A 288,358-nucleotide genomic window follows, 5' to 3' on the forward strand; every position below is an offset into this window, starting at 1 on the left:
CTATTTAAGAAAGTTCCAGCTGAGAGTTTATCTGCTCGGGAAGATGTCCAGAACTCAGCAATATCATAGATGCTGATTCATACACATCTATGGATTGGCTCTTGGCATGACATAAAAGAATTATATTGTAGAGTTACTTATAATTACAGACTTTGGGCTGTATTTTTCAGGGACTAAAATAAAAGAATCTGCAACTTTGAAAAAGGATTCTATAAATCCTTATTTGACCTTTCCCTCAAAGAAGGGAAAATGTCTCTGTGTAATGGCACTTTATTATATCTCTTCTCTTTATTACCCTTTTCAAAGAAAAGTTGTTTAGCTGGCCAAACAAGCTGTGAGAATGTGGTCTTGTCTACTAATTAAATGAAGACTAAAATTGTGGCTATTTCTGTGGTTGAAGATGGAGTAGAACATGTTCATGTATTGCTGCCACAAATATCCTTCTAAGAGAAATTAGATGAGATGGCAAAATGTTTTCTGGGTTTGCTAGTTGTGGAAACATCACACTGGTAAAGCACAACAAAATATCAGCTTGCTTTTCCATGTATTAATCCTTTGGCACATGCATCTTTCAGAGGCATTGTTCAAAATAATTTAGGATTACCTGTTACAGTTTGTAATTTCAATGTGTCCTATTAGATAGTACTACAAAATGACATACTATATGTTCTTTTTAATTACATTCATCAAACAAAGGTTGCGAATCCCCTTTCATAAATTAAATAATATTTTCCTAATGTATATAAATATAATTAATCACCAGCTACAAAGAGTATATACTGCTGCAGAAGTGGATGACCAACAATTGTGGCAACTAACCAAAGGCAGAACAGCTTCCATTTCTGCATTTCTGATCTGCTTAAATACTGCTTTCATTTATTATTGAACTAGTGTAATACATTTTGCTTACATGAACAATGCTGCTACATCTATCTGATCTCAATAGGTAATTCCAGTTTATTTCTTTGCAACACTGAAGTGAAACTGTGCTATTAGAAATTATGCTAGAGAAAAAGAACGAATCACTGCATAGCTGTGGAATTTTTAAGCATGGAAGATTTTATAGTAAAATACAGTCCAATGAATGTCTAAGTGATTTCTCATACTGTATTTCCAGTGTTTTAACGAAACAGATTCTGTCCTTTCCAAGGTTGTTTAGTCTGGGCGTTTGGAATAGCTAATCTGTTCCAGAAGGCTAACCACCAAGAACTTTCCTTGTCTGGACAGCTTCCGTCTTTCCTGTCCTTGTAGTTGCATTGCAACTCCTTCAAATCCTGCTTCCTCCCAAGCAGGTAACACAAGTCTTCGGTTTTCTTCAGCATAACATGAAAGAGAACAGTTTTTGGCAGTGTGAAGCTAGAGCACATATACGTCCTGTCAGCATTATTACCTGGAAGGGAATACAAGAAACTGACTGTTTCACAGTTATAATTTATTTCAACATCATAAAGAGATTATAAGGCTTCTAGTATTTGGGAAGCTTATTTTTGTTCCCATAAAGAATTAATCTGTGAAGCAAAAATGTATATAATTCACACCTTTACAAAGATGGAAACTTACTTTTAATCACTGATGTAAAATGCACATTTTATTTTGCAGAGAAAAAAGCAGAAATTACATTAACACTTTTACAATCTGCAAATCATCTATATTAGCACTTCAAAGCCAACATAACACAAGTCTATTCAAAACTAGATCTCAGTTAGCTTAAGATTGTGGCAAATAATCTTACCAGTGTATTCTTAATTTCTTTAAGTCATTCTGTCACATCAATGTTCAATTGTAGTTCTTTGAAATTGCAATTCTTTGAAATCCACAATTCAAATATCAAATTCTAGTGTTTTCATTCCACATCCTCTAGATCAGGGGTAGGCAACCTTGGCTCTTTTATGACTCGTGGACTTCAACTCCCAGAATTCCTGAGCCAGCATAGGAATTCTGGGAGTTGAAGTCCACGAGTCATAAAAGAGCCAAGGTTGCCTACCACTGATCTAGATCAACATTCATTGATGCAAAGTAATGTAGTGCATATTAACCCAATTTTAGGTGGATTATGTGCATGAGATTCCATGATGAAATGCATTCATATAGGTCCTTTACAGAAGACGTTTTCAAATTTTGCAGTAGTATGATCCCTTATATGATAAATGACATAAATTATTCACTCTTCCTTGTGTTAATAATTACATTTTAATCTTTATATCAAAACATTGTTGGAACCTTACAGGGTTATAAATGAAAATTATTCCATTAGAAATGCACAACTCCCTGCCCCAAGGATTAAATTATTTTTTTAATTGGAAGGATGAGCTTACTTTTGCATAATTCCTGACATTTGGGTTTCATTTAAAAATTAGGTATTCTCTTTTAACAAAATAAGGAAGAGGAGTAATGATGCTTCTTTACTTTAAATCTGGGGTGTCAAACTGCTGGCCCGTGGGCCGGACGCATCATCTGGAAGCCGCACCCACTCCATTGCCAGCAATGTCCAAACAGTCTCAATATGTCTCACAACGTCACGTGACATCGCAAGTTTGACATGTCTGCTTTAAATGCTTCTCTTCTCTTAAAATGCTGCTCCTTACATAACATTGCCATGCTATGAATTGCATTTGGGGTTCCCCTCAGCTCACCTATACTGAATATGAATCAAGTCATTTTACTTCTCCCCTCCCTTTGATCATAATTTCCTCTGAATAGCATTAGGTGTGCTATGTAATTAAAAACATTCACACCCAGATTCCACCTAAGATCCAGAGAGCCAAATGGTTCTCAAAGTTGTGGTTTGACCTTGGATGTGTGGATTCAAGAGCATTTTGGTCAGAGTTTTAGAGTTAATGTACTGCATATATGAGGAATTGTCCTAGAATGGAAAAAAAGATAAGGAACCTTGTGGAAAAGCAAAATGTTAGAGATTTAAAGGATCAACTGCTAAAAGATAGCTCAGTTTATGCAAGACGTAAGAATTCTACCATAGTTCTTTAAGGTATTTCTTCAAGCAAGAGGCAAGAATGAATGCTGTGCTTCATTTCCCCCCAAGATTCCTGGCAAATACTTGATTATCAAGTGCTTGATTATCAATACTGAATTGATACTTTAATACCAAGTATAGTATAGGTAGTCCTCAAGGCCACTTAACAATGGTTCCAAATTACGACTGACACCCCAAAACTATATACAACTCTGTATCAAAGTTATGACAGCTGCAGTGACCCCACAGTCATTCACCCTTATGACACCATGGGGATGCTGAATACCCTCACACATACCTTCTTCCCCTCACCCTGATAGAACCTGAAGTGCTTGGGTTTGCTCCTAGAAGCAGCTACCATTTTCAGGGCCCTGACAGTTCCTTGCAAAATGGTGGGGGTTTTCAGAGCTTTCTGCACCAATCAGCTGGCCATCGGGAGGCTACAAAGCTCTCCTGTCTCTTGCTAGGCTTTGGGAAGCCAGCCCTTGCATAAAAGACGGCATATACATCCTTTACAGATCTAGCTAGGACTTAAAGGCTAGACTGTAGATTGCCATCTAGAGGCAGTCAGATGGACAGCTAAAGCTTGCAAAGACTTAGCATCCTCTATTTTGTTGCACAAATTCTAGAGTATAAGTCACAGGTCTGCAACCCGCGGCTCCGGAGCCACATGCGGCTCCCAGTCCCCCCCAAAAAAATAGTGGGACTAAAAAAGTTCAACCAATCAATTCAAATACACAGGGTAGGTGCACATCTCGCCTTGGCTCCACTCTTCAGTCAAAAGCCTTGGTGGAGCTGTGGGCTAATGCCTCCTTAAGTAACCCCAGCTGCCTGCAATTAGTGTAGGTTCGCATCCCACCAGGCTCAAGGTTGACTCAGCCTTCCATCCTTCCGAGGTAGGTAAAATGAGGACCCAGATTGTTGGGGGCAATAAGCTGACTTTGTAATAATGCCGCTTGGGGTGTGTGTGTGAAAGCCCTAATAAGCAGGCATATACATAGAATGAAGGCTATTGCTAAGCTTGTAAGCCGCCCTGAGTCTTCGGAGAAGGGCGGGATATAAATGGGATTAAAATAAATAAATAAAAATAAAATAAACCCTGTTCTGCGCATGCGTGCATGTACGTGCATGTGCACACATTTTTTGCGGCTCCCAGTTTTTCCTTTTGTGAGGGAACCGGTTCCGAGTGGCTCTTTCACTGTTTCAGGTTGCTGACCCCTGGTATAAGTAGTTGGCTAACTTTTGGAGATGAAGCTTTTTTTTTCAATTCAAGGGGGGAAACTGCTTTCTTTCCTTCTTGCTTCCATTCCATACTCTTCAGCCTAGAATCAAGATAAGGTTTTTAAAAGGCATAGAGATTGGAGAGCAGAGGTGGAGAGTTTAGTTCTAGCAACTAATTGAGGTGGGAGGTGAAGTTCAACCAATATCTCTCCCAGCTGTTTTAGTTTTGTTTATTGAAAAAAATGTGGCTTTCTTAGGGAGGGAGGGAATAGAGGGAGGAGGGGTTAAGCAAGGGAAAAGTTTTTGGAAGCTTGTCCTGAAGCTGCTGTCTTTTATGCAAGTGCTGGCTTCCCAAAGCCTAGCAAAAGAAAGGAGAGCTTTGCAGCCTCCCAATGGCCAGCTGATCAGTGCAGAAGCTCTGAAAGGCTAGGGAAATGGTCCCTTTTTTGACCCAAAAAGAAGGGCAGGAGGAAAGGCAGAGGCAGAATTAGGAAAGGTAGATGAGCCCAACATTTTCCTTCCCCATTGTTTCTTGCTGGCAAGACAGCTGGGCAACAGCCAGCATGTGAGGCGCCCAATTGGTGGGAAACAGACCATGGGAGTATCTTGAGGTTGGGGAGGCCTGAAGCAGGTCATCTTGTGCCTGCACTAGGCATCCCAGGATCTCCTCCACCACCACCACCACCAAGCTCCACTTAACAACTCATGCATTTGTTTAACAAATATACCAGGAAGAGCAGGGGGTGGCTGGTTGTTACTTGTGGCAGTTCATTTAACATTGACCCAAGCTTGAACCCTAATGCGCAGGCTCCATTACAGTCACAATATGAGAACAACCAGTAATGTGTTTCTGTCTATACTTTTCTATCAAGTGAGTGGATTCCCATTTGTTTTATATTGCGTTTGTATTTCTTTTTATATTGTCAGTTTGGAGTTATGTGGCACCTAACTGAAATAAATATGTCTCAAGTCCTGGTTTTGTCTAATTTCTACTCCAACATTATATCACATAGGCCACTTTTTTGTCTTTTGAGAAGGCTAAATTCACTACACAACTGAAAATTGATAAAGTGGCTTGCAACTGATTTTGGCAGGATGCTAAAGACGAACCTGAATTGGTGGTCCCCAATGCTGGCTTGTAAAGTTTTTCCTTTACAAATATCTCATAAGACTAGACTAGCTCTGCTGTAATTTCAGTACATAAAAATGGATATAAGAAGAAGCCTTTTGATCCATCAGCTTGCTAAGTTTAAGAACACGCTGCATAAAAGCATTTCTATGGGAAATTGATACGGTAGTATAGCTGGTGCCAGTTAATGTCTAATGTTTCAGGAAGGGGTTAATGTTTGATTAGTATCTCGTTCTTATCTTTATCGTTAACAGAAAACAATAACAATCTGCCTGGAATCCTTTGTGCTGCCTTTGTGGCACTTGATGCCATCTCAGGGATAGGCTTTGGGAGAACTTGGTGGATACTTCTCTTGAGAGACATCTTTTGTTATTGATTTGACATTTATGAAGAAGATAATGCTGATCTAATATGACCGTCAGGTTATCTCAATTCATGACCTCGAAGAGATGAAGCCAGGCTTGCTCTTTACTTTTTATATTACTTAATTAGTACAATATGCAACAAAGTTTAAATTTTATCCTCTTCGTGTCAGGCAACAGACCGTTTATATGCTGATAGTGCAGCAGTCTTCTAACACAAATGAGCCTGAGCCTTTGTTCTCTTGCCCATTACTGCAGAAGGGAGCAACTTGTCATCAATTACAATAAAACTAAAGTAGATGTGTTCTCCAAATGAACTGTCACCCACCACTACTCTTGGAAAATTAATGGCTTTGACATTGATCAAATCAAGAGTATTTAAACACCTAGATGCTTCCTTGCAAGCCTCAACGACCCGGAACAAACAGCAAAGGCTCTGTCCAGGCCCATAAGCTTTCAAACCATTCTGAGTTTTGCTAATCATATTAGTAATAAGTGTGTCCCAGCTGCTGCCAATATTTTCAGAGCCAAGGTCATTTGTTATACAGAGCACAGATATTTCACTGTCGTGACTTAAGCTTCATTTAAGCAGCACAACTGAAATTTCTAAATGCTATGTGTTGAATACCCCATTGTGTATCTAACTCACAGTTGACTTTAGTATCCAGACTAATCTCTGATGGCTAACATCTCTTTTTGGTAGCTGAAATACTGGTATAAATGACGCTGTTTTAGTGGCATACAGGAAGATAAGGATTGTGCAGACCCAAAATATGACTGTTTTATGATCTCATTAGGCCCCAAGAGAGTCTGTATGAACTGAGGGAATTACTTGCCATGCCACTGACATATAGGTGTGGTTTAATCAAACTACCATGTTGTATACCGTACCGTAGCCTGTATGATAGATTTTACACTACATATATATCTCTCTCTGTGTGTGTGTATGTATATGTATATGTGTGTATATATATATATATATATACGCATCTTGCCATCCTCCCTGTTAGAAGGAAGATTTTATTTGTCCCTGTCATCTTCCGTTAATGGTTTCCTTTCTAAATATAATGGTGAACTAAACTAATAACGCTTTTCTTCATCCATGCTAGCTTGGAGGAGGAGGAGGTTAGGTCCTCCTAAGTGACACATTATCAATTATCTCTAGAAAGGTTGCTATTTTTTTGCCCCATAGGATGTTTAATGTCTAGCAACTGCAATAATTTGCTGTATTACTTAAGCTGATTTGCTCTGTTATGCTCATTTTATTACTCTTTGGTTGTCCATCCTGTCTGTCTGTTTATCTATCTATCTATCTATCTATCTATCTATCTATCTATCTATCTATCTATCTATCTATCTCAGTTCTTTACTGTAAAATCAAATGAAATGAAATTCCATCTGCAGGTCAGATCAGAGCTTTTTGTAGGCATCTAATTTGAAGGGCAAATATTCTTGGGTCCAGGGTTGTAGAATTGTTGCATTGTTGTTGTTTTTTTCATTCAGTTTTTGGCTACTCAGTACTCTGCAGATTTTCACTAACTGTCAGTTTGAATGTAGATTGCAGCTACATAAACAGATTAAAAGATGCCATTTCAACATTTCAGGGGATTGTTCTATAATTAGAATGCTTGAATGTAAATCTATGCCCAATATATTTAAAAGTTTATGTAAGGGCAATGTAGCAAAGAGTTTTGTTCTTTCACTAATCATCAGGATTGCTTCGGCTGATTTAACTGGTTAGGTGGGTGATTAGAAGTGCCCCAGACGGACACCTGCCTAATTCACTGAATTACAAGAAAGAAGAAGAATTACACTGTAAGGAAACTTGCAAGATTTGGTTATTATAGCTAATTTTAATAAAAGTAGCTTTATCCTTATGATGTTGGTTACTTGGTCTGGTCTACCTAGTGAGCTGACTGTTTTTGGGAGTGGAATATACAAGATCCCATCTGGATCGGTCACCAGGAGTAGAGGTTTACTCTTCCGAGCTTTCAGATTCATGCTGGAGCCCATCCTCAGGGAATTTCTCTCTAGTCTCTGAGGATGGGCTCCAGCATGAATCTGAAAGCTCGGAAGAGTAAACCTCTGATCCCAGATTGAATCTTGCTACACTATCCTGGGACACATATATTTGTCTTCATTTGTGGAAAAAATATTTGTCTTTATGCTGCTTTTCAAAATTTCAGTAAGCAGATGAGGTGCAATTTATTGTCATGTCACAGAGCACTCCTTTGAGAGAGAATGTTGATGCTTACAATGCCATCCAAAGCCAGAACTTTGTTTTTGATTTCCATCCATTGCAGCCATCCATTCCAACCACCATGAACACTATCTTACTTGTCAGAATCATGTTCAGTGTACTATATTTGGTGGTTATTTATTCAGAACTCTTAGCAGTCATAAAAGGGAATCTGCTTATTTATTTATGCATACCATCTTTCTTATTTTTTATGAACAACTCAAGACCAGGAAACTGAGTTCTTGTCCCATCTTAGCCATGAAGGCCATCTGGGTGACCTTGAGGCAGTCACACTTTAAGCTGAATTCACGTCACAGGATTGTTGTTATGGGGAAATGCCTAATACTCCTGCCTATTTTCCCCACAAAAGCAATCCAGTGAGGTGAATTGGGCTGAGTGTGATTGACCCAATATCACCCAGATGGATGTCATGACTAAGATGAAACTAGAACTCAGTTTCCTGGTTTTTAGCTTGGTGCCTTAACCGCTAGACAAAACTGGTTTCCTAAATGGTGAATTTATTCATAATAAAGTAGAAACACTGAAAATACCGTTGTGGTTCCTTGTATTGTTCTGGGATTCAAATTGCTCTTGATATTAAAGAGTTTAGGATGTCCTTCTTTCCCATTCACATCAACACTGCATTGTTTGTTCTTTTCAAAAGCTAACTGACCACATAATGTCCCATTCTGAAATGGATTGTGGATTCAAATACAATATCAAGAGAGATTACCTTTTCAATCCTGATATTCCCAAAGTTTTTCCAACAGCAATCACTGGCTGAACCGTGGGTTCATAATAATTTTTCAGGGACAAATATCTCTTGTAATATCCAGTATCCTGTGCAGTAGTAACTGTGGTTCCATTTTTCCCATTATAGGGTTTGGGACAATTACTAGTTTGATTGGTGATTATGTTGACAAAAACACATTTATACTTAATGACTAATTTCAGTATGGCTAACTTATTGTATTTAATAATGTAACTAAGGTGCTAAGCAGAAAATCTCAGCCTCAAATTCACTGTTAATCCTGAAAACTAAATTACAGATAGTGCTCTGATAGTGAATTTGAGCCTGAAATTTTCTGTTTAGCACCTTAGTTACATTTTGTTTGTTATTTCATTAGAGTACTGTGTTAGAGCAGACTATTGCAAACTGAAGTGGGATATAGCTAGAAATAGAGCAAGTGGTTTGCCTGCCGAAGGCATCAAGTTCAACTCTCCATGAAAAGCTAAAATAGAAGTTGATGCAACAACCTCTGACGCAAGATGGATGGCAAATAAATTTAATAATAAAATAAAAAGAAATAGTAATAAAAACTCCTAAACGTACAACAGTCAAAATGAGCAATATTGGAGTAGATACTACCATTTTATTATAGAAAAAGTTTAACTATTGAGGTATATTTCTGTAATTTTCTAAGATAAAGAATATGAAACAAAAACTTTTGAGTACTAGATTTATTTCAGGCAGCTGTTTTCTTCTCAACTTTAAATTGATCAGGAATGGAAAAACTTTCAAATGAAATAAAGAGTTTTAGCTGATGCTTTTTAGATGCGACCAACCTATAATATGGAGCTAATACTGTATGGATAGAAATTGTGTATCATGGGTATTAAGGTCCATTATATCTGAAACCAAGAGTGATTTCTAATAAAAGCTATTCTCTTTAAATATGGGATGTCTTCAAATTGAGGTCCTTATTTAACAAACAAACATAAGATATGACCATCTCAGATTTAGTAATTAACAGAATTGTAAAGCTACTTCATAAATATTCATAGTTAATAAAATCATAAATTCAGTGGCAGTCCCAAATTTAGACCTCCTCTCTAACAGCCATCTGTGACAAATAACTTTTACTACTGCCTGCAGCTTTTCTTTTTATGACACATGCCATCTGGCTTACTACTGATATGTATCTTGAGTCTTTGAAATGTTTTGGTTCATTGTTCTTCAAGTATTCTCCCTTTCCTGTTTTGCCATGTAAGTAAGTCTCTGGTGAATCCTTCTGAAAAATTATATTTCAATTTATCTGCAGGATTGTATATTTAACAGCTGGTAATCCTGATAATTGCTAAGAGGAATCAAGGGGCAGATTTTAACCTTCAAAGTTGATATTTGTCAATAGTTCACTATCTTATGCCATAGAGTTGTATTAGTATTTAAAAGGCAGATTATAGAGAACACAGTTATGTATTATATACAAATAAGAACTGTATAAAAATTGATCTGATAGAATTCCAGTTGATTCACATTCATGCAGTGTTGTGACAAATCTATGCACTCAACACTCCATAACCTGTATTTATCATGCAAAGAATCATCTTCAACAGAAGATTTGTAACATTTTAAAGACCACGTGTTTATTATGGCAAAAATTTTCCTAATGGTAGTCTATTCATCTGATACAAGTGAGAAATTTATTTATGATCAGGATGGCCAGAATGTATCTTTATTTTGTTTTGTGCTTTGTTTGGATTGCATTAGAGGCAACGGGTATCAGCATGAAAGTGTATACAAATGTGAATGCTGCATTTTCTTGCTGATAGTAACTTCTACTTCAAGATGTTCCAGAGTTTATTGACATAAAATAAATCAGCCTGACATAAGAACAAATATATAAATTAAATACAGCAAAATCAAATAATGTGCCAACATTAAAAATGCATTTTTAAAAATCCAGTAATTTAAAATAAATTTCCTGCTTTAGGAAACATAAAACGAGTTACCGTAGCTTGCAAATGTCCCCAGAGAGTCATAAAAAATAAAACTTACAATGTCCTATTCCTTCAGTTAATTAGCATAGTCTCAGAAGATTTTGGTGTCAAATGAAGATAAGCTTTCTCTAATCCAGGCTGAGCCTCTAGTGACTACATGGACACTTCAGTGTAGTTTTCTTGGCACTAATATAGAAATGATTTGCCATTTCTTTTTGATTATTATTTTTTACTTGCAACATACAGCCCTGATACTTCTCTGATGGCTCACAGGTCTGATAGTACTTTGTTTTCTATTCTTTGAGATCAAGAAAACAAACAAAATAAGAAAAACATCTTCCTTGATCAATTTCTGCCTTTGTGTAAGATTGTGAAAAATATAGCTACAAGATAAACTTTGTGTAACTTGGAAACTTGTATGTTGCTATACAGTACAGTATTCAATTAAATGTGATCCAGCTAAAATAGTAGTAAAATATTTCTTTTCATTATACAACGTGTAAAAAAGACTAGCATCAAGAGTTTTTGCTAGATATCTGCCTATATCCTCTTAACAAGAAAATCCCTTAATGTATCTTAGTTCTGATGTTATTTTTTCTTTTTCTGTGTTTTTATCTACTGTATTCCTTCTTAGGTAACAAATAGTATAATGCGCTTCATCTTTTTTCCATTATCTTTTTGAGTGATTGTGAATTAGGCCTAAAGAAGAAAGCAAGTGATACTAAAGTTATCTAGCACAGTTCATTCTCCCAAGCCAGCTCTCTCCTTCTGCAGTGTATAATGTCTGTTTTATGATTGTGTAATGGCCAAAATAAATATTACACACAAATTAACTAAAGTTCAGTTGTCTTTTTTGAGCTTCGCTGTGCTTTGCATTTTTTTTTGCTTTGTTTTGTCATAATCGAGAAAGGTATATTGTTGTTTGTGAGCCAACACCCTGAGATTTTGAGAAGTGATTTGAGAAGTGATTTGCAATAGAGCAAAAATGTTAGCCAGGTGCCCTCTCATTCCTGCCCAAAGTAACATTTCATAAGTAGATAACTTTATAATAATTGTCACAACAACAAAAGAAAACAAAAGCAATATTTAGAACATTTATTTGATTTATTATAATCAAATTTATAATCATAAGCTAGGTGATATAAGCATATAGCTATTAATAGAAATACCAATTTCTCTGTTCCAAGATGGAATTCCTTAAGTGATAGTGCGAAAGCATATACTGCTCAAAGTTCATTCCTTAGTTCTTTCTACCTGGTTGGTTTCCCCCCCCCCCCCCGTTTTTGCAGTAAATTAGAGGATTTAACACATGTTTTCAGACAACTCTGCTGGAACTTCCTTTTGGGTTCATTCATGACTGTAACAGGCCTGGAGATGGCATCCAAGCTAAGAAAAATTTGCATATAAGTGTTTCAACTTATACTCCTCTTTTTATTTTTAATTAGGTTTTCAATAAAAGCATGGTGTATGATAAACTTGGTGCTCAATGATATTTTACTTGCTATTTTTATTATTTTCCAGTTCTGTCCCAAACAGAATCTGACTGTCAGTAGCAAACACCTATGTTTTTAATAGCAGCCAACAGCAGATGGAATTTTTCATAGCTGCAGGTAGATCAGTCACCTACTAGTACTCTCCTATAACACTGTTGTTATATCCAGCTAAGAAACCAACTAAGCCAGTTCCTAACCAAGCTTATTTAGGCTACATTTTATTCAATTACATTATAGTTTTATATTCTGAAAAATCTGCTTTATGTGATTCTCAGCTTACAAATGTTGGTATCTTTATACGAATCTTCTTTGGAGTTAGTTTGATTCAGACAAAATAAAAGGAAAACATTAAAAATTACAGATCTATGAATATATTTTGCATATGAAATGTTCCCTCCCTACTATAGGTCATCCAATCTCAAAATACCAGTTGAAGAGTCTGTTTCTGTCAGATCTTTCTGGTGAATGGCCATTCTAAGAATTAATATATAAGTATAGAACACAGGCTTGAAAATATTTTCCACACTTTTGTTGAACATGAGCTTAGTGAAGTAAAAGCCATGTGACCAGAGATTATTTTGAGATGATTGTGAATGAGTGAATGAGATAATGATGTAAGGATGCCAATACTTCTTGAGCTTTTCCCAGAAGTGCTTGTAACACGCTCATTTTGGCAGCAAATACAGCCACGAGCTTCTGAGTTGAGATGAAAAAGTGAAGGAAAAAATAAACTTTTGAGTTTGGCACAATGACATCTACTGGAATTACTAGATGCTGAATGAAGCTTCCTGCTTTGCTGAGCACAGTGTTGTATCACATTTCCAGATTTCTACTGGCAGTATGAATTGAATTGTGCTGTCAGGAAAAGGGATACATCAACCACTGCTCTGCTTGAGTTCTTTACTGTTTAGCTTTTTGGAGCATAAACCTGCTGATGTCCAAATGAACCTTTATACAAGATATCTTAATTCTTACTGTGTGTTCTTAGAAAATGTATATAAATAGATTGTTGTTTTGAGATAATAAATTAGCTTAGTAGGATTCCATTGGCAATCATAGACATATGTACATGGAAATATAATGCAATGAATTCTGTAGAATTCACAGCTGTGTGTAGAGCAGTTGCTCACATCTCTTTGTGATACTAATTGTAAGACTGTTGCTTCAGCAGTGAGACTGAAATTTTATGTTTAATTGCAGAATGAAATTAGACTGAACATTTTAGTAATTGAAAAATTTTCTAGAGAAAATCTCTAACTTCATGTTCTCGATAGAAAAGGGATGGCCTCCAAAACTATTGTACCATATACTATAATGTCAGTAATTTTCTGCCTGTTGTGGCCAATGAAGTCTAACAGTTTAACCATTTAGCCATTTACGTTAAAGAAGTAACAGATAATTCATGAGAAGGGTAATCAGTAGCAGGAGTAACAAGAGAGAAGATCAAAGAAACATTATTTTGCAAGAAATCAAGAACTGTTCGACTAATTTTATAAACGTTGAGAAGATTCTTCGAAACTAGTTTTTGTCTGGGAGTCAGATCGTAGAAGAGGGGAACTAGAAGCATACTAATCTTTTTTCCCCCAGGTATTCCAGTATTGAAGTTATTTTATGACATATGTCTTCAACATAGTTATCAGTATTTTTAATGGGGTTTCCATGATATAAATAGTCATGGGACAAGCAAAAGTTTAAAACTGAACCTTTTCTTGCTATTCTCCTACAGCAACGTCTCTGCAGAATTTTTGCTTATAATTCTCCTGTTAGTGGCACAGAAGTCCAGATACAGAAATACTCTATGAAATTAATGTAATTTGTGGCTTAATTTTTGCTCCTCACAATGCTAATAGTAATATCCTTTACATCCCCAAATGGCTGACTATGGTCCTTTTTTTTCTAACCCACACTACAGGTTCTCTTCAGTTTATGACAAATTGCTTCAAATTGGTTCAGAGTTACAACAAATCCAGAAAAGGAAACTTACAACCTCGATCCAATAGTTACACCCCTTTTGTAGTTATGTGACTGAACATCAGTTGGCAACATGCCTGCATTTATAGCTGTTTGCAGCCTCCTAAAGTCACATGACCATATTGTACAATGGTTTTGCTTAAAACTTGCACTAATGGAACAAATCCTGCAAAAAAAAATCATAAAATCAGGTTGATCATGTGACCGACACATTTTTACGACCATCATGGCATACAACCGTAATGGGCAGGCTCTATTACAGTCATATATCAAGGACTATCTGTAGAACACAAAGAATGCAATTGTTGCAATTTCTTCTTACCCTGCGAAACAGTGGTAGGAAACCTGCAGTTTTTGAATTAATGTTTTTTTTGGAGATACAGAAACACAGAGTTTGGTCAGGAAAGCATATGGTAGTCATTAAATAGTTGAATGGTTTAGTGACTTAGAAAGTAATGAAATTTGGTAATCTTCTCTATTCTGAATAAAACATTGCATTTAATGGTAAAGATCTTAAAATATATAGAACGTTTTAGAACCATGATCACAAGCTAAAAGGTTAGCTCTTTGGACTGCATATGCTACTACCAATAATAAAGTATTAATTCAGATAATCAGTGAAAAAAATTAAATTCAGTTTCAAGTCTGAAATTCATCTGCTTCACCTTAGAAAAGATTGAGTAATTGAAAATGAGAAAAAGAATATTGAAGTTAAATTGGCAGAACCACTTTGCCATCTTGGGACTTCTTTATGCCCAGTGAGTACAAATGGAGATTAAAAACTATAGTGGAGATAATAGGATTCATCTCTCTTCAGTAGAATATCCTGGAAATATTCTATTATTACTTATTTAGAGAAGAAAGAAACAACATTTGTTCTGACCCTCCAAACCACGGAAAGAACTACGAGAAAATGACATCTGAATCAATGTATTGTTGCTATTTTCTGAAAGATACAGTGTAAGAGAACTATCAGACGCAAATTAGTCAGTTTTAATCACTGAATAAAATCCTTTGCTAGTTAGTTTAGTTTAGTTTAGTTTAGTTATGTGGTAAATAAATAATCTGCACAATATAGTTTTTTTAAAGAGGTCTTTGAATTTAGATTCAAAATTAAAATGTTCCTAATTGAGTTTATTTACTTTTTATTTATGTGGATTATAAATGGATTGTTATTTTATCTGTACATATTATAAATATGTACTGGTGTTGTAGAATCTTCCCAGGTTCCAGAATACTATTTGTAAGAAGATTTGTAATAATCAACAGCTTTTACAGCACTGCTTCAAATAGTCTTTTACAATATAAAAGTGCCCCATTAAATTTAGTTGTCATCACTGAACACTATCAAGCAAAAGTGTTAATTAGTCTGTGAAGCATCTGTAAAGGTTCTCCAGGGCTGATGATATGTTATAAAAAATAGCCATATAAAATTCATAAAAGAGAATGAATGGAAAATTATACTTAGGTATTTAGAACAATTTTACATAGGCACCTATGGGATGTGAGTGAAAATCTGTAAGATGGCGGTTGTGATATTGCAGTTGAACCCTTTTATATATGCATTCACAACATATATTAAAGAGATGTTGTATGGCCTTAGTTGTAACACTGTTACAATCCTAAAGATTTTTAAACCCCTGCAGATACTGCTGATGATCTTTTTCCTAGTTGAATGCTACTTAGGTATTTGCTATTTACATTTGTAGTAGCTAAGTATTTTAGAGAATAGGATTATGTTTGTTTTTTAAAAAAACTGATTACAAGCTTTTCATGGTAGAAATTAGTTGATGCTTGGAGTCACCTCCAAAGTCCTACCTGAAATAGAAAGAATGGGAAGAGAAGATAGTAATATTGCAGAAGGATAGATCTATATAACAGCTGTAAGGGCTGAAATACATTATTTGACCTAGCTGAACAATTCAGTTATAATTTAACAATAGGCCAAGGATACAACCTAATAGTGAATTTCTTAGGCTGGATTCACACATAATTCTCTGCTATGATTTGTGAATTAAATTACTGAATAATTATATTATATCATTGGTATTGTACCAAATATATTATAAAATATATATATTTAGAATATATATTTAATAAATTATAGTTACCGGTAATTGAATTTGCACATCAGCTACTAATCACAATGGATGGGTTTATACAGTATGTTAAATCAAAAAATCAAAACAAAACAAAACAAATTTTGGGCTTGTGCAATTATGAACTTGGTTTTAGTGTGTTTATATTTCTAGAAATTAACTAAATTGGTTTTAAGTTTCAAAGATTAGAGTTAGAATCCTGGTATTGGCAAATATTCGATGAATGTTTGACGATTAACTTCACTATTTCAAAACTTTGTCCTTAATCGACAAAAATGTTTTTACTTAATCTTTGTTTTTCCCATATGTTGAATTATTTATAGCTAAATATTCCTTCTTTTGCTAAGCATTTATTTTAATCATTACTCACTATAGAAGGGATTTGTAATAAATGCATAATGAAAATGAACTTATCTATGCTTGATTTACCTCTGTATCTGAGCTTATGTGAAAACTTTAAATAGTCTGCTAGCATGGATATTTAAATAATACTGGAACAGTATTTAGAATAAGCAAACCTTTTTCTCTAGAAATGCAAAATAAATAAAAAATTGCATTTCTTCTATAATGTTATCTCATCTTTTTTTCTTTATATCAGACAGAATTAGAAATCCATCTACTACAGCCAGTAGAATAAAAAATGAATGTAGTGCAAGAGAAAATCTGGCTGGGTGTTTTTCTTGTAGGTTTGTGACTTTAGAGGGGGGGATCTACAGCATCTCCAGACTGAAGTCTAGCAACCTTAGTGTTGCTGAAAAACTAGGGTAAGAAGATGTGGGGTGCAATATAGATAAAGTAGGATGGATAAAACCTAGCAAAAAGGCACACTAATGGATAAAACAGTAAGCCCACACATTAATTACCGCAACAAATAGTATTTAGAATATCAGGTATCCTAAGTTATCATATGTGCTCTGTATATTTTTTTGGAATTATTTGGTAATCAGTTTCATAAGTAAATGAATTAGGTGAAATTTGGCATTTTTCTAGCTGTGTGCAAGGAGCAAAGGTTTTGATCGAGTCATGAAATACCTTGTGGACAAAGTGATTTGAGCAGAATGACTGAACTTTTATAAATGTTTCAGTGAACAGTGAGTTTGAGAGTCACCCTGTGTACCTTGACACAGGTGTTACAATCCACATCTCTATGGAGAAGTTGTTTCCTGAGAATATATTAGAAGTTTTAAAAGTATTTTGAATGCAGCAGAAATTATATATGTGAAATTAATGTGTTCTAAAATAATAGACTTTTTAAAAAAATGATTACTATATAGTACAGAAAAATACTCAATTGGGAAATATAAATGGAAGCCTGCCTTCCACATAAGAATTCTGTTAAAACAGAAACATTTGTCTACATTCTACTTAGGAGAAACATTTGTCTACATTCTACTTAGAATGCTTGGTCATTCAAATTGCTCAGGAATCCTCTTTAGATATAATGCTAAATAATACTATTATGGTTATTTCCATTTATATTTTGATTTTTTTGACAACTTACACAACAATAACTGTGTAAGTTGGGGTTCTGGTCTATGCCTTAACCATCACAGTACAGGTCTAATCCTTCAGGTAGAATTTAAAGGCTGTTCAAAGTTATGACACATACACTCACTCACTCAAAAGTTACATACAACCCTGTTTCAAACTAATAACAGTTGCAGTGCCTACATCAGGCATGTCAAACTCGTGACGTCATGTGGCGTCGTGCAACGTATCACAACTTTTTCCCCATTGCCGGCAATGGGGTGGGCACGGTTGCGGAGTGACGCATCTGGCTAGCAGGGCAGCAGTTTGACATGACTGGCCTACATGGTCATTTGTCCTTATGATAGGAACGAACAGTATTCACCTGTATCAGAGAATGCCCTGATGCTCAGACAAATAGCTCTACGACTACATTTCATGCCCCTTGCTTCCCTTTCAAAAACAGCTTTATGATATTACTGTACTACATAAGTACAAATTGCTCACAGGAAACTATAATAAAGCTTTCATGACTTAAAACCAAATCAAGAAGCATTAAATGCTTGCGCCTGATCAGTCACCTGAATAGGAACAGAAAGTTCCTACAAGTTCACCTAAGATCCAGTTGTGCTAAATTCTTTCACAATTATTGTGTCTTTGCTGTTCTGTTGTAAATATAACTGTTCAAGAGGCCTAGGGAATCTGTACTGATAATACGATCTCATATAAAATTATATGTATTGTATTTATATTAAAAAGCTTATTTCTAATTAATGTTCTTCATTTCTCTGTATTCTTTTATTACTCCTTCTATGCTTACATTGGAGCCCCAGTTACTAAGAAGAATTTTGTCTGGGACAGTACATATATCAGTCCCTGCTCTTAATCTATGCTCTAATCTTCTCCTCAATTCTTTTATACTCCTGCCTTAATAGTCGTCTTATTGGGAAGCTTCTCTGCTCTGTCAGCTAAGGCCAGATGAGGATATTTATCCCTTACTTCATTTCTGTCAATTTTATTGGCATCTCTATTTTCCTCTAAACTAAGAAGAAAAATAATAAATAATAAAAAGACCAAAATGTTTTGGAGCTGAAATATATAGATATGGGGCTTAGAGCTTTTTTTTTTGCTGTGCCTAAGGCATGATAAATGCTCTGACTGTGACAGCAAATTATAGTGTACTGGTGGCTATCCAGTCTTTTTTCTTTGTTTGAATGTTGATTTTTCATACATTCTCCAAAATTCACAAAACAAATAAGAAGCCTACTAAATGTGGGTACCTCTTTGGAAATCACTGATGATGGTGGTGCCTTGGAATTCTTCAGCAAGTATTTTTTCTTTCGTCTTAGCATATTCCAGGTCTCATCTACCTGTTACACAGCTGCTCAGGACCACATTAGCACCAGTGAACTCTTCATATCAGGCTTACTTGACTAGTGTTTACAATTTCAGAAGACAAGGGGAATCTTTATATTCCACAATTTCATACATAAAAGATGGTTTTATGGTCTGATTGCATTTTCCTTCTGCATATTGTTTCCATTTCAAGGGACATTTAGCCCTTGACCTTTCTTCTTACCCATCCTTGTTCCATTATTCTGTCATTTTATACCTCACTTTATTTCTGTACTACTGTACTAAAGACTGAAGAAAAGAACATCCATTTTTCATTCAGTGCATAGATTAGAATCATTGTTGGTATATATTGTCATCTTCCCTCAACACAACCTCTTCATGCAGAAACTTTACATTGATTCTCTCCACTTCAGTAACTTTCAGCTATCTACCACCTGTCCTGTACTTTGAGTTTTTTAAAAGCATGATGGATTGGACAGAATGAATTACAAACAGTAGGATTATAAGCAGTAGTACCTTCCATAATGGAAGATGAATGAAACATTGTAGACATAGTATACTTAGATTTCAGTAAGGCATTTGACAAAGTAGACCACAACCCGCTGCTTAGTAAGCTAGAAAAAGATGGGATAGACAACATCACCACCAGATGGATCTATAGCTGGCTGACAAACCATACTCAATGAGTAGTCTTCAATGGTATTACTTCCACGTGGAGAGAAGTAAGCAGTGGGGTACCACAAGCTTTGTCTTAAGCCAGTACTCTTCAATATCTTCATTAATGACTTAGATGAGGAAATGGAAGGGGAGCTCATGAAATTTGCATATGACACCAAACTGGCAGAAATAGACAATCCCCAAGAAGGCAAGCTCAGGATCCAAAAATATCTTGACAAACTTGAACAATGGGCCCTATTCAACAAAATGAATTTTAATGTGGAGAAAAGCAAAGTTTTACATTTAGGCAGGAAAAATCAAAGGTATAAGTACAGATTAGGCAAGACCTGGCTCAAAAACAGTAACGGTGAGAGGGATCTTGGAGTCCTAGTGGACGATCACTTGACTATAGACTGCAGTGTGCAGCAGCAGCCCCAAAAGGTAATACAATCCTGGGTTGTATAAACAGGCATAGAATCAAAATCACGTGAAGTATTAGTACCAATTTATAAAGCCTTAGTAAGGCCACATCTGCAATACTGCACCCAATTTTGGTCACCACATTACAAAAAAGATCTTGCAACTTTGGAAAAAGTACAAAGAAGAGCAACTAAGATGATTAAAGACCTGGAGACTAAAACATATGAAGAATGGTTGCAGGATTTGGGAATGGCTAGTCTAAAGAAAAGAAGGACTAGTGGGGACATGATAGCAGTATTCCAATATTTAAGAGGATGCCACAAGGAGGAGGGCATCAAACTATTCTCCAAAGCACCAGAGGGCAGGACAAGAAACAATGGTTGGAAACTGATCAAAGAGAGAAGCAACCTGGAATTAAGGAGAAACTTCCTGACAGTGAGGACAATTAACCAGTGGAACAGCTTGCCTTCAGAAATAATGGACACTCCATCACTGGAGATTTTTAAAAAGAGATTAGACAGTCACTTGTCTGAAATGGTATAGCTTCTCCTGCTTGAGCAGGGGGCTGGACTAGAACAGGGCTTTTCAACCAGTGGTATGGGTACCACCTGTGTTACATTGGCAGGTGGTACGCGGCCATCCTACAAAAATGGTAGCGGGGGAGGGGAATGAGCTGAACCGGTGGCAGCACCACACAAGCCTGAGCGAGAGGTGGCTGGAGCTCAGGGCTGTCAGGGCTCAGCGGAAGCGCCAGGATCAGCACTTCTTTGGGGCTGTCAGGGCTCAGCGGAAGCGCCAGGATCAGTGCCAGGCTCCAGCTGGAGCTTGGCGCTGATCCTGGTGCTTCCGAGCCCAGAAGAAGTGCCAATCAGCTGGAATGTTGCAGCATTTCCAGGGTCTTGTGATTTACATTCAGATGCTGGGCAACTGATTCATATTTATGATGGTCACAGTGTCCCCGGGTCATGTGAAGTGACCAAAACTTGCTGCAACCACCCAGCAGAGGGGGGGGGAATAAAAACAAAAACACCCCACACCCCCGCTGCCAATCCTTAACAGAAGTGCTCACAACAATGAAAACCTCGAACAGGAGAAAGAGTGCCACTGGGCAGGCAGGCAGGAGTCTTGCTCGGCTGTGGCTTGGGGGGGGCAGTTTTTTCAGTGCTATTGTAACTTTGGACAGTCAATAAGCAAACTGTTGTAAGTCGAGGACTACCTGTACATCACTTTTTTTTCCCTTTTTTTTGTCATCAAGTTTTTGACACCTTGCTAGGCGACTGGTGGTACTCGGATGTTGCCATATCCTAAAAGTGGTACAGTGGGTGAAAAGGTTGAAAAGCCCTGGACTAGAAGACCTCCAAGCCCTTTTCTACTCTATTCTGTTCTATTCTATTCTATTCTATTCTATTCTATTCTATTCTATTCTATTCTATTCTATTCTATTCTATTCTATTCTATTTGCCAGAGATGGACTCTTGGAACTACCCTTTGTTAATTTTGCTGTTCACTTTTATGTGTGATGTACAGAGACTATAGTGAAGCAGAATAAGTTGCTTACTTCTAACAGTAGTTCTTAAAAATGCATGCACATAAATCATCTGCCTTCCTTTTTTCAGGTGTTGCTTTGGTAGACATTCCTGGTTTTTGGACAGCACCAGTTCAAAAGGAATTGAGGAAAATATGAATATCAATTAGGACATGCAGTTAGGATGTATTTTCTATCAAAAAAGTGCTCCAATATAGAAATTTTAAAATTGGGCATCAGCAAAAGTACTGAATTTAATACAATTGGATCTTATGCAAACATGTAGGAACTTTCTGTTTCTATTCAGGTGATTGATCAGGCACGAACATCTAATGCTTCCTGATTTGGTTAGCTGCCTATGAGCAATTTGTACTTATGCAGTACAGTAATATCATAAAGCTCTTTTTGAATAGGGAAGCAAGGGACATGAAATATAGTCACAGAGCTATTTGTCTGTGCATAAGGGCATTCTCTGATACAGGTGAATACTGTTCGTTCATATCCACATAAGGTGCAAGCTACAAAATTGCAGTCAAACCAAATTCTTTCCAATGTCAATGTCTGGGGACAGTGAATTGCTATTGACACCTAAAATAACTCTATTTAGAAACATTGCAATGTCACCACAGTCTCACAATCATGATTCAGATACTTCGCAATTGGCACACATTTACAACAGTTGCAGCAACTCACAGTTACATGGTAATCATCTGTAACTTTCACAGCCGGCTTTTGACAAGCAAAGTCAAGGGGGAAACTGGCAGGAAGTCACAAGTCACCGTCATTTGAAGTCATGCTAATTACCTGTGTTGATTCCCTTAATAACTGCAGTAGAATTGAGTGTGGCAGTCATGTGATTTAGTGACAGAGTTGCCAGTCTCAATTGGCAAATTAGAACTACCTGTATATGGTAAATGAGATATTTTTTGTTTGAAATACACCAACTTCAATGCAGGGAACCAAATGTTTGGTGACTATTTATAAGCAACAAGCTGAAGGCCTAATGCCCAGTTGTTACAGCTGTAATTGTATTTGAGTTGATGTGCCCCAATATGTTCAGGCATTTCAACTAATAATAAAATGCCTAAAATTGTGAATCAAAATAATTCAATAATAATTTCATGTATAGAGAAAATTGCACATATGGATATAGTATTAAATTTAGGTTGGCATTTTCTTTCTTGTCCTCCAAATGATTGCTAGTATTAAAACCAGTATGGTTTTGATTTGCATAGAACTAATTATATTATTCCAAAATGTCTTGCTGATTTTTGTGCATCATAATTTCTCTACAATGATCACAAGCCACACCAAACTTATGTATGGTACAGCTGAAACCAAGTAGAAGCAGTGCTTAACTCTGCATTAGTTATGCGCAATATGTTTTTCATTGCAGAAAGTTGTTTAGATACTTTTATATAAGCTTGGGAATAGTAAATTTAAAAAAGGTTATGTTTCTCTGAAATATCTAGATGAAAATCACACTTGTTTCCCCAGTAATAAAAAAGAAATTGGTTAAATATTTTTGTTTCCTTCTTTCACTCTCATTTTCTTTCTGTAGTCTTAGAAACCTATTTTGTACTCGAGCCAAGGTTTTGTGAGTTTTGGAAAGCTGCTCTTACTTGTTCCTGTTCGACATTTATAAATTAATCTGGTTAAGGTTATATTTCCTTAAAATAAGTCTGAAATACAAAGGAACCTCTGAAAGTCATGGATTGAATACATGGGTTCAAGGAGTTAATTGAGAGAGGCACAGCCACATCATATTTTAGGAGGATAGCCATGTCATTCTATGGTAGCCAAAGTCTCATGTCATCTTTTAAGACTAATTATATTTTAATTTTTAAATTTATAGAGTATAAGCTTTCATGAGCTTCCACTTGCTTCATTGTATTCTTGGAATGGCATAAAATGAGGAAATGGGAGAAAGGGAAAGAAAGTCACAATAGTTATGAAGATTGAGGAAGACAGATTCTTGCCCGTCTCTATGTATTTAAATCCAACATTGGTTTAAGCCACCCTGTGCATCTGACAGCGTAAGCTGTCTTTGGCCAAAGTTTATTCCTTCTGATATAGTGTGTATTAAAAGATGCTACAAGATTTGTTACAATTTAATATTCCATGGTTTCTCTTCTTTAATTTAACTTAAAAGATGCCGAAAAGCAATTTCAGCTAAACTATGCAAGGAAAGCTTAGCGCTTCACTGTCTAGTGTCACACCTTGTTAATTGCTTTGCATTCTTTAGTGAACTGTTTTGCTTGCTGCCTTTAGTACTGCTTGCTTTAGGGATAATCCAGCCAGCAGTTTGTGTGTTTAAGCATTTCTTCTGAATTCCAGTTTTCAGTTCTAGTCAACTTGAAAGATCTACAGGTAGGTTTGCTTAACAATGGTAACCGGGACCATAATTTTTGTTGCTAAGATATATGGTCACAATACGCAATGTGTCGTGACTGCATTGTTTACTGATGGCAATACCAGCCATTGCTGTTGTTAAGTGAGGATTGTGGTTTACCAAGTGGCCTCAGGTGCCCATGACTTGTGACTTGCTGCCAGCTTTCAACAAGCAAAATCAATGGGAAAGCCAGCAGGAAATTGCAAGTCCCAGGAGGTTCGCAAGTAGGTTGGTGGGTGAGTGAGTGCTATGGAATGCAGACAGGGCTGAATGCTGCAGCACCACGTGAGGGCGGAAAGGGGCCCTGTGGGGCTGCTTGAGAATGAAGGGCACTGTGGTGCTATGTGAGTGTTGGCAGCTATGAGAAGGAGTGTTGTTTTTTCATAATTGAATTTTATACAATGTATAAGACTACTTTCTTTAGACAAAATTACATTTTTTTTTCAATTGTGCATTTGGGCTGCTAGTGATATAGTTCATGATATTTATAGTCATCAGCTGAACCTTATGAACCATCTAAATATACAAATTCAAAAGTAAAATGGCATTCATTTCTATATATGTAAGCATAATCAGAAGAAGGCTCTTAAAATACACCTGCTGGCTTTCTGGCAATGAATTATTTACTTGATTTAGATTTGAAGCACATCCAATATCGGTATTAATTCATTCCATTCTAGTCCTGCTTTCTAAAGGCAATAGCGCTGTAATTTGCATATTATACATTGTGAGACTATTTAACCTTGCATTTTTGTCCAGTCGTAAGAAATCATTACCTGGAATTAGTAAGAGATTAGTATGCTTGCATTTTATATTACTTTAACTATGTTCCTCCATCTGTCTTTCTTCTCTCTCTCTCTCTCTCTCTCTCTCTCTCTCTCTCTCTCTCTCTCTCTCTCTCTCTCTCGGAATATTAACATTCCTGAGAGATAGTTACACTATGTATTTTACTGAACTTTTTCCATTTGAAGGAATATTTTTTACTTTTATTTAAGTTTAGAGGAATATTTAGTTATATAAATTTTCACCTGAAGTATGAATAGTGAAGTCACCATTTTGGTTTCTCGTGAGTAATGTATCTAGCTAGCATGGCTGTATACAGTTCTACAGGTTCATCATATGGTGAACTTTACACCTTAATGAAATTTGATTATATAATTCCTTCTACGGAAAGCCATAAGCAGAATATAAAAAATGCAGTCAAGAGTATACTCTATATTCTATAAATATGAAATTATCCCTATTTGTGTAGAGTTGCAGCATTTTCCTGAAATTGGCTGGCAGTGATATTCCAAGCTACAGACTTTTTGAAAGCTGAATAACAACATTCAGATCCAGATTTTCTATGCAAGTCTTTCTTCAGATCATATTTATATTACTAAAATGAAGTAGAGAAGGGGAATGGATTACATCCTTGAGTCATATAAAACAAATTTTGTGGATAATGGTTGCTTAACTATATTCAATTTTTTAAAGTTGCTTCTTTGAAAATAAAAATGTATTTTTGTATGTACATAGCTTCTCTGAACCACAGTCTCACTGTTGTGGTGAAACATTTCAAAAATGAATTGTACTTACTCTGCCCTGAGGACTTAAGGAAAGGTGGGGTATACATAAGTTAAAAGACCAATTCAACATTTTTGAGGGATTTGAAGTCTAAATTAAACCCAACTTTCAAGGCAAGTTCAAATTAACAATATGTTATTACCAGTATCTTAAAATGGGTATTATTTATTCCTTCTTCCATATAGAAAATTCATACTATAGGGTCTAATGATTTTTAATTTTTGTACATGGAATTAAATATATTAATGAAAACAGTATTTATACACTGTTTTCACACTGATTCTGTATCATGTAATGTAAAAAATAAGTAGTATTCATTTTTTTCAGAAGGATCAAATATTTAATTTTTCCTCATTTTAAAATAAACGATGTTAATTACATTTTTAATTTGTTTATAATTCATGTTTGAAAAATTGTAAATCTAAAAATATTTGGTAATGAATGTGTTCTCAGTTGTCAAAACATAATTAATTTAGGTCAATTCTTTATAGTTGCTAATACTTTTAGACAGGAGTCAAAGACCACATCTGGTCTATTGCATATCTTTGAGATATTATATTTCTGTAGATCCTAATCTATCCTCTTCCTATCTCAGCCTCTAACATTTGTAACAACAGTATGATGAACCATCATTCTGAACCATATCAAGTCCCTTTGTACATACTGATGTAGCTTTTAGAAAATTGTGTTAATTTGTCAACCTCAAGTTGAGTTTGATTTAATGATGTACCGGTAATCCAGTCCTGACCCTCACTTCTTTTTTAGTGATAGAAATCTAACCTCTGAAGACAAAACAGGCATTTTCATACATTCATAATGTTTTAAATGTGTTTTTTTTCCAATCATTGATTTCCACATTTCTGGCATCTGACCTCCGATCCTTCCGCCGCGGGTTGAAGACCCACTTATTTGAATTAGCTGGTCTGGCCTGATGGGGGAATATGGGTTTTTAAATTGGTTTTTTAGTATTTATTATGCTTGTTTTAACTGGGCACTGGTTTAATTTTCTTTTAACTTTTGTATTGTTGTTTATGTATGCCCTGTGAACCGCCCTGAGTCCCTAGGGAGAAGGGCGGTATACAAATCAAATAAACCTAAACCTAAACCTAGTTCAAAGTATGGTCATATATAATTTTAGCATCCAAACTTTTTTTGTTTTATGATGGCAAGCCAAACTAGATAAGATTATTATGTAAACACAAATAATAGCAGCTAAAATCTTAATGTTTGAGTCTAAATTTGAATTTAATATTTTTAATTTTAAACCTTTAGAAATATTTTTAAATACTTTTCGCTTCCACCTATTTATAATTTTACAACATGGGAAAGCATCTTGTAATATTGTTGTATTAAAGAAAAAAGTAACTTCCTAGTTATCAATCATGATTCTTGGATTTTTCTGTATTTTTTTAAAAAAATGAAAAACAGCATTCCTTATTTCTGCCTAATAGCTGTTACCTACAGGACTGTGTGACTTGTTGGAACACTCCAATTTCAAAATGTTCCAAATTAATTTTTAATCACTCTGCAAATGTGGCACTAAACGTATAGAAGTCTCACAACACCAATATTCCCTGAAGCATGAGTTATAAAAAAATGGACGGAAACACTTAAATTCAAGGTAGGTTTTTGAGCCTGTTGAGAACTGATAGCTATTTCAAGTACTCAGAGGACGTTATAATTGTGGTGCCTCATTAAGAAACTAACATTTAGCTCAGCCCCAAAGGATTAGAATCCTTTGTAAACTCTCTTCATAAGTTAGTTATAAAACTGTTCCATGTGCAAAATCTTTTATTTATGAAGGTGCCAACAGTCTTGTAGATGTTATTCTTAAAGGCAAAATCCTGGACACATCAAGGCTAGATTTGAATTTTGTGCCTCAGGGCCATCTCTGTCAATTATTCTTTATCATTCAGGGGTGTTCTCAAAGAACTTCCCTCAACTGATGAATATTAAGGTTTCATTAAATGTGTCTATTAAGAGTTGTATAAATACTGTCTTGCAAAGTAAGTTTCTAAACATCAATTTTCACCATGTAAAATAGACTGGTAGGAATAGTGAAAATACCAAATATATTTGACATATGTAAATTGTATTGAAGTGGCCAATGCAGAAATGAGTTTCATTACTTGGAATTAATTCTCAAGGTTCCTGAATGTCACCTGACAACAGCAGTAGTAAATGTGGTTCATGGATATTAGTTAATATTTGTTGTTATGCTCTTTTCAAAAAGACTGGCTAAAATGACAAGTCTGTAACTGTTTAGGATCAAAGCAATTTATTTTTGTGTTGATGTTCTTTATAAAAGGACGCATTTATTTATTTATTCATTCACTCATTCACTCATCAAATTTATATGGCTGCTATGAAAAAAATTACTCTGGAAGGCATACAATAAAAACTATAAAACAGAAATATAAAAAATTAACACATCCAGAAAATTTAAAACTTGTAGTTAAAAGGCAGAGTGCAGCATATATTAACAGCAATGGAATCACCTTAGAAATTCACTGGTCCCTTGGGGCCCTCAAGCTGATATGATATATAACCAAGTTTTAAGGGACTTCTAGAAAATGAATAGGGATGGAACCAACTCCACTTCAGTATGGATGGGGCAGTGTTCTTTTAGGCGGGCATTCCAGTTGTTGGATATCTATTTCATCTATTAAATTGTTATGATTAGCACATTTCTTCTGACTAGATTAATATAATTAACACATATGAAATGATATATATACCTATGCCCTCCAAATTCCTCAGAATAAATTAATACAGATACTAACTTATTAAAACTGGTGGTTCAAAAATTAATACAAGTAACAGTTCAGTTTTCATTTTATCCAGCAGTGGAAATTATGGCCGTTTGATCTACACAATTGACTATTGACTGGATCCAGAGATACTTTGTGCATATGTACAAATATACAGCTACTGCTCATTTAGCAACTACCTCAGTTAATGCCATCTGCAAATATGAAGGTAATAAATGGTAATAAAAATCATTTTCTGAACAATGCATACACTTAGGTGCAGAATTTGTGTGCTTGACAACAAAAGATTTCAGTGTAAAGGTGATTACAATCTGGTCAGTTTCAGGCAGCCCCTGAGAGCTGGCCGCAGTGTTCTAATTAACTAATTAAGTTCACAAAGCTGAGCTTGTTAACTTGTGGTTGTCACTTTTTAGGGAAATGCAGTACTGTGGAGAAAAGCAGCTCAGGAAGAGATAGATTGTTCATGTAATCTTTCCACCCTTTGAGGGGGCAAAAAAGGTGAATAAAAGGCACAGTATACTGTAGAATTTTATATAAATGAAATGACAGCAACCAGTGATCTTATCTCTCTCTCTCTCTCTCTCTCTCTCTCTCTCTCTCTCATGAATATATTTTATATACCGTATGTGTGTCTTACATGTGCTCTAGGCAACCATTTTGTTTAACAACCAAGTCATTGGAATGAAACATGGTGTACTTGCACAAGGTCTGAAGAGAGGCTCTCAGGACAGGCTTTGCAGGAGGCTAGAATGAGGATGGAGAGAGGTAGTTCTATGCATAAAATGTAGCTAACAATAATAAGATAAAAATAGAATTATAAGTAAACATCAGGAAATTAATATTATAATTAGATTTTATTCTGCCTTTTTAATATATAACTGAAGGCAGTGAATATGCCAATACTCTTGTCTCCTATTCCCCCCTCCCCAATAATAACTAGCTGGATTTCCTGCCTAGAATTCATAATCTCCTGGTTTCTAAACCAGTTCCTTTACCACAGTACCAAACTGGTTCTCCCTTCTTTAAGTGAAAAATCTGTATTTCCCCTGCACACAGAAAATTAGTACATACTACATTTTCTTCCTAATTACAGATCTGATCCAGAGTGTTGAAATTTTGGAAAATGTTAATTAGTTTAACAATATAGAGGCGTTTGCAAATTATTTTGTGGAAATTTTAGGATTTCATGGTGAATAAGAAGAAACTAAATATGGAAGAACAGACTATAGTTTTGTTCTCTCCATTTATCCTGCCAGGTAGTTTGAACAAAGAAGACAAACCTTCTGGAAGTTGTGTAATGAACAGGTTTCTAAATTCAGTTTTTCACAAAGACCTTCTGTTGTGAGAGTAATTGCCAAGATACACCCCTTCACTACTTGGAAGTGGAACAGATGGGAGAGAGTGGTTTGCTGGCCTAGCTAACCACTGGGATTCTGTGCCAAGACATAATTGTGCTGATTTGTGTACAGATTCCAAAACCTATGTTTGATATGCAGACTGTGATGGTATGAAGGGTTAGAGTTTTGGCAGTGTCTGGAATGCTAATGTATATGCAAGACAATGCTTTCATTGAAAAAAGAATAGGTATATGTGGCTGAGAATTTAAAGTAATATTAATTCATCACTCTCTTCCTTATCTTCCAAACTCTGGTGCATACTTTGCCATCTGTCTTTGTATTTTAATCACAGTTGCTATTGTGAATATGGGGCTTTTTCCTGCATAGTTTAGCTAAGTAAATAAAATCATATGAAATTAACTCTTTGTATTCTGCTTAAGTTATGCTGCACATTTCCAACATTATTTGTAAGTAGTATAGTTCATAGGAGTATAAAATCATCTGTCTTAATTTATCCCCTTTTTTGGTTCTTTTGCTAAATTAAATTCACCCCATGTTTTATTCATTAGTATTTAAATCATTTTGTTTTTTAATCTGTTTTCCTTATCTGTTCATTTGAATGTGAAATTCATCTGCTCCTCATGTTCCGGTGATGTATTCTAGTTTCACTTTTTTAGACACTCCCTTCCGTTTTCACCCTTAGACTAGATATGCCAAATCTGAGACATAGAGAAAAATGTTCTCAATTTTGTAAAGTAGTGAAAAAATGCTGCAATTTATGGAACGTTACTTTCAGAAAGGTTTGCCTGTTGATCTTTTAAGGAAAGGGCTTTTTTGTATTCTTAAACAATTTAGTTTTCACTTACCTAGAAAAAGTAAAGGGTTTGTGTGTGCCAGGTTAAAAGCCCCTAATCCAAATACATCTTCCCATGGAAGCAAAGTACTGCCTCGGCTTAATGGTGTCAAAATTATGCAATTAACCCCTTTACAGAAACACTTTCCCAGGGAAAGGTCCCAGTCAGCTTAGCCATTAAACATTTTAGAAAGCAAAAGAATGAGAAGCTGGGGAAAGATACTGGGAGGTGAGCAGAGTTCTGGGAAAGGCAACCAAAGTAGCTTCTGAGACTGACATCATGTTTTATGAGCCACGATTCAGAATCGGATGCTAGATTTGAATCAGATGATGTTGCTCCAGCTGAGCCTGTGCTTCAGGATTCAGCCTCTGCATCCAGTAAGCCAGGATTCATTTGAGGCTGGTCAGCCACAGGCATCTCCTGTTGAACTGGAGCATTCAAATGAGGCACAACCCAGAAGCCCCAGGTCCAAACACATACACAGGTGAGCAAAGCAACACTCCTCAGTCAGGTTACTTGCTAGCTAGGCGAAGGGTAAGGCATAATTGCAGCCAGCTGTCTGCAAATTTAGGTAGCTGCTTTGCTTGCAGTCTTTGCAGGAAAACAGCCATTTGTAATTCTAGTTTGATTCTTGCTTCATGGCCCTACCTGATTTGGCTTTTTATAATTCTAGGAATATATTTGGGCAAGGCTGCTTCTTGGACTGTAACTGGCATTTTTCAGGCAAGTCCTGTCTGCTAAGCATTTGAATTACATTTTGTTTGCTGTTATCTACTTCAGCTTTTAAGTACTGTGTGTGCCTGCAACACAAGTCCATGTTCATGAAATAACTCCCTCTTTATTCTTGCAAAACATCATTGTCTTTGTAGTCCTGTCCTGTTAACATCTTAGCTGCATCACTGTCTTTGCTAGGAATATGACATATGTACCCAGTCAAATACTTGCTGTTGTCTATACTTAATCAAATATTTTACTGCTGTATCCAGTCATAAATTACACAGAAGAACTATACAAGAATGAGCTTAACGTCCCTGATAATCACAATGAGGTGGTCACTGACCTTGAGCCAGACATCTTGGAATGTGAAGTGAAGTGGGCCTTAGAAAAGCTGAGCAACAACAAAGCTAGTGGAGGTGACAGTATTCCAGCTGAGCTATTCAAAATCTTAAAAGACAATGCAGTAAAAGTGCTGCACTCAATTTGCCAGCAAATTTGGAAAACTCAACAGTAGCCACAGGATTGGAAAAGATCAGTTTACATTCCAATTCCAAAGAAAGGCAGTGCCAAAGAAGGTTCAAACTATCGCACCATTGCACTCATTTCTCATGCTAGTAAAGTCATGCTTAAAATCCTACAAGCTAGACTTCAGCAGTATGTGGATCGAGAACTACCAGAAGTACAGGCAGGATTTCGAAGAGGCAGAGAGGAACTAGAGATCAAATTGCCAACATACGCTGGATCATGGAGAAAGCTAGGGAGTTCCAGAAAAACATCTACTTCTGCTTCATTGACTATGCTAAAGCCTTTGATTGTGTGGATCATAACAAACTGTGGCAAGTTCTTAAAGAGATGGGAGTACCAGACCATCTTATTTGTCTCTTGAGAAACCTGTATGCGGGTCAAGAAGCAACAGTGAGAACTGGACACGGAACCACTGATTGGTTCAAAATTGGGAAAGGAGTCCGGCAAGGCTGTATACTGTCTCCCTGCCTATTTAACTTATATGCAGAGCACATCATGAGAAAGGCAGGGCTAGATGAATCAAAAGTTGGAATTAAGATTGCCGGAAGAAATATCAACAACCTAAGATATGCAGATGACACCACTCTAATGGCAGAAAGTGAAGAAGAACTAAAGAGGCTCTTGTTGCAGGTGAAGAAGGAGCGTGCAAAACTTGGGTTGAAACTAAACATTAAGAAAACCAAGATCATGGCATCCGGCCCTCTCAATTCCTGGCAAATAGATGGGGAAGAAATGGAGGTAGTGACAGATTTTATTTTCCTGGGCTTCAAGATCACTGCAGATGGAGACTGTAGCCAAGAAATTAAAAGACACTTGCTCCTGGGGAGGAAAGCCATGGCAAATCTAGACAGCACACTAAAAAGCAGAGACATCACCCTGTCAACAAAAGTGCATATAGTGAAGGCCATGGCTTCCCAGTTGCAATGTATGGCAGTGAAAGTTGGACCATAAAAAAGGCTGAGCGCCAAAGAATTGAGGCCTTTGAACTCTGGTGCTGGAGAAGACTCCTGCGAGTCCCTTGGACTGCAAGGCGATCAAACCGGTCAGTCCTAGAGGAGAGCAACCCTGACTGCTCTTTAGAAGGCCAGATCCTGAAGCTGAAACTCAAATACTTTGGCCACCTAATGAGAAGGAAGGACTCACTGGAGAAGAGCCTAATGCTGGGAAAGATTGAGGGCAATAGAAGAAGGGGATGACAGAGGATGAGGTGGCTGGATGGAGTCACTGAAGCAGTAGGCGTGAGCTTAAATGGACTCCAGAAGATGGTAGAGGACAGGAAGGCCTGGAGGAACGTTGTCCATAGATTCGCGATGGGTCAGACACGACTTTGCAGCTAACAACAACAACAACAACATCCAGTCATATGCATATTCTAGTTTGCCTAAGCCTATAAAAAGGTGGTGGAATCCCCTTTCTTTAGACCTATCTTTGCCTCCTGTGTGGCTAATGAATCAATCAATTGGTGCTTCAGTGTAATATGTCCTGTTCTTGCATTCAAAGGTATCTCTCTGAAAAGTCTCCCTCAAAAGCTCCACTGAATTAAATCTGTTGTTTTATAGAAGGTGTTTGACCTTAGGTAATTGACTTAGTCTTCTGTAGAGCTTTGAAAACCTGGCTGTTCTCTTTTTCACTTAGAATCTTAGTTGAGCCCAAAGTATAAAATTGGAGCTTTTTTCAGACTGTTTATTAGGAATCTTGGTTACATTGTATTGTTTATCATTATTTTGAGGCTGATGTGATGGATCCTTTTAAAAGAAATTACTTATAAAATTGTTATTTTGATGTTTGTTTTGTTTTTGTATTTTGTATTTTATTTTTTATGTATTGTTAGGCAATAAGAGTCACTATGCTGAAATGGGAGGCTATAAAATCATTTAAATATTCAACCTTAAAAGGTAAAAGGTATCCATCATTTCAGTGCCATCATTATCAGTTTTTAAGGCTTGTTGCTATACCTGCTATTTTAGTGAAGTTTTCTTTATACAGGATTTAATTGTAGTCCTGTTTTTCCACTATGCTCCTTGACTTTCATTATCACAGTTTGCAGATCATTCACATTTTCTATTATCAGACTAGTGTTATCAGCATAGGAGAGGTTATTGATGTTTCTTCTTTCCATCTTCCAATCTAGATACCATCAGAATATATTAGGTGTATAGATTGAATAAATAAGGAAAGGCAATACAGCCTTGTTTCACTCTTCAACATGGATCCAGTCTGTTTTACCATATTCCACCCAGACTGTGGTTTCCTGTTCTATAAATAGATTTTTTTTTAAAAAAGCATCCAAATGTTTCAATTCACAAATTCAAGTGCAGCTTTAGAAGTGGAGGTGTATGAACTGCTTTGCATTGCAAGAGAGAATTGTAAGTGATAGAATGATACCATCACCTGATTATTTCATTCAGATAATTAGCCTAACATCTTGTTTTTTATGTTTCAATTAGTATGCAAAAAGCTTATCTGTCTTTGCATACCACCTGTAGTCTGAAATAGCTTAAACCAGACATGAAAACAAGGACCAAATTTGATCAATATCAAAATATTTTATCTCCAGCTTAATGTGGATTTAGTACACATGAAATCATTATTTTTGTGGGATACAGTACAAATAGCAAACCATGCTTGATTGAGAAACAAGAAGCATTTCATGTAAAGTGTGAATTATATAATCTTTGGTCCTTCTTCATCAAAACTTAATATTTCTTTTATTTAAAATACTTGTATGGCTGTTAAATTCAACCAAAATTGCCACAGCTTTCATAAATGCAGCTTTCATAAAATTCAATAGAATTTAAAAGAAAAAACACAAAGCCACAATACATAAAGTGATAAAACAAGAATAAAATGGCAATGCAAACAGAAATTACACTCTCATCTACTCAGGCTTCCAAGATATCATAACCCAAAAGCCCACAAAAGAGCCAGACTTGACAGCCTATCTAAAGTTCAGCAGTGTTAGGGCCAACCTTAAGCTGCGAAGAAGGACTTCATAAGATACAGTGAACTGAAATTACCCTTAAAATATGTCCTTAGTGGAGAGAAATGCTAGTTAGAGAAGAATATTAAACTGGTCAAAGTTAGAACATGCGGTATTGCTTATCTGGTTGTCTTATTTATTACATTTATATGCCACCCATCTCACTATCCAAAGTGATTCTGGGGAGCTTACAATACAATAAAAGCAATATAAATGCATTAGAATATTAAAACATTAGAACTAACAGGTGTTAGATAAAAGTAGAAAGCAAGTACGTGCACAGTTTGGAGGTGCCTTACTTCACCTCCAGCATAAACCTCCCCATCAAGGTCCCAAGCCAATCAGCAGAGCCAGGTTTTGAGGCTCTTCGGGAAAGCCAAAAGGGTGGGGGCGGATCTTGCCTCCAGCAGCAAGATGTTCCAAAGGGACCCTGCTATCCGAAATTCCTTGACTAACAGGATACGCAGCATGCCCATTCTGCCAGAGTGAATAGGGTGGGCATTAAGTTGAGACAGTTCCTTAGATAACCTGGTCCCATATCATAAAAGACTTTAAACCAATACCTTGAATTGGTCATAGAAGCAAACTGGCAACCAATGCAGCTCACATAACAATAGTGTTACATGTTCCTGCCCCTGGTGTCACTTGAACTGTCCTTGCAGCTGTGTTCTGAAACATTTATAGCTTCTGTAATACTCCATGTAATGCATATTGCAGTAATCCGTAGTAGCTAGAGATGACCAGGTCATGAGTGAATGAGCACAGGGTCTCAGAATACAGGAAAGACTTTCCTAGCTACAATTGCCATCTGCTGTTCAAGAGTCATGCATAACCACCAAATTGTGCAAGGGGTCTGCCTTGGGTAGTGCTATCCCATCCAGAACTAAAAGCTGTTAAACTCCCAGATCCCAAGGTTCCACATATCCATAGCCAATGAGCCTTACCAGGTTCAGCTGAACCTTACTATCCTCAATCCAGAGTCCAACAGGCTCCAGGCACTACAAAAGGGCAGCAACAGCAATGCACGTGGGTTACATGGGGTAGAGAAATAAAAATGAGTATCATCAGCATACTGATAATATCTCACCCTGTGATATTGGATGATCTTGCCCATCAGCTTCATATATGTTAAAAAGGAGCACAGAGGGTACCAAGCCCTGCAGCATGCCACAAAAGAGTAGCCAAAGGCTGGACCTCTCCCTATCAACACCAATTGGGACCAGCCTTGGAGAAAGGAGCTGAGCAAACACAAGACTGTGCCACCTAGCCTCAAATCCTGCACCCAACCCAACAGGATACAAAGGTTGATGGTAGTAAACCTGCCGAGAGGTCAAGAAGGGCAAGGATGGATGCACTACCCCCATCCCGCTCACACCAGAGATCAACTACAAGTGAGACCAATGCTATTTAGTGGAGAATGTTTAGTATTTATATTCAAACACCTGTAAGAGACTGATAAATCAATTTAAAATTATTGTATGGAAGAGGAAAATGATGAAGAGATTACTAGGATTAAAATAACAAGTTTGAGTTCTATAACTTTAAATAAAATGTTCTCCTATGTGCAAATTTTTGCAAGAATCAGCTTTCCAGAGTTTTAGGAAAATGGATTACAAATTAGATTGACAAGGAAAACATGCTGCACACAACAGATTGCATTTTAGACAGCTTCTTGAATAAAGTTAACCTTTTTAATAGTCTCTATGAAAATTGACAAATTATAGCCTGCTACTATAAATTATTTTTAGTTCTGAGCTAGAGCTTTGAACTGTTACATTTTCAATATTTTGTTAGACTGACAAGTTACACAGTATTTCCTGAGAATATGTCTCTGCATGTAGAGCTTCTAAATAAATAAAATATACTATAAATTGAAATTTTAGCCATATTACTGTGCCAGAGGTTCAACTATATTGAACAGATCTCATCAAAGGAATCAGATAAAGAGTGTCTCTCCCAAAAAATATGGTAAGATATGAATTATAGAAATCCATACTGGCTTGGTTGTCACCCGGGTTAACAAGGACCGTGCTACATGTTGTAGTTCCTGGATATGTGGTGAAAAATGGGCTAGTTACTCAGGACTGTTGGCTGAGCAACCAGGGCTAGCAGCTGCAGAACTACTAGAAGGAAAGGTGTTTATCTGTTGCAAATATACAGAGATTGAAAACAAAGAAATATTGATCTGTTATTACAGATCAAGTCCAACAAGAAGAGGATATTTGAAATGAATGCACCAATTCTGGAAAGAGCAATATCCAGAATCAGAAATAACAGGACAGAGGCTACAAATCAACATTGATTTATAGTATGAAAGTATTCACAGAAGCATAATTAGAAGAATTGAAAAGGTCTAACCTGATCAAAGAAATCAAATCCTTGCCAGAAGTAATTCAAACTGTAAAAGCAAACCAAAGTGAGTTGGCAGTAGAGGAATCCAGCAGAGATATAGAATTGTTTTCATTTGGAAACCAGGCACCCTTTCCTCTGCCTCAAAAAGAACAAAAAACCTCTAACTAAAGAAGTAGAAGAACTGAAACAAAGAATAACTGAGTATCTAGAACAGCACAACATCAATAAAGCTGCCTACCTTGAAGCTTGTTCCAAAGAAACAACTAGCACAAGTATTACAAGATGCCAATACTACAATATCAAATATAAGCACCAGCTCACTGAAAGAAACAAACCAACTAATATACAGCACAGCTGTAGTTATAACTGAATACCTGGGATGCAAAATCAACAAAGAAGAGGGAAAAAGCCAAACAGTGCACCACCAAAATGGAAGATCAGATTGAAAAGTAAGATCAGCAAGCTGAGGTCAGATACAAGCAAGCTAGAACAGGTGAAATAAAAGTTGAATAACAAAAAGACCAAAGAAAACCTAATCAAGAAATATCACTTAAAAACAAGGAAGATCAAGGAAGCAGTGAAAATAATAAAGCAGCAAGAGAGTTGAAGAAAGAGACAGAGGGGCTAATTCTGGCAGCAGAAAACCAAGCCTTAAGAACAAATGAATACAAAACTAGAATTAAGAAGACAGCAAGACAGTAAGTGCAGCCTATGCAAAGAAGCTGGAGAAACAGTGTAGCACCTGGTAAGCTGCTGCAAGAAGATGGGACAGACTGACTCCAAGCAATGGCATGACAAAGTAGCAACAATGGAGCACTGGAAAATCTGCAAGAAATATCATTTGCCTGCAGGCAAGTACTGGTGAGACCATAAAATAGAGAAAGTCATAGAAAATGAAGCTAAATTGCTCTGGGGCTTTAGAATTCAAACAGACAGGCATCTGTCACATTATATCCCAGACTTAACAATTGTTGATAAGACATGGCAGTACCTGGAAACAGCAAAATAGAAGAAAAAGAACAGGAAAAGAAACAAAATACAAAGACTGGCAAATACAGTGATTGTAGCAAAAGTAAGCAAAGGTAATATCAATAGTAATAGGTGCATTGGGAGCAATCCCAAAACAACTGGAGCACCACTGAAACACTACCGGCATTGACAAAATCACTATCAGTCAACTGGAAAAGGTAATTTTACTCGAACATCTTACATCCTGCAACAATATATTCAACACTATCAAACATTCACATTTGCCTATCCCAGGTCCTTGGAAAGGACTTGATAGGTAGACAAAAAATTCCAAATCCATTCTGAACATCTGGCTGACTATGCAATGAACTAATAACAATAAATTGGCCACTAAGGTGGAAGGCCAAACATTTTAACGATAACTCATTCAAAAAAGTTTAATTGTTCTAGACTTTCTTCTTTAAGGTAATGTTTATATTCTTTGTGAAACTATTAGTTTTTTAATCAGACAGGGATAGCATTAGGAAAAAATATAGATACTGGAAAATCTTGATAGTGACGCACCACTTTGGACTTTGCTTTCAATACCATTGAAATCAATCAGCCTTAGATATTGTGTACTTCTTGTTTAGTAGCAGAAAACTTTATTTGTTACATTTATTTTGGGACTGTCCTATATAACATTTAACTTTCTGTATATAATGGTGCAGGAAAATTTCCCTCCACTTGCTGTAAAAATAATGTTTAATTACTGTAGTGGATTGTGTTTATAAGTGAAATGCTTCATAACACATTAAAAGCAGAAATTTTCATTAGAAAATCTGTATTCTGCTTTAGGATATAGGAAAGGTTATAATTGCTGCTTGAGCTATAGCTGATAATGTCTGTATTTTATGTCTGGTGAAAAACATAATTTTTCACCAACCATAAGAAATCACTAGATCTATACAACATTAGCCATACTTCTTTGTGTTCCAAAATGTAATCCTGGCATTTGCTATGATGTATTGCATTTCTGTGGCAACCTTGCCCACACTTGGGCTACCCAATGTGTTGGAATACAACTCCCATAATCCCCATTCAGCAAACATAATATTCTTTCTGGCTAGAAATAGTGTATTTTAGTCCAATACATCTGGCAAGCATCAGCCTGGGAAAAACTAACATACTGTCATGTTCAGAAACCTACATATTTAAAAGGATGTTGTTGTAGAAGAAACAGACAAATGAATCAAGTTCATTGTATTAGAAACAGCTGTATTGTTTTGCTCAGCAAACTCATTGTGAGATGCAATTGTAGTGAGAATGGCACAATTCCATTCTTGAGAGAAGAGCTTTCCCTTCCCATCTCTAGAACACTAAATTCAAAGCCAGGTCTTCTGCATACCCATTGTAGTATTTTCTTTCACTCTGTCTACAATTTTATTTTTATTTTGTTTTTTAATCCTAATTAATTGTGGCTTTAATATTTTATTGGCTAGTCTGTGACTGAATAAAGATTGATTGGATTTTAAAGGATCTGATTGAAGTGGCGAAGATTTCGGCCTATTTGAAAGATTACTTGCAAGAACGTTATATTATGGAAGGGAGAAAATGGCTTGAGTTTATCCAGAATAAGTATAGGGTTAAGAAGTTTCATATTTGAATAAGTCTTCTTTCTTTGTTTCTTTTTCTATATTATTATTATTATTATTATTATTTTATATATATTTAATACTACTAAGGTTTGTTTTATCCTATATAAGCTAGAGAGATATTCAATATTATTAAGGTTTGTTTTATCCTATATAAGCTAGAGAGTGATGGATTTTAGAGTTTATAATTGTTAGTATATGATTGTTTATGATTGCTTTTTATATATATACCTTGTATTTAGCTCTGGGAAGTGGGGGGGGAGGGGGGGAGGGGGGGAGGGGGGGAGGTAGGGAGGGGGGAGGAGGGAGGGGGAAGGGGGGATTTTTAAAGGAAAATTGTATTTTAAAACTTTTCAATAAAAAAAGATTGATTGATTGATTTCATACAATTTTTCTTTCTGTGTATATGATCTATTTGGTCTACATGTATAATCTCTTTGGTCAAAGATTTGGGTCTATGAAGAGATCAAAAGGAAGACAAAACAAATCATTTCTAAGTTGTGGATGTGCTTTGGTGCTATAGAACAATGATGGAACAAAACAGACTTTAATGCACATTTCTATTCCATTATTCTATGTTGTTGTTGTTAGCTGCGAAGTCGTGTCCGACCCATCGCAACCCAATGGACAGCATTTCTCCAGGCCTTCCTGTCCTCCATCTGCTGGAGTCCATTTAAGCTCACACCTACTGCTTCAGTGACTCCATCCAGCCACCTCATTCTCTGTTGTCCCGTTCTTCTCTTGCCCTCTTTCCCAGCATTAGGCTCTTCTCCAGTGAGTCCTTCCTTTTCATTAGGTGGCCAAAGTATTTGAGTTTTAGCTTCAGGATCTGGCCTTCTAAAGAGCAGTCAGGGTTGATCTCCTCTAGGACTGACCGGTTTGATCGCCTTGCAGTCCAAGGGACTTGCAGGAGTCTTCTCCAGCACCAGAGTTCAAAGGCTTCAATTCTTTCGCGCTCAGCCTTTCTTATGGTCCAGCTTTCACTGCCATACATTGCAACTGGGAAGACCATAGCCTTGACTATACGCACTTTTGTTGACAAGGTGATGTCTCTGCTTTTTAGTGTGCTGTCTAGATTTGCCATGGCTTTCCTCCCGAGGAGCAAGTGTCTTTTAATTTCTTGGCTACAGTCCCCATCTGCGGTGATCTTGGAGCCCAGGAAAATAAAATCTGTCACTACCTCCATTTCTTCCCCATCTATTTGCCAGGAATTGAGAGGGCCGGATGCCATGATCTTGGTTTTCTTAATGTTTAGTTTCAACCCAAGTTTTGCACTCTCCTTCTTCACCTGCAACAAGAGCATCTTTAGTTCTTCTTCACTTTCTGCCATTAGAGTGGTGTCATCTGCATATCTTAGGTTGTTGATATTTCTTCCGGCAATCTTAATTCCAACTTTTGATTCATCTAGCCCTGCCTTTCTCATGATGTGCTTTAGTAGTTATCTGACCTTAAATAATTAAGTCTTTTAATATTCTTTTGATGGAATGTATTTCAATTTTTAAAACCTACTGAGCATAATTATACCATTTTGTCACTCTGAAGATTTTATGTCAGTAGAATAAGAAAAAAGAAAAATTTCAGAGTAGTATCCCCTTATATCACAATATAACATACTTCTTTTAGTGTGACCAAAGATCAATAAATCTGCCTGTTTTTTAATGGTTGTACACTGGATTTAAGTCAAGACTATAATTGATTTAAATGTTACCATCAAAATAAGATTAGTGGATTCTATTGTTCATTAATTTTTGCTAATTTTGATTAAGAGGAGAAGAGCAGGCTAATACGTTGGCTAGAATACAGATCATGCAAGTTTGCCTCTAAATGTGTTGCCCTTGGCAAGCATTGGGGTGAATTGGACACTAGCCTATGTGAGGTAGCCTTAATTGCAACACTGCAATCTTTGTTTCTTGAAATAAAATTCCATTAGAAAGTTGATGGCATTGCTTTATAAACTTTGTTAGCCAATGAAAATCAGACAATAGAGCTATTACATCATAAGAAAGACATCAATCATTCCTGTTAACTCCCTTATTCCCTCCTTCAGTATATCCCATCCATGTACATGTTTCCCAAGCTTGCATGAAATTTCTCTGGTGCAAAAGCTGATTACAAAAAGCAAGAAAGCAACAATTAGACTAAACAATTTCCCTTTGTTCCAGAACCCTTCACCTACATACCAGCAACTCACTTGCCCCAAGATTTCTCTTGTCCCAAGATTTGTTGAGAAAGGGAATAAAACATGACAATGAATAATTATGGCCTATGTGTTTAGTTTTCCCTTGATAACTTTCTCTCTGCACCTTCAATTATAAATACATATTTTTGACCAGCTGTTCCACAGAAGAGCAAGAAGAGACAATCAGTTATACTGAAAGAAGCAATGCTGAGAAATTGAGGATAACGATGAAGTTGAAAGTACAAGTTCCTTTTAAATCAAGGAAAACTTGTATGTAGATATGGCAAATAAGATCCGGAGGAAGAAGATTCTAGAAGGCAGTATTTTCAATATTAAGCAAAAATCAAGAACAAGGGGACATAACCTCAAACTGACAAGAGAGAAGTTCAAAAATAATGTTGGAAAGTATTACTTCACAGAAAGAATAGTGAATGCTTGGAACCATCTTCCAGCAGAGGTACTCAGTCAGTCAGTCCTCAGTAACAGACGAACATGCTTAGGATAAATACATGTCCATCATCTGACAAAAAATAAAAAATAAAATATTTTTTAAAAATCTAAAAGTAATAAAAAACAAAAAACACTCGATGGACCACTAGGTCTTTTTCTACCGTCAGTTTTCTGTGTTTCTAAGAAGGTTTACTGTAATTGTAGAGAAGTGACCTTAAAAGATCCCAAATCAAGGATACATAAAAAGATTTGATCGCTGAACTAGAGTCAGACATTTTGTAAAGTGAATTTAATGGTCCCTTAAACATATAGAAACATAGAGGCTGATGGCAGAAAGAGATCCAGTGGTCCATTGAGTTTGCCTTTGGGTTTCTTTGTTAACAACCAAAGCTGTAGGATTTGGTGGAGTACCAGGAAAATTGTGGATTTTCTTAGAAGATATTAAAGTGCCATATGCTGTTTGTAAGCAGGTGTGGAAACCCCAGCACTGCTCAGAAGACTGGAAAAGGGTCCTTTATATTCCAGGATCAAGAATGGCAGAATGAAGAATACTCACGCTCTCAAATAGTTGTAGTTCTTTCGCATGCTATGAAATAATGCTAAAGATTTTGCAAACCATACAGAAAATGAGAGCAGCTTGTTGTGAATTGCCCTTAAAAACTCCTTACCTCTTGAAGGATTTGTTTGCTGTCTATCACCATTTGACACTTGGTTTATTTACAGTTGTGTATATTTGTTCCTTAAAGGATCACACTTGCTTTTCTGAAGCAGAGACAGGGGAGGCATTCATGCACTTTTTACTAGATGCAAAACTGCATGTAGTAGAGTAACAGTACAGCAGTAAGGAACTGCTGTTTACAAGAAGGGTGTCAACTTTCTCCAGGTCTCACTACCGGGGCTATTCTCTAGCAAACACTAGTTCTGTTGCTTAGCTACCAACTCCCCCTTTTTCTTCCTCCCTCCCCTTCAGCTTCTCACTGAGAGGGAGGGAGAAATTGGCTGAATTACTTAGGCATGTGCTCCACTCTTCCCTCATCAGCCACTATCTCCATAGACACTGCATTGATGCAGTTCCCTCTGGGTCTTCTGCCCAGCCCTTCTGTTCCTAGCTTCTCTGAAGTGTCCGGGTGTCTGTCTGCAGTCAGCCATCTCCCTCCTTTGCTGCCTGCCTTGGGTTATTTATTTATTTATTATGGGTGGAGTTTTCGCTTCTCTTCTTTCAGAGAAACCTCCAGCTGACGTCCCTTTTTCGCTCTGGGACCAGGAAGTGGTAACTGCATGCAGCAATCTTTGTTTCCAGCCAAGTAACTTCTAGCACAGTCTCTCCACAACCATGTTCCACAGCACAGGCAGAAATATGACAGCTTGCCTCTGTGTCTTTCTACTACACTCTCTCTTTTGTTCTCCTTTACAGTTAGAACACCAGCATGTTCCCCAGCAACTGGGAAGCTGGCTAAAGCCCCACTTCAGTCCCTACAGGTTGTGCTCAACTTATGACCACCATAGGGACCAGAATTTCTTTTGCTAAGGAAGGTGGTTGTTAAGTGAGTGACGGAAGATTTTACAACCTTTTCACCACAGTTGTTAAGCAAATCACTGCAGTTGTTAAGTGAATCATGCACTCATTAAGCAGATCCGGCTTCCCCTGTTCACTTTACTAGCTACGAAGGTCAGTTGACCTAGCACGCTGTAACCATCATAAATGGCTGTCAGTTGCCAAGCCCCTGAATTTTGATCACATGAGTGTGGGGATGCTGCAACAGTCGTTGGCGTGAGGACCGGTCGTGAGTCATTTTTTTCAGTGGTATTGTAAGTTCAAACGGTCACTAAATGAGGACTACTTGTCCTAAGCTTGGGCAGTGAGATTTCTGCCTCCATGAATTCCGTAGCAGTCCTGGCTACCAGCCAAATTAGCTCAGGTGTACTGGTGGTGGCACAGCTGCATTCTAGAACCATATCTAAGCTCTTTCTTCCCATTGCTTTTTCTCTCTCTCCTCATTTTCTCTCTCCCCTAGCAGCAGCCATTTCTGAGCACAAAACCCATAAGCCACAATAACCAAGAAAGAACTGAACAGAATATGGAGCATCTAAATGATTGAAAATTGGGAAAAGAATATGGCTAATATACAACCTAACCTTATTTATTTAACTTATGTTACATTTAAAAATTTGTATGATCTGAGGAGAAACCAGAATAGGTCCCTTCTGTATACTACTGCTACAATTTATGCCAAAACATTATTAGATGAATTAGAAGACTGGATAGAAATTAATAAGATTATTTTAGAAAGGGCAAAAGGATGTTTAACCGTTGCCAGGTTTTAATTTATCTTGCCTCTAAATACATAAGCATTATTACAAAACATTTGTATGTAGTATTTGTTGATTTGGCTGCTGCTTTTGATTCAGTAAGCAAAATGAACAAAATTAATGGATTATGATGTAGATAGGCACCTATTGTATTTTGGCTGTATAAGCTGTAGCCTTATACATGTGTTTTTAAATCTTTATAAAAATGCAGTGATGCCTTATTTGTTAGCTGCATTGTTTTCCCTTCATCTCAAAAATAATGATAAAAAATTGTTTTATTCCATGCTGATGATATGCTTCTTCTCTCAATAATAAAAATGGGTTAAAATGTTTAAAATGATAACAATGATTGGAAATTACTTTTGCCAAAACTAAAATTATTGGTTTTGGGAAATAATCCAATTTACAGAAACAGGTGTTAGAAATTATACAAAATCATGAAATCTACCTTGTATTAATTGTTCAGTAAGTAATGCTATGAATATTTTTAGAATTTAAGGAGTTGAGTTATAATTTGAGAACTTCCAGAAGATGTGATGAAATTGATTCATAGATTGCTGGTAAAGGAAGATTTAAAAAGAGACTTAGCATAGGTACAAGCCCAAAGTTGGAACTATACTATGGCAGTAAACTGAACTGTATGTCCTGTCTTATATTGTAAATCCCAAGACTGCTGTTGACCAGTCTCGCATAAACCGTAAAATAATTTTTTTCAGACTGCACATATTACAATCTGTTAAGGATATGATATGGATATAGTATAAATTTACAATAAAATATACTGTATAATTTAAATGCTCCTATGATGTGGAAGATGTTGTGTTGCAGAAATGCTGTTCTACTGCTGTATGGAATAAAGACAATTCTTCTCAATATTAGCTCAATATCGACCTGATTCTTTTTCTCACTAAATGATGTTGTTTTTTTCCTTTGTGACATATTGTTGTTTTCCCATATGTGAAAAATACATGATTTCTTACTATGCTTGAACTCAATGGCTTTAGGCCTCTGAAGCATGTGGATGAATAAAAAGAAAGTTTCCTTGATCCTGCCTGTAGTGGTACCCACCATTCTCGGTGGATTTTAGCAATTGGGTTGGCTTGATTTCAAGGGCTGTATGTTCCTAAAATTGATATTTGAAGTCTGTTTCTGAATCATGGGAGTAGATGAATCATGGGAGTAGACAAGCGCTGGCTCTTCAGCTTTGAAACGGAGATGAGCACCGGCCCCTAGAGTCAGAAATGACTAGCACGCATGTGCGGGGGAACCTTTACCTTTACCTTTTACATGATGTTTAGAGCGCATTTTATGGCCAATTCATGCAAAACTCCACGTAATCCCAAAGGGTTCACATACTTTTTCTTGCAACTGTATAACTGGTGAATTTGCATATTCAGGTTTGTTTCCTTCTCTGTCATAATTTATAAGGAGAGCTGAAAAAGGAGGAGTGAAGTTTCTAGTTGTAATTTTCAGACTTTTCCTTTCTTGTTGTTGTTAGCTGTAAAGTCGTGTCTGACCCATCGTGACCCTATGGACAACGTTTCTCCAGGCCTTCCTGTCCTCTACCATCTTCTGGAGTCCATTTAAGCTCATGCCTACTGCTTCAGTGACTCCATCCAGCCACCTCATTCTCTGTCGTCGCCTTCTTCTCTTGCCCTCAATCTTTCCCAGCATTAGGCTCTTCTCCAGTGAGTCCTTCCTTCTCCTTAGGTGGCCAAAGTATTTGAGTTTTAGCTTCAAGATCTGGCCTTAATGCATCTCTTAATGCATTGTATTTATTTTGGTATTTATTTTATTCTGCATTTGCAACTGTTCTTTTTTGAAAATAATATTAATCTTTAGTATGTTAGCTACTCCCCAGAAAAGTAAGTTGAACTAATAAATCAATACAAATATCAATTTTGTTCTCAGGAATGTAAAGTTTGTGGGGAAAAGTCCAACTAAATGACAAGTAAATTGATATGAATTTCTTCAAATAGGAGTATGTCTAAAATCCATATTCCAAACTTTATAGAACTGTTTTAACTTGCTACTATTCTGTTCTATAATATTTAGAATAAACTTTGTTTAAATAAGTACAGCACTATTTAATTGATAGAAAATGAGGTTTGATAAATAAACTTGAGTATTTGATAAGATTTTATTTCCAATGCATTTTCAAATCCCATTATCTGTGAAAAGTGAATAAAAATGACATCTTCAAACTTTCCAACATAATCTAGATTTTTTTATTTTTGAGAAATATGAAATGAAAAAAGAGGGGGGAAAGTTTTTTTCTTTTTTCATTACAGATTTTATTTGTGAAAATTGAAAAATCTTGACATACTGAAAATACATAAAATACAACATCTCTGAGCAACTACTTATGATTTCCAAAATAATCTTTGGATATAGGAATGTGTCTATATATTTGCTTTTCAGTGCACTTCAGTTCATTAATTGCAATTTTATTATATTTGAGTTGGCTTTTTGAAGGTAATTGTGTCATCCAGAACACATCAATTATACATGTGCATGCATCACTTGAAATTGATTTACATGATTATAGTAGTGAATAGAAAAAAGAATAGGCTACTGATAATGTCCATAATATCTTGTACAATATCTTGATGGATGTTGCAGAAGCTAGATACATTTGGGGGATCAGCTTCATAACACATGGTTCAGTTTGAATGATTAATCCTCTCCTTTTTATTGTTTTACAGTTGTTCGTTGAAATTGTACATACTATTCTTATTAAATACAACTAAAGTTTAGAAAATTTGATACTTGTGCAATATAATAATGAGATATAATGAATAAGTTTATTGCTCAAAAGTAAAGGGAAGTTTTACAACAATAAATGTTTGGTATTTGTAGAAATGTAGAATAGAACTGACAAAATTAAAACATTGATTGTTATTTTGGTATGATTCTTAACTTTGTACAACTTCAGATTGCAGTTTTGTATTTCAAAGTCTCCATCATTAATTGTGTTCCATTGGCAGCTTCAAAGCATAACTTTGTGATTGTGAATCCAGAAAAATGCCAATTTAGCTCAAATTGTTTCTGCCTGTTTCTTTCATTCAGGCAGTCAGTGCAGTCTTGTTTGCTACAATTAAATGCTGCCATTTTGCAGGACTCAGGAAGTGTCTCTTCTCTGTCATAGCATCCCTCCAGAGATTCAGGTTGAGTTTATGCATGGATGGGTGTATCTGTAAATGATAGTGCTTTTTTAAAGTAACCCTGTATACTGTTAGTCCTTGCTTAGCGTCTGCCTCATTTAGTGGCCATTCAAAGTTATGATGGTGCTGAAATAAAATAACTTTATGACCAATACCTACATTTAAGACTCTTGCAGCATCTTTCAGTCACATGTTACATTGGCATTGTCCTGTGCCTCAATCTGTTGCTTTCCTTTTTCCCTCTGTCTTGCAGAGAGGAGAGATTGATGAGAGATTACAAGAAAGTAACCAGGCAAATAATGGGGAATACACTGGCTCTTTGCGCAGCACAATCAGGGCTGTTGGCACAAAAACATTATTTTCAATTCTCCATTACTCTCTTGTAATCCCTTCCTCCTCAATGAATCCAAATGCACACACTCATTCCCTTCTTGCTCATTATCCCAGAACTTAGAGTGAGTATTTTAAAGGAAGCGGGGGAAAGAAAAGCATGGTTGTATGATTCCTACCTGGCAACCTCTTAGCTTAACAGTGTTGCTGCTGGTCCCAATTGTGGTTGCTAAACATGGACTATCTATACTCATGGATAAATTGACTGTCAATTTTTTTTACCAATAAACCAATTGTGTAAATTAAAACACAACATTTTAATGGTTACCTTATCTGTGGGTGGTACATTTTTCATAATATTTTTGGTTAAAATATTTGAGGGTTTGTTTATCCATGGGTGGGTATATTAATGAGTGCATAGTAAATTAATTGCTTCACACAAAGTTGTATGAAAACAAAAGTAAAACTTTCAGAATCTTTTTTCCAAGGTTGTTTTTTTCTTTTTTCACTTTGATGTAGAATCCACTATTGTCTTCCATAAGCAAATTTAACATCAGGAAAAAAGTAATTTCTTGTGTTCTTTGATTTTCTTCTCCCAGAATGTATGTTTTACTTTGAAAACTGTTAGCTGCTCTGCTGATCCAGTCTTATTTTTGATCTCAGCCTTGCATAGACTGATAAAGTTCTGCAAATATAACGAAAAAAAGATAGCTTCATGTTTCTACTCAGAGTTTAAGAATTATAAAGCAAGGAATTACTTCTTTCAGATAAAAGTGCTTCTGCTTAATTAAGGAATTACTATAACTTGTTAAAGAAGATTGTTTATCTACAAGATATTTCTTCACTTAGTGATTCATAACACATCATAGATCATATACCCTGTTTTAACTATTCTGTGGTTAATGGGAAATTATAAACTATGTCTTAAGAAATGTACTTTTTGCCTTATTTTGAAGTTATACAAGTCCAAATTTGCAAAAATAAATTAGATATTTCTATCATTTACTTATTTCTTGAAGGTTCACATTATAAAAAAGGAGTTGACTAATAAATGTATTATCTCTTAGAAATTCTTTTTTCCATATTTGGGTACTTCATTAAATGTAGCAGAAAGCAGAATTTGTGGGAAATTCAATAGAATAGGTAGCATGTAACAGTAATGGATGTATAGAATGCCTTACGTTGTTGTAACAATAAAGTCCTGTTTCATTATTATTCATTGGGTAGCCTTGGATTGCTGGTACAGAGAAGGCCAGGTGTTCTCTGGTTTATATATAACTTTGTTAGGTAACTTAATGCATAGTCAATATTTCATTGTTTCCTTTGAGATTAGTAAAATAATATTTATTCAATACTCAATCTTCATGCTATGCCATCTCTGAAAGCAATAAAACAAATTCTGACTTTAAAAATTATGCAAAATTCAATTAAAAAATTCAATAAAATTCAGTGGCTCTCAATATGTGTTGTTTCAGGCCTTTTGTAACAGGTGGCTTCAGAATGAGGTCAGATTCCTCTTATCTCACAATTGCAGCTAGATTAAAGGAAGGCATAGAAGTAATGCATCACTCTACCATGAAAGAATGTGTGTGTAGAGGAGGAGTTTCTGTAAGGCTTCACACAATCAATAGTCCTATCATTCTGTTCACAGAAAATATGCCTTTGCTGATGTATGGTGGTGAACATCACTAAACTGAGAAACAAGTGATAATGTTTCCTATTTTTGCCACTAAATGCAAATTGAAGGCTACAAAAGACAGTTAAAATAAAATAATCTGTGCCTGACATAGACATTTTTACATCATAACAGATGTAAAAGAAAGATATCGATGCCTTTACCCAAGTATTTTTGACAAGCTACAGCCCTGGCTTATTCAGGTTAGAGTGATTATTTTTAATTCACAAAAAATAATGATATATTTTATACATATGTTTATAATGTCAGATTGTTAATGTTTTGAGCTAGTCAAGTAGTGGAGTATACTATCTCCTTTTATAATCATTCAGCCGCCCAGAGTTGCTTCAGTAGTGAGATGGGTGGCATATTAAACAAAAAAACAACATTTGTTTTTCATCCATCCAGTCATGTCCAATTCTTGGTGACAGTTTGAGCAAGTCCCTGCTGGGTTTTTTTGTCAAGAATTCAGAAGTGGTTTGCCATTATTCCCTTCTTAGGGCTGAGAGAAAATGATTGGCCAAAAATCACCTAGCTAGCTTTGTGCCTAAGGCAGATGAACACACAGAAGCTATGCCAAAGGATGGATCCTATTTTCAGACCTTTATGATGAAAAGAAAGTCAGTAGGAAAAAAAATTCTTCCTCACTCATATCTAATTTGTGATGTTATACTCTACATTGCTGTTTAGGTACATAATATGTATGACTAAGTATAAATCTACAAATGACACATATATATTGGAATCACCTTCATCTCATTATCCCTAATATCTGCTTCATGTTACTTTGGGACGTTCATCTCAGAACCATTATATGGTAATATTTTATGTTAAAGTCAGCATTCAACATAAGCATAATTTTTTGTCTAGACTTAACATTTAGTCTTTGGTTAGATAAGAGTGTCTTTTTTCAATTTTTGCAAGACCTTTTGGTGCAGGGTAGCAGTTTTTGGATTGGTACTGATAGTTACAGTATTGTTATAATGAAACTCTCATAATTCCACAATTTTCCATGACAACATGTGTGATTTAGGTAAATATTTCTGTGTGTGTGCCTATGTATTAGTACCCGAGAAAGCAATTGGATAACTGTTGTTGTATTGTTCATATTTATCACTGAACACTTTGAGATCTACAACAAAGAGTCTTAACTTAATCCTCTTACTGTTAATGTTTCAATTTGATGTGACAACTGTCAAGTTTTAAGACAGTTACTATGTAGTGTAAGAAATTTACTGCATATCTATATCTTCTAAGTATCTAATATTTACTGCATTATAAAAGTTAACCTGTCATAAACCTTCTGTTTCTTTCAGAGAACTGTCTTTGTTGTAAATGATTTTTTTGCAAAAACAAATAATGTTGTTTTCAGAAATAAAAGAAATCAACAAATATATTCAATATCTGAAGATCATCCAACATTCAGAGAGGTTATTTGAAGACCCCAGCAGTACAGATCCTTTAAAAACAGTGCTAAAAATGCACAGGAATTGTGTACAAAGTATCTCTTTTTAAATTGTTAAGGCAGCTGCATCTTTTTCCAGGCGTATGTAGCAGCTGCTTAAGAGCTACTCCCAGCTGTCTCCACATATATATGCATGCACTGCCACTTTGCTTGACATTTTTCCCAGGCTAATGTAAAACTTTGTCATACCTAGAAGACCAGATAAAGAGTAATTGTTCTTTTAAAATTGTATGCAAAAATTTTGACAGGTTCACCAGAGATTGAAAAGAAAGAGATAGAATTAAATTCTATATTTGATATTTTGATATATTAACTATAATTAGTTATACATTTTTCTGAATTCAGATGTGATTGGGAACTGCAATTAGTTTAATGATAAAAGTGGAACCTTCTGGTATGTTATCCTTGCATGTGGAAAACTGGGACAGCAGAAGAAAGGCAGTGTGTCCTCAGGGCTTTTTCAGGCTTGCCCTTTTAATGCCAAACATGATTTCCATAGACAAATGCAAATTATTCTTTATTCACACTCTATTTGACTTACCTTAATTGAATTTTTCACATTATCACAGCTTTAAGCAACCTGTGCATTTTAGAACTCAGATAAAACTATGCAACAAAGAAAGGACCAAATAACTTTTTAACTTAAATGTTCCATTTCAAGATACAGTTTGAATCTCTGTGTCCCAGATAAAAATTAAATCAAACTACTATTTGTTCAAGTGAGAAAAAATACTGCATGTCAGTTCCAAAAATAAAATCTTTAGAACCCATATACCGTATATGTAAACCTACAGTATCCCATATTTCCACAAGCAAGGAATTTGACCTGAAACAATATAGTCCAATTGTTAGTCATAATACTGTATACTGGGGTGGCGGGAGTGACAGTGGAGCCCACACCTGTTTATAGAAATGATTTTTGGCTGTATAAATAAGCAGGGCCAGCTGGTTCATAATCATCTGATAATTTTGACTTATTGTTTTTGAGCTTGAAAATGAATTTTGGAATAAGCAAAGGCTCATTTTATACTAAACTGCGGAAACGTGCATGAGAAATGTGGCATTGCACAGATGCTCTATTAAGATAAGAAAAAAGCATCTCATTCACCACAGTTTTTCGCATAAAGCAGCATCAGAAATTAATGAGTACATTTTGAAAAATTATGTAATATTAATGTAAATTATGTGCTTTACAGTTGCAACCTGAAAAACTGTTTTCTGGTTTAAATTTCGGAAACTAATTTGATGGGGGAAAATTGTCTCTTTGATAGTATCTTCCCCACAAATGCCTATTTAATTTATGCTACATGAATTGTCATCCTTCACCCCAAAAATCCAGGGAGTCTAGAGTGACAGCGTTGAGAATGCCATTAACAAGCGCAGAAGCTTTTCTTTCCTTTTATAGATCAAGTCAATGGATCTGGATAGGCAGAAATAGCTAACAACAACTTTATAAGCAGCTGTCTGGACAGGAAACTTAATGATTCTTTTTGTAGTTGGAAGTGAGTGATTCAGCTCTACCACAATCCAAAGAACATTTGAAGGAATTATACAGCTCTACCAGTTATAAGTGGGTTTGGGTGCAGCCATGGGCAAATCAAACTCTAAACACAAAATGGAATGCGTTGCTACCCTTTACACAAGACCCCTGTTTCTGAAATATTCACCTGCTCAAGGTGCATTTCTGTGTTTTGGCAAGAAGAAAATAGGAAGAACATGTTTAGCAAAGGATGTTTTAAATTAAATGTGTTGTAAGAATTCACTTTGAAAATATATAAAATCAATCTCTCTTCAAAGTAATTCAGGCAAACCTATTTTATTTTTGTACTTCTGTATGCTAGGAAATATTTTTTTGGAATATTTTTAGTACTTTTTTCATATAAACTGACATGAATCTTAATATGTGCTAATCTGTCGTCATTGGATGGATGTGTTTAGATCTCTTTCTAATTTAACCCTTAGTATTTAAATCCAAGAACTGAAATCCATTAAACTCCTTTCCTTACACTTGACAGCCATTTGACAATTGGTACTTATTTACAACAAGAGCCATATATGCTGTTTAAACAAACAGAACAGTATTTAAGAATAAATTAGAATTAACAACTCAACTTAAAAACCATATCTTAGGGTTATGCTTTTAGAAACAATTGAGATTAATTTTATGAACAGTTTTGTTTATTCCATTGTGTATAGCACAGCTTGCTTGAAAGTTGTTAACATTGTAAAGCAACATATGATTTTGAAATCTAGTATTCAAGATTTTTTTAAAAAAAGTTTCTGTTCAATGTATTTATTTGTAATAGTTCTTTGGATATTATGCATCTATGTTCAACATTCGCCATTATTATTGGTATTCATTCAGGTGTATTACCCTCAATTGCAAACCATATCAGTTTGTTTCTAAGTATATCGTTTTCACATCAAAGATTCAGATTGTAGAATCTTATATTCTTTTGCAATAATACAGTAGATCGCAATTTGTCTATGAGAACTTTATTTTAAAAAAACTAATTTAAGATTTACAGTTACTTTCTAGATTTGCTGTGCTAATTCATGCTGTGCATTTTGATGCCTACTGAATTATGGAAATACATTTTGAAATATGACATAGAAATAGATGATACCCTGCATATTGAGAAGAATTTGAATAAGGTTTTTGTTGTGACCATGACAACAATCCTTGTCCAGCCAGAAATCAAGAAATTACATAGTTCTTGGAAATTATACAGAACATTTTGGAGATGGAAATTTATAGTTGCTACATATTTAGTACAATAAGAGATTACATTAGAAACGATAACATACTAGTTTACTTCTAGTTCTATTTATATGTTTGGGTACGTTTATATTCATGAAGACTACCCAAAGGAGATTATGATATGAATTTTCAGAATGAACATTTATGTCCTTAACGTATTTAAAAATGAATTTCTCTTAATATTTAGTCCATATCCTCCTTCCCTTGTCTTCTTGAACAAATGTAAAAGCAATTGTTTCTCATTATTAAAAGTGTTAAACTTATAGCTTTAATTACAAACTTAATTATAAACTTCACACAATAAAGAATATATTTGATTTATTTTCATTAAAAATAATAACTAAACAGCATTTAATCTAAAATAAAACAAATATTCATCGTATTTGGGGTAGAACAGAGAAGATCTAGATTCAGGTATGATCAGTCATGAAAGATCACTGGTGACCTTGTGGATGTATCATGCAGGTGCAGTAGCTTCCAACACAAGCTGCAAGAGCACACACTATGCCTCCAGGACACCCTTGTCCCTCTGCTTCCTCCTGTTCCACTGCCACTTGAACGTTGCCCCCTCAAACCTAGTACCTTTGCCCCAGGACCCACCACCATCTGTCGTGCCTTGCCCAGTGCATTGTGGTTCACCATCCAGTCTCACTGCACCCTCCACAATCTCTATCACTCCTCACTCCAATGGCAGAAGATAGGGCTCCTCGACCCACACTGCCTCCTGCCTCTGCTCTGCTCCCTCCTCTGCAGCTGGGCCCAGTGATCTCCCTTCAGATGGGGCTCTGCCTCCTGCCACACTCACTGCATGTCATGGAGCTGTGCCTTTACCCAGTCTTTGTATCCCAGGCCAGCAGCAAGAGGAAGAAGCAGTGAAGGTCAGCTAGGCAGGTGGCAAAGGTAGACAGGTGGGAAGAATTGAAGCAGAGGCAGTTTCTGCAGGCTATGACATGAGTGTGGGCCACTGCAACAGTTATAAATGTGATTTAGTCACCAAGCACCTGAATTTTAATAACATGACCACAGGGTCACTGCAACAGCCAGAACATAGAGTATCAGTCATAACTAGCATTTGTTCAATGACACTGTAACTTTGAATTATTGCCGAACATTACAGAGATTATCTGTATATTTTTTAAAATCTTTCTTGGAGTTTACATAAAAGAAATGTTCTAAGCCTAGTGGAGAACTAATATGAGGAGGAACACCTGATAGTAGGCTGTGTCAAAAAATACTGCATGGATTAAAAATTATCCACCAGAATCAAAATGGCTCCTGCAAAGCTTCATCTCACTCATCTCTTAGCTTTTGAGAGGCATTAGCTATGTACTAAAATACATGCCATTGATTAATAAAGAATAGAAAGCAGATAGCTAAAGTAACTTGACTGTTTTCACAATTAAGAGATGTGCAGTGTGTGGAAAAATGTTTTGAACCGATGTTTTTAGTTTGTTTCATAGATTACCTGAACTTCAGAGTAAACCACACGGAGTCTAGATTGCCAACGACACCAGTATTGGCTTAAAATAATGTCTGGAATCTGCTTGGATTCAACTCCAGTTGAATTCAATGTTATATAGTGGGATGTATCTTCCTTTCTCCTCCCTCCCTCCCTCTTTTCCTTCCTTCTTGCAAGTGAATCTCATGTCTTTATAAACTTAGCATAAAGTATAATTTTAAACATGCATAGATATGCAGTCATACATAACTAATCATGCGAAGTGGATTTATGGGAAGGCAAGGAAAAGGGGAAATGTCTATTTTACTCTCAGGAATGAAAATATAAGAATTGGGTCAAGAATTTCAATACATTTATCATAACATTCATAATACTCTCCATTTTTTTCCAGTGTTCTGAAGTGTAATAGTGACCCAGGTTGTTGTTGGAGATAAATTTTAACCTGTGTTTTTCAAGTATGCTAAGGGTAGCTTATTAATATTTTTCAAAAATGCGGTATCAAACATCCATCAATTATAGTTAAAGTTGGAGAATTCCAATGTCCAATGGAGCTTCAATGGGTTCATTTTTTATCTTAAGATACTTGGACATTGGGATTTTTTTTAAAAAAATTTATTCCTATACAATCAAAGGTCATCCATGATTCACAGACCATAATTCCTTTAAAGTCTGAGGAATTACAACTTACTCTCATTTAGCAACTGTTAGCTGTTATAGCAATGATGAAAAAGTAATTTTGCAACCAATCCTTGCATTTATGACGTTTGCAGGTTTGTAAAGCAAAGGAAAGCTGAAGATCATAAGGAGAATTGCAGTTTCACTTATCAATCTTTTCACTTAATGACTGAGTTGCCAGTCCCATTTGTAATTACTAAATAAGAACTACCTGTATACTAGATTTATAACCACAGCAGAGATTGGGACATGGGATATCGACCATGGTATCCTGCTGCGGCATCTCAGGGGATTGGGAGTGGGAGGCACAGTCTTTCAGTGGTTCTCCTCCTATCTCCTGGGACATTCGCAGTCGGTGTTGGCAGGGGGGCAGAGGTCGACCTCGAGGCCTCTCGCTTGTGGAGTCCCTCAGGGGTCGCCTCTCCTGTTCAACATCTATATGAAACCGCTGGGTGAGATCATTCGTGGTTTTGGAGTTGGGTATCATTAGTACGCTGATGATACCCAGCTTTTTATTTCGACCCCAAACCACCTCAGTGATGCCCTCGACGTGATGTCCCGTTGCCTGGAAGCGGTTTGGGTCTGGATGGGGAGGAACAGACTTCAACTCAACCCCGACAAGACTGAGTGGCTGTGCATACCGGCATCCCGGGATATTCAGAATATCCCATCTCTTTCTATGGGGGTTGAGCTATTACCCCCCGTAGATAGGGCTCACAACTTGGGAGTCCTCCTAGATTCACGGCTTACTTTGGAAGATCACATAGTGGCCGTGACTAGGGGGGCCTTCGCCCAGGTTCGCCTGGTGCGCCAGTTGCGGCCCTATCTAGACCGGGATGCCCTGCATACGGTCACTCATGCGCTCGTGACTTCTCGTTTGGACTACTGCAATGCTCTCTACATGGGGCTGCCCTTGAAGACCACTCGGAGGCTCCAACTGGTACAGAATGCAGCCGCGAGAGTTGTGTTGGGAGTCTCCCGATACTCCCATGTTACACCTCTGCTCCGCCAGCTGCATTGGCTCCCAGTTGTCTTCCGGGTGAGGTTCAAGGTGCTGGTATTGACCTACAAAGCCCTACATGGCATGGGTCCGGAATACCTTGGGGAGCACCTGCGGCCGGCATCAACTTCCCTCCGCCCAATACGCTCCCACAGAGAGGGTCTCCTCAGAGTGCCACTGGTCAAAGAATGCCGACTGGTGGCCCCCAGGGGGAGGGCGTTCTCTGTGGGCGCGCTGGATTTATGGAACCGTCTTCCGGTTGAGCTCCGGATGGCGCCCGACCTTCGCTCCTTCCGGCGCGATCTAAAGACGTATCTTTTTGAACAAGCTGGCCTGGCCTGATGGGAGGGGGTTGGGTTTTTATTACTTTTAAATGCGTTTTAATCTATATAAGAGTTCTGGGCACTTGTTTAATCTTTTTTAATTTTTGTATTCTGTCTTTTTAACATGTATTGCCCTGTTCACCGCCCTGAGTCCTTCGGGAGAAGGGCGGTATACAAATAATAATAATAATAATAATAATAATAATAATAATAATAATAATAATAATAATAATAATAATAATAATAATATGGTGGTAAAGCTCTTCCAATTCTGGCTATATCAGCTGTTTAAAAAATTCACTGAAGGAAATCAAATTGAGATAACAAGCTTAAGTATATTTTATGTTACACTAAGAAAAAACATTTTTTCTCATTGGATTATAAATATGTACTGTATGCCTGTAAGTTTGTTTTGAAACAAATATATGCATGTTACTGTTTACTTTCTAGGGCTTGTTTTGAAAGCATATGTTATTACATTTTTGTATTTTGTATGCTTTTGTGCACATTAGAACAATCTTTTTACTTACATGATTCATAAAGAATTTCCACAATAGAAATGGCTCTAAGAAGACTGTGGGATCACTTCATGTTTAAAATACATTTCAGATGACAAATGCAAAATAAATCTCTCTGTCTCTCTTTGGTGTGCATTTCAAATAATACAGTGATGATAGTATATTCCTCTGAGGCCGAGATTAAATGAGGTCTTGAAATACTGCCTAAAGAAAGGTTAGGCTTTAATATTGCTCAAACATATTTCTATGCACAGAATTTCAAAATCCCAATGTGCACTCATTTACTTTAATTCATTTTCCATTCTCATGTTTCTGAATGACAAGATACGGTACTAAAAGAGTAGTGCCATATATACTTGAGACAGCATTCTAAATTATCTTCTAACAGGGATGAGGCTTGCTTTAAGTTCTCTCTCGGGCTGTGAAGGTGATTCACCGAACTCTAATTGAAACAAATACATGAGAAAGAAAAATGCACTTTATGGATTAATGGTGCATGGAGTTATATCCTCAACCTAATTTCCTGTGGGGCTTTTATTTTAAGTATCTTCACAAGCTGACAATTCTATGGGGCAATTTTCTTCATATACATATGAATTGAATGAATTACATTTTTAAAATAATTATAAATAACAAGATAATTTTGTAATGTCTATTATAGTCAATCTGATAATCGTATTAGATTTTTATTGTGTTTGTGTACAAAATAAGGTGGCTTTTTCTTGCTTCTTCCAAGTATGAGAAGATTGGAACATAATTCCTGAATATTTAAAAATCTTAAATTGCTTAAACCTAAAGATGCTCTTTCACAAGGCAATTGGACTTTCTTGTTTTTCTTTGAAGACATTTAACTTCTCATCCAAGAAGCTTCTTCAGCTCTGACTTGATGGTGGGGACCTGAAAAAGCTTTGTGGATGAGAATTGGAACATCTTCAAAGAAAAAAAAGAAAATCCAGTTGCCTCATGAAAAAGCATCTTTGGGATATCTATGACCTGGATGACTGAGAATCTCCATAGATAAATTGCTTAAACTGATTGCAGCTGAATTTCCATTTTTGAAAAACATTGATGCATCATTTTGTGGAAACAACTACATTGATTTTTGATCATTAGTTTAACAATTGTTTGAAGTTTTAATGGCACTGAAAAAAATAACTGATGACCATTCCTCACACTTATCACCATCGCAATCTTCTCATGGTCATATGATCAGAATTTGGGTGCTTGACTACCAGAATGTATTTACAACATTTCCAGCATTCTAGGGTTATGTGATTGTCATTTGCATCCTTTCCAGGGCCTCCAGCAAGCAAAGTAAATGGGGGAAGCCAGATTCACTTAATGACCATGGCAAAGAAATGTTTTAAAATCAGGCATGACTCACTTAACCCCATTGGAGATGGTCAAGGACTACCTGTTTTGCAATTAATTTCTAATTTTTCTTCACTACAATAAGCCCCTAAGATTCACAGACATTGTTGGAAATCAACTTAGGAAGAAGGTAACATTTTCATAAAGCAGATTTTTTTTCTTTTTACAATCCTGTAATCCCGATTCAGGGTGGAATTGGGGTAACTGAATGGAGTGGAACATTCACTGGCCGGATGCCCTTGCTGTCCTGGTGCCCACACGGATCTTCATAAAGCAGAATATATACTATTTATTTCCTAACATAGGGAGGTAGAATTAACTTTTCATCATAGCTTGAACTAGAGAAAGATTATAAAGATTAAATAGGAAATAAGTCAGAAATGGGGAAGAATATATTTCCTGTACATATAACTTGCATATATGTATTCTTTTGGAGTACTATGATTAATATAACAAGAGGGCAATCCTAAATGGTAACATTCATCCCTGGTAGAATCACACTTTTCCAGGTCAAGGAAAGGCAGGTGTGTCAAACTGTCAGCCCGTGGGCAGGTTGCATCATGTGGAGGCCACACACACACCCCAGCTCTGGCAATGCGAAAAAAGTCGCAATACATCATGACACGTCATTTGACATGGCGAGTTTGACACCCATGAACTAAGGTATGCAAATTTGTGCCTATGGTGAGGAACAAAATTGGAGGAGTTCCAAAGAACAATATTCATGTTCCTTGTTGCATTTCCATTGTAAGCTTGCTGCTGAAGCTAGGTTGCATGTCAGTTTTGGGAGGTTGGGTTGTTACTTGAATAGTAGCATACTTGGTTAGTGTGGATTTCTTTCAGGTAAATTGGATTTCTAATTTGTTATTTTCCCTGATGAGGATACCCAGGAAGGCTATTGTGTTGTTGGTTTCTTCTTGCTTTGTTTCAGGTTTTAGTCACAGATGCACAGAGTTTCTCATGAGTTTATCAATTTCACTTTAAGGCTAAAGAATTAGTAATGAAGTGAAGGAATGTAAATGAAACAGGGACCTGCCTGCAGAATTGGCTTTGAAATAGGTACATGCAGAAAAATTCAGCATTCCAAAGTCAGGTCATGGTTGTCAGCCAGTCCAGTGATTCAGTGATTTTTCACAAACAAAAACATCACACAAAGGCTGGTAGTTAGGCATTGTTTCCAACAAAGAGAAAATGGCCATAATTGCTTTTTAAATAAGGCTGTACCTTATTTAAATAAGGCTGATTATCACTAATCCAGAGTTTTACTTCCTTGCTTGGTGAGAAGTCTAATAGACATTTGCTGTTCTCTTCTCTACTTGTTGGGTGCAGGAACTGGGAGGTGTTCCTCATCTGAGTTCTCCAGCTGCTTAGGTGAGTTCTGGACTTCTTGAGGATGACATTCTACAGGTTCACCTGGAGCAGCTTTTTCAGGATCAAATTCAGAATCTGATTACTGAGTCTAGGGCACAGCATTTCTTCTCTTGTGAACTTTATTCCTTTGAAAAAGTTGATGATTATTTCATGTGTCTTTTCAAGTTGTTACTTTTTTACTATGATCAAGGTATCATGTATGTGTTCTGCCAACCTAGCAGTTTGAAAGCATGCAAATATGAGTAGATAAATAGGTACCACTTCAGTGGGAAGATAACAGTGCTCTGTGATCTCATGCTGGCCACATGACCATGGAAATGTCTTCGGACAGCACTGGCTCAATGGCCTTGAAACAGAGATGAGTTCCACCCCTATACTTGACAACAACTAGCAGAGTAAAATTTGAAGGGTACCTTTACCTTTTTATCATGTATGTACCAGATTCATACTTTGAGTTTCTTATTGGATGTTCCCTCATAATATCATGAATGCTTACTTAATTGAAAACATGATACCCTGTGTGTACAATTATTAGGCAAGTTGTATTTTGGAGGATTAATTTTCTTACAGTGCTCTCAGTCAATCCAAAGTGACCTCAGACCTGAATATTTAAGAAAGTGAAAGTGAGGTTTTGGCTTTCCTAGGAAAATATCTAAGTGTGCACAATTATTGGGCAACTATTAATGCACAGAATTATTATGCAACTAAATGAAAAGGAAAAATTTGCCCATCTCACTTGTTTATTTGCATCTACTAAAGTGATAGTAAACATACAATGCAAAATGTACAAATAAACATTTCTGACATTTCAAAAAAAAAACCTGACCAATATTGCCACCATTCTTTTCAATAACAGTCATAAGCCTTACATTCATTGAGTCTGTCAGTTTCTTGATCTGTTGATGATCAACGTTTTGTGCAGCAGCAGCCACAGCCTCCCAGACACTATTCAGAGAGGTATACTGCTTTCCTTCATCATAAATTTCACATTTAAGATCCCACAAGTTCTCAATAGTGTTTAGGTTAGCTGAGGAAGCGGGCCATGTCATCATTCTTTCATCTTTAAGGGCATTATTATTATTATTATTATTATTATTATTATTATTATTATTATTATTATTATTATTATTATTATTATTTGGATTTATATATCGCCCTTCTCCCGAAGGACTCAGGGCTGTGTACAGGGCAATTAAAACACAATATACAATATACACTATACAAAGTTAAAATAAATTAAATTAAATTAGCCCTAATAAGTAAAATACATTCTAAAAGTTTAAAATTAAAATTAAAAAAATTAAAATCCCAATCCCTAGCCACTCTGTGGAGTACTTCAATGTATGCGATGGAGCATAAAAATCATGGTCTTCTTGAAAGATGCAGACTTTTTACTATACCACGTGTCTTAGAACATGTCTTCTAAAAACTGGCAGTAGGTTTAGGAGTTGATTTTGAGTCCATCTTCCAAGGTCCAACTAGCTCATCTTTAATAATACCAGCCCATATCAGTACTCCATCTCCACCTTGCTGGCATCTGAGTCAAAGTGAAGCTCTGTACCTGTTACTGATCCAGCCATGGGCCCATCCATCTGGTCCGTCAAGAGTCACTCTCATCAGTCCATAAAACCTTTGAAAAAACTGTCTTCAGATACTTCTTGGCCCAGTCTTGCCATTTCAACTTATGTGTCTTGTTCAGTGATGGTCGGGTTTCAGCCTTCCTTACCTTGGCCATGTCTCTGCGCACTTAACACCTTGTACTTGTGGGCACTCCAGGTAAGTTGCAGTTTGGGAATATGATAGCACTGGAAGATAATGGGTTCCTGATAGCTTCACGTTTGATTCTTCTCAAATCTTTGGCAGTTAATGTGCATCTTTTTTTCTCAACATGTTTCTTGAGACCCTATTGACTATTTGCAACAAAACATTTGATGGTTCTGTGATCACGCCCCAATATCTTAGCAATTTCAAGAGTGCTGCATCCCTCTGAAACACTTTTTACTATTTTTGACTTTTCAGAGTCAGTTAAATCTCTTTTTTAGCCCATTTTGCCTGAGGAAAAAGAACTGCCTAATAATTATGCAAACCTTGATATAGGGTGTTGATCTCCTTAGGCCACACCTTCCCTCATTACAAAAATATACATCACCTGATATGCTTACATCCACCAAGCATTCAAGTTTTACAACTTGGAGGTGGAAAATATGCAAGACGATGATGAGATGGTCAAAATACTCACTTGCCTAATAATTGTGCACACAGTGTATAATACCTCAGATAACATTACAAAATGGAAACTAGTTTATAAAGGAAAATTGGGTTTCCCTAAGCAACAACAACAACTTTTATTGATTAGCCCTTGGGCCATATCAAAGTACAAAGTTCCAGCAACAAACCGTCACCAAAACTAGATAAAAGCAATCCGAAATGGAATTTGATAAAATACAATTTAAAATGGAATTAAAATACAATTTAAGTTAAAATAGTAATAAAATGCAAATTTAAGATATAGATAAAATATGGAAACATTATATTTCGGAGTCGCCCTTACAATCTACCCCAATCAGTCCCACATATGCAGATCTTAACTGGATCATTTTGTTCAAATACTGTGCTACATTGGATGTTATTTTCAGGTTCTGGCCGGACATAAGGTAAGTTATTTTGATATGGGGATCATTTGTTTGGTATATAAACCAAGATACCTGTCTCTCACCCTCTTATACAAACAACAGTCAAATAGGATGTGAGCCAGGTCCTCTACCTCTGCCGCTCCGCAAATGCAGAGACGCTCATTGTACGGTATAGCATGAAATCTCCCATATCTGACCATTGTGTCAAGCTGTTCAAATCTTGCTCTCGTAAATATCTCCCTAAGATGTTTTGGGAGTTGTGACTTCAAATAACTGTCCACTTGAAAAGTACATTTGTATTTATTTCAGCCATTTCAAGTTACCCACCTTACTAAGGATAGCTATATCAGTTTGTGCTTCTATATCCTTAATTCTTTGTGCAAATCTTTTTTTAGATTGTTCTCCTGTTACGCAAGAAACAGGAAGGCCACAGCTTCTTACAAAATTTGTTAGTTTGGTGATCCAGGAGATTTGTGATTGTAGTTTTATTTGCTCTAGAGGGTTTCCCTAAGCTATTTCTTAATATTCTAAAAACTTAGTAAGTAATACCTACTTGGATATAAATTGAAAAGATATCACCCCCTACCATGTAAATATTACTATGGTGTTTCTGATCATTTATGGTGTTACCAAAACAACATAGTACAAATGCATCAATAAAACAGGTTTGAATAGTATTTTTATTGCATTGGCATGTTTTGCTGCTTTCTTATTGCTTATCCAATTTCTTTGTAGTCTGGCTTAGATGAGATTCTGACTCCAAATTGGTACTATACACCGTATCTGTACCGGTATCATTCTCTGCTGCGTGTCTAATCCTCATGGAATTTTCTGTACCTGCTTTTCATTTATTGCACTGTTTTTTAGAAACTGAGGCTATAAAAATGAGTCCCAATAACAAGTCCTAAATACAGAAGTTGCAATAATTGTAAATTATGCCTGCATATTATAATATCTTGTACAATTTGGAATACTCCCTCAGTTCTAAAGTACTGGTAAGATTTCTATGGCCTTTACTTCCTCAGATTTCCATTTAGTATTACTATATGAACATAGCCTTTGGTAAAAGTAATGACCCTTGATTGTTGACCCTTGATCATAAAAACATGAGAATGATTTGCTGCTTTGTTATTATTAGTTTAGTGTGAATATCTCATTTGATTGATGAGCTCTATCAGTGTGGGCAATTCTCTTCTTCCCCTTTTTGCCTGAGTGGATTTTAAATATAGCTCTAATTTTAGAAGGAGATTCTAATGAATGGTGCAAGACTTCAAGTAATTCATGTTCTTAGACTTATGTACTTCCTTAATAAGTGTAGTTGTTAAGGTTATCCCTTTTTCACTCTAATCTGCATTTGTCTCATTTCCATAGTTGTGCTCCAAAGTCTTGAATTGTGCTATTCATTAAGATTTCTCAGCTATTTGTTTTAGTTAAGTACAGTTATTAGAAGGGCCTGTTCTTACTCTTGAATACATTTGGCAAAATTGTTTATTATTCAAACACAGGAATGTGCATCATATCATTCACAGTTTTTGAAATGTGGCAGATATAAGTAATTTAAATAAATGATTACATTTTGTATTAAGGTTCATAGTTGATAGAATCAGATGATTTCACGCCAAATTTAAGACCTGTATTTCTGTACAGGTGGTATTTTAGTCATAATTTTATATTTATTAGACCATTTTAAATTATCCTTCATTTTTACTGGCTCTCCTGTAATGTACAAGTATGAACAATTAATTATTCATAGTCAAAATATTCATATAAAATAATGATGTCATGATTATAAGTGTTGAGCTGTTAAGACAACAAACCATCAAACATATCTAAATTATGGGGGCTTATGAGTCAAATCATGGACCATCCAAGTTTGAATCCCAGCATCTAAAGCAAATCAAAAGCAGTTCATAATCAAAACCAGGCACAGCTTAAAGTCCCAGACAGGAATAGAGTCATAAAGCAAGACGCACATGTACATGGTTAAAGTTGAGGAGAGACAGGAATCAGGAAAAGGAAATAAGGCCAGTTATTCAGAATTATGAGTACTGTAAGATTAAGATAGGACCTATGGTTTGGTGAAATAAATTTAATCCATGGACCACCTTCCAAGCTAATTATTTAAAGAGGAGGCATCCTCAAAAAAATAGAGTATAGTCTTATAACCCACAATACTTGGTTGATTCAAAGAAAGTACGAAAAAGTTTCAATTCCTGCCTAGGTCATTGGCAGAAAGGAAAAGCACAGGTATATTCTAAAAGTGCAAGTTACACAAATAAATAATAAAGAATTAAAAAGAGACATGGAATTATAGTAAAAATATAATTTTTATAATTGTTAATTTGATGTTAATCCCCTTCATCCCTGGCACTCATACCCATTGGAGACTGCTATCCTGTGGTCTTTTTGCAAGGATCAGCTGTGTGGAGCATATATGTTATATATCTCAGTGATATATTTCCACCACAGGTGACTTCGAGTGATGCAATGGACATCCTTTTGGGATACCTGGAAACCATAGGAGTCTAGATGGGGAACAGCAGACTTCAAATGAACCCCAATAAGACAGAGTGCTTGTGGGTGGGCCTTCCTGTTTATCATCTTTCAACTTGGATGGGATTGCCCTACCTCAGCCAGACCCAGGGCATAACCTGGGAGTCCTCTTGGATTCCCAGCTCCTACTCTAAGAGCAGGTGGCAGCCTGGGCCTGGAGGGCCTTTGCCCAACTCTGTGTTGTTCACCAATTAAGGCCTTTCCCGGACAGAGAGTCTCTACATTTGGTCATTCATGCCCTGGTCATCTCCTGATTGGACTATTGCAACGTGTTCTACATGGGGCCTGAAAAGTAGTTGGAAGCTTCAGCTGGTGCAAAGTGCAGCTGTGCAAACATCATTGAGTACCCGAAGGGCACATATAACACCCTTGTTCCTTCAACTGCACCGGGTACCAGTTTGCTTTTGGGACCAATTCAAGGTGTTGGCTATTATCTTTAAAGTTTCACATGGCATAGGACCAGGTTACTTACAAAATCAACTTCGCACAATTTTATCAGCTCATCACACTTGATCAGGCAGTGAAGGTATGCCACAGACCACATCAGTCAAAGAATTTTGTATGGCAGGGTCTATGAGGAGAAACTTCTTTGCCACTGCTACTTTGTGGGAACATCCTACCCCCAGAATTGAGGAAATCCCCCAATCTCTTTGTCTTCTGCAAAGGGATCAAAACTTGGCTTTGCAGCCTTGCATGGGGGGCATAGAGCAGCATACAATCATGGCAAATCCATTGAGAGCCCCCCCCCCCGGTAATACTCCAATGTTAAATGACCATCATAGGATTTTCCCCATTTTGATACTTAATTATTATTCTATAATTTTAAAAAATAACACTAATTTAATTTTTAATTTTAATGTTAATTTTTATGTTTTTATTTATCAGTTATATTGTACATCACTCAGAGCCCCTCTTTGAGATGGGTGATTTAGAAATATGAAACATAAATAAATATGGGCAATCTCCCATTCTTGCCTTATCTGGAGAGGCACTAAAGGACTATTCTATTGAGAATAACCTGAAATTTTATATTGGCATAATTATTCAGACCCTTTGCAAAAACACTTGAATTTTAGCTCTGGTGCCTCCCATTTCTCTTTTGTTACTGACATGTTTCTACACCTTGATTGGAGTTGATCTGTAGTGAATTAAATTGATTGGACATGATTTATAAAGGTACACACCTCTCTATAATAAAAATTTCTGCTTCACTGAAGGTTCCAAAGAGTACAGTGGCCTCCATAATTCTCAGATTGAAGACATGAACAACTGGGATAGAAGGGCCTTAATAAGAGAGGTGACCAAGAACCTGATAGATACTGTGATTGAGCTCCAGAGATCCTGTATGGAGATGGGACAGGGTTCCAGAAGGACAACCATTATCCCTCCACCGATGTGGCCTTTATGGCAGAGTGACTAGACGGAAGCCTCTCCTCAGTGCAAAACACCTGAAAGCTCACCTGGAATTTGCAAACAAGCACCTGAAGGACTCTCAGATTGTGAGGAACAAGATTCTCTGGTCTGATGAAACCAATATCATCCCAACAGTGAAACATGATGGTGGGATATTTTTCAGCAGCGGGGACTGGGAGACTGGACAGGGTTGAGGGAAAGCTGAATAGAACAAAGTAAAGGGAAATCCTCAGTGAAAACCTGTTCCACAGCTCCCAGTGTTAAGTAGTGGGTTCAGGACCACATGGAGACAACAGAGCCAGGTTCAGCAGTAACAACCTTTATTGAGTACAGGACGAAGGTAACAAAGAACACCCCCCCCCCGTGCGTCCTCTAAATACCCCGCTTGGTCCACTCAGAACGTTGGATTTTCCCGCCATGGAGTGGCCAGCCAGTCAGGACACTTACAGGTGCCACCTGGTGTCGTCAGTGGCTACCTGCAACATGATACCCCAACTATATACATAACACCCAGGACCTAAGACTGGGCCAAAGTCTTTTACTTTCCCACATGGCAACAATTCTAAGCATGCAACTAAGACAATACAGGAGTGGCTTAGGGACAACTCTGTGAATGTCCTAGAGTGGCCCAACCAGAGCCCTGACTTGAACTCCATTGAACATCTCCGGAGGTATCTGAAAATACCTGTCCACCAACAGTCACATCCAACCTGACTGAGTTTGAGAGAATTTGCAAGGAAGAAAGGTAGAAAATCCTCCAATCCAGGCGTGCAAAGCTTGTCGTATGGTACCCAAAAAGACTCAAGACTGTAATTGTTGTCAAAGGTGCTTCAACAAAGTACTGAGTGAAGGGTCTGAATACTTATGCCAATGTAATGTTTCATGGGGTTTTTAAATATATTTACAGACCTTTCTAAAATTCTTTTTTCACTTTGCCATTATGGAGTATTAAGTATAGATTAATGAGAAAAAAATGAATTTCAGCAACTGTAGAATCAGGCTGCATCGTAACAAAATTGACAAAGTGAAGTGGTTCTGAATACATTCTGAATGCACTGTATAAGTGGAGGCAAGGAAGAGTCTAGAAAGAATTACCTGACTCTCAATATTTACTCAGGATGTCTTTACTACAAGAAAACATGGCCATTAATCTTACCCTTATCTTAACGGTTAAATCTGTGGGTATGAGCAATAGAAAACAAATTGTTTACAGATTCTTAAATTTAAATCACAATTAAAGAACAAAGAGTGAACAAATCTCAAAGAATAAAATGATGAAAATGATTTTAAAAGAGAAAAAGATACTAGGAAGAAGGAACTTATAACATGGAACAAGAACAGGAAACAAGGCAACAAGCACAAAACGAGGTCAGAAAGCTGGTATTAAATTGACTAACAGGGCTACCTGGAGGATGAGTAAAGAGAAGCCAAAATTGAAGCAAACAATTAATCTTAGTCATGTTTATCAGGAAGTGGATCCTACTGAGCTTTATAAGGTCAAGAATTTCCAGCTATTCGTCTAGATCCAGTTAGTATTGTTTCAGAAGGAATGCGCACAGCAAGTGTTCCTCACTACTGCCAGTGCTTATGAGCTCAGAAAGTGCAGGAAAACTAACAGGGGAGGCAAGAAGAAAGAGCAGAAAATATCTTAAGACTGGAAGCAAGTTCTTTGAGTTGTTGCTCTGATAGCCCTGGTTTTCTGGAATACTAGTTCTAGTAATGCAGGAGGTAAAACCACTGCTTTAAGAATGTTCCTGCAAAAAGATTTAGCTCACGTTTTCACCCTCTGAACTGCATGTTTTCCTTAAAAGTAACCCCTCAACAAATTTTTCCTGCATATTTTCCTGCATATTCCTTTTCTTTCCAGGATAATTTTCATATTTATTTATTTATTTTTATGCCACCTTAATTATTTTTACAAAAAACTCAAGGTGATAAAACATATCAAACATACATCCTCCTCCTATTTTCCCCACAATAATAACCCAGTGAGGTGAACTGGACTGAGAAAGTCGTGGCTAAGGTGGGACTAGAATTCAGTCTCCTACTTTCTAGCCTGATGCTTAACCACTATATCAAACTGACTGTTTCTATGAAACTAATGTATGAGATTTCTATAGGAGAGTGTTGTAGAAATTATTCCATATACAATGTATTTTATGAATATTGCACAGTCCCCTGAGAAATGTCATATCACAATATCAGACTTGTTCCAACTTGTTTGAGTTATAGACCTTAAAACAGTTTGCATTCTTTTTTTCCTGACTAGATTCCTTTAGACCAGACATGTCAAACTTGCGATGTCACATGACATCGTGCGACGTATCGGAGCTTTTTCCCCATTGCCGGCAATCGGGTGGGTGTGGTTTCGTTGTGACGCATGTGGCTCGCAGGCCGGCAGTTTGACACCCCTGCTTCAGACAGAAATCTGGTAGGAATGTTAAAGGTATTGAGGCACAATTAGTTCTGCAGTTTGTATATGGCTAATCTATCTTAAACTATAAGGTCATAGTAAGACTTTAAATAGATTCATGATTCCATCATAATTTGAAGAAAATTGCATTTAACAATTCAATTTAAAATGCTACTCCCATTTCTTTAACTTTACTTTTCTCTCCAAAATGATTTAGAGAAAAAGCCATATATGGAAAGCTTAATGTCTCTGAGAAGGCAAAGTGATCTGTCCCGAATGTCTTTCATGTGAACAAGTCTGAAAATTAATTTTCCTCCCACAAGTACAATATGTATGATAACCATGACAATTTCAGTAAAATAATAAATTTTGCTCCCCTTTTATTTACTGATTTTTCATTCAGATGTGAACATAATCTGACCAAAGAAATGTTACATTAGTTCCATTATGCCCTTTTCTGTCAGTTGGCTGTGAATTCATGAACAATAATTTCTGAAGAGCAGAGACTTGAAGATCCTTCTGTAGCTCTGTTGATATAAATGAAGTTTGTTTAATCTGACCATTTTGAATTCTGGTACATTTTAAGTAGAAATGTTCCTTTAAGAAATGATAATGGAGATCCTAACTAGTCTAGTGTGCTCTATGTCATTACCTTGACAAATGGATTCATAGAGTCCATCATTCTTTTTCCAGAAGATAACCATCAGAAAAATGCTGGCATTTGTAAGTACAGCATAAAGTCGTCATCTTTTTCTAGTTTTTGATTCTAAGCACTGGATCTTGATGAAGCCTAATATTTTAAATCTTAGATTTTGATTATGATTTGACAGGTTTTGCCTAAACCTGTTCCTAATTCACAGGCCCTATCTGGTAATGAATGATAAGTTTCAGCAAATATAATTAATATCCTTTATGAAAGTCTTTGATGTATCCCGTATCCAGTGATGTGTGCAATACACAGTAGTCACTGATTACAAAGCCTACAGAATAATGGTTAAGAGTTAAAGATTTATGTGGCCTTTTGTTATCATGGTAAATGGGTTACAAAAATAATTACAGTAGTGGCCAAAATTGTGGAAACCTTTTGGGAAAAGTGTACATTTGAGGTTTGATGGCTAATAACACCACTTTTTTTGGAGTGTTACAACGTCTTCCCATGGAGTGAACCAAGTCCTTTAGTTCTGCAGCTGTTATAATGTGAAACCAAGATTGAATGATTGCTTCTATTAACTGGGTTTTATTGCTGAGTCGCTTCTGACTAACAAGTTTCTTTAGTCGGCTCCTTAGATTTTTCAATTGGGTTAAGGTCTGGGCTATTCCCAGGCCATTCCAGCAGTGGAATATGATTGTCCACTTTTTGCACACAGCAGCAACATGACACGGAGCTAAATCCTGTTGAAATATAAATGCTTCGTTGTCTTGGAAAAGATCATGTGCGGAAGGCTTTAGTTTGGGCTCAAGTACTTCATTAATGTATTTTTAGCCATTTATATTCCTATTAATCACACAAATTCTGTCCAAACCTTTTGATGTCATACAACCCCAGATCATAACACTGACTGCGTGTTTCATGGTACATGTAATGCAATCAGGATGCATCTTCTCTGATTCTTCTTATGTATTTTATGCCATCAGTACCAAACAGGGAGAACTTGGTCTCATCACTCCAAATAACTCTGTCCAGGTAACATGGGTTTCAGCCCAGTTTAGTCTTTTCAACCTTTGTTTCAGAGATACATTTTATGGCTTTTTTGGAATTCTAGATTTTAGGCCAAATTCCTGTAGTCTGTGCCGAACAGTCCTTGCACTCAGCTTCACACTGCATTGTGCCATTTCATCTTGTATACACCCAGATGATTTTCTTCTGTCACATAGGCACAGTCTCTTAATTCTTCTATCATCACTTACTGTTGTGCACCTTTTCCTGCCTTTACCAGTGTGGTTTTGTAGTGACTGAGTCTCCTTATACCTCTTCAAAAACTTAGAAATGCCACCTTTGGTTAAGTTTCCACCAATTTTTCTTCTAATTTCTTTATAACTGTAGCCTTGTTCACTTAATAATACTATTTTACATCGCTTTCTGGGTGACCAGTCAACTCTTTGCACCATTACTTTAATTTTATTACGTTTTACAAGCTCACCAAATGAAAGAACACAAAAAAAACCCAACCAACTTGATAGCAATCACATAACACACTGACAAATGTCCTCCTCTCGGCTTCAATACATGACATCAATAACTGAATCCTACTGTGATCTGATTGGCTCATTGCCAAAACAATATGACATCTGATTGGCTCTCTAAACACTCATGCTCATTGGCTACAATCAGATGAAGGAAAGCTAACTGATATCAACCTAAGCAAGTTGTACTTCCTTTTTCTGGTTATTTGGCTATATCCTTTCATAGAATACAGATAATTGAACCAACTTTGTTGTATTACATTCTTGATTAAATTATCTTTCCATTGATACATAATTTTATGGTATTACACTAAAACAAAGTGGTGTTATTAGCCGTCAAACCTCAAATGTACACTTTTCCCAAAAGGTTTCCACAATTTTGGCCACTACTGTAGTGCACAGATTGAAAGAGGAACTACAATGTGGTTAATAGTTGGAAGTTTTCTAGGAAGGGAATCCAGAAAAATAGTTCAGGAGAAGTTAATTCTGCTTGTGGTTAAATACAGATGAAATATGAAGTTGTATAAAAAGGAAAACTCAGAGTAAGGCATGATAGTATTCTATTAAAATTATATTAAAATTTGTAGAAGTGAAGGAAATTCATCTAAAAAACAAATTGTCGGACTACAGAAGAAACATGAATTCCTAGTGACTTTTTACAGTCTTTTTAAATTTATAGAATCATATTGAGTAGAAGAATACTTTAAAAAAAGGATACTTTTAAAGTCTTCTAAAATTACAGTATACATGCAAATTAATATATGTTAATTATTTCCTTGCTTCATAAAATGAAGAAAGAACAAAAAAATTGTAGGTTATCATTAGCATAAATCTGGGATATATATCTGAATGATTCCCAAGTGATCCAATTAAAAACCAGCTTGCTTTGTTGAAACTTTCAGAACTTAAGAAGAGAAACTCTTTTAGTTTGATAATAAGAAAAAGTATAGTTGCAGTTTCAACTAAAATAGATCAGGGCTTTTCAACCAGTGGTATGGGTACCACTTGGCAGGTGGTACGCGGCCATCCTAGAAAAATAGTAGCGGGGGAGGGGAATGAGCTGAACCGGTGGCAGCACCACACAAGCCTGAGCGAGAGATGGCTGGAGCTCAGGGCTGTCAGGGCTCAGAGGAAGCGCCAGGATCAGTGCCAGGCTCCAGCTGGACCTCAGTGCTGATCCTGGCACTTCTGAGCCCAGAAGAAGCACCAATCAGCTGGAATGTTGCAGCATCTCCAGGGTCTTGTCATTTACATTCAGATGCTTGGCAACTGATTCATATTTATGATGGTCACAGTGTCCCAGGGTCATGTGAAGTGACCAAAACTTGCTGCAACCAACCAGAAGACAGGGGGGAATAAAAACCAAACACCCCCCTACCCCTGTTGCCAATCCTTAACAGAAATGCTCACAACAATGAAAACCTCAAACAGGAGGAAGAGTGCCACTGGGCAGGCAGGTAGGAGTCTTGCTCGGCTGTGGCTTGGGGGGCAGTTTTTTCAGTGCCATTGTAATTTTGGACAGTCAAGAAGCAAACTGTTGTAAGTCGAGGACTACCTGTACTTCATCACTTTTTTCCTTTTTTTGTCATCAAGTTTTTGACACCTTGCTAGGCGACTGGTGGTACTCGGATGTTGCCATATCCTAAAAGTGGTACAGTGGGTGAAAAGGTTGAAAAGCCCTGAAATAAATCATCTGTGACTTTGCAATCAGAAGTTAAGCAGGGCTAGGAGTACCTGGTCTACAAGAATGAAAGTAAAATAAAGCAAAATAAAAGAAAATTAGTCTTCATAACAAAGCCTATCAATGAAATTAGTTGTCAGTAATGTTACCCAAAGTATAGTACAAAAAGAAAAGGAATATGTACTATATAGAACAGAATAGATAGAATCTGCTAGCCTATAAATCTAAGAAATATGTATAGCAAAAGTAAGTAAGTAGGATAAAATGGCACAAAGGCCAATGTTGCTGTAGGTTTTTTATTAAGATTAAAATTATCACGCATATTTGTAGACTTATTAGTTCCACTTGACTGGAATGAAATTTGTTCCCAACTGAACCATCAGATCCTACCTTCATGCAGAAATGGAAGATTGCATATCATCTGCCCTTGGTTATCTCCTAGATTCGAATTCATTTCAGTCTAGCTGATTAATTCAACTGGAATTTGGATAGTTAAATTTTCAGCCAATCTCAGTTCTTGGTGGCTTCACGGACACGTGTATGTCATTTCTTGGCAGGAGTAGGGAAGTGGATTGTCATTGCCATCTTTCAGGTTTGCATATTTTTATTTTTTCATTGTTTATGAATAGCTCAAATGCTCTCAGCTCTGCTTAGCTCCTTAGTTTGGGCCAGGTCAGCCAGCCACCTGCTGAGATTTAACTGGCCTAATACCAGGGGGCGGGGGGGGGGAAACAGTTAAATGAAAGAATAGGTATATTCTATGAGAAGATATTTGTTTGGGATAACTTTTATGTTTTAAAACAATTTTAAAAATTGTCAAAAAAATATTTGTGAGAAAGGGTCCCCATAGTTATTTTGAGCTTAGGCTTCTGCCAAGTTTATTCATCTCTTTAGATTTGCTCCAACTCCTGTTTTTTCAGCAGAAGATTCAGAGATCTTGGGAGTCCTCCAGAAAATGGCAGCTGGATGATTTTTTTCTCCTGCCAACAAACATCTGACTGTTCTGCCAATGCTGGTTCTTTGGAATGACCCAAGATGACTTTCAGAAGACCATGTTCTTATCTGGGAAGAGTAATGTATACAGTTGCAATTCTTGGTAAGAGTAGTTGGAGGGTCGGGTCGGGTCTCTGTCTTTTCCTATCAGTGTTTACTTCAGTTTTAAACAGCACACTTTGATTTTTTTTCTTTTTACTTACATCTTTAATTATCAGGCTGAATGCTGATTTATTTTATATCCCCTTGCTGGATTGTGAATTTTTTACCTGTTTTATTGTTTTCTTTGGAATTATGAAACATGCCACATGGAAGCAAAGACAGTGCAAAGACTTTCTCCTTGGTAGTGAAAGTGATTTGATTTACATTTACATTGGATTTCCACTGCAAGAATTTTGCATTTTACTACTTTTTAGAAGAATTGTTATTTTATTTTTTTTGTTTAATTTCTGGTCTTTTTTCTTTTTCTCTCTAACGAGATGGGAATTTTGTTACGAATTTTATTATAGAACATATACATCTTTTGCCCTTGAAAGGAATTACTTATGTTTTGTTGTGAAAGCCCACCTATAAAAAAAATGGATTATATTAAAAATGGAAACAACAATAAAGCCAGATCAATTTAAGGTCAATGCTTTCATGGAAACCTTTGAAAAAAATGCTTTTCAACTTATAATCTCTAAACGAATATTTACATAAAAGGTTTGATAATTTAGCAACAATCATGAATCAACCTAAGGATGATATTTAGATACAAGTAATAGCAGCTAAGTCAGACTTGCAGTTGGGTGGATTGGAAGTCAATTTGCTGCTGACCGAATTGAAGGGAAAGGTGCTTTCTTTTTTTAAGAATTGCAGGCTCATTGGAGAAGGATGAAAGGGGCATGAAGTTAAAAGGCTTAGAGATGACAATATGGATCAGTGATGAGCTGGACTGTCTTAAGAAAACTGATAGAGATTGTGGAATAGGCTTACTATATTCAATCAGAAGACAATTGTTAAGAGATGTTGTGATTCAACTTATACAAAAACCTTCTGAACAACAAGTGCTGCAGAGATGTTCACAACAGAGATATATGACTTTGGTGAATGAGATGCAATTGTTTAGGAAAATAGTTATAATTTCAAGAAAAAGATTATTAAGAATCAAGATATTGAATTGTAGACCGATCAGAGATAAGGATTGCCGTATTTTAGAAGCCATTGTGGACTTTCTGTGTGTGAATTACAATAATAGATTGTTACCAGAGGGATGTGAAGTTTAATTGTATTGTTGGCTTAACTGTTAACTGTTTTCTTTTACATTAAATGGATGGGTAGGTCAAGTAGCTGGAAGAATAGAGCTGCAGAAGTTTATAAATTGTAGACCTCTTTTGCAAGGGGTAAAACTATTATTGCTAAAAGATAATCAGTATTCAACTAGGGGAGATAAAATAAGTGTATGTTTGCTTTTTCTATGCACATTTTTGTGTTGTTTAGTTTTTGCTTTTGTTGTTTACCCTTTCTGATGAAGTTTGTATTATAACTTTGCAAATAAAATAAATAAAAAATACAAAAGAAGATTCAGAGATCCTTAAGATATTTTTATAGTGGAATGAGAAATAAAATAAGACATCTCTGAACTCTTCTTTTAAAACCTGTAACATAATTAAACCAAAACTACTGTCCTTCCACAATCCAGTTAAGACAATATAGCAAATCACAGAAATGTCACCATGTAAACTAGAGTAGAGATTTCCTAGGTACTAGAAATCACTGCATTTGACATTCCCTGTCCACATTCAATATATAGTTTCACAGCAAGGTTTTAGCAGTCAGCAATGCCATATCTTAACGCTATTTCCATAGGAATAGCACATTTTCACCAGGCTATTTTCAGAAATGGGTCTTGTGAATTGATAAAAAAAAAATAAATGAAAAATTGATCGAAGCAGTGGGAAAATTGCCTTACATGATTCATCAGGGGAACAATAAAACAACTACTCCTTTACACTCTTGAAGCATAATGGTATTTCTTTCACTCTAGGGAATAGTTAATGTTGGTAATGTGTTCTGTAAGAGCATGATCCAGATGACATTAAGCACTTTGAAGTCTCATTTATTTTAACAAGCGAGCGAGTCAAAATATGCTGTCCTATCAAATACTGGTATTGATGGGATTTTAATAGATGGTTAATTTGAGGTGGGTCACACCCTATATGTGTTCTAACCCTAACCCTAAACTATGAGTCCTAAAAGGTTCCAAGCACAGAGTGCATATCAGGTTTAGTTCTCTTTTGAAGTAAATGACTGGAGATTTATTGTATTATATAATGTTGTGCATAATGGTCAACAGAATGTCAAAATCCATGATGCATTTATAGAGAGAGAACATTATGATTGCAAACTTCTTTTGACTTACAGTGCACAAACTGAGCTTGGCATCGTATCCTAAAACTATCACTTAAGCCATATTTTATCTGATTATTTCTTTAGAAAGGGATGCTTTTCTGGCTTAAGAATCTTTTACAGCCATTTTAGTTACATTAAATTCTTTTTAAACCTATTCTGGACTCACAACATTTTTATAGATAGTGAACACTTGGGATTATTCCATACAATATTGGATACGAATATATACAGCACTAAAATATGGTAAAGTGAATTTCTCTTTCCCCAGCTGATTGCTAAAATCTAGAATGTTTATATTGTTATTACATTGGAGATAAAAACTGTACAGTACATGTTCCAATTATTTCATAGTCCTATACAGGAATCATGTTTTTGAAGTCTCTTACTTATGTATGCTTCATGCACTCAGGACTTGTGAATATTTGTCAGACAAATCCTTGGACAATCCTTTTGCCTCACAAAGTGAAATAAAAAATAATAATAATTGAAAGGCAAAAACTCAGAAACAAAAGCCACTTAAATACCATAAAGCATTTTGGTTCTTTCTTCCAGTATTTTGATAAAGAGGTATAGTAAAATATTACTTACTAACGTTCCTGATATGTTTCTTTGCTCTATTTTGAGGCTTCTTCTTACTTTTTATTGCTGCTTCTCACAATGTTAACAGAGTGATAGTTTATGTATAAAATACCTTCAATCCTGCATTCTATAAAAAAAAATCCTGTATTCTATAAAAAAGCTTTTTTTCCAAAGGTTCATGGAAACTAACAGGGATATCTAACACGTGTATCTAAACATAGTAACAATACAATCAAAATATAAGGTATACTAAATTATTCAATCCCTAATTATGTAAAAGAAGAAACAAAGCAGTAAGGTTTAACATTTGAAAAGTAAAACCTAGGAGAAGAATTAAAACATCAAAGAGAATTGAATAAGAGAAAGAACAACTTTCTAGGCAGGAAATTCCAGTCTATGTTCAGACTGTGAAAAAGCCAAATATACTTTCATTGCTCTGTGTTCATATATGACCAGCAGTGCCTGGGATTGGTGTAGTGGTGTACGAATGATTTGGGATAGAATATCCTTTTTTTCTGCTGTGCTCTGCAATGAGCTAGTGGCTGCTTGGATCTGTTTGATATTAAGAAAAACTGCCAATGTGAATTGGCTCTGGAAAATACTGCCTCCTCTGTCTCCTCATTTTATGTTCATGTAAACTAATTATTATCTCAAAAAAGCCTGATAATTTTTCATGACTGTTACTACGTGGATTCTCAATGTACAAGCTACAGTTCTCAACAAGATTATAAAAGTGTATCAGAACAATTATAATAATTGAATATGGTTTATGCTGGGAAAAACTGAGAGGTGTTTTGAATATTTTGCTTTAGTACAAAGGTCACAATCATGCTATATAGTTAAAATTGCATTTATAAATGAGAAAATGGATGGTTTTTTTCTTGTAGCTTCACAGTTTTTCACTGCAGTGAGAAGTATACTCCAGATTTCTGTAAGGAGAGAATCCCAAAACATTGGGAAGGTGATTAAAAATGTCTCCTTCTGACTTTTCCTCAGATAACAATTTTGTACAGATGGGACCTGTAGGAATTTGCCTCTCTTGAAACTGACTTAACAGACAGAGAAGTCACTCCTTTGGATAAACCAGTCTAGAACTATGTAGGGTCTTAAAGAAAACTTTTTATCAGTTGAGTCAAGTTTATTAAAAAATAAAAAACATAAAAAACAATAAAATAAAAAAACCATACCCCCACCCCATTCATACAACCCCAGCAACAACACATAGTCAAATAAGTGGGCTCAATCCCACTCGGGGTTCCCTAGGCCCGCTGGCAAAATCATGTCTTTTGGCCCTTACAAAAGAGTGTCAAAGTCGGGACCGCTATAATTTCAGAAGGGATAATATTCTAAAGGGAGGGAACCACCACAGAGAAGACCCTTCTTTTGGGTCCCATCAGATATATGTCCTTAGGGGATAGGACCTGCAACATTCCTTGCCTCCCCACTCTAGTGGGTCAGGTGTTTGTGACCAGCAAGAGAGGGTCCTTCAGATAACCTGGTCCCAAGGCATGAAGGGCTTTAAACCCTTGAATCAGCACCCTGAATTCCACCCAGAAGCAAATCGGCAACCGATGCAGCTCCTGCTCTGAGGTCTACAGAAAACCATGCTTCCAGATGCTTTTTCCCCCTTTTTTTCTTTATAATTTTATTCATATATAACATAAAATATGAAAATACAAAAGCAAATAATAAGGGATAATAATAAGGAAAGGGAAACAAAAGAGTGTGGAGAAGGGGAGAGAAAGAAACAAAGAGCGTTGACTTCCGACTCCCTCTATTCTATTGCAATAAAATAAGACATTAAGGTTGAATCTCAACTTTTTACATTTCTATAGTAGTAAGAACTAACCATTTCTATATCAACAAATGAGTTTAATCAGTAAAACCCAAAATCATATTATCATTTTTTTCCGTCTCAAGCACAAAGTCCAGAAGCAGTTTCCAAGTAGAAACAAAAGTACTTATATTCTTTTTTTATCAAAACAGTCAATTTAGCCATCTCTTCTAACTTCATCAGCTTTTGTAACCATTCATCCTTAGTGGTAAACGAAGCATCCTTCCATTTTTGTGCATAGAGCTTCCAGATGGTTTTCAAGGGCAGCCCCATGTAGAGTGCATTGCAATAGTCAAGACAGGAGGTGACTAGGGCATGAGTGATTGTGAGTAGGGATTGTTGGTCCAGAAAAGGGTGTAACCGGGGCACAACCTGCAGTTGTACAAAGGCCCTCCAGGTCATGGCTGCCACCTGCTCTTGGAATTAATTGTAATACATGGCTGTGAAAGTTGGACCATCAGAAAGACTTGGGAAAGAAAATGGATGTATTCAATTTCTGGGGTGCTGGAGAAAATTGTTGAGAACAATTAATTCAGTACTAGATTATGTAAAACCAAGCTATTCACTAGAAGCACTAATAATGAAACTAAAGCTTAAATATTTTGCTAAAGCATGAGTGATTGCAAAACACCTGATGTGAGAAAAAGTCATAGAAAAAAAGGTCCACAGAATGCAACATAGCTAGAATTATGGATGTCACAAGCAAGTGCTTACAAGAATTCAAAGAAGTTACCAAGAGACAACCTAGGTGAAATGATGTCTGTCAGATTGCAAAAAGTCAGACATGACTGAACAACTGAATAACAATCACAGATAAGTATTATACATAGATAATTCCAGATTATTTATCTAAAATTAATTTTCCTTTCTGGCATCTCTGATGTATAAATGAACTTCAGTTTAAATCAAATTGTCCATACTGTTGGCAATAAGAGATAAGAAGTGGTATTTTCAAATTTCAAGCAGAAAGTTCAGATGGCCACTCAGTTGCATGCACGTAAACACAGACCATCCACATGTCATTCATGTATATATCATGCAATATAATAATTTGCTAATTTACGGACTGAACCATGTGTGCATTCTGATGGGAAATAGCTCTAAACTATTAGAAGATTGGATGTGGATAAATGATCCCATTTCCCCCAAACATTTGTTCTTCATCTCCCTCAGGATGGAATTTATTGCAGTGTAATTTCATCTAGAATTCCCAACATCATTAGCTAACACATTTTACATTGATTCTTCCAGAATATCAAGTCCTGATGGACAGTTTGCATTTTCCAACATTTTGTTGTCTATTGAGCCCTAAAAACAAAACAGAGCCAAATTAAGACGAATATTACATGTTATGATTTGGTTTATATTCTTGCATTGCAAAACTGAGTAAAAGTAAATGATGATTGTACCAAACTATTTATGGTTTAATAAACCTTTGGCAAATGTATGCCAATTCCTGATTTCTGTATACAGATATTTGCCTTGCTAATTGTCCAGTTCATTTATCCTTTACTTTGAACATCTGGCTATACCTTCTGTAGGTTCAATATCAGATGTATATTAATTTATACTACCAACATTTTCATGATGAAACTAAAATGATCACAGTAACATATTTTCTGTATTGGAAGTACAAGTAATAATGATCCCTTTGGTCACATATACTTGGTTGTTCACTTTACTTATAAACTGATTGTATTCATAAACAAAGATTCAGTAGATTAAAAGTTTTCTTAGAGAAGAGAATATTTGTAGCTCAAGGGATCCTTGGTGCTCTCTGAGCTTGGTTGTTTTCTTGCAGATGTTTCATTACCAAACTTGGTAACATTTTCAGTGTGCATCACTGTTTTTCTCAAATAACATAAGATCAATCACAAAAATGGGAGCTTGTTTTGCTATGTCTCCCTGTGAGGGAAATTCTAAATTTGACAGATAAAATCAATAAAATAAAATCTAATGGACATAAGGTTCAGAACAAAAGATTTCAGCTGAACATTAGGAATGATGATCTTTCCTCTCTATAGATTGTCAAACAGAAGCTGATCTCTGGAGGATATTTTAGCTCTGAAATTTCTTCCTCACTGAACAAGATTCTCCAAGGCTGTTTCCAATTCCGGGATGTATATAATGAGCTAACTGATCTGAGATCCACATAAAACATACAAATTGCTATTATATTAGGTCTAACACTTGAATAGCTTTGCTGATGTTTTATAGTCTCGTACAGCAAAATGAACAATGCTGAATAGCAAAAGAAACAAGAGACAACATCTACATACAACCAAACCCTCTGTGTTCCTGTCAACCCTCAGTACAATACTTAACCAATGACACTATGCACTGCCACTCCTGCATTGAATATATTAATCCAAACAATAACATCAGGAGTGTTGTGATGACATCATAGAACCCAGTCTATTCAGGATCCTATTCCATGAAAGTCAGTAAACATTGCAATCAGTAGTTATCTGTCCTTCCCTTCCCCAGTGTTAAAAGACTTGCACAAGACCACAAATTTCCCAATAGAAAGGCTCATGCTCAACTAGAATGCAGTCTGTCCACCAAGAAATGCATGCAATGCATCAAATCTGTATGTATATGAATATTAACTTAATTTTTTTAAAATGCTGTAAAGCGCTAATCAAATAAAAGCACTTAGGAACATTACCAAGAACTCTGCATCACAAATATGTCTAATGCACCTTAGATAGCAAAGGGGTATGGAGTAGCCCATCCAGAGAAAGTTTCAGAGTTGTGCAAGAGCAAGCCTATACCCTGAGGTCACAATATACAGCACTTCAATCAACACTTTGAACAAGATTCAGAAGGATAACAAAAAGCAGCACAGAAAATAGCATTGAAGTCAGAGACTTTTTCTTCAATAATCTCAGCTAACCATAACTTCCAACCAACTTTGAGCTTGTTGAAGTCATCTATCCAAAGCATGAGTACTGCTAGACTAATCTAAGTTTTGCATTATATCTTATGTCCCAGGAGACCAGAGATATCTGCAGTCAAGGTAATGGTCACCACCATATGATTAAAATAACTCTTTATTTTTTTATTTTATAACAAATTTTATTATTTAAAACTTTGGACAAAGTGTTAACGGTCTGACAATCCTTGTCATTACATCATTTTTGTGTTTTATATACATATATACACTTTATGTACATATCATTTATATACAGTTATAGAATATTCAATCTTATCAACCACCTTATTCTAGTAATATGTGAAATCAGCATCCTGTGTGTTTCTGTTGTGACCTTCCTTTCTGATCCCACCATGAGTAAAACTTATTCCAAATTTTGTAGTAATCTGACTGGTCTTTATTTTTAATTTCCAAAGTTAACCTGTCCATTTCTGTGCACGCCCAAATTTTACTTATCACTTCACTCTCTTCCGGTATTTCACCATTTTTCCATTTCTGAGCGAACATCATTCTTGCTGCTGTGATGATATGTATTATTAAATATAACTCTTCTTTGCTATGTTTCTCTTTTGTTATGCCAAGCAGGAAAAATTCTGGTCTACATTCGACTCTCCGTCCTAATATTTCCTCTAGCCATGTCCGAATCCTTTGCCAATACTTTTGCATCTTATTACAGGACCACCAAACATGAAAATAAGTACCTAATTCTTCAGAACACTTCCCACAGCTAGGGGTATTGTCTTGTACATTTTGGCTAATCATGCTGGGGGGGAGATGCCACCGATAAAACATTTTATATAAATTTTCTTCATAAGCTGAGGCCAGCGTTATCTTTTTATTTCTATCCCAGAGAGTTTGCCAGATATCAAAATCTATGCCATATCCCAAATTTTTAGCCCATATCAGCATTGGTTCTTTAACTTGTTCCTCAAACATTTTGTACCCCAATAGCAAACTACAATTTCCTTATTTGTTTCTCATCTGGCCCCAATAAAATTTTATCCAATGCAGTTTCTTGAATATTTATCCCCTCACTCTTTCTTATCTTTCCCATATCTTGTTTGTATCTGTAGGTAAGCCCACCATTCCAATTTTATCCCTTGTTGTTCTAGTTCCTGTCTAGATTTCAGTTCTTCCATTTCATTCGTAATATCCTTATATGTAGTACTGTTTTCCAAATTAAACAAATTTGAGTAGACTATCGCTTCAAGGGTGGACAACCAGGCTGGTACTTTAATGTAATTTTGTTTTCTAATTTTATTCCAAATTTTAAGTAGCGCTTGTCTAATCCGATGGTTTTGAAAATGTTGATATAACCCTTGCTTCTCATTCCATAGGAATGCATGCCAGCCTAATTGCAGATCATGGCCTTCTAGAGTTAATAATCTTTTATTCTTTAAAATTATCCATTCTCTAATCCAAGTAAACACCGCTGCATGATAATATGTTTCCCAGTCTGGTAGTCCAAAACCCCTGTTTTCTTTAACATCCTGCAGATGTTTCATTTTAATCCTTGGTTTTTAATGTCAATTTGTTCAGGTTCCCAAAATTTTTTTGATCAAATTGTATAGGAATATTTTGGAAGAGGAATAGGATTTTAGGTAATACATTCATTTTTATGACAGCAGTTCTCCCTAACAATGAAAGGCTCAAATTTCCCCATCTTTCCAGGTCTTCTTTTATTTGTTTCACTATTTTGTCATAATTGTCTTCTTTGGTTGAAGTACATCTGGCCGTAGTAGTAATTCGTAGATATTTTATCTTCTTAACTATTTGTATATCCATAATCCTAGCCAAGTTTTCTTTCTGTTTATTCGTCATATTTTTAACAATCATTTTAGTTTTACCCTTGTTTATTTTCAGCCCAGTGACTTCTCCATGTTTATCTAATTCTTCCAACAGTTTCGGTCCCGATTGTTGTGATCCTCCATAATAAAGACCAAATAGTCCGCCAATGCTTGAAGTTTAAAAATTTCTTTTTTAATTTCTAATCCTTTTATATGCAGTTCGTTCCTAATTATCCTCATTAGGACCTCTAGCGTCAGTATAAATAGTAATGGGGATAAAGGACATCCTTGTCGTGTTCCTTTTTGTATTTGAAATTTCCTGGTTGTTTCCCCATTTATTATTATTTTAACTTCCTGAGTAGTATATATTGCCTTTATTATATTTATACATTTTTCATCCATATCCATATACCTAATTTGTTGATATATAAATGGCCACTTAACGTTATCAAAAGCCTTCTGGGCATCTAGGAATAATAACGCCATTTGTTATCCACTATGTATTTTGTAATATTCTAGGGTTTCCAATATTATCCTAATGTTGTGTTTAGTTTGTCTTTGGGCTAGAAATCCATCCTGGTCCACGTGTATAAAATTATTTAAAAACCTTTTTAATCACTCAGCTATAATTGTTGTGAATATCTTATAGTCAGAATTAAGTAAAGATATTGGTCTATAGTTTTGAATTGATGTATGGTCTGTGTTATCTTTTGGAATCAGGACAATATTCGCCTCTGACCATGACTTTGGGGTTTTTGCTTCATCCAGGACCGCGTTAAACACATCCAATAAAGGTTATCCTAAAATGTTTTGTTGTTCCTTATAAATTTCTATCGGGAGGCCGTCAGGACCCAATGTTTTGTTATTTTCTTGTTTGTTAATGGCCATTATCACCTCTGACATCCTAATTTCTTCATTCAACATATTTTTTATTTCCTCTGTAACTTTTGGTAGTCTTGCTTTTTTGAAACATTCCTCTGCTTTCTCCTCATTTTCCTGGCTATCTTCCTTATATAATTTCTCGTAAAATTCCTGGGCTATAATTTTTTTCTCCTCTTCTTGATAGTGTATTCTCCATTAGTTGTCTCATAATTTACTAATCCAACTTTTCTCCTTTTGTTTTTTCAATTTGTGTGCAAGCCATCGACCAGGTTTGTTTGCATTTTTAAAAAAGTTCTGTTTTATACATCTTATCTGTTGTGCTAATTTTTCTTTTTCTAAGATGTTAAGTTTATGTTTAATTAAGTCCATTTGTTGTTTTACATTCTTTTTTGTGGTTGTTGTTGGAGTATTGTTTCTAATCTTTTGTATTCCCCTTCTAACATTTTCTGTTGTTGTTTTTCTCCTTATTCTTTTTCACCACATATGCTATAGCTACTCCTCTCATAATAGCCTTAGCTGTGTCCCAATGATTTTGGACAGAGGTGTCTTCAGCTTTATTTTCTTTAAAAAAGAAGTCCAATTCTCTCTCCAACTTTAATCTGAAGACATCTTCTTTTAATATTGATCTTTGTATAGTCCATCTAAATTTTTTTTTGACCCTTTCCAGATAAATTTTATAGGGTTGTGGTCTGCCCAGGTGCTTGTCTCTATGCACACGTCTTCGACTTCAGAGTTAATTTCCCTTGACATCCACACTATGTCAATCCTAGACCACGAACTATGTCGATTAGAATAATATGTATACTGTCTAGCCTCACGATTCCTTTCTCTCCATATGTCCTGGTTATTTAGATCTTTGGCCAATTTGAAAAAGGATCTTGGTAGTGTTCTTCTTTTCCTTTTCCTGGTCTTATTAACCTTGTAGTCCAAATTATTATCATCCCTAACCCCTGTGGTGCTGCCCTCTTTCCTGCACTAATCTTTGTTAAGTTCGGTATGCTTGTCATATTTAACCAGATTTTTATAAAAATACTCTTTATGGGGTATTTCCACCTTCTTTTCCCCCCTCTATCTCCCTCCACCACTACCTCCTTTTCTATTTCCTAATTTGGGGGAGATACATCAAAATCAACAGCCACCCTGTCCTCTATCTCTAATCTGTTGTGGCTCTTATGATATTAATAAATCCGACCAAACCCCTAAGACATTACTCAATTAATACCACTCTTTAAAAATACTTAATTCCTTTAACCTTAAATAAACCTTTATCAATATATCAATCAAATTTTATATATATATATATATATATATATATATATATATATATATATATATATATATATCTTTAGCAATCAAGTGATTAATTCCTTAGCTAATTGATTATTTTAATTCTATCCAATTCTAGCAATCAACAATCGCAGCAATATAGTTATTTCACGAATATAGCAAGCAATCAGTCTATATATTTATATTTATGTGTGTCTTTTTATCTATATTTATATATCACCTTTATCTTCCTGTCCCATCAAAGTCACTTTCCTTTTAATTATAAATTTCCAACTCCAAATTTGTGGCACCTTTTATATTTTCTTCTTCAGCCAATAGCCAGTAATTGTCTCACTATCAAAACTGCAGTCCTAAGGTTGCTGTGTTACTTTCTCCATCTTGGATCCGTTATACTCCCATGGCTTATAAATCAAAACTTCAAAGACTGTCCAAACTATTCACTTTCCTTCTACTTATAGTCCACACTCATTTTCTCAAGAGTTCAGTCTCCAAGACTCAAAAACTTACCTTTTCCCGTTACCTTTCTATCAGTTCGCCTGATCTCACGGCTAGTTTACGATCTTCTAACTTCCTGGCTCCTTCTTCTTGTCACTCTCGCCTGTCGCCTTATCTCTCGTTGCTTCTCTCGCTGCTCGCTCCCTCTCGGTAAGGCTTCCTCTTTTAGCCAGCATCTCTTTCAAAGCGCTCCCTTTCACTTTTTAAATGTAAAAATCTTGGAATTACTTTTCGTCAGCTCTGTTCCACCGTTGTTCCACTAAGTCGATGCTAGTTCCGTCCCTCTGTCATTACTGGCCTCCTTCTCCCCGGTCTGCTTGCATCAGGTTTTTCTCCAGATCCCCAACACGTAGGTTCTCCAGGATGCCCGCAACTTCGGCTGTCCCTCCAGGACCTCCTATGGCTTCAAGAAGCCCCCACAGACACTGGGTGAGAGGTTGTGTGATATAGAGAAGACCATTCACACAGCCACCCGCTCTGACAGCTGGCTCCGCCCCCCCAAAATAACACTCTTTTTTGTGAACTATATTTTTCAAAGATACTGGGGAACTACCAGAGGACTGGAAAAGAGCTGATGTAGTTCCCATCTTCAAAAAAGGGGAAAAAATAGATCCAGGAAACTACAGACCTATCAGCCTGACCTCAATACCTGGGAAGATTCTGGAAAAGATAATCAAGCAATGAATCAGTGAACACCTAGAGGCAAACAAAGTCATTACCAAAAGCCAACATGGGTTTGTCAAAAACAGATCATGCCAGACAAATCTTATTGCATTCTTTGACCAAGTGACAAAATTAGTGGACCAGAGGAATGCTGTGAATATAATTTACTTGGACTTCAGTAAGGCATTTGATAAAGTAGATAACAACTTGATAAAATAGAAAAAAAGTGGGTTAGACAGCATCACCACCAGATGGATTTGTAGCTGGCTGATCGACCATACTCAGCGTGTGGTCCTCAGTGGAACTGCATCTACATGGAGGCAAGGGTGTACTGGGGTGCCCCAGGGCTCTGTTCTAGGTCCAGTGCTCTTCAACATCTTCATCAATGATTTGGATGCGGGGATAGATGGGGAACTCATCAAATTTGCAGATGACACCAAGCTGGCAGGAATAGCCAACACTCCAGAAGATAGGCTTAAGATACAGAAGGATCTTTACAGACTTGAACACTGGGTGCTATCTAACAAAATTCAATGGTGAAAAAAGCAAGGTTCTACATTTAGGCAAGAAAAACCAAATGTACAGGTATAGTGTAGGTGGTAACTTGCTCAATAGTAGTAACTATGAGAAGGATCTCAGAGTCCTAGTGGACAGTCACTTAAATATGAGCTAGCAGTGTGCTACAGCTGCCAAAAAAGCCAACACAGTGCTAGGCTGCATTAACAGAAGGATAGAATCAAGATCATGTGAAGTATTAATACTGTTCTGTACCAGCCTGCTACCGGCCCTGCAGAAAAGGCAGGGACAACCCCTTTTACAAGAAGGCAAGAGGCTGGAACTAAGCCTGCCAAATTTATTAACATAAAAACATAAACAGAGCAAAGAGAGCAAACACGAACCATGAAACAGGAGCTATTCAAATGGTTGCCTTCAGCAAACCAGCCCTCCCACACATTCCCCTTTTAAACAGTTCAGGGCATGGCTTCTCTCTGCCTCCTTCCGAGGTGCCCCATTGCCTTCCTCTGTTTACTCCTGATTGACTGCCTCCTGTGTTGGGCGTCCTTGAACAGGGCCAGTTGTGGGTCATCTTCATCCACGCTGTCAGGCTCACACAGCTGGGTCTGTGTCGTGACCAGATGGGAGGGGCCTGGCTGAGGGCTCTGTGGAGCCTCAATATTATTCTCAGCAAGCTCTTCAACACCCCCCTCCTCCTCCTCTGAATCGTCCGACCCAACTGCTGAACCCACAGGCTGACCCTGAATCACAACAAATACCACTTTACAATGCCTTGGTAAGGCCACACTTGGAATACTGCATCCAGTTTTGGTCACCACTATGTAAAAAAGATGTTGAGACTCTAGAAAGAGTACAGAGAAGAGCAACAAAGATGATTAGGGGACTGGAGGCTAAAACATATAAGGAATGGTTGCTGGAATTGGGTATGTCTAGTTTAATGAAGAGAAGGACGAGGGGGGACATGATAGCAGTGTTCCAGTATTTCAGGGGCTGCCACAAAGAAGAAGGAGTCAAGCTATTCTCCAAAGTGCCTGAAGGCAGGACAAGAAGCAATGGATGGAAACTAATCAAGGAGAGAAGCAACCTAGAACTAAGGAGAAACTTCCTGACAATTAGAACAATTAACCAGTGGAACAACCTGCCTCCAGAAGAGATGAATGCTCCAACACTGGAAGTTTTTAAGAAGAGACTGGACAGCCATTTTCTGAAATGGTATAGGATTTCCTGCCTGAGCAGGGTGTTGGACTAGATGACCTCCAAGGCCTCTTCCAACATTTTTTTTATTATTATTATAAAACTTTTATTCATAAAACATGAAACTCAGTCAACTGAATAATCAAATTGACTGGCAATAATGGGTGACACGGGTTGCTGCCAGCATCCTAAGTATCAACCAGGTATCTCCTTAAAATGTAAGATGTTCCGAGTAGCGCAGTTTTTTGTAGCTTTGCTGGAGTTATTGCAGGAAGCTGCAATTTCTTGATGTATTTTGCAAAGTTTTTGGACATAGTTCCCAGTGCCTCAATGACAATGGGTATCACTGTTACACGTTTCATCCATAATCGCGCAGTTTCGATGGCCAGGTCGCGGTATTTTGTAATTTTTTCCAGTTCTTTTTCTTAGACTCTGGCATTTCCTGGTACAGCGATATCAATCAACTGTACGCTTTGGTTCTCTATGGCTGCGATATCTGGCGTGTTGTGTTCCAAATAGCAATCTGTCTGTATTCGGAAGTCCCACAATATCTTCACCCTTTCATTCTCGACAACTTTTTCCACCCTATGTTCCCATGACTTTTTGGACACAGGCAAGTTGTATTTTTTACGCAATGCCCAGTGGATTAGTTTAGCAACTTGGTCATATCTAGCTTTGTAATCAGTTTGCGTGATTTTGCTGCACTCACATATTAAATGTGAAACATTTTCAACTTTGTTGTTGCAAAGCTGGCAATTTGGATTGTCAGTACATTTTTGTATCTTCGCTTTCATGGCATTAGTTTGTAGTGCTTGTTCTTGAGCGGCCAGTATTAAGCCTTCCGTTTCTTTCTTGATGGTTCCCATCTTAACAATGCCCATGTCAAGGTGTTATCACATTTTCCTTCAATATTTTTCAAATGCTGTCCATGCAAAGCTTTGGTTTTCCATCTATTTAATCTGTCATCCAGCCGTTTTTCCTTATATTCTACCTTTGTTTCTGTTATTTTTATAATGCTCTCTTTTTTTACAGCCTGCAGCAATTTTTCTGTACTTTGATTTACATAGTCATTCAAACTTCATTTTTCTTCTTCTACAGTTTGGTGGATTTGCAGTAGCCCTCTGCCCCCTATTCTTCTTGGCAGGTACAACTTGTCGATGTCACTTCGTGGATGTAGAGCATGGTGCTTATTCAAAAGTTTACGCATTTTCCCATCTTGGTGTTCCAATTCAGCCAAAGTCCAGTTGATAATTCCAGCTGGGTAGCATATCACTGGGACTGCCCATGTATTAATGGCTTTAATTATATTTCCAGCATTCAGCTTTGATTTTAGTATTTTGCGGGCTCTCCTGATGTATTCCTTTTGTGTTGACTCTTTGACTTTTCCATTCAGGATGTTATCTGCTTCCGATATGCCTAGGTATTTGTAACCGTCATCCTTTGCTAGTGCTTTCCTAATACTTCTGTTTCCCAGTTCTGTTCCTTCTATTTTTCCCATTTTTCCTCACTGCATGGATAATATAGCACATTTTACAAGTCCAAAGTCCATTCTGATGTCACTGCTAAACAGTTAAACTGTGTTGAGTATTGAGTTGTTGTTGTTGTTGTCATATATTCAGTGCATATCAAAAGGCATAAGGTTTCGTTGAAAGGGTTGCTGTCTCAATTTTTCCCTCCCACCTACCCACAAATACACCTATAGGAGACTGAGACTATTGTAGGATCCAAACTGAAATTACAACTTGTTTCTTTGTAACACTGTCATAGAACTTGTATATTAAACCAGCCTCTCTTTACTATACTGTCTCTTTTCCCTATTCACCTCAGCTTTGATTATATTTCATTATTGTTTAATAAATGCAATAAGTGTAACAAAGACTCTGAATATCTTATGTATTAACAGTAATAAAACATAACATTTCATGAACTAGAGTCCATTTTATTGCATTCATCAAATCTGGGCAATTTTTCTTCAATGAAAGTGAAGATGGATTTTAGGAGATTCTTGAGGAGAAGCAAAGAAATTTCTTACATAGGAGGAACTTATGATAGAAACACGGAAGCAAGGAATTCTTTCTTCTCTCCCTCTCTCTCTCTCCCCCTACCCCTTACACACACAGCAATCTACCTCACAGGGTTGTGATTGAGGGGAAAATAGCAGGAAGGAAGATTGTGTCTGTATGTGTGTATCTCATATTATCAAGTCACAGAGCTGAAGTGCCTCAGTGGGAATGATGCCTTATAGCAGGGGTGTCAAACTGCCGGCGTGTGGGCCGGTTGCATCATACGGAGGCCTCACCCACATGTCACGTGACATGGTAAATTTGACACCTGTGCCTGATAGGAACAATATTTTTATTTTATCTTACTTATTAAAAAAAGTGTAGAGTGTCAGTGAAATGAGGTTAGAAATTACATTGACTGCTTGAGCAGGCTAACTAGCCTAGCTAAGTCATAAGCAGAAAATATCACTGCCCAAGTAGCTATATTAGATCACCAATTATGATATTACTTGTTTTAGCCTCTTAACATAGCTAGTCCTTCAGAAATTATTAGTTTAATTTTCACTGTTTATTTTCAGGATTCAAGCCAGAAAGTAGAAAGTATCTTTGTCTCATTGTTTCTAACATAAAACGTAATATTAACTTACAAATACTTTTGGGACATTTATTCGTAGAGTTTGAATTAACATAATATGCATTGGGGCAAGCTTTCCCCATAATTCAGTACAGCATTTTAAATAAAAATTTCTGTTAGTGAAGCCTTCTAAAGTTTGAAAAGCCAGGCTCATTATCAGTAGTTTTGTAATCCACAAATTTAACTGTTCCAAATATCCAGATATAATCAAATATTCCTTTATGTTAATGGCTGATGCTCTTAGTCTGCAGGGGCTGGCCTGGCTTGAGAAGGGCATACACCCTGCCTGCCTGCACCGGTACTTGGTCCGCCACCACACTGTCGCCACCGCGTTGTGTCCCCATGAGCAGACCCTGCCCCACCCCTACGCGCTCACAGCCTGCTGTACCGGTAAAAGTAAGCCCTACCTTGAAAGTAAGCCCTAGTGCTTATTTCAGAGTCCAAAAGAAAGTAAGACCAGGTCTTACTTTCATGAAAACATGGTAGTATGAATAGAGGAAACAAGATTGAGAAAAGAGAGGGCAATTCTGAGACAGTATGCAGTAAGAACTTGATAGAGACAATCATGTTTGTGAACAGCCTTTTCTGAAGGTGTACATAAAACTGCCATTTCAGTAACTACGGGGAACACATAAACCCAACTATCATTGGTTGTAGTGCTTGATCAGGGAGAAGCAAAAAAAGATATATATCCTATATCCTATCTCTAATCTTCAAAAATTTTGTCTATATTCACTAGCCATCACTAGGCCTAATTGTTTTATATTCTATAGCAACATTCCACTGCAATCATAACTGAAGTGTAAACTGAAATAAATTCTCAATTTTTGAAACTCTTCTGTGATCCATAAAATTACATAGCAAGTTCCATAAATGGGCTTGGGTTTCTTTATCTTTTTTCCCCTTTTATTTTGTTAGCAAAAGTTTTTCAGGTTATTTGTGTGTGTGGTGTGGAAAGAAAAATTTAAAAAACTTTGCCTCAAGAGAATCAGTTTAAGAGGACCTGCTGTATGTCCACAGGACATTTTTATGGCTGACTGATTCACATTTAATTTGTGACATTTTGTATACTTCTAGCTAATATTTCACACCTGTTTGATTTCAACATACTTTATTATAAACTAATTGTAATAAACTTCATCTATACTAAGTTTGAACATCTAAGTAAAAGCCTGAATCTGATGTTTTGAGATCAAAAACCGAAAAAAGTAATATGCCTTAAAATAAGTTATATGGTTGTAAAAAAAGAAAGAAATCAAAGAAAAAGCCATCCTCATGCATGCTTGCCATTTTTCATTATAGAAAGAATTACCATCTAGTTAACTGTAATTATTTTGTGGAAAAGCAATCCTTAATTTTAGTTGGTTAATTTTTAATTATCATAAGTTATCATCTTAAGATAATGAAATTGGCCATAATTAAGAACATTTTCCAAAATAGACAATGGAATTATTCATTTATTTATATTCTATAACTCGAGGTGGCAAACATAACTAACACTCTTCCCTCCTCCTATTTTCCCCTCAACCACAACCCTGTGAGGTGGATTGCTGTGTGAGGGAGGGGGGAAAGAGGGGGGAGAGAGACTGGGCCAAAATCACCCAACCAATTTTCTTGCCTAAGGCAGGACTAGAGCCAGTGGTGGAATTCAAATACCTGAACAACTGGTTCTCTTATTTGATGGAGGCCTGGGCGTCCAAGGCCTAGAATGGACTTCCTGAAGTGGCATCCACGCACTTCCAGCAGGCTGTTCTAGGCCTAGGAGACCTCCTCCAGGCCTCCCAGGCCTAGACTGGACTTCTTTTGCTTGCTGGAATGCAGCAAAATTTAGCTACCGGTTCTGCCGAACTGGTGCGAACCGGCTGAATCCCTACCACTGACTAGAGCTCATAGTCTCCTGGTTTCTGAGTCAGCAACTTAGTGTTGAGCCTACTGGGACAAAATAAGTAGATCTCTGCCAGTAGCCACCACTTCTGATGATTGTAGATCCAGGAGATTCGAAGGAGGTGATTCTAAATGCCATTCACATTGTATTGATCACTGTGGGGAAAAGAATGTTGGACTAGGTGGAAATTTTTACCTGTAATTTGTTGTTAGTTGCAAAGTCGTGTCCAACTTTGTGGACAACATTCCTCCAGGACTTCCTGTCCTCTACCATCTTCTGGAGTCCATTTAAGCTCACGCCTGCTACTTCAGTAACTCCATCCAGCCACCTCATACTCTGTCGTCCCCTTCTTCTATCGCTCTCGATCTTTCCCAGCATTAGGCTCTTCTCCAGTGAGTCCTTCCTTCTCATTAGGTAGCCAAAGTATTTGAGTTTCAACTTCAGGATCTGGCTTTCTAAAGAGCAGTCAGGGTTGATCTCTAGGACTGACCGGTTTGATCGCCTTGCAGTCCAAGGGACTCACAGGAGTCTTCTCTAGCACCATAGTTCAAAAGGCTCAATTCTTTGGCGCTCAGCCTTTCTTATGGTTCAACTTTCACTGCCATACATTGTAACTGGAAAAACCATGGCCTTGACTGTTTGCACTTTTGTTGGCAGAGTGATGTCTCTGCTACCTGTAATAGATCATACTAATTAATTCCAAAGGCACACAATTATTTTTTTCTAAAATGATGAGGCATTTTTCCATCTGCCCTAAAATAGTGTCTTCCAATTTATTTATTTTGCTTGGATGGTAGGTGTGTGTTGGGGGGGAGGATGGGGTCACTGGAATGAAGAAACTGCTTAATGTTCAATTTGGTACATTAGCAACATCCATCTTAAAGCATAAGGCCAAATTTTGCAAATCTGACAGTTGATATCACATTAAGTTGTCCTGCAGCTATATTTATTTGCATTACTGGAATGCTAGAACTTAGATAATTCAGTGTTTCACAGCTTCTTCATGAGTCCCAAGGGGAACAAAAGTGAGAATTGGAAAAGCTACCTAATACATTAAGCAGTTTGCTGTGTTTGTAGAATATATTTTAAGGTGACACTGTTTCAGTTTTTTTCCCTATGAAGAGGTATGAAATACAATTTTGTTATATTTGTTATATTTTGTTGTGTACGGTAGTGTAGCTATTACATAACATTTTCTTTTGGAGGTGGTATATAAAATTTTAATTTTATATTAAGTTTAGCAGTATTGCAATTTAAATAAGAGAATATAATTTGTAAGAAAAACTGCAGGAAAATATTTTTTTCATAATTTTAGTTCATTCAGTTAATAGGTGTACATAACATTTCAGCCTGTTTCATAAGTCACGATTTTCCTATAAGCAAAGATATGATAGAAGATTGCAAACATGCAATTGTATATTTTGCTATGAAATGTCCTAGGAAATTCCAAGAGTGTAACAAAATAGAAGGTTGTATCAATTATGTTTTTGAGCTGTGGTCCTCTGGGATATATAAATGGAAGTCACCTTCAGTTTGGCATAATGATTTAAATCATTCATAGGGTGATAGTATAGACTGTATCAACTAAACCGTGAACTCAAGAAACATTTCAGATTCAGTTATGGACCTTGAGCCTTCAGAGAGAGTTGACATGATGACAGAATCATTTGCATGAAAAATCACTGGAATACGTTAGCTGGAATTAAATTGATTCCAGCTGCAATAATTGGGTTTTTTTAGATCAAGTTTCTTTGACCTATATTTTGTAAATAATGATTTTTTTTTCTTATATAAAGAGATTCAGTGTAAGGACATGAAAGGCTCATTTGCATTCTGGATGCTTGCATCTTCTTGATAATTTTCCCAGCTGGTTTTCAAAGTACTGCTGTTATCTGATCAAAAATACAATGAAAATAGCATATATTCTAGTTTCAGTTACAAAAATAAGAACAGCTGATATTGAGAGTTTTTCTCTGAAAAGAGTTCTCTTTACAGAAAAGGACAGTTTGAAATGTAAGAGTGCTTGACCTCCAAAATTCAGAGCTAGTTGGAAATGATCAGTGTTGTAGCTGGCTGTATCTTCTATCCACTCAACACTTACCAAGGTTGAGCAGATTAAAGACCGTGTGGCAGAAGTCAGACTAACCCACAAGCACGAGAATGTGTCAGTCTGTGCTGTCAGCAGGATTTACTTTCAAGAGGCCCTTAATCATCTTTATGAAGAGAGTGTGCCAATGAATTGCAATTAATGAGTTGCTACATGCAACGGATCAAGGTGAATGGGTAACAACAAGAAGATGCTGAAAAAGCCTCTTCAGACTCATCTACAGTGTTAAAAAAGATGGCTTGTAACAAAATGTTCTTGTAATTTAAATGGTATTAAAGCTGGTTACATTTAACTGTTAATATGTTTATCATTTTGATTGTTAGAGCTAGAAATATTAAAGGAAAAAGTGATTGATGTCTGGCAGGGAGATGGACAGTTAAGAAATATGAAATATAAATAAATAAATATATTGAATTTCTAATACAATTATGCATCTCATTCCTCACAAACAAGAACAAATATGGAACACTATGGACTCGACTATTGTGTCTTTCAACTGTGCCTTTTATAATCTCTTGATCCTCCTTGTTGCTCTTCTCTTAGTGTTTTTTATTACAATTCAGTCATAATTTTAAACATATAAAATTCTGGTCTGCGTAAGAGCATCAACTTCAGAATTATGTATAAAAAAAGAGAAGGAACAGAAAAGGAGGAGAAATTGCACTGTATGTTAATGGAATCTATTCAGAAAGAGAGGCACGATGGCTCAGTGGCTTCATGATGCTGGAGATGGTCTCTGCTCCAGTGGTTCAAGTCCTAACGCTGTGTGGCGCAGTGAATTCCCATCACGTGCCTTGGCTTCTGCCCACCTTGCACTTTGAAAGCATGTTGTACGTGGTGTGGAGATCAGTTAGTGCTCCATGCAGGCAATCAGATTCCTGCCAGCTTTGAACCTTCCTGGTTGCAGCGCCCATTTATGAGGCAGCTCTAGAGAAGGGAGGGGGCCTAGGATGATGCTTTAGGAAGAGCCATTTGCCTTCCTTTCTGATGCAAAGCCAGCTTGCCCTCCAGTGGCACACCTTGAGAAGCATGTGAGCGTGTCGTACAACAGAGTTGATAAATTGGCAGCCAAATTATTGTTCTGCAATAGTATTGGGGTCTTCTGTCTCATGTAACAATGCCGTACAATAATAATAATTTTAATAATAGTAGTAGTAATATTAGTAGTAGTAGTAGTAGTAGTAGTAGTTGATAAGAAAGACAAAAAAGTCTGGCTAGTGGACAGTCCTGCAGACAGCAGAAGAGAAGAGAAGAGAAGAGAAGAGAAGAGAAGAGAAGAGAAGAGAAGAGAAGAGAAAGAATTGAAGAAAATAACAAAATACAAAGATCTGCAAATAGAAATAGAATGACTGTAGCAAAAGCAAACAAAGATAATACCAATAACAATAGGCACCTTGGGAGCACCACTTGAACACCATCGGCGTTGAAAAATTCACCATCAGTCAATTGCAAAAGGCAGCTTTACTCAGAACAGCTTCCATCCTCCGACAAGATCTGTAACACCATCAGATCTGCCTATCCCAGGTCCTTGGAAATTACTTGATAGGTAGACAGAAATGACCAAGCCAGTCTGAATATCTGGCTCACTGTGCAACTAAGCATAATAGTAATAATAACCCCCATGAAAGAAAAACAAATGGCAATGCTATAGAAAATTTCTGGGTTAACACAAGTGGAGAGACAAAAGTAACACAATTAATGGTGATTGCTATTCCAACCAAAAAGAAGATGTGAATGATGACCTCCAAAAGTAAATTTCAGATCTTTCGGAGACTTGAAGTGACAATGATAAAAGGGGAAGTAGTAGGAGCTTTGGGAAAAGTGGTGATATAATGCTGGAATTATTGATTTTAAGGCAACATTAACAATGTTAACTAGGCTCTTATGGTAAGATAAGTTAATGGGATGGATGGATCAGAGTTCCTACAAAACAGATTCTAAAGGCATGGTTGCAAATCATTCCAATACATGGAGAAAACATGAGGGCAGCAGAAGAAGCCGATGTGAGGCTCTGAAAACAAAAGAAGATTCATAAAGGAAATGTAAGCAGGGGCAGGTCCCAAAACATGGGTACAGGTGTATAACATAAAACAATGGAACTGGTGTCAGGAAAACCTCAGAATAAATAAACATTGGCAAGGGATGGTAAGAATAATTTTAAAATAATTTATTTAGATATAAGAAAAAGAAAAGAAACAAATCGGCATATCAGATGTTCAGTTGAGAAAATGCTGGCAGGTTAAAAAGAGCTGCTTAATTCTTTTCATTGATCCGGTTTTCTCCAACAAAAAAAGATTACACATTGCACCAGAAATTAGGGAAAGACATGGTTAAAGGACAAGATTAAAAAATGAGATTGATAGAAATGGTGAGGATCAACATGGTCAATAGCTTTTTGAATGAGTTCAGATCTTGAACTGAACTGCAACCTAGGATATTAATAGGGCTTTATGCAGTGCTTGGCAATAAAGCTCTCTCTAAGAAAACAAACCCCATATTTATTGTGGATACAAGTGTTAATTGTGAAGTACATCAGCTATGGCAAAATCAAGCCATAAAGCTTTTGATTTAATTGTGCATCTCTTTCTCCTACCATTAACTGGTAACAGTCTTCTTGCTGCTTAGTTTTTGTTTGTTTGTTTTTTTGCATTTGATGGAAGGGCATCTGCACTGTGTTTAATAATAGTCTTCTCTGATATCAGACTCCTTGCTTCCAAACTTGCAAGCATCAGCCTTCAAAAATACTAACTCAGGGGTGTCAAACTCAATTTCATTGAGGGCCGCATCAGCATTTCGGTTGCCCTCAAGGGGCCGGGTGGGTATGGCCAGGGTGGGCGTGGCCTACTGGGTGGGCGTGGCTAGAGTGCGTATGGCCTACGCATCAAGGGTGCCTATGAGGGCCTGGGCAGGAGTGGGACAGATCTGAGGGTCTCTGGCAGGAGGATGGTCTCTGGAGAAGGGCCAAGGCAGTGGGGGCCGTTCCCTCACTGTTTCCAGGATGGCTTCACGGGCCACATGAAACCACTTCACAGGCCGCATCCGGCCCCCGGGCCTTGTGTTTGACATGTCTGTACTAACTGATGGAAGGCTAAGTTGTGTCTTGTTCACATAACACACATACTGAAAAGGGAAGAAGCTCCCCTTTATTTAATGTGTTCAAATGGAGGCTGGATAGCTGTAAATTTGGAATGTTTTAATTTGGATTATTGCACTGAGAAGAGTGGTTGGACTTGATGGTATAAATAGTCCCTTCTATTTTTCTTTTAAGATTTCTTAAGATCAACTGATTGTAAGTGTTAAATGAACAACACCTTCAGTGGCTATATAATCCTTGAACTATGAAATGAGAAGACAATATCAACCAGTTAATTAGTTGATGGAAAGCAGCAAACAGCAGGACAGGAGGAATATAGATTGTGTCAGCTCATGATAAGCATTAAGTATTCAGACGTAAGGATTCCCAGTCGCAAATTAGTCTATATGCCATATTAGAAATGGATATGTATATTTTGTGCAACCCTGCATTAATGAAAGGAACAAAGCAATATGAGTTGGTCAGTGAAGAATTCCCACAGTCTCCTGGCACCAAAGGCAAATGGTTGTGGGAGGAATTTGAACAAGATGTAGCTTTCACATACAAAGCCAAGGTGAGATCTGTTCAAGTGTATTTTTCCCTCCCACTCTTTATGCTTGGAATAAATTTATGGAAGGCTGTTAACTTCATATTCTTCTTGTAAGCTTCCAGACATCTGGATGACTCCAGCAAACATAATACTGAAGTGGATGGATCTTGACTCAAAACGCACGGCAGTTCTTACATTCTAATCTATGCATTTCCTGTGTTATGAATACTATATTCTCTCATTGACTAAGCCAAGAAACCTTTTATCAGTGAGCCAAAATTGCATTAGAGATTTTAATAGCTATCCTATAAATAAAGAGATACTGTCATTTCAGTATCCAGATTTAAGCAAACAATTTGTTGTATTGCTAAGTACAATTCAACTGTACACATGTTAACTGAGGTTTATGGGAATGGAGCTTTGCTACAAAACACCAAAGTAAACAAAGTTTTTGGCACACAAAAAATGAACCTGAGACTATAAGACATTCCAGCAAATTTAACTGGCACTTTTTGCTAATCTGATGTCTACAGGATACTTAAAGATGTACTTTATGAATGTCAGGGCAAGAAGACAATAGTGAGTGCAAAGCTAAATTTCTTTCATGGACATGAGCTCTGAAGATAATGAAATCACTTCCCAAGTATGAATGAGTAAATGAATAAGATAGATAGATAGATCATAAAAGAGCCACAGTATACCAGTTACAAATTTTGAACACTTGACTCATCAAACTGAGTGCTTCTGCTGTGGAAAATATGTATGTAGAGTCAAGTTGAATCCAGATGTACAGTATATTTCTTGTGAGATATTGCCAGAATATGTTGCTATTACTGCACTGGCACTGGATTTTGGCAATGCAGCACAATCAACACAAGCTGTAATAATTATTTAATAATGGAAATAAACAATCTCTTGATATTTTCTGTGGATTGTGGATGTGATGGAATCAATTATAGTAGTATATCCTTTTTAGTTTCCATATTTATCTCTATACCATTTTTTAATCAAAAAACAAAGCAGGTTATATATAAAACTTAGTGTATTAAATACAATAATCTACCTAAACAATGAAGAGTGAAACAGTAAAAGTAATAAAATACTGCCACAATGGCATTAAACTGAAGATTGTATTTATTTTATTTCTATACCACCTTTCATTCTGGAAGTATAGGTGGACATATTGCTTCTCCTGTTTCACACTCTCCCCTCCCCCCAAAACTCCATAAGTGAGTAACTAACAGTGGACTAAAATCTAAAATTCCCTGGTTCTAGGCCAGCACCACAACCAGTATACCAAACCAACTCTCATTGAGATGCTAAACGTATATCTTAGTGTATTGGAAATTACAGCGGTATAAAGGTAAAGGTAAAGGTTCCCCCGTACATGCATGCTAGTCGTTTCCGACTCTAGGGGCCGGTGTTCATCTCCGTTTCAAAGCCGAAGAGCCAGCGCTTGTCCGAGGACATCTCCATGGTCATGTGGCCGGCATGACTAGACACCAAAGGCACACGGAACGCTGTTACCTTCCCACCATAGTGGTCCCTATTTTTCTACTTGCATTTTTACGTGCTTTCGAACTGCTAGGTTGGCAGAAGCTGGGATGAGTAACAGGAGCTCACTCTGTTTCGCAGCACTTAGGATTCGACCCGCCAAACTGCCAACCTTCTGATCGACAGGCTCAGCGTTCTAACCCACTGAGCCACCACATCCCTTTTTACAGCGGTATAGAGAGTTACTTAAAAAAAAAGCACTTGGATTGTTCCAACGTAGCTAGCAAATGTGTACTCATGTGAGGAAACATGTGATGATGATGATGATGTTATCCATTCAGTCAAGTTCGATTCTTGATGATTCTATGGGTCAGGTCTCTCCACATCTTCTGATCTTGCACTATTTCTTTGAGTTTTTCTATGCTCTGCCTGGTGTCAGTTTTGATAGTATCCAGCCACTGTGTTCTTTGACAAAAATTATAATAGCCATATTCTTCAATGTAAAAATTAAGCATCAGTATCAAACAAGATTCTAGCTGTGTCTCCTTGTCATTTTCTGCATGCAGGTTAACTGCACCTATATCTATATTCATATATACATTGCAATTTGTAGCACCATAGTCCAGAAATACATTTACCAGTATGAATCTGAGAGTTAATAAAACAGCATGGGCAGACCTATAATTAGGAAGATTAAGACAGCCATCTCAGGCAACTCATTTTGGATGTCACTGTGTTTTTACTTGACATGTTAGTTGCAAGACTTCCACCTCAAATTTGGAATGGGTTATTTTAGCACAGGTAATAAAATATTTTGACAAAATGCTACATAGCCAACAGTTTTGATTTACCCAGGTGTACCTTGTTTTTTGAGGCAGATTTATGCTACAGAAATCATATTGTGGTAAATTGCTGCTTCTATTATGTTGCTTCCATGCAATCTCTAAAATAGTTCCTCCTCCTGTATTTTTCTCTGTACTTCTAGAACCACAGATGGAGCATAGATCACTATGGCCCTATTTCAATTTTGAAAAGATTCCTTGTCACATAACCCCAAGAAAAATATCCAAATAATGAATGAACTGACTGGGTCTGAAGTAGTTCTTTGCCAATAAAGGAAAAGTAGTTGGAAAGCAATGAATACATCTGAATCATGAGTAAGGGGATCTAGAGCTGAATTTGCCATTGCCCACTTAAACTCTTAAAAGCTTGTTTCTTTGCCTGAAAGTATGTGTTCATTAACAAATTGTGGTTTAACTCAGTGGCTGCTGATCATTCAGCATAAGTGTATTTCTTAAATAAATTAATCTGACCATGCTGCACAGAAAATGTTTCTAAAATCTGTGTCTTTTGCATTATGGCTGTACAAACCATTTAAAGGTGGCATTTTGGAAAGCGCATTGTTTGAATGAAACATCTTCAAAGAGTTTTAACTTAGTATCCACATTTTGCAGAAGGCTGGGCATGGCCACTTCAAAGGAGATCCAATGGTGTGGATCTTCACAGCAATTGCTAGCAAAACAGCTGCATATGCACAAACATGGACAGGCAAACAGAAACCCTTTAAACCAATTGAACTGTCCTGCTTTAATGTTTCGTAAAGAGATAGTTCACTTATTGTATATATCATAATAAGCTTTACAAAATGCCCTTTCTAAATGCATAGCACCATCTTATTCTGCATAAGATTTGGCTACAGCATATTCTTCTGTGTTGACTTTCTCAACAAAATATAACTTCAGTTGTATTTTTTTCCAAATATGCTGAAAATATCTCCACAGAAAGCATTACTGTCTTAGATAACTACTACAGTATATATTTCATAAAATGAAAATGTATTGGAAACTTTGATTACTTGTAATATGTATAGCCTATGCTGAAATTGCGCAATCTTATTTCTTCAAAATATAGTGCAAGTTAATCACTGAAACAGTTGTTCTACATGCACAACTCCATGCAAATGATGTCCACTTTGTAGCAACACAGTAATGCAATTACATTTCAAAAATATTTCTGTAAAAGAGAACTTAAAAACAGTTTATGATTGAATAAAGAAGCATTAAAGGGTTATTTGTCTATCTAGCTCTTTTGTGGCTTTTGATAACTTTGTGCAGTTAACCAAGACAAAATGTCTTATTAGTTTCTCCTCCTGTCACTGCAAGTTGAATATGGATTAGATGGAGATTGTTATCTTTCAATCTGATTGTGCTTCTTATCCTTCATTGTGCCTTCCTCTATTTCATTTTTCAAATGAATCTACCTACTTCTTCAGCTTATTATATCAGGAAATAATGCTGGTCTGTGACCGTAATAAAAGTTGATTGATTGATCAGGAACTATGTGTAGATTCACAATATTTTTATTTGGATGTTTGTTTAGTCATAATTGGATAGTATGTTCTGGTCTTCTTTGTTTGTGAAAGATTGGATTACATGACCGATTCACACAAGGCAAATATTACTGTAAATCCTATTAATGGTATCTTTTTCGTTGGATTAAGGATAAGCAATAAAGAAGACTTGTCCAGTATGCCCTAGGTCAGGGGTCGGCAACCTGAAAAAGGAGAAGAGCCACTGGGAACCGGTTCCATCACACATAAAAAAAAGTGGGAGCCTCGTGCGTGCGTTCATGCACGCGCATGCGCAAAAAATGTTTTGCGCATGCGCAAAACAGGTTTTTCTTGCGCATGCGCGGACGCGCGCAGTTGCCATTTTTTTAATGTGTGATGGAACAGGTTCCCGGTTGCGCGATGGCGATGGCCCGTTTGCAGAGCTACCGCCTTCGGAAGCCTGCAAATGTGCCGCGACAGCTTTCCCAACGAGCAGTGCCGCTGCCCGTTCGCACAGAGGTGCGCGCGCACCTCTCCAAAGGTTTGGGGAGGTGCGTGCGCACCTCCACTCATTCGGAGAGGTGAGTGTGCACCTCTCGGAATGGGCAGTGGCGCCACTTGTTGGGAAAGCTGCCGCGGCCCGTTTGCAGAGCCGCCGCTTTTGGCAGCCTGCAAACGTGCCGCGGCAGCTTTCCCAAAGAGCGGCACTGCTGCCCGTTCGCGCAGAGGTGCGCGCGCACCTCTTCAAAGGTTTGGGGAGGTGCGCGCACACCTCCGCCCATTCGAAGAGGTGCGCACGCACTGGGCGGCTGGGAGCTGCAGGAGACGGCTCAAAGAGCTGCATGCGGCTCTGGAGCCGCGGGTTGCCGACCCATGCCCTAGGTCTTTCACTTGTTTAAAAAGTTTAACATAAGCCATTCTGTAATAAAGAACCACTTCTTATGTATAAACTAAATAGAAACATTTGTGATGATTGAGTATTAACAGTGATAATAGCTTATTGTGTAGCCTGAACTGCAGTTCTTCCAATGTTCTAATTTTCAATAGTCTTTCACTGGCAAATTTTCAGAGTGTTCAGACTTCTGGCAAGATTTCATCTCTCTGGTTTTTCATTTTTATTGCAGCAGTGCTCATTTTCTGTTCATTATTTGTAAGTGTGATAATGAATAGTAAATTCAGTAGATGGATTTGAGAGGGAATTTGCAACTAAAAAAAATACTTGCCTTAAATTTAGTGGCATATAGCAACAAATGATGTCATATATTCAATCCTTATCCCCATCAGTAATACCAATGTGATTCCACAAATTGATGCTACTGTACTGATTGTGAAGATCTGTGCTAGCTGTATAAAAATATTTTTATACAGCCATTTATGGATAAAAATAGACACTGTCTAACAAAATTTAAGGGACGCGGTGGCTCAGTGGGTTAGGACGCTGAGCTTGTCGATCAGATGGTCAGCAGTTTGGTGGGTCGAATCCTGAGTGCCACGTAACAGAGTGAGCACCTGTTACTCGTCCCAGCTTCTGCCAACCTAGCAGTTCGAAAGCACGTAAAAATTCAAGTAGAAAAATAGGGACCACTACGGTGGGAAGGTAACAGCGTTCCGTGCGCCTTTGGCATCTAGTCATGCCAGCCACATGACCACAGAGACGTCCTCGGACAAGCGCTGGCTCTTCGGCTTTGAAACAGAGATGAGCACCGGCCCCTAGAGTTGGAAACGACTAGCACGCATGTGCGGGGGAACCTTTACCTTTAAGAAAATTTAGTTATTTGACTCCAAAATAATGCATAAAATTTTTAAGAACATTGTAGAACAGAAAGAAATGTTTTTTTAATTAAAAATATTTTTGTTTTGTTTTGACCAGCACTACAATGTAATGCACATATTTCCAAGCAGGCCAGCTGCAAGAGGAGTCAAAAAAAGCCAAAACTGCATCAATAGCCATAGAATAGAAGCCCTTGTTCCTTCCTACACGCCTTGCATGTGAGACACACATAAAAAGGGACAGGGCTTTGATCAAACAGCTGCAGCCACCCTCTTGATGTTTTTAACCTTACTATTGGTATATTTAGATATGAACATCTATCTGAAATGAGAAGGGAAAGATTTTTGGCTTGTTTTAATGTTGATTTGACTGTAAAAGTTCACCCCTTGGAGGAATGCTGGTACTTGAAGAATTATCTTTAAGAGATTTAGTTATGTTGAAGGCATTAATACTTTGAACATAACACCTAGCAATTCCAAACATTTGCTATTTAAGAACATCCAAACATTTAAATTCCAGTTTTTATTTTGTTGGAGCCCTAAGGTTGTCTTTTTCAATATTTCAGAAATCTGTTTCTGAAATATCTGGGAACCCTAATCTTGCAGGATTAGGGTTCCCAGAAGTCTGGCAATGTGTCCTCTGTCCAATATGCATAGCCTTAAAATCAAATATTGCCCAGATTTCTGAATATGTAACAAGCTATCACTTCCTAAGCAGCTTTTCTCAGTGCAGCAGCACTTCCCAAATAAGTGCTAAGCATAAGTTAACAAGCTCAGCTCTGTGACCTTAATTAGTTGATTAGTACCCTCCAGCCAGCTTGTGCTGAATTGACAAAACTTTAATCAGATACTGACTGAAGTCGTTTGCTTTCTAACCAGCTATACTAGCACATTGCTCCAATCTAAAAACCAGCCTTTCTGATGGTAGAAAAAGTAATTTCATATACATGAGGGCTTATGTACTTTTTAAAAAAATACTTGCCTCTTTCAAACTATTTGAAGCCAAATCAATAGCACAAGTTCTTTAGCTGGGCTTCTTCTCCAATTTTGCACCTTTAGAATTTGTACAATCCATATCTGTAAGATTAGCCCATCACGTCTCAAAATGTGTCTCTAATACCATCCTGAGACTACAACAGGCCTCACAAAAGTGGAGACTAGAGTGTGATGTGTATACTCAACTACTGTTGGTAACTGTGATATCACTTAGTACTTTTAGCAATCAATCAGGCTGTGCATACTAGCAAATTGTAACAGTCTATCAGCTATTTGAGAATACCACTACAAGGCCTTTTGATCCACAACACACAGTGGTAAAATGGGTTTACAGTACCAGTGATTTTTATGGCAAGAAAGAACCCAGAAAGAACAGGATCAGATGTTACCCAGGGAAACAAAGAAACAAAACCGTCTATTGGGAAAAATAGATTTAAACTAAACTAAAAACTAAGGACTACAAGATAAATACATGCACACAAACATTATTCGGACTGTATCATAGCTACAAAAAGTTGCCACATGTTCGAAAGAATATTGATCAGCCTTTATTCTGTAGTTTCAGGCAAGTCAGCAAAACAAGCAAATCTTTAACTGAGATTGTGGGGGGGCTCAAATTCATGACTTATGGTCTGTTTACAAGAGATCTTAATCAAATGTAACATTCTTTCTCTCTGAACAAGCATTAGAATCATACAAAGTAGCTTCTCAGTTAATAAATTGAAGATCTTTTCAATTAACTGTTTTGATGATAGCACTCTGTTGCCAAATCTGTGTTCTTTATCGACCCCGTACTTTTCTTGGAACTGCCAGAGTAACAAATTGTTGGGTTAGAGAGTCAGCTGTCTCCCAGTGGAGAATACAAAGCCAAATTCTAACTATATCACTGCACAAATATGCAGTTCCGCTGTAGATTTAACAGTTTTTGGAAAACCAAAACATAATTTTATTCCAAAGTGTTCATAGCATTTATGGCATACACTAAACAGATGGGAGTTGCACAATTAAAGGAGGGGGGGCAGGGACAATCCACTGCCATAATTCAGTCTAGAATGTAGCACATCAGAAATCAGCACTTGGCCATGTTCTCTTTCCGTATCATTGAGATGCATTAATTAACATAGTTTGCATATAAACTTCACAAGGTAATTGGTATCATGTTACAGTTGATGGACACAATACAGTTATAAGATTTATTAATTTGTTTGCATTTTCTGTTCTGCTTTTCCACCAAAAAAACCCTCTTGTTTTTTCCTTGTTCCCTTCATTCTTCCAATACTATGAGATTAACTTAGCTGGAGAAAATAATTGTTTTAAAGTGACAGTACTAGATGGGACTTTAGTAACCATATACCTAAAATACTAATCACTGCAGTATAAAATACTACAAGACTACTAAATTGCACTGTATTGGATCTGCACAATACAGTTTTAATTCTGTAATTGATTTCTTCAAATTAAAATATACACTGTTCTTGAAAAATTAAAACTTGAAATCTTGATTTGTGGGTCATTAGAGGTTTTATAATGTGTTGACGTGTTTTTAGGACATTATATTTTCTCAAAGTTATTTCTGCAACCATCATATTTATTTTTCTTTTGTTTGTAATAACAATTTTCATTTTATATATTTATATATTAATGCATTCATACAGATTGGCAAATCACCATTTCTCTACTTAACCAGCAGGAAAATATTAAACATGGTTCCTGCAAAAAGTGTTATTAACAAAAAAAAAGTTGTTGGAAAGGTGGACAAAATTGAAGAAGATAATTTGTATGGTTAAATTACATACATATAATTTAAGACACTTGGACTTGAAATTTGCATTATTTTAATCTGAAAGTTTTGTATAGCTTGGTAGATACAGTACATTAGAAAATTGAATTGTACCAAGTTTTAAGATACTTTCATATGTCTGAATGAAGTAAATGCTAAAATCAATGAAATAACATAAATTATGGTAAATAAGCAACAAAGGATCCTGAAGCACTTTTAAAAACTAGGATATTGATTACTTAGTAAGATTTGAGTTAGAGAAGATTGTATGAAATGATCAATGTACATGGAAGGTTTAGAAAGCAGATTTTATACAGTGGAAAGAACCCAAGAAATTATATACAGTTTGTAATGTATTGGGCTTTGTCTTACTAAAGAATATCACATGGGGTTCATTGCTGGAAGGTTGCTTAAGCAGGGAAGCTGGCTAACGGCTCCCAGCTTCTCAGACAACCCGTCTCCAGCACTGCTATTGGCTGCTTCTAGGGTGGCAATAGGTTACTTTAAACCTATTGGCCACCACTTAGAGGCCAGGGTATAAATAGCTGCATTCGCAGCCCTGTTTTCCCAGTTCAGTTCCTGTAAGCAAATAAAGAATGATTCTTGCTGAACTCACCTCGTCTCTTCAATCAAGCACAGAACCCAGTATATAACACAGTTATTACACATTCTAATAAGTATCCATAATTGATATTTTATATTCTAAGTATTGCAGGACCAAAGTGATCTGATAGCCCTTGAGAAGACTCCTACTCATCACTTTGGCTTCCCACATTATATTTAGTGGAGCTATTCCAGTGTAAGTTATGACAATATTTCAATTTCCTCTCATTAAATAGTTGTAAGTTTGCCTTGAGAAGTGGAACTTTTAAGGTCCAATTTAATTATGACAAGATTGCACGGGAAAGCTGAGTCCTTGGTGCCACAGCTCTTCTATTTAAGAGATTGTTTATGTTTAGTGTTAGCACACCATTGACAACCAACTCGGACTGCTTCTTTATACATCAAATAAATGATTTTGAACATTTGGTAAGAAACTTTTAATGGGGAAGGGATTTCTACATACATTTAAATTGGAACTTTCTCTTCACAAATGTCCAAGGAAATTAAATATGCAAGCAACTCTTTAAATTAAAGTCTTGGAGGAGGATTTGAGAAGCTCTGAGAAAATGGAAGTCAGTCATTTTATCTATTTTTTTTTACAAATTGTATTGATTTTCTAATATTACATTCACATATTTGAAAAGCAACGTGGCGGCTTGGTTGTAGTAATTCAATTACATAGAAATATCATTAGCACAATTTCAAATTGCTACCATAAACATTTCCTCTCTTTTTCCCTTCATATATACTGTCTATTTGTAGATTTAAAACAAATTTTATTCTATCAATCACCTAGAAAATAACTTTTCTTACATATATCAATAGTTTTTAGTTTATATATATTCTAGTTGTTTCAGCATACAATCTTTTAGACAATCAATGACCTAATAAATTTTTCCAGTTTTAATTTTCACTAACATTGAAATTTAACGTTTGTTATTTATCATTCCCAAGATTTTTAATATACTCCCAATTCCTCTATCACCATTCCTCACAAGATCTAATATTCAAAATACATATCTTATCTATTTAACTTCTCACCCTCTCTATCAACAAATTGATAATACAATAATGTCCTTCCTTTCTACTAGTTTTCAATTTTTAAGTAGTAATCAAAATTTCTGTCAATGCTGCAAACATTGACATGTTTTTGCACTGACAATATAAGAGGCATCCTTTTGCTTTAACTGTTTGGCTTTGAATCACTAAAGCGTGGGAGGAATTCAACCCAGATGTTTTGAGAAGATAAGAGCACGCTTCAGAAGGGAAGTGAAACTTCTTGTGTTAAACTAATTGGTGAATGTGATTTATGACGTGTAATTAAGGGAGGGAGATTCTGTATGATATGATGTGTTAAGGGGAGGAGAATTCAGATTCTGGCATCCATCCATGAGTGCCGATGCTCCGTTCTCATTATTATAGACCTTTTTTGGAATAAACAATCATGCAGTGTTCTTTGATCTGTCTCATTAATTGGAACCATTTTATTTCAGTATTTAATGTTTCCTCTCTCTTCCTCTTTGTATCTGCTATCTCATGCTTAAACTAATAATTTTTGTCCTTAATGTTCCATGTAGACCTGTTTATTACTTTCATCAATATGTTTTAGCTTATCTACATCCTATTCACCTTTCCATAATCTTTATGAACAAATCGATATAAAAATTTAGCTATTAGTATTTATACTGCTAAGTTTTAAAGACCAAAAATTTTTCTTTATCTCAATTCATAACAGAGTTTTATATTCAACATGCACATTTGAGTATATTCTATTTTAGATTTCTATAAGATGATCAAAGCTCCATTCTTCTTCACTCTTCTTCAAGCTTTTTTCCTTTGCCAAGTCATCTTCCATGTCCTTGTTTTTGGGTCATCAAACCAATTTCTTGTAATGTCATATATATTATTTGATGTTGGTGAAACCATCCGGTCACCATTTTTATGAAAGGACTTGTAGATCTGGTGGGTCATCTCTTTATTCTTCCGTATCGACGTGGTTGTTCTGAATTGTTTATCTTCTTTTCCAACTGTTCTTTTTCTGGATCCTCCAATTCCTTCTGATTTGTATAGGAAACCTTTTCATATTTCCAAGTTGTCGGTATCTTTTCTAGATTTTCAAATGTCAATATTTGTTGTACAGTTATTTCTTCTGTCATCGTATTTGAATGTTTCATTTTTTTCTAATGTATTTTGTATAGATGATTGTGGTCGAAGTTTGTATAGTTGTGGTTGAAGTTTGGGCTTTCATATCTGGACTGCCTTTTTGTTCCTTTCCATAGCCTCTTAATTTTTCATTGGCTGTGATGAGAGTTTCAATTATTGTTTTCAACATAGAGAGAATTTGTTGATCTTCATCCATAAAGAGATTTTGTTCCTGATCTTCTTCCATATTAGTATTTTAGACTACAGGCTTTACAGTTAGGAAATCCAAAAGACAGGAAAAGTGTTTTTTTCTGGGTAAGGAACCCAGAGTCTTTCACAGTTGTTTCAAATTTTCAAGGTTATATGTCTTATCTATTTTCTTGGGCTGTCAGCCAGGCCCCTGAAAAATAACAGATTAAAATACCAACTTTGATCACACGGTGTCGCCTCTACCTTTTAAAGTTTCCCTTTGAGTCCCAGAGTTATTTTAATCTTTCAGTTTTTCTTTATAAGGAAAAACGCAGATTTTCAACAGAAATTGATAATAAAAAGTAAAAAATCTTTCAGTCCACAAGCTTTAGGAAATAAAATTCCAATTGGGATCCAATTACTTTTTCAACATTTGAAACTCCCCTGGGTGGTCGATCGCTGCTCTTTCTGGAGGGAAGGCTAAAATCCCCCTTCCCTCACCACAGGGGGAAAAATGCTTAGCAGCTTAAACAGGTACAGAAAATAATTAGGGTCTAAAAGAGGTAGATCTCTTCCTCGCTGCTTTAAGTTGCCTGGTGGAAAATGTGACTTTGGCTGTTTGCAACCTAGCGATGAGCCATATTTCTATAGCCAGTCCTTTCGTCTGCCGGTTTGGAGGGATGGCCAGGTCTAATGGGAAAGTTGCAACTCTCCCGCAATCCAGCAAATGCCCCTCCTTGCTGGTCACCTCTTCGGGGTGACTTTTGACCCTTTTCAGGGGCCCCCATCGATGTGAAACATGCCGGCTGTGCAGCAAACCAGAAGTCCAGTCATTTTATCTATATCTAATATCTATCATCTGTGCATGCATGGAATATTTCAGATGTCAACCATTGCAGCAACTTCATTGTGTTTACTTCATTGACAGGATCAATTAGTCCCACTTCTCCTTCTCTAAATCTTTGAAACAAGAAGGAATTCAACAGACCATGTGCCTTTATTTCTGAATTCCATTTACAAAAGATTTAAACAGTACATAACTACTACAAGATTTGAATATATCAGCTGAATCCTCAGTTAAAAAATTCATCTTTCTTTAGCTCACAAGTTTTTTAATCAAATAATTATTTACCTATAAAATGAACTTAAAATTTTATGATGATATGTCCCTTGGGTAAAATACTATTGTCTGCACTCACATGGTTGTAATTTTTTAAAATGTTTGCTTTTGCAGTGAAATTGAAATGCCCATGTCTGACAGTAAACCTTTCTCAAAATATGGGCATGCAAAATAAAATATGCCTTGTATTTAGGTGGGTGGCTTTGCCAATTCTTTCTGAAGATTGATAGAGTGGCATAAATTCTTAGGCACATACTGTATGTGCAAATCTTTCCTTATTGGCATTCTTGAAGCTTACTTGGGATAAGGAAGTGGAAAGCTCCTTCAAACAGTGCAAAGTTAGAAATCCTTTAAGGATTTTTTTTCCTGCAAAGCATCCTTGGATTTCCTCTCAAGACCAGAGGTCCCCAACCTTTCCAGCTTTGCAGACCGGAGTGGGGGAGAGGAAATGGCTCCATATCAGTGGCATGCACAAGCACTCGCACAGCTCCATTTGCACAAGTGGCAAGCATTTGTGCACGGACATGAAGCTCCATTTGTGCAAGCGGCAGGCATGCCTGCCATCCCCACAAATGGAGCTGCACACGCACTCACCGGTCACTTATGCGACCTGCTTCTGAACGGGCCACAGCTCAGTACTGAGCTACCACCCCAGGTTTGGGGACCCCGAGTCTAGACAAATGGAAATAGACTATTTCTTTTATTGAAGGAAGAATATTGAAAAATTGCTGATACACATCAATAGTTCTGAGAAGTTTATATGAGAAGAAGAAAAACAGTAGGAAATTAGTGCCCTTTCCATCCTAATAACTGCAAAATTACTGAACATATCTAATTAATAAGGTGATGCAATTTATTTTTCTGATTCTTATTAACATGCAAATGAGAAATCTTTTGAATCACTCAGAGTTCTTCCAGCTTTTCATAATGGTAATGCAACAATTGACACAATTGTACCTTTTACCTATAGCTAAACAAAATTGAAGTATTTACGAACACAATTGAGCCCAACATTTTTGTTGTTACGTGAAACATTTAAGTGACTTTTGGTCACAAAAGGTGATCGTGTGGTCCCAGGACACTGCCTCCGTCATAAATATGAATCGGTTCCCAAGCATCTGAATTTTGATTCACACGACCATGGGGATGCTACACCAATCATAAGTTTGAAATAATGGTAATGTCACTTTTTTCAATACTGTTGTAACTTTGAACAATCACTAAATGAACTGTTGTAAGTCAAGGTCTATTTGTATTACATATCAGGTTGTGAATGGTCCAACCAGTTTCTATACTGTGGTTGTCCCCTTCAGTTTCTGCTGATTTAAATTATTTCAATATATATTTAAATAAGAAACCCCCTATCTCTTCTGGATACACCTGATAAGTTTTCCAAGAAGCTTTAATGCATAACAAACCATATGCCTTCTCCAGACAGCCTGTGTGAAGGATCTATAAGAATGTGGGGGTGCTCCTTTGAGTTCCTTCACAAAATGAGGAATGGCTCCAGTGTGCTTCAAGTAATGAGCTACAAAATAAGCATTACCAGTTTTAATTGTTATTAATGCCTTGTACTGACATTTATTGTTTCTTTGCTGAGTGGACAAACTGTGGATAACTTATTCTTTCATCCCCCTTGTACATTTTGTCTGATTGTCTTGGCTAATAATAATTTCAAAAGCTAACCTGAAGCAGGACTAGGCCTGACAGAAATAAATTCGAGAAATGGGCTAATTATATATTCAGTGCATTTTTAGCTGTTTTTAGCTGCAGTTTGTCAATTTTGTTTATAATGACAACAGTTCAATAAAAATATAACCATACAGGTAGCCCTAAGTGACCGTTCTAACAGCAGTGAAGGAAAGGATTTACCACCAAGGCCCAAGGTACCATCAATGCAGTTTCCTCATGGTCAGATGATCAAAATTAGCCCACTTGGCAGCCCGCCTACACTTATAACTGCAGGTGTCCCGCAACTCTCCCTACCTGCCTACAGTATCTCCCCCATATCTATGCCCTTTTGGCCCTCTGCACCCTATGCTCCGCTGCCCTAGCTGACCTTCACTGTTTAGTTACTTCCACTGCTGACAGGGTATGTCCTGCCTGGCTGCTGAGCCACATGGAGTTGATTTCATGCAAGGAAGGGAGAACCAAAGGCAGCCCTTAATCCACAGTGCTCCGGATGGCTCCCGACCTTCGCTCTTTCCGCCGTGACCTGAAGACTTGGTTGTTTGAACAGGCCGGCCTGGACTAAGGGTTTGAGTTTATTTTTAACCATTTATTGTTGGGGCTAAATTAATTTAATTTATTTTTAATTTTTGTATGTTGTGTTTTATTGCCCTGTACACCGCCCTGAGTCCTTTGGGAGAAGGGCGGTATAGAAATTTAATAAATAAAAAATAATAAAAACAACACCCCTTTGCAAAGTGCTCCTTGGTAGAATTGGTACTGGCTTTGTGCTGCAAAAAAGAGGAAAAAGTCAAAAGCTGCCCTTTTCCCCCCTTTTGCACAACCAGTGCCAGCCTCACCCAGAAGCTTTTTGTAAAGAAATTCCCCTTTGCAAAGAACTTCTGGGTGAGGCAGGGCTAGTTTTTCTTTGCAAAAAAGGAAGAAAAAAGCTGGAAGCCACTTTTTTCCTACCTTTTTCTCAGTGCAAGGCTAGCTCCACCCTTACCCAAGAGTCCTTCACAAAGGGGAGATTTGGCACAAGACAGCTTTCAGCTTTTATTTTCCTCTTTAGCAGTACAAGTCCAGTCCCAACCTAGCCCACCTCTGGGCCAGGCATGCCTCATCAGCAGTAGAATCAAAAAGACATTGAAAGTAGCAGAAGTGGAGCGCAGGGCAGCAGGGGGTCTTGGAGTGGGGGCAGGGGGCAACTGGTTTTGGGATGGTGCGGCTATGGCTTCCGACAGTGTGGCAAGCAGCACCAGGCCATGTGGTTCTGGGGTTGCTTTGCACTCCAAAAGGCAGGGTTCAGGGAGGCTCAAAAAGCAGAGATGGGAGTGGAGAAGTAGGCAGGTGGGTGGAGTTGAAGGAAGTCCCTTACTTTATTGAGGACTGGGAAGGACAATCTTGGAACAGCTTGTGGGCTGGTCTTTGGCTAATGACAAGAAAAAAATGACTTAAAGATGGTAATGGAGATTGCCAGAACTGTGGTTGCCAAATGATGTGCTCCTGTAACATCTAAGTAATGACTGCATTACTTAGCAATATAAATTACGGTCCCCATTATGGTTTTAAGTCAAGGACTTCCTGTAATGCTACAGATCACTTCTAAGCCAGGTGACGAGCTGAACCAATCAAAGCATTGTTTTGGACAAGAAAAGAAATGTAGGTTATGTAATAACAAATGTCAGCTTCTATGAGTCTTACACTGAGTCAGTGGTAGGGTGCATAGTCAGTGGTAGAAAAATACTATAAAAAACAAAAACTCTGTGTGTGTCTGTCTGTCTCTGTGTGTGTATACACATTGTGGCAGATTATGGTCTATTCCTTCCACATGCCAATACTACCTCAAAAACGGTCCTCATTCCTCAGAGACCCTAGGGCAACTACCCACAGCAGCAGGAAGACCTGCCCGAAGGAAATGGGTCCTAAGAATCACTAGGTAAAATCAGGGCATAGGACTAAGTTATTGTGCAATATCTGGTGAACCTACGTATGTTAATAGTATGGACATTCATGTCTTGAGGCAGTATCATCTGACAAAACCCAGAAGCCATGCCATTTCTGTAGGGACAACTGCCCTTTGAAATAATTCCAATGTTCTGCCGACCTTTAAATAGAATTTTAAACTTAGCTATTCCCCTGAGCATTGGGGTTAAAATGAGTAAACTCATCATAAATGGATATGAACGACAACCAGTTTGCCTGTTTCTGACTATTATTGGCTATTGTTGCTTTGTTTCTGTTGTAGCTGCCCAGAATTAAATTGTTTGCATTATATTACATTCTTTAGATCAAATAAATAAAAAATTGCTAAGGCTGCAGCAATGTGGTAGATGATGGCTCCAAAGATATTGCAATATTTGGTCCTCCAGCAATTTAGCACATTTCTGCTGCCTGGGTTGAGCTTCAGCTTGTTGCTCATCTGTGGGGTAGAGTGAAAATCAGAACAAAAGGTTCCAAGATGCAGAAGAAGCTAATGGACATGATGTTCAGAAATGAAGCATGTAAAGAAGCCAGGAAGGGTAGGTAAAAGAGAAGAAGGAAAAGCTCAAAGGAGATCAGGAACTGAGACAGGAGGAGGTTAATGAGAAGCATCACAGCATGTTAAAAAGAGAGAAATGGTAACATGCTAAGCTGGGAAGAGAAAAAGTTGAGCCAACTAGGCTTAAAATAGGTTGAAACAGAAACATGAGGTATGATTTAAAAAGAAATCTTTGAGAAAATAGAATAATGCTGAGGGAAGCCTTCACACTGAACCAGAAGATAAGAGGAATGGTGCATAATAGAGAGTAGACATCTGAGAGCACTTTGGTGGCTGAAAGCTTTTGGACAGGGAAAGAATGACACTGAATGTCATACACTGATTTCTACTAAGCAATCAATTCATTGGTTTCAAGATCCTAGTTACCATTTAATTGCCTTGTGATTGTTGTTTGTTTGCTTGTAGTTTCTTAAGTGCTGCCATTTGATTTGTCTGAAATGTAAATGCTCAATGACTGAATCCCTAGCATATCATTAGGACTTCACTTTTTCCCAAGTACACGTAATTGTCCACTTTGTCTTATCAGAACTGAGTGATTCAAATAAAGACATATTTTGCAGTGTGGACATACAAGAAATGCTGAGACTTCCGTGGCTTCTTCATTTATATTACAAACCTGTTTTCATAATAGATGGACATTCTTCCTTTCATTTTTTGATAGGAGAAAGCTGAGAGGAAATCAGTAAGACTAATCAATTACTTGGGGGGAGTGTTTGTAGAGAAATTGCTTTAATGTGAAGCCACATTCTCTAAGAGTCTCTTTAATTAGAGTAACTAGAGGAAAAGTGGAGAGGAATTCTGTCTAATTTAGGGATTCACTGGCTAATTAATTTGCAATGGAAGAGAAGAAAACTAGCAGGGACTAGCTTGGAAAAGAGGGAAAATTTTCTGTATCCACAGAAAATAGTACTTGATTGATTGTGCAATAAATAGTACTCATTTTGTGTATTCCGATGCTGAAATATAGAGACTTAAAGATATTCAATCATGATTGATACTTCATAAAAATAGAATTGGATTTATATGCAGTACAAAAGTTGTTTTCTATTCATTGTACTATTTTAAAATTTTAAATACATGAACCTTTTTGTATATCATTGTGTGGACCCCTTTAAACACAAACATACCTGCATTTTATAGATAAATATAAATACATTCCAATTGCTATTCTTCAAATGAGTATAATTTCACTCACTGAAAGAGAAGAAGATTTGAAAACTCTGTAGTAAGAGAAAAATAAAATATAGTGGATAGAGAGAGTGATAATTACCTTATTAACAGTCTCAATTTGCAAAACAGCTGTTGGGCATACAAAACATTCTTACATAAGTGTCCTGAAAAGCAAATAGTGTGAGACATTTTTTGTCCCAAGTGCAGGAAATAAGAGTTTGATTTGCAGTTGCATCATACTAAACTATTTTGTAGTGAATTCTAAGATGAGAAATGGTTGACACAAAATAATTTGGGAAGGAGGGAGAATAAAAAAGGTTGGGTTTGAAAGAGTCTTCCAAGAATCACATTTTGCACCACTGCTGCCTAATATTAGGTAGGCAAAAATGCTATTTTCTTTAAGCTTATTCTTGTTTTGTCTCTAGTTATTTCAAAAGCCTTTGTTAATTTTGTGATAAACATTTTTAAACACATTATTTTTAGAAACTGCCTTTTGAACTTTACTTAAAACGGCAAAATGCAACAAACGCTAACAATAATGTATATTATAATTAATTGCATAATAGTACATAGTATTTTTCCTTTTTTTGTTGCAGAACCCCACTCAGCTTCCCTATGGAAAAGCTCTTTATGCCTACGAAGGGAAAGAACCTGGTGACCTCAAATTTAACAAAGGGGACCTTATTATATTGCGCCGAAAAGTAGATGAGAATTGGTATCATGGGGAACTGAATGGAAATCATGGCTTTTTCCCAGCAAGCTACATCCAGTGTATCAAGCCTCTTCCACCAGCTCCTCCACAAGGCAAAGCACTTTATGACTTTGAAATAAAGGACAAAGATCAAGACAAAGACTGTTTGACTTTTACCAAGGTAGAAATGTCCCCCCTTTTCTAATTAGTTTCATTATAGTTTCTAATGTATTTGCTTTAAAACCCTATTCTTTAAAGTATGAATTTTGGAGCTACCACAGAGCTCAATTCAGAGGTTTCCAGGGCAGGAGGTTAAAAAAAAGGCACATTGGCAGTCCAACTTACATAATTGAAGTCCCGACCCTTTTTAACATTCTTTTCTCATAACACATGTAAAGAGAGACAAGATTCCAATCATGTGGTTGTGGCTGCCATCTTGACCTTTTTTATTGCTCGCAATGATGCCTGTGCTCAACATTATTCCCAGAAAGGCCTCTGAACTTTGTCATTCTGATAAATTTCCTTCAGGCAGGCAACAAGGAAGGAGTTGTAGCCTGAAGGAATGATAAACTTACAAAGACAACATTTAAGTGATGTGGTATGATTACTTTTTATTTGAAAATGAATGCTTCTCTAATATAATGAGATAGTTTCAAAAATATTTTTTCATGCATTTGCTGCCATTTAGTGAATGATTTTCTGCCCTGTCAGTTAGGCTCCAGAACAGGACTCATTGTTGTAAAACAAAGTGGGGGTCCTTGCAGTTAGTGGCTACAATTGACCAAACCATCAGCTGGAGAACCACAGAGTACATGACTGGAAGTAAAACTGATTCAAAGGATTGAAATTGGGTTGCTCTTAGGTCACAGAACATGCTAAGCAAGAACACACTTTGCTCAGCATCTAGGATAAGCCAAGTAAAATAAGAGTAAACCAATTGAAAAACAGATTTCACAAACCTCAGTCTTACAAAAAAAAGTTCCAGTTTCTCCAGTTTCAAATAAAACCACAAAAATATGAATTCAGTGCTTGAAATGAACTGTGGAGGGACGTGACCAGAATTATAAGGGACTGAATGGAAAGAGAGATTAAGATCCTTAAACATCATTAGTTTTGATCTTAGAACCAGAAGTTAGCACAAAACTGACTGAAATTTCTGCTATAGCTCTATGGTCCACAACCTTTCAAAGATTAATATAACTGTGCTCATTCAGGTTACAGAACTGCACTGATTAAGCCTTAATGTTCAGCTTTTGTTGACCATGATATCTTTTAGGCAGCTGAAATCTAGCATTAAGACTTTGCTGCTTTATCCATAGGACATTGTTATGAAAGCCTGGAATAGTTGCCTTGTTCTTATGTCCCGTAGATGAATCATGTTCAATTGCAGCAGCAATTGAAAAAGATTTAAAGTTTTAAGGTTTGTGGTACCCTAAAAACTAAAAATATCATTATATTTACAATAAATCATGCAGCTGGGATTTTGTGGCTGTGCATTCCTACAATACACTAATGTAGACTAATACAGGCATATCCATCTTTCCCTAATACTGAATATATTGTTAGGCAACTGTCTGGTTACACTGAATTATGTCATCACAATTCGCCCTTCCTTTTTTCCAATGAGAAGAACAACCATGGAGATCAAAAAAGTAAGGAGTACTGAAAGGGTACTAACAATAGGGAGGAGGAGAAAAAGGAGGAGGAGAGGTGGGCACAAGCAAATTTGGAAGATCTGACATGATATAGCAGCCAGAGCTCCTAATATTTTCTATGTGTAGGCTCCTTGGGGATAAAAAGCTTAAGGAAGATCCAAATCAAAATGTCAGTTTTGGAAAGCCATGAGATAAAAAAATTCCAGAATATGAAGAAAGTATAGGAAGATGTTATTTGACTTAACTTGAGTACATTCTAAAAGAAGGCATTGTCTTTTCTGTGAAGTATCTTGGAAGTATCTAATACAGTTTAAATAAAATGAAAACAAAAGTTACCTGTTTGCATGTCATTGTATGAAGCATGTTTCTACCAAAGAAAATCCTAAAATGATAAATTTGATTAACCTACGTTAGGTTGCATTTTCATAAATATGGGAAGTGTTTCATTGAAGGTGTGGGCTTTTTGCTAAGGTAAAATCCATTTTGGAAAGGTTTAGAAAATTCACATTTTATCAATAGATACTTTATATCAGGGATGTCAAACTGACATTGTCAACAATGGGGAAAAAAGTCGTGATACGTCGTGACACATCATATAACATTGTGAGTTGACACCCCTTCTTTATATTGATAATCTTATGAAGATTACATCACTGTGTATATGAAGGAACTTCAGCATTTTTAATTCCTCTGAGATGCGGCTATTTAGTGGGAAAGAAAACCAAGAACTTAGCAGTATCTCAAAACTGCAGCTCCACAAACAATAATTAATCATTCCTGCACCCGGTTCTGGCAGTCCTAAAGGAAGAGAAAATATTTTCATTAACACATTTTGATTGAATTAGTCTCCAGAGTTAACTATTTTTATTTGTCATGATAAGGAAGCAGCAAACTGTTACTCACTTAATTTACTGCTACAATGTTTTTACTGCCAAAAAGGAAAAAGAAGGGTGTGTGGGATTTTCAACCTCCAGTACTCAATATAGTAGGACTGTTGTTCAATTGTGTGCTGGCTTCCTAACCTCATGAAACAAAAGGCTGTGGATGAGCCCCATAACACTTTGTTGACCTTGGAGAGTCTCCTCATCTTCCCCAGAGACCTAAATGCCCAACTCTCTTATTTTCTGCATCCACCAAATATTGGGGGGGGGGGTTTTCCTGGATGAGCATCTTATATCATTATCTAATAAGTTTTCCTCCCTCCAGTAAACTTTGTAGATGCTTTTTATCCAACTTTGATATGATTACTATCTCTAATCTGATTCTTCTCTCCTTTCATTCCTCTCATTGTTTCCCCATCACATTTTTATTCTTCAGCTTCCTCCCTGCCATATACGCCTTGTCACCTAGAATAATTTTGGTTCTTGTCTGTTGTTTTCTCTGACAGCAGATAATCTATTTTTCATTTCTGGATTTCACTCTGTCTTTATTTCGTCAGACGTTTCTATGCTAATTATAGTTGTCACTCTGCTGAAGAAGCTATTCCTATTGAGATAGATTCCAGATCCCACACACTACTGAAGTCACTCACTCACTCACTCAGCTCCACCACAATGACACGGCCTATCTGTTGTCATTGATATGATTTCTCTGAGAGATGCAGGCTAAAATATTCATTTCATCTTGGCTGAGAAGAAGAAAAAATCCTGTTTGTGTGAGTGAGACTCTTGACCATCTTATTTCTATTAATGGCTTTCCAGTAGTAAGTTGATAAGACTGTATGATCAAATCCAAACTAAGTAAAAATGATAAGTTTTTTTACATTAAACAAGTCTTTGATTCATTTAAAGTACAGGTAGTCTTCAGCATATGACTGTGATTGGGTCCAGAATGTCCTTTGCTAAGCAAGGGAATTGCTAAGTGAGTCAACTTTATAATCTTTTTTGCCATAGATGTTAAATGAATCGCTGCAGTTATTAATTGAATTACATGGTCTTTAAGCAAATATGGCTTCCCCCGTTGACTTTGCTTGTCAGAAACCAGCTGGAAAAGTCACCAATGAGATCACATGACTCTGGGATGCTGCAACCATCATAAATAAATGCCAGTTGCCAAGCCCTCGAATTTGGATCATGCAACCTTGGGTAACGGTTGTAAGTTGGAGGACAGCAAGTCACTTTTTCAATGCTGTTGTAACTTTGAACGGTCACTAAATGAATGAATGTTAACTAAGGACTACCTTAGTTATTATGGTTTGATTCAATTTAAGACTTCTACATTAATAGATATATTATAAGAATTGATTTCACAGTTTTACTTGTAAAATCTATTATTATAAAATGATGTTTATCATCTTATTTTATTTATTTATCATCTTTTAATAATCAAACCTATATACTGCCACAATCTTAGGACTCTTGGTGGCTCACAAAATAAGAATATAGAGTAAAATTTAAAACATATATATGAAAGAAATAAAATCCCAAACATAGATCATGGCATTATCCTAAGACCTCTGTTTTCAGCTTTTTCCAGGAAGCAGACAATATCAGAAATAGACGTGATATCAGGGCATTTTTTGTCATAGAACACCCAGAACGGAGTTCCGGCACCTTTTTTGGATGGAACCTTGTAGGGTAGACAAGGCAGTTGTATGACGTGTGTGAGTTCTGGCACCTTTTTTTTTTTACAAAAAAAGCACTGTGTGATATAGATATGGAGACTCATTGCCAATAGGAGATCTATGCAATAGTTTCTTTTAGATTGTAATTCCAATCTAAAATTATTTAAAGCTGCCCACCCAATTTTTATAAGACAGGAAAGGAAAAGAGGCATTTTGTGAGGTTATCTCTCTCAGATACGACATAGTAGGACTGTTGTTGAATATCTTGACTTGGGGAAAAGAGATCTCTGTTTCTTGCCTCCTTCAAGAAACAAAATGTTCATATGCCTATTGTATTTAAGCCAGTGTTTTTCAAATTTGGCAACTTTAAGATGTGTGGACTTCAACTTCCAGAATTCCCCAGCCATATGTTAGCTGAGAAATTCTGGGAATTGAAATCCACATATCTTAATGTTGCCAACCTTGAAAAATATTGATTTAAGCCCTGCCTTATTTTTGCTAAGATACTTGCTTTACATTTTTTAAAAAATATTTTCATTTTACATGTTACTGAACAGATGTTTCAAGCACTAATAATTAAGTGGGTAACAAACTATTTTTCAGAAATGCTTTCCCAGTTCTGATGGCCAGCTTCTGTTTTGAACACTCTGGGCCATTAGAACTGAGTGCTTCTCAACACAGATAGGGCGCTTCCACCCCAAGGAAATTGTGCCATTTTAAATACAAATAGTTTGAAGACTATGCTTATTTATTTATGGCTTAGGAAAAAGTCACCTTTTGTTTCAAACATTGCAACTCTGTAAACCTTACAGCTATTCTCCCTTTGTAGAATTTCTTGTTTTAATCCATCTCCAACTACCTGGGTTTAGCCGTCCTTTTAAGGCTTAGGAGAATTGACAGCTTTTCACCTCTACTCCATTGGGGCTACTCTGCAGGGAGGAAGCAGACAAATACACATATAAAGTAGGAGAGAAGAAGTGGGTGGAAGCAATTTATTATAATTCGCTTTTGCACTGGGAGAGGTGAGCATTTTTTATTTCTGCAAAACGTATTGCAATATTGTATGGCCAACAGAACAGAAGGGGATTGCAGATTCTATTCAAAAAGTGTTTTTGAGAAATTGGGAAGTAGATAACCATGGCATTATTTTAAAAGAAAAGTGTGATTTTGAAATGAAGGGCTGATTGACTACACTTTAATAAAAAGTAGAAAGACCCATAATAAATCCAGTCATAGAGTTTTCTTGGCAGCATTGTGGAAGATGTTTGCTCTTGTTTTCTTCTGGGAAGATTTTCTGACTTAATAAGAGGCAGTTAATCAATTGAAATGGCAGAGGTTTTATTTAGTTATTATATGACTCTGCCAGCTGAAAAGCTCACAGATCAACAAGATGGTCTCTATCTTAAAGATAAGGTGTAAATGAAAGAAAAGCCAGAAATGGACAAAATTCTTATAATCACTGGGTAGAAGTATAACAAGTGGCAGTTTGGTGTGGGAGGGCAAAAGCACCAGGCTAGACAGTGGGAGATTGTGAGTTCTAGTCCCATCTTAGGCACCAAGCCAGCAGGGATGACCTTGGGCTAGTGAATCTCTCAAGTACCATAGGATAACAGCAAGGACAAACCATTTCTGAAAATGTTGCCAAGAAAACTGCAAGAACATCCGTGGTTCCTTGCCAAGGATGACTGAAAGGTACGAAAAACAAAAACCTGAAACAGTTCAGAGAAGGCAAAACCATAAGTTACATGTTTTTAAGCAGATCAAAAGAAGTGCCTTTGCCTCTCTTCTCCCACTGTTCCGTGGGAGAAATAACTGCTTCCTCAATCTATGGAGATAGCTTGTTATCTAGGTGACTTGAAGCCAGTCACAGTCTCTCAGCATAACCTTACTATCAGATTGTTGTGAGTTAAATGAACGTGTTGTTACTCAGGCACACCATGGAAAAGCAAAGCAGATTCAGAAGGCACATAGCTCCTTCTTATTTCAAATCCTTTCTTAGTACTCCTTTGAAGAAAAATTGTGGGCAAGCATTCCTCAAAACAGTTGTTCCTCATTCTCAGCTGAGAGCATTGCTTTACCATTAAAAGGGCATTAAAGAATATGTGAGACATATGAAGCTAATGAGTACGGGAGAAACTGTGATGGCCGTCCTCACATATTTTTCAATTTCAATTTGTTTATTTATGTATACTTGTCTGATTCAAATACTTCTATTAGACCTTTGCCATTTATCCTTATATATATACATTTCTTTTTCCCTAATTCTAAGTAGCTGTACATTATTATTACCAACTGGCAAACAGGGATGGCACTGACAGTGGAAAATATACTATTTTGTCATCATCTCTATATTTCTCTTGCACAGTTTAGCTCTACTTTTTTCAAAAAAAAATATGCCAGGAATGATGTTAATAAATGCCACTACGTGTAGCATGACACTGTTTGTAACATTTTTCCAAGTAATTTCCCCCTCTCTGAAAAAATAGCTGACTTCTACTCCATTTACTAAAAATAAAATCAATTTTGACTGAAGTGATTGATTTCCAGCATAGCCATTGATGTCAATGAGAAAATAGAATTTCTTATCTTAACAATAACAGACATTGAGCAGATGTCAGGCAGTGATTAATTCTGAGGCATATTAGCAAAAAGGAACAGAAGAAAGGACATAACATCTCACATAGACAACAATTTTGAAACAATGATTCACAGCTTTGTTTGATGGAAATCAGTATGCATAGAATAGCAGACCGTGCAGTAAGATCAAGTGGCACTTCATCATTTATGTAAATAAATGATGGATTGTTTATTTCCTGGTTCAGTTCATATCCTGTTTCTAAAAGATGTTCCCAAGTCAGTGTATAACAATTTAAAAACAAAGGAATTTTGTTAGGTCATGTTAAGGGATTTATCTAGCATCTCACATACTAACCAGTCAGATGCTTTCCAGAAATTCACATGCAGTGCACAAATCATTGTCTTCTTCAGCAGCCAGAGTTGATTCAGAGAGATTCAGAAGCCGCCTTTAATAGGTTTAGTCTAATCTTCTTGAATTTGTCTTGAGTTAAAAGAGCAGAAGAAACCAATCTGGACAGGAGAAACTCATTCCTGTCAAGTCTGTGCCTGAATCCTGAACATATGGAGCTCATCATGGTCAGAGCAGGATACCTGCCAAATTCCACAACAAACACAGCATGGTACTAGGCAATGTTTCGAAGTCTTTTGAGAATCTCTGGCTTTCCCTTTCTTCCTCCTCCTCCTCCTCCTCTTCCTCCTAGTTTTTAGTCTGTAAGGTCACAGTGCCTTAAAGTTAGCAGACAAAGTCTATTACAGACATGTCATTGTCCTTGGTGACGCGCCCCCCCCCCCATGAATTATAGATCCAAATAAATTATGTAAAATAACAGGTTTTGCAAACAAGGACAAAGTGAAAAATATGGACTAGGATAAAATAGTTGGTTCCCAAGGATGTTAGTACAACCTTTGCTTTTTCCCAGTATGTCCTTGGTGTAGAAATACAGGTTGCCAATTTTTGTTTTTGTTAACATAAAATATAAATAGTTCAGGGAAACTGTATGTCAGTAATTTGTATGTTGTGGTAAAGCAGAATGGTAAATGTTGCCCGCATCTGACATTTTCATATAAAATGTGACATGAAAACTGATCTGAGTCAGATTGGATTGACTCATTAAATTTTTCAGTGGAATGTTGAAAGGCACTTTACAAAGCTGGCAATGGTCTGCTTTTTTCCACCAAATGGTGTATCTTGTGTACTAGTATCATCCCACTGATTTCATTCCTCGTGTAGTTATATAACACTCCATAGCTATACGAGATGGAAATTAGGCAGACAGCTTAGTCTACAAAACAGTGCATCTGCCAAAACAATTTTGCTGTGCTCTCTTTTTTCTGGCCTTAAATTTATTCCATCTTGTTTCCTTGCCAGTTATTTTATTTTTTTTAAGCTGACATGAAGACCTTGCATATATTTCTCACAGCATAAATATTTCTATACATTTCTTTCCCATGTATATTTTTATATATTTTTTCTAAGCATAATTTGTTGGTATATATTTTCCCTTGTATGCATCTTTCTGTATACTTTCCACCAATATACAAATCAATATACATATCTTTACTCTATGAAGTACATCTTAAGATTTGAGGAACTGCAAATCTGGGTCAATATCATTGTTTTAGTTCACATAAGGAGTCAAAACTGTGAGTTAGGTGGATATCATACCATCCCTAGCTTAGTGGTTGAACTTCGGTTCTTTTATAAATAGAAACATTTCCTTCTGTTCTTAATGTTTTCATTGCAAAGTTTATTACAGAAAAATCCCACTTTAATGGATAATTTGGAGAAGACCAAAGCCCATTAAACTTCTCAATATTCATTAATTTGCAATTTATTTGTGCATATATTTATTTTTATTCCACCTATTATTTTTATAAATAACTCAAGGCAGCTAACGTACATAATACTCCCTCCTATTTTCCCCACACAACTCTGTGAAGTGAGTTGGGTGATTTCTTTCACTATATAATATAACATAGTTTTAATATAAAACAATATAATTATAATGCCTCATTCAAACTATGGGCTTTAATGCAAAAGGCTGGCCCATTATTTCAACATAACATCTGGATAGACATGTGGTCTGTTGCATCAGAAGTCTGCCAAATGGGCAATCTGTTAAATTAAGGCTTCACTGTATTATATTCATTAGGGTTGGATAGAATTTTGAATTTGAAAGCGAAAAGCTGATTCAGAATAAAGAATAATAGATTGGAAGAGACCTTGTAGGACATCTAGTTCAACCCCCTGCTCAAGCAAGAGACGCTATACCATTTCTGACAAGTGGCTGTCCAGTCTCTTCTTGAAAACTTCCAGTGATGAAGCACCCACAACTTCTGAAGGCAAGCTGTTCCATTGTTTGATTGCTCTCACTGTCAGAAAATTTCTCCTTATTTCTAGGTTGAATCTCTTCTTGATCAGTTTCCATTCCATCCATTGCTCCTTGTCTGGCCTTTAGGTACTTTGGAAAATACATTGTTCCTCTCCTCTCTGTGACAGCCCCTCAGATATTGGAACATTGCTATCATGTCACCCTGGTCCTCCTTTTCACTAGACTAGCCATGTTCAGTTCTTGCAACCATTCTTCATGTGTTTTAGCCTCCAGGCCCCTAATCATCTGTGTTGCTCTTCTCTGCACTCTTTCTAGATTCTTAACATCTTTTTTATAGTGTAGTGACCAAATGTGTGGTCTTACTAAGACTTTATAGAGTGGTATTAGTAACTCATGTGATCTTTGTTTTATTTTTTTACAAATTTTATTGAATATACAATTAAAAACAAAAGTGGACATGTTACAGCTTCCCTGGCTTCAACATTGCTATTAGTATTACCTTATATAAAGAAAAAAACGAAAAGAAGAAAGAAAAAGAAGAAATTTACATTGTAACAAAGTGTGCATATAACATTTGTGAGTTTTCTAGTGAACATTCATTGTCTACAATGTAATTAAGTATCTTTCAGTTCTATCCTGTAAAAGGTTTCTAAACTATCAACTAATCAGTCAGTATTCATCCCAGCGTTCCTCCTTAACTCTAGCCATTTGTACACATTGTTCCAAATTTTGTAATAGTCCGTTTCGGTTTTGTTTTTGATCTCTAATGTTAACTTATCCATTTCAGCACAGGATAGGATTTTGCTTATTAATTCTTCTTCAGTAGGGGTTTCTTTCCTTTTCCATTTTTGAGCGTAAGCCAATCTTGCTGCAGTCAAAATATGCAGTATTAAGTATAAAGATCCTTTGTTGAATTTATTGTTAATAATCCCTAGTAGGAAGGTTTCGGGTCTTAGTTCAATTTTTGCGATGTTATCTCTTCAAGCCAATTTTTTATCAGGTGCCAAAAGTTTTGAGCTTTTAGACATTCCCACCACATGTGACAATAGGTCCCTGGTAACTTTCTACATTTCCAGCATGTCAGTGAGGTGTTTTTATCCATTTTTGCTAGCCTTACGGGGGGGAAGGTGCCACCTATAAAACATCTTGTATAAATTTTCTTTATAGGTGGTGGCTAGTGTTAGCCTCCTGTTCCTGTCCCATAGTGATTGCCAATTGTCTAGATCAATGGTATAGCCAAAAGTTTTGCTCCAGATTAGCATTGTATCTTTAACCTGTTCTTCTATCATGTCTTGTTCTAATAAATATTGATATATCTTTTTTATCATTTTGTCTTCTGTTCCTAATAGGATTTTATCTAATTCTGTGTTCTCTAATTTTATCCCAGGTTCTTTTTTATCTTTTCTGTATCGTGTCTGTATTTGCAAGTAAGCCCACCATTCCAGTTCTATACCATCTTCTAATAGTGTTTTCCTTGTTTTCAGCTCTCCGTTCTTATCTAGAATATCTTTGTATGTAATTGTTCTTCCTAAGTTCATGAATTTTGGGTGCATAAATATCTCCAATATCGATATCCAGTTGGGAATTTCTATATAATTAATTTTTTTTTTAATTTTAGTCCACACCTCTATTAAAGCCCATCTAATTTGGCGTTTCTGAAAGTACTGATGTGCCTTGTGTTTCCCATCCCACAATATCGCATGCCACCCTATCTGCAAGTCATGGCCTTCTAATGCTAACAATCTTCTGTTCTTTAGATTTATCCAGTCCTTTATCCACACAGATGCTCCCGCCTGATAATATTTTTCCCAGTTCGGGAGGCCAAGCCCTCCTCTTTCCTTTGCATCCTGTAATAGTTTAAATTTAATTCTTGGTTTTCTCCCTTACCAGATGAATTTGGATGTAATTTTATTTAGGTTTTCAAAGAAATCTTTGCCTAATTTAATCATACACATTGGAATAAAAAGAGTAGTTTAGGGAATATATTCATCTTGATTGTCGCTATTCTCTCCACGAAGGAGAGTTGCAAGTTTTTTCATCTGTCTAGGTCTACTGTGAATTGGTCTATTAATTTATTGTAATTTCCTCTTTTGAGTGTGATGCATCTTGCTGACAGTTGGATCCCCAGGTACCTTACCCTTTGAATATTATTTTTTTTTAATATTTGAATATTAATTTTTTCCACTATCTCAGTTTCTTCTAGTTTGGACATGTTTTTAACTAGCATTTTGGTTTTTTCTTTGTTAATCTTCAACCCCTACATCTCCGTAATTTTCCAGAACCTGTATTAGTCTTGTTCTGGACTCTAGGGGCTCTTCTAAAATAAAAACTAAGTCATCTGCATAGGTCTGTAGTTTAAGTGTCTCTTTCTTGGTTTCTAATCCTTTAATCAGCTTATCTTTTTGAATTATTCTTGTTAATACCTCTAGAGAGAGTACAAATAATAGTGCTGAAAGTGGGCAGCCTTGTCGCGTACCATTTTGTATTTGAAAGCTTTTTGTTAATTCTCCATTTATAATTACTTTTGCTTCTTGTTTAGAGTAGATTGCTTTGAACATGTTTATAAATCTTTCCCCAAATTACATATATTTAAGTTGGGTCAACATAAAATTCCATTTAACATTGTCAAATGCTTTCTGAGCGTCAACAAAAATCAATGCCATTTGTTTTTCAATGTTTGATTCATAATATTCTAGGGTGTCTAATATAATCCTAACATTGTGTCTTATTTGCCTTTTGGGTAAGAAACTGTTTTGGTTGGTATGGATAAATTCAACCAAGTATCTTATTAATCTTTCTGCCATTATAGTCATAAAGATCTTATAAACCGTGTTCAATAAAGAAATAGGTCTATAGTTTTTAATGCAGGTCAAATTGGAGTTTTCTTTAGGAATTAGCGAGATGGTTGCTTCTTTCCATGAATTTGGGATTTTTGCTACTTTTAATACTTCATTAAATTTATCCAATAAAGTTGGGCCCAAAATTTCTTGAAGGTTTTTGTATATTTCAGAGGGTAGTCCATCAGGACCAGACATTTTGTTACTTTTTTGTTTTTCAATTGCTTCTATAATTCCCTGGGGTGTTATGTCCTTGTTTAATATATTTTGAAATTCTTCGGGTACCTTCAGCAAGTCTGCGCTCATGAAGCATTGTAATATTTTTCCCTCACTGATCTTTTCATCATCTTTATAGAGGCTTTTATAGAATTCGTACGTTACATTTTTTCCTTCATTTTGATATACCATCTCCCCTACTTCATTGCATAGTTTAATAATACATCTTTTATCTTTTTGTTTTTTCAATCTGTAAACCAACCATCTCCAGGTTTATTTGCATGTTCAAAAAAATTTGGCTGATATTTTTTATTCTTTGTGCCATTTCTTCCTGTTCTATAATATTCCATTTATGCTTATTTAAATCTAGTTGTCGTTTTAGGTCCCTACATTGTGGTTGTTGGGGTTTTTTTGTAGTTCTCTTTCCAGTTTTTTGTGCTCTTCCTCTAAACTTTTTAGATATTGCCTTTTCATTTTATTTTCGTTGGCCATATGTGCAATTGCGGTTCCTCTCATGACTGCCTTGGCCGTATCCCATAAGTTTTGGATGTTAGTCTCCTCTTTCTTATTCGTCTGGGAGAATATCCTCATTTGCTCTTCCATCTTACACTTAAATTCTTTTTTATTTATGATTACCTTTTTTAGGGTCCACCTCCTTGTTGTTGTCTTCTGTCCTTTCCATTTAATTATAATGGGATTATGGTCTGTCCATGTATTAATATCTATTGCTACTTTGTCTATCTGAATTTAATTCTTTCATTATCCAGACCATATCAATTCTAGACCACAATTGGTAACGCCCTGAATAATATGTGAATTGCTTTGCATTCAAATTTCTCTCCCTCCAACTATCCTGAATATTAAGTTCCTCTATCATTTTGAAAAAAGTACCGGGTAGTATTCTCCTGGTTCCTTTCCTTACTTTCTCACATTTATAATCTAATTCTCAATCTACAATTGCATTGAAATCACCAATTAAGCAAATGTTCTCATATTCAACGTCACCAATAACTTTATATAGTTTCTTATAAAATTGTCTTTGTTTCTCATTGGGGGCATAAATTCCTACCAGGGCGACTTTTTTTTTATTCAGGGAGATTTCAATTATCAATATTCTACCTTCCTCATCTTGATAGATTTGTTTTGCTGGGATTCTTTCCTTGACATATATCACAATTCCTCTTTTTTCTGCTGTGAGAGTGATACAAATTTAATTCCTAACTTAGGGTTAGGTTAGTTCCAGGTTGCTCCAGGATTCTTGAAAGATATGGGAAGAATAAAGAAGCTGCACCATCTCCCAAGAATTGCAGTGTAGTTGCATGAAAGTATGTCTGCTGTTTATAAAAAATTACTGACAGATGCTACATGGGTTGTCCCTGTTTCTTTCTGCCTTCAAATCTGTGGCCATATGCAGCCCTAATATTCATCACATCTAGGCAGATGGAGAAGAAAAAGTATTGGGGAAAGCCTATAAGATGGATATAACTGAAAAAGAGGAGGTGCTTCTGTAAGGAGCAGGCAGCATTTATCCTCTGTGAGAATGGCAGGGAGCAAGCCAACTGCCCTCAGATACTTGCTTTGAAATGTCAAGTTCAGAACACATAGGAGCCCAGTAGCCAAAGAATACATGTAGAAGCAGAAACAGCTTAACCAGCTTCTGTACTATGGACAATAGAGTTTGAGTATATTGTTTGTAATTGTAATTCAGTCCAGTATAACATCTGTCTTTCTTTTGTGTTACATAGTATCTTTGTCATTTTCGGTCAGTAGATTTTTGTGGATTTCAAATTCCCTGAACTCCAAATTTAATATTTTTAGTTCTAGGTTTTTTTTTTTTTTGGAGTAAGCAGATGCTTCAGTGCAGTTTTAAAATGGTAACAGAGTAGATATTTCTTTCTTTCTTTGTTCATTTGGCTCTATGTATTGGGCTCTATGGAGCCACCAAATCAGGAAATACTCAAAGCAGCTTATCTGAAAAACTCAGTAATCAGACTACAAAACGTATGAAAATTAAATTTTACTATGTGGAAATACATAAAAAAAATATTTCAGCCATCCCTCATCAGTCTTCACTTAGTGGAATGACAAAACATTTCAGCCAATTTGAAAAGCCAGATTTTGTCAATAAAAGGAAACATGTGTTATTCTTTTCCATTGTAATAATTAGGGTATGACATGGGTAATTATTACAGCTGACAAAGGAAATTGAGGAAATTGAAAAAGAAAACACTTTATATAGGAGAAGTAAAGGAGTTAATGTAAATCATATGAGCACATTTCATGAGATAACTTGCATTCTTTGCAAGAATGAGCAGGCTTTAGGATTTGGGGATCTATATTGTTTTTATTTGAAAATCAGGTTCTTTGAACAAGAGTCAAGTTTGGAAAGCATGTACTTTGAAATTAGTCTTGAGTATGAGAAATGAACTGTCTGTTGCTCTCATCCTGAATGCATATACATATACAGTGTTGAAATGGAAATATAATTGGAATTCAAAAATTACAAACAAATCAAGATAGCACCAAATGATTTCATGCTTTTTTTAACAATGGCTAAGTGCAATTTAAAAAATTAATTTGTACTGTAGTCTTTTAAGAAGTTGGAAAATGTGTAACAAGTTATATCTTATTCTGATAAAAATAATTTGCTTCCTAGAATATTTGGTTTTGCTTTACTTTGTGAGAAGTTTGTGAGATATATTTAAAGAAATTATTTTTTTTCTCCCCACTTCCTTTGAAACAGAAATATTTTTAAAAATCTTATTTTTATTTTGTGCATTATCTATCATTTTTTAGGATGAAATTTTGACTGTCATCCGAAGAGTAGATGATAATTGGGCGGAAGGAATGCTGGGTGATAAAATTGGAATATTCCCTATTCTGTATGTGGAGGTAAACCCAGATTACTTTTGTACTTTGTTGAGAGAAAAAGCTTGATTTTTATCATTTGATTTTTTACGGTGAAATCGATATAATTCTTTTGATAGTGAACACAAAGTGCAGGATTTTTCTGTTGCCCTGAGATGAACACACACACAGACAAATAGCACTGTCAGCCTAATGCACTTTTAAAAACTGTCAGAGACTTTTCTGTGAAGAATATACAGTCCAATTTAATTGATCATTTTGAAAAATACAAGTCAACAAAGACAAAACTTCAGCTTGAAAATTTACCTTCAGTTACTATAGAATTGAATTTACACTTGCTTAAAAATGTACTTTTTTTCTCTGCTGTTTTCCATTTCTATGAATGTCTTAGTATACTGAATTCTTCCCCTTTAATCCAGGTAGTTGCTGCTTTTTGAAGGCACAAGTTGCTAACCAAGCTAATCCTCTAATGGAATGATTTATTAAAAGTGAGCTTCTCCAGGAAAATTCTTGTTCATAGCAGCCTTTGCCTATAAATCAAAGCTACAAATGTAATATATGACTGGTTGCACCTGATAGTTCTGCAGCTTGTGGAACCCCTAATTCACATTGCAGGGTCTCGACTTTCACTGATATCTTGTGCCAATATGGATCATAAAATTTAGCCAAACTGCATGCATAATTCCCACTCCACTTTATTTCTACACTGCATAAGGAAACTTGTATGTAACAATGAAATGTGACAGATAAAATGGATAGTTTGTCACAAGTTAATTATGTCCCAGTTTTTGACATCAATAGTAAGGGTTTCTTAATGAATATATTACCTATGTTTGGGTTTATTATACTGAAACAACGATTTTGTTGATTGTAAATCACAACATATGTAGTAAAAGGGTTAAGATGTTGGAGTGGAGTGGGGAGATGATTCATTTATGTTATATAAGGTAACTTAAGGCCAGTCCCTCTAACTCATAAGATTATTATAAGGGTAAAATGAGTGGAAAACCTACATGCACAGCCTTTATCTCATAACATGACAGTTACATGTAATAATATGTAAATAAATCTCTCAAAATAAGTCCTTCCCACTGTTGTAGCCCATCCTTCAGAAATAAGTCACCATTCTCTTTGAAAGACCTGAAGGAAAATTAAAAAATAAAATAGCTGTCTGCATGTTTACAACAGCAGTACAGTTATTCAATATTATGCAAAGCACCTTGGATATAAATTCTTCAGTGACAACAGCTATAATTTTTTAAATTATGTTTTAGCAACTGTTATTGAAACATTGACTGCTTATGGTGGTGTAATGGCTGATGATATTCTATACCCATAATGTTAGATGCAGCAGTTTATTTGATTAAATGGTACACAGTGGGACTTCTCTTGGCTGTTATGCTCCTGTCAATCAATGCACTAGGACTAAACTAATTATTATAAAGAAATCTTCAGGGGATTGTTCAATCAAAAATATTCTGAGAATTAAGGTGTGAAGTCTACTATTCATTCTAACTTGTTTTGGCTCTCTATAATGTCATTATGAAAGGAGGAACTTCACAAACATTTTAAGATTATAGTTCCTAGTTCATATTTTGCTTCTGTTAAGATCTGCGGAAGAAGCTGAAATTTTCAAGGACCATCTTCGGTAAGGTCCTACCGTTTCCAGTAGTGCCACCTTCCGTACCATCAAAGAGGAAAGAGGCATAAAGTATAACATTCTGAGAAATGAAAGAGAAATGTAACATATATACATTATTTTCTTACAAGGCCATATTCTTTTGAAAAGTTTTCATTAAAACTTTTATTGCTTAAAAAAAACTTATAGGTTCTGGGACTGCTGTTGAAAAAATAACTTGGAGTGGGGCGGGGGGAGTCACCATGCAATATTGAAATTCAACATAATGCAAGCACAAGGAATAAAGTCAGACTAGAGTCTTGGACTTTAAGAGACTTGATTTTAAGAAACCTAGAGAGAGGATTCCTATTATCCAGGAGTAGAAATATTTAATAAGTCTGATTTTTTTTCAGTTTTACCTAACCTTCAGCTCTTTTCATTGAACCACAAACAATGCCCAATGTTTACTTAGGCATTCTCTCATTAGCAGTGTAGCTCATAAATGTCACAATCTGCTTTTGAATAACTTCTCCAAGTTGCACAATGATCATCACAGCCACAAAATAAAAATCTATTAGTAAAGAAAAATTTTCATGAGCCATGTACAAGATCCAACATGCAGATTTGCAAAGAGGTGTCTATCAACTTGGGTGCATTGGATTTTTAACACATGTGCCATGTACAAAATATTCTGTTAAGGCTTAGTTGTTCTACTCATATTCACAATATTCAATGCTGAATACTAATTATTGTTCAAAAATGGAGTAATATCAATAGGGTAATGTGAAATTTATACTAAAGGGTAGAATTAGGAAAATATTTTATTTGTTGTATTTTACCAGCATTTTTTAAAAAAAAGATTATTTACAATGATAAATTGTACATTGGGACTGCCAACAAAGCTTAGTATTCACACAGAAGATTCAACCAAATTAAGCCTATAAATCCAAAAATGAGATCACTGGACTATATTATAAACACTTTGAAATAGCTGGATTATACTAGCTGTGAGTAAATCACATCTCAGCAATATCAAGATATGTTTTGTTGTGGTAGTTTAAGGTGAAGGAATTTAATAGTCTGCTCAAGTATTTTATGTCTCCCCTAAATGTCTACAGCCTGTCATATATAAATTAAAGGAATATTATTCAATATTATATGTTCATAGAAAATAGTATTGTTGAGGGATATTCTCCACACAAAAAATCCAGGTTTCTACTTAGGTAAAATATTAACTGTAACATTTCCTGTTCAAATATTATATTTGCTCTAGGGAAGAAAAAAAAAATCCCTTGTTCACTGTCGGGATTAATGCTTACTGTTGCTATATGCATTGTGTATTTTCTTTTTACAAACTCATAGATGCTATCCTGTCTTAAACACTGCTTTGATATACATTCTTTTTTTTAAATTTACTTATAAACAACCTTCCTAGTAAATAACAGAGAGGCTATATATAAAGATAATAGTAAATACATATTGTTATATGTTGAAGAAAATAATGGTTATGTCAGAATTTCTACAAATATAAGAATGTAAAAATTAAAACGTATATGCAGGAGTATTGAACATAACATCAGAATATTCAAGTAAATATAAAAATAAAAATATAGTGTAAGTATAAAAATGGATAATTCTCTTTTTGAGATAAATAACTTTTTCTCAGCTCTTAAAAGAGAAGTAAATCTCACCTAGTGGGTGAACTAGCAATGAATCTGTGTTTTTATATACTATCACAATCTAACAGGAAATTAATATGTTAAAGCCAATTAATTGTACTTATGCTTTTTCTGAAATAAGGTCTGCAAGCATTACACTATATACTCTTGATCAGTGGTGAGATTCAGCCAGTTCGCACCAGTTCAGAGAACTGGTAGCTAATTTCTTTTGAGTTCAGAGAAACATCCCCCCTTCCTGCCCCTGATCGGACCCATGTGACACCTTCTTTCCAGCTCCGACACGGTCTTCTGTCACTTCCTCCGCCACCATGGGCAGTCTCAGAAACAAAATAAGTTTGTGGGACTAAAAAAAAAGTTCAATCAATCAGTTCAGTTGTCATGCATCTGAATTTTGATCACATGACCATGGGGATGCTGCAATGGTCATAAGTGTGGGAAATGGTCATAGGTCATTTTTTTCAGAGCTGATGTAACTTTGGTCGCAAAATGAACTGTTGTATGTTGAGGACTACCTGTAACAACTAAAATAACTTAAATAACTATGATGAAAAAAACTATAATTAAACAGGCAGTAACAATAGATGCATCACTGCATTCTAGAATAATGCATAATACATAAAGAATAATGAATAGATAGCCCTCGACTTACAACAATTCATTTAGTGATCATTCAAAGTTACAGTGGCACTGAAAAAAGTGATTTATGATCATTTTTCACACTTAGGATCTTTGTAGCATGTGATCAAAATTCAAATGCTTGACAACTGGTTCATACATATGACCATTGCTATGTCCCAAGGTCACATGATCAACTTTTGCAATCTTCTGACAAGCAAACTCAACAGGAAAGCCAGATTCACTTCACAACTGTGTTACTAACTTATCAACTGCAATGATTGACTTAACAACTGTGGTAAGAAAGGTCGTAAAATAGGCAAAACTCACCAAATGTCTCACTTAACAACAGAAATTTTGAGCTCAATTGTTGTCAGTTGAGGACTACCTGTATTGCAATAGTCTACCTGGGAAATGATTAAGATATGAATAACCATGAACAAAGCTTCCCAATCCAGGAAAATGCAAATTTTCATACAAAATGTATTTGTGCAAAGGCTTTCCTGGACACAGTTGTCATCTTTTTCCTTAAAACATGAACTGAATTTTGAACCAGCATGGTTTGGGGAAAAGGATATTTCACTGGATCTACAAATGAAATTGGCATTTAAAGTTGTGGCTTTTAAAGTTGTGGCTTTAAAATTAAAAAGAAAATACTAATAATCTAAGAGAATGACCCAGATAATTTTTTCCTACTAGATTTACAAAAGAGGGAGGGAGGAAGAAAGGAAGGAAGTCTTCTTTTTTATATATCTTTGTATATTTAGGATTTGCATGAAATAATGTCTCATTACAGTGATGTAATTGTAAATTTTGCACTGCAAGAGAGTTATCGCTCTTCTCTTTCTCACTGTATGGCATTAATGCCTATATGACAGGACTGCTCTAAATCAGTAAATAATAACATCAGCTTCTCAAAAGAAGACTAATTCATCAGTGGGATTTTAGATCATTGAACAAACTGCATGGGAGGAATTGGCTTCTCTTATAACGAAACATCTTATAACAGAATATTTTTATTTTATTTTTAATTCAATAGCATAGCCACTGTTTATTGTGTTTTGTACTCTGCTTCTAAAAGAGAGAATTTTGTTAGTCTCATATACATTTAACTAACAGTAAGTTCTAGTTGAACTTAAGTGAACTGAAAAAACATTACATTCATATGTGTAAGTTAAAGTACTAGCAACATTTCATTCTTATGCTGATTGGCTTCCATTGTTTATACTCTCATTTGATGAAGGACTTTGAATTCTATAGATACTCAAAAATAACAATTTTGTAATGCCTCCTTTTTTATTTCTTCTTTTAGCTCAATGAATCAGCCAAGCAACTTATTGAGATGGACAAGACCAATGTAGCTGCTGCATCTGGCAGTGATGTCCCTTTGCCAGTTGACACTAACCTGGCAGTAAGCACAGTCCAGTGCTGTACACTGAACAGTGCTGGAGCAGTCAGTGCCATTCAGCGACATATTGATGGCAAGAAGAATGCCAAGAAGCGCCACTCCTTCACTGCTCTCAGTATGACTCACAAATCGTCCCAGGCCTTGAATAATAGACATTCCATGGAGATTAGTGCTCCTGTCCTGATAAGTTCAAGTGACCCCCGTGCTGCAGCCAGAATTGGAGATGTGGCTCATCTCTCCACCAGTGCACCAGTCCAGGTAAACTCTTAATTAACCACAATATCCAGTCAACAATGGGAGAGACCAGATAGAACTGACTTCTTCATGTGCTTTAGCTATTAAATTGCAGTAGAGGAATTGGATGGCAGAAGTCCCCAAAGTACCATCCTAATAAAAGATTTTAATTAGCTGCTGCTTCTTCTTCTTCTTCTTCTTCTTCTTCTTCTTCTTCTTCTTCTTCTTCTTCTTCTTCTTCTTCTTCTTCTTCTTCTTCTTCTTCTTCTCCTTCTCCTTCTCCTTCTCCTTCTCCTTCTCCTTCTCCTTCTCCTTCTCCTTCTCCTTCTCCTTCTCCTTCTTCTTCTTCTTCTTCTTCTTCTCCTTCTTCTTCTTCTTCTTCTTCTTCTTCTTCTTCTTCTTCTTCTCCTCCTCCTCTACTCCTCTTCTTCTCATTCTGTCATTTTTTTAAAAATAAGAAGTAAAAATAAAAATTTGTTAGGGAGAAAAAAGATCCTGGCCCTCCCCAGGAACAGAAGACAGAGGAGTCACCTTGGGCTAGTTACTTCTTCTGAAGACCAATTAGTTTCAGTCTCTGCAATAAGCCAGTTTAACAAAGGTTTCTGGTAAAGAACAAGGTAAGTGTGATGCCAAAAACAGTAAACAAAATACTAAGAAAAAAACTGTTTAAATAAATATTTTCAGACCTTTTCATATATATTACATATGTGCATATTTGAGAGCAAAAAGATTATTTGGAGCCTGTGGGGCCATAAACAGCATATTTCTAGAACTCCTTAAATCAAATATAAGATTTCCCAGGATTGTGCAGCAGCTGCAGAGGATAATCATGGAATTAAGGGAAAAGATGCAGCATTTGTAGGCATTATAGTTCAAAACATCTGGAACACATAGATGCCTACAGTACGTCTGATTTGTATGAAAACAAAATTAAGACATTAATCAAATAATAATCTTATTATAATGGTATTTACTGCTACTGCTATTGGTAGTAGTACTTTTTAAAATCTCTCTCTCTCTCTCTCTTCTCTCTCTCTCTCTCTCTCTCTCTCTCTCTCTCTCTCTCTCTCTCTCTCTCTCTCTCTGAAAGGTTTTATGTCATTCATATCAGCTTTAAAAAGTACTAAAGTAATAGTACATATATATGCCTGTGTTAAGCCCCAATGATTTCTGTAGGACTTATTTCTGGGCAAAGAGGCATAGGTCCATGATATTTATAACGTTTCTTTTTTTTCCTACATAAGTAAAAAAGGTTATTGGGCATTTACCTCATAGCTAGTGTCATATAGACCAATGTGCATTAAGTAAGAAAGCCTTTTAAAACTTTAATGAAAATCTAGAAGCATGCAGTGAGACTTACTGTTTCTACTAATCTATACATTAGAATAAAATAATCTTTAAAAAAATAGGCTCTGCCTAGTGTTTTTTCCATGGCCATTATTTACACACTTCTGTTTTCCAACAATATATGCAAGACTACAAGCTTTACAATTCAGTAATAACTGCATGTGCTGTCCAAAATGAACTGGCTATATTGCTCCTTTCATATAAGAAGAGTTGAAACTGTGATACAGAGAGTCCTTTTAGCCAAGCAAAAAGGTTTGCATGAACCAAAATAGGCTTTAAATTGCCATCCCATACATACAATGATGCACAGGCACTAGCAGCTTTTATGTGTTGTTTTGCAAAATGCTTTTATGGCTCCCCTAGGTTTAAAATGCAAATTGTGGTGCGGAAAGCTGCTCTTAGAAGTGGGGTAATAAAATGAAATCCTCCTAAGGGAACAAAATCAAGTTTACAAAAAATAAAGGGTGCATATTTTCTTTATGCAATCATACATATTCCAAGATAGAACCATATGGAGAAAGACTAATATTGTTTTATAAAGAACCAGCAGCAGCCATTTTGTAACGCTGTGGCTTTTAAAAAAGTAGCTATAAATCCTATTCCCACTATGTAGTCCAGACTTAATATTTTACTGTTTAGTAAGTAGAATGTCTGGGTAAACAATTGTATTTAAAAAAATCTCACTGTAACCATCCCTTAATATCACAGTTCCCTGGATTGCAACAAACCAAAATTTATATATCTCTTCCAAATCCTCTTGCAGTGATTCACTAATAAACCTTATTACCTACGGACAGTTTTCCTGTGGTAATACTTTATGGTAACTAGAATGTGAAAATTAGAACCATATGAAAGCCCATAAAGATCAGACACAACTATGCCATTTCTATATCCACATATGTATTGTAATGTTACAACTTATCTTGAGTGGGAAATTCCATCTTTGATGAAAAATTGTATGAAAAAAAATGCTTAATTATCATTCTTCAAAATGGGTGGGGTATTGTATTACAGAACAATGGAAAACAGGACTTCAGTGAATTCTAACCAGCGAGAGCTGGTTGTGGAATTTCCCCAGAATGGCAATTTACTAATCAAAGCTGTGATTATAAGGTCAGTTTAGTTTATATAGTCTCTGCTGTAACTTAGAAGTTGATCCTAAATTCAAGAGCTGATTACCCCCAACCTGTGCAGTTTCCTAAGCAGATCTTTTTGAGCTTCTATAGAATTAACTCTCATACACAAACATACATACACAATGTACAACCACAATTGAGCCCAATATTTCTATTGCTAAATGAGATAGTTGTTAAGTGACATTTGCCCCATTTAGGACCTTTCTGGCCAAAGTGGTTAAGTGAATCACTGCAGTTGTTAAGTTAGTAACACAGTTGTTAAGTGAATCTGGCTTCCCCATTGGCTTGGTCAGAAGGTTGCAAAAGCTGATCACGTGATCCCAGAACACTGCATCAGTCATAAATATGAATCAGTTGCCAAGTGTCTGAATTTTGATCACGTGACCGTGGGGATGCTGAAATGGTCATACAGTAAGTGTGAAAAACGGTCATAAATCACTTTTTTCAGTGTCACATAATTTCAAACTGTCATTAAATGTACTATTGTAAGTCAAGGACCACTTGTATACATCCTTAGAGTCAGTCATGCCCTAATCACCTCCAGATTGCATTATTGCAATGCACTCTACATGGAGTTGCCCTTGAAGAGTATTAGGAAGCTTCAGCTGGTTATTTAACTTATAATGCGGATTTTTTTTATATCTCTATATCTGAGATATAAAAACAAAGATAGATATAAATATAAAAACAAATATGCAAACCCAAAGCAAAGAGAGAGAGACAGCCACCTCAGCAATGGAACCATTGAAACATGTCTTCAGTTCTTAGGCCTAATAACATAATCTGGTCTTGAGAGACTTCTGGAATATCAAAAGGGATGGAACTAATATAATCTCAGCAGGAAAGAAATGGTCATTAGGTGGGCACCACAGCAGAGATTGCATGTCTCCTGGGACCACCAAATCTAGATTTCTAGTTGATGGTACCTGCTGCATGCCTTCTCAGCCATCTCTATTGAGATGGGCTGATATAAGTTGGGGAAGGAAATCTGTCAAATAGCCCAGTCCCATGCCATGAAGGGCTTTAAAAGTTAAAATCAGCATCTTGAATTGACCTGGAAGCAAAATGGCAGCCAATGCAGCTCACGGAGCACAGATTTTTATTTTTGTTGCTTTGTTTGTTGAAAGTCATCTAGAATTGCAGCTATACAAATTGGATGGGTGGATGATTGATTGATAGATAGATAGATAGATAGATAGATAGATAGATAGATAGATAGATAGATAGATAGATATGCAAGAACAGTATAAAACAAGTAAATTGCTGGCATTGAACAGTCTTAAGGTATTGATTTCAATGGGGATGAATCCTCCAAATGTCCTAGTAGTTCCTTTCTTCTTTCCCTTGTCTCCCTCACCACATCCAAAGCTGAATGTGTATATGTACCATATAGTTACTTTGTGGTAAGATGGGCTGCCAATAACTTTAATAAACAAACAAACAAATTTCTCAATTAACTTTCTGTCTCTTCCCCAAACTAAGTTTTTATCCCTTCATCCTATCCTGCTTCCCACTGCATGATCTTTAGGGTTAGTTAAATTCTAAGCCAAGCAACAAGAAGTCAAAGGAGAGCTTCTCTCCATGATCTATGGCTGTGACTCCCATGGTCCCATCCTGCTAATTTGCTTAAGAACTTTAATCATCCTTGCCTTGCACACTTTTTCTGTAACTACTGGTTGCATTTGTGTTTACTCTGATTGCAGAATTCTATACACACTAATGAACAAAATTACTGTAAGTGTGGTTTTCAAATACATGAAACAAAACTACTGTGGTTATGTATCTCTTGAGGATAATGTTCCAATTGTTGCTTGGAATGAGAGGCTTTATTAAAGCATTTTCTGAATATGCAGACTAAATAAATGAGAAATACAAAGTCTAACAGGATTTATGTTTACTAAGAGACACTGCAGGGGGCAGTTGGTTACTTTATTAGTTAAATATTTTGTAAAAGATACTTGCATTTCATCAAAGATTATTGGCATTTTTAAAAAATTAATCGTGGTCCTAATATTATTCATATCCTGATGCAAAAGATGGTTTACTCAAATTAGATCCCCTTGAAATCAGTGAGATAGATTCAGAACTTACATACATAAGATTTTCTGTACATTAAAACCTAGATATGTTATAAAATGAACCCATTACAAGAAATTAACTTGCTAAATACATGTAGCACTATTACATTAAATAACTATGTTTAATCCTTTACCGTACAATGTAAGGTACAATTTCAGAAAGAATCTGCATTTGGAGTTACTGCTGTGTTAAGTATCCAAACTACAAAGATTATTCTTCAAGTCTCAACAGCTCCCTGCTTGTCAATAATAAGCACATACATTCCTTGTGCTGTTATAAATGCGTTTGAAAACAAGTAGTATTCTTAAGCCTTTTTATCATCTGAAAAGCATGAAATTAATGGATTCTAATTTCTATAGACACAAAAACATAAGAATAGCTTCTAGCAGCCCTAAGAAGCAAGGGATTTAGTGACAGATTTTGCTGTTTGTTTTTTGTAGAAACCTGTATTGTCTTGATCACTATGTGCCCTGCTTCAACCTAATTTGCATTTAGCACATTTGATGTCCATTCATTGAATGCAGCCATAAAATTTAAATATGGCCTTCTAAATTGTGTCTGTGTGTCACATCAAGTGTTCTTATAGGCTAGTTAAATTGATTTGTATTGAGAATATAATACAGCTGCAAGCCAGTGATAAAACTGAGCCTGCATGAGGTTCATAGACAAGGTATGTGAAAGTAAACTGGTCTGAACAGCAGAGGAGGTCCCACTTGGCTCACCAATCTTGCCTAGGCCACAGATGTCTCATCTTCTCTCCATTTGAACCCCTTATGAATTATTCTTCTTTGCTGTTTGGAAAGGTCACAGGTCAGCAATTTCCAAATCCCTAGGTTTTTCTGGCCAAAGATGAATGTCATAAATAATGAAGCATGGCTGCCTCCTTCTCACTATATAACCTGAGCTGGGAGATAAGAATACTAGAGCACTGCTTGTATGTGTTCAAAATAAATTCTGATCTTGAGCAGAGGGTACATTTGTTCACAATTAGAACCAATACCTACTTCCCAACTGTATGGTATATATTTTGAAGATGAAAGCCATCTTCATGCAGAATGATAAGTTACAATAGCAACACTAAAAAAACAGAATCTGTCTTAATGATTTTCCAATATAAAAGAAAATGGGCGTATGTATCTAAATCTTCGTCAATAGAAAACAAGAAACATGCTCCAAATTTGTAGGCTGTAGAAGAACATTGGCAGAGTAAAGATAAGAAGCATATGGATTATTATATTTAAAAGAAAGAGAAGCCAAAGACAAAGGTTTAGTTTTATGTCTCTCCATTGGAGACTAGGAGAAATCATTCCAAATCCTCTTTGGTCTTTGACTCGGACAGAGTCAAATAATTCTTTCTTCCAAAGAAATATTTTTTGTGAATAATGGTAGTAATATTCATAATATATCATCAAAGTTCAAACTAGTTTTTGTATCAAATTCACCTGGCTCCCTCCCAACCTCAGAATGTTGGTTTCAGTTGATTTAGCTCTACCGAGACAAAGCACCAGAGTCATATAATCACATACATTGAAGTTGAAATTTACATATGTCCATAATATAAGCATGGCTCTGTTTAATTTTAAAAACGTGAACATGTACTATTCTACACATGTTATATGTTATATAAGTTGCCCATTTCTATGTTTATTTTTGAAAAGTTACAAAAATATTTTTTTTAAAAAAGTCACTCAGAAAATGGATAAATGTAAAGATCTTTTATATGGCAGAAGACATGTTTAGCATGTAGAGGGGAAAATACATTTTCCATTACTGCACTTTTAAGAATTAGTGTTGGGCAGCTGTGTCTATATTTATGATCACCCAAGGTCACAAATATGCTCTGTGAATACACCCCTTGAGGTTATGGTGTCAAATAGAAATGTTTTGAATCAGTCTAAAAGGATCACTACTGCCTGCGATAACATTATTCTTGAAACACTTAAAAAAGAAGTTTGGAAATTAACAAATACGTTCATCGTGTTCATTCATACCAATTCCCTAAGGCAAAATAAATTTAACTATTGTTATTCTTCATGCTTCAGGGTACGTTCCTGGGTATGCCTATAAGAACATAAGAAATCTTTAAATGAAGATGCTTTCACAAAGGCGCTATTAATCATTTTGCCTTTCAAAACTTCAGAATTTTTTTGTGGGTGACAGGATAGAATTGGTGGCAAACACTGGAGGTTATTTGAGCCATTCATAACATTCTATGTTTGATGCAGTTGATTGCACATTAAAAAATCTTGTATCTAAAATAATCTTGACACCCTCAAATGGTAATTTCCTGCATTCCTAAATTGAAACTCTTAGTCACAATCAGGAATATGAAGAAGAGTTGTAAAGGTGACCCGCTCATGTAGTAGTTATGAGATAGGCTATAAGGAGCTATGCAGTTTAGTTCTCTACTAGTCTGTGCAATTGAGTGAACCCAGAAGAATAACGTCTGTATTTGGATGTCTAATGTCTTTGTTTTGTTTAAATGGCTTTTTAACTAAAATGGACATACTGTTTTTCTGCACCTGAACCACTGATCATAGTATAGAAATTTTATACCAATATTGCAAAAAATAATAAAAATCTGCACCAAATTATTCTTCATTTTCTTTTACTTTAGAAGAAGCCATGTTGAATTAAGTCATATTTACTATCAAGTAAAATAATAAATATTTGTGAAATCATATTGTACCTTTCTTGCTCATCTGATATGAAAGTCAGTGTAAATTCTTTATCTTGGCAAGGACAAGCTGCTGATCACGCAAGTGAGAAGCAAAAAGTTCAGTCATACAAGTTCTGCAATTTGGGTCCTCCCTGGTATGGCGATTCATTAAACAGATGCTCTTCGGTACTACTGAATGATCTTAATATTCCCAACCAGCTACACAGAAACAACTGAGCCGTAGTTTATTTTCTAGCCTCTCAAACTGCCTGGTGTAGGCAAGAGTTAGAAATACCACAGATGTTTCTGTAATTTATAGATTAGATAAATCTATAGCAGGAATTGATGTTTATCACCTCCTTCAATAGAGAAGTAGCTTGTGTGTGCCCATCTGCAGCTGTAATTATATTTTATCAGTGTGTGGAGGGGTGTTTATTAATATATTGCACCACTAACAGAAAAGCTGTGTTCTGGAGTCATTGGATGCCCTAACTCCCATTCGTTAATTAACATTTGATGAGAATGCTTTATCTCAGTGCAGCTTTTTCTTGCCAATAGTTGATCCAGTGCAAATATAATTTCAGTGCTTTGAGATTATTCCTAAGAACATTAAGGCTTGGAGTAACTGCATGACCCATTGGTTAGTCAATGAATTTGACAGAAATGAGTAGCATGAGTCTCAAAGACTATTAGTCAATTTTCTAGCTGAGATATTGCCAAAGGATCACATGTTATTAAACTCTATAGGTGGATTCTAAGTTTATTGCTCTCATTTTAAAGATAAAATATAAATATGCAATAAAGACATGAAAGACCTATTTATTTCCATTAATAAATATGGTATTACTGCAATACACTATATTCAGTATTGAGAGAAACACTTTACAATTTGTTCCAAATTTAGATAACACAATATTTGTCCATTAGGAATAAAATAGCATATTTGCATTTGAACTTGTAATGTTGTTCTGTACAGTATTTTGATATAGTTACACGACTCCCATTTATCTTAAAAATGCAACTAGAAGCTAAAAAGTACCTAATAAACTTGTTTAGCAGTTACTATAGAACTGTAAAAAAAAACAAAATTCATGCATGAAATAGAAACTGTTATGGCTGTTCACTCTGTGTGTGTGTGTGTATGTGTGCATGCATGCACGCACGCATGTGCATGCACATGCGTGCACATGCACAGAAAATCAATTTGCACTGTCAGATCTTACTTGAGTATCTATCTTTAGGCACTGGAAAAGCCCACACAAGGAGCAGCACAATGGAGAAAAGACCTCCTATCAATGTTAACTTTTATTACTTCTCCATCCAAAGAGAATAGCAGATAGCAAAAGATACACCACACACTTGGGGTATTGTCAAAACTACATTGTCTTTTTTTTTAATGCCTTCAAGTCAATGTTGATTCCTACTGACTGCCTAGACTAGTTAGTAGGATTTTCAGAAATTGTTTGCTCTTGCTTTCCTCCTAGAGCTGAGAGTGACTGGCCCAAAATTACCCAGCTGACTTTGTGCCAAAAGCAGAACTAAGACTCCCAATTTTCCAGCTTCTACCCTGGTGCCTTTACCACAACTTCAAACTGGTTCTCCCTTTTCCTTTTTTTTGGGGGGGGAGGGGAGTGTTGCATTTCTTGTGCTGATCTTTGTCTTTAATGCCAGAAATGGAAAAGTGAGTAAAAAAAAAGTCCTTATTGTGTTCTATGTGCCAGAGAATTCCATTGCACCAAATGTTGCCTTTGAATTCATGATTTTAAAAAGTTTTCTTGTCAATTTATTTTCCTCCTATTGCCTTCAGTAATGGGGATTAAATGGAGTATTTCCAATTAATGGTTCCCTGTACAGATAAAAATGCCTTGTTTTTTATCCATCTTCCTAACCTATCTTCAATCTCAAGTCCATAGGAAAGTGTCACCATTATTGGTTGAATATTGAGCAACCACTATATTTGAAGGAGCTCTTTCCTTGTTCCTTATCTCCTGTAGTAGAACTGAGGTAAACAGTGCTTTTTTTGTTTTTAAAAAAAAAGGTGCCGGAACTCACACACATCATACAACCCGCCTTGCCTACCCTACAAGGTTCCATCCAAAACAGGTGCCAGAACTCTGTTCTGGGCATTCTATGACAAAAAAAAACCCCTGGAGGTAAATATGTAATCTTTATTAATAAAAATATGGCCATAAAGAAAGCGACAAGAGAAAATATTTGGGCAATAGAAGTAGAAGCAATTGATGACACTGGAAAAGGAAAAGAAGGGAGGGAAAGAAAAATATTAATTAGCATGTATGTAGCAACTGCAAGTAGCAGGAAAATAATAAAAGGCAATAGATATCCTTCCTCTTGCCTTTCTCCTTTGCCCCAATTCCTTCTGGGTCTTTCCATTTGATAATCATAATCCTATACACATTTACAGCACTGCAGTCTGAAGTAGCTGATTTACATTCAGTTTGTATTTTGATTTTCGTTTGTTGCTTTCTCTTGGAGACAGATACATAAATAAATGATCATACCCCCTTATATAGTTTAGTTAAAAGCTAAATCAGATGTTTGAGTCATTAACAAAATAGAATAAGAATTTGTTATTTTACTTTTTCAAGATTTCATGATTTGTTTTCTTTAAATTCATGCTTTCCTAAACAAATATGTCAATATGCTAGGAAGCAAAGAATCTGTTAATAGATTACTATGTTCATAGATCAATGAAATGTAATTTTCTGAAGATTATTGGCCTTTAAATCAAAATGCCACCTTGCAAGCATCCTTTAATGGGCTAAACTGTTTTAATAACAGTTCCTTGAAGTAAACAAAATATAATTTATATATTATTCTTAGCAAAGACAAACCCTACACAACCTAAAAAACATCTTTTTACAAGAGATTAAGTTTTAACTCTTCCATTGTGATATTTAAAAACAGACATAATTAAATAGGCAATGTTTTCACAAGTGATAATATATTTGACCAAAACTATTTTCAATCACACATTCCACTATTTTTGTTGCGTAGCCAGTTCTTTGCAGGCATTGAGCGAGACGGAAGGTTCAAACAGCAACAGGCTTTATTGAAGGTCAGAACATAACAGAAGCAACGTAGGAGCTGCTGTGCAGTTATTTATACAGTTGGCCGGTAGGCGACAACCAATAGGCTTAAAGCAGTTGTTTCCTGCCCAAAGACCTACTGAGCTGGCTGGAGACAACCAGTCTGGGCCAGCTAGCAACAAACATACATGTGAACTAAGCACTTAGCAATTGAACTTAAGCAATTAGCAAGCAGTACAACATAAGCAAACACTTACAGCATATAAAAGGCCAGTACATTACAATGTTATCATTGTAAAACCTAACCAGAGCAGATATAATACAGATGCGGAGTGTGCTGCCTTGAGTCTCAAGATTAGATGGAAAGTAAATGTAAATTAATTACAAATATATCATGTAGCACCTCCCTCTGGAAATCAAGCCAGTGGTCCTATATATCAAGATAGTATTTTTCCTGCCATATAAAATATAATGTTCCATGTGAAAAATAATGGTATTTATCATCTATATTTAACAAATGGGCATATCTTCTGTTGGGATATCATCTGCCAATTTGGATGAGATATTATCATTACATAGAGGGTATTATCATCATCTTTCTTGGTAAAGCTGTGGAAGGCATTGGGTAGGATGAAACCAGGCTAAATCTGGCAAAATAAAGTTATGAATTAGTTACCAATACATTTCCAAGTACAATTCAGGCTGTTGGTGATGATTAAAAAAAATCTTTATGTCTTGGGTCTCAGTGATTTTAGGAACTTCCCCCTTTAGATGAAATTGTTCTATCTTTTTACATCATCTTTAAAAAGAATGTCAATGGTTCCCCCGCCCTCCATTTCAAAGAAGTTAGAGTGATAAGAACTGAACACCTCTATTTTGTTAATTTTAGGACATCTGTTAAGACTGGCTTAGAAGCTTTTGGAACTAGGTAACTATAGTATAGGATTTCCCTATATCTCCCTTATGGTGCATCATTTCAATTATAATATTTTTATGATTTTAGATTGCAATTATTTTGAGCTGCCCAGAGTTTGCAAAGTTAGTTTGATACAAATATTGTAAAATAAATGTCCAAAAAATCATCTAAGTTTAACATTCATGATATATAGGGACTTCATCTGGGTATCCATGATTTACAAAGTCTGTTTTGTTCAATTCACTGCACATTTTGGGGAAAACATGTTATTGATGAATACAGATCTACACATGGAAAATATTATATTACATCAGTTTTCACCAACCTGGTGAATTCCAAATGTATCAAGACTCAGCTTAACTTGGCAATTTTAGGAATACGGCTCAGGAGAACCACAGGGGATTATTTATTTATTTACATTTGATTGATTTTTTACAATAAGAATCCCTAGTGTGTTAGCAAACAGTGTGTTATCTGGGTTCATATATTTAAAAACAATAATATTAATTTCTATAATTAATCAATATGTTAGTCAATGATATATTTCCTTGATCTTCTCTTCCAGTAATATTCTCCTTTTGTTTGCATTAAACAAATATAATTCTTAATATTTTCGATACATACAAATTTGAGTATAAACATTTTTCTAGTACTTGTACAACAAACAATAACATCAAAATATAAGATTTTTAAATCAGCTTTTATATCAGTTGTATTTATAAAAGTCCTTATTAAATCATTATGTGTCCTGTTTTCAAGATTCTTATTTAAGTTTAATTTTCCCACTGTATTCAAACCACTCTTTATCAGTCATAATTTTCTCAAAATTAATTACCTTTAAATTTCCAAACTTTTCATTCACATACACCATCCCAGTATTTTTACCTTTCATGCATTGTAAAAAGTATTATACTACTTACATAGCTTATTCCTTACTATAGGGCCCCTTTATATCTAAACTTTTATCTATTCTTTTAACAGGTTTTTTTTTACAATGAAGCATTGACCATTGGTGACTCTTCTGCAAAAAAATACATTGTTAGAATGCGTAAAGCTAAAGACCTTATCTTAAAGGGAAAAGGATGCTAATAAATGAAATACATAAATAAATAAATAAAATGCATAAATAAACAAACATATTGAAGATCATACAATTCAGTAAAAAAATGAGTATGAAATGGCATTCCTTTCATTTTTCTCCACTTCTGTTGCTTCTAGGATTCTACTTTAGCTGGATCCGCAACCATGGCTGGACTCAAAACCAGTGCAATTGTGGGAGATCAAGGAACGCCATCAAAGGTCCAACTACCACTCAATATGTAAGCAGAAGTTTTGCTCTGAAGAGCAATGTATCATTTTGGCTTTATTATTTGGAGTTTGAAAATCTCATCATGGTTATGACTGGTTTGGATGACCCAGCATTTTGTCAAAATTGAAAATTGATGAGTGAAAAGCCAGGTCACTTGTATCCACCAGGTTCACACCAGTTTTAATTTCCAAGTTATTTATTATAGTTCTGTGAATGATTAATTGGCAGGTATTGTTCTTATCAAATAGAGAAAATTGTTAATATCATAAGTGGTTCTCAACCTTTTCTTCTCCATAGACCCCTTTTAAATACTGTTTGTGGCCACAGACCACCAAGACTTAACTCAAGATTTAAATCATAACATTTCTTCAAGCCTTCACGGACCCCCCAGATCACAGGTTGAGAACCACTGTCATAAATGATATTAAACTTTTATGAAACAATATTCCTATACAATGTAATACCTAAAATTATATTCCATTAGGAAGAGTGGTTCATAAAATAAAATTCTTCCAGTATTGTATTTAGTGCAGTAAATGATGTTACATTAGCATGGTATATGTAAAAAATTTAGTTTCAGTGAAAGATACTAAAAAGAATAATTATATATTGAAATTAAGTACACAGTCAAGGGGAAAAAAATACCAAGCACAAACTCAGTTTTCTTTTCCTTGGATCCAACACTTTTCTTGTCAGCTGCAAAGTTCCCTGGAAAAAATTCCATTCAAAATATTCTGATTAGTTTTGGAGACGGTGAGTGTCCTTCACCCATTTCTCAATTACCTTATTTGTTTGTTTATGTGCTGCCCATCTTGTCTATCTTTATATAACCTTCTCCATTATAGCATTTTTTCTTCCACAATGTCCAAAGTGACTGAAAATGCTTAGTGACATATAGCAGTGACGATAACTGCACAAGTAGTGCAGGAAAACTAACGTGAGATTACTAGAACAAATAGCAGGTACAAACTGCATTATAGGGAGTCCTCATTTAACAACCACATTAGGTTTATTTAATGACCAGTAACTAGTTCATTAAGCAAAGTGGTCATAAAATGAGATTGTGACAGCTTCTGATTTTATTTCAGCTTTCTCTGGTTTGTACACATACAAAAGATTGGTCACTTTGGGTTACTTTTTCATCATTCTAAGCACAAATTCTCACTAAACGAGACAGTCACTAAAAGAGCACTACCTATATATATAACACTAACCATGCGTACTTAATTATGTATGTTTAATTAACTAGCTCTGTCTTTGGTTTTCTGTAAATTGTCTGCAATATTCCACTTGACAAATTGTAGAATCTTTTAATATGTGTAAGGAAAAGGAAAATAAGCACTTTTATGCTCTTAAGCACTAAAAAACCAGACTTCACTTCAAAAGTGTATTACAAACTCATAAGATGACATCAATCATAGCACCATGAATTTGACATTTTAAAATCAGTCACAGTTGAACCTCTATAGCCCAAAATTAAAACTGGAATGCAATTTTACCTCACAACTATTAGTGCTGAATACTGTAGATTGAAACTGTATCAGTTAATTCATAATACCCAGACAACCAGCATCACAAAAAGCCCAAAGTTCATTTCCGTTTTCTAATGCCACTGGGTAGTCAAAGATAGCTTGTGGGTTTTACATTTTGTTCCAAGTGGCTAGTACTGATTGCATTAAAACCAGACAACGTGCTTGTGCTAATTAACATAGTTCACTGCACATAGACTGCCAAAACATAATGTGACAATAATTCCTCAAGCCTCTTGTGAAAAATAGACATTAATTATTTGATCAGGATGCTGCCTACTGGAAGCATTTGATAAATCAAGGCAAAGAGTGCCTCAAGGAATTGTTAAAAGATATGAGCAGTCTAATAATTATTGCTCTTTATTTTTTGTAGTAAGAATGCTTACTGCACACAGGGACAAAATAAAAAAGCAAGCAACATTTATTTTTTCAGCTTATATTTTCTAGAAAGCAGAAAAATTAAGGCCTCATGTGTATTGGTTAGAGTCTGTATTCAAACTGAATTATATGATTTAGTAGTTTTTAAAACTGCTATGTGGAGGGCATTCCAATTTTACACCTTCCAGTAATTGCCAGAAAAAACACACACATGTAATTTAGCAAAGCCAGTATAGTTTTATATATAGTATAACTTATTAGGGGTGTGCACACAATAGAATATGCAATATACAGTATTTGTTTTGAACTTGAAGCAAAACTTCATATCCTAGAGGTTCTGCCAAACCATTTTGAATTGGCTAATGTTCTGGCAGAATTTTGATTGTTTTGGGATTTTGCTGAAAGATTGGTTGTTCTGAGTTTTGTCTGAAATAAAAATCTGGAAGAATCCTGGCAAGTGATTTTATGGGACAAAGAAGGCAGAGCTATTACATGTCATCCCTGCTCTTCTCCATGGCCAAAGATATCTGAACACAGTATAGCCTATCAGCCTACCTGTGCCCAGACTTTTAAGTCCCTTCCCTTCCCTTCCCTCCCTTTGGTTGTTTTTCCTCAGCTACAAGTCCCGGTCTCCCAGGACAACAATGTCCCATCAAACCACCTACCATGGTTTTCAAGGACTATCCCTCTGATATATAGGGAAACTTAAAAACTAAATTTTATAAAATGATTTCTGGTAATTTTAGAAATACTATTTTTATTTGTCCTTTAATTCAGCTGCCTATTTTTAAAGTGCTATGTATCTTAAAAATACATTACGTAGAATTACCTGACTATTTTCTTCACCATGATTTGCTTTTCATTTTGATAATCGGTATCCAGCTAAACTTACTTACAGGCATCGTATTTTTGAAATCTGTAGAAAAATTTCCAATTAATGCTCCAGTGCTGCTAATTGGTAAGTATCTTGTAGCTTTCTGGATGGAGTTTTCCCTTCTTTTTTCCTATATTCTTTTGCCGGTTAATAATTTCAATAATAATTTCTCCCCACTGAGTAAATAAATTTAGCAATAGCAGGCTTTTTATGTTAAAACAAAATATGGTTTACTTGCTATGTGCGTTTTCATCTTTACCCTTTCACTAATTATATATTTATCATTTTGACAGCTATTTGGCATTATATGCCTACAAACCTCAGAAGACAGATGAACTAGAACTACGTAAGGGTGAAATGTATCGGGTTATCGAGAAGTGCCAGGATGGCTGGTTCAAAGGGACATCCTTGAGAAATGGCATGTGTGGCGTCTTTCCAGGCAATTATGTCACTCCTGTCTCCAGGTGAGAAGCAGGGTGGGAGGTTTAGCAATCTGATGTCACTACCTCCCAAAGGAAGGAAATAAATCCCAAAATGTGTCTTCCCTGAGTTGCATTTCAGATATTTTTCTTTTTATTATTTTCAGTTCCATTATATTTTTATTATGGTATCCACACAAATGCTTTGTAAGAACAGTTTGTGATGCTGAAGGGTTGTGTGTGATCTCCCACTTGTATCTTCACAGTGAAGCACATCTTCATCCTGTCTGTGATCTTAGACTGATGTCTATATGACCTTCGGTCATTCCACCGGGACCTGAAGACCTGGCTCTTTGAGCTTTCCGGCCCAGGCTGAGAGTTTTTAAATGGGGTTTTATATTTGTTCAGTGATTAAATTTAATTATTTTAACTGTCTTTAACTTTTGTATTGTATTGACGTTTTTAAATACTTTGTAAACCGCCCTGAGTCCTATGGGAAAAGGGCGGTATATAAATTCAATAAACTAAACTAAACTAAACTATATACAGAGATTGCTTATAGCTAGGAAGGGAAAAGCTATATATCTAAACTGCTGCATGTGGTAGAAATTACACAAAGATAAGTAGAAAATCTGTATGGTTCAGTGACCAGCTAAAATGCCCATTGTTTCTGTTTCCTACTTTTGGCATATTCATGTTTTCTTTAAAAGACATCAAACAGATTTTTTTATGCAAGTATTAATACAGCCTACATTTTTTCTCAACACCAGGAGTAAGGATTTCTGTCCAGCTTTTCTCTCTATAAAAGAGCGAAGATTGCCTATTTTGTATCATTTATATTGCTTTGGTGGCTACTTTCCCATGAGACATAATGTGCTGTTCCACAGGTAGTCCTCAACTTATAACTGGTTGTTTAACATTTACGACAGCTATGTAGTGGGTGCTTTACAGCCTGTAAATTATTCCCCAGCCATTGTAAATGGTCTCACTGTCTCATCTGGCAACTAGTTTGGATGTTTCACAATGTTTTGGCCAGTTTCTGGGGTGGGGGGGAACCCTATTCAAATGAATAAATTCAAACTTACAACCACCAGTTTTGCTTAATAACCATTGCAAAGAAGGTCGTAAAATCACTTGTGGTCACCTGAGCGTCTCGACCATAACAGCTTCCAATTCTAATAGCAGTCATAAGTCGAGTGTCATTTGTGTCTAGCAGTTACTAAAAAAAAGCTTGTCCTTTATTTTACTTGATAAGCACACAATAGAAATCTCATGCAAGGCGATCAAACCGGTCAGTCCTAGAGGAGATCAACCCTGACTGCTCTTTAGAAGGCCAGATCCTGAAGTTAAAACTCAAATACTTTGGCCACCTAATGAGAAGGAAGGACTCACTGGAGAAGAGCCTAATGCTGGGAAAGATTGAGGGCAATAGAAGAAGGGGACGACAGAGAATGAGGTGGCTGGATGGAGTCACTGAAGCAGTAGGCGTGAGCTTAAATGGACTCCAGAAGATGGTAGAGGACAGGAAGGCCTGGAGGAACATTGTCCATAGGGTCGCGATGGGTCGGACACGACTTCGCAACTAACAACAACAAGAAATCTCAAGAGATGCTGTGCCAAATAATGGCACAGGAGAAATCTAATCAGATGGGGAAACATTGGTTTCAATGATGTTGCCTTTCACTTCTTTTTTTTTATTGAAAAGTTTTAACATACAGTTTATCTTTAACAATCCCCCCTCCCCCTCCCCTCTCCCTCCCCCCTCCCTCTCCCCCCTCCCCCCCGACTTCCCAGAGCTAAATACAAGGTATATATATAAAAAAAACAATCATAAACAACCATATACTAAAAACCATAAACTCTAAAATCCATCACTCTCTAGCTTATATAGGATAAAACAAACCTTAGTAATATTAAATATAAATAGAAAAGCTAAAAGAAAAAAAGAAAAAAAAGAAAGAAGACTTATTCAAATGCTACATGAAACTTCTTGACCCTATACTTGTTCTGGATAAACTCAATCCATTTTCTCCATTCCATAATATAACGTTCTTGCGAGTGATCTTTCAAATAAGCCGAAATCTTCGCCATCTCTGCCAGGTCGGAGACCTTTAAAGTCCACTCTTCTATGGTCGGCAGTTCCTCTTTCTTCCAATACTGACCTATCAAAAGTCTTGCTGCCGTAATTAAATTTAACATCAATTTAGTGTCCACAACCGTAGCATCCGTAATTATTCCTAACAAGAAAAGTTGCGGACAAAACTTTATCCTTTGCTTGAAGATCTTCTGCATATTCCACCAAATTTTTATCCAGAAGGCCTTAACCTTTTTACAAGTCCACCATACATGAAAATATGTTGCATCTTCATCACCACATCTCCAGCATTTTGGCTGATAATTCGGATACATACTTGCAAGCTTTTTAGGATCTAGATGCCATCTATAAAACATTTTATAAAAGTTCTCTCTTAAATTTTGAGCTTGTGTAAATTTTACGTTCCTCACCCAAATCTTTTCCCACGTGTCCATTGTGATAACTTCCTGGATATTTTGGGCCCATTTTATCATACAATCCTTAACAAGTTCTGTTTCTGAATCAATCTCTATCAATGCAAGATATATCCGTTTAATATGTGCTGGTCCCTGATTTCTAATTTGCTTCATCAGATTTTCATCAGTCATTGTGAAACCATTTTTCTGATCTTCTTTCCACCTGGCCCGTAGCTGAGTATATTGAAACCAATTTTGAACAATCTTCTCGTCTCGCAAGAGACTATATGGCTTCAAACACCAAACATTTCTTTCCAAGCTTAGAATCTCCTTGTACGTAGCCACATCATGTTTGAAACCAGCATGTATATTTTCTATTGCGTGTTTTGGAATTGCCCACAATGGTATCTTACAATCTAACTTATGTCTGTACTTCTTCCAAACTCTCAGCAATGCCTGTCTTAAAATATGCACTCTAAACACATTATCTACCTTCTTATCATACAGCAAATATGCATGCCAGCCAAACAGCAAGTCGTGGCCCTCAAGATTTAATAATCTCTCTTGTGTCAAATTAATCCAATCACTTATACCTGCTAACGCAGCAGCTTCATAATATAATTTAAAATTAGGCATTTTAAGACCACCTCTTTCACGAGTATCCTGCATAATCTTAAGTTTAACTCGTGGCCTTTTCCCTGCCCAAACAAATTTGTTGATACCTCTCTGCCATTCCTCCAAATTAGAATCTTTCTTAAGAACCAGTATCATTTGAAATAAAAATAAAAATTTAGGCAGGACATTCATTTTTACTGCTGCGATTCGCCCCAACAAAGACAATTGCAGTTTTTCCCAACTCTCCATTTCTTTTTGGATTTTTCCCCATAATTTTTCATAGTTATTTTTATATAATTTTGTATTAGAGGGCGACAAAAACACCCCCAAATATTTAACCCTTTTAACAATCTCAAATCCAGTTAACCCTTCTAAAAGGGCCTTTTGCGATGCTGTCATGTTTTTAGCCAAAATTTTAGTTTTCTGTGCATTAACTTTAAATCCAGAAACCTTCCCATACTGCATTATTATCTCCATCAGGTCCACAACAGAACTCTCTGGCTGGGTCACTGTAACAACCAGATCGTCTGCGAACGCTCTCAATCTATAATCCTGATCTCTAATCTGTATACCCTTAATTCTTTCCGAATTTCGTATTTTTACCAATAATATCTCCAATGTTAACACAAATAACAAGGGCAATAACGGACACCCTTGCCTTGTGCCCTTCTCAATATTACATACTTCTGTCAGGCTATTGTTAACTATTATTCGGGCTGTTTGTTTTTGATATAATGCCCTGATTGATTGCAAAAATTTATCCCCAAAATTCATTTTGTCTAAAACTTTCATCAAAAATTGCCAATTCAATTGATCAAAAGCTTTTTCAGCGTCTAAAAAAATTAGCGCCGCAGGGATCTGGTTGTTCCTTTCCAAAAATTCCAACACATCTACTATATGCCTCACATTATTTTTCATTTGCCTACCACTAATAAACCCTGTTTGATCCCCATGAATCACCCGTTGCAGAACCCTCATCAATCTATTAGCCAACACCTTAGCAAATATCTTATAGTCTGTATTTAATAGTGATATCGGTCTATAGTTTTTAACTTGAGTAACATCTTGGTCTTCCTTCGGAATCAAAGAGATAAAAGCAGTTCTCCAAGATGGAGGCACCTTTCCCCCTCTCTGGATTGTCTGGAACAATTCCTTTTACGGTTTAACCATCTCTAATTGTAAATTTTTGTAGTAGGCCGCAGTCAAACCATCTGTACCTGGCGCTTTGTCTACCTTCAACTCCTTAATTACTGTAAATATTTCTTCTTCTGTAATCAGTTGATTAATCTCCTCTTTTTGTACTTGTGTAAGCACCGGGATGCTAGCATTCTCCAAATATTCATCAATGTCTTTTTCATTAATCTTCTCCTTAGCATATAATTTAGAATAAAAATCCACGAAGGCTTCCTTAATAAAATCCTGTTGAAACACCATTTTTCCCTTGTGTTCAATTTTGTCTATATTAGAAGCCCTCTGCTTTTTCCTTAGTCTATAAGCTAGCCATCTACCTGGCTTATTAGCATTGCAAAAAGTATTATGCCTGGCAAACCTCAAATTGGTTGCCACTTGATCAGCCATTAATTTATCAAATTGTCCTCTTAATAGCTTAATAGCCTCCTTAGTCTTCACATCCAATGGATTCAAAATCAAAGCATTCTCCTTTTCCTTAATTTCATTCTCCAATTGTTTTCTTCTAGCTTCCAACGTACGTCTATATTTATTGTTCATATATATCAACACTCCTCTCATATAGGCCTTGCTAGCATCCCAGACCATATCCATAGAAGTATCCTTATTCATATTAATTTCAAAAAAATCCTTCATTCGCTGTTTACACTCTTCCACATTTTCCTGGTTTCTAAACAAATTCTCATTTACGCGCCACGAGCGCCTATCTCTGTTATCCTTATTAATCTCTAACCATACTGGGCTATGGTCAGAAATAGCTCTTGCACAAATCTTTATCTTCTTAATCCTAGAAAAGAAATCATTAGTCAGCAAAATAAAGTCAATCCTAGAAAAAGATTGATGTCTATCAGAAAAAAATGTATAATCCTTTTCATGCGGGTGTGTGTCACGCCAAATGTCTCGCAATTCCAAATCATCCTTCATTTCAAAAAAAGACTTAGGCAGCCTGGCATGACACGGAATACGCTTAAAAAAACCAGCCTTATCCATCTGTACGTCCAAAACGCCATTCCAATCCCCCATAAAAATAAACGATTTGTAATCCAACTGAGTAAGCTTTGTGTGAAGTAAGCTAAAAAAGTCAGCCTGTTGTTGTTGTTGATTAGGAGCATACAGTCCAACTAGAAGTGTTTTTTTGCCTTCTAGCAACAAGTCCATCATTACGTATCTTCCATGCTTATCTGCTTCAATTAAGTTCGCTGTTATAGCACTTTTAATATAAACAACCACTCCATTTTTCTTATTCATTGCAGAGGCAACAAATTGCGTATCCAGTCTTGAGTTCAGTAAAAACTTTTGGTCCATAGCCCTAATATGCGTTTCTTGCAAGCATATAACATCAGTCTTAAATTGTTTTAAATATAAAAAAAACTTTCTTTCTCTTCTGAGGCGAATTTAATCCATTAACATTCCAAGTCAAAAATTTAGTTGCCATTCTTATCGCCCCGAAGCTTTTGGAGCACCTCATCAATGGCCCTGCCTCCTTTGGGCCGCGCTCCTCCCACTGTCTCGCTGTAAGTGCGCTTTGAAAATTCCATAATCTTCTGCTGGTCTTGTTCTTTTATTTGTTTTGCTCTTTTTAAAGCAGCACGCGTCACCCTCTGCTCTCCAGCATCAGCCAATGAAATTATAGTTTGATCCCCTCCTGCACCTTTCTCCTCTGTCTGTCCATCTTCGGCCTCTTGAGGTTTTCCTTCTCCAGATCCCTTTGCAGCTTCCAGAAGTGATAGTGGGGTTGCTTTTAAAACATTATTGTAGAATTCACGCGCCTGTGCCACAGTAACCAGACGATATCTTTTACCTTCATGCATCGCCACCAGCCCAACTGGAATCTCCCATCTGAACCTTATGTCACGTTGTTTAAGTTCCTGCACCAAAAATGCAAAGTCCTTTCTTCTCCTTAAAATCTTTGGAGGAATTTCCTTTAAGACCAAAACTTCTTGATCAGCAACCACTACTTTAGTATCATAGGCAGCTTGAATAACTTCATCTCTAATTTCTCTCTTAGTAAAGTAAACCACCACATCTCTAGGTAGCTTCCTCTGTCTGGCAATCCATGAATTCACACGAAAAACTTTATCCATACATCCCTTTATTTCAGATGCTGGCTGACCCAATACTGCTTCCAGGGCTTCAGAAATCAGCTGCTTTAAATCTTCTTTAACATTTTCTTTTAAGCCCCTAATTCTGATAGCATACTGCATCTGGTGAAACTGAACAAGGCTTAACTCTCTGTCTGCTCTGTCTTCATTCTCCAATACCTTAACTTCTAATTCAGCATTTTTTTGAGTCAAATCTTCCACTTTTTCTTCCAAACCTTGTACACATTCAGCCACACTTTCCACTGTAGACAAAATGTCTACCCTCATCGCACTAAATTTCTCTTCCATCCTCTCTTCTATTCTCTCCTCCATTTTTGCCAGTTTATCACTCAATGTTACTAAAATTACCTGGGCATGCTTTTCAAGGGCATCTTCTAAATCCTTCGATGTCAATGCAGCAGGAGGAAGCAAGGCTTTCAACGATGTCTGTTGCACCGGAGAAGTTCCAGCACTCCGAAGAGTTTTTGAAGGAGGTTTAGCCGCCATCTTTTACTTTCACTTGTGACGCACTTTCACTTTAAGTTTAAAAAGTCCATTAAGCTCGAGAGTAAAATATAATAATCCTCTTCACCTTTTCCTCTTGTACCGCTCTGCCTGCTCCTTTTATTCCAGAGTCTTTCCTTCAGGCAGGGGTGGTCGCAAACGCCTGGCTCTGCTCCAAGAAATCCGGAGCAGAGACGCTGACCAGCTGGGAGCAACCCAGGCTACGGGGGAGTTCGATCCTTCAGCCGCCCAAGCTTTAAGCTCAGGCGGCCCCGGAGAACTCGACCCCTACCTGGGGCCTCACCCCCTCCTCTTCTCCCGAGGAGGGGGCTTCAAATTCACCCAAACAGGTGATCGGCGCTGTTTCGGGTGAAAATTACACAGCTGAGCCGCGGGCAGCCCGAAAAGGCTGTCTCCGGCGCCGCGCCGCCACCGGAAGTCTTGCCTTTCACTTCTTGCACAGAGCTCTTATGTTGGACTTCCTTTTCCTCCAGGGTTCCTGCAGCAACTAACCAGCCCAGGAATTTAACAGGAGGCTCTCCAACAGCAAAAGGCTCCCCTCGAGATGCTACACCAGGAGCCCCAGCTCTTACCAGTTTTGTTCCTGTTACCAGACCAGCGGTTCCAATCACGACCCCTCCCTCTCAGACCCAGCTGCCAGCAGGCTCCCCACAGATGAATAACTGTTTGAGATACTCTTCTCAGCACACGGTTACCCAGACTCGCAGTGCTGTGCAAATGGGTAGGTATAATGTGCAGGCCTCCTGTCCTCTGAATCTCACATCAGAGACAGGAGTCTTTGGAATTCTCTGTCTGTCTAGGGTTCCTCAGTAAATTCCTGGCTCTGTTTAAAATGTAATCAGTAATAAGAGTTTTTGTTTGGGTTTCTGCCTGCATTGTTTAAGGTGGTATTTATTGATTGCAAGAACCACATTTTGATTATCTTGCTATCCTGTACCCATAGCAGAAGCCCCACTATAATACTTACAGAAGTTACACTAATTCATTTGGGAAGCATAAAGCATCCTGTATGTTAAGAAGTAAACTTGATAAGTCTACTTAACAAGTGATGTATTGCTTTAATGTTTTCAAACAGTTTATTAGGTTTAAAATATGAAAGATGTTTATTATGCAATGCAAAAACAAGTGATACATCCAGGCCAGACTTGAAATACAATTTCTTCTTTAAAAAAATAGAATGCATACATTCTGTAATGGGCTTTTTCTCCACATGGTATTCTTCGTTCAAAGAATTTTCTGCATGCATATATCATCAGCTTTTACACTGCTGTTCGTTTGAGCTGTTCTACTATAATTATATATTCCAGCAGCTTTTCAGAATCATTTCAGAAATACTTTCTGATGATCTCCAGATTGCTTTTCTAACGTACAATACTGATTTGTCCTAAACATATTAAGAAAAAGCAGCCTCTGATCAGAAGTGCAATAGAATAGACTTGGGTTTTTAGGTGACTATTTGAAATCACAGAATAAATGGTTCGTTATCCCACATTTTCAAGAAGATTAACTCATTACAAAGGTCTTATTTTTAAATGGCTGTATACTGCATGTAGATTCTGCTATCTGTTGTATTATATTTATTGTACATCTAGTGTAAATGTTACACAACATCATATGGTTCCAATTAGTATTTAGCTTGTTATATTTTTCTCAAACTGCAACTTCCAGACATTTACTAAGAGGAACCCCATGTAGAGCATGTTGCAATATTCAAGGTATCCAAGGTAATAATCCCTGCCAAATTCATCTGACTCAGGGATAGACATGTGCATTTTTCATCAAAGATATTATTAATGGCAGCCGAGATTCATGGAATGTTCTCAGGCTGCAAATCTGTTCTTTCAAGGACAATGCATCTCTTTCCAAAACAGTCTGATACTTAGTCCCTGAGATCAGTTTTCTGTTTCCCAATAGCACCTTGTCTTGTTTTCATCCATCCTTCATTATCAAACTTACATAATATATACTGACTGCTACCTAGGAATTGAATGGTAATTAGCATAGAATGAGGTGACATCAGCATACAGCCAGCATAATGATGACAATCCATTCTAAAAGTTTCAGATAATCTCTCCCAGTACCTTTGTGTATATATTGAACTGTTAGCCCTACCAGGTGAATCAGACCAAGAATCAACTTCATGAGAAGGTTAAGACTACTTTTATTGAGAGAGGCTATAATAACAGAATCTTGCAAGTCTGATTATGCTGAACCTCCTCCCCTTCTTATACCCTGCCATGTGGATTAAGGAGATGTTTGAGCCGTTGCCACATACTTTGTGCTTGTTTTGAACTCAAGATATGTTTTTCCCTCATTCTTGGAGATGGATCTTACCTGTCTCTATCCAGGTCATCTTCCTTATTCTCTACATCAATAGCATGGGAGATAAAGTGAAATGGTCCTGTAGAACAGGGTAAGTCCACAATCTAGGTGTCAAATCACAGCCTTCCAGTATCACCTTCTGGACCCAGCCTGACAGGAAAATTCAGAACCACTGTAAAATGATACTCTCTAAGATTCAGAAGGACTCATCTCTCCATATATCTTGTCCACATCCTTAAAACCTAGACAGTTAAAAACAATTCAAAATAGTAGAACAAATAATTGCTGGTATAACACTTATATAATCGGTCCCAATTCAGAATTCCAACTTAAAATTAAATGAATCTAATCTCCCCACAAATAATTATTTAAGTTGTTCACATTATTCTGGATTACTTCGTCTGTCAGAATAGGTAGTTACAGGAGGGGAGTAAATAAGACTGCTTCCTGTATTCATATGTAAATAAGAAATGTTGCAATTTTCAGTTAAAATATTCCATATTTTATTTTTAAAGTATTATACAAAAATCTAGTTCAATCTGATCGTGAATATATTTGCTTGGACTATGTTTATTTCTGAATTGCATGCAGTTTTTCTTCCTGCATACGGCAAATCAAGATATAAGATGAAAATTGTAAGCTTTTGCACAGCTGAGATGTTACTGTTTCTGTATTGTAGATGAGCTATAATCAAAGAGTTTCCTTCTGAATTAGTAGTTTAAACTGCTCAAAATCACTGATTATATGCCCATTTCTATTTTGACAGTGTTTCTGAAATTACTTTTCCTCCCCTTCTGTTTCTCTACATCCTTTTTCTTTTCAGTTGTGCACAATTCTGTGCAGGCCCAGGATCGGCCCACAGCCACAGTCTCACCACTGAGAAGTCAAAATTCTCCATCTCGCCTCCCAGCAACTGTGATCAGATCACACTCAGTGGCTTCTCCACAACATATCCACCACTCTCCTGTGCATGTCATCCCTGGAGCACAATGTGCAAGACCTATTATTCCTCTCACTTCAGCAGCAGCAGCAATTACTCCTCCCAATGTCACCGCAGTCAGTCTCAATGGAGAAGCTGGAAATGGGCCCGTCAGTAGCTTGGTGACTTGTAGCCCAACCAACACAGCTTGCAAAACAGAAGAAAGGAAAAATGAAAAGGTAAATTATCACTTTGCAACATGGAAGAGTAGATACATTATGCTGAGCCTTAAAATAATTAATTAACTGAATTAATTTGCTTACTAGATATGTAATAAATTTTCTGTCACAATCATCACTGAATTTTGATGTCACTTTTTGAAGGAACTCTGGAGACTGCATCAAAGGTTTTCCAAGAATACACACACACACACACACACACACATATATATATACACATACATACATACATACACAAATACATACATACACAAATACATACACATATACATACACACACACACACACATACAAATTTAACTTTGGAGCTGCTGACTGGTTGAGTAAGTACCTACATATTAAGAAATTCACTGTCCTCTCCATCTGTTGTACCTCTTTGATTGATATGCTTTTTTTAAATGGTGCAAATTTGAACAGCGCAGGTATACAGAAAAAGCATCAAATAGTCTTTTGCCATATATCCAAGTTCAGCCAAAATGGATTAATTAGAACAAAGATGTTAAGTGAAGTATCACCTCAGGGCTTAGAGGCATATTAAAACATTGATATGTGAATGTTTGAGGCTGTTTTAATTATACTGTAAACATCTTTCCTTCTTTCAGAAAATTGCACATGAGCACTTTGGTAAAACAGAACAAGACAAGATTAAATATGACGCTGAGTATGGGATTGATTCTCTAGAGATGCAGGCATGTGGGGTTCACTTTCAGAACAGTCTTTCAGTGTTAGTGCAGTAACATGTTCATGAAGGCTAGTACCAAGCTGATCTAAACATGCTAAGCTCAGTAGATCCTTAACAAATACAGTACTGTATTTTGTTTTCATTTAGAGTTTATACATGTTGTAACTAATCATTCTCCTGCATAGGTGTTGAATGCTGTCTTCATGATTAATCACTGTTTAGAAGTATTGGAGCAAAAATCTGAGTGTGTAAAAGCATTCAAGCTTAATAGCCATACGTTTTGTTGCTAAAGATAAAGGTTTCCCTGTCCAGTCATGTCCGACTCCAGGCTGCATTGCTCATCTCCATTTCTTGGCTGAAGGAGCCAGCGTTTTCCAAAGATATTTGCCGTGGTCATGTGGCCAGCATGGCTATATGCCAAAAGCTCACTGAACGCTGTTACCTTCCCACCCGTTTTATTGCTAAAGATTATGAATTTCTAGATGAAACTTTTGTTCCATCTTCTTCAATTTTGGGGGCCATTTAAAAAAATACAAATACAAAAATACAAAATTACCAGTTTAAAGTATAGGAGTCTTTCTTTTCCAAGAGTAAGTTCCAGATAAGTAAAGAACCATATATTTTAAAGATCTCTTATCTTTTAATGATCAATTTAAAGGATGAATTTTTTGTCCTTATTCAAAAAAAACCTAAGCAACAAATTAGACCAATTCAATTAATGTTTTGTTAAGTGGTTGGACTTTCTTCTTTAGCTACATTACACAGTTTATAGGCCAGCATGGTTATACATTTTAATTTATAATGATTTTTATTTTTATCTTTCCTATACTGTTTCAGAACTTATTCCAAAATTCAGGTCCCATTGATCACCCTATGTGGTATAACTGGACTACAGGTAGTCCTTGACATACGACCACAATTCAGCCCAAAATTTCCATTGCTAAGCAAGAGAGTTGTTAAGTGAGTTTTACTGCATTATATGACCTTTCTTGCCACAATTGTTAAATGAATCACTGTTAACTTAGTACCACAACTGTTAAGTGAATCTGGCTTCCCCATTGACTTTGCTTGTTAGAAGGTCACAAAGGAGATCACATGAAGCTGGGACACTGCAAACATCATAACCACATGTCAGTTGCCAAGCATCTGAATTTTCATAACATGACCATGGAGGGGTGTAGCAATGGTCATAAGGGTAAAAATTATTATATCACTTTTTTCAGTGCCATTGTAACTTCAAATGGTCAGTAAATGAATGGTTGTAAGACAAGGACCAGCTGTACATACCATCTTCTCCAAATGTCTTCAGAGCCTGAGCTCTGCCTTGTTGTTCCATTCTCCATAAGCTGATCAAGCATGAATCAGTATTAACCTCATTCAGAGCAGGGCATCTGCAGAATTACAAAATACCTTTTCATGTTCTAATATTTTAGTGAAACTGGAATAGGAATAGAAGCAAAGGAAATTTGGATTACAGGTGATCAAAAGCCACCTGTCATTTAGTGTTTGTCTGGGAATTTAATTCCTCCCTCTTATCTCATGTGACAGTCTATTCTTCTGGAAACTGAGTTGGGTTTTTGCCATTTATTATTTGACTTGGGTTACCATATTTCTTATTCTTTTGTAGACATTCCTTCAGTTCTTAATGTTCCTAAAGTGTAGCATCTAAGAATAGTCAAAGGAGTCCAGATGCAGCATAACTAGTGAAATTAGTTTCAAATAATTTTTCTGTCTGTGCACATAATGGTTAACGTGACGTAAGACTGCATTGGGGGTTTTAGTAAATCCCCCCTAGGCTTATGATCTGTAGGCAATCTACCAGATACCTAGATCTTTATTATAAGCTAAACGTCTATGCCTGTATTTTCTAAATGTAATATACAGTATATTTAGGCTGAAGTTCATGTTGGAGATCTCAGCTTTGTGTTCTAATCCAGGGGTCCCCAACCCTCGGTCTGTGGAACCAGTACCGGGCTGCAGCATGCCAGCAACCAGTCCACACAAACAAGGAAAGCCCCATCCGCAGGATGCAGGCAGCACACAAAACCATGCCCCCTCCAGGCTGTGGAAAAACCTCTCTCCATGTAACCAGTCCCTGGTGCCCAAAATGTTGGGGACCTCTGTTCTAATCTATGAAAATAATTTTGAAACTTCTGGGTTTTTTTAAAAAAAATCCTGTTTTGCATAGTATGCACTTTCACATAGTTATTAGTGACTGATTGGAAAATTGCTGGCAACATGTGAGCAAGTCAAATCACCATAGTAAATTTGCTTCAGTCCATTGTCGGCTTCAGCTTTTTGGAATAAAAAACATTTGTTCCTGAAGCCTCCAAGTTCCAAACCTTCTCTTTGGAAGTTAAAACAATTTCAGCAGTAAGATAACTGTGGATGTGGATAATTTAGTATTACAACATTAAGCACAGGTGACAAAAAACAATGCAAACTGCATTGTTTTTATAAATTTTTTATAAAAAAGGATTTTATAATATATACATTTATTTTGTTTATTACCATAAACCAATCTGCAGCAGTGTACTATGTGTTAAAATCACAGAATATAATATCTTTAATAGCAGTATTTCTGATAATTACCAATATGTTATGATTTGATATCAATCTATTCTTCCTCTGACAGTTTCTTTGATAAATAATTTAGCTGTTTTCATGTCAGGTGTAACTACTGACTTGAACAAAATGATAGTATTGCAGGAGCTTAATCTGATGAAGCACATCACACTGGAAATGTTTAAACATCTAATTATTATTTCTGGGGGAGAAAAACCCTGACTTCTGATAAGAATTCTGATTAAACTTTCCCAAAGCATATGGCACTGTGGCTGCTAAAGTGATGAATACATTGTTGGTTCTTGGAACAGTTTATGAATCCATCATCAGCAACAGAGCATCTTTATAATTTTCTGATGTCTAAAATATACCCCAAATTAGTTGGAAGCCAGCTATTTGAAAATACCATTTGTTCCTCTAAGCCAGTAGTAAAATCTGTTCAAAATGTTAATGTAGGGTAGAATTGCCATATGGACTTAAGGAATTGTTGATTGTGCATAATTTCATTCCTGTACATTATGCTTAAAATACTGTAGTAGTTTTTCCTTTTTACCAGTCAGTAAAGACAGTCAGTTCTTCTCTGGTGTGACCTACAAATTTACTTATGTATTTATCTTGCAAATCTATAACTTAACACTGTGCAGTTAAATAAACATAAAAGCAAAAATCTCAGTAAAAAAAACAATAAAAGATGTCAAATAAAAATAATCAACTATTCACCAAAATTGTCAAAGAAGGCAAACAGAAGAAATACCCAAACTCCTGGCTATAAAGCTTGAGAGAGGAGATGGACTTTCTAAAATCCTGGTGGGTGGGGAGGCTTTCCATAGGCCAAGGACCACCACAGAGGGTACATTATAGCCATAGAGGTGTTCAGCAGCTACAGCTTAATCCAGCCTAGGTTTAGAAATAATTCAGAGACACGGGTATATACTAGTTCTCAGGTCTACTAGAGGAGAAATAGGCTATAAGTTTAATAAAATAATTAAATTAGCCATAGCTGCTATTGAGCAGCTGCTACCCATCAGATGAAAGCATGATGTTTTCACACAATAGTAAATTTATTTATTTATTTTACATTTTTATTTATAGTAACACTATCATCAAGTTGGATCACAGTGGTTAATGTCACCCAAGATGACATACCAAATGTTATGGAAACAAATTTATTAAAATAATAAATAGTGCAGTAATAAAAATACCATACAGACATAAAGGCAAAAAAGTATAACACTATCATGAAAAGACACATAGCAGAACAAAAATAACAGCACTTATGGGGAAAGCTAACGGTTTTTTTATTATTATTTATTTAAATAATAATTTATTTAAATATGCCACAGAAGGGATAATCTAAATAGATTGGGTGAGGCAATTTAATAGTGGGCTGCCACTGACAAGGTTGTTTCAAGACAAGCTTCTTTTTGAGAATGACACACATAGCAGGACTTTATCCAATGAACACAACTCCACAGCTTCCCAAAATAGCATGGACTGAGCCTTCCAGCTGAATGAAATCCGCCCCCAAACTCTAGTTCCTTCAGCTTGTTTGGATTCACTTTCACTTTACAGGTAGTCCTCAAGGTACGAACCTAATGGAGCCTGGCCATTAAGCTTGTAAGTCAAAAAATTAATCAGACTTAATTTTACAATTTTTTAAAATCAAATGTATTAATTAAATCAAATGGGTTGTTAAATGAACAAAGATCTGACTTACTATTTCTTCCGATAGCTGCCATTTCAACTGAACTGGGAAGGTTTCCTGCTGACCACCAATCAGCTGTTTCTAGTGAGCTAGCTCAAGAACTAAATTCCCTCCAAGCAGGGTTTGAAGCCATTAGTTATTTAAAAAAAAAACAACTGCTGCTAGCCAGTTCAAGTGTCTTCAGCTGGAGTGGGGGGCAGCGAGCCATTGCTTTAAGAAAAACCACTTGCCAGCTTAAGAGTCTCCAGCCAGGCACCCAGAGAGAGATGGGGGAGGGATATGCAAAACTCTCGGCTTGCAATAGTAACAAAGATGGAAGGGACCTTGAGGTTGTCTAACCTACTGCTCTCACAAGAGAGTACAGTATTTCTGATAAATGCCTATCCAGTCTCTTCTTAAAAGCTTCTAGTGATGAGGACATCCACAACTTCTGGAGGCAATTTAAAATTAAAAACCTACAAACTACAGTAATATATGCTAATCTCCAAAATAAAACCTCAATAGTTTGCAAACACAATAGTTTGCAAAGTACAGCACTTTAAAAGCAGAGCTGTTCTCAGAGTGCTTTCAAACTCTTTGTTTTCCAGCAAAGTGCTTTCAAACTGTTTGTTTGCCAGCACTATAGAGTAACAAAAATATTTTAAAATACTTACAGAAGTAATTCTAACACTCGAGCCCAGGAAGTAGCAAGATTGCAGCAAAAGCAAAAACTGGTGCCACCTCAGCACTTTTTTGGTCATGTGACCAGCCCCCCCTCCCAAAAAAACACCCTTCCATCTTCTTGTAGCACCAAATGGCCCAGGCAAGTCACAGAGTTAAAATGGCAGCTGTTTCCAGCAGAGCCTTAATCCAAGTCACATGGCTACAGAGGCCTGTTTTTGGTTGCAATTTTGAATTTCTAATGTAAGTACCCTTTCTGAATTAATTCATTTTTGTGAAAACTTACTAAATAAACATTCGTACCTGAGGGATTACCCGTACTTGATCCACTCTAAGAAGCCAATGATGGAGTGCTGTGCAACTGCTGAGGATACAAAGGAAAAATAGACCTACATGCCATCTATGAAGAAAAGTCATCCATCCCATAAATTGGCAATGTTCCTTATTAGAATGTGTCCTTGAAGTAGGAGTAGAACTGTAACAAATCCATGTGTCAACTAATTGACCCGTAGTTCAGTCCTCCTGAATGTTTCTATAGACTTGTGTATAACAAAGGAATCATCAGACTAGCCCAAGTGAAAGGTTAGTCAGGTACTCATAATTCAGAATGCCATGGTTGATGGAAAGAACAGCGCAGAAATTTGTGCAAAGTTAGTTTTGATGGCCAAAGGCATAGGCTATTCTGTGGTATCATTAAGTTTATTAAGTATTATTAAGTTTTCCCTTCCAAACCACTAGTGGTAAGACATTGAGTCTGTCTAATGAAAATGCTCTTCTGCATGGTTCAGAAAGAATATTATAAAAATAATTAGGCAAAGAAAAATAATTCTACCAAATCTACAATTTTGGTGGTAATGTGAGACTTTGGTTCTATTTCCCTGCAAGCCCGGGGCTCTCTGTTTTAGCTTTAGTATAATCCTCTTTCACTTAGTAGTCCTCAATGGAACTACATCTACATATACATTGAGGACTTACTAGTCCTCACTGGAACTACACCCCAAGGATGCTATGATAATAATTTGCTGGAGAGAATAGACAACACTTTAGGACATAGACTTAATGCCAGAAGGACCTTCATAGACTTGAATACTGGGCCTTATCCAAAAAAATGTAATTTGGTCGTAAGAAAGGCAAGGTTTTAGACTTAGGCAAGAAAAACCAAATGCATAGGTATACAATAGGTGGTACCTGGCTGTCACTGAGAATAGGGGGTCGTCCTATTCTCCAAAGGGGTCTATGACAACTCGCCACAGCCAACTCAGCACAGGACAATTCACCATGGCTAACTTGCCATAGGACAACTCGCCGTGGGACAAGAGTTACACTAATATCAAAGAAATAGTGAAGTAGAATCATTGAAGAAAGGATACTACAGAGGGGCAAAATGATATGTGAATGACAAAAATTAAAATAATTTTTAACTATTTTAAATAATTGAATTGTTAAATTTTCCTGCATCAAGTTATCCTCTGGCAAGTTGGCCATGGCAAGTTGTCCCACGGTGAGTTTGCTGTGGCAAGTTGGCTATGGCGAATTGTCCCATTCTGTCTCCAAAGCACCTAAGGGCAGGACAGGAAGTAATGGGTGGAAGCTTATCAAAGAGAGATCCAACCTAGAACTAAGGAGAAATTTTATCACAGTGAGAATATTTATTCAGTGGCGGGTGCTCCATCACTGGAGGTTTTTAAGAACAGATTGAACAGCCATTTGTCCAGAATGGTATAGGGTCTTCTACTTGAGAAGGGGGGTTGGACTAGAAGACCTCAAAGATCCTTTCCAACTCTGTTATACTGTTCTGTTAATGTCTTGGACCTAACATCATAAAAAAATAAATTCCTTCTGTTCACAAATTGCATCTTGGACTATCATTCTGTAAGAATTGTTGGTGGTGTTTAAAGTAAATTTGAGGATGTTGGATGTTTAACATTAAATTAGTTCAAGATGGAATTTCATTTCAGTTTAGTATATTGATTATAGTTCTTAGTACTGGTCTTAGTACATTTAAGAATATGCATTTTAGATCCAGAAAATAGTAAAATAAGAAAAGCAAAATAGCATGCAGCTGCAGACATAGATTCCTCCTCATTTCTAATTTATTCTTAACTATAGAATTGTAGCACTGCCAAATTTTGTTCTGCAATGATAAAAGCTTGGTTTAACTGCTAAAGTTCAATTTCCTTTTAATATACAGATGGGGTTCTGTTCAGTGCATGTGGCCCACAGCTTTCCTTGTGCCAAAAGGCTGATCTGGCTGCTTCAAAAATAGTCACATGATTCATTAGAAACTTGACATATCTGGAAAATTCTCTCTTTTATTGTTTAAGTAGTTGCTGTTTAGTCCCTGTGTAATATTAGGTAAAGAACATTTGTAGAATTTTTCTTTTGCTAAACAGAGCCTCTTGATAATTTGCTAAGAAAGGTTGTGTTCAGACAAAAATCAAGAATTGGATATTATATAAAGCCAAACTATTTTAATCCTATAATGTAAATGGTGAGGTATATCATTCTCTAGCTCTTTTCCACACCCGTCTTTTTCTCAGAAATAGATTACAGAATCAAAGTTCAGCAGAGAACCAGGCATACTTTACTCTTGGAACACCCATGCTGAGAACTCCCAGTGTGATCTGCTTGTCTTTTTCTCTTGAAGAATACGCTTGTCTTCAAGTCACATTTTTCATACTGATTTGGCAGCAAAGCAATATTTGCAATGAGCATTATATTGCTGGATTTTTAAACATAAGTTTTAATATATTTCATTTGGTGCATCAGATTGTACAAAATAAGACTATTGTATAGTAAATAACTAAAATGTATCTTTGATGCCTTCAAAATCTAAACACCTTGAGAAATTATAGTGAGCCCAAAAGATTGTTCCCATCCTTCAACTTTATAATTTTAGAAGCCCCACAATTTTGACTCCAGGAAGATATCATACTACTCTCTTGAATACATAAAAAAGTGAGTTAGCACAGCCGTAAGCTTTATTTATACAGTATTATACAGTATGCTCTTTCAGGGAAATCAACTACTGGTGTATCGTACTAAGTATCAGTGATGACCAAGTGGCAAACATGGCTAGGGGGCCTTTGTGTTGGGAGTATAAAGGATGACCTTGACAGAGAGAGGGAAGATCTGTTATCAAGGCAACAAATAGCTCAACATAGATTAAGACCATACAAAGTTACTTACAAAAGCATCTAACACAGGAGCCCTCACATGAAAATAAAAGGAGGGAAAATAAATTTAAATCTGTAAGATTCTGTTACTACAGCCATTTTACTAAAAAAAAAGTTGTAAATCTATGCAGCAACAATTTCTTGATGTTGTTTGATAGTTTGCACAAATTCATCTTGTGCACCAATTGCACCCCTTCTTGGACTGGGAGATCTTGTTCACAGTTAATCAAGCCTTAGTCAATTCTCATGTGGATTACAGTAATCTATATAAGACTACCCATAAAGAGCATTTGGAACTCACAACTGTCCAGAATGCAACAGTTTAGACAGTTTTTGGTGTTTCTTGGTAGGCTCATATAAGACCACTCCATGAACTTCATTGCCTCCTGTTAAGCTTTCAGATATGATTCAAGGTGCCTTTCAGACCTATAAAACCCTATACAGTATAGTGTTAGATTGTTGGACTGTCTTTCTTCATTGTTTCTGCTCTCCCTACCAGATGCAGCAGAGAGAACATGCTCTGGACACTTCTATTAAACAATTTCATCTTGCTGGACCAGAAATTGTGATTTTTCTATGATAGTGACCTGAAACCCTGTTATACTTTTGCAAGGTTCTGAAGACCTGGCTGTTTCTCCAGGCATTTGTACCAGGAGTTTGGTGAGCTCTACTGCTGCTGTGATTTTTCATAATTGGATTTATTCTTTATCTCAGGCAACATGAGTTATCAGTTGCATCTATTGCTTTAAATCAGGGATCAGGGATCTGCTAAGCAACATTTGGCTGAAAGTGCTTCAGTGGTGAGATTCAGCCAGTTTTTCGTTGCCCAGGCCCAGAATGGACTTCCGGAAGTGGCATCCACACAGAGGACCGATTGTTCACATATCTGAATTCCACCACTGAGGTCCTTCCTATATTCAGGGAGCTGAATATAGGAGCTATATTAAACATGTTTGAGATTCTAGGATGGTGAAAACAATATGAAGAAACTACGGGGTTTAAAGTATTTTGGAAATGTCTTGCAAATGGAATAAATTATGGCGAGACAGAGCTCGAAATCTCGATTAGATGTCTCAGTTTTTTCATCTACTGTTTGTAATCTATAGTTTTATTTCTTTATCTAGAAGACTTATTTACAAGTAAAGGTACAAAGAATCCATGAATAATATAATTCTATATCAATTAACAAATCAGAAATTCATTTAGAAACATGAACAAACACAATTAAGTATTGAGGAAGACACCAGTGCAAAACAAACACTAAAGCCTTTCACTGTGCTTGTTTAAGCCCAGTGTCCTATCAGTGATTCAAATAATTTTAAATGTTATTGATCTTACTCCCATTTGGATTGTCTATTGGGCTGTAGATCCTTTACTTCATTTCTTTTGTGACCATGAAGGTTTCAAATCATAAAACACTTATAGATAAGAGTTATCTCATGTTTAGCATTTTACCTGCCATTTCTTTCCTAACATTACAGCAAAAAATCTATAACAACAATCAATGGATGATTGTTTCTCAGGCTAGCAATTAACTCAGCCAAATGTATGAACTCCAACTGTCAATACATAGTATGCTTCAAATTATGTAATAAAACAAGTTTCTCTTCTGTTGTTAGCTTTAGCTCTTCTTCAAACATGCTTAAAATGACTTTTCTTCAACATTTGTAATATTCACAATATACTTTCATGCTAACGAACCAGATTCTACTTTGAATTTATTGCCAGGACATCTCAGAATATATTTTTAAAAATTTCATCAAATGACTGCTCTCACGTGTCCGTTCCAGAATTTTACCAATCCCGTTCAAGCAATTCTGCATCATGCACTTTATCATTCAAAATACAAACCTTAAAAAAAATGAAGGAAATTATTTTAAAATTAAGTTTATGGTTAAATTTAAAACCATTGTATAGCATTTCTATATGAAGATGTTAGGACAGAAATTAACTATATGAATGTTTGATAGAAGGGTACAAACATATGAGATGCAATTGGATATTACTTGGTCCTTTCAATATGAATTTGAATTACCTTAAATTTTATGTGTGTGATAGAAGTATCGTGGACATGGCAGGGGTATGCTATAAATGAATATTTAAGTCAATCTGGCAGCTGTTAAGTTCTGGCAGAATTCTCCTTTTTGATTACCCCCTTATTGTGAAGAGATTTCTGATTCCAGTTTTAGAGACTGCAAGAAATAATCCCATTTGCTCACTTGTCTTGATACAGTAGTAGGAGGGGAAACTTAATAAATGCAAAGTCTACTTGAGAATCAGGAATGAAAAAAAACACGAGTTGTTAGGCAGACCACGTACATTATTTAGAATAATATTTCAAATGCACCAAACGTATTGATCATTCTTTTATTATCATTAATAACGGGGTAAGCATAATTATCCTGCAATCCTATGAAATTTGGCACACATGTTTCTTTTGTTCTTCTCTGTACGTGTACAGAGAGGGAGCCCGGCATTATTATCTCAGCTGAAGGAGAAAGCTCATTCTGCTCAGGCAAAACTGACTTTTATATGCTGGACTATCCAGGACTTTTAGTTTCGTTTATTGTTACAGATCAAGGACCAGCACGGATCCAGCAGTTCGTGCCAAATTCCAGCCTCAATCAAGTCACATAGTGTATTTTTTATTAAAAATAACTGCTTTTAGCAGCCTTCCTCCAGCAAAATTTGCCATTCTATTACAGTTCATTTCTTTCCATCTCGTCATAAGGAAAAGAGCCTTTAAATAACCAAATATTATTACTTTCTTTTCTCTATATGGAAGAATAGTTACCATGCAGAAGTTTGTATAACTGTTCTCCTCTTTACGTTCCCAGTGGTTTTGAAATCAGTAAAGGGAACATTAAGGCAGCAAGAAACCTGGGCTTTCATTGTCTGAAAGTCACACTCAGTGATATAAGATGTATATCTCTTACATTCCTAGTAAAAAAAAGGTAAAGGTTCCCCCGCACATGCGTGCTAGTTGTTTCTGACTCTAGGGGCCGGTGCTCATCTCCGTTTCAAAGCCGAAGAGCCAGCGCTTGTCTGAGGACGTCTCCGTGGTCATGTGGCCAGCATGACTAGACGCCAAAGGCGCACGGAACGCTGTTACCTTCCCACTGTAGTGGTCCCTATTTTTCTACTTGCATTTTTATGTGCTTTCGAACTGCTAGGTTGGCAGAAGCTGGGGCGAGTAACAGGCGCTAAACCACTGAGCCACCGCGTCCCTTCACATTCCTAGTACAACCATCCATATCTTCTGTCATTGCTAGAGGGACCCAAAGTTACCTGTGCCCCATTGCAGTGTTTCCTGCTAACAGGTTGGTGCTAGCAGTTTTAATATACTTTGGCCATTATGTCACAAGGGCAACCAAAGCCCAATTTTATTTCAAGGATGCTCATATACTATTCTGCACAAATTGGATCTCTAATTTGGAGAATACTTTGCAAGCCAGCGTTGTTTTTCCAATTCCCACCACTTAGAAGGAACACACACTGAGGGCACTTCTGTTATTCCTCATGCTTCATTTACTGCTTTCACTTAAGATACTTCTGTTATTTCTGATACAGAAAATGATTTTGTCAGCTATGCAAATTTCTCATCTGAACTACTGCATGTTCTGTTTACTCTGCTGCTTACTGGGAAAATATTTGCAGCCATTTTCACAAACACTTGTAAAAATATGTGTTGTGGGCATTTTAATGCTTTTCTTAAAGGGCGGATTTGGAGTAACCAATTTTTCTTTAGGATGTAGCATTTTGATGCATAGTTTTTGCTAACATATTCATTTGGGTTATATCTTCTTTTATGAACTAATTTTTGAATTGTCAAACACATTGCAAAATTCCGAAGAATGGATGTTTAGCTATGTAACAAAAGCTAGTAAATCCAAATGGTGTATTAGACTACAAACTTCTGATATGTTTCTAGTCAATCCTAAGAATCACCATCAGTAGGATTGTGCATGACTGATATCCTGGGTGTCAGTGATTCTTCCTATCAGATGATGGCAACATCCCACTCATGTACATAAAGACCTGAGTTGTAGATACCAATTGTTGAATGTGGAGTTATTTAGAAGTTTTGCCAGAAAAATCAAACAGAAATTGTCAGGCAGCAGGGAAATCAGGAGATTCAGGAGATTATACTCAAATGAGTATAAAGATTTAGTGCAAGTTTAAGCTCTTTATAAGAATCTGAACTATTAGTGGCCAAGGGAAATGAGTGCGAGTTAAGAAAGGCATACAAGGTGGGCTGGACTTAGATCTCTTGTGGGCGCGCAGGGATTCATGACTGATGACACGTTTGACCCCCCCCTCCCTCAGGCTCAGCCTAGTCATCTCCTACAGAAATGCTAGTCTTTCCTTTCTAGAAGATACAGATTGCACTCCACTTTTAAAGCAGCAGAATTTTATGAGAGACATGCTAGTTTCTTTGAAGAAAAAACATAAGACATACAAGCAGACAGGGAAATTGAAAAACAGAGCCAGCAATACAAGAGGCAGATACTCAAAGTGAAGAAGGAAAAGAAAAAGAAAATACAGACCTAGAAGGAGAGGGACTAGTAAGAGAACAAAGATAGAAAAAGAACTACTAGGAAACCAAAACCTAAATATAAATAAATGAGATAGAAAAGGAAAGGGGGATCCTTTCAGTGAATATTAATTTTATTAAAAACTACACAGGAAAGTATTGGAAATGGAATATCAAAACATTTGTTTAGTAGGAGATTTTAATGCAATTGTGGATGAAAAATTAGATTACAACAGTAGTATAATAGGGGAAAAAAGAAGGAAGAGATTAGCTAAGGTGTTTTTTAAAATGGCAGAAGAAATCTGCGTACAGGATGTCTGGAGAGAAATGAACCCAAAAAAGAACTCAGTATACATTTTATTCGAACAGACACAAATCATGGTCTAGAACTGATATGATATGGATGTCCCCTGAATTAAGAACTAATATACATGACGTTGAGATAGAACCCAGCATTTGGGCTGACCAAAATCCGATAAAGCTGATCTGGAGAAGAGTAAAGAAGAAATCAAGATGGAAATTGAATCCTTATTAAAAGAGAAAGAATTTACAGAAATAGCAGTAAAGGAAATTGATTTTTAAAAAAGAAAATAAAAAAGAAGACACTTCACTCCAGTTCGTATGGGATACAGCCAAAGCATACTGCTGCCAATCTGGGCAGCAGAAACATTTTCGAAGCCTCTGGAGGTCGCATCCATGGCCGTGGGGCGACTTTACGATACTCCAGCAGCCCGATCCGGGCTTCGGAAGCCTGCAAAATGCTCCTGCTGCCTAAATTGGCCGTGGGAGGGGGGGAGTGAAATCGCTCTGCAGCCCTAGAACACGCGAGTTTGGAGTTTGGGAAAGTGAGCAGGGCCTTAACATAAAAGGCGGGTTCTGCTTTCAAAAATAGAGAAAGGAGGAAAGACTATTGGGCTCCTTGCATCATTCCTGCTTGAAGCCATCCTTTGCAACAAGGAAAAATCCAATCTATCCAATGCTACCCAACATTTCAAATATGTGTGCACTGAGAGGATAGCTATTTTTAAGATGCCAATCCTGCACATCTATATCTAGGAATAAATCTCATTAAACTCATAAGGCTGTGAAACACAGAAAGGAAGCACACACACACACAAAGCAGAGCTTTCAATCTTGTGAGCAATTCCAACAGCTAAACTAGCCTGAGAGAAATTCCAAATCTCCTCACCTTCCCAAACTCCAAACTTGTGCGTCCTACTTCCCTCACTTGCCTTCTCCAACTCCAAACTCAGACACACACACACACCAGCACACACACCAGCTGCCGAATGAACCTTGGTCTTCCTCTGCAGAAACATCTTCAGCACCTTGTCGAGGCTGTGGGGATTTGTCATGCTACAAGTCTGTTCTCTGCTCAACGCCTGCTAAGGGCTGGCCGATGGCAGAGGGAGCAGTAGCCTTGCCATGTGCTCCTCACCGGCCTGCTCCCGTGCAAACTCTCTCGCTGACAGTGCCGAAGCGGCAGTCACCATTGGATGCTCACCTTCCCAAACTCCAAATTTACACATCTTACTTTCCTCGCTCACCTTCTCCAAATCCAAACTCATGCGTCCTAGTTTGGAGTTTGGGAAGGCGAGTGAGGAAAGTAGAACGCACGAGTTTGGAGGGAGTAGCACAGCTTGTGCAAAAGCTTTGTGTGTGTGTGTGTGTGTGTGTGTGTGTGTGTGTGTGTGTGCAAAAAAAGGTGCCGGAACGCCGTTCTGAGTGTTCTATGAGAAAAAAAGCCCTGCATAAAAAACATATTTAAAAGGATATGATCTGCAACTGGGATGGCATGCATTTCTATGTCTAGTAAATGTTGGAAATGTAACCAAAAATGTGGCACATATTATCATTTGTGGTGGACCTGTGTTAAAGCAAAAAAAATGGACAAAAATAAACATTTTGTTAGAAAAGCTGTTAGGAAAATATGTAGATTTTCAACTTGAACTTTTCTAACTAGGTATAATACCAGAAAAATCTGATAAGCAAAGTGTATATTTAACCTTGCATGTATTAAAAGCAGCAAGGATTGTATTTGCTCAGCACTGGAAGAAGAAAAACCACTGGACAAAGAGATAATCAAGATGATGATGATAAATTGCTAGCTTTGATTAAAGCCCTTTACACTAGTACCTGTTTGAAGGTATGATATGGGGTTAATGGGGCCCTGACTAACAGGATTCACACAAACAAAGGGGTAAGACAAGGGTTTATCCTGGCCCCATTATTATTTAATCTATATATTAATGACCTGCCAGGGTTAATGAGGGATCCCATGGTACATATGCCAATGATCCTAAATATATACTGTAATATCTTGCTGTATGCCGATATAACCCTATTATCGTATTCACAAGTAGAATTGCATAAGCTATTAAGAAGGTTTAACTCCTATTGCCAGGACAACACCCTAACAATCAGTAAATCTAAATAAAAAATCATGGTGTTTGGAAAACATCATGAGAGACATAGATGGCAGTTAGATGGTGAACCAATTGAACAGGTTAACACCGTTGTATAATTAGGCATAATGTTTTCCAAGACTGGATCTTGGGCTTGCCATCATCAATGGAGCACACTTAGAGCAAAGGTTTGTTTATTTATTTATTTATTTATTTATTTATTTATTTATTTATTTATTTATTTATTTATTTATTTGGTTTATATACCGCCCTATACCCAAAGGACTCAGGGCGGTTTACAAGGCAAAATTTAAAAACAATCCAATATAAAATTAAAATAAAATTAAATTAAGTCTAGCCGCAAAAATTAAATCACAATTTAAAAACATTAAACCCCTCAGTCCAGACCAGATAGCTCAAAGAGCCAGGTTTTTAGGTCCCGGCGAAATGAACAAAGGTCAGGGGCAGTCCGGAGTTCCGTTGGCAGTTGATTCCATAGGGCAGGCGCGCCCACAGAGAACGCCCTCCCCCTGTGGATCGCCTGTCGGCAATCCTTGACCGGCGGTACCCTGAGGAGGCCCTCCCTATGGGAGCGCACAGGACAATGGGAAATTGACGCTGGCAGCAGGTGTTCCCTTAGAAAATCCGGGCCCATGCCATTTGAACCTACTGCTTAAATTAAAGAATCATAGTTATCCAGGGTCCCTTGTTCCATTAATCAGAGTACAGTATATAAAGCTAAGGTTACTCCTATACTTTTGTATGGAGCAGAAGTTTGAGGTATATACCCAATTACAACACTAGAACAAACGCTGTCCCAGCACCTGAGATGTATTTTGGGCATAGATCCAAGAACATCTGCTGCAGCAGTTAGAGCTGAACTGGGAATTCATACAATTCACGCTCTATCCAAAATTAGAACATATAATTACTGGCATAAAACTGATGTAATGGAGAGTGATAGACTCCCCAAGTTATGTCTACTAGAGCAGATAAAATTACGATCACAAACTTCCTGGTTCACTAAACTGACAAATGTTGTAAGAAGCTGTGGCCTTCCTGTCTCTTGCGTAACAGGGGAACGATCTAAAAAAAGAGCTGCCCAAAGAATTAAGGATATTGAAGCACAAAATGACATAGCCATCCTTATTAAGGTGGGTAATGTGAAATGGCTGAGCAAATACAAATGCACTTTTCAAGCAGACAGCTATTTGAAGTTACAACTGCCAAAACATCTTAGGGAAATATTCACACAAGCGAGATTTGAACAGCTTGATCAATGGTCAGATATGGGAGATTTCACTCTATAAACTATAATGAACGGCAGAAGTTGAGGACCTGGCTCACATCCTATTTCACTGCTGTTTTTATAAGAGGGTGAGAGACAGGTACCTTGGTTTATACATTAAACGAATGACCCATTGGGACCCTCATATCAAAATAACTTACCTTATGTGCAACCAGAATTTGAAAATTACGTTTAACACAGCACAGTACCTGAGCAAAATGGTTCGGCTGAGATCGGCATATGTGAGACTGATCGGGGTAGATTGTAGGGGTGATAATTTTATCATATTTTATCTATCTACATCTTTTTTTGTAATATATTTATTGATTTTTTTAAACATAAATCACTTAATAATTGGTGATCAGTGTGTTGTCTGGATTTACATTTGTAAAACAATCACTAACAATTAATTTCTATAATCCATAATCCACATAATGGTTTTAGATGATTTCCTCTTTTCCCCAAAATGTCATCTTTTGCAAACATTGAGTTAATACAATTCTTTTTTTTATAGATAACAATTAAATATATAATTTTTTCATTGTTGTTGTTGTTGTTAGCTGCGAAGTCGTGTCCGACCCATCGCGACCCTATGGACAATGTTCCTCCAGGCCTTCCTGTCCTCTACCATCTTCTGGAGTCCATTTAAGCTCACGCCTACTGCTTCAGTGACTCCATCCAGCCACCTCATTCTCTGTCGTCCCCTTCTTCTATTGCCCTCGATCTTTCCCAGCATTAGGCTTTTCTCCAGTGAGTCTTTCCTTCTCATTAGGTGGCCAAAGTATTTGAGTTTTAGCTTCAGGATCTGGCCTTCTAAAGAGCAGTCGGGATTGATCTCCTCTAGGACTGACCGGTTTGATCGCTTTGCAGTCCAAGGGACTCGCAGGAGTCTTCTCCAGCACCATAGTTCAAAGGCCTCAATTCTTTTGCGCTCAGCCTTTCTTATGGTCCAACTTTCACTGCCATACATTGCAACTGGGAAGACCATAGCCTTGACTATACGCACTTTTGTTGACAGGGTGATGTCTCTGCTTTTTAGTGTGCTGTCTAGATTTGCCATGGCTTTCCTCCCCAGGAGCAAGCGTCTTTTAATTTCTTGGCTACAGTCCCCATCTGCAGTGATCTTGGAGCCCAGGAAAATAAAATCTGTCACTACCTCCATTTCTTCCCCATCTATTTGCCAGGAATTGAGAGGGCCAGATGCCATGATCTTGGTTTTCTTAATGTTAAGTTTCAACCCAAGTTTTGCACTCTCCTTCTTCACCCGTAACAAGAGGCTCTTTAGTTCTTCTTCACTTTCTGCCATTAGAGTGGTATCATCTGCGTATCTTAGGTTGTTGATATTTCTTCCGGCAATCTTAATTCCAACTTTTGATTCATCTAGCCCTGCCTTTCTCATGATGTGCTCTGCATATAAGTTAAATAGGCAGGGCGACAGTATACAGCCTTGCCGGACTCCTTTCCCAATTTTGAACCAATCAGTGGTTCCATGTCCAGTTCTCACTGTTGCTTCTTGACCCGCATATAGGTTTCTCAAGAGACAAATAAGATGGTCTGGTACTCCCATCTCTTTAAGAACTTGCCAGAGTTTGTTATGATCCACACAATCAAAGGCTTTAGCATAGTCAATGAAGCAGAAGTAGATGTTTTTCTGGAATTCCCTAGCTTTCTCCATGATCCAGCGTATGTTGGCAATTTGATCTCTAGTTCCTCTGCCTCTTCGAAATCCTGCCTGTACGTCTGGTAGTTCTCGATCCACATACTGCTGAAGTCTAGCTTGTAGGATTTTAAGCATGACTTTACTAGCATGAGAAATGAGTGCAATGGTGCGATAGTTTGAACATTCTTTGGCACTGCCTTTCTTTGGAATTGGAATGTAAACTGATCTTTTCCAATCCTGTGGCCACTGTTGAGTTTTCCAAATTTGCTGGCAAATTGAGTGTAGCACTTTTACTGCATTGTCTTTTAAGATTTTGAATAGCTCAGCTGGAATACTGTCACCTCCACTAGCTTTGTTGTTGCTCAGCTTTTCTAAGGCCCACTTCACTTCACATTCTAGGATGTCTGGCTCGAGGTCAGTGACCACCTCATTGTGATTATCTGGGACAAGCTCATTCTTGTATAGTTCTTCTGTGTAATTTTGCCACCTCTTCTTAATCTCTTCTGCCTCTGTTAGGTCCCTGCCATTTTGGTCCCTTATCATGCCCATTTTTGCATTAAACGTTCCCTTCATCTCTCCAATTTTCTTGAAAAGATCTCTGGTCCTCCCTATTCTATTGTTTTCTTCTATTTCTTTGCACTGTTCATTTAAGAAGGCATTCTTATCTCTTCTAGCTATTCTCTGGAATTCTGCATTCAATTGGGCATATCTATGTTTTTCTCCCTTGCCTTTCGCTTCCCTCCTTTCCTCAGCTATTTGCAAAGCTTCCTCAGACAGCCATTTTGCTTTCTTGCATTTCTTTTTCTTTGGGATGGTTTTGGTTGCTACCTGTTGTACAATGTCGCGAACCTCTGTCCATAGTTCTTCAGGCACTCTGTCTATCAGATCTAATTCCTTAAATCTATTTGTCACCTCTACTGTATATTCAACAGGGATATGATTCAATTCATACCTGAGTGGCCTAGTGCTTTTCCCTACTTTCTTCAGTTTAAGCCTAAACTTTGCAAGGAGAAGCTCATGGTCTGAGCCACAGTCAGCTCCTGGTCTTGTTTTTACTGACTGTATAGAGCTTCTCCATCTTTGGCTGCAGAGCATATAGTCAATCTGATTTCTGTGTTGACCATCTGGTGATGTCCATGTGTAGAGCCGTCTCTTGGGTTGTTGGAAAAGAGTGTTTGCTATGACCATCGTATTCTCTTGACAGAATTCTATCAGCCTGTGCCCTGCTTCATTTTGCACTCCAAGGCCAAACTTGCCTGTTATTCCAGTTATCTTTTGGCTTCCTACTTTAGCATTCCAATCCCCCATGATGATAAGGACATCATTTTTGGGTGTTAGTTCTATAAGGTGCTGTAGGGCTTCATAGAACCGGTCAATTTCTTCCTCTTCAGCACTGGTGGTTGGGGCATAGACTTGGACTACTGTGATATTGAATGGTTTGCCTTGGATTCGAACTGAGATCATTCTGTCATTTTGAGGATTGTATCCCAGTATTGCTTTTCCTACTCTTTTATTGACTATGAAGGCTACTCCATTTCTTCTGAGGGATTCTTGCCCGCAGTAGTATACCTGATGGTCATCTGAATTAAATTCACCCATTCCTGTCCATTTTAGTTCGCTGATACCTAAGATGTCGATGTTCAGTCTTGTCATCTCTTGTTTGACCACGTCCAACTTTCCTTGATTCATGGATCTTACATTCCAGGTTCCTATGGAGAAAAAATCTTTACAGCATCGGACTTTCCTTTCACCACCAGACACATCCACAGCTGAGCGTCCTTTCGGCTTTGGCCCAGTCGCTTCATTCTTTCTGGCGCTACTAGTACTAGCCCTCTGCTCTTCCCCAGTAGCATATTGGACACCTTCCGACCTGAGGGGCTCATCTTCCAGCGTCATATCGTTTTGCCTTTTGGTACTGTCCATAGGGTTTTCATGGCAAAGATACTGGAGTGGTTTGCCATTTCCTTCTCCAGTGGATCACGTTTTGTCAGAACTCTCTGCTATGACCTGTCCGTCTTGGGTGGCCCTGCACGGCATAGCTCATAGCTTCATTGAATTACGCAAGCCCCTTCGCCACGACAAGGCAGTAATCCATGAAGGGGAATTTTTTCATAATATTTCTAAAAATAATAATCACATCAATACTATTGTGATGTGCTTCCTACATACCTTAGTTAACTCATCTATTACCTCTGTTTGGTTGGGTGGCCTATAGTATACATATGGCAATGTAATTTTTTTCCCTTTTATATTGATCCAAATGCATTCAAGACAGTTTTCATCATTGTTGTGCTCTATTTCTGTGAAGATGTAGTTATTTCTTATATAGACAGCAACTCCACCTCCTCTTTTATTCTGTTTCTTTTAAATAATTTAAATCCCTGTAGCTGTGTGTTCCATTTGTGGGTTTCATCCCACCAAGTTTCCGTAACGGCAACAATATCATATCAGATATTGGACTGTGCTGAAATGGACAGACTTACATTAAGGATCAAAGACAAAGAAGATACAGAATATTTTCAAACATGGAATTTATTTTATCAATGGTTGGAAAAAAGGAGTAGAAACTAAGAATGTAACTTGTATTATTAAGCAAACAAATTAACCCAGACAACACAATGTTTATTAAGCACTAATCAAATGTAATAATAGAAAATTAATAAAAAAATGAAGAAAAAAGAAAGAAATGTTAGTCTTTCTTTAACTGATCAAAGATCTGGAGGTTAGGTTGGAAGAATAGAACTAGTCAAGACAAGTATTTTTTTATTCCTTTTTATACATAGTAATTAAGAAAGAACAGAATAACAGAAATGGAAGGGACCATGGAGGTCTTCTATCTAATCCAACCCCCTGCTCAGGCAGGGCACCCTATACCAATACAGACAAATGGCTGCCCAATTGCTTCTTAAAAACCTCCAGAGATGGAGCACCGACAACTTCTGAAGGCAAGCCGTTCCACTGATTTATTGTTCTCACTGTCATTTATTGTTCTCACTCCTTGGTTCTAGGTTCTTCTCTCCTTGATTAGTTTCCATCTATTGCTTCTTTTCCTGCTTTCTGGTGCTTTGGAAGTTAGGATGACCCCCCTCTTCTTTGTGGCAGCCCTCAAATACTGGAATACTGCTATCATGTCACCCCTAGTCCTTCTTTTCACTAGACTAGAAACACCCAACCATTCTTGATATGTTTTAGCCTCCAGCCCCAATCATCTTTGTTGCTTTTCTCTGCACTCTTTCCAGAGTCTCAACATCTTTTTTATATTGAGGTGACCAAAACTGGATGCAGGATTCCGAGTGTGGTCTTATCAAGATCTTATAAAGCATTACTAAAACCTTGATCTCGATTCTATCCCTCCGTTCATGCAACCTAGGATTTCACTGGCTTTTTTGGCAGCTGCAGCAATAAGTGTATTGGCATCTGAATCCTTTATGACTGTCCCTGGATATGTTTCTTACATTTCCTGCTTTGTATCTGAGTTTTTCTTCCTTCCCATTACTCCCTGCCTTCTTGTTTGATTGGTCAACTTGCAGTTTATGCTTGGAAGTAGGTCCTAAAGATCGGTCACCCTCCCCGCTCAGTTTTTGTTTAAAGCCTTTCGAATCAACTGAGCTAGTCGTTTTCCAATTAATTCTTCCCAGTTCTTGTGAGGTGCAGACCATCCCTTGCCAGAAACCCTTCTTGTAGGTAATGGCCTAATTCTAATGAATACATTCTAATGAATTAATATTCATTACTCAGATTTATAGGCTGATTGAATGCTCCATCTCTGCAACAAGATTTTTTTAATGTAAAATAACCTCAATACTAATCATAAAAATGCCTAATTCATCAAGAAAACATTTTTGCACAGTAAATAGTCACAGCGTGTAGGAGAGCTATCTTACTTGAGTTTTTGAAGATATCCTAATATAATTGGCAATTGATGGCTTTCCTGAAGTTAACGTTTTATAGACAGTGTCGCCAAATGGTCTAAATACTGTGTTTGTTTCCATTCCAAAAAATTATTAAGCTATTACTTTTTCTGGATCTGGGTCTGGATCCCATTAAGCTGATTAGGGCAAAACAATGTTCAGCTGGCTGCCCCAACCCCAAACTTGGTAGACTCACCAAAGTTTTAAAAAGCAAGAACAAAAGTTGTAACAATGCTTTGATTAGATACAGTTTTCCAGTGTTGTTTTGACGAATACTTTGTATTGCCAGCCAGGAAAAAGTGGACTCTTGATTCCCACAGCCACAACTGTTGAAAATCAGGATGAAATGTACCAATATCAAAGCAGGAGAAACATCTGGGAATATCAGTTCCATAAAATATATAGAAACAGATGGCAGGTTAATGTGATTAAGATAGAATCCCTGGGAGTCAGACAGCTTATAAATTTTAATAATAAGAAAACTAAAAAGAAAAAGAAACCTATGAGGTTCTTTCTTGCAGATGTTTCATTTCTAACTTGGTGCTAGCACTGATGCTACCTAGTTTGGTACTGAAACATCTGCAGGATGACTCTACAGTTCAATCCTGAGCTACAAATATTCTCTTCTATCAAGAAAACTGCATTAAGGCCATCAGATTATGCATCCTTAGCCTTGTTAAGTGGCAGTGCCTATATCCCGGTATTTGTGTATAAATGTGTGTATAAGTGCATAAATGTGTGGCCATAGATTAACTCTACTCAGTGTTAGAAAAAAATGTATTATTTTGGTATCCAATTTGATATAAGGCTCAACAAGTTAAATACACTGGAAAATAATAATTGAACCTATCCTTGATATCACTGTGAATTACAATACATCTGCCTTTGCTGGTCTATGACCGTAATGAAGATTTGATTTGATAAGTCTATGAGACTATAAATAAGTGAAACACATTGCCTTGATTAACATTAAATATTTTATACAACTTGCCAGAGTAATTTACCAATAGCTTGGAAGGAAGCTGTTGCCTTTGCTTAACAGGTTTAAAGGGAGTTTGCAGAAAAATATTTAAATGAATAAAAGAAACGACAAAATTGGGGGGGAAAGGGAGGGTTAGTATAATGTGTCATTCAAATAAGCTTCTGAGACTTTGCACATTGTTCTATCTTATAGTAATATTATGAAATAGGATTTTTTGTCAGACTTTGGTTTTAAAACATCAAAATACACCATATGTGGAGAGATATACAGACACAGAAAAAAGTTTCTGTTGTGCATTCTTAGCACTAAACAAATTGTTTTTAGAAACTGTGGGCTCACTCTAATGCCTTCCTTCAGCACCTTACAGAGCAGGTATGACAAACTCCTCATAGTACATTTTCTCTGCCCCTATGGCACGCCAGACGTAGAATGAAAAAAATGTGTTCTTTTATATTGTAGGTTTTATATACAGTTGCAAGAAAAAGTATGTGAACCCTTTGGGATTACGTGGAGTTTTGCATGAATTGGCCATAAAATGCACTCTAAACGTCATGTAAGTCACAACAATAGAAAAACACAGTCTGCTTAAAATAATACTACACAAACATTAGCTGTTGTCATGTTTTAATTGAAGATAAGATGGAAACATTCACAGTGCAGGGTGGAAAAAGTATGTGAACCTTTGGACTTAATAACTGGTTGACCCTCCTTTGGCAGCAATAACCTCAACCAAACGTTTCCTGTAGTTGCAAATCAGACCTGCACAACGATCTGGAGTAATTTTGGACCACTCCTCTGCACAAAACTGTTTCAGTGTAGCAATATTCTTGGAATGTCTGGTGTGAATCGCTCTCTTAAGGTCATGCCACAGCATTTCAATCGGGTTGAGGTCAGGATTCTGACTGGGCCACTCCAGAAGGCGTATTCTGTTCTGTTGAAGCCATTGTTTTGTTGAATTACTTGTATGCTTTGGGTCATTGTCCTGTTGCATCACCCATCCTCTGCGGAGCTTCAGTTGGCGGACAGATGGTCGTACGTTTTCCTGCAAAATGTCCTGATAAATTCTGGAATTCATTTTCCCATCAATGACAACAATCCGTCCAGACCCTGAGGCAGCAAAGCAGCCCCAAACCATGATGCTCCCTCCGCCATGTTTTACAGTGGGGATGAGGTTTTGATGTTGGTGTGCTGTGCCTTTTTTTCTCCACACATAGTGTTGTGTGTTTTTCCCAAACAACTCAATTTTGGTTTCATCTGTCCACAGTATATTTTGCCAGTAGTGCTGTGGAACATCCAGGTGCTCTTTTGCAAACTTCAAATGTGCTGCAATATTTTTTTTTGGACAGCAATGGCTTCCTCCGTGGTAAGACAGTCTGTGGACACATGAACATCAAGGCTTTTGGAGATACTTTTGTAACCCTTTCCAGCTTCATGCAAGTCAACAATTCTTGATCGTAGGTCTTCTGAGACCTCTTTTCTGCGAGGCATAGTTCACATCAGACAGTGCTTCTTGAGACCAGTAAACCCAAAACAGGTGTGTGTTTTTAAAGGGCAGGACAGCTGTCAGCAACACATCCAATATCATCACACTGGTTGGAGTCAAGGTTGGCTCACTCCTGGCTCCAATTAGCTCTTGGGGAAGTCATTAGGCTAGGGGTTCACATACTTTTTCCATCCTGCACTGTGAATGTTTCCATCTTATGTTCAATTAAAACATGACAACAGCTAATGTTTGTGTAGTATTATTTTAAGCAGACTGTGTTTTTCTATTGTTGTGACTTACATGACGTTTAGAGTGCATTTTATGGCCAATTCATGCAAAACTCCACGTAATCCCAAAGGGTTCACATACTTTTTCTTGCAACATTATGACAAAGCCTTATTTTTCCCTTTCTAGCAGCCGTTTCCAGACAATTAGACAGTTTCTGGGTTGATTTTCTGCTCACTGTTAAGATTTTATGCAACCTACAGAGGAAGTTTTGTTACTTATCATCAAGGCTTTGGCAAGAGCTCTATAATAGGATTTAAGATGGATTGCTGTATATGCTTATTTGTATTCTCCCTCCCTCCCCCCCTCTCTCTCCCTCTCTCTCTCCCTCCCCCCCCCCCCTCTCTCTCTCTCTCTTATGCTGGCTAAATTGAAAGTTGAAATTAAATGGAATAGAAAGCCATGTTTAAAGTGACAGACTAAGGATAAGGAACCTACAAGTAGTCCTCCATTTCTATGATTATTAAACAAATTGGCTTCCCCCCAAAGATTTTGCTTATTGGAAGCCAGATGGCAGTGTCCCCTAAGGTAACCACATAAATACATGCTGGTTACCAAATACCCAAATTTTGATTGCGTGAATATGGGGATGCTGCAATGGTCATAACTATGAGGACTAGTGATAAATCACTTTTTTCCGTATGGTTGTAACTTCGAACAGTTGTTAAATGATTGGTTCTAAGTTGAGGACTACCCATGGATTATAACTGGGATAACCACTGTTTAACTACCATCTGTCAGCTTAACTTGTGAGACTGAACTAATGGGAGAACAAAATGGGAGAATACAGAGCCATGTACCATTAACAAAAAGATATTTAGAGGAAACTTTAAAAGTGCATGGGACTTGCTTGTGTGTTCAGTTACAACTCCCATCGTCCCTTGTCAGAATGATCCTCTATCATTGTCAGCTAGAGATGATAGTGTCAAGGTTGGCTTAAAAGATCTGGTGAAAGGGAAAATTGTGCATTGCAAGAACCTATTGATTTCATGTTCTGATGTCACAAAGGCCCCAGTGCTGGGATCAGTCAAAAGGAAGGAAGCAAGAGAAATAAGCAGAGAAACACCATGCTTGTAGGGACAACCAATTTCTTGTTGCACCAAGGACTTAGACATTCAGTGTTCTGTTTCCCCCATGGGTAGACTCAAACATTATTGCCTTTTCAAATTTCAGCAGTTTAGAATTGCCTATTCCCTCCCTGGGATGAATCATTTGTCCTTATTGCAATGAAATATAATACCAACTCCAGTACTGAATATCACATTTACAGTCTATAAGGACATAACCGTCTTTGCAAAGATAATGTGTAAATGATGCTTGCTTTCTTGTTTATTTTTCTGCCTAAATAAAATCCTTCAGTGCAACAACCTGGATGAATATCTGTGTTCGTGCTATATGCATATGCACACCTAGGTGCTTGTGTGTGTGCATGCGCACACACACAAAAACACAGATGCATACTCCCAGAGGTCCACACTTTGCCTGCTGCAAGACTACTTAGCTTTTATGTTGGTGGATATGAAAAATAGGTGGTGGGGTTTGCTTCAGTTGTATAATCAGACCTTCTTCAATGGTTTATATGATCCTCATGCAGAAAGAAAAGAAAAGCGGACTCTTGAAACTTCTAGCAGGAGCATCCACGAAAAAGAAATCCCGCTCTCCTCCCTCCATGTCGCCAACCCACGACCCTTTGGCAATAGTGGAAGGGATGCTGCAGGGCGCAATGGGACCTGAACTGTCCTCTCTCTCTAGCCATGGGAGGGCAGGATCGTGCCCTATCGAGAGTGAAATGCAAGGCGCAATGGAGATGGAGCCTCTGCACAGAAAGACGGGATCTTTGGATCTGAATTTTTCTATTCCTTCTCCCATAAGGCAACTGCCACCTTCAATGGCAACCAGCCACCCAGAAGCTAAGCCGTTGAATCGAGAAAGGTGAGGCGTTAAGTACAAATATGATGCAATGAAAATTCGCTATTTGCAGATTTGCATTTCCAAATACTTTCAGTTAAGGCCATTTTTATATCACAGCACAAGATTGTTTCAACAAGCAAACTTATGTTAGTAGTTCGTTTTGGCTTTTTTTCCTATTATCAAAGCAAACCAATAAGAATTCTTCCAGAATGGAAAGCAAAGAAATTTATTCATCCCACTGATGTAATATTGAGAGTGGGGAGAATGATCAAAATAATATGTCCTGCTTGTTGTCCTAAGGATGGACATTAATCCAGTATTTTGATTGCCAACCAAGTCTAAGAAATTGATTGCCAACCAAGTCTAGCTGAAATTACCTTAATTGTACTTAGGAATCAGGATTTTCTCTAATTGATTTATTAATTAAATCAATTCATATTCTGAGTTGTAGAATGTAATACAGAGTCCTAGTTGATCTTTATCCCTTAATAGTTTGTATATTTTTAATCAATAAGTGAGGAATATTAATTTCATCTTTTTGTGAGAAGCTTAGTCTTGGAATTAGTTGAGCAGCTATATTAATCTGGAAGTTCATTCCACATCCATTTGGTCTCATAAATATAGTCATAAATGCCTTTTAAAAAATGTGTATCCAAAGCTTCATGTCCCATCTGGTGCACGTCTGGGCCACAATGAAGAATCACTGCCAATTTACAACATGACACCAGTCACTACTATGTACACCCAACTACTCTGCATTTAGAGGTTTCATGTTTCATTCATAAGTATCATATCTAATTACTGTACTAACTCCAAATTATTGCCTTCCTTTATCTTTCAAAACAGATCCACCCAGTCCAGATATAAAACAAGATTGGGATTCAATTGAAAAAATTAACGGGTACAAAAGTAAAACGCACTGAATCTTTCTGGGTCTGCTACTCTTAATCTTATTACACATCTCTTCATGCACTTTTCCACCATCTGGTTTCAACTCCAGAAGTGAACCTCTGGAACAAAGGTTCCTGGTGAATGGCCATGCAAGGAGATGAAATTAAGGGGAGCCTTCATTTCTGTGAGGGAAGATGGCTTGTCCAGCTCTCTTGTTTGGCCCACAGCAGAAGTTGTGAAACATGTTTTGATCTCTGAGTTTTGTCCTTGAGATGTTTCCTTGCCTCCTTGTATATTGAATGAAACTAGCCAACTAGCTTAGGTCAGGCTCCCCAGCTTAAACCCAGCAGAAACGTCCCAACCCTTCACAATATAGGGAGGCTACATAGAAAGCTTTATTGCTTATTTGCATGAAGCCACTAGAAACCAAACAAACTGGTGTTTCTTTATTCCACCTTCCCCATAGCTTCGCCAATTTTCTTTCCTTGTCCTTCTTGCCTGAGAGCTGATCAACAACTGATGGTTGACAAAACTGACATCTTTGCTCTCAGAAACTTTGGTTTTCAATGTCATTCCTAGAGCTTTCACTGGGATTCGAATTTTTTAAAAATACTTTCATTGTATTGGATATTTGAAATGGGAAAGAAAAGACCTGGAACAGCCAAGACTGATTTTGACACACGTTATCCAGTCTCATACAAACTCTTGTACCAAATCTAGTCCTACTATTCACTGCAAATAACAGCAATAGCAGATATACTTTTTGAGATTTTCAAGCTTCAGCCTCTTTATTTATTGTCACATATATATGATATATTGATAAATCAAAAAATAGATTGGTCTTTCAGATGACCAGAATTTTTGTCTCCTAATACTCCTCAGCCTGGGTTAAAATTCACCCCTAATAAATCCAGGCTATGAATTCAGAGATTTAAGGTCATGTAAACAGGATTTTATGTGTATGTTTTTAAAAAACTAGGGTAGACAAAAAGTTGGCCTTTCTAGCCAATTCAGTATTGTCCACAGAGTCTGGTCAAAAACTTCAAGATGGTGTCCATAAGGGTGTAATCAAACATGACTATTTTTTATGTAGGGATGTTGCTTATTAAAAAATATAAGCAATTACAGTGGAAGCCCTTAAAGGTTTTCATGACCAAAAGCTGCTGTTGTCTTTCAAACTCCTGCAACATATAATGCTGCCATACCAGACACTCTGCCTTCAGGCATCTTTCTCGATATGCCCACGTAATGCTGTGACAGGAGCTGAGAGAAAGGCAAAGAAAAAAATCTGGGTAGCAACAGATCAGCACTGGTAACTCTCCATTCAGAGGCAAAACACAACAATAGCACAAGGATATGTCACCAGGAATGTTAGCTAGTCTGTTTTGACTGGTTCATGAGAATCAGTTGCTACTTCTTTTTTTCTACTAAAAATGGGAAATTGCAGGAAGATGGTCAACACTAGGGATGGAGGAGGATGTTGGGAAAATCAGGATGGGTGTCTGAGAGGTTGCTAAGAAGATCTTTTTCCTAGAGAGAAGATACTAGGAAGACAGAGGTATGAACAGCCTAGTAAGAAAAACTGGGAATATGTGGCCTGAGTGGGCCAGTTAGAAGTCATTGGAGGAGTCGCACAGAGAGAATCAGGACAGGTCAGTCGGAAGATGTTAGAAAGATTAGAGGGAGTTAATAGGAGGACACAGAGATCAGGGAAGGCAACAACCAAACCAGTGGTTGCCTAATTTAGATAACAGCCTTGTGTGTCATGCGTGCAACCCTCTGGCAACTTTGTGCAATCAAGCTGGAGTCATTGCTCAGGCAACACCTGTCATCTTGAAGACTTGCATAAACATGTCAACAGAACTAGACAAGTCCCTGGTAGTTATTTCCCTGTGAGAGCTGATATAGATTGCCACAGAAATATCCCTGCTATAAGTTAGTTACTGACATTGCATTAGCCTAGTTTGGCGAAGCAGCAGAGCATTCTCCTAAGATTTAATGGCTAGTTACTTGTGCCATGTTTTCAACAAAACACACACACACAAAAAGGGATATATAGTCATGTGTCTCTAAGTATGTATGCATATATATGTATCATTTTAAAGTTTCATCATTTGTCAATTGGAAATATGTTTAACCTTTCAGAGGAAATTTTGTTGTTAACACTGATTTTCCATTTTTTTAAACCAGTTGGGAAATCTGAACCAGTGTCAAGATTGTTGTATCAATGCAATGCATATCAATTTAAAGAATTCTGGGAAAGAGAAGTTTACACATCCTTTTGCCAAAATGATATGGTCCAGTGAACTATGACTAACTTTCTCTCATTTTCTTCATGCATAAGGAGTTGCAAGATTAGTTGGCATTGTTCTAGCTAAACCTGCTGTAATGTAATAATGCCGTTGACACTTGTTTAAAATAATGCAAACATGTATTTACACGTAGTTGAAATTGGCAATGCACCCTAAATATAAGAGAAGCAGCTCTGCCATAGACAATTTGATAGCAAATATTATTTCAGTCTAATAAGATCTCTTGTGCCAAACTTTATTTCATATGTACATATGTATATATAAAGATTTGATAATCAGATTTGGGGGGGGGCTTCCAATTAATCTTAAATCAGAATATAAATAAATACACATATGTAATCAAAATTAAGTATATATGCCACATTATGCCTTCATTGCTAGCTTTGCACACGCATACACAATCTGGTATAGTGTACTGATTCTTCTGTCATTTCCCACAATGGCAAGGTGTCAATGATATTGGTTAATCCTGAGTAGGTCTATCTTTGGGGCTGCTAATAGCTGATGTTGACTTGATGGCACAGAATAAATCAGTCATAAACATGTTGCTTTGTGGATAGATCTACAGTATCTGCAATAAGGCTTTTTTCTTTTCTTTCTTGGAAGATATCGTGTCGTGGTCCCGTATCCCCCACAGAGTGAAGCTGAGATTGAACTGAAGGAGGGTGACATTGTGTTCGTCCACAAGAAAAGGGAAGATGGTTGGTATAAAGGGACGTTACAGCGGAATGGCAGGTCAGGCCTCTTCCCTGGCAGCTTCGTGGAGACCTTTTGAAGGCTTGGGTTGTGGACTTGAGGGACCTCCTGGAGGAAATGCTGGAGCACAAAACCATATAAAGCAGCAACAAAGGGAAAGTGCCATAACGGGAGAGAGCCATGATTATGATTCCCAAAGGCTCTTTGATTGACCACCTGGAAACAAGGGGTCTTTGCAGCGCTTTCAAATCGTACATACAGCAGTATGTTGGAGTCGTGCCTTCTACATGGAACAGATCAGAGATGAAGAGGACACATGTTAAAATCCAGCCAGTATATTTCATGTAAATGATAGAAGAAGTGTGTTTGGAAAAGAAAAAAAATGTGTTCTATTGCTGTAATTTATTTCTCTGAGCTGCAGTGTTCTTATTACTGGCCTAGGGAAGAGAAAAAGGGACTGGATTTCAGAGGGCAGCCAGGAAAGGCTTCTTGTCTGCCCTCCAAATAATGGGCATATGCAGAAAATACAGTATGGCTTGCCTAGAAAGAACCAGAACCCCAAAACATAATTTAATTCCACATATACCTCAAAAATACTCAATTCTATGTCCTCATTATGACATTCTCAGCCTGCCACCACAGCCCAAAGTTGGCTTTTCTTGATTTGGTTTGTAAGTGGTGTTTCCATCCCTTCTCAGCCAAAGCTTCCCAATCTGACCACCCAGAGGGCTAATGCAGTCAGAGACAGCAATCTGCTTAGCTCCAGTTGGCCCAGTAGATCCGCTGCAAGAATGCCCTTTGTAAGAGTTGTAAGAGTACCAGATACTTTTTGTGTGTAGCCTATTTCTGTGAGTTGTGGAGATTGGACTTGGGAACAGATTTTCCAGGAAATTACTATTTCCACATCCAAACCCAAAGGGATCTCTTGCTTTCAGAAAAGTAGGAAGCTGTAGGAGAAGCTGAATGAGAAGGGCTGGGAGACAAAGAAGGCTACGGGTAACAGGGAAGCTGTTGCTCATCCCTGGCAAGGCAACATCTCCTGCACTGGGCATCAAATGCCCTTTTTTGCCAGGAGGCACATCACCTGGAAATGAGCAGTCGGCCAAATTTACTACATAGCCAAAGTGTGGGAATTTTCAGATGGAGAAAATCTGGCCCAGAGCAGAGCTGGGACTTCTGCCAGTGGAAGGCAGCCTTCCACCTGCTTGGCACTGACTGACTGCTTGTCCTTTATTTTGGCCTGTATTTTGTTGTTGGTCTTTGCCCATGCAGTACTGGGAAGGGAGGCAACGCTCTGCCTGTGTGCAGACAACATGGAGTCAGCAGAGAAGCAAGGTAACAGGAAAGCTGCTGCTCCAAAGAGCTGACAAGCTGGAGGTGAAGGGCCCAGCCTAGATGATTCAACCTATCTAATCCAGTTGTCAGTTGCAGAAATTCAGAGCACCATCAACAGATAAAAAAAAACCTCTTTGGAGAAGGATCTGGAACCGCAAGCACAGCTTTCTTTGGACAACAAGTCCCATAAAGGCAAACAGAGGAAAGCGGTGTCTTCTTCCATCTGTTGCTTCACTCAAGGCTTGCCTGCTTGGAAAGCCAGCCTTAGGTCTTTGAGTCACAGCTCCCGTGATTTCATTCCCTTGGCTTTGCTTGAACCTGTGTGGAAAGTGCTCTGCCCCTTGGTTTACAAGTGGGTGGGAAGGAGCAAAAGCCCAGGGCCACAGCTTTCAAAAATCCTGGGTTTTTTTGCCACAAGATTAAAGTTTTGATCTCCCATTTTCCAGGAGACTGAGAGATCAATATTCCCACTGTCTCCCTTTGACAGCTGTTGACACTGGAAAATCATTCTCAAAGAAAATTAATAGATTTGGCAGAAGGAAAAAAAGAATCAGAGGAGCTGATTAAGGAGTATTAAAGTCCCCAATTCTGCCTCACTGACATTTGGGAGAGTGATTACGTTTAGACTACCCACTAGTGGGAGAAGTCAAGGGAATGAGGAAAAGGATGACAGGAATACACCAACAGTTGCACTGAAACTAGCTCACAATACAGAGGGAAAGGTCAAACTGCCCTGACCTGAGGTAAAGCCCATCTGAGTTCATTGTGTATTCCTGCTGCTGTACAGAAGGAGGAAAGTATATAAAAGTAACTCGATAAGCTGAATGGGTACCAACCAGAATCTACTTTTAGTTTGAGTATCATCTTCCAGGGCTTCCAAATCTCTTCTGTGTCTAATGAGCAGCTCTTTATCAGCTCATGTCAAAGTCCCTCCCTTTTCCCCAAAATATTGCTAGGAAACCACCAGTATCGAATTGATGCTCAACAGGTCTGTGCTATTTCATTTGTTCCAAAATACTTTTTGGCTCCTCTTTTAATATTCAATTTTGATTGGTGCTTTATTTTATTAGGATTTCAAAGAGAATGATGTTTTGTACAATATAACTTTCTAAGGTAAAAAATATTAGTATTCCTTATAAGTAAAGGACTTCTTTACAAATAGGGAGCAGTTTTTAGAATGCATTTAAAAGACACCTATTAGGAAATTATTGTTGTAGAGGTAATTGTTATCTCTGGTAGATCTTCATTTTGAAGTACCAGTGTAGGGAATTAGTGATCCTCCTGAGGTCCTTCAGATATTGATGAATTACAACTTTTAACATCTCACACTATTGAACCTGCTCCCTAATTGTTGTAGTTTAACATCTGCAACACCATTGGCTCATTGCTTCTGATAAACACAGGCAAGCAAACTTTTCCCTTGGATAGTACACCATGAGCTGCATGAATCGGGTTTCACAATGAAGATGTGGGGTTCTGGGTGCACCTTGACTTGCTTCAAGCTTGAGAAAATACCTTTATGCAGAAGACAAGCCTTGGATTCTAATCAACCTAATATGAGAAAACCAGGGCAAGATGCCACATTTTTAAGTTAACTCCCAAGAAAGAAGAGTGGAAGGAAAGCAGTTGCTAATCACTTCAGCAAGAAATCTCATTGTGCTATAATAAATAAAGGATGGTCTATAGAGGGAAGAAAGAATCTCTGATCCATAGGGCAAATAAAAATCTCCTTGTAAGACTTTGCTCTGTGTCTCAGGCCTTGCCTCTAACTCTAGTGCAGTCCATCTTCTACATCCACCATGTCCCCACCCCAGGAATAAGTTAAAGTTAGGGAGGGCTGTGCTTTGGGGGCCAAAGCCAAAAAGAAGTTTCATGGGAGGCTAGGATGTTATCACTGCCCCAGTTGATGCCTCCTTGAAGAAGATGACCTCTGGTGTCACTGTTGTTCCCCTCTAGCATTTTTCTGCAAATGGAGGCTCCATTTTTTCAGATCATCTGAATGTTCCATTGGCTGTGTGAGGAATTGACCAACCGGCTTGTCACCCAAGCCTGACATTCATGCAATTTCTGTTGCAACCAATGGGTCAACTTTCAAATGATCTGAAGAAAAAAAGACCTTGCACTTGTGTGAAAACACGGCTTGGGGGGAGAGGAATAGAAAATACGCATTAAGCAAAGGGGTCTAAAGGGGTCTTTAGCTAAAGGAGAGTGTTTAAAAAAAATCTAGCTGCAGTTTAAGAGAAGAACTCCAAAGGAAGAGATTGGCTATCAAACATTGCTACTCCTGTTTCAATAACTTTCTTCCAAGTTACAGTGAGACTTCAAAATTGTTTCCATAGATCAGGTGAAGACTATTTTAAAGTATCTCCTATTATAGTGGGCAACCATTTCTGGAGGGGTAGGAGTACAGTAAAAGCAACCAATAGTTACCCACCCATTTTAGGATCGGCTGTGTCCTGTCTCAATTTGACTAATAGGAGTTCTTCTGCTAATACATGCCTGTTTCCCATTTCTTCTGCAAAGCCACATCGTGAAATTTAACAGAAGATACCTGGTGTATCTGGATTCAGCCCATTCTTTGCTATAAGAGTATCTGTGCATAAACTCAGATTTTACTACTCTAGGAATTTTGTATCAGTTCTAGGAGCTAATATTAGATTTTGGAAGATCCAACACTGTAGCACTGCTAACAGTTAACCAAATGGGTGGGAAAGTCTTCTGGTACAGTGGCTAAATAGCATGAGGTCCTCTCTCCTACAATCATATGCAAAAGGTCTCATGGAAGCATGAAAGGTGTTCCATCTAGATGGATGATCATTTCTAGAGAATGTGAAGCTTTTCCAGGACAATTCATTTTAATTGGCTTCCCACTTGGCAATAAAAAGAACACTGCAGACTCCCACGAGCACAAAGCATTGCAATTTTTTTTACTCTCTGTTTTACCATCAGAGAAAAAGATAACATATGATTTGTTATTGTAGAAATTTATCATTCTAAACACTATTTAGTTTTGTAACCCAAGCTCATGCCCCAACATTTCAGGCAACAAAAGCTTCCTATAAACAGAAACCTAAAGATGCAATAAATAGGGAGCCAAGAAATAAACCTACAAGTTGGCTAGTGACATTGCTAACATTTTTTAGGAGGTGGGATAATATTTTTAGTCACATATGTGCTACGTTTCATTTAGATGTCAGAAACATCTCCCAAAATATTCTCGTTAAGTTGAAAGGCATGGCTTTCTCCTGCTTCAAGCATGTCCACTTTGTCATACAATACCTGATGAATACAAGAGATGCAGACCATTATCCATCCAAAATGAAAGGTATATTTTGCTTTGCATATTTTTAATGTTGTCAGAACCCAAATTAATTGAAACAGCAAGCAAGCATTTGCTTACTACAGACTGATTTCTGATGACACCCATCTTTGGACAAAGGCTCGAGAAATTAGAGGCTGATCTGTTGGCTGTATGCTAGGGAGCGGCCAGTTGGTACTTGAAGTGACAAATGTGCATGTAATTATTTTACAAAAAGAAAAACTCAGAGGGAATAATACAGTACTAATATGCTGAATTATTAGGTCTCTGTGCTCAAAAAAAACCCCAAGAGAACAATCAGAACAAAGCAAATAAATTCAGCAATATCTTAACTATTTTTCTTACATTCCTTTTCTGTAATGTAACTGTACATACAGTACATCTTTATGTACCCAGAGTTGTAGATGGGACAGTCTAAAGTTTTGGCACTGTATCTCTGTTTTCCTAAAATGAGAGGTCCAAAAGTAGAGTGGATGCCAACATTTTCAGCTGTCATTCATATATTTCAGTTCCTACCTTTTGGAATTAAAAAAAAATACCATCCAGCCCCCAACTGCTGTGAGGAATGTACTGTAGCAATAGCATATCTCCCTCCCTCCCTCCCTCCCCTCCAGTTGAAGAGAATGGAACCAGGCTTCCCCATTCCAGCCTGAAAGCCTCCTTTTGGGTAGCACATTCCATGCATGGAGTACCTCCAAATCCTCCCTGCTCAAAGCTCAAATACTTCCCAAGATCCAGTCAAAGCAAATCATTTTAAGTCCTTTTGTTTTTAGTGGCATATAGTTTCCATATGGTTAATTTCCCCATTAAGCTATAAAAGATCTTAGAGAAAATTAGACATTACAAACATTCAGGCAAGAGTTCAGAAGAGAGAGAGAGAGCTGGAATGGAGATTGAAAAGGAACAAATGGAAGGAAAGAGTAATGTCTTTTCTTGTATTCTGTTAGATCATAACACTCTCAACTGCTATGCAAGACTTCAGCCACAATTTTGCATGAGTTTTTGGATCTTCCATGGAGTGGTAACTCCCTCAGATAGCAATTAAGTGAAGAAATAATAGGATGGTCACTTCCTTTCCAACAACTTTGTGCACAAAATCCTACACACACAACACACACACACTAAAGTGTTATGGGGTTTTTTGAATATCTGGGGTCCTTTGAAGCTGTAAACTATGTTAATGATGATGGAGAATTTAATTGACAGGAGAAAGCTTACCTAATCCCAAGAGGGCAGCCATGGTGAACAGGAGGAGTCCAAAATGTATGGACTAGAAGGCAAATGGAAAGTCCTTATTTGCCACTGTCAGATCCTGAATATCAGGATTCAAAATACTCTTCATCTCATACCTCTCTGCCTAATTATATCCTTTTGTTGGTCTGGTGAACAATTCCCAAAAGCACTGGATTTGCGTGACCTACCATTTTGTTTCCTAGAAATATTTATGGGATCTACTTAGGGTCTAGAAATTTCCCTGAAGATCTCATGGATGCCAAACAGCTAGTAACCAATGTTGTGTTTTTCACATGTTTTAAATATCTCATTAAGTTAGCATACCAAAACTGGTGTAGTAGAAGTGATATTGGAAGGGACCAATATTTTGGGATCACTTTTTTAGCTTTGCTCCTTGGAAAGTCAGTTCTAAGTTTGTGGGAATATGAAAGGCAGTTTGTGATAGGGAAACTAAAGGTAGAGTTATTGTTAATGAGAGGGCACATCCACTCCCCCTTAATACAGACAAAGGGTTGCCTGCTGCTAAAATAACTGGCTTAGTAAACATGAGGCCACATTTATTTTATATTGGCTTCTTTCCCATGCTCAGAATGTAGAATTGCAGAGGTTTGTAGTTCTTGTACTATACACTCAACTGGCCACCTTGAGTAATGATTGTGCAAAAGAACAATTTGGGGAAAAGAATCAATGTCTTGGTAGAGCCCTTTGGGCAGGGGACAACACAGCTACTGGGTGTTATTGGATACAGGTGTTTAATGCATAATCTGTGTGAAGCCAAAACAGCCAATAATTTACACCATTTCCCCCCCAGCCAAAAAACCCCCTCTTCAAAATTCAGTATTTTTAAAAAGAGTTGGGTTGCCACAATTTCTCCTCCAGCATTAGGTGCTGCAAGACTCATCCATCACACTTCATCTGAGGATAAAGACCTCTTGACTGTTCAACGCTCTGCAAATATGGGTTGCTGAGTCTTAGATCTCTTTCATCGTGGTAGCTGGGACTCATTTCCAGTGGTCAACCAATCCTGCCTAAATAGCACAAGCACAGAGGCAAAGGCAAAAGCACAGACTTCAGACAGTGACTTCTCTGTCCTTCTATGAAATTTTACTTCTACAGTGAGTCCATTGAGAAATATTCCTTCAATGGACTGAAAGCATGGGGGAGGGAGGGATTGAGCACGTGCACATGTGTGCGTTTCCTATGACAGAAATCTCTGAAGAAATTGTCCTTGCAGCCTTCTTTTGTAAAAGGCCAAATTTGTTATACTGGGGCAGGGGGGGAGAGGTTTCTGCAAATGAAAAAGCCTTTGTACTTTGCACATGTCAGAAACAAGGGTTTTGTTACACATGAATGTTAACATATTATTTAGAAAATGTCAATGGTTGTTATGAGTGCAAATGACCGACAGTGACAGTGTTCTCATCCTTTAAATAAAATAACCATTAGTGTAACCTGAGTGAAGGAGGTTTGTTTTGCTTGGCTGGAGAGCAGTAATTCAGAAAAGAGACAGAACATGGTGCATAGTTAACAAGCAGTGTAAGTGGCCTGGTCCTCCAGCCTCTCAGCAGTTTCCAGGATCTCTTTCTTTTTTTCTCTCTCGGAACATTCTTTTCTGATTAGCTTAGTGATTTAGTGACAGAAGCAATTTATCCTTTTATTTTTCTTGTCTTACTCATTGCTGATCCACACAAAATGGAATCCTCAACTGTCCCAAAGATGACTGAGGATTGCCGTTGGGCCAGCGTCTCCATACCTGGGGTCAGCACCCTTCAGTTTGCCTCAGCAGGATTTTATGGGTGGATGAACATTTCTGACGAGTGGGAATCAAATCTGGACAAGGATTAATAAAGCAAAGTTATAATTTTCCCAGAAAAAAATGCTGATTGGATGAAACAGAGGTTGAGCCAGTCTCCTGGATAGTTCTGTCCCATCAGGAAAATCAGTGCCAGGCCAAGAGTTTTGTGGGTGCATGTCTGAAAACACAGGCAGAAAGAAGATTAACAATATCAGAAAATAAAAGCAGAGACAGTGATAGACCAAGAGGGGACACAAATAAATCCATATCTTTCTTCATTGGTAGGCTGTGAGTTGATGAAGAGTTAAAAGACATGGGAATTACCCTTCCAACACAATTGGCTGTTTCTGCAAAGATGTAGAAATCTGGAATTGTGAAGGCTCATTGGGCTAATCTGCAGCATTAAACTGACTAGAAGGAGAGGTCAGTTTAATAAGGGTCCATAGAACATAAACACAATTTAGGGACTTGTCTGGCCTATGGAAATTAGTCTTAGAAATAGCATAGCATGTTATATGTTACTTTGGGAAATATGGGCTTGAATTATACAAGCGCTAAAGGCTAGAGAGCAAGAAACAATAACTAGTCATTGCCTACTTAACACCCTTCATTGGAGGCAGGCACCATTTTCACACAAGGAGACCACTATATGTGAGATCTTTCCATTGCTTTACTGGATGGAAGCACCTTTAGGATGCTTTCCACATTTATATAGTATATTTATATACCTCCATTTGTTCCTAATGCTATCCTTTATGCACTGTTATTTAATCATAAAATATTTTGCCACATTAATTACAAGCCAGCGGATCAGAAATTAATTAGAATGGGAAGTATGTTCCACAAAAAAAATAACACTTTTATAATAACTTTCATGCTTTGAATCCAGTAGTTCCCACAAGATGGTTCCTAATATCTCAGGATAAAAGACTAAAATAGCAGATGATAGGACTGTGGTACATCTTGGAAAACGGCAACCAATCACAGGAGAAAGACTCATTAGACAGATAATGAGTACTAAGGCTCAGAGCCAAACTGCATAATCCCAATTTACAAGGCACTTCTTTGAATTGAACTGTACATTTTTTAAGCTGCTACCTATAAACCTCAATTGCATCACCACTAGTCCATCTTCAATCATAGAACAATACCACTGACTGCTATTATAAAGTATCAGAAAGCTTTCCAATAAAAATCCTTCAGTGTTGTCTCGAAATGAGTAGGAATATTATCCTCAATATCTGGTGAAATCCACATGGTGCATTTCCATAAAATTTTCCCAGATAGAAAATGGGTGTTAGGTCTTCCTCTCATCATAATATTGAATTATGATTTACAGCACATACATCCTCTTCCACATGCTCATGCATATCCATCTCACATCATGCCCTCTGCCTTTTCCATCCACTCTTTGCCATTTCTCCCTTGACCATCTTCCTTTGATGCTGATCTAGATGATGGTTTGCCAGTTGGCCAGCTCTTGGACTTCCTGTCCAAGGTCTTTGCATAATCTTCCCCCTGGACTCTTTTCTGTCAACTCGATCTTCCAGTTGAGAGAAGGTGATGAGATCCCATTGCTGCTCTTTCCCAGACTGACCTCTTTCATCCCATCATCAACCTCTGAAATATCTGTTAGGACAAGAGGCAGAACGTTGCTTTGGTTAGAGCCATTTTCTTTTTTTTCTTTTTTATTTCCTCTGATAATTGTCTGGGGTCTGCATTAATGGAAATGTAAATTGACTGCCACTGTGCTAAATGACAATCGGGTTTTGTTTGACAGAGCTGAAAAGTATCTCATTGAGAAGGTTGGCACCAAACAATCTAAATGCAAATATAGGTGGGGCTGTGGGAGGAGGACATTTTAACTTCTGATAAGGTTATTGGATAATGTGAGGAGGTGGAAATGGCTGCCAGTTCATAAAAATTTTGTTACAGTTCAACTGCAGGGGCCATTGTTCCAGTTTTTTTTTTATTAAAGGACTAGGCTATTTTCTTTTCCTCCCAATGACATAGCCTTCAAAAAAAAACAAGAAGTGCAATAACTCTGCATTACATGATTTTCCCCCCTCTCAGAGTTGGTACAAATCTAGAAAGTAATTATGGGAAATTACAGTCCATCCTATAATTCTGCTATTTCTACAGGCTGTTCTGGCCCCTGCTTTGAAGGAGGGACCTTGACCCTTTTCCTTTCTTAGACTTCAGATGCAACATTAGATCAGAACCTGGTAGAAACCAAAGCCCATTCGATGTTTCTAAAGGATTACAGGGTCACTAAAAAAAGTCTACAATTCATATATCTAACCTGCCTAATGATAGGAGTGCAGTTGGCATTACCTAGACCCTAAGCACACTCTTGCGAGCTTCTTTTAGAAAACATTAACATAGGAATCAATCCTCCACCCACTTCTTCCACTTCCAAATATTTGTGGAAAACCATGCCAACTCATCAGATTGATTTGGAGAGCTCCCAGGAACAGTTTAACGAACATTAGGTCCCTTAGAATCCAGACTATCTGTTCTCCATGTATGTTAGGGTGGACCTTCTCAGAGAATCTTCCATTAATTACGGGAAGCTTTTATTTATCCTACCAGGCAATCAGCTGCAGTGTACTTTTAATCAGGACACAGCCGGGAAGACTACATTTACTCTGATCATTTACATTTTCTGCCTCAGGAACCAAAACATGTTGGTCTCTCTTTAGCATAATCCTTTCCTTTTTTTTAAAGTGCCTATGCCATTTACACTATGGAAATCTTAATCTACTCTTCTCTGCTGATATCTCCACATTGCAGGGATTTCTTTCTTTCCATATCTATTTTTCCTCAGGCGGCAATGAATTTGTCTCTTCCATTACTTAAGACCTGGAACGTATTTTGACTCAAGACATTTTGCTGCTGCCTAAAACAAAAGACAAACTGGCCCTCTCATACCACTACAGATACCAATAGGATGGCACCAGCAGTAGCAATAGAAACTTCATCAAGGTGGGCTTGGGCCATACTACAAAGTTCCAATGCTCCCTCCCTTGCCTAGCATTGTAATTTGGCCTTTTTTATCCATCTGTGTAGGAAAGAAGCTTAATAACCTAGCTGCTATATGCATGTTGCAATCCTAATAATTAGTAGCCCTTGAGTTGTAGATTAAACACAAAACAAGGATTTAACATCATTGCCTGATTTGGTGTTTTTTTTTAAAAAAGCAAACCAATGAAAGTAACATCTTCCTATCACCTATTCCTCCCTTTTATAAGCCTGTTATAAATATGTATTTTTTGGTTTGGTTTTTCCAAAGGTGCTTTTTCGAGAAGCAACTGGAGTTTCTTGTTTTTCTTTGAAGAAAAACAAGAAAGTCCAGTTGCCTCTCGAAAAAGCACCTTTGGGACAACCATGATCTGGATTACAGAGCATAGACGTCCTGGTTTGATTTATTCTGACCACTTTCATCTCACAGTGTCTGCAACTGTTGCTTGAGAAGTTCCTCATCTTGAAATTGGCAAATTGTTTTGTCAGGTGATAAAAAATAAAACACACACACACAGCTGCATCTTGCTATAATCTTGTACTAATAATTTTGATAGAGTGCAAGACTGTCGGTGAGGGCAATTCTTTAGAAATTGTGGGCCAAAAAATAGCTTCCATCTGTAACTAGTCCATGAACTCAAACGGATAATGGACTTTGAAATGCCAGTTAATTCAGACTCTTGGCTTCCCTGAATGGACCCAGAGGACATATTTTAGAAAACAGATTCATTTTTCTTTTTCCTCCACCAATCATTGCAAGCTGAACACACTGGTAAAATACAGAGAAATATAAAATTGTATATGGCTTATATAGACTATGATTCTCCAGGCCCAGTGAGAAAAGAAAGAAAGAGCCTTGGTGGAGCAGTGGGCTAATGCCTCCTTAAGTAACACCAGCTGCCTGCAATTAGTGCAGGTTCGCATCCCACCAGGCTCAAGGTTGACTCAGCCTTCCATCCTTCCGAGGTAGGTAAAATGAGGACCCAGATTGTTGGGGGCAATAAGCTGACTTTGTAATTATGCCGTTTGGGGGGTGTATGAAAGCCCTAACAAGCAGGCATATACATAGAATGAAGGCTACTGCTAAGCTTGTGAGCCGCCCTGAGTCTTCGGAGAAGGGCGGGATATAAATGTAATAAAAATAAAATAAAAATAAAAAAGAAGAAAAGGAAAGAATGTTCTTTCTTCTAAGTGTCAAAATTGCAGGTTTATTTTTATGTTTACACCCAAAAAAAATTTAAATCCTGTTTTTCGACCAGGTAGTATTCAAAGCTACACTGAAGAGATATATTCTCTATAAAAAAAAGTTGGGAAAAACCAATCAGTCATTTACAGTTCCTGATCATGAATTGTGGAGAGAGAGAGAAAAGGGGGGGGGCTAAAATATTAAACATTTTTATTCAAAGCCGATTTGTAATACTTGCAAATGCACATCTGCAAACTCAAATGACGCAGAGTCATTTGAAACAAATGCATCTGGCAAAAGTTTTGCCCTGAAATTGAAACATTTGTTTTGTTTTGCTTTACATCATAATTGCCCTGCGGGGTGGATTTCTGTCCCTTGAGATATGCTCTCAGCCATCGCCTGCAAGAACACATCAACAGCTCAAAAAAAGGTCATCTCCCCAATAGTTAATTAGTCACAAATTGCCATCACTAAATGGATATAAAATGATTTATTCAGCTCTTAGCCTTATCTGGCTTTTTGAAGCAAGGGCTTTAATGAGTATGCAAAACCTCACCGCCTCTCCTTCTGATAAAGGAACCGTTCATGCAGCTGCCTTTGGAAAAGAATGCCTCCTTTGACTGATTTCACCAATATCATTTTGCCTTTTAAAAATTAGTGGAAATAATACTTATTTCCTGACACATTGGATAATGATTACATGCTACAGGGTCACCTTAACTCAAAATCTCTTTGGCTTCTCCAAATGCATTTTAAGAAATATAACTTTCTCCCATATCCATAAAGCCCACTGCATTCCCAAGGTAATAGCTAAGACCCAGAGAAGCCCATAAAAAGCTGCCCTGTGCCTCCTGGCTACACAGGGAGCAGCTAGCCGTTTCAATTAAGAATATGGAGCACGGCACACCGTGCAAGAAGGCAACCCCCCAAATATGCTTAGTTTTATTATATTCTCCCTAGATGGCCATTTTTCCATCAACTTCTGTCATCATAAAAAATGGCACTTTATAGCCATGCTCCTTTATTGTGGCTGAAATCCACCTCTAGATGCAAAGGATAGGAATCTTTGCTTCTATTTCTCAAAGTGTTTGAGAAAATTAGGAAAAAGGTTATTGGAGATATATTTGAAATCCACATCCTCCTATTACCAATTCCAGAATATACTACATACACACATATACATACACATTACACATGGCCCAAAGAGAAAACATCTGCCGCAAATTCTGTGTAGGTGTCAGGAAGGGCATCCGGCTAGTAAATGCTCAGCTCCATTCAGTCACCCCCACTCCACCCCCGATAAAAGGGATTACAGGGCTGTAAAAAGAAAAAGAAATACATGTACATGTACATTTATAATGTGAAACCTCAAGTATTTGGTATGTACATTGTCACAAAAAAGTTAAAGCACATTTCAGTGCATTCTGAAAGTAATGCAACCTTTGTATTATACAAAGTTAATTATGGCATCTTTTGCAGATTTGAACACATACTATTTAAGTGCAGCTGTTCACAGATGCATAAATTTAGACACTTTTTCAGCTGGTTTAGAGCTGCTCGTTTTTTTCCCCTGTTTTAAATAAGGTCCTTAAATGTAATTGATTCATTAAATCTACAACTAGTCATGTGAAGACAATACCAGACATGAACAAATACTCTATTCTTTTTAACCTCAAATTGTGGCTGTTGTTTTCTTTGAAGGTAAAGGTTTTTTTCTCCAGGCTTGTGGGTTGGTTTCTGAATGTTTCATTACCAGGCTAAGTAACATATTCAGCAGAGTTTAGGGGACTTTGTGTGGTCAGTAGGTCTTGTGATGAGGAGGTCACATAAGGTGAGAGTCTTGTGATGGATCAGGTGTGGGTGTGTCAAGTGAGGGTCTTGTGGTGGGTGTTGTGATGGGTCAGGTATGAGTCACCCGTGAGAGTCTTGTGATGGGTCTTGTGATGGGGAGATCACATCAGGTGAGGGTCACGGGGAGGTGAAGTGCTGGCTGTGGGGAACTTGCATAGTTTGGCTGTGCAGTTGATTTGGATTCTGAGGGGTTCATAGGCTGGTTGTAAGTGGATGTATCAGTTGATGGAATTGCTTATGGAGTTGTTTTGTTATTGTTTTGTTTACTTTCAGCAATCATGGCTTCCTCTAAGGACCTGTCTAAATATCTGAAAAGGGAGATTACAGTATTCAGTTTTATAGAGCAGGAGACAGCTATAAAAATGTCTCCAAATGTTTCAAGCTAGCAGTTTCTTCTAAGAAATAAAAGTTACATGGCACAGCAAAGTCAAGACAAGATCTGGAAGAAAAAGATAACTCTAGGCTAAAACAGGGTCAAATCTGCAAAACACAACCTACAGAACACAGCAAATGACTGCTGAAAGATTTAGCTGACACTGAAGTAAATGTCCACGGGGAAGAGTACAATGCTGCCTATGCACTCGGAGAAGTGCCAAAAGGAAGTCTTTTTTCTCTGACCTCATTATAGGTCACTTTATTTATCTTAATATATCCCACCTTTACTTTATATAAACTTGACATGTACTACAGGTAGTCCTTGATTTATGACTACAATTGAGGCCAGAATTTATGTTGCTAAGTGAAAAATTTGTTAGATGAGTTTTGTCCCATTTTGTTGTTAAATTAGTAACATGGTTGTTAAGTGAATCTGGCTTCCCCATTGATTTTACTTGTCAGCAGGTCACAAAAGGGGATCGCATGACCTGGGACACTGCAACCATCATAAATATGAACCAGCTGTCAATCATCCAAATGTAAGTCATGTGACCATGGGGATGCTGCAGCAGTCATAAGTGAAAAATAATCATAAGTCACATTTTCAATGCCATAAATTCAAACTCCCTCTTTTTACTTTCTAAAGTTGGAAGAACAAAACAATAGATTGAAATGTTTTGCAATAAAATGACTTGGACTGATGAAACAAAAAATAAATTGCACAGCCACAACTACTGTACACAAAGTACATTCGGAGAAAAAAGGGTAAAATAGATCACCAAGTTAAGGATTGATGGCTGTATTATGGTTCTGGTAATCAACAACAAAGGAAATAATTGGTGCAGGAGGAAGGAAGAATGAATTTCACTAGAGTGTCATGGTTCCGATCGACAGAGACAAATAAAGCAGAACTCCGAGGCTTGTTCATTCCTCAAAGAACATGTTTATTAATACAAAGTATCAGCACTTCAAAAGTGAAACCAAGTCTGAACAGATGCAGAACAATTCCCCAATACAAAGTTAAGAAATCCCACTCCTAAAGCTATGCAACCAACTACGTTTGCCTATTCAGCTTGTTGGCGGGCTTTTCATGAAATGCCCAGCCCACAGTCTCGGGAGCAGCCAATGACCTTGGTTCCCATGAGAGAAAGTCTGAGAGAGAAAGTCTGTTTTCTCTAGTGCAACACCTGGCAAACCCCCTCCCTCTGTGCTATGTGTCAACTAGGAATGAGAAGGAAAAAATGTCTGCAACCACGCTCATTCTAAAGTTGACATAGAGATCAACTTAGCTCCAAACTAAAGTTCTACCATTAGTATGGAAACTGAAGCCAAATGTGCTTGACATTTCAGCACTGCACAAACCAAAGAATACGTGCAAATCAACCCTAACATTCCTTCAGGAAAGACAGTGAAAGTCCTTGGAATGGCCTTCACACTCCCCATATCTGCAGTGCATGGCAAAAATCCAAGAATATTTCTGAACTAGAAAAATTCTTCAATGAAGAGTGGGGGGATAATCCCAAAAGCTAGAAAAGAAAGATTCCTATCTGGCTGCAAAAGACGTTTGGAAGCTTTTATTTCTGCCATAGAAGACATTATGAAGTAATGACCAGAAAGGCCTCCACACCTCTGTATCTGCCACACTGTTTTGTTTGTGTTGATCATGAATCAGTAAACAACTGCCTATAAACGGGAAGTATGCATCAGGTTTTCAGAAAAAATGTGTAGAGAAAAAAAACCTCTACCATCCTGTGTAGAGGTTCGGTAAGCTTCTATCCCCTCAGGAGCCAGTTAATTTGACGAAGGATAACTAAATGGTTTGCATACAACTGGTTTTTCAAGCATAAGCATTTATGCATATAAGTGGTATATTTCTTCCTGCATGCCACTGGGCTGCCCAGTGGACAATAACAGAATTATAGATTTGGAAGGTGCCACTGGGCCCCAGGGAAAACATAGCCAGTTCATTTTAAAGCAGGATGAAAATCCACTTCCAGGCACTCTCTTTCTTCTTAATAAAATCATTCAAAATCTGCTATTTTAAATTCTGTTCTGTAATGCCTTACAGAAACACTTGTCATAGTCAAGAAAAAGTAATTCATATTTTCTCCTTAAATACTTTTAAAAATACAAATTTCCTTGCTACTGCAGCAAAAAGATAAAGACGTTTTTAATGCTTATTGCTGGAAGTAAGACACCTGGATTAAAGTGTTGTTCCCTGCAAGCTTTGGCTTCCTTTCTGATACTATCATGGCACACTTTCAAGCAATAGAAATACTGAGGGGGTTCTCAAACCTACAATAAGCATACAAGCTGATGAAACTACTGAAGTAAAAAACAGTCTGACAGAGAACAAGCATCTCGTGACTATCCCTGATGCAAAGAATACTAGCTTCATGTAAGCATTACTAGTGTATGTGATACCACAGGTAGTTCTCGCCTTACGAGCACAGTTGAACTGAAAAATTATGTTGTTAAATGAGATATTTCTTAAGTGAGTTTTGCCCCATTTTATGACCTTTCTTGCCACAGTTGTTAAGTGAATCACTGCAATTGGTAAGTTAGTAGTGCGGTTGTTAAGTGAATATGGCTTCCCTGTTGACTTTGCTTATCAGAAGGTCGCCAAAGGTGATACATGACCTTGGGACACAGCAACGGTCATAAATATGAATCAGTTGCTAAGCATCCAATTTTGATCAGATGTTGTAACTGTGAAAAACAGTCCTAAGTCACATTTTTCAGTGCTGTTGTAACTGAATGAAAGTTAATGTGGAGAAAAGCAACATTTTACACCTAGGCAGGAAAAACCAAAGGTACAAATACAGATTAGGCGAAACCTGGCTCAAACACAGTAACTATGAAAGGGAGCTTGGACGATCATTTAAACATGAGCCAACAGTGTGTGGCAGCAGCTAAAAAAGCTAATAATCCTTGGTTGTATAAACAGAGGGATAGAATTAAGATCACACAAAGTATTAGTAACACTTTATAAATCCTTGGTGGGACCACACCTGGAGTACTGCATCTAGTTTTGGTCATCACACTACAAAAAAGATGTTGAGACTTTGGAAAAAGTGCAAAGAAGAGCAGCTAAGATGGTTAAGGGCCTGGACACAAAAATATATGAAGAACGATTGCAGGAAATGGGTATGGCCAGTCTAGGAAAAGAAGGACCAGGAGCTGCCACAAAGAAGAGGGGGTCAAATTATTCTCCAAAGCACCAGAAGGCAGGACAAGAAACAATGGATGAAAACTAATCAAGGAGAGAAGCCACCTGGAATTAAGGAAAAATTTCCTGAAAATGAAGACAATTAGCCAGTGGAACAGCTTGCCTTCAGAAGTTGTAGGTACTTCATTAGTAGAAGTTTTAAAGAAAAGAGTGGACAGCCACCTGTCTGAAATGGTATAGGGTTTCCTGCCAACGCAGGGGGTTGGACTAGAAGACCTTCAAGGTCCTTTCCAGCTCTATTCTGATTGATTAAACTTTGAATGGTCACTAAGTGAACTGCTCTAAATCAAGGACTACCACTTTTCTGCATTTCATCTTTCGTCCAGTCCCAGAGGCCCTATAAACATCCCAGGGAAGAGGGAACCTCTGAAATTGCCTCCCATCAAGACTGAGGGCAGGGGCCGGGCATTTGACTTGAGAGGGTATTGAACTTGGCCTGGACACCCTCTTGTTCTTACATAGCTGCTGTGTATTGGAGTGTGTATTATATTAAGCAATAGCTTAACAGATGACAGCTAGAAGGGGCTGTACATAACTGCCGCAAGGCGTGGCTCAGCTTTCGGCGGGAAAGCCTGGTTAAATTGATTGGCTGTCAGCTCAGCAGCCAGACTATATAAAGGGCACAGGCAGCCCATTCTGTTGCTGGTTCTTCTCTACAAATAAAGAGCTGAATTCACTGCCTGGCATCATCTTGTGTGTGTTAACCCACTACACTTCACTGGCGACGAGGATGGGATCCTGCTTCAGAAAGAGCTGATTTAACAAAGGGCCCGCATTACTCACTGGGGGAAGAGGCATCCTCCCCAGCTACTGAGTTTAACGGCTATCCGAAGCAGGATCTGCAGGACCAGACGCAACATGGCACAGTTCGGCCAGATCCAGCCATTTGACCCAAGGTGTCTTGAGCGGTGGGAATCACACCTGAGTCAGGTCGAGTTCTACCTACGGGTGAACAGAATCATGGAGGACAGTATGAAGGTAGCAGCTCTAATGTGCACAAGCGGCCCAGCCGTTCATGATCTGGCCATTGGACTGTGTGCGCCAACAGCCATTGGAGCTGTTACGTACAACGACCTCGTGGAAAAACTGAACAGGCATTTCAACAGAAGAATGTCTGAGCTGACCTGGAGATTCCATTTTGAAAAAAGGGATCAGCGGCCGAGTGAATCAGCGGCAGATTTTATTGCGGTGATGCGACAAGCCGCCCGCCTCTGTAAATTCACAAATTTAGACGAGAGGCTTCGCAACCGGGTCATGTTTGGCCTCCGGGACAAGTGGTTGCAGCAGAAATTTTGCGCCAAGCCGAACCTGACCTTCCAGGATGTCCAGGATGAGGTTTTGGCCAGAGACTTGGATGATGTCACAGATCAGAGTGACCCTAGACCCAGCACTACCAGAGGGGCCATGCACCGAGCAAACACTATGTACGACGGGAGCGGACATTGGGATGAGACAACCGACATTGATGTGGTTCACCAAGACCAGATGCCACAACAACGGCAAGGGCACAGCAACAGCAAAAGGACCCAGAAGAAACCAAAAACACCAACGACACAACACAAATGCACCTGCTGCGGATGCAGCACGACCCACCCCAAGTGTGCAGGCTGTGGGGGAAATCACACCAGAGTGGACTGCAAATTCCGTACGGCCAAATGTCAGGCCTGCAGAAAAACAGGCCACATCGCAGCAGTCTGCCAAAATCGCCCCAGAGATGGCCTGCATGAGATCCAGTCTGAGGACGAAGATCTAACAGGTACCTGGGGGGCCAGCAGTCGTCCATTGGTAATTTCAAAATATATAACACTGGGGTTCACCAGCCACTCACCCCAAAAATCAAATTGGATATCTGTTTGCAGGGGATTCCCTGCAAGATGGAACTGGACTCTGGTTCAGTGGTCTCAGTAATTTCAAATGAGACTTTTGAACACATGTGCAACCAGAGTCAATGGTGGGTCAAGTTGAGGCCTTCCGATATCAAATTAGCAGATTTCCAAAACACTCCAATTAAAATTAAGGGGGAAGCCACATTGTCCGTGGGGTTCCAGAGGCGTTTGGATGTCCTCGTAGTTGAAGGCTGAAGGACTAATTTAGTGGGGTTAGATTGGTTCAAAGCCTTGGGTATCGTGATTGGAGGGATCCACAACACACAGGCCAAGAGCATAGAAACCATCTGCAAAAAGTTTGCAGATGAGTTCAATGATCAACTGGGCAAATACACTGGGCCCCCTATTTTGTTTAAGTTAAACCCTAAGGTACCGCCCATTAGAATTAAGCCCCGAAGAGTTCCCTTCACTCTCAAGCATAAAATTGAGAGCAAGCTGGACAAACTAGTGGAACAAGGGGTGTTAGAGGCCGTAGAAGGTGGTGAGTGGGAAACCCCAATAGTCACCCCCCTCAAATCAAACAGGGAGGTTAGGATTTACGTGGATTACAAGTGCACGATCAATAGAGCACTCAATCCGCATGCTTACCTGGTCCCAACGGTTAACCATGTCCTCGCTTCCCTACAAGGCGGCGCCATTTTTGCTAAATTATATCTTGCGCAGGCGTACCAGCAGCTCCCAGTTACCAGGGAGACGGCCGATGCACAAACTATTGTAACTCACCGTGGAGCGTATAAAGTTAACCGTTTACAGTTTGGAGTGACTGTGGCTCCAGGAATTTTTCGGGAGGTGATGGAGAGGACTCTGAAAGGGATTCCAGGAGTATGTCCATACTTTGACAATGTACTCATCGCAGGGAACATGGAAGAAGTATTGGCTGACCGATTGGAGACAGTGTTAGGAAGATTTCGTGCTGCAGGTTTTAAGTTAAAGAAAGACAAATGCAGCATTGGCGTAAAGGCCACTGAATTCCTGGGTTTCAGAATTGATGCCAGGGGAATCCATCCTGCAGAGTCCAAGGTAAGGGCCATCAAGATGGCCCCCACCCCCAAGAATAAGACAGAACTGCAAGCATTCCTGGGGCTACTAAATTTCTATCATTCATTCCTCCCAAATAAAGCAGCTATTGCTGAGCCCCTTCACAGGTTGCTGGATAAGCAGTCAGTGTGGAACTGGACCCCTATACATGAAAATAGTTTCAGGAGTTTAAAGAAACTGTTGTCCAGCGATTCAACTGTGACTCATTTTATAGAATCTAAGCCCATTTGCATACCATGTGATACTTCCCCATATGGAGTGGGTGCAGTTCTGAGTCATTTGGAAGCGGATGGGGTCCAAAGACCCATTGCCTACTACTCCAGGACACTGTCAGGGGCTGAAAGGAATTATGCTCAAATTGATAAAGAGGCCTTGGCAATAGTGGCTGGGGTTAAAAAGTTTCATGATTACCTCTACGGCCAAGAATTCACAATATTCACAGATCACAAGCCACTACTGGGGTTGTTCACATCAGATAGGCAAACTCCCCAGATCTTATCCCCAAGAATGCTCAGGTGGTCCATTTTCCTATCGGCCTATAACTGTAAACTGGTGTACAGGCCAGGGAAGGAGATGGGTCACGCTGATGGACTAAGTAGGTTGCCACTAATGCAAGCAGCTCAACTACTGACCATTCAGGACCTTCCAGAATGCCCACTCAAGGCAAAGGATATCGCTGCTGAGACAGTGGCAGACAAGATCCTGAGCAGAGTTTTAACATGGGTAGCAACTGGGTGACAGGAGAAAAGCCCGGGGCCAGAATTCCAGACATATTTTATTCGCAGGCATGAGATGTCCATGCACAAGGGTTGCCTATTGTGGGGCAGCTGAGTGGTAATTCCAGAAAAGCTAAGGAACAGAGTCATCCAATCTCTACAGGAGGGGCATCCAGGAATAGTAAGGATGAAGGCACTAGCCAGAAGCTACCTGTGGTGGCCAGCCCTAGATAAGGCCGTAGAGGAGCAAGTAAAAGGGTGCTATGTGTGTCAAAAGTCCAGACCTGAGATGCCACATGTGCCTGTTCACAAGTGGGAGGCCACACACACCCCATGGTCCCGCGTCCACATTGACTATGCAGGGCCATTCCAGGGACAGTTGTTTTTAGTGGTCGTAGATAGCCATTCCAAGTGGTTGGAGGTAGTTCCAGTAACTAGCATGACCACAGCAAGGACAATCCAAGCGCTCAGGGGACTTTTTGCCACACATGGCCACCCGGATGTGTTAGTATCAGATAATGGCTCTCAATTCACCTCCTCTGAATTCCAGGCTTTCACGAGGAGCTACGCAATTAGACACGTCACATCAGCACCCTTCCACCCGGCCACCAACGGATTGGCAGAACGCATGGTGCGCACAACCAAAGACGTATTAAAACGAATTATCAGCGGCGACTGGCACCAAAGTTTAGCCCAATTCCTACTTAACCAACACACCACACCATGCACGGCTACCAGAAAGAGCCCAGCGGAACTTCATTCGGGCAGAAGGCTTATCACCAAGCTAGACAGACTGCACCCCAACAGAGTGGCTGTGGAGTCAGATCAATCCAACTCCCCTAGGGAACTACACACAGGCGACTTGGTATGGGCAAGGAACTATGGGCCTGGACATGTACGGATCCTGGGGGTGGTGGTTGACAGAACGGGGCCGTTGTCTTACATTATAGGGGTGGAGGGGGATTGACAAATAAGAAGACACATTGATCAGATCAGGTCACGAGTTTCTGAAAGACTGCCAGCCAGCAACCAACATGAGGGACACTTGTCAGTACCACCCACGATTCCATATGATCACCAGCTGAACGCAAGGGGGGAACTGGATCTGTGGCCAGAAAGAACTGTTCAACCCAAGCAACAACAGGCACAGGAAGCTCATAATGAGCTGGGAACTGGGGGTGGTACACTGGGTGAGGACAGAGCAGAGGCACCCACTGACTCATCGGCTCAGGACAGGGGCGAGCCTCTGAGAAGATCTGCTAGGAATCACAGGCTACCGGCTTATCTCAAAGACTATGTGCAACCATAAGAACCAACATATTGTCTGGAAAAATGTAGATATAGTTGTATTATATTGTTGTATTGTTCATTCTTAAGAGGGAAGGGGTGCTGTGTATTGGAGTGTGTATTGTATTAAGCAATAGCTTAACAGATGACAGCTAGAAGGGCCTGTACATAACTGCCACAAGGCGTGGCTCAGCTTTCAGCAGGAAAGCCTGGTTAAATTGATTGGCTGTCAGCTCAGCAGCCAGACTATATAAAAGGCACAGGCAGCCCATTCTGTTGCTGGTTCTTCTCTACAAATAAAGAGCTGAATTCACTGCCTGGCGTCGTCTTGTGTGTGTTAACCCACTACACTTCAATAGCTCACACTGTTGTTGTGGGAGACAGGAGGAAGAGTGGCAGAGTAGACAACAGACAAGTGACAGTGACCCTGGAGAAGGAATGGGGGTGCAGCAAACAACTCAGAAAGCACCTGAAGTGGCAATGCGGAAAACCATTGCTATTTCGAGAAATTTAGTGACTTATTTTGATTTCTCCTTCATCTTCTAAAAAGGCTAGAAGTTTAGAACTCATTCGAAGTTAACCTGCTTGTTTTTTTACTCTTGTTTGCTGAATAATGGAAAGCAGGGAGGGTTATCTGTGAAAATCTTAGCCTTTCAGTTTCCATCCCAGAATTTTTTTTTACAATGTCTATGTTTTCATAGCTGTATTTTTTATTTATTTTATTTTTCACAGTTCCTTTAATATACCACAAACTAACCAATGAAATATAAACATTTTTTCAGGTATTTAACATTTGTTATTTCAGTAATGCTGTAGGTATTTTATATATTGCCATACATAAATACATACCCGTAAGTTTAGGTGCTGTTCGTCCATTTCCCATTTCACTGTATCCACCCCAGTTTCCATCCCAGAATTATGTATCACGCAATCAAGATTGGGTCTTGAAATCTCATAGCAGGACTGTAATGTATTGGGATTTTTACTTGTACTGATTCACATGTCTGTTTAAATGCTGCTTAAAGGTTGCTCAGTGGTGGTCTGTGTAATGGTTACTGACTAAGCCAGTAGTCTCCAGGAAGATCATTGGTAGATTTGGGGCGGGAATGGGTTCCTTTAAACCTGTTGGCCGCTGCCTAGGGGCCAATCATATAAGTAGCTGTGCATCAGCCACTGTTTCAGTTCTGTTCTACTTGACTCCAATAAAGCATGTTCCTGTTTGCAACCTTCCGTCTCGCTTATTGCCTGCAAAGAATCAGCAACACAACAAGGGCCATGAAGTCACGGTGCCAAATTTTGATTAAAAAAAACCTGGGATAGTTGTTCGTTGAGATCTTTTGCACAGAATCAAGCATTGGGTATTATGAAAACTGGATGCCCTTGGGGTATCTCTGCTGTTGTTATTAGGGAGTTCCTGGCAGCTTGTAAGAAACTTGGCTATCCTCTTGCTTGATATGTATGCTTTTTCTTTATGCTTTTAAATCTGTTTGTTTGGGTTAAGAATAAAGCTTAAAATCTTTTTATTCACTGGTATGCTTTTTGTCTCTCCACCCAAAAGAACCAATTAGCTGGGCATCTGATCACTACCCTGACACTTGGCAAAACAGGACTCTCCCTAGTTTCTTGCACTGAAAAGGCGAGGGGCAAGAAATATGCTTTCAGACATGTGACATTCTGTTAATGTTACTTTACATTTAAGTTAGAACAAGTAATTATGGGGGGGTACTTCTTCTCTGGTCTACCAGTGGAGGACACCAAGCATGCTTTCTTATGTTCCCCGACAAATGTGACAAATAAATAAATATCAATATTGACAAATATATATGCAGATCTAGTACATGAACTTGACCCATCTTGGATCCCAGCAGATGAGATTCACGTATGTAATAATTACCTAATTTTACAGGGATTAAAATTAATACAAGAAAACCACGAACCTATTATTCAACAGATTAACATGACCTGCATAAATGAAGAACAAGAAAGCAGGAGGGGGAAAGGGAACTATGTTTTCAAAGAGACAAAGAAGAATTATTTTCAAAGAATTTGGCCATGTGAAAAGCAAAGCGGGATAGCAAAGAATATTGGAACTGCAGATTGTAGGAAGAAGTTGCTGACTCTCCTGTATGAATGATGTTGTCTTTCCTCCCTCAAACTGTACAGGTAGTCCTCAACGTACAACCACAATTGAGCCCAAAATTTATGTTGCTGAGAAAATTGTTAATGGAGTTTTGCCGCATTTTATGACTTTTCTTGTCCCATTTGTTAAGTGAATCACTGCAGTTGTTAAATTAGTACAATGGTTGTTAAGTGAATATGGTTTCCCCATTGACTTTGCTTGTCAGAAGGTCACAAAAGGTGATCACATGACCCCAGGACACTGCAATCGTCATAAATGTGAGTAAATTGTCAAGCATCCAAATATAAATCACATGACCAAGGGGATGCTGCAACAGTCAGAAGTGTGAAAAATGGTTATAAGTCACTTTTTCAGTGCTGTTGTAATGCCGAATGGTCACAAATGAACTATGTAAGTCAAGGACTATATACACTTCCTAGTTTTTCTTTTTCTTTTAACAAGAAGGAATATTTTTGTACAATATACTCATCCTGCACAGTAACAATCATTTTGCTAACCATAATACATTAATGAGGCCATCAATTTGAGATGTTCTTCAGAAACTCAAGCACAGTGTTGAAAAAGGTACCATACCAAGCCTTCTTTAGCAAACTTCCTGAGACATTCTAAATATTTAGTGTATCAGATATCTGGGTAAGTGGGAGACCTATTCAAAAGAGGACAACATCTTAAAAAAATGCCAAGTAAATAAGAGTAGCTATGAATTTTGTTTACAGTTTTAGATAATGCATAACCTGCTGTAAATAAAGTCATATACTTAGGGCAGAAAAAAAGTGCAAGGCATGATTTCTCTGCATGCAGAAATCAGCCCTAAATTCTTCTGACAGAGCCATTTAGGGTGGTGGTCACTGCTGCTGCTGTGTTTAAAAGCATTGCAATCCATCCTTTGTTACATATAGCTTCAGAAGCAAGTATGCGTCTCATCCTCCCTCTTCAAAGTCTGCATGTGCACGTGCTGGTTTTCAAAATAACTGATATTTTGGTTCTGGTGCCATAAAGAATGTGTTCCTTTGAAATGAGTCTGCTGGGTTTAGGAGACAAGCAGACAGAGGAAAAAATAGCAGCAGAATCCAATCTTTAGTGTGCACCACCATTTTGCATTCTGCGTTCATTCACCTTTTGGACCACTGGCTGCAATCTCCATATTTTAGAGTGCTTTTATTACTGCCTCTCTCTGTTGGGAGGTAGGAAAAAAAGTCAATTAGGTTGACCATTGAACTGGGACATAGTTTTGACTAATGGCCTGAATCGGTGGCCTGCACCACCGATGTAAGCACAAAGCATCACCGTTTACCACTTCAGCTGGCTTATGGTCCAACTATTAACATTAATCCAACATTAAGGACACAAGGAAAAAGAGATGGTTGAGAGATTCTCTCTGTCAGAGAAATGAATAAAATGAATTCTGCATTAAATTTCTTACTCTTGAATTTGGGAACTGCTTTTTATAATGGCTCCAGAGAACAAGTTACTAGGAGGTTTATTTGGGTTTTCCTGAGATTAGAAAAGGAGGACAATTTATTTTGAATGTCATCTTGTTCATTCATATACTGACCAGGCCCTGTGAGATGCAGGACTGTACAGTTTATCTTTTGGACACATACCCTGTATATCAGCCAAGCCTTCTAAATATATGATATATGATTCATGCATGTAATATGCCCACAGTGGTGTGTTGGCAGAGGTTTAAAAATTGGCTCTACTGGCTCAGTTGTGTTAGTGTCCTGCCACTATCTGCAGAAGAACTGATCAGTGGGCTTGGTGGCTCAACTCTGTTCCCAATCAGGTGGCAAAATTTCAGAGAATTTAACTCTCAGTTCTTGTGAGCTGGTACAAGTCAGCTCCAATACTCACTGAAGGTACCATTCACAGGAGATGCATGATTTACTTTCCTCACAATCACTCCTGAAAAGAGGAAAATCTATGACCCTTTTTTTTTCTCCAGCTTTCCAACTCCTGATATTATTAGAGTAGGGAGGAGGCACAAAACTATACAGCTATGCAAAACGGAAGGGAATAAGCCTGGACAGGCCACATTTTCTCGAAGTCTGAACAGCACAAGAGAACCATAATGTCAACAAGAACCAAATGGAAATGAAGGTTTATTTCACACTGTAAACTTCACAAATGGATGCCTCTTGCTTAGGACAGATGCAATATGAGAAGTCCTCAGGTAAATTGCTCTTTTCCCACCCACAACATTTGCACATCCTCTCCTGTTGCAAGCTGAATGTTGAATACACTTTACTTGGATGTATTTGACAAATTAGGCATTCATCCCCTCTTTCTGCCCTTCCATCTTTTTCAGCATAATTCATTATAGCACAAGGAATCCCCCTTCCACGCAAAATCTCCCACTGCTAGATCTGGAAAACAAGTAGCTCTAAATCTTCAAATAATTTGTTCAGATCATGTTTTTTACATGGTTTGTATTAAAATTGCCCAGCAGCATTGCCAGCTTTTGGAATGGGAAAAAGAGAAAGTTTTTTTTCCACTAATGAGTTTATAATTATATTTTCTGCCCTAAATATTATAGATGATGATAGAATGTGATTTTCAACTACATTGAAATTTTCCTGTGAAGATTATTCAGTAGTGAAAAAAAATTAAAGGACAGATTATAAATAAATTGGGTTGGACTTACCTAAATACAAATGATTATAACTGCAATTTCCATTTGAGAACTATTTTTCTAACTTAGTTTGTCTCATTGTATCACTAAAATAACTTGACCCAACAGGAGGACATTTTTTCCCTTTTCTTCACCTTTTATCTACTGTTCTTGATGAGGAGGAAGCTACATGGGAAATGTTGCCTAGCAACCTAATCTCTCTCCAAAATGGAGCAGAAAAGCAGGGTTTAGTGGGAGTTTCCATGTCTTTCATGAAGGACTATACAGAACTGAGTTCAATGAATTAAATGCCCAATTGCTGAAGCTTTGGGCTCACACAGTTCAAAATACTGTAGCTGATCTGCTGTGTTCTGATTACACTTACTTTAATGCTATATTGACTCATCTAATTTTATTTCTGTTAATTAGCATGTGTATTTTGGAAGAGGCCAGCTAGTATAAAACATATTAGTATATTTTAAACTGGCTGGCTTCATCCAAATTTTTGTTTTTCTGTATAAGTTGTAGATAAAAATTGGGGTGATTAATATCCTTTATCTCCAACAACAGAGAAGACTCTAGGCCAAGAAATCCCTACCAGAGCCTTGTACTGTATTCAACTTCATTCTGCAGCTGAAAGACCCAGATCCAGCTGGGTATTCCCCCGGTGTGCCATCCCTTTGGTGGCCTTTAAAAATGTTTGAGGTTCAGTGGAAACTTCCTTATATGCTGCAACTTTTAATCCAACTTTTATTTTTTGGCTTTGGTTTTGGCATCTATCGTAGCTAGATATCTGTATGATTCCGCTTTACCCCAATTATACATTAACTTTTCTTTTGCAAGTTGCTCTGGAGAATTAGTATAAAAGCTTATCAATTAAATAAATAAAACATTACTGCCATGATCCATAATACAAGAATTGCATGTTCATAGGTCAATAATCAAAACTGACCTATTGACATCAACATCAAAAGACATCTCCAGGGAATCCCACGAGTGTGTGTGTGTGTGTGTGTGTGTGTGTGTGTGTGCATGGGATCTACAGTACCATGTTCACAAAATTCCTACTGAACCTCAGCATAATACAAATCTTCCATTCCTGCCTCCAAGTTTATATCTGGCACAATCCCTTTTGTCACATCCCCCTTATGTTGTAGTGCAATGTTTTTCTTGTCTCATCATGCTGCTCTTAATGGAAAAGAGGCAATTGCATTGAGGGGCAAAAACAAGCTCAGAAAGGGAATTTGACACCTCCTAATTAGAGTACCTCTAGTTGTCCAGCCTTGGATCACCCCATGATAGTGACAGATACAGTACTAATGCATAATCTTGTATATATTATTTAAATGTGCACAGAGATGTGACAGTAGTTGCCAGTCATGGATTGATGTTCAGCAGTGACCCTCCCCAAATGGACCCAATACATTAGGCATTTCTTAGCAATAGAAAATTGTCCGCATGTGGATCTTCACAGTTAAATCAGAAACATGCATAAATCACACATGCTTTATGGTGCAGATGCCATCAGGATGCAGAATCATGCAAATTTAGGGTACAAATCTCCATGCACATTCCAAGCTGCTCTGCATTTCAGCTAAAGAGCAACCAGAAAGGCTTACAAAGATTCATAATAATATCATTCCTGGCCATATGGCTACACTCTTAAAAAACAGCTCATAGAAGTAGAAAAGGGAGTGGGATAAAAGAGGAGAGGAAAAGTAAACACAGGAAACTCTTAGTTACTAAGTTCCTATCGTGGCCAGATGACAACAAAACAGTGGAAAGAAGAGCAGCCAAAAGGTGCTAGATTCTTGGCCAAAACCTATGAAATACCACAACTGCTGCTTGGTCACAATTGCAGAAGATAAGACATACTTTGAGGATGCAACGGCCCTAGCTACATGTTGGAAGGAGGCCCTCTCCAGATTATGAATCATGATTTAAGATACATTTATTATTATATCAAATTATAAAGCCATCCATCTTGCAACTGCAACCCTGGACAGCAAATCTAGAATTAAAAGCCAACAAAAACAACGCTTTTCATTTAAAGCAATAACATTCAATTAAAATACAATCTCAAGAGTTCCTTCTGTACTGCACCATTGACTTTAATAGACAAAAAACTAGAAAGAATGAGATTGTGTGACATAGATATGGGACGGGGAAGCTCAAACAAGCTATATTCTGGGATTGGACCTCTCCGACTCTTAAAAAGGCCCAGAGGCAAGGCAATTCCTAGCAATGCCGTCATCTTTTGACTTTTAAAAAGGCCAGCATGAAAGCAATACCATTTATTCCACAATCGATCCATACCTGCCCTGTTTTTTGCCACTATGGGAAGGTCCCTTCCTGATAGAAGTTCATGTGCCAGGAGGAGACCTTGACCAGGATCTTCGGCTGGAAAGAAATCATCTGAAAGGCTGGCTGCTTCTGTCTCAAGATAAGGGTTTTTTTTGCTGAAGTAAGCATTCTGAAGCATTTGTGTTATCCAGTTTTGTAGTTTTACCATATAGATGTACTTTATTGCACTTTAATTATCTTATTACCCTTTCATACATTGTTTAAACATAATACAAGAAAGATAAGTTAGAAAGTTTAATACTTTATCTGTCAGAAAGTTTTTACAATTTTTGTTACCAATCCTTTAGCTGAAGATGCTGTGAATTAAGCATTAGTCCTTTTGTGCTGTAGTAGGCCACAACTATTCATAGACAATTTTGCTTTATATCCCCCATATTAAACAACCACAAGTAAAAAATGTTTTCATAAATTACCTGAAATATTTTTTGCAGATCTAAAAAGGTTAGCAGTTATATATATACACATATAATATGTATTTAATAAATTTAAATATAAATATTGGATGTAGATTACATAAGCTTATATAAAAATATCTAGGGCATTTGATTGCCAGATTCATACTGATTCTGCAATAAAGCAATGAGATTATGGCTATTGAGCAGCATCTGCTGGTGATAACTAGGCACAGTTATTTTGAAATGAGCTGAGAAAAAAGAGAGAAATCAAAGTCCCCTTAGAAAACATATCTCAATAGTGCAACAAGAAATATAATCTTTTCTAATACTTTGTGTCAGCCTCCTTTCCCCATGTTAAATGTTAATAAAGAACTACTGAAGTCAGGTGATTTGACTCCCATTTGTAGCTAATATCAAGAACTGTTTTGTTGAGAACTTTGCTCAATTATTTTTCAGGCCTCTGACCTGCCAGGGTTTCATCTGCTCAAATTTAAAGCCATATGGCTGCTGAAGGAAGTTCAGTTGACTCCCTTTGCAGTCATAACAACACAAGAGAAAGTGATCTTTCCATGCCTAACCTAAAAAGCAACGTACAAGGAACTGTAGTCACAAAGAAATTATGTGAATCAGCTCAGCAATGGAGAAGTCAACTAAAATTAATGAAATATATGTAAGAGATGTTCAAACTTCTTTATTTGGAGTAGTATTGAAAAAGATTTCTCAAGAAAATAAGGAAGAGTTATGGAAAGCTGGTTAAAAAGACGTTAAGAATAATACAACATTGTGAGTAGTCATTAAATATTGCAACTGTCTTCCTGTAGTTTAAAGGCACATTGTTGATGTTTAGAATCAAAGTGCAGGGAATTTTACTATTTTATTTTTGCTAAAAAAGAGGGAGTTGGGCTAATTTTTGTTCCACCTTGTCATCCTTACCATTTTGCATGCACTTATTCTTATAATCATTGATTTCTGTGCACCTGATATTTTCCCATTTCCTTGTGTGGCCCCAATGGGGAAAAAAAAGTTGCAATATGTCACAACACGTTGCAAGTTTGACACTGCTGATCTTAAATAATGGCAAATCTTCAACTTTTTATCTAAATATACTCAGTGGAATTTTAAAGTTTATATATAAATTAATATGTTCTCTCCACTTTTATAAATCACTACTTTACAAAGGAAATCATCACAACTCTGAAACTACTCGTTTCAGACCCAGTAAGTGAACCAGTCATGTCATTAATGCTAGCTTATATGAGTGCCAGTGTCAAAATGCTTGTCTGAATGCACTAATTTTGTAAAACTGTTGAAAAGGTTAGCAAGTTCCCTGATACGTATGGAGGGACCTGCTTATCACAACATTCATGTGGTGTATCTTCAATTGAGACCCCTAGTGGTTGGTCACAATTAGAGCAAAATGGAGGTTGATGCATAGGCTTAGCTGCCGGAATCAAGCCAATATGAATGGCAACAGAACTCGTATGTAGGATTTATACCACAGAATATGAGTAGAGCTAAGAATCTGTTAGTATCTTTGTGAAAAGCTATCATAGGCCTCAGGAAGCATGAGCACCAGATGAGCCCTACCCCCACTTCCCGGATTTAGTTCCTGCTTTCAAAAGAAAACATTCTATAAGAGAACACATACTTGGGGGAAAAAATCCTGGAAACTAATATTAGCACTGATCTTATTTCTTATGGAATAATCTACCCAAACAGGATTTTAGATAGGTGTTGACAATTTTGCCATCCCACTGATATTTTCTCCAGTGCCTATGAATACATTTATATCATCTTTGTAGTGCTAAAGATGATGGCCCCAGTGTCTGATTGGTTGTTTGCAGAACAGTGAGACTAGGTAGAACAGTTCTATTATCCAATAAATTCAAGCACTGTTGCACTGTGGAATACTAATTGTTTAACCAAATAACTTTATTTGTCAAATTACATGTGTTTTATAAAATAATTAGCAGAAATCTATGAGGATTACATAAGCAACTGCTATATTTATTAGTAAACAGGAAGCACCAGAACTACTGGTTGCCTAAGTAATGGATAATTTCAAAATTAAGTTATTGCTTCTTTGAAGAATAAAACTTTTGTCCAAGTAAGCAAGCACGGGATTCAACCCTATTCAAGCTCATTTCAAGAAAAAAAACAGAGCTTGACTTTTATTTTCTTCTTCTTCTACCACTTGTGCACCTAGTTAAATGTTAAATTATAAGAATTAAAATTGATGGAAGGCTTTGTGTCAAGGAACACAAGACATGTTTAAATGAATATGAAGTTGTCAAGATTTTTATTAAAATCAGGCCTAATTTTCAAAATGACTGTTCCCAACCTTCATATTGTATAATTGAGCGTAGATGAGAAAAGGTGGCTTAAAAAGAAGACACCCTTGCAACCAAGTTAATTTTCAGTATTTCAAGTAATGTCTGTGCTTGCGTGAATACTGCAATGGTAAAGGCAACCATGATCCACTTTAACTCTAAAGCTTGTCATCATTACAAAATTACAAAGTGCACATTTTAAAATATATTGGTTTACATATTTTATACAGTTCAATAAAAGGCACTTTAAAGGCTATATACTTAAGGCACAAATTCTTTAAAAATTATAATGTGTAGTCAATGAATACTATTATACTACAGTATTCGTAACTTAAATGAAAGTTGTTTATATCAGGGCTTTGGCGTGCTTTAGATTCTAAGGCAAAAGGAGCTTCTGAGGCTTCAGGCCCATGAATGTGGCATTTCTCTGCTTTCCTTAACGCTCTCCTTGCAACTGAGCAGCTGTTCTCCTCCCTCAATGAGCAGTGGCAGCAAAGCAAGTTGCAGACCTGTGCTAGATTTATGCCCCAATGCACTCTGAAGCCGTCATTTGCCTTCAGATCCAAAGCACGTCATAGTTCATAGCATGGTGATCTTTGGTACAGAAGGCTGATGTGCATTTCTGCTGGCAAAAGTACATAGTTTAAGTGCAAGCTACTGAAAAAAAATAAGTCCATTTGAGTGAATTCTTAATGTGACAGCAACTTATAGTACAGAATGCAGAACTGATTATATATTTTAATACAGTTGCAGCGGTCAGTTTTCAAATGAACACACATTAAGAAAAAGAAAGGAGGTAACAATCCATCTTTCTTCCTCTCAGATTTGTGAAGAATTTCTTCTCCAATTCACATAAAACCGGGGCTGAAACAAAAGAAAGATTTGTTAGTTTTACAACACTAAAAAATGTATCTTAAAGCTATCTAAGAGGAGTAAAAGAGGAGGTCCACAGCTTGAACATGGTGAGATGGAAATAGAATAGAGCTTCTCAATTCCTATTTTACTTCTATTTTTTCCCGTAGTAGGAACTATGTTTGCACATACCTAACCAGAACAGCTAACTAAGGGAGGCAGGGTCAACCCGAGGTAAGAAAAGAGATAAGTTATGAAACATCTGGGTGTGAAAATTGAGGTCTCCAGGAGCAGAAGCATGACATAAAATAGCTCTGAAGGAGTTGCAGATATCATCTTGGAGCCCCTTCTGTGATCTTTGAATCATGAAAGACAGATTTAGAAATGAAGAAGGGAAAGTTATTTCCATGTTCAAAAATGAGGAGAGAACAATCAACTTGATCTCAATATAAAGCAAATCTCTGAAGCAGATTATTAAGAAGTCAGTTTGTGAACATTTAGAAGGAACCAGGATGACCAAGTCATGTTAAATTAATCTGATTTCTTTTGACAGAATGACCAGTTTAGTTGCCCAAGAAGTAATACAGGAGGTCTTTGACTTATGACCACAAATTTATGTTGTTAGGACAGTTGTTGAGTTTTGCCCCATTTTGTAACCTTTTTGCCATAATCACTGCAGTTGTTAAGGGAATCATGCAGTTGTTAAGCAAACCTGGATTCCCCATTGATTTTGTTTGTTAGAAGCCAGCTGGGAAAGTTACACATGGTGATCACATGACCCCAGGACAGTGCAACTGTTACAAATACATGCCAATTGCCAAGTGCCCAAATTCTGATCATGTAATCATAAGGATGCTGCAAACGTTGTTAAAAACCAGTCATAAGTCACTTTTTTCAGTGCTGTTGTAATTCTAAACAGTCACTAAATGCATGGTTGTAAATTGAGAACTACCTGTAATTTCAGAAAGGTTCTAATTTGATTTCTCCTCCATGTCACCTAAGGACTAGTGTTGGAAAACATTTTCCTCTTATGATAGTATACTTAAAAAGTTAAAAAAAACTATAATGAAAAATAAACTGGAAGAGGTTTTTTTTAAAAAAACATCTTTACTTTTCTGTCCTGGATGTCTTGGTTCTCTCACTTCCTGCAGTTTCACTCTGGATTGTTCTACCCTCGGTTTAAGGCAGAATTGTAGGACTAAAAATAATGAATACTGTTCAATGTGCAGTTGAGATTTTGAATACCACCATGGTTGCTGCATTGCATTTCACAATAAACCTTTCTGAATACTACTACAGTTGTTGCATTGCATTTCACAATAAACCTTTAGGATTTTAAAAATTCTACTAATATTTTGAATCATAGCAAGGAACTATAACTCCTGATGTGAGTTGTACCAATAATTTTAGGTCTGGGTAAACAGCTTCCTCTAAGCATTAAAAATATTCAACACATGGTTCTGTTTCTGTGACTTACTATCAGGCCCTAACCACTGAAAACTTTGCGGATTACAGCCAAAGGCTATTGCTGGTATTCCCTGTGATGGTATCTGTCCCTTTCTAACTTCTCTCTTGTTTTCTCGTCATCTACGTCATCTACTTCCTGATCTCTGACATCAAAGCATAGGAGCTCAAGCCGAAAACCTGGATCCCTTAAGGAAAAAAAAGAAAAACAAGCATTTTCATCTAGGTTCCTAATCAATTTTTTTCTCCTATAAAATTTAAAATCATCATTTTTACCATTGGAATCTCTGAGTGATTTATGTTGCTTAAGATGTTGTCCCTTAACAGTTTCCCCTTCCTCCAATCTTTCAAAATGGGCTACTTACTTTTTACGATCTTTATCTTTTTTAAAACCAGCTGTAGGTGTAGGAGGCAGAGGCCTCCCTTGCAATATATCTGAGGCAGCTTTCCTCTTGTTGAATGCAATAATTTCATCTTCCAGAAGCTTTCTTTTTTCTTCCACTTTCATTCTCTCTTCCTGATGTAGTCGCTTCAAATGTTCAAACTTCATTTGAAGCTGAAATAAAACATAAAAGCATCGTTTTTTACCAGAAGTGCTTAGCCTCATCTTAAGTCTATGCTCAACAATCACATCGTAAACTAGGAGATTTTTAAGATAATTATTTCATGTGTGATTTAAAATACTCTGAATACAGATGTTGCTTTAATTAGCTTACAGTTCAGAATGCAAAAACTGACTTCTATTTAACAAATTACAATCAAGTTGAGCAACTTTTGAGGATATCAAATGTCTCTTTTTAATGTGTTGAAAACTGAAGATGAATTTGTATCAAATATACACTAGTGTTGCATTTTTTTTCTCCTTTGCCAAGCAGTGAGAAAACCAGGTCACACAGAGATAAAGTAATGCTTTCTACATATTCAGAAAAATAATTCCATGCACAGCAATCATTGCACATTTCTTAGATGCCTCCAGCCTCCAACTAATGTTAACTGAACATGTTCATTGCCCTGCAAGAACTACAAAACTGTCACAAAATTGATTGTTTTTTTTAACAAATAGGAGAAAACAGTTTATTAGACCCTGGAGAGGAAATTTATGAGGGTAAGAGGGGAAATGTCTACCTACCAGTTAGTATACTGCTCAAAAAAATAAAGGGAACCCTTAAACAATACAATGTACTGTATTTAATAGTAGGATGTCTTATTTTCTGTTCCTTTTATTTTTTTGAGCAGTATATTATTGGGGAAGGGGAGGTTGTTGTGATAAAGGCTGGGGACACTATTCTATCTGGCACGCATTTATCAATATATAATTTTTTCTTACCCCAAGTCAAGAATTGTGAATTTTAAGACCTTTGTTCCATTTAAATTGTCTGAATTGGAATAGTGTTATTATAAATGAGCTAAATATACTTCTTCTTAATCCATTGAAAGGAACAGTAATCTCTAGAAGGATCAGAAACTTTAAAATATATTTATTTATATTTTGGCCATTTAGAGACCAAGAGGTTACAAAGATTAGTAAGAATGGTATCCCTAACCTTTGAGATTCCTAATCAAACAGCACAGAATGCTGCCACTAAGTCTGATCACTACAATTCGAGGTAGGAATTTATTAATCTAGACTCAGAAGCATTTAAGTAGAATTTTTTTTTTCAATTGCCTATCAAAGCTCAGTGGTCAATGGCCATATGTAATTAATCAAATAGGAGTTCAGTGAATCACATTGGAGTATCCCTTGCCTATTTGTAGGCAAATAAGATTGTTATGACCATATCTGTGTGTATAAGGAATTCTCAGGGTGGGGTGGGAGAGGAGAGAATGTCAGGAGCTGATCTACTATCTGCTTTGAGCTGCTGTCCGAATGGGTTTCATTTGCTGAAGCTCTCTATTTAGCAACTTTTGTACTCACAACAACAACTCCTACAGTACCAGTGGGAACTCAAAATGCTCAAGATGTCTGGAGCAGGCGCACAGGATCCAAGGTCCTGCCCACCCCCAAGAGGAAGAATTGCCTTGGATAAGGAAAGATGAGATTAGGCAAGAGCCCCTGTTCAAGAACAGTCTCAATAGGGAAGAATTCTGACAGTGATCCAGCTGTGGGTGTGCTTATCTAGATTCCATGTGCACAGCTGGATCTCTGCCAGGTTATGTCCCCATTCGGCAAGTACAAGTCAGCATCCAGGTTGTCCAGGTACAGTGGCATCACTGACAAAACATGATCTGATAGTTTCATTTAGACTGTTTTAGGCACCCCAAAATTTGAGAACCTGATTAAATCTATTCCAAGTTTCTACAACCACTCACGCTCATCTAAGCAGCGTAAAAATATACTTACTTCTCGCTCTGCTTCTTTTAGCAGTGCTTCTTTCTCTTTGACTCTTTGCACAAACATTTGTCTCATTTCTTCTTGTTTCCGTTCTAATTCTCCAAGAAATTCATGTCTTTTAGCTTCATATGTCTCCTGTAGACTGAGAGTCATAAAATGTAAATAGCTTTCATCATTTAGTGACAGGCAACAACGCTTAAACATTTCGGAATTGTGCTCAACAAAAAATATCAGAGCACCTCTGAAAAGGTTCCTTCTTGCAGGAATTTAATGCTTTCTTGGAGATCCCAAAAATGTGGAATAAATACTTATTTTACATTAAAAATAGGCCTCCATGATCAGAATATTCTAGTTGTAGAAATCCAAAACATTTTCTTCCAGAGGAAAAGGATCAGTCACAAAAGCAACCAAAGAACACAAACAGATTTCAGCAGCTGTGCATCTGACAGATTGGAAACAAATACAGAATTGCTTACATCAAGGACATTCCATTTTTCAAAACAAAAAATGCAAAACCATGTGTAATTCAGTTTTCAGTTTGAAGTTATTTTTGCATAAAACATGCTTATTTATTTTGATTGGTTATGTATTGCTTTTTCTGCCCTGAGTATTTGAAGATAGTTGTTAAAGGCAGAGCAAAGAGTATCAGGGAGAAGCAGACTATGTGAATTCTGCAAATATAATAATGAGATAATCATTGGGAATATTCATCTTCAGTTGTAAAACTACTTCACTCACTTCCCAGGAAAAATTCAAAGTATTGTTGTTATTCTATACATCCTCTTATAAAAATACTGTTACAAGAATACAACTGTAATATAGAATGTAGTAAATGATTCTATGGGTCAAATAACATTATTGATTAGTAGTAGGCATACATATATGACATGGAGGTCAACTGGCAACATCTAGCTGACTTTGGTTGATCTCAACAAATTAAGCAGTGTTTAACCTGCTTGCTATATGGATAAGACACCACCACCATAAAATACTATAGCTGTATCTTAGAGTGGTGAATACTTTTTAAAAAAATCCTGGAGGAAAGCAATGGCAAATTCTTTTAGTGTAGTAGCCGAGAAAGTCGCAAGAGTCACCAGGTGGAATCATTATGAAGATATCAGGTGACTCAAAGAAGAAATTACCCTATACATATTTGATAATTAATACTAACAAGGCATATTGTAATTACATATTCAATAATCTATTGCCTCAGTTTCATTTTGAAGTAGAAAATAATAGGTTACAGACATATTCACACATATACAAGTTCAAATGCAACACTATATTTGTTGTATGTGAAATATATGTGACAGAATATATTTCCACAATAAAAAATTGTCTTGTACAAATAGGATGCAATAAGAAATCTGTTAGGAAGAGATAGGCAGCAACAGTATGATTAAGAATTATTTGCATGATTTGAATATGCTTAGGGCATTCTTAAGCCTTGATCCTAAATCAAGGACATATGGCCTATGGAGTGAAATGAAATTTAACTCTGCTAAAATAGTGAGATTAATTTAGCGAAAGCTTTTAAAAATATTTGAAATTCCAAAAGGGGTTTGGAACTTTTAGCCAGGAAATTTACTTGATGTAGTAATATGTAATAGCATATAATACACATTACAGGAAATTCTATTTAAAATATAGACATCTAAAGATCATCCAACATATCTGACTACATTAGCTGATTAATATATTTGTCAAAATTATAGTTTCATGTAAAAACTCTAAAAAGATTCCTTTGTGTATTCATTTTCTTTTTATTGTCTGGTTTATTCTTCTCTTCTTTATTTGCCTATTAAGAATTTCTTCTTAATTTTAAAAATATTTCTAAATTTCCTGAATGACTGTTAAAAACATGCTTTCTTTCTGATATATTGCCATTGTGATGGCCTCTTAGATGCTCGTTCAATAAAGTCATGTTTCAATAAAGATGTTGCAAAGTAGGCAAGCAAAAGTAAGTTATTTGAAAAGTGGTTTCTATGCCATAATTTTACTAAATAAATCAGATTAGTGGCCTGAAGTAGTCACACCTATTACAAGATCTTTAAAAGATCTTTATATTTTAAATAAAATATAATTTTCTCTAATGTATAACAGCAGCATCTGGGGTTTCTCCTAACTTTCCACCCTTGGAATCTATTAAAGAGCAAAGGTGCTGTTTTCATCATTAAATTTCAAAGGTTTCATTTACAGCATGACTAATTCAGTTGAGATATGAACACAGTTTAACTGCAGGTTTTTTACTTCACTGGGCAGCATTCTTATTGAAAGTGTAGTGACTATATCTGACAACCTTTTTCCATTCCTCCTTGTATGCTGGATTATAGAATCATATCTCATTTCTTTACTATTCATACATCTTGCATGAAAGGTTATATAAATTAAACAAGCTGTTGGTAGACCTGCACTCATTTCTGGCCTTTCTAAAAGAATGTCAAAAACAATTTGGCCTTCTTCATAGGGAATTTGATTAGAGGTTACAGAGTGGGTGGGTTAATGTTATGCTCTGGAAGGTTTAATTTGGAAAAAAAGGCTGTTTAAACTTCTAGAGAAAGTTTTCTGAATTCAAAGTTGCAAATGTACCTAAAATGGAGGTAAAATAAAACCAAAGTAATACCATTGTTGAAAAAAAGTCTTATTAGCTGTAGTGTGGAAGTACCAATATGTATCTGGATAACCTGGAAGGATAGCTTCTTTTCAATTATATCCAATAAATAAATGATCACATCAATTTAGGGACAACATAGTATAAACTTCCTAAAGTCTGTTAAAACAATTCTTTTTCAGAGGATAATCTAACTGTCCATTTCTCCACTGTTAACGTTTTATCCTCACCAACTATGTTTTATTTCAGTACAGGAGCTTAAATCTTATGGCAGCAAGCATCTTGGAAATCTTTACTGAATATTAAGAAGACAGAAAAAAATGGATATTTAAGAACAAAGGAAATTTTCTTTCGTTAACACACTCTATTTGTCAATCCAGTATAGATCTTGGTGTTGAAAAAACAACTAGCTTTCTGGGTTCTTGGGCAGAAGAAAGTGTTTCTCTTCACTTACTATTCAGTCTTTTGAATTGGGAACTTATTGATCCACTATTACATTATGGTTTCTGTGTTATATTTAAAGGGCGCTGAGTTTTTTGAATGTAAGTTAATTCATTATAAAGCTTAGAATCAATATAGCTATAAGGCATTATCAGTTCATGTAAGATTGTGCTATCACTTTCTATAAATATAAAAAAACCAGCAATATATTAAAACAGCAATATATCTAAAACCATGTTTTAATCATTCTATACTACAAAACAATATACCTTTCTCTATAACTGGTCTTCTTGCTATCTGGTACCCTAAAAAGAAAGGTATACAGGTTCATCAAGGCATGTTATTGTCCAAATAACCTTTTCAAACCCTATACAAGTTTATTCAAAAGTTAGCTTTACTGAGTTTAAAGAAAATTGTTTCAAGAGAGTGGATGTGAGACTGTAATCTAATTTACATTATTTTTACAAAAGAATATTGAGCATTTGGTGCCATAAAAGCTGTAGCATTTTTCCAAAAGTTAAATTAATTCAATTTTCCTACAAAAATATAACTCGCTTTTATAATATTTAAGTTTCTGTTTAACACTTAACAAAATATATTAATAAAGACCCAACCAATATAGTTTGTAGCTATTTTAATCTACTCATCAAAAAACCAAAGAGCTTTGTGGCACTCTGAAAGGTTTCATGGATTATTTATTATCCTGGGAGAAAAAAACCTGGTACCTGCATTTGTAGAGATTATAGGATGGTCTAAACACGAGGGCAATTGGGAAATAAACCTCCATTTGGTTATCAATGACAGACACTCGCAGATTCAGAACTTTTATTATACACATTAGAAAACTACAAGATTACATTACTTTTTGACATAATTGCGGTACTTGTCTTAACTTCTTACAAGGTTTGAAATTCCTTAGTAGTAGTCGCTCGGTGCCAAATCTGGGCTATTGGGGGGAGGGGTGATCAAAAACATCCCAGAGGAACTGCTTCAAAAGATTTTGGGTGCGTCTAGCGGGTGAGCATTATCATGAACCAACACCACACCCTGATGCTTGTTATGGATGGCTCGTCTGAGTTTTCGTAACATTTCACAGTAGAGTTCTGAACTGATGGTCAAACCAAGCTCCATGAACTTCACTAGCAGTACTCCTTTGGCATCTTCATATTTGGCGGGATTTTCTATGGCACCACTTCCTGTGTGGTGTTGGTTCAAAATAATCTCGCCCGCACACTGCCCGACACACCCAAGTACTTTTGAAGCAGTTGTGTTGGCATGTTTTTGATCACCCCCCATCAGAGCCCAGATTTGGTGTCGATTCCTTACAAGGAATTTCAAACCTTGTAAGATGTTATGACAAGTACCACAATTATGTCAAAAAGTAATGTAATGTTGTAGTTTTCTAATATGTATAATGTGTATCTGCGAGTGTCTGTCATTGATAACCAAATGGAGGTTTATTTCCCAATTGCCCTCATAAATTTGAAGAGGGCTGAACTAAAAAGGAACCCTCCATTAAGTACTGGAGTTGGATATGTAAATTTCAAACTGGACACTACTTTATAGTACTCATCACACTGATACTTAACATCTTGCAAGCATTAAAAAGTAAATACAAAAAGGCTCCATAGCTACCTAAAAAATAGAGCCTTGGTGGAGCAGTGGGCTAATGCCTCCTTAAGCAACACCAGCTGCCTGCAATTAGTGCAGGTTCGAGTCCCACCAGGCTCAAGGTTGACTCAGCCTTCCATCCTTCCGAGGTAGGTAAAATGAGGACCCAGACTGTTGGGGGCAATAAGCTGACTTTTGTAAAAAATGCCGCATGGGGGGGCCCGAAAGCCCTAATAAGCAGGCATATACATAGAATGAAGGCTATTGCTAAGCACATTGATTTGTGCTTCTTAGATTGTAAGCCGCCCTGAGTCTTCAGAGAAGGGCGGGATATAAATGGGATTAAAAAAAATAATTCTATACAGGGGCTTGGATCTCTCTTTGCCCATCAGCAGGATAATTCTTTTACCAGTGAACAGAACCTAGGCAAATTTTGTACAACAAGAGATGAGTAAGAAAGAAAGAAAGAAAGAAAGAAAGAAAGAAAGAAAGAAAGAAAGAAAGAAAGAAAGAAAGAAAGAAAGAAAGATCACAGGGATCACTAAGGACAGGAAGGAGGGGAAAAAACCAGGAAAACCTACCCGAATGCACCCCTAAGGGCAGCAGCTCAGAATGCTGCCAACTGCTGCATTCTCAGCCCCCTCCCTGCCAGTCAGTTTTTATTACGAGGCTGGAAAAAAATTCACAATGCCTTCCCTACCTAGAAATACTTCTGCACATAAACCCTATTTACTTTGAGGGCTATTCAGGAAAAAATGTGTAGGCTGTTTTTCAGTACACCTGTGGTATTAATGGAAAGCAATACTTATATTTCTCCTTCGGTGGAAACTGAAGGCGTCAAGCAACTTACATGCATTAAATATATGTGATTATTACACATTACAAAAATGCAGTCCACAGGGCTGGTTTTGATTATTTTTTTCCAACATATTTATAGAACTTCTGTTCTATATATGACATACAAGCCCATTACACTATTCCCTTTTTTCCCCACATAAGCACAGAAAGGGTAGGAAATACTAAGCAACAAGTAATAACAGGCAAGAGATAAAAGTCAAGGAAATGTTACTAACCTAACTTATGCTTACATTTATTTAAATTAATTTATGCTTAGCAAAAGACTCCCATAGCACCTAGTAGTATCTACACATCTAAGAATTACTCTTTTCTTCTCATTTTTACAAAACATTCTATCAACTAATATGTCTACTTGCTCACTATTCAAGTATAATTTGCAATCATTCACTCCATTTCCCTTGTCAAACACAACTACCTTAGCCTTTTGATGAATTAATTTTCAGGCCATTTTCTCACTAGATCATATAATCTTTCTATGTTCCCTGCAAATAATTCATATTCTCAGCCAATAACACAGCATTATCTGCATACAAAAGTGCATATACATTTACATTCAACACCTCTACTGTCATTTTACATTGATCCATAAAAGCATTAAACAACCAAAGGGAAGTCATATATCCATTTCTTACCCCTTGCTCAGCGCTGGACCATCTGAGTAAGAATTCCATTTATTCTCACACATGCTTTATTCCTGTCATATGCTACTCTTATCACATTCAACAAACTTTAATTGCCTATTTATGCAAACATTACAGAGTTTATCATATTCTTGCTTTAAATCAACAAACGTGCAATGAATATGCATATGAATAAGGATCACATCAGATTTTATTTTAGGGGATAGTTGCTTGTTAAGAGTTGGAAAGGGGAAATGAATGTATAAACTGGGACTGGATATAGCTTGAAGAAGTTAGAAAAATTAAAATCGTGGTACAACAGTGATGACTAGCTAAAATGAATGATCAGTGATGGTGAAGGGTGAGTTATAGATTGGAAGTCAATGGACAGCAAAAGTGAAGAAGTGATGGACTACCTGATAGAGTGAGTCTGCTACTACAGTAATTGCTATCTTTATCTTCTACCTGTACAGTCAGTCCTCAACTTACAACCACAATTGAGCCCAAAATTTATATTGCTAAGTGAGACACTTAAGTGAATTTTGTCCCACGTTATGACCTTTCTTGCCAAAGTTATTAAGTGAATCACTGTAGTTTTTGAGTTAGTAACACAACTGTTAAGTGAATCTGGCTTCCCCATTGACATTGCTTGTCAGAAAGTCGCAAAAGGTGATCACATGACCCTGGGACACTGCAACTGTCATAAATATGAGTTAGTTGCCAAGCATCTGAATTTTGATCACATGAACCACAGGGATGTTGCAACAGTCTAAGTCTGAAAAATGGCCATAGGTCACTTTTTTCAGTGCTGTTATAACTTTGAACAGTCATTAAATGAACTTTTGTAAGTCAAGGACTACCTGTACTTAGTTATAGCACGTGATTGTGAGTTACTGCAAGGAAAGCCTCAAGCCTGGAAATGATGGCTAGGAGTGAACTGCTCTATCAGCATTTTTTTTATTTTATTATTTTTTAATCCCATTTATATCCCGCCCTTCTCCGAAGACTCAGGGCAGCTTACAATCTAAGCACAATCAATGTGCTTAGCATGCCTTACCTGGGACCATTGGAGGAAACTGGTTGCTACCATCATTGCGAACTAAGTAGCCAGAAGAAAAACAATGGCAGAAGCAATGGCCAGGTATTGGAGTTTAGTGACTAGATTCTGACTCTCAGCAATATTTTGGTAATTTTATCAGTCTGATAGTTCAATAATTCATAAAACATCTACCGGTAATTAAGAAATTATTTTGTACTGGATTGTCTAACAATAACTGAGATTTTATTTTAGTACTATAATATCTTGAAAAGGTCTATCTTGATTTCAGATACACACATCACCAGCAATGGGAAAATTCCAGACTGCTAAAATTAATACCAGAGATTTCCAGTCTGTTCAGTAACTGCTTCAGCTTGTTCAGATTCTGAAGGCTATTAGCAGAATAGCTTCTCTTTTAGGTATTAGTAGCAGAAAAACAGTGAAAGGGGAATATAGTTAGTCCTTGCTTAACGACTGGTATTTTACAACCGGTCAAAGTTACAATGGTCACGGAACCCTGGAATGTTTATCATATTCTTTTTTTTCTCTTTTTCTTTTTGTTGCACTTCTTTGTGGGTATTTTTTTCTTTCTCTTAGTTTGTAATAATAATAATAATAAAATTGGAAGGAACCTTGGAGGTCTTCTACTCCAACCGCCTGCTCAGGCTGGAAACCCTATACCATTTCAGACAAATGGCTGTCCAGTCTTTTCTTTAAAACTTCCAGTGTTGGAGTATTCACCGTTTCTGGAGGCAGGTTGTTCCACTGGTTAATTGTTCTAACTGTCACAAAGTTTCTCCTTAGTTCTAGGTTGCTTCTCTCCTTGATTAGTTTCCATCCATTGCTTCTTGTCCTGCCTTCAGATGCTTTGGAAAATAGCTTGACTCCCTCCTCTTTGTGGCCGCCCCTGAGATATTGGAACACTGTTATCATGCCCCCCCTCGTCCTTCTCTTCATTAAACTAGACATACCCAATTCCAGCAACCGTTCCTTATATGTTTTAGCCTCTAGTCCCCTAATCATCTTTGTTACTCTTCTCGGTACTCTTTCTAGTCTCAACATCTTTTTTACATTGTGGTGACCAAAACTGGATGCAGTATTCCAAGTGTGACCTTACCAAGGCATTGTAAAGTGGTATTAATACTTCACGTGATCTTGATTCTATCCCTCTGTTAATGCAGCCTAGCACTGTGTTGGCTTTTTTGGCAGCTGCAGCACACTGCTGGCTCATATTTAAGTGATTGTCCACTAGGACTCCGAGATCCCTCTCACAGTTACTGCTATTGAGCAAGGTACCACCTATACTATACCTGTATAGTTTGGTTTTTCTTGCCTAAATGTAGAACCTTACTTTTTTTACCATTGAATTTCATTTTATTAGATAGCACCCAGTGTTCAAGTCTGTCCAGATCCTCCTGTATCTTAAGCCTATCTTCCTGTGTGTTGGCTATTCCTGCCAGCTTGGTGTCGTCTGCAAATTTGATGAGTTCCCCTTCTATCACCTTGTCCAAATCGTTGATGAAGATGTTGAAGAGCACTGGGCCCAGAACAGAGCCCTGGGGCACCCCACTACACACTTCCCTCCATGTAGATGCGTTTCCATTGAGGACCACACAATGAGTACGGCCGGTCAGCCAGCTACAAATCCTTGTGGTGGTGATGCTGTCTAACCCACATTTTTCTATCATATCAAGCAGTAGTTTGTATTTGTTTACACCATTGTAATCAAAATCCTTAAAAATATATGCAAAAAGGAAGAATGCATAAATGACATAACACAAACATGAATAATATCGCTTCAAAATTATGAAATGTTTTAGTTATATCCTCCCTAAAATGAGAATACGACTAACCCATTTTCACAAAATATTCCTCAAGCCATTCTTACCTAGAAGATGTCATTAATCCTACAGTTTAATCTCCAGTTTAGAGGAAGCCAATACTCCTACAGAACCACAGAAAGCAGCAATACTCACTGCAAGTGAGACAAGCACTAACTATTCTTACAATCCAAATAGGGCATCCTTCAGAATAATTGCAGCTTTGTTTAAATCCATCAAATGACTAAGAAGTACTCCCAAACAAATGCTTCCTAATACTTGCTCTGCTGCAAATGCTGAATCTGTAGTTGCCAGATATCCTGTATGCTGACTAACTAGCCATTGAGGTACAGGTAGTGGCCCAAGCGATGTCAGAAATTTTTTCAACAAAGAATTTCAGATTTTAGTTACACAATTATTTTAAATGCTTATTTCTACTGACAGTTTAACAATTTGAAAAGTCACCTCCCCCCCCCACTGTTAAAAATAGGAAGTTGTAAGACTAAAGAGTGTGAATACATTCTTATATCACTGAAATATGTAATTATTTTTAATGTACTTACCTAACAGGTTTGTTTTCTGGACCAGTGTCTCGGAAACCCATTTCTTCCAGTTTGCATCGCCGATACAATTCATAATGGCGCATATGAGTTTGTTCCCTGAGATCTTCCATATTTGTACAAATCAACATTTCCCGAAGTTTCACAAAATCACAGTGGTTCTCGTTCTCCACTAAGGAAGGGAATTTCTGTTTTAGAATTTTAGCTTTGGGAGTTAGTTTTACATAAACTAAGATAATTTTAAATAAATAACATTCTATTTCTTAATTTTACAGGCAAAGTTTATACTGGCAAAAACAGTGGTAACAATATTCTGTACCATCCTTTTAGCACTCTTCCTATTTTACTTTGAAACTGTTGTTCATTGTTTTGATCTATAGTGGTTTTTGACCAAAATAAACTTTGAACTGAACTGAGTAAGCATCACAACTGGAAAGAAAAAAAAGCTAATGATGGCAATCTACAAGCCTTCTCCAATCAACTGTTTCCTGATTTTTTTTACCTCTCTCCTATGCCAGATATTTCAATTCTTAGGGAGAAACTTTTAGGTGGAATGGAAATGGGATAAAATATGGAGAAATTATTTAACTGCAAGTGGCATCCAGTACTACTCTTAATTTTCTTAAAATTTATGTAAATGAGCAGCTCTTGAAAATGGTACTTCTTTTTTTAAATTCTGTAATGCCCTATGGCAAAAAATAATACTCCTACTTATTTCTTTGGCTAATAATAACCCATTAATATTTAAATATATATTTTAAAAGCTATAGAGTGGATCAATATATGTCTAACACATATTTAAACAGATGTTAAAAATAAGTAGTTTAGATCTAAAAGTGGATAGTCCATTTGGTAGAGTGGTGAAGGCACTGGATAGAAGCTGGGAGACTGTGAGGGGAATGGAAGCTACTTTCAAAAATTCTGCCAGGAAAAACTGCAGGGACTTGTCCATATTGTCAACCACAGTCAAGACTGAAATGAAGGCTTTCTATCATTTTAAATAAAGTTCTTAAATAAGCAGCATTCTTTCATGATGCCTTATAAAGAGAGCTAATCAAAAGTAATTTACTAACTCATAAATTAATCTGTTAATTGTAGACTGAAAAAACATATCAGTGAGGCAGGCACATGTTCTTATCCATATAGTTCATTTTGATACTTCTAAAACCTGATCTTACATTTGTTTAGAAAAAGATCTTAAGATATCAAAACTCACTTATCCCAGTTTTCCAAAACTGGTTTCATATATATTGATATTATTATCTTTAATTATTTATTTCTCCATAAGACTATAGATAGTGCATTTTATGCTTGTTTACATTTTATCCTAATATGTAGCAAGTTAGACAAAGAAAATGAAGGTTGAACATCATATAGTGACTGAGTGGGAAATCTAAATCTGGGTCTAATAAAAACCTCTATGATTCATATATCATACTTATAAAAGAACTACTCCTCATCCTTCTCAAAATGGTATGCTGAGAATTGTGGCCAAGATAAGGATTTTATTTAAAAGTAGGTTTATAGTATTGTAACAGTTCTAAAATCAACAAATTTACTTAATAAAACCTAAGGAATATATCTGGCTCCAGAATATGAAAAAATAATGGCTCTAATCTGGAATCTGTCAAAAAATATTAGAGGAAATAAGTTCCTTAAAGTGTTGCAAAATGTACACTTATTTAGTTAAAAGCAGACCTTTAATCAAAAATTTAATAAAAGTCTAAACTCTTGTTTACCTTGCACAATGCCCCAAGGATACTGGCGAGCCTTTACAACTTTGTTACCAATCTTTATCTCTTCTGTACTCCCCACTACAGCAAATGGCAAGTGTCCCTGAGAAACAGAAAATACATTATGGTGCAGATGAAACTAGAATAAAACATTAGCATATTGACTAATTTATACATGTATTTTATCATGGAGAGGGTTGCATGTGTTAACCAAAACCTGAATGGGAAGGGCTACCCTCGTGTAAACGTGGCCATCTGAGTTTCAAGTTTGACATCTGCCACAACCTCAGAGCAGGGGCAGGGGAGGGGATATATTTATCTGGCAATTCTTTTAGCTATCAGAAGAGTGGAATGTGAAACCTTGTTTATGAACTTGGGACTTTCTAGAGAACACATAGGCCGATACTCAGTTTTGCATCTCATCCTCTGGCTGCCAAAGCAATGTCACTAAAATCTGCCTCATTTTCTAACACTAGATTCACGTAAAGTACTAGTGAAAAGCAAGGATCTAATTTTATAAATTATATTTTATAAAATATAAAAAAGAAAATATCCATAGTAATTTCAGGCTTGCAGTTAAGGTAGTCACTCAAGAACTTTCTTCAGCATAAGTACTCAAAGAAACTGAAATTTGGAATGTAAAGATGGGTTCTAGCAAGAATTTTAAATGTATGTTTATTTATTTATTTATTTGATTTGTATACCACCCTTCTCCCTAAGGACTCAGGGCGGTGAACAGTGACATAAATATCAGAATGCACAAATACAGATATTGAAAACAAATTAAACCCTAATTTTCTTCTAAGTGCTGCTAATGCAAATACAATTCAGATTTCATATATGAGCATTGTGTTCTATGGAAGAAAAACATGGTGGAATACTTTCTCATAAAATATAATTGAACAGTCCAGAAATGAAAGTCCAGAATTTTTGAAGAAACACGGCAGCAGTTCCCATTAAAATGCTACCCTCCATCCAAAAACGAAGCCAGTAATTGCAGACAGTGAGTCTCTAGTTTAAATGTAATATCTTTGGCAATGTACTTACATTCATGGTAGCATTAATTTTAGCAATGCTCTCATCATCTGTTGGAAACTGGTATATCTGAACTCCATTACTGACCAGCTCACTCATTATTTTGATCTTAAACTTCTGCAGTTCAGATTTAGAAATTGTATCTGCTTTGGCTATAACTGGAATAATGTTCACCTATTAAAGAAATCAGACTGCTATGAAACATGCAAACTTCATTTGAACTTTTTAGATTTATCAGTTACAATCACTGAACAGGGTAAGTTGTTTTTTAGATTGCACAATATATTGTCTTTTTAGTGATACAAGATAATACTTTAATAACCTGAACAATTTTCACCCATCTGTATAGTCCATTTAGCCCTTGGTCCATCATTAAATTGATCAGGTATATCGCAGAAGGCTTTAATATGACTAGATAAAAGTTATTTAATAAATATGAGATCAATTTCATTAGAAATAATATAAGAACTTTTCCTTTAAAGAAAGAAAAGGGAATAGTTACGGTTATCAGAATGCATTGGTATTTCCTACATTTTCAAAGAGAAAGATAACATTATTTTGGGACTAATTTCATGTAAAACATATTTTTTAAAAAGTATTTACATGCATCCCAACAAACTGTGTTTGTTTCTTTTGATTTCTTCAATTAAATGCTAAGCAAGCTTGAATATCTGTGAACAGACAATATTTTAGAGCATCTGAATGAATACTGGCAATCCCAAGTGAAACCTTTGATGTGTGTATGAATAATGCAGAAAGGTTGCTTTCATGTCTTCTTGCCATTTTGTTAAAGAGATGAGTATTACTGCTTTGGGGTAAAATGATCCTTTTGTAGTGACTGTATCAAGGCTTGTAGATGTTTTATCCAGACTCAGCTACAAGTTAAAAACCAGATCTGTCCTCATCATTTTTAAAACCTGACATTCCAGCTAATTAACAGTCTTTTATGACAACTTATCTCTGCCCTAATAGTTTCTTTACTTATGTTTGGTAAGAACTGTAAGGAGAACTACATCAGTGCAAGGAATGGATGGAAATATAAAAGATGCCTAGAAATGGGAAGGAGGTGGAAGTGGAAGAAATAATCCAATAATCCATCCCTAAAGTGCTAAATCCAGATCCCATTCCACCCCATTTTACCACTCCATAGAATAGATCACTAACAATGAGCATTCTGCAGCCAATTTAGATTAGCAGAAAATCAGATTCCTACACAATGTTTTTGGACTCAAATCGGAACAATATCTTCAAAAAATAAACAAATGCCTTAAAATTAAACTATTTTTACATTATATTGATAAAAAGAATTATTAAAAAAATGTTTTGCAGCTGAAGAGACTTGTGTCAAATACCCAATTTCCCTATCAACTCATTCACAACTATCAGATGTGGGTGTCTTGCTATCTATTTTCATGACATCTTCGTTAGAGTTAGTCCATATTAAACAGACAAAAGATGAATCCAGACAGGACTAATTTGATGAGTAGCAGTCATTTAATAAGGAATTAACTTTGCTCAGATGACTAACCTAGAGTTTAAATTAAGTTGCTTATGCAGTTCAGTTACTTATGATAATAAAGATCAACTGTAAAAAATTGCTTTAAACAGAACTAGCTGGAGCAGTACAAATTAGTATTTAAACATATAAAGAACTCATTTTTTCATTCCCTCTGAGGTGTACTTCTATTAATGTTAGTCTTAAAATGATGATGAGCAATTGCTTTAAATAGCATGCAACATTTGACTTAATAGAATGGCAGCACAAAGATTATTTCACTGCTGAAAACACTTATAAAAAGCCCCTAGTCCAAAGCTGTAATATTTAAATAGATCCATATGAAATCAATATAAACTTGAAATATTATACAGGCAGGTATTCATTTCATAGGAAACTAGAAACTAATTGGAAGGGACTTCATGGTCATCTACTCCAACCTGTCCTTGATAGCTACTGAGATCCAACTTAAAAAGGGGAGTTACTGTATTAGGCAGACCAATCAGCTGTTAGTGAGCTCTTACTGTCAAAAAATTCCTTTTAATATTCAGCTTGAATGTCTTTTCTTTCAATTTCAGTATTAACCTCAGTTTCAAAACAAAATAGACCCACTCCCTCTTGAACATGATTAATTTTTGGAATTAATAGACTATGATCATATCTTCCTTCATCATCATTACCTTAAAACAATCCTAATTACATACAAGATTTTTAATTAGAATAATTTCAGAACACGCCTCTAGTTATGGCAACGTAGCTACTTGATAACAATGGTTCCCATTTATTTCTTATACACTTTCCTCTCCCTGCACAGCCTGATTAAAGGTTGATTTTGTTTTCTACTACTATTCAGTATATCAAAATGCATCCAGGTGTGCACATGGTTACTTTTAGAGGCAGCTTATACCTTATGTCAAAACACGGTTATTTTTTTATTTGAAATTTAGATGTGGTTTAGAGCAAACAGAGAATATCCTTACACAAATATACTAATATCTAAGCAGAAGTTGATATTGAGTAGCTGCCATGACATCAGTATTAATTAGTGTATGTGTTCTGATGGGCACTATAGACCAAATAAATCCCCAGAAATAAATTTGATATTTTTAAATTATTTTCCCAAACAGGAAAAAAGTCATCCTACATTTCCTAATAGCAATCTTAGATTGCCAATTTATTTAGCAAGTAACTTACACCACTGGGAACAAATTTGACTAGATTTTGCCACAAACACCAATGTGTTGTATAATGTAGATAAGATCATCCTTTTCTTATTCCATAACAAAACAACTTTATTCTCGATTTTTTCCCAAAATAACTGAATTGTCTTACTCAGTTACATTGACCTACTCATCAAACTAAGTCAATGTTTGTTTTTTACTAAAACCATTTTTGATGCTACAACAATAAAAAATGCATTACATTTTAAGATATTACATTGAATATTTATGTTGGAGAAAGATTGGCTGAGCCAGGTGGAGAGTTAAATGGGGAATTAGTCTGGAGTCCCTATGTGGGTGCATGGTGGAAAAGTCTGACCCCTCTTGAGTGCCACTGAACATTAATTTTACTCAGGTGCAAACTGTCAGTCTGAAGATTACTGTACATGGGCTTCAGCAATAAAACAGCTAATTGAACTCTTGTGTGGCTCTAGTTGTTAGTACCTAACACTATTACAGATAGTCTTCGACTTACCATCACTTGTTTTACTACTGTTCAAAGTTATCACTGATCCTATGTGTTGTCATGGTCATATGATCAAAATTCAGGTGCTTGGTACCTGGCATGTATTTGTGATGGTTGCAGCATCCTGAGGTCACATGATCACCATTTACAAACATCCCAAGGGACTTCCAACAACCAAAGTCAATGGAGGAAGCCAAATTAATTTAATGACCATGGTGATATGCTTAACAACCATGACAAAAAGCTCATAAAATTGGGTATGATTCATTTAACACCTGCATTACCTAACAACAGGAGTTCTGGTCCCAACTGTGGTTGTAAATTGACAACTACCCCTATGTTATTTAAAAAGATCATGTATTTTGCTTTTTTTCTAAATATGATTTTAAAATCTTACCTTGCTGTCAAGATTTTTCATTGTTAACAAATCAAGAGTTTTAAGGGAATGCCCTGTGGGTGAAATGAAATACAGGCACACATGGATACGAGTATCATGATAATTATATAAAGAACGCTTAATTTTCAGCTCTTCCTGGAGGTAGGCCTCAAATTGCGCATCGATATAATCAACAATTGGCTGATAACTAGAGGGAGAAAAAATCCGTTTTAGAACAAGAAGTTAAATTCCATTCCAATATCCATGCACAAACTGGAGAGGATAACAATAATTTTAACAATTCAATTCTACTTTTATAAAACTTTACTATATATTAATAACTCGGAATATTGTAAGCTATATCAACTGTCTTTTTGAAACAATCTGTAGAGTTCAAGATCTTGTAAAACACTCTCTGAGAATCAGACATGACTGAACAGAAGAAAAAAATGCATGCAAATATAATCTAATTCTGTCCAAGGACAGAAAATGTTTTCTAACAAGTGCAACAAATATGCATCTAAAATAGCTTTTAAAATATAATTCAGCAGTCTTCATTCCTTTCAGATTCATTTAATATTCCAGCAAAACTCATTCCATTATGTTATAAAACCATTCCTGAGAACCATTCCCTATGTATGCTAGAAAAAAACCAAGCAGATGACATCAATTTTTTAACTTACAACAAACTAAACTGTGAAGTCCTACAGCAGAGTCAAATTTAATCTAATGGGTGTTAATTCTTCCTGTTATTGTCCTATTATGCAAATTGCATAACTTATTCCACTCAGTTTACAATGGAAGGGTAGGACATAAGAATGCTAATCCAAACACTATTACTTAGTATAGAGAAACCTAGGAAGGAGGAAAACATACTTAGCACCAGTTTTTATTGGTTGTGGGTTGTAAGGGTCAGAAAGAAAAAACCAAGAACTGGGCAATCTTTGAATTAGGGTTGAAGGACGTTTCAAACTTGAGAGATGGATGACTTATCACACTAACCAGTGCCGAGAGGTTCCTGGAATGCTGAAATTCACAAAAATTCTAGTAACTAAAATTCCATCCAAGTACTCTGTTTTGTGCCAAATATTTCTTAGAAACTAACCAGAGGTATAAACAACGAATAAAGTCATATCAGAATCACTGATTCTTGTTTGGCTTGAATATAAATTTGTTCTGCAAAAAATGTGCTGTCAAAATATAGAGAACCATTCTTGCCTTGCACCTCCTTTGAAATATTATAACTAAGTTGATTCAGAACACCGAAGAAGAAAGAGCTAATACCTAATCACAAACAACAAATTGATACAAGATACTGAGGCAAACTAAGAGAACAAGGTTATCTCATGTGCAGGTAGTCCTCGAGATACAACCTTAATAGAGTCTGCCTGTTACGGATGCAAGTGATGATAACTGTGAAGTAAGATGGACTCATTTTAATGGCCTCAACCACTGCTTTCCCTGATGCAACATGCGGGTCATTAAGCAGAGATAGGGTACCTTAGTCAAATCAAATCAAATCAACCTTTATTGTCAAGGTTGTGGTGTGGGAGGCCCTTGGAGGCCTAGTGCAGGCCGAGGCCCACCTGCCCCAGGCCTTCTAAAATATTCCCCCACCCTCAGAGATACCATGTATCCTGATCATCTAAGGTCACATTTGGTAGAGATATCCATGCAAATAGAAGCTATGAGGGGCCAAACCAGTAAGGTATTGCTGTGATATTGGGGGCCAGACTTGGTAGAAATTTTCATGAAGGGTTAGTCTGATATAAGGAAGGGCTCAATTAAATATTGTGGGAGAGGCAATACAAGGCAGTGGGTGAACTGGCAAAGTCTCAATGTAGACCCACAAAGAGTTCTATGAGTAGAAAGTTTGCATGTAAGAGTATGTGTGTGTTTGTGTGTGCACACACTCAGTCCAAATTGTGACTATAACATGAGAATCCAAACAATCATTCACTTGCAAGTTTAGAAGATCTTGTTTTTCTCTGAAGTTATTTTACAACAGATGGAAATCTAGAGCAGCTTACAGCTGCTCAATGAAAAAAATGAAGTTGTCACATGCAAGCCGTTAGTCAAATATAATGTTGATCCTAATACTCTGTTGATAAACTAATGAGGAAAACAAAATGTCTCCTATTCAACATTAAGAAAGAACAAAGTTTCCAACTATCGCAAACTATTTGGAAATGATTACCAGTGGCTTTATTAGGATGTTATGCTTTATTGATATTCGCAGTTATATTTGTTCTATTACATAAAATAAATGCCAAGAATCTAGATCAGCAGCAGGCAGTTCATTTTAATTAAAAGATACTGACCTATCATCTTTGTTTATCTGGTCCCCAAATCCAACTGTATTTACAATTGTTAGCTTCAATCGGACATTGCTTTCCTGAAGCTCATAAGTCTGAGCTTTAAGCCTCACATTTGGCTGAAAGTGTGTTGACACATGATCATCAAAAGAGGTATTGAACAAGGTATCAATCAAAGTTGATTTTCCAATTCCTGTCTCTCCTACAATTAAAGAGAGATTTCAAAAGTACAGTTATATCACAAATTCACTTTCATAAATGTCACTGAAACACAAAAAGAAAAACTTTATTTCTACCATTTAAAAGTAGTACAGTGAGTTTTGTTATAGCTTCATTATGGATACAATTAGAAATGCCTTTCCTTCTGTAATTTTTATAGTAACATCTGAACAATATGCAAAAACATTTCTCAAAAAGACCTCAGGTGCCCATTAGCTTCACTCTGCAACCTGTAAGAACTATTCCTTCTCATCAAGTCTTATTTCCTTCTGCCTTCCCCTGTCACTTCCATATCCCTGATTTCATTTCAGTTTTTCTCTTTTGCTCTATGGGAACCATATCCAAGAAACTGAAACCAAAGTGCTGAGTTTTCAGTAGATGGTCTAACATGCTATCATTTTAAAACATTACATGTCATTCAACTGTCTTCACACACTAAGTTACATGGCTTTCTGTATTCTCTGTTACTCTCACATCAATCCTCTAAAATACAACAAGCTCATAAATGACTGATATGGGCTGAAATATCCATTTTTAATCAGTCACATGTATAGGTAGTTCTCGACTTATGATGATAATTGAGACAAGAATTTTCACTGTACATCATTGTGGTCATAAGTCAGGATGGACCAATTTTAATGGCAGTTGTTAAGCAAATTCAGCTTCCCCAGTGGGCATGTTTTGTCAGAAATTGGCAAAAAAAAAGATGCAAACCATGGTTATTTGATTGTAGGTTGCTGCAACCAGTTGTAAATAGGTTGTCAAGTGCACAACTTGCAATTGTGTGACCATGGCGGTGATACATCGGTCATAAGTGCAAGTGCAACTACAAGTTATAAGTCACTTTTTCCAAGTCGTAACTTTGAACCATTGTTAAACAGTCGACAGTTAAATAAGTTGAGGACTATCTGTATTACTAAATTCCACTGCTTAATTCATAATAGCATACTTTTAATCAAAATTAGGCTTATAGCTTATTCTGCTTTAGATGAGCTTCTGAATTTAAAAAAAGAATAATAATATTTATTAAAGGTTTTATTTGCAAATTATTTACTAAGTTCTTTTAACCCTGATAAGTATTTCCTGAAAAGAGTTAGGAAAATATTTAGAAATGCTCTGTAGGAAAAATGGAATAGTATTTTCATTAAATAAACACAAAGGCTGTAAAAACTATTTTTTACTATCAAAATAAACCAATGTGGAATTACTGCCAACCATAAAGAAGCACTAAGCTATCAATAGATTTTATAATTTGTGAAGCTTAAAGAATGAAAACAGCTAAGGAATATAAAGTACTTAAGAAATTAAATATGTTTAATTAAGCAAATTAAGAAATTTACTGTAAAAAGGTAAATAAACTGAGTTATATCACCTTTGAATCAGTATCTGAAGGTCAACATTAATATCTTTGTTATTTTCATTACTTCAGACTTTTCAACAGACCTGTTCAAATTAATTTACACTTCTGACAATTAAATTACTTACCAATGCTGAGAATGTTGAAGCAAAATCCCTGGTGGATAGATTTGTTAACCAATTGATCTGGTAAACTATCAAAACCAACATGGCCAGACAAGAATAAAGATCGATAATTCTGCTGAAGTGAAACAGTAAAAAAATTTAGGGTATAAGACTGCAATACAGTTATCTATGATACTAATAAATATTGACAAATCTAAGCATAATATTTTACATATTAAAAGTTTTCACTAGGTGACATTTGGTTTATTTTTTTTTCAACCAAATAAAAATCACTGAGGGTAGTTAATCTGCAAACAGAATTTAAAAGCCTACACCACTGTTACTAATCTGCTGCACAATCACTACAAGTTATTTTTTCTTTATTACAGGTCGGCAGTTTGGTGGGTCGAATCCCGAGTGCCGCGTAGCAGAGTGAGCGCCTGTTACTCGTCCCAGCTTCTGCCAACCTAGCAGTTCGAAAGCACGTAAAAATGCAAGTAGAAAAATAGGGACCACTACGGTGGGAAGGTAACAGCGTTCCGTGCGCCTTTGGTGTCCAGTCATGCCGGCCACATGACCACGGAGACGTCCTCAGACAAGCGCTGGCTCTTCGGCTTTGAAACGGAGATGAGCACCGGCCCCTAGAGTCGGAAACGACTAGCACGCATGTGCGGGGGAACCTTTACCTTTACCTTTATATATCAATAAGCCTAACACCAAAGAAGATGCATGTTTAGGTTCCTATCATTCTATTCTTTCCTTTTTGTATGTCATTTCTTCTCCTCAACCCTTTCATTTAATTCCATCCTTTTTGCTTAAACTACTTCTTTTTATTAATCCCTTCAGAAAGCTTTCTGCTTCTTTGTTTCCTACTCCTTCCTTCTTGTAAACTTGTGCACTATTTTTGATGCTTATATTACCAAATCACCTGGCCTTTCATTTGCAGAGCTTCAATACCAGCCCAACAGCAAATTTTTTTTTAAAAAAATGACCCCCTCCCCCAAAATTGGGTTGCCCTGCAATGTTCCCTATGGAATGCACAGCTGATTCTCTCAGCAACCTTAACATATGGCCACAATATATGTATATACACATCCTTAAAGAATTTTGAATAACAAACGTGCATCTGGAAAAACTGACTGGATCATTGCTTTTCATGACATAAGCACCACATCAAACAAATCTACGATGATGTCTAGCTATTAAATGTTTGCTTAAAAGGGTCCCACAATATTGATTGACAACTAATTCTGATTGCCACAGACTCCAGCTATCCAAAATATTCTGTCACTCTAAAAAAGATTTTGGAGAAACAGAAGAGGCATGAAGTCTAGCACTGCTTCAATTTTCCTTGAAACTAAGGATAAGCTGAAAAAAAAAGTCACAGAATGGGGCTGTGTGAATGCACACCTGAGTGTTCTAGGAATTATAGTTACAAGTAAGCGTCCTACTCTTTGTTGAGGTTTCTGTGCATCCCACTATAGGTAAGTAGCAAACTTACTTTAGGGCAGCAGACAAATGCCAAGAGAGAACTGATGACAGCAGTGCTCTCTCAAAGGAAGGATCTCTCTAGACCCATACATTTATTAATAATGCCATGCAAATATCGGTCGGCCACATCAGAGCACAGCATAACCTTGCACACTTTGAGAAGTGCAGTCCTATGAAACATGTTAATGGAAACTGGAACTGTTCTGGTGAAATGGCTTTGGGCAGCACTGGCAGCAAGAGATTTATCAGCTGAAATCCTCTTTGAATAGCCACTGCTCAAGAAATGTCTTCTCCGGAGCCAGAATAAACAAGTAATTGTCCATGATCCCCTACAAATATCCAAAGAATACAAAGAATGCTCTGATAGATGGTAAGGTGGGGGAGGGGGAAGGAACTTATATAATGCTGTGATACATTTGCAGACATTTAAGCGTCCTGGACCTGAGCGGATAAGAAGGGAAGGGAAGAAGCTCTAGTCCTGCCTTAGCCATGAAAGCCGCTGGGTGTCCTTGGGCCAGTCACTCTCTCTCAGCCCAACCCAACTCAAAAGGTCATTGTTGTGGTGAAAATAGGAGAAAGATGGGTGGGATATGTTCTCCACCTTGAGTTATTTGTAAAAATAATAAAGGTGAGATACAGATAAATGGAATTGAACAGAACAGAACAGAATAGAATAACTCACTTTTCCTGCATCATGATTATCTGCTGGTGAAGTAAAGGGTCCTCTCATTCCAATATCAGGTTGATGGTGCTGAAATAGTAAATCAAATAATTTTGTGACAGTCAAATTAAAGAAATTTGAAAGAGAAATAATTCTGGTCATAACTGCAAAATTATAGAGAATAAGGGACATAAAAAAACCATTACATAAAATTGAGGACTGAAATATTTCTTAAGTCCTAGGAATCAAGTCATTATTTAGAAAAAAGATAAGAGAAAAAACTGCACATTACACAATGTATGTACCAGAAGAAGAAGTAGGTCTTGAAGAGTTATAAAAGTAGAGACTTGGGACCTGTTGCTAAAATACAACTCCTTGCAGCTCTAGCTAGCATGTTCTAAAGCAAAGAATTCCTCCAATGATAATTCAACAATGGGAAAATCATTGGTTATCCACTCCTGCCCTTGATCTAGGGAACAACAGGTGATTTTTCTTCCCCGTTCCTCTGTTAGAGGCTTTCCATTGGCAACAGGCAGCGTCAAAGTCAGAGATAGCACACTCTTTCTCTTCCTCTACAGCAGACATGTCAAACACAAGGCCCGGGGGCCGGATCCGGCCCGCAAAGTGGTTTTATGTGGCCCACGAAGCCATCCTGGAAACAGTGAGGGAACAGCCCCCACTGCCTTGGCCCTGGCCCAGAGACCCTCCTTCTGCCAGAGACCACCAGATCTGTCCCACTCCTGCCCAGGCCCCCATAGGTACCCTTGATGTGAACGATGTAGAGCTGGCCATGCCCACCCAGTACGCACTCTAGCCACGCCCACCCAGTAGGCCATACGCACTCTAGCCACGCCCACCCAGTAGGCCACGCCCACCCTGGCCATACCCACCCGGCCCCTTGAGGGCAACCGCAATGCTGATGCGGCCCTCAATGAAATTGAGTTTGACACCCCTGCTCTACAGCAAGTCTGAAACTGATTGATCACATAGGTTCTTTTAAATTCCATTTCAACCTACTAATTGCATTTTCCTGCCTAAGGTCAGCAATAAGACTGGGATCTGCCTTATATCTAATCAGAAAGATTATGAATCCTAACAAATCATGAAACGTTATTCTGTATAATTAACCATCAAGAAAAAACAGTCAACAACCACTGCAATAGGAAGTCTGTGATTTCATAACATAATATTAATACCTAGAATTTAGGTAAAAGTTGCATAATGGATTCCAGATGATAGGCCACTACATTTTTTCTGTTGTGTGACAAATCCAGAGAACTCAGATCAATGCCTATTTGATACAATGATACAGTAAGGAGTTTGCCAATATGGAAATAATTTATTTTGATTATTGACTTATTTGCCTTATTGGGGTTTATTGTCCTGCAATTTGGCTTTATTTTATCATTTTATAAGGTTAATCTTTTATATTTTTCTATTTTTTATGGAATTCATAAGATTTTTCTACAGTAACCAGAAGAGGGAGCTCTGACATAAAGAAAGTCTACTCTACAAGTAGTCCTCACCTTACGACAATTGAATTCAAAATCAATTGAATATTATGACCTTTTTGTCATGGTTGTTAAAGGAATCATGGCAGTTGTTAAGTTGTTAAGTGAATCATGTGGACATTAAACAAATCTTGCCTCCCTTGAAGATCCCCAAAAGGTGATACTTAATAAACCCGTGAAAAAAGATAAAACTAAAGAATTAATTTTTAAAAGCTGAAACTAAGAATTTAAGACTTGATACTTGGATAACTGTCTCCAAATTTCAGAGGGCACTAACTCAGTAAATTGTAATGCCCTTTTCACAGCAGTTCTGGAGGGGCAATACAAAAATGTCCCGTAAGAGCCAAGATGCTGGCCCTGTGGACAAGGGACCTTGCAACCACTTTCCTGTTTATATTGCACCCTCTATAAGGATTCAGGGACTCATTTTAAAACTATTTATCTGACAAAATACTAGAAAATTTAGATTTGTTTTGTGGATAGCTGTTACTATCAGAGTATGATACAATTTCTTTGAAAATAGCTAAATTCTGCTTTATTACCTGTAAAAATAGACTTTGGCCACCCATTGATGATCTCACCATTATTTCTAATACATTATTATGTCTTGTCCTGTTTTGTTTTAATTTTTATTCTGACCTGTGACCATAATAAAAGATTGAATCTGATCACATATCTATAATATACTACAAAACTTTTCAAGACATGTTGGTCAAACCACTACCTAATTGATGAGACTCAACAACACAAAGAACTTTTTCATCATGGAAAGAAGCTGCATCTCTCTGATCTACAAGAAAAGAAATTACCCAGCCTATTTCTTTAATGAAGGTAGACTGCAAATGTTTTACTGAAACACTAGAAAAGAGAATGGATGATTTTTTTTATTGAAAAGTTTTAACATACAATTTTTTCTATAAAAATCCCCCCTCCCCCTCCCTTCTCCCTCCCCCCCACCTCTCCCCCCTCCCCCCCGACTTCCCAGAGCTAAATACAAGGTATATATAAAAAAACAATCATAAACAACCATATACTAACAACCATAAACTCTAAAATCCATCACTCTCTAGCTTATATAGGATAAAACAAACCATAGTAATATTAAATATATATAGAAAAACCAAAATAGAAAAAGAAAAAAAGAAAGAAGACTTATTCAAATGCTACATGAAATTTCTTAACCCTATACTTGTTCTGGATAAACTCAATCCATTTTCTCCATTCCATAATATAGCGTTCTTGCGAGTGATCTTTCAAATAGGCCGAAATCTTCGCCATCTCAGCCAGGTCGGAAACCTTTAAAGTCCACTCTTCTATGGTCGGCAGTTCCTCTTTCTTCCAGTACTGACCTATCAAAAGTCTTGCTGCCGTAATTAAATTCAACATCAACTTAGTGTCCACAACTGTAGCATCTGTAATTATTCCCAACAAAAAAAGTTGCGGGCAAAACTTTATCCTCTGTTTAAAAATCTTCTGCATGTTCCACCAGACTTTTATCCAAAAGGCTTTAACCTTTTTACAAGTCCACCATATGTGAAAATATGTTGCGTCTTCATCACCGCACCTCCAACATTTAGGCTGATAATTCGGATACATACTTGCAAGCTTTTTAGGATCTAAATGCCATCTATAAAACATTTTGTAAAAATTCTCTCTTAGATTTTGAGCTTGTGTAAATTTTACATTCCTCACCCAAATCTTTTCCCACGTGTCCATTGTAATAACTTCCTGAATGTTTTGGGCCCATTTTATCATACAATCCTTAACAAGCTCTGTTTCTGAATCAATCTCTATCAGTGCAAGATATATCCGTTTAATATGTGCTGGTCCCTGATTTCTAATTTGCTTTATCAAATTTTCATCAGTCATTGTAAAACCATTTTTCTGGTCTTCTTTCCACCTGGCCCGTAACTGAGTATATTGAAACCAATTTTGAACAACCTTCTCTTCTCGCAAGAGGCTATATGATTTCAAACACCAAACATTTCTTTCCAAGCTTAGGATCTCCTTGTACGTAGTCACATCATGTTTGAATCCAGCGTGTATATTTTCTATTGCGTGTTTTGGAATTGCCCACAGTGGTATCTTACAATCTAGCTTATGTCTATACTTCTTCCAAACTCTCAACAATGCCTGTCTTAAAATATGCACTCTAAACACGTTGTCTACCTTCTTGTCATACAACAAATATGCATGCCAGCCAAACAACAAGTCGTGGCCCTCAAGATTTAATAATCTCTCTTGTGTCAAATTAATCCAATCACTTATTCCTACTAACGCAGCAGCTTCATAATATAGTTTAAGATTGGGCATTTTAAGACCACCTCTCTCACGAGTATCCTGCATAATCTTAAGTTTAACTCGTGGCCTTTTCCCTGCCCAAACAAATTTATTGATACCTCGCTGCCATTCCTCCAAATTAGAATCTTTCTTAAGAATCGGTATCATTTGAAATAAAAATAAAAATTTAGGCAGGACATTCATTTTCACTGCTGCGATCCGTCCCAACAAAGACAATTGCAATTTTTCCCAACTCTCCAATTCTTTTTGAATTTTCCCCCATAATTTTTCATAATTATTTTTATATAACTTTGTATTAGAGGGCGACAAAAGCACCCCCAAATATTTAACCCTTTTAACAATCTCAAATCCAGTTAATCCTTCTAAGAGAGCCTTTTGCGAAACTGTCATATTTTTGGCCAAAATTTTGGTTTTCTGTATATTAACTTTAAATCCAGAAACCTTCCCGTATTGTGTTATTATCTCCATCAGGTCCACAACAGAGTTCTCTGGCTGGGTCACTGTAACAACCAGATCATCTGCAAATGCTCTCAATCTATAGTCCTGATCTCTAATTTGTATCCCCTTAATTTTTTCCGAATTCCGTATTTTAACCAATAATATCTCTAATGTTAACACAAATAACAAGGGCGATAACGGACACCCTTGCCTTGTGCCCTTCTCAATATTACATGCTTATGTCAGACTATTATTAACTATAATTCGGGCAGTTTGTTTTTGATATAATGCCCTAATCGGTTGTAAAAAATTTTCCCCAAAATCCATTTTGTCTAAAACTTTCATCAAGAATTGCCAATTCAATTGATCAAAAGCTTTTTCAGCATCTAGAAAAATTAGCGCCGCAGGGATCTGGTTGTTCCTTTCCAAAAACTCTAACACATCAACTATATGCCTCACATTATTTTTCATTTGCCTACTACTAATAAATCCCGTTTGGTCCCCATGAATCACCTGTTGCAGAACCCTCATCAGTCTATTAGCCAAAACCTTAGCAAATATCTTGTAATCTATATTTAAAAGCGATATCGGTCTATAATTTTTAACTTGAGTAGCATCTTGGTCTTCCTTCGGAATCAAAGAAATAAAAGCTGTTCTCCAAGACGGTGGCACCTTTCCCCCCCTCTGGATTGTCTGGAACAGTTCCTTTAACGGTTTCATCATCTCTAATTGTAAATTTTTATAGTAAGCCGCAGACAAACCATCCGTACCTGGTGCTTTATCCACCTTCAATTCCTTAATTGCTGTAAAAATTTCTTCTTCTGTAATTAATTGATTAATCTCCTCTTTTTGTACTTGCGTAAGAACCGGGATGCTAGCATTCTCCAAATATATATCAATATCTTTTTCATTAATCTTCTCCTTAGCATATAATTTAGAATAAAAATCCACAAAAGCATCAGAGAATGGATGATTTTTAAAAAAATTGAATCAACACCCCTTGATCAGTTTAATTTCTTCAAATAGTTAGGACACTGAGCTTGTCGATCAGATGGTTGGCTGTTTGGCGGGTCGAATCCCAAGTGCCGCGTAGCAGAGTGAGCGCCTGTTACTCGTCCCAGCTTCTGCCAACCTATCAGTTCGAAAGCACCTAAAAATGCAAGTAGAAAAGTAGGGACCACTACGGTGGGAAGGTAACAGCGTTCCGTGCGCCTTTGGCATCTAGTCATGCCGGCCACATGACCACGGAGACGTCCTCGGACAAGCGCTGGCTCTTCAGCTTTGAAACGGAGATGAGCACCGGCCCCTAGAGTCGGAATCGACTAGCACGCATGTGCGGGGGAACCTTTACCTTTACCCTAATAAATCATCAACTATAAGTCTGAATCTCTACAAGTAAAAGACTGTACAATAAAATGCAAGACAACATTTAGATAAAATCATTGATACACAAAAAGAAATGTACACTGAATATTGTACTTAAAGAAAATTGGTATACGAGATTCTTTACTGCTAGAATATTACTCCATCTTGCAGGTCAGTTCCTTCTTTAAAAATTGTTAAAATATAACAACCAGTTTAGAATTTTTTTTTGTATTTTGTAGAATTGTTGTAAAGCTCAATTGTTATGGAAAGCGATTTAAATAGATTGAAGTCCATTTTAAAAGCTTAATTTCCCTTCCAACTCTTTTTTAAAAATGTTATTAGATCTTACATTGCCACCAAATATACAGGTAGTCCTCGATTTGCAACAGTTCATTTAGTGACTCATGACTATTTTTCACACTTACCACTATTGCAGTATCCCCATGGTCAGGTGATCAAAATTCAGATGCTTGATGACTGAATCATATTTACGATGATTGCAGTATGACCACCATTTATGACTTTCTGAGAAGCAAAATCAATGGGGAAGGCAGATTCACTGTAACAACCGTGTTACTAACTTAACTGCAGTGATTCATTTAACAACTGTGGCAACAACTGTAAAATGGGACGAAATTCACTTAACAACTATCTTGCATAGCAACAGAAATTTTGGGCTCAATTGTGGTTGTAAGTTGAGGACTACCTGTACGGGTAGAGGATAAAGACATCAATTACTCCATTATCCTACAAACAATTGGGGAAACTAGTAACAGACTCTTTCTACCAGTCCATCACTTCTTCACTTTCACTGTTTATTGTCTTCCAATCTGTAACTCACCCTTTACCATCACTGAACATCCATTTTAGCTACTATGCTGAATTAAACTTTGAACATGGTATCTGTTGCCAAGATACTTTACACCAGGGAACTAGGGTTTGGAACTAGTCCGCGGAAGTGGTGGGCAAGTGTGTGCATGTATGTACACATGTGCAAAGCTGCATTTGTGAAAGCGGCGTGCAGATGCACACAAAACCATCCCTTCTCCCCAGCCCCCAATGCTGCCTCCGCTGATCCACCGAGCTGAAAAGATTGGGGACTATTGCTCTACACTTCCTATTGAACGGTATGGATAGTTCTTTTTGCAGAAGAATGGCTTTTTAAACGATGGAAATATGATCAATGTCAAAAACAGCTTGGATTTCAAAAGAATTTAAAGAAATTAATTCAGTTGGAAAAGCATTTTTATATTATACCTCTATTTAGGAGCCGGAACCACATCTGAAATTACTTTGGTAAATTACAACTCTTAATATCAGTGCTGATCATTGTTGTTGATATTCATATATTACTTGGAGCTTAACAGCGATTTGTAGTTTTAAAATTATATAGTATATTTAGTTTTTTAAAACTACAATGGAATACTGTATTGCATTTTTAACTTAATTCATGATGCTTGAAAATTCCCTGTTAATCATTTTAATAAAGAAAAAAATAAAGGAAAAGAAAAAGTAATAATAAAAAGTGGAAGCAGCAGCTTTGTTTTATCTCTCTTATAGAACAATGCAATTTGCCATTTGGCAAATAATCTTTTTTAAAAAAAACAAAAAAACCCTACATTTTGCTATAGAAAGCAAAAAAAAACCCCCCACTACGTTTAACAAGAGTAATCTCTAGAATGAAAATATAATTGAATATGCATTTTTAAACAGGATGCAAATTGTCTCCTACACTGCTGCAAACAGTGTATTAGAAATACCGAGCCAATTATTTCTCTGTGTCCCTGAATCTTTGCCAAAGAACATACTTGTAGATGCAAGTTTTAATCAGGAAGTTAAGTGACTCAAGTGTCTGCGATACGGAAATCTTTTGAAGGGCTTGAACATTTAAATAACTTTGCTATAAATCATTTATAAATTTAAATAGTGTTATAAATTTAAATAGTAGCTATCTTTTTAATTACTTTTTTCTCTTGAATCTTCACAAATCCCTACCTCAAGAAGCCAGTATCTTTACAGAATGCATTCTTTATATATCATGCGCACTTCAAAAATTAGCCATACAAAATGAACAACAGTAACAAGCCTAATGCTTTATCATCTAGAGTGCTATACAGCAGTCAAAATATGCCCAATTCTTATGCAACAAGTACACTCATGTTATCTGGGAGGAGTTTGATTCTGTGACCCCTGATGAAGTGGACAGGATTATGGGGAGGCTGAGCTCCACCACATGTTTATTGGACCCGTGCCCTTCCTGGCTGGTTTATGCAGCTAGGGAGAGGACACGAGGCTGGTTCCAGGCTGTGATATCTGCTTCTTTGAGTGAGGGTAATTTCCCCACCGTCTTGAAGGAGGCGGTGGTGAGACCCCTCCTCAAGAAGCCTGCCTTGGACCCAGCTGTGTTGAACAACTTTCGTCCAGTCTCCAACCTTCGCTTTCTTGCGAAGGTTGTTGAGAGTGTGGTGGCGCACCAGCTCCCTCTGGTCCTGGATGAAGCGGATTATCTGGACCCGTACCAATCGGGTTTCAGGCCCGGGTACAGCACGGAGACGGCATTGGTCGCTCTGGTGAATGATCTCTGGAGGGCTCGGGATAGGGGATGTTCCTCTGTCCTAGTCCTATTAGACCTCTCAGCGGCTTTCGATACCATCGACCATGGTATCCTGCTGCGGCGTCTCAGGGGATTGGGAGTGGGAGGCACAGTTCTTCGGTGGTTCTCCTCCTATCTCCTGGGACGTTCGCAGTCGGTGTTGGCAGGGGGGCAGAGATCGGCCCCTAGGTCTCTCGTTTGTGGAGTTCCTCAGGGGTCAGTTCTCTCGCCTCTCCTGTTCAACATCTACATGAAACCGCTGGGTGAGATCATTCGTGGTTTTGGAGTTGGGTATCATCAATATGCTGATGATACCCAACTTTTTATTTCTACCCCAAACCACCCCAGTGATGCCCTCGCTGTGATGTCCCGTTGCCTGGAGGCGGTTCGGGTCTGGATGGGGAGGAACAGACTTCAACTCAACCCGGACAAGACTGAGTGGCTGTACATTCCGGCATCCCGGGACATTCAAATTGTTCCATCCCTTTCTATGGGGGGTGAGCTGTTACCCCCCGTGGATAGGGCTCGCAACTTGGGAGTCCTCCTAGATTCACGACTTACCTTGGAAGATCATGTAGCAGCTGTGACTAGGGGGGCTTTCGCCCAGGTTCGCCTGGTGCGCCAGTTGCGGCCCTATCTGGACCGGGATGCCCTGTGTACGGTCAGTCATGCGCTCGTGACCTCTCGCCTTGACTACTGTAATGCTCTCTACATGGGGCTTCCCTTGAAGACCACTCGGAAGCTCCAACTGGTACAGAATGCGGCCGCGAGAGTTGTCTTGGGAGTTTCCCGGTACTCCCATGTTACACCTTTGCTCCGCGAGCTACATTGGTTACCAGTTGTCTTCCGGGTGAGGTTCAAGGTCTTAGTGACGGTTTTTAAGTCCCTACATGGCATGGGTCCGGAATACCTCGGGGACCACCTGCTGCCGGCGTCAACCCCCCTCCGCCCTGTGCGTTCCCACAGAGAGGGCCTCCTCAGGGTGCCTCCAGTCAGAGAATGCCGGCTGGTGGCCCCCAGGGGGAGGGCCTTCTCTGTGGGCGCCCCGGCCTTATGGAATGAACTGCCGGTGGAGCTCCGGATGGCACCGGATCTCCGCTCCTTCCGGCGCGGGTTAAAGACCCACCTGTTTGAACAAGCTGGCCTGGCCTGAGGGGGAGTTAATTTGGGTTTTTAAATATTTGTATATTTTACTGTTTTATCTTGGGCATTAATTTAATTCTATTTTAACTTTTGTAGTTTTGTACTTTTATTATCTGCCCTGTTCACCGCCCTGAGTCCCTAGGGAGAAGGGCGGTATAAAAATTTAATAAAAACTAAACTAAAACTCACAACATCTGTATATTGCCAAAGTACAGATTGGGGTCAAACTTAGAAGTCTATAGATCATAGAAAGTATATCACTGACTATTGTTCTTTTCAATCCAATTATTTCATAATAGACAGCAAATAAATTAGATTCAAATGTATGCAAAAGAAATCAGTGTATAAATTTTAGAAAATCTCTTAACATTCCTCCAAACACAAAAAACTTAAATTTTGATATAGTACTAATAATAGATGGATACCTTTTAATGTTTTTTCACAATGAAAGATAGTAAAAGATTACTTGTATATATTTCTAATATTTCCCTTGAAGGTGTTAATGGTATTTGCCTAATGCATTCATACTGCAGTTTTAGAATTGCTCATAACTGGGTGGAAAATTGCCACAACTTTCAATATACTTTTAAATGTGCAAGCTACCTTACACTCTTCTTATAAAGAGGGTAAGGAATGAGGGTTTTCAATGTATATATACAAATAGGATTTGTTTAGAACTGCAGCTGAATATTACACTAAAATATGCAATTATTTTAAAACACTAGTGTTTTTTCTCATTATTCCATGATAACAGCAGCCTATGGATAGGTTTTTACCTCATTAGTATGCAATTCATTCTTCAACATCAGGGAAGTTTTTAAATATTTTAAAAATAATTTGAATAGTTATTTTAAATAATGTATTTATATAGCCACCTCAAAGAAGTGACTCTGGGCAGCAAACAATCATAAAATCAGTTAAAAACAAATTACAAGCACAATACAAAAAGTTAATATATTTAACTGCTGAGAAAACTATAATTCCTAGATGTTAACATAACTAGGAAATGCTGCCTTTATGGAAAAAAAGACTGGGCTAAGTAGATTCAAAAGATTAATGATGAAAATGTGGGTGTTGCTTTATTAGTTGTAAGGGTAGAATGTTGAGTTACCAGCATAAAAGATACTTCATTATAGAATAGTGATGGGTGTGGAGGAAAATCTTGACATGATAAAAGCTTACAAAGGCATGGAAAAGAATTCAAAGGCTGTATTTAATGACAGCAACCTGACAAATTAATATATTGTGAATGTAAACTGGCTTATGCTACAGAAGCAATGAAGCTGTATATACAGTATGTGCATATGCGTATATACATACATACACACACAAATATATATACACAAACCCTCAAATATATCTGAATTGCCTTTATAGCATCAGCAGTTTACATTCATATAGATACATACAGCTGAATTACATTGGTAGCATAAAGATACTGGGAATGCAATGCTGTTCAAACTGACTCAAAGATAAATTTTCTTGTGTTAAATGAAACTGATTTCCAAACATAATATCTTTGGACAGCAGCAACAATTTTGTTGGTTAATATGTGAATTTAATTTTAAATTAAATATGTGTGTAAAAGTTGACCATTTAAACACTTACTGAACTGCCAAATAACTATTGAAGGAGGAACTATTTTTACTGTAGTTGTAATACTTTAGACTGGAGATATCAAAAAACATGGCCTAATGCTTTTATATACAAAGAGATAATTTTCCAACACTCCAAGACTTAGATCCATGCAAGTGTGAGGGAAACAACTTCTATACTCTTCTTTCCTAACACCTATTTTCCTCTATGTAAAGTTTTTATATAGAAATGTTCAAGCTGCAGTGGTACAATTCAAAGAAGAGGCTCCGAAAAAAGCAAAAGTTTTATAGAAAAGTTAAAAGATGAATATTCAGGCAGTTTCTCAAGCAGGAAAGGAAAATAAGGAAAAATAAATAAGGTGAAATATTAATGACAGATGGGTTGCCTAGGAATTTGTAGCTGTGGTATATACTGTGTGGAAATAATAAAGTAAAAATATAGGAGAAAACTTTAAAGTATTTAACAGACCTTGTGAAGTACACCAGGTTTAATCCAATAAACAAGTATCACAATAAGCCTGTTAGCAGCAGCCTTTAATGTTTTACCTGAGTCATTTAAGAAATACTGCAGCCATGCTGACATGCATGTATGTTCTTTAGAAAACAAGCTATAGACAGACAGAATCATTGCAGTGATTTGTTACTGCTTCTTCCAGAATGCTTTTCTGAGTTTCCATTCTATACCATAGTTCAGAAAATCTCCCATCCAAGCCCTAACCAACCCAAATCCTACTTAATTTCTAACCTAGGCACAACTAGCCATATGCCACCACCAACTGAGAACTTTGCATTTGAAAGTAAATCTCCTGAACTCTCAGAAGCTAATGCAATGTCCTGATTAGGGACACTGGATTAGAATGAGGGGAAGTCAAGTTCAACTCCATACTCAAGACATGGAAAATCAGGAAAGTGACTCCGTGCCAGTCACCATCTCTCAGGTCAGCCTACTTTACAAAGTACAACATCTCAAATTCCCGGAGGAAAGAAGCATAAATCTAACCAATAACAATGTCTTTAATATAAAAAAAAATTCTCTAAGCAAGCACTCACTGATTTGGGGACAGCAAACTTTCCTAGCTTTATTTGCCTGCAGTCATGACAAGACGTTTTCGAATTTACACAAAGCTGTAATTGATTGGAGAAGTTGGAAGCGTTTATATATGGGATGAATGAAAACAAACTGGGTCCAACAGAGCTGCCCTATTTGGATAATTTAGGCCCGATCCTGTGCCCAGTAAGACGAAGTCTGCCCGCCGAAATCAATGGGGCGAGGCGGCTCTCGGGGATTGCAACTTCCCCTTTACCAAAAGTAAGCCAATGGGATTTCCTACCCATAAAGCAGGCATGTGGCCGCAGACGGAGGGACCGCTGTCGCCCAGTGAAGGCCGGCTCTCCCTCTGCCCACACCCCAGGGCGCGCTCCGGACTTACCAGCTGCCCAGCCACATCGGAAGAAGCCATGACATGAGGGGAGGGGTCACCGCGCGCCAAAGACAATAGAGAGGGAGGGTGGGAGCCAGTGCCGAACTTCCAACTCCAATCCCAACAGCTGGAATGTAACTGGTGGCGATGAGAGGCCGCGCGGAAAGGAGGGCGGGACCGAGGCCCAGCCAATCCCGTTTCGACGGGAGAAGATGCTGCACAAACCGCAAACGAACGTAGGGGGGGGAAAGGGAATGAGCGGCGCTGTCTTCTACGGGGGAGTAGGAAACCTACTCTCTTAATGTGGGAGGAGCGCCGCGAGGGCGTGGTTTCGGGCGAGCGCCCCGACCTTTTCTTCTCAGCGGCGAGCTTCTTTAGAGCCTCCCCAGCGCCGAGATTCATGAAAGGGAGGGGAGGGCAGTTTGAAAACGGCAAATAGGCGCCTCCCTGTTTCCCTCGCGGGCATCACGTGAGCAGGGAGGGGACGCGAGCTCGGTGGGGTCCAGCAACCGAGGGAGGGCGGGGAAGGAGAAGCCGGACTCAGGCGATGCCGTCGGGCGTCTTGTGGCAGCGACGATGCCATGGCGGGCCAAGCGAAGGATCCCGCGCTGAAGGCTAGCGGTCGCAATCGACAAGAGGGGCGCCGCCAACCGTCCGTGGGCGCCTATGGCTGCGTCGGGGGAGCTGGACCAGGACACGGTGCTCCGGTTCCTGGCAGAGCGCGGAGGCCGGACTCGCAACGCCGACCTGTTGGAGCATTTCCGTGGTTTCCTCACCTCGCCGGACCCCGAAAGTCGCGCCCGGGCCCGCGAGCACTTTAAGGAGCTGGTCAACGCCGTAGCCACGGTGCGGCAGGAGCCCGGCTCTGGGATCAAGTATGTGCAGTTGCGCAAGAAATATCGCGGCACTGCCGGCGCTGGGAAATCCGAAGCGGCGGCGGCGGCCTCTCCAGCCGAGAACGGCACCGGGTCTGTCGGGCACCCCCAGGACACGCCGCGTCCCCCGGGCGCTCCTGGCGGCGAAGGCGACGGCGGGGACAGCCAGGCGGGAGGAGCGGCCCGCGAAGAGAAAGCCGGCGCCGAAGCGCTGAAGGGAGAGAGGGTGCCGAGAGGGGATCCCTCTGCCGCCTCTGGACAGCTGCCGCCCGAGGAGAGCGACGACGACGACGCCGCCTCAAGCCCAGAAGCACCGCCGGAGGCGCTTTCACCCGGAATCCCCCAGGCGCCTCTGGCGAGCCCAGAGAGCCCGGGAGAAGGAGGCGGCGGCGGCGGCGGCGGCAGCCGGGAGGAAGAGCAGAGCAGCCCGCGGCGCCTGGAGGCGGTCCCGAAGTCTTCGGGCGATGCCGAGCCTGAAGAGAAGCCCGGCGGGGTCACCGTTGAGGCCCTGCTCGAAGATGACTCGCCGCCCTCCGCGAGCCCGGCTGTCGGCGCCTCGGCGGGCGGAGCCTCTGCCAGCGCCAACACACCCAGGTGTGGGCACAAGATCTTCCGGGAGCGGATGCTGGGCAGTTCCCCTCAGCAGAAGCGCGGAGGGCTCCTGCACCGCGGCGGCAGCGGCGGCGGGAGCCGCGGCGGGGACTCGGACAGCGCCTCCCTGGCGTCTTCGTCGGCCGAGGACGAGAGCGGCAGCGGCGGGGGCTCGGTGGCCTTGGATCCCTTGGAGCACGCCTGGATGTTGTGCGCTTCGGACGGACGCTGGGAAAGCCTGGAGAGTTTGCTGAGCTGCGAGCCGGCGCTGTTGCCCAAGCGCGACTTCATCACGGGCTTCACGTGCCTGCACTGGGCTGCCAAGCTGGGCCACGCCGAACTGCTGGCCAGGCTGGTCAACTTCGCCCACCGGCAGTGCCTGCCCATCAACGTCAACGCGCGCACCAGCGGCGGCTACACCGCGCTGCACCTGGCCGCCATGCACGGCCACTTGGAAGTGGTGAAGCTGCTGGTGGGCGCCTACGACGCCGACGTTGACATTCGGGATTACAGCGGCCGCAAGGCCTCGCACTACCTGAGCCGGGGCACCGCCGAGGAGGTACGCAGCCTCGTAGGGGCTCTGCAGGATGAGGTCGACGGCGGGGCATCCAATGGCAGCAGCCGCTGGAGACTTTCCCGGGTGCTCCCCTCGAACCTCATTACTTACAAGCTTTCCCACCATCATCACGGGGACGAAAGGGAAACGGGGGAGGGGGCGGCAGCAGCCAACAAGAGCAAAGAGCTCAGTAGGAAAAGCTCTGGCAGTGGTAGGATAAAACCCCGACTCAACAAAATCCGATTCCATACTCAAATCATCCATACTACCCCTTCTTTCAAGGGGGATGCAGAAGAAGAGGAAGAAGAAAAGTCCCTGAAAGCTTCCTTCAAGCTCAGACCTAAATCCAACATATTTGGTTAAAAGAACAAATGTGTCCTTTGTTATGATGGTTTTAAAATCAACCCTAAAGGTGATGCCTTTAGTTTCTAAGCAGGCTTAAATAGAATATGTATTTTGATTTGGAAGTTTTTAGGTTAGATATATTTTAGGGCTTCATATTCAGTGGTTAATTGAACCAAAATTTAAAACTTTTCTATGTTTTATATTGGCTACATAGATCTGCTGTTTCTCCAGCGTAAGCAATATCTATTGAAACGTTAAATTTCTGGGCTCTTTATCAAATTAAAATTGCATATGGTAGGGGCTTGCAAGGAGGAAAACTGTACTTATTAAAATTCATCACCCATAGAAACTTATAATGGGGAGAAGATAACACTTTAACTTTTCTTCATGATTTTTATTTTTGTCAAAGTATTCAACATACTTATCTTTTAAAAAGCTAAATGAAACATTACACATTTGCAGAGGGAAATGAATTTGCAATGGATGAACAGGCAGTTGTGATTGTTTTGCTGATTGCCACGCAAGGCAATTTCCAAGATTAGCCAAGTTAGATTCCAATTGAACCAGGTGATTAAACCTGCTTAGGGAGTATATGTGCAGGAACAAATGGGACAAGGGGACAGTTAACCATTCTTACTGTCCTTTCCAAGTGTTCTCTGTCACCTCTCATGCACATTAATATGGCAAGGCAACCTGCCTTGCCTTGTCAGAAAAGACATGAATTAAGATATATATATATATATATATTGGGAAATCCATATAAAATGCTATGTGATAATTGTGATATAGGCTGTATTAGTTATCCAAAATATGTAAACTTGATGGGAATTGTGCCATTGACTTAAAGAATATTCATTGCACCTAATTTGTAAGATTATAGTTTTCTAATGGTACTTTTGAGCTCTGACCTTTGACTATGATTTATTTACTGAGTGCAATGCCTTTGGGGATGAGGTACTAACAGATAAAGTTGATTTGGTTTTGTTGTGAGACAAGACATTGATCGACTGTTGTCCTATACCTGAAAACTATTTTATTTGAATTCAAACATTCCTCTTGAATGGTTACAGTAGAGCAATGGTAATGAGCATGTAGCACAACTATTTTTATGTTGTCATTTCTGTAAACAATATAGTCATTTGGATAAGCTGTCTTGAATATTAGTTCTAGTGTTTTGCCATTACTTTGTTCAATATGAAACAGGAGTTTAGAATTTAAGAGAAATCTTAAAACCTTAAGTAGATCTCTTAGCATTTTGGAACATTGCTGATTCAGAGATCAGGAGACAATAGAAGATTGTCTAGTGAAATGAAATGCCAATAAATATAGTGCTTAGTTTATAAATATGTATATAAATATTGCTACAGATAAAGTCAAGCAGTTTCACAAGAATCCATATTTATATCACTGGAAATGAAATGTAAATTATATGGGTGTATGCTTATCCAATCTGATATATAAGATACAGAAATCAAAAAACGTGATTCATTTGCTGATGCATGTTACAGAATGTTGGAGAATCTTTCATTGCTTACATTTTGCTTTACAATTCTTTTTTTTAAAGTGAACAAACCTGTGATTTTTAAAAAGCACAGAATTCTTTATAGTGTGAAAATTAAACACATTTTTTACTTTAATAGTAATAGTTCTGGAAAGTTAGTAATATTTTTAAAAATATTTGTTCCAAATGTAGTGATTTTTATTAAATGTGTACTAGCACTTTTTCTTCAAAGAGTATCTGGGCTGGTCCTCAGATGCTGCTTATGTAACTATTAACGATTCAACACTGCCAAATAAATGCAGAACTAGCATTTATGCAGAACTAGAATGTTTCCAAATTAGTTTTCAAATATTTTGGAAATGATAGTTTTATACTGATTTAAAGGCAGATTATAGTTCAGAAACAATAGTTAACTACTGTTGTTTTAAATATATTACAATAATATCACAATTACCATAAATTGAAAACTGGTATTAAAAATAAAAGTGTATAGCTGTCCCTTCTGTCATTACAACTATCTTTTTGAACGTTAAACGTCATCTAATGATCATGTATTGGTAATCAAACCATTTTAATTTTCACTGTAGGCAGCTATCTATACCCAACTAATGTATAGAGTATAATTTCTACCTGGAAATTGAAAAAAAATTGTAATGTTATCTTTTTTTATATTCTTGCCAGAAACATGAGAGGAGTTTGACAAAAGTTGTAATGATATTCTCACTGAGATATATAATAGGCCAGGGTCTAAAAACTTTGCTGAAAAGAACTAAATTGCCAAGAATTGCTTACTGTACAACTGTTACACTACTTTGGTACTTTTTTATATACACAATTAAAACATGCGAATGTGTTTTCAATTTTAGTTTATAAGCTATAATTACAGGTGCCTTTGTTAAGCATTGCAAACTACAAAGTAAAGAGTTTATTGAGGATTTCTCTTATTTCAGTAGGTTGAAGGCCACTAGTGTCTTACCAACATACTATTTGTAGCAAAATAAATATTCCAAAGTGTCATTCTGCATTATAGCACTAAAGTTTTTATAATTTTAGCAAATATTATATAAGGGTTAAAAATTTTGTGGTGCAGAATAGTGTCTGAAGTCCAATATTACAAATCTTACTAAAAGAGTATGAAAAAATTTCAACTTTATTGTATGAGATCTCAAAGACCACAATTCTCCATCCCCACCTCCATCCTTTCTAAAATGTTTGCTCTGTAACATATTTAAATTGCTCTCTGTCATATTTATAGCTGAGGTTGTATTTTTGTACATGTGTATTTAAATGTTCATCTGAAACTTAGGTCTAAACAATCCATCTGAGAATCACAGAAAATATTTTGAATGTATTCCTCAAAGGTGAAACTTATTATCACTGCATCAATTTCAGAAATTTTAGGCACTATTTTCTGTGTCACAAACTAGTAATAGCAGTACAAGAATTTGTAAATATTATTTGACATTGAAGCACAATGTAAATTTTGAAAACCTACAGAAGGTGTAATACTTTGGTTCTAAATACTAAAAACTACTGTCTTGTGTATAGGTTGCATTTTCACAACTGCAGGTAGGTGTACATGAGAAATTAAGGTGTGCAAATTGTAGAAGTATATGAAGAATAAATTTTGATAATACAAAATTCACTTTGACTTAATATGTAAATTGCACAACATGGAGAACACTAGCAGTCTGTTGCTCAAACCACAGTTCATATTTACCAAGCACAAACATGTAAGTCTACTTCCCACTAACAGAAATGTTTAAATCTTTGTGACGTAACTGGCATACCAACATTTAATATAAAAATAGCTTTCCGCAAGGCCTTGCTCCACTGATTCTACAAGATAAATTTTCCTCTTCATGGATCAAGGTAGTCGAGTCCAACCTTGCCAAACTAGGCTTTTCATCCACCTCAATTCTCAAATTGGACTACAACCAAGCAAAACAAACCTTGCGTCAAATGGTAGAGGACATAGAGAAGCAAGTGGACTTAGGTTTAGCTCCGCTGTTTTTGGCTCCTGACTCTTATTAGATACATGGTTGCACCTGCCAGGTTCTTAGTCAGGTGAAGTCAGTAAACCACCGGAAAGCATTCTAGCTTGCATGGCGCCATGCGTTTCCTTTGGCCGTCCTGTACGGCAAGTACAACAAAACACCACTGTCTGAAAGACTCTGCCCCTGTGGCTCTGGAGAGGTGGAGACCATTGGTCACATACTCCTTCGATGCTCCTTCTACAGAGCCATTCGGAAAAACTATGTCCTCCCCATTATTGATAGGCATCCTGGTCGTTCAGAAAATATTTATCTCCAGTGGCTGCTTAAGGATGAGCAGGCAGAGATCACTGTGCAGGTGGCCAAATTCTGTGCAGCAGCATTAGGGATTCGCCAGAAACTTAAATAATCGTCGTAAATCTTTTTAATAATCTTTTATAATTGATTTTATTACATCAGTACCCTTCCTTTAAATATTATTCTTGGTTTACTACATAAATTGTTACGACATATGGTTTCCATTTTTATACCTGTCAATGTTTTAGATTTATATCCACCCGTGGAACTGCATTAACATAGTAATAGAACATCAAAGAGTTATAATATGATTTACTTTTCTAGTTGTTTATATATTTATTATACTGATTTGCTCTGTTTTGTTCTTTTAAACTTTTCTGGTCATTGACTGAATAAATATTGATTGAAGAATATAAAAATAGACTTACATGGAATGAAACCAGGAATCTTGAGCTGTTTCTTTCTGAGGAGATACAAAATCAATGCTTTGCCTCATGCTCACCTGCTATTGAGGTTGCTTCAGCTTAATTCTAGCAACCATACATGGGAATAGGTTGTGGTTTTTTGCTACCTTATCCTTGAATAGAATAGAATTTTGCAAGACAGTCTTAGTAAAACTGATTATAAAACATGTCTGAATGAATGCTTGAGAGAAGAATTATTGTGCAGCTAACTTTAAATTGTCATTGTACTTTTCATTTTGGAATTATTTATACTCATTTAATATTGGCTTTGCTGAACTAACTTCAGTGGAAGTTTATTTATTTATTGATGGGATTTATATCCCGCCCTATCTCCCGAAGGACTCAGGGCGGCTAACAACAAAACATATAATAAGTACAGAAATCAAGATAAAAATAAAATTGAAATCATCTGTGTAATAAATTAAAATTAAAGAATTAAAAAATAAATTAAAAATTCTAAATATAAATTAATTAAAATGCCTGTCAGTCCAGGTCAGCCTGGTGGAACAAGAGTGTTTTGAGGCCGCGGCGAAAGGATTGGAGGTTTTGGGCCATCCGAAGCTCAGGGGGGAGCTGATTCCATAGGGCTGGTGCTCCCACAGAGAAGGCCCTCCCCCTGGGGGTCACCAGCCGACATTGCCTAGCTGACGGTACCCTGAGGAGGCCTTCTCTGTGTGAGCGTACTGGACGATGGGAATTTGTTCCCGGCAGCAGATGGTCCTGCAAGTATCCCGGACCTAAGCCATGTAGGGCTTTAAAGGTAAGTACCAGCACCTTAAATCTCACCCGTCCTACACCTCTTACTTTACAGATTTGAAATTAACTATACTGGTGTCACAATATTCATAATAATCAAAATTATCTGCCCAGAAAAAGAAATACCAAGTGAAATTGACATTAGCATACTTTTTTATGGAGGCTGCCTGGACCTTGATGGATAGCATTGGGTCTAGAAACATTTTCCATCTTTGGATACAGAATATATCCCATCCAGAACGTATACACTATTTTAATATTCTAAAATCAAAAGGAATTGTTATCGCACCATGTTGGAAGATTTGAAATTCTTCAAGTGCAAAACTTCGCACATTGCCATAATTATTTGCTTATCATAATTGCATTATTGTATTGAATATGCAGAACTAATAATACATTTTTTTTCTTTTTACAAGAAAAATCCTTTAATTCTGGGTAGAGTCAGGGTGACTGAATGGAACTGAGTGTTTATTGGCCAGATGCCCTTCCTGATGCCTACAATGAGTTCACAGCAGATTTATTTATTTATATATTTGCTCCTTGAGAGAAGTTCAATCCTACTCACTGTTTAGAATTAAATTCTTAACCTTCCAAGTGGGAGGTGAGCATTTTCACCACTAGGCCACCACACTGCTCTAATGTTAATACAAATTGTTTATTGTAAGAATAACAATGCCTGATATTTTATGAGAAGTTTGCATTAAACCAAAAATGAAGAGAGTTCCAAAAGTACTTAGAAATTTAAGAAACATTTCTTAAATCTACATTTATTGATTGCTTGCCAGTTCTTTAAGAACATTATTTCAGGCAAAATTCCTCCTTCATAAATTACTGATGGATATCAAGCAGCAAAAAAATGAGTCAAAACATGGGTATACACATAACTCTGTGATTCAATTTTGAGGCTAACGAGAATGGAGCCAATTGTTTTTATGCAGTAAATCTCAAACAAATGTGACATATCAGAAAATCATTAGTTCATTTTGACCTTTTTTCTTAATGAGGTGACCTTACACAAGCTTTTCTTAACATTTGCTATTTTATCTACAATATCAAAGTATAAATTTTACTGAATTGTTTCAAAACAAACCATATGGAGCACTTTGCAAACTTAAAACTATGTTACAAAATACTTTCAAGACTCAATCAGTTTTGTTCTAACAGTAATTGGGCTGCAATTTTTACTTGTTAAGAATAATATTACAGACTTATTGATGTAAATTGAAAAACTGAAATTGAGTTACTTTACAGAACTATTATTTCATTAAAATATATCCAAAGTAACACCTAGCTCGCTATCCCGTGTGCAAATTGGTCCATTTAATTCTGAAGTGTTCCCCCTTCCATAAACCAGAGCAGAATGCTAACGAACATCAATCACAAAAGTTGTTGCATGTTAGAACTGCTCATTTCTCGTAGTGTGTCTTTTATATTACTACATCATTTTTGTTCATGCATTATTCATGAACCTCTCCTACGTCCAGTTTCCAAGCTCTTATTATCAGAGTTACAAAACTTTGGAATGTAGACCCAATTATTCTCTTTCTGCCAGGGCATCAAGAATTGTTTTAATTCTACTCCAAAATGGATTCGAGGTTAATTCAGTCTCTGCAAAATTGTCTCTTATTATCCTATCCTGTAACGCTAGTTTTACTTCAGTCAAACCTGTTTTTAAAAATAAAATGATGGAATCAGCAACTGTCCCCTTCAGGCCCAAGTGATGAGAATGATAAAGTTGATGTTTTCTTATCAGTCTAGAAGGAATAAAGAAGGGGAATTCCAGTTGGGAGGGGGGGAGGGGTAAATGTGGTATAGACAAAATATCAAGTCATCACTGTAAACCTGTAATTTACCTTCTGGAGCCATGTTTAATGTAATCTGTTTCTGAAAGTATTAGAACTCAAACATAAGTGGGCCAAAATTATTTTGAATTCATCACTGAAGCGTGGGCAGTTTTTCTTTCTAATCTGGTAATTTTGTCCAATGCTCCAATCCCTTTGCTTTCTGAATGCATGTCTGTCATTTTGATATTTCCTTTTTGAACTCCTTATTTCTCAAACTCTATTCTCCAAAACCTATCTGTATTCTAAAATACTGTACTACAGTACTAAGATACTGATAATTTTCTCCAATTTTCAACTAACTGTTTTTTTAGGAAATGTCAAAAGGTAGAAGGTACCAATGAAGGAGAATATTTATAGCTCAGGGTTGAAATGAGGGGTCCTTGGTGCTTTCTGGGCTTGCTTGTTTTCTTGCAGACATTTTATTACCCTAACTTTGTTGTTGTTAGTTGTGAAGTCATGTCTGACCCATCGTGTCCCCATGGACAACGTTCCTGCAGGCCTTCCTGTCCTCTACCATCTTCTGGAGTCCATTTAAGCTCAAGCCTACTGTTTCAGTGACTCCATCGAGCCACCTCATTCTCTTTTCATTCCTTTCTTCTCTTTCCCAGCATTAGGCTCTTCTCCAGTGAGTCCTTCCTTCTCATTAGGTGGACAAAGTATTTGAGTTTTAGCTTCAGAATCTGGCCTTCTAAAGAGCAGTCAGGGTTGGTCTCCTCTAGGACTGACCGGTTTGATCGCCTTGCAGTCCAAGGAACTCGCAGGAGTCTTCTCCATCACCATAATTCAAAGGTCTCAATTCTTTGGCGCTCAGCCTTTCTTATGGTCCAGCTTTCACAGCCATACATTGCAACTGCGAAGACCATAGCCTTCACTATATGCACTTTTGTTGGCAGGGTGATGTCTCTGCTTTTTAGTGTGCTGTCTAGATTTGCCATGGCTTTCCTCCCCAGGAGCAAGCATCTTTTAATTTCTTGGCTGCAGTCCCCATCTGCGGTGATCTTGGAGCCCAGGAAAATAAAATCTGTCACTACCTCCATTTCTTCCCCATCTATTTGCCAGGAATTGAGAGGGCCGGATGCCATGATCTTGGTTTTCTTAATGTTTAGTTTCAACCCAACTTTGCACTCTCCTTCTTCACCTGCAACAAGAGGCTCCTTAGTTCTTCTTCACTTTCTGCCATTAGAGTGGTATCATCTGCATATCTTAGGTTGTTGATATTTCTCCCGGAAATCTTAATTCCAACTTTTGATTCATCAAGCCCTGCCTTTCTCATGATGTGCTCTGCCTATAAGTTAAATAGGCAGGGTGACAGTATACAGCCTTGCCAGTATACCTAACTATGGTAACATCATCAATGCCAGAAGGTAGAAGATAGGCTACAACGTCAACAGGGTGTTGGATGAAATTATCTGGAATCACTTCAGGCTGTACATGAATACATTACCAAAACAGGACTGGTCACACTTTCAATTAACTCTGAAGGGATACCATCAATCATACATAATTAATATGTGCAACATTCATACATACAACTGCAGGCATAATGCTGTTATCAAGTGTTATCCAATATAGCACTTCAAGCATCGGATGAAATTAGTGTAATCATTTTTAAAAAGTGCAAATTCAATAGCTGAGTTCATAGATGGCCAGACTATCTGTGGCACATTCTTTCATCTACAGTGGATATAAAAAGTCTACACATCAATTTTCAATTGAAAAACAAATCCTTTAGGGAGGGAAATAATAAAAAACATACAATGACATGGTTGCATAAGCATACACTCCCTCTTATAAGTAGGGATGTTTCTGTGTTCAGAATTAACCAATCACATTCAAACTGATGGTAAACAGTAGTCAGTACATATAGAATGTTTAACTGATGTACCATCAATTAAAGTGACTCTGATCAAGTCCATATAAAGTTCAACTGTTCTAATAGATTTTCTAACATTTATTCAGTTGCCTCTTACAACAAAAGGCCTGGTCTTGCAAAGAGCTTATAGTGCATCAAAGGGATCTCATTGTTGGAAGGTATCAGTCAGGAGAAAGGTTCAAAACGGTACAAAAAATTTCCAAGGCATTTGTTATATCATGGACGACAGTCAAGACAGTCATCAACAAGTGGAGAAAATACCAGGTAGTCCTCGACTTGCAACATTTCAGTTAGTGACCATTCAAAGTCACAATGGCACTGAAAAAAGTGACATGACCATTTTTCACACGACCTTTCTAGCATCCCCATGAGCATGTGATCAAAATTCAGATGCTTGGCAACTGGTTCATACTTATGACTGTTGCTCTGTCCCAAGGTCATGTGATCACCTTTTGTGAGCTGACAAGCAAAGTCAAGGGGGTAGCCAGTTTCACTTAATAACCATGTTACTAACTTAAACAACCCCAGTGATTCACTTAACAACTGTGGCAAGAAAGGTTGTAAAATGGGGCAAAATTCACTTAACAAATATCTCATTCAACAACAGAAATGTTGGGTTCAGTTGTGGTCATAAGTCTAGGACAACTTTTATGGCACTACAGTGACATTGCCAAGAATTGGATGTCTCTCCAAAATTGATGAAAAAACAAGAAGGAAACTGGTCTGAGAGGCTGCCAAGAGTCCTACAATAACATTAAAGGAGCCTCAGGAATTTTTGGCAAATAGTGGTTGTGTACTACATGTGACAACAATCTTCTCTATTCTTCATATGTCTGGGCTGTGGGGAAGGGTGGCAAGACTGAAGCCTTCCTTTACAAAAAAAAAAACCCATCCAAGCCTGACTATGTTTTGCAAAAAAACTACATCATGTCTGACAAAAGCATGTGGGAAAACGATGAGACTAAGGTTGAATTTTTTGGCCATAATTCCAGAGGGCTGTGAACAGGAGACATCCTCGCAATTTGGAACATTTTTGCAAGGAAGACTAGGAGAAGATTCTCAAGGCAAAATGTGCCATGCTATTATCCCAAAAGATTGGATGCTGTCATAAAATCAAAAGGTGCTTTAACAAAGAATTAGTTTAAGGGTGTGTACATTTATGCAACCATGTTATTTTAAGTTTTTTAGTGTTATTTTCCCCCTAAAAGATTTCAGCTTGTTTTTAAATTGAATTGTATAGCTTACAGTATATGTTGCATTAAAGGTGGAAAAGTCATTTGTCTTAGTCATATCTGCAAAACCTGGCATTTTAACAGGGTGTGTAGACACTTTACATCCACTGTATCCTTCCACCCAGTTTTTATTCCAGGCCCTAATCACAACTTCTGCTAATGTCATTTGCATTTTGCTGCTGTAATATAGAGTACATAATATGTTTGTTTAGAGAAGGTGAAAGGACTAGTTCCTTGAATACAGATTTTTTTTTAAAAAAAGATTTATATTTGGATTAACTATAATTGCTGCAATTGCCAATATTTTTGTAGATCATAAAGCTAAATGTTACAATTAGGTGGCAAACTGTTAATTATATATCAATATCAATATCAAATATTGAATTATATTGGAAGTGTTAGAAAGTGGATGAAGATTATTGGAAATCAAAGCATTATTCTTTACTGTAATTTGTATCTAAAGAATTATTTTAAATTGTAACCTTACAATTAAAAAATACTTTACTCTGTGAGGGACGTACATAGCCTTAAATTCCAACAGATGGAAATTAAGGAGTTTACTACAACTATATCATAGAAAGAATACTGCCCCTTAGCAGTGTCTTTGCTATTCCATTGATTGCAATGTTAGGACTATAGATTGCTTTGTACTGATAGGACAGAACAAAATACACATTTGATTCTCAGCTCGGATTTGCCTCTCAAAATTCTTTGCTCTTCACACCTTTGACAATCTCAAATCTGAAAAAAATACATGCATCACCTTTAACAGAGTTGCTTGTAGGTATGCTAATTACTGATAATTGTGGTCCATTTCTGAATTGTAGGCAATATTCAAGAAGGTTGGTATAAAAAATTAACATGCCTGCAATCATTCCCAGACTGTTAAGGACTGCTTCTTGAAGTATGGGAATGAGATGGATTATTTTCCTCCTCTAGGAACTCAAGTTGATAAACTCCCTCCACTTTTTATAGTACAAGATAGAACATTGCTCAGACTCTCTTGTGATGCATACCTGAGGGATTGGCTACGGTGAGGTTCTCAGATTGTTTTGAGATATTTGTATAAATGTTTCCTAGGTGACTCATAGGTTTTACAAATTCACCACACATACACTTATATTCATACCGGTAAATGGTTCAGTATATGAGTACCTGCAATTAAAATAATTCTGCCCTTGTTTTACCTCATGAAATGACAGCAAACAGCTATACATCGGCTTTCATTTAAAAAATAGAGCTATATGGAAATCAAGTCCAATCTTTTAAGGAGCCACACCTAAAACATAGAAGCACTAAACAATAGGATTTCAGTAAATGGAAAAAGTACGGTTCGTTATCCAGGGCTACTATGTCTGTTCAGCTCAATTGTTGTTAACATGTGCACACAAGCTTCAATACCAAATGAAAAACCAAAATATGATTGCCAGCATGGAAAAAGCCCTCTTGGAAAGAACAGTAACCTGATGTTCAGAATCATCAGCCTAGAAACCATCCCCAGGGTTTCTAACCTATTCCCAACAGCTTTTAAATTAGGTAAGAAAGTCTGATTGTCACTTAATGCTCATCCCTGCCAATAAATACCACAGCTGCAATATCTGCTTGCCCACACATGCACAATAAAAGTATTGTTACACCAGGTCACACTGCCTTGTAAACTCTGTTTCCTTATATTTGCATATAACAGAGATTGCACAGATACTAAAGTATATACTATATGCTATTCTTTGCTTCTTAGGAAATCAGCTTCAGCTTATGAAAACATACACCTTTTAATATGGTAAAATGTATTAGTCAGGAAAGAAGCTACTGACTTCTGACTTATAATAGTTACTAATGTTTTAATTAAGCATTTTAGTTTATGTTTTTACAGTGTCAGCAGAAATTTGAGAATACTACACATACATTTGCTTATTAGTAAAGATTATGAAGCTCAGTTGGGTATCCAAAAACAGCTTTTTCTTGTTGAAAATGTTTTGAACTGCAGCTCCTATACTTACTGCATATTATATTGCACAGTATATTAACTGATTGTGATTACTTTTTTAACATTTGTAAAAGTTTCTAAACTAAACTGAACCATAGAGAAGATGTTATCTAAATGAATTCTCAAGCTATTTTTAAAGGGATAAATTCTTTAACTTTATTATATTATATTTAACTTGTACATTAAAGGTAGTTATATTTATCACATAACGAAGCTCAATGCTTATAAAATCCTGCTCCTTGTATTTAACTCCAGATTTTTTCCTGAAAAAATGTATATTGAACATGCACAAAATGTGAAACACCGTTCTTGGAATATGGACAGTTTATACATGGGGAAATATTAAAAATAGCAATTTTGAATGTGCAAATAATGTATTTGAATAACCTTAAGTTATTTTTAAATTAAATCTTTCATGTCCTCAGTTTCTACTTTCCTCCTTATGTCTTTAGCAAAGGACAGAATAGCTTGCTTGTTAAGCAAGACAAATTAGACAATTTGTGTGACTCACATGTCTTTCCAAATTTCCAGTATAAATAAAACACCTCTCTTGCAAAGATAAATGCATGAGGTTAAATGCGTACTTAGAAAACCTTCCTCTCCCATTATGAGGTCATTACTGAGATTTCAAAACATTGCGTAGTTAAAATGAAACAATACAGGAACAGGAGATGGTTTATATCAATTTGCAAACTGTATTGTTAGTAAACTTTCAAAATAGAAAAAGAATTATATCTCATCAAGGCATGTATCTATCAAAAGCAAACTTGACTTCCTACATTTGAAAGTAAGAAAAAAACAAACTTCTGACTGTATAGAAAAATTTGAAAATATTGTAGATATCTTTTCTAGGTTCAAGGTATGGGAATCTTTGGTTATTCCCTAGTGCAGTAGTGTTCGGAGAACATGCTTTCTTCCTACAGCTTGTTCTGATTTGTATCTGAAAGTGCCATTGTATCATATCATTATAGTTATAGGAAGGATTCACTACAAACTCTATAAACAATGAAAGAGAACTTTATTAAATTCAGTCATTCTTATCTATCTTCAGGAATATATGAATACATCTATAGTTCGTAGAAAGAAAACATTTTGACGGTAACTGGCATAGAAAAGAGTGGGATGTGTTTTGGCAACAAGAGAACAAGGCACTGAAGAGCTCAATATTAATCCTTTAGCAAGCAGCACCCTTTTATTCTATGCCTTAATATATTTATATTATATTATATTATTATTATATTATATTATATTATATTATATTATATTATATTATATTATATTATATTATATTATTATATTATATTATTATATTATATATTCTTTCTTCGTTGTGAAATCATTAATGTTGTCTCATCACCACCTCACCTTTTAAAAACAATTAGGTAAAATATATAGGACAGCCCAACTTAATAGCTAACTGCCAAACTGGTTAGATTTACCAGAGCTGAGCTGAAAATTCCAGATAAATGCTAAATGGCAGTATATACTCAGGGCTTTCCATATCTCTACTGACATCTAGTGGTCTCCAAGATTTTTGCATTGAAAATTGGCCATAAAAGCAGGAATAATTCAGTTTCACGAGAGACAAGGACAAGCGTTCGTAGTTTTTATGAGGTTATATTGAACAACACAGAAAATAAGCCATTAATTCAGCTGATTCCATTTGTATCAGTTGTACTTTCCCCTCTGTTTTATTTCCCATTCCATTTCAGACATCCTCTATCAAGCAAGCATATTTTCTAGGCTATAAAATTCTTGCTAAAGATGGGAAGGGCTGCTGAGATCCCAATGTTACCCACTATATTCATGGGCTCTTCCTATATTTTATCCCAAAAGCTAGGCCACCATCAGCTTTGTTCAGATGGATATAAGAAATTTGTCTCCGTTGTATTCATATCAGGTTTGTCTCTACTGTAGTGCTCAAAAGTTTGGGAACTCTTTTGAATTTTCTGTATTTTTGCAAAACCAATCCATTTGTCACCTGAGTCCTAAAACTAGATAAAGAGAACCCAATTAAACAAATCTGAAAAACTTTATATTTCATTGATTTATTGAAGAAAACAACCCATCTTGATTTATTGAGGAAAACAACCCATCTTGATTTATTGAGGAAAACAACCCATCTTTATCTTTCAATAATGCAGACTCACACAATATGGTAGATATTAGCTGTTGATCTGATAGGTAGAGGTAGAATTGATTTTTAAGAATTCTGTTTTATTTTAAATATTTCCAGTCCCAAGAAAACTGATTAGTATTGAATGTTATTTCTGGAAGAGAGAAAGGATTTATACTCTTGTTAGCATCTCTGGCCGCTTGGCAAACAAAAGTATACTCCAGTCTTTAATTTTAGGAATTAGGGAATCACTTATATACTTCTGAATATCATAGATAGATTTTATTGCGATTGATAATGAATGCCTGGGTTTTTATTATTGCTTTTAAAAGTAGCTGGCTTGTAACTCAGGATGCTGTATTTACAGCCTGCTGATAATTTTTTAATAAAGAGCAGTATATCAATTAAATCAATCATAGCAATATTATAATTGTCATCATCTCCAGATTCAGGAAAAATTCTGTTTATATTAAGCCAGAAGTAACTAATTTGTGATCTCCCAGAGGCAAATGCAGGCCATCATGTATGATAATCCACCATAATCTAATAAGCCTCTTATTTATCTTGGCTGTGATTGGTGAATCACACTTGTATCAAACTAATGGGCCTTGTGTTGCCCAGACCTAAATTAAAACTGTCAGAATCCTTTGATACAGTAAAGAGAGGCTGAGAAAGCCAGAGGTCATTTTCATCAAAGGCAATAAAGATTGGAGCACCAAATTAGGTGGCAGTTACTGTTCCCCCACCACACACACACACATCTTCTTGTTCTTCCAAGATACAAGCTATTAATGAAGTGAATTGGGACCTTAGGTTTAATGTATTTATTTCAATATTGCTTCCTATGGTGAATTTCTTGGAGGTTAAAAAAATATAAAAAGAAAAGTACATCTTTTGTTCCCCAAAAGGTTGCTGGCCTTTGCCTTAGGGTTTAATGATAAGCTAAAACTATAGATAAGCTTTCTCAAAGTAAAGATAACTGATCTAAGGAGACAGCCTAAATTGTAAATTAGCTTTTGAAATACATTCCTGAAGCTCATGTACCTTTGAAAGGAAACAGTGGGACAAGCACCACTGGGAAAACATTCTTAAAACTCAAAAATGTATGAAGTATTTGAGTTTGATGAAAGTGCAGAAAATACTCTTTTCTCATAAGTACAGTTGGAAGTACACATTTAAATTATATAGACGTTACAGCCTTATGTAGAACTTTATTTAATGCAACAGAGTGATATTTTCAGGGTGGTGTCACCATTGGTGTGTTTCTATCATTTAAAGTAAATATAGACTGCATGGTAAAATCTCCGGCTTTCTTTAACACTCCCAGTTGTGCAATTTCAGGAATTTCAGAGGCTGAACTAGTGCATATTGATTTAAAGGGCAGAAAAAGTCCCTTTTTGCAGCCTGCACTGCTTTGTAAACGCTGTGTATTCCTCCAGGTTGTGTATTCATCTCTGAGTGGAAGGTTCTTTTAGTTTTACATACCATATGGTGAAAAAATATTCTTTGTATCTCAAGTCCTGTTACTATGATAAATTTCTGTTTGATCATTATTTCATTGTACTGTGAATAGTATCAAAGTGCAACCTAATAGCAACAAGCTCATTAGTGGAGTGCAATGAGTACCATGCATCCTGCTGAGAAGAGACGTTTCTGGTATGCTTAGGAGAAGTCCAGCACCTTTGCCACCCTTTAGTTAGTATACTGTTAATATATAATGCCTCCCCTAAAAATCCAAACAACAAAATGCACACAAATGACCAATGAAAATAATACAGTGAAACTTTGGGAAATATGGATTTATTATAACAATGTAACTAAGGTTCTTCCCTTCTTCCCTGGACCTTAGGTGCACTTTCCCAAGGAAGGCACACCATCAGTCTGGGAAATTCTTTGGGGGAAAAATGAAGGGGAAACTCAAAAGAGGCCAATGAGGAGTGATTTCATTGGCTTGATGTTTGATGCCAAAAATACCATCTAGAAAGAGGGAATGGTACTGAGCACTGCAGAATTATGTTAAGTTGTTTAATGCTATATTTAGGAACAGGTATCCTTCCAAAGTTTGGCACTTGATATTTGGAAAAACTCTGGGCCCTGCAGATAATCCATTCACCTGTTTTCTAGAATACCTTGCTTTGTCTCCCATGTTTCAATAGGTCCTTCAAGAAAAAATATGTCTTGAAGGCTTTGCAGCTGCTGTTCCACTATATGGGCACTACTTGGCTTTGTTTGCATACACTCAGGCAAATATGCACAACATGAAGTAAGGTTGTGGATAGAGTATGGATTGAAGATGAGATCAAGCAATATATTTTACTTCTCTTTTTCATGGAATTGGAATGATGGAAGTTGGCTTCCCCAGCATAGTGATTCTTTGTTCCTTGTTCTAGGAAAGGTTATTTGTTGCACCGAAGATAGATCAGCTTCAAACTACTTTTGATAGGTTCAGGAATGGAAACAGTGGAGGCAGTGGTGGGATTCAGCCGGTTCGCCCCATTTCAGCAGAACCGGTAGCTAATTTTTTGTTGCCCAGGCCCAGAATGGACTTCCAGAAGCAGCATCCACACAGAGAACCGGCTGTTCACATATTTGAATCCCACCACTGAGAGGTGGTGACTTTCATCTTCATAAGCCTTGCCCGATCTGGTTTCTTCAGGTATGTTGAAACTACAATCCTGACAATTTCTGGCTGGTACTTATGGTGCCAACAGGAGTGGAAGATGCCAGGTTGAGATATGCTATTTTACAAAGTTATACTGAATTGCCTGGTAGGACATTAAGTCACAGGGTTACCAGAGCTTATGCAATGCCACTTTCCTGCAGTGCTTAGGCAGGGAATCATAGTGCCAGTAGCAGACAGCAAGTTTTCAGGAAAGCTTCTTCAGCTTAATTTCGCTTTGCTGAGTAATTGCTGGGCTCTATGAAATATAGTTTCCTAAAAGTATTTGGATTCCTACTGTATATCGCTGCTTTTAAGTTGTTCTGGTCTTTTCCAGCCTGTTTTTCATTCTATGTACAGACTACATCTAACAGAAGACAGTATCTTGGGAATTGGGAAGATTGTTGATTTAACCTGTCTGAAGACAAAAGTTTGATTTAATCTTTGTTACCGATGAATAACTTGAAAAATGCATATATGATTGCATATAGAACAATTGTAGCTGGGTCACTAAAAACTTTTTTCACATAATTTCTAGAATGTATTTTTTTCAGTGGAAATTGGAATGAATGCAGGCATTCAACTCCTGCTAACCATACTTTTACAATGATTGAGGAACAATGAAATTGTAATTCTTAGACTTTGATCAGTAAAATGTTTTATTGTATTCTGTTTTTTGCTTTAATCTCATGCTGTGCCCCACCCAGAGTTGCAAATATAAGATTGATGACTATATAAATTGATGAAATACATGTATAAATTACATCAGGGCACCCTAGGTAATTTATTCAAAGTTGATATACTTAGAACTGCATTTGAATTTGTAAGTATAATAATTTATGAAACAAGCTAGCGACCCCTCTACCACATTGTATCTGCATCTAAGCGTTTCTACAGACTAAAATGAAAAATATGTTAACCTCAGTTCTTTATTACAAAGAATTATTTATATTTGAAACATCACTTGGTTTTTATATTTGTACTGAAAAAAATTATGTGTTTTTTTTTTCAGAGTTGGCCCCATTTTTTCCGCCTGCAGCCTAACATGAAGCCCTACCCAAGAAAGCAAGGCTCTGCTTGTTTTTGCATAGCAGATGGAAGCTGTCATGGTAGAAATTCCATTCTGGGAGAATATATTGAAAATGAAACACATAATAACACATTTGCTACCATGCCAGCAAATAAATAAAATGACACATGGTATTAATATTTATCTTAATTTATAAATAAAATGAATAATGGCATATTTAAAAGGCAAGAGCAAATGAGTTCACTCTCTTTGATCTTTAATGTATTTCTTAAAATGAATTCATCCCTATGTGACTATTCTATTCAATTTAGCAGCTTATTCCCCAGTACACATAATTTAGAACTCTCCTATCACTCTGTGCTGGTTCAACTTCCTGTTCAATGAAAAAGGCTTTGCATCTCCAAACACTCATACATTTTGAGTTTCCTTTCTTGGGGCAGGGATGTTTGCAATATTTGCATGTTTGCAATAGTTGCACTTCTTACTTTCCCGTGCAAGCGGAAGTATCCCTAGTTTTCTGCAGCAGTTTTCCAGGTTCCTCCTGTTTGTCACACCACCTGTGATGACTCTAGTTAAGAAATAAAAGCTTGAAAACCAATCTTGTGTAACTCAATAAACCCAAGTCAAGGAAAGCCTATTGTATTTATTTCTGTGGAGGGAAATAAAAGAGGTTCCCACAGATAAGTTATTGTTAATTCTTGGCTAATATTTCTTCATTGAAAGCTCATGGACTCAGGTTCACTGAAACAAGAGACTTGTTTTGATTCAGGTGTTTATAGCGTGTCCTAAAGTTGTTTTATTGCTGAGGTCCATGAGAGCGTATAATGCAATTCAACTGCTATTGTTGTAGAATAATCCTCTATTAATAAATCTGATAAATTGGAAAAATACAATCCAAAGGATAGAAGATTTATTCTGCATGCCAAATGTCCCATGTTCAATCTGGGAGTTGATGGGACTGAGACCTCCCTCCCATCTGAAACTGAAAGCTCTCTACTAATTAATGAAGCCCTTTCTCATTAGAGGACCTGTCATACAATGAGTTTTCTATGTACCCATTTCCAAAGGCTTTATTATACTCTTAGCATTGTTCAAGAGGGTGGTTCACTCTGCCACTTAACCTTATATAAGGACAAAAATTCCATGCAGCTTAGTTAAGTGTATTTACAGATTGCTTCTTAAACTGAATAAAACAGTTGAATGTTATTATACGGAATTATGGAAAGCACTCAAAAGAGATGTCCAACCATTTTTGTTGTTACATTTATTATCTGAAATGATTATACCTATTTGATGTTATG

The 288,358-nt window shown here is 37.2% G+C and overlaps 3 protein-coding genes across 7 annotated transcripts; 2 read left to right on the forward strand and 1 right to left on the reverse strand.

Moving 5' to 3' along the window:
* Window positions 1-99,335: 99,335 nt before the first annotated feature.
* On the forward strand, window positions 99,336-196,690 carry SH3RF3 (SH3 domain containing ring finger 3; the record flags this gene model as incomplete). Its single annotated transcript, XM_083362567.1, has 11 exons — window positions 99,336-99,488; window positions 113,714-113,773; window positions 117,864-118,139; window positions 132,936-133,031; window positions 138,232-138,585; window positions 150,964-151,064; window positions 154,129-154,299; window positions 161,627-161,874; window positions 164,299-164,633; window positions 191,564-191,901; window positions 195,690-196,690. The coding sequence occupies 11 exons, from the start codon at window positions 99,336-99,338 to the stop codon at window positions 195,856-195,858; spliced, it is 2,301 nt and encodes a 766-aa protein (XP_083218693.1). The 3' UTR covers window positions 195,859-196,690.
* Window positions 196,691-227,081: 30,391 nt separating this feature from the next.
* On the reverse strand, window positions 227,082-267,092 carry SEPTIN10 (septin 10). Of its 5 annotated transcripts, none has more exons than XM_083362235.1 (12): window positions 266,947-267,092; window positions 254,592-254,660; window positions 252,443-252,551; window positions 250,745-250,940; window positions 248,445-248,631; window positions 244,879-245,040; window positions 243,838-243,934; window positions 242,102-242,270; window positions 232,548-232,680; window positions 230,572-230,762; window positions 230,220-230,394; window positions 227,082-228,754 (listed from the first exon to the last, which is right to left on the reverse strand). In XM_083362235.1, exons 1-11 carry the CDS (start codon window positions 266,974-266,976, stop codon window positions 230,265-230,267), a joined length of 1,473 nt encoding a protein of 490 aa, XP_083218361.1. In that variant the 5' UTR covers window positions 266,977-267,092; the 3' UTR covers window positions 227,082-228,754; window positions 230,220-230,264. The 5 variants fall into 5 exon arrangements, with proteins under 5 accessions (XP_083218361.1, XP_083218360.1, XP_083218362.1 ...); XM_083362234.1 differs by having other exon boundaries at window positions 252,443-252,554; XM_083362236.1 differs by having other exon boundaries at window positions 252,443-252,554; window positions 266,848-266,950.
* Window positions 267,093-267,446: 354 nt separating this feature from the next.
* On the forward strand, window positions 267,447-269,720 carry SOWAHC (sosondowah ankyrin repeat domain family member C). The gene has a single exon (XM_083362288.1). It carries the CDS (start codon window positions 267,604-267,606, stop codon window positions 269,320-269,322), a length of 1,719 nt encoding a protein of 572 aa, XP_083218414.1. The 5' UTR covers window positions 267,447-267,603; the 3' UTR covers window positions 269,323-269,720.
* The last annotated feature ends 18,638 nt before the right edge of the window (window positions 269,721-288,358 follow it).

Source organism: Vipera ursinii (assembly GCF_947247035.1).
Source record: "Vipera ursinii genome assembly, chromosome: 4".
Taxonomy (NCBI): Eukaryota; Metazoa; Chordata; class Lepidosauria; order Squamata; family Viperidae; genus Vipera; species Vipera ursinii.

Coding starts and splice junctions, on each gene's coding strand:
- SEPTIN10 (XM_083362234.1), bottom strand. CDS start 266,976: ATGGCTTCTTCCGATGTGGCTGGGCAGCTG. Junction 252,555..254,591: donor ATAATCATGATGCAGGAAAA/GTGAGTTATTCT, acceptor GTTTCACTTCAG/CAGAATTATCGATCTTTATT. Junction 245,041..248,444: donor TGAAAAATCTTGACAGCAAG/GTAAGATTTTAA, acceptor TTTCTTTAATAG/GTGAACATTATTCCAGTTAT.
- SOWAHC (XM_083362288.1), top strand. CDS start 267,604: ATGGCTGCGTCGGGGGAGCTGGACCAGGACACGGTGCTCCGGTTCCTG.